Consider the following 288,358-nt stretch of genomic DNA (forward strand, 5'->3'; position numbering starts at 1 on the left):
AGGCGTAAGGTACGATATCACTGATTGCACCCTGGCTGCGACTGACCAGTTTGGTGATCTCATCAAATGGCCGCAGAAGTCTGCATGCGTCGCGCATGAGCAGCCACTGGCGCGGTGGAAAGAAAGCAAGCAGCTCCCCAGAACATGTCCTGCCGCAGAGTTCGTACAGGTAGTCGTTAACAGCACGTTTCTGCTGGAGCAGCCTATCAAGCATATACAAGGTGGAGTTCCAGTGTGTCGGGCAGTCACAAATCAGACGTCTGACGGGCAAGTGGTGTCGCCACTGAGTGTCTGCAAGGCGAGCCATGTCCGTGTACGATCTTCTAAAATGGCCAGAGATTTTCCTGGCCTGCCGCAAGATGTCCTGGACCCCGGGATATTTGGCAACGAATCGCTGCATGACTAAGTTCAGGACATGTGCTATGCATGGCACGTGTCATTTTGCCCTGTTTCAGCACGCTCAGCAGATTGGCACAGTTGTCGCACACCACTTTACCAACTGTCAAATTGAGCGGGATTAGCCACTGATCGGCCTGTGACCGCAGAGCTGAAAGCAGTGCAGGACCGATGTAGCTCTTGTCTTCTCAGGCACAATAGCCGCAGCACAGCATGGAAACATCTCACCTGGCATGTCGAATAGGTTCTGGGGAGCTTGGGGGGTGCAGCGGAAGAGGCGGTAGCAGTGGAAAAGGAGTAGTCAGCCGAGGAGGAAACGGAGGATGCAGGAGGAGGAGAAGAGACTGGCCTGCATGCAATAGGTGGCGGTAACACCAAATCCACAAGGGTTACATGCTTGATCGCCGTCGGAAGGTTCACCCAGTGAGCAGTAAAAGTTATGTACCTTCCCTGCCCGTGTTTGCTAGACCATGTGTCTGTGGTCAGATGTATCTTGGCACAGACACTGTGTGCCAGAGATATATTAACTTGCGGCTGAACATGGCAATGTAGTTCAGGGATGCCCTTCTGGGAGAAATATTTCCTTCCAGGGACCTTCCATTGCGGTGTGCCAATGGTCACAAATTTTCTAAAGGCCTCCGAGTCCACCAATTTATATGGCAATAGTTGGCGGGCTAGCAGTTCAGACAAGCCAGCGGTCAGCCGTTGGTTCTGACGGCACTGCTCCCACTGGGCTCGGTGAGTTGACAGCACAGGCTGCAGATGGCAACACTATTGTCAGCAGCTGACACATTAAAAAAAGCGGAGGAGCCATGTACCGGCGTCCTGGGAGCGCAAGATGTGACCGTGCATGGTGGATGGCTTGCTCCAGATACATTTGCAGTCTTTTTGCCTTCTGTGCACTGCGCGTTCTGCCTACTTCTTCTACCAATCTGCTGCTCTATCTCTCCCTCTGAACTCCCCTCCTCTTCCTCTCTTGTGGGCAGCCATGTGACGTCCATCAAAACGTCATCATCGTCACCTTCACCACCACTGACATTAGAGATCTCGGAGTAGGCAGCAACAGCGGGGACCACCCTCTTTGGGCTGATCTGGGTACTGTCATCAGACCGCGGGTGGTGGCCATTGCTACCTCCTCTTCCTCATCCAATGCCAAGAATGGCTGCGCATCGGTAAGGTCTGGGTATGGATGGGAAAATAATTCCTCTGACTCGAGTGGAGGGGCTATGGTGGTGGTGGTGTCTTTGGGGGTGCACACAGCAGAGAGTGAGGAGGATGCAGATACAGAGGATGAGGAGGGTGCAGAAGCGGAAGGCTGAGTGAGCCACTCAACCAACTCTGGTGCGTCCCTTGACATAATCGCACGCACCTTCTCCAACTTCCCACTTAGGCTCCGGCCTGGTGCACCTGCCCGACACCTACCACCTCTGCATCTGCCTGTCATTTTCAAAATGACCTTGTGCCAAAGTCCCTAGAGAAGAGCAGTATTTGTGGAAGCTGATATATGGCAGGCCTCAATCAATTGTTAGTTGAAGCTGGTATATCACCCTCAAGCAGTAATTTTGTGGACGCAGGTATATGGAAAACCTCTATCACTATTTTCTGGAAGCTGATATATGGCAGGCCTCAATCAGTTGTTAGTTGAAGCTGGTATATCACCCTCAAGCAGTAATTTTGTGGACGCAGGTATATGGAAAACCTCTATCACTATTTTCTGGAAGCTGATATATGGCAGGCCTCAAACAGTTGTTAGTTGAAGCTGGTATATCACCCTCAAGCAGTAATTTTGTGGACGCAGGTATATGGAAAACCTCTATCACTATTTTGTGGAAGCTGATATATGGCAGGCCTCAATCAGTTTTTAGTTGAAGCTGGTATATCACCCTCAAGCAGTAATTTTGTGGACGCAGCCTCATTCAACTTTTGTTCTTTGGTCAGTGTTTTCCATCAGTGATTGTGAGACAAAACCAGGATTGGAGCCTCCACAGACATAAGGTATAAGGGAAAGATCTGCACCTGTCCTGTGCTTAGAGCCGCACCTGGTTTTGGCTCAAAATCACTGACCGAACACTGATATTTGAATGAGGCTTAACGGAATCATACTGGTGAGGAGTACAAAGACAAGTGTGTCTTGCCTACAGTCAAGCATGGTGGTGGGAGTGTCACGGTTTGGGGCTGCATGAGAGCTGCCATCTTTGGGGAGCTACTGTACAGTTCATTGAGGGAACCATGAATGCCATGTACTATGACTTACTGAAGCAGAGCATGATCCCCTCCCCTTCGGAAACTGGGCCACAGGGCAGTATTGCAACATGATAACGACCCCAAACAGATCTCCAAGACGACCACTGCCTTGCTAAAGAAACTGAGGGTAAAGGTGCTGGACTGGCCAAGCATGTCTCCAGATCTAAACCCTATTGAGCATCTGTGGGGCTTCCTCAAACAGAAAGTGGAGGAGTGCAAGGTCTCTAACATCCACCAGCTCCGTGAGGTCTTTATGGAGAAGTGGAAGAGGATTCCAGTGGCAAACTGAAGCGCTAGTGAACTCCATGCCCAAGAGAGTTAAGGCAGTACTGGAAAAGAACGGTGGCCACACAGAATATTGACAATTTGGGCCCGATTTGGCCATATTCACATAGGGGTGTACTCACTTCTGTAGCCAGTGGTTCAGACATTAAAGGGATTCTGTCAGCTAGTTTTAGCATATAGAGCTGTGTACATGTGCTGCTAAATCGCCACTAGCACCTCCGCAATATACGTTTTCCATAGCCGAGTGCTTTAATTTTGTCAGAAAATGAGGCTAGTAAGGAGCCCAAGGGGCTGTTACCAACGTTTCAGGAGCCCAGCACTGGCCCGCATCCTCCAAATCCCTATCTCCCCCGATGCCACACAGCTGAAGCGCCGTAATCCCGCGCTGTCTATACACTGTGGCCAGACTCGCCTCTGTTCACACTGGTGTCATAGCGCCCATTAGTACATGGGCAATAACAGATACTGAATGACCTCACTGCACACCACCGTTTGCATTTTTGCGGTCCACAAATTGCAGATCCGCAAAGCACGGATACCGGCCGTGTGCGTTCCGCATTTTGCAGAATGGAGTGTCCTGGTCTTTATAGAACAGTCCTACCCCCGTCCATAATGCAGACAAGAAGAGGAAATGTTAAAAAAAAAATAGTGGAACGGCCATGCTAACATACGGAAACGGAAAGCACGTGGAGTAAATAGCGTTTTTTTTTATGCAGACCCATTGAAGCACTTGTTAGGCCTCTTTCACACTTGCGTTGTCCGGATCCGTCGTGTACTCCATTTGCCGGAGGTGCCCGCCGGATCTGTAACAACGCAAGTGAACTGAAAGCATTTGAAGACGGATCCGTCTTCAAAATGCGTTCAGTGTTACTATGGCACCCAGGACGCTATTGGAAAGTCCTGGTTGCCATAGTAGTAGTGGGGAGCGGTATACTTACCGTCCGTGCGGCTCCTGGGGCGCTCCAGAATGACGTCAGAGCGCCCCATGCGCATGGATGACGTGATCCATGCGCTTGGGGCGCCCTGACACCTGACGGTAAGTACACTGCTCCCCGCTACACTTTACCATGGCTGCCAGGACTTTAGCGTCCTGGAAGCCATGGTAACCATTCAGAAAAAGCTAAACGTCGGATCCGGTAATGCGCCGAAACGACGTTTAGCTTAAGGCCGGATCCGGATCAATGCTTTTCAATGGGCATTAATTCCGGATCCGGCCTTGCGGCAAGTGTTCAGGATTTTTGGCCGGAGCAAAAAGCGCAGCATGCTGCGGTATTTTCTCCGGCCAAAAAACGTTCCGTTCCGTAACTGAAGGCATCCTTAACGGATTTCTCTCCATTCAGAATGCATTGGAATAATCCTGATCAGGATTCTTCCGGCATAGAGCCCCGACGACGGAACTCTATGCCGGAAAAGAACAACCAAGTGTGAAAGAGCCCTTACGGGAGCAGAACAAGGAAAATAACGGATGCGCCGGCTTCGGCACATAACTGAACGGAGCCGAAATGACCCTATTGATTATAATGGACAATGCTTTATTACCAGACAAAAAAAAAAAAGGTCCTACAACTGGGACAGAGACGTGAACACAGACTTCTTTCCAGTTCGGGGCAGTGTGAACAGAGGCCGACACAGCAGCGAGCACAGGTCACGTCGCACACTGCATCCTCTCTCCCCCCCTCCGCCGGCATCCATGGAGTGCTCCCAGCGGTGACAGGGCGCTGAGTGATTGCCGCTCCGGCCTGTACTGCGCATGCCGCAGGTGCTCACCGCTCCTCCATCTTCTGCTCCGCACACAGGCGGCCAGCACTGCTACCTACAGAGCGCACAGCATCAGCCAGTCGTCACCGGCGAGCCCGCCTCCATCATGCACGTCTGAGGGGACCTTGACGTTCTGCACCGTAGAAAATGGATGTTGACTCGGCTGCTGCTCGCATCTGAAGAGATCCAGCGTGTGAGCCTCAGGGTGAGTGCATTTCTCGGCACTGTCGCTGCGGTGACGCCTCTGATTTGGAGTGCGGTATCTGGTCCTGGCTAATTAGTCTGGCCAGGCAAATAGCTGCAAGACGCAGCGGAGAGGGAGGTAGCCCGGAGGCTGTTGTCATGGGCAGAGGACGCCATAAAGTTTTTCGGATTTGAAAATGTGCCGCAAGGAGTGCTGGGAATTGTAGTCCGTTTTTTATATTGCTTGTCTTGTAGGCTGAGGTTATTATTATGTATGCTCAGGGTCAAACACTCTCGGCCAAAAGCCTGGATATGAAATGTGTGCAGTGTATGAGCTGCAGATATCAGCCTTACCAGTGAGGATGTGTACAGCCATTACAGCATGCCATCATGTCTGCATAAGGACTGTGTACTGTACCATTATGTGGGCATAAGGACTGTGTACTGTACCATTATGTGGGCATAAGGACTCTGTACTGTACCATTATGTGGGCATAAGGACTGTGTACTGTACCATTATGTGGGCATAAGGACTCTGTACTGTACCATTATGTGGGCATAAGGACTCTGTACTGTACCATTATGTGGGCATAAGGACTGTGTACTGTACCATTATGTGGGCATAAGGACTGTGTACTGTACCATTATGTGGGCATAAGGACTCTGTACTGTACCATTATGTGGGCATAAGGACTCTGTACTGTACCATTATGTGGGCATAAGGACTCTGTACTGTACCATTATGTGGGCATAAGGACTGTGTACTGTACCATTATGTGGGCATAAGGACTCTGTACTGTACCATTATGTGGGCATAAGGACTCTGTACTGTACCATTATGTGGGCATAAGGACTGTGTACTGTACCATTATGTGGGCATAAGGACTCTGTACTGTACCATTATGTGGGCATAAGGACTCTACTGTACCATTATGTGGGCATATGGACTCTACTGTACCATTATGTGGGCATAAGGACTCTGTACTGTACCATTATGTGGGCATAAGGACTCTGTACTGTACCATTATGTGGGCATAAGGACTGTGTACTGTACCATTATGTGGGCATAAGGACTCTGTACTGTACCATTATGTGGGCATAAGGACTGTGTACTGTACCATTATGTGGGCATAAGGACTGTGTACTGTACCATTATGTGGGCATAAGGACTGTGTACTGTACCATTATGTGGGCATAAGGACTGTGTACTGTACCATTATGTGGGCATAAGGACTCTGTACTGTACCATTATGTGGGCATAAGGACTCTGTACTGTACCATTATGTGGGCATAAGGACTCTGTACTGTACCATTATGTGGGCATAAGGACTGTGTACTGTACCATTATGTGGGCATAAGGACTCTGTACTGTACCATTATGTGGGCATAAGGACTCTGTACTGTACCATTATGTGGGCATAAGGACTGTGTACTGTACCATTATGTGGGCATAAGGACTGTGTACTGTACCATTATGTGGGCATAAGGACTCTACTGTACCATTATGTGGGCATATGGACTCTACTGTACCATTATGTGGGCATAAGGACTCTGTACTGTACCATTATGTGGGCATAAGGACTCTGTACTGTACCATTATGTGGGCATAAGGACTGTGTACTGTACCATTATGTGGGCATAAGGACTGTGTACTGTACCATCATGTCTGTGGATGGGCCCAATGTTGTATTATCATGTCCACACAGGGCCCTGTGATTGTACTGTATTTTCAAGTCCAGAGATGGGCTCTATATACTGTACCATTATGTCTCCAGATGGGCCCTATACCTCAGCACCATGTCTGCGGGTGGGCCCTATACCTCAGCACCATGTCTCCAGATTGGACCTATACCTCAGCACCATGTCTGCCGGTGGGCCCTATACCTCAGCACCATGTCTGCCGGTGGGCCCTATACCTCAGCACCATGTCTGCCTGTGGGCCCTATACCTCAGCACCATGTCTGCGGATGGGCCCTATATACTGTACCACCATGCTTGCCGATGGGCCCAATGTTGTATTATCATGTCCACACAGGGCCCTGTGATTGTACTGTATTTTCAAGTCCAGAGATGGGCTCTATATACTGTACCATTATGTCTCCAGATGGGCCCTATACCTCAGCACCATGTCTGCCGGTGGGCCCTATACCTCAGCACCATGTCTGCCGGTGGGCCCTATACCTCAGCACCATGTCTGCGGGTGGGCCCTATACCTCAGCACCATGTCTCCAGATTGGACCTATACCTCAGCACCATGTCTGCCGGTGGGCCCTATACCTCAGCACCATGTCTGCCGGTGGGCCCTATACCTCAGCACCATGTCTGCCGGTGGGCCCTATACCTCAGCACCATGTCTGCCGGTGGGCCCTATACCTCAGCACCATGTCTGCGGGTGGGCCCTATACCTCAGCACCATGTCTGCGAGTGGGCCCTATACCTCAGCACCATGTCTGCGAGTGGGCCCTATACCTCAGCACCATGTCTGCGGATGGGCCCTATATACTGTACCACCATGCTTGCCGATGGGCCCAATGTTGTATTATCATGTCCACACAGGGCCCTGTGATTGTACTGTATTTTCAAGTCCAGAGATGGGCCCTATACCTTACCATTATGTTTCCAGATGGGCCCTATAACTCAGCACCATGTCTGCGGATGGGACCTATACCTCAGCACCATGTCTGCGGATGGGCCCTATACCTCAGCACCATGTCTGCGGATGGGACCTATACCTCAGCACCATGTCTGCGGATGGGCCCTATACCTCAGCACCATGTCTGCGGATGGGCCCTATATACTGTACCACCATGCTTGCTGATGGGCCCAATGTTGTATTATCATGTCCACACAGGGCCCTGTGATTGTACTGTATTTTCAAGTCCAGAGATGGGCTCTATATACTGTACCATTATGTCTCCAGATGGGCCCTATACCTCAGCACCATGTCTGCGGGTGGGCCCTATACCTCAGCACCATGTCTCCAGATTGGACCTATACCTCAGCACCATGTCTGCCGGTGGGCCCTATACCTCAGCACCATGTCTGCTGGTGGGCCCTATACCTCAGCACCATGTCTGCCGGTGGGCCCTATACCTCAGCACCATGTCTGCCGGTGGGCCCTATACCTCAGCACCATGTCTGCCGGTGGGCCCTATACCTCAGCACCATGTCTGCCGGTGGGCCCTATACCTCAGCACCATGTCTGCCGGTGGGCCCTATACCTCAGCACCATGTCTGCCTGTGGGCCCTATACCTCAGCACCATGTCTGCGGATGGGCCCTATATACTGTACCACCATGCTTGCCGATGGGCCCAATGTTGTATTATCATGTCCACACAGGGCCCTGTGATTGTACTGTATTTTCAAGTCCAGAGATGGGCTCTATATACTGTACCATTATGTCTCCAGATGGGCCCTATACCTCAGCACCATGTCTGCGGGTGGGCCCTATACCTCAGCACCATGTCTCCAGATTGGACCTATACCTCAGCACCATGTCTGCCGGTGGGCCCTATACCTCAGCACCATGTCTGCCGGTGGGCCCTATACCTCAGCACCATGTCTGCCGGTGGGCCCTATACCTCAGCACCATGTCTGCCGGTGGGCCCTATACCTCAGCACCATGTCTGCCGGTGGGCCCTATACCTCAGCACCATGTCTGCCGGTGGGCCCTATACCTCAGCACCATGTCTGCCGGTGGGCCCTATACCTCAGCACCATGTCTGCCGGTGGGCCCTATACCTCAGCACCATGTCTGCCGGTGGGCCCTATACCTCAGCACCATGTCTGCCGGTGGGCCCTATACCTCAGCACCATGTCTGCCGGTGGGCCCTATACCTCAGCACCATGTCTGCCGGTGGGCCCTATACCTCAGCACCATGTCTGCCGGTGGGCCCTATACCTCAGCACCATGTCTGCCGGTGGGCCCTATACCTCAGCACCATGTCTGCCGGTGGGCCCTATACCTCAGCACCATGTCTGCCGGTGGGCCCTATACCTCAGCACCATGTCTGCCGGTGGGCCCTATACCTCAGCACCATGTCTGCCGGTGGGCCCTATACCTCAGCACCATGTCTGCCGGTGGGCCCTATACCTCAGCACCATGTCTGCCGGTGGGCCCTATACCTCAGCACCATGTCTGCCGGTGGGCCCTATACCTCAGCACCATGTCTGCCGGTGGGCCCTATACCTCAGCACCATGTCTGCCGGTGGGCCCTATACCTCAGCACCATGTCTGCCGGTGGGCCCTATACCTCAGCACCATGTCTGCCGGTGGGCCCTATACCTCAGCACCATGTCTGCCGGTGGGCCCTATACCTCAGCACCATGTCTGCCGGTGGGCCCTATACCTCAGCACCATGTCTGCCGGTGGGCCCTATACCTCAGCACCATGTCTGCCGGTGGGCCCTATACCTCAGCACCATGTCTGCCGGTGGGCCCTATACCTCAGCACCATGTCTGCCGGTGGGCCCTATACCTCAGCACCATGTCTGCCGGTGGGCCCTATACCTCAGCACCATGTCTGCCGGTGGGCCCTATACCTCAGCACCATGTCTGCGAGTGGGCCCTATACCTCAGCACCATGTCTGCGGATGGGCCCTATATACTGTACCACCATGCTTGCCGATGGGCCCAATGTTGTATTATCATGTCCACACAGGGCCCTGTGATTGTACTGTATTTTCAAGTCCAGAGATGGGCCCTATACCTTACCATTATGTTTCCAGATGGGCCCTATAACTCAGCACCATGTCTGCGGATGGGACCTATACCTCAGCACCATGTCTGCGGATGGGACCTATACCTCAGCACCATGTCTGCGGATGGGCCCTATATACTTTACCATCATGTCTGCGGATGGGCCCTATATACTGTACCACCATGTCTGCCGATGGGCCCTATATACTGTACCACCATGTCTGCCGATGGGCCCTATAAACTGTACCACCATGTCTGCCGATGGGCCCTATATACTGTACCACCATGTCTGCGGATGGGCCCGATATACTGTACCATCATGTCTGCGGATGGGCCCTATATACTGTACCATCATGTCTGCGGATGGGCCCTATATACTGTACCACCATGTCTGCCGATGGGCCCTATATACTGTACCACCATGTCTGCCGATGGGCCCTATATACTGTACCACCATGTCTGCCGATGGGCCCTATAAACTGTACCATCATGTCTGCCGATGGGCCCTATATACTGTACCACCATGTCTGCCGATGGGCCCTATATAATTTACCATCATGTCTGCGGATGGGCCCTATATACTTTACCATCATGTCTGCGGATGGGCCCTATATACTGTACCATCATGTCTGCGGATGGGCCCTATATACTGTACCATCATGTCTGCGGATGGGCCCTATATACTGTATCACCATGTCTGCGGATGGGCCCTATATACTGTACCACCATGTCTGCCGATGGGCCCTATATACTGTACCATCATGTCTGCCGATGGGCCCTATATACTGTACCATCATGTCTGCCGATGGGCCCTATATACTTTACCATAATGTCTGCGGATGGGCCCTATATACTGTATCATCATGTCTGCGGATGGGCCCTATATACTTTACCATCATGTCTGCGGATGGGCCCTATATACTTTACCATCATGTCTGCGGATGGGCCCTATATACTGTATCACCAGGTCTGCGGATGGGCCCTATATACTGTATCACCATGTCTGCCGATGGACTGTATATTAAGAGCGCTGTTTTTTTATTACACGTGACCTTAAGTGAGGTTTCTCTAGAATTTATTGCTGCAGAAATACTGTAAATAATTCAGAATGACTGGAAATCAATGCGATTTACGGACATTTCCGTGGAGAATGAAAGAGCCATTTTAATGGCTGGGATAAACCCACGTAGATTTTCCGGAGCCTATATATTAGGGAATTGCTTAAGCAGCAATTCCTAGATTTACCTCTGTCGCTGGAATTGTAGTGATTTAAAAAATAAAGCAGTTTTACCGCAGTCTGTATCTGCTGTGATATAGGGCTCATGCACACGAACGTTGGATGTTTTGCGGTCCGCAAATTGCGGATCCACAGGACATGGATACTGGCTGCGTGCATTCTGTATTGCAGAACGGAACAGCTGGCCCCTAATAGAACCGTCCTATCTTTGTCCGTAATGCGGACAAGAATAGGACATGTTGTGTTTTTTTGCGGACACGAAATGCACATGGAGTCAATTCGCAAAAAAAAAAAAAAGGAACGGACACAGAAAAAAATAAGCTTGTGTGCATGAGCCTATAGGCGGAATGCAGGCTGCATTAGACAGGGGCCTGTATTCTGCACAGCCTTTGTATCACTGAATCACTATTGATTGGGAATGGAGCAATCCCATAATAATAGTAATAATAGATATACAGGGAAATATGGACAAAATATTTGTCTTGTGTGTATACAGTAGTCAGCTGGATGTGTCTTAGGGAATTGCCATATATGCAGCTCCCTCCAGACATCCTGTCAAAGCGATTGTCCGATATGTCACAGACACGTGTGGTAAAGTCTGATGAAATGAGCGGTCCATAGAGCGCAGACCCATTGGCACTGCCCAGAGATTCATCTTGTGTGTCCATGTGTGGTACTCGCTCGTTTTTAGGCCTCGTTCACAGAAGTGGATTTTGTGTCTATGTTTGGAAGGTCCTAAATACTCAGCTATTGGTCAACATAGCTAAGTTCTTATACCATCATATTTCCAATATACAGCATGAAATGTCACTTTTTATAATGTTTTTTTTTTTACTCAGAAGTCATTGGGACCTGAAGAAGTGCAATGTGTATTTACTGTACCTCTCCATCTTCACGTCTGTACAGGTGACGCAATAGAAAACACAACAGTGTATAATATGGATAGAGTAACCCTAACGCCTCTTTCACACGGGCGTTGCGGGAAAATGTGCGGGTGCGTTGCGGGAACACCCGCAATTTTTCCGCGCGAGTGCAAAACATTGTAATGCGTTTTGCACTCGCGTGAGAAGAATCACGCATGTTTGGTACCCAAACCCGAACTTCTTCACAGAAGTTCGGGCTTGGGATCGGTGTTCTGTAGATTTGTATTATTTTCCCTTATAACATGGTTATAAGGGAAAATAATAGCATTCTGAATACAGAATGCTTAGTAAAATAGCGCTGGAGGGGTTAAAAAAAATAATATAATAATTTAACTCACCATAATCCACTTGATCGCATCTCCTTCTGTCTTCATCTTAGCTGTGTGGAGGAACAGGACCTGTGGTGACGTCACTCCGGTCATCACATGTTCCGTCACATGATCTTTTACCATGGTGATGGATCATGTGATGGACCATGTGATGACCGGAGTGACGTCACCACAGGTACTGTTGCTCCACACAGCTAAGATGAAGACAGAAGAGAAGCCGGCTCTGCGATCAAGTGGATTAAGGTGAGTTAAATTATATATATTTTTTTTAACCCCTCCAGCACTATTTTACTACGCATTCTGTATTCAGAATGCTATTATTTTCCCTTATAACCATGTTATAAGGGAAAATAATAATGATCGGGTCTCCATCCCGATCGTCTCCTAGCAACCGTTCGTGAAAATCGCAACGCATTCACACCACACATGCTTGCGATTTTCACGCAACCCCAATCACTTCTATGGGGCCTGCGTTGCGTGAAGAATATAGAGCATGCTGCGATTTTCACGCAACGCACAAGTGATGTGTGAAAATCACCGCTCATGTGAACAGCCCCATAGAAATGAATGGGTCGGTATTCAGTGCGGGTGCAATGCATTCAACTCGCGCATCGCATCCGCGCAGAATACTCGCCCGTGTGAAAGGGGCCTAAGGGTACTTTCACACTTGCGGCAGAGGATTCCGCCAGGCAGTTCCGGCTATCCGGATGCAAACTGATGCATTTGTCAACCAGATCCGGATGCGGATCCGTCTGATAAATGCATTGCACTACCGGATCCGTCTTTCCAGTTGTCATCCGGAAAAACTGATCCGGTATTTATCTTTTTCACATTTTTAAAGGTCTGCGTTCCAGAACACTTGGGGCTGGGTTCGGCATTAATGCATTTCAATGGAAAATAATGCCGGGTCCAGTATTCCGACAAGTGTTCAGGATTTTTGGTCGGAAAGAAAACTGCAGCATGCTGTGGTTTTTTTCTCCGGCCAAAAAACGTAAGAGGGTCTGAACTGATGCATCCTGAACGGAATGCTCTCCATTCAGAATGCATTAGGATAAAACTGATCAGTTTTTTTCCGGTATTGAGCTCCTGTGACGGGACTCAATACCGGGAAACAATAACACTACTGTAAAAGTACCCTTAGGCCTCTTTCAAACGAACAATACGGATTCTCTCAGAGTCTGTTCAGGGAAAAACCTGGTGGTTTTTCATGCAATTTCAGTCAGTTTTGTCTGCGATTGCTTTCAGTGTTGTTTTTTCCACGCGGGGGCAGCTTTTGATGCATTTTTCACGCGCGTGAAAAAAAAATCTGAAGAATTACGACCTACACCTCCTAGCAACCATCAGTGAATAAGGCATTGCATCCGGATGCCTTCCGTTTTTCACACAGGCCCCATTGACTTCTATGGAGTCAGAGCTGAGTGAAAAATGCAGAATATAAAACATGCTGAACGTTTTCCTGAACGCAGCGATGGTGCGTGAAAAGTGTGTGTGTTTGCTTCACACATCACGTCCGGATGACAAACTCGCTTGTGTGAAAGAGGCCATGTTCTCAGGGCAGGTTTACAGGTGTCTGCATTGCTGTAAGTTGCGACAAAATGTTGCATGGCGTTTCAGAAATTTGGTGCATCTTTGAGCCTCAGGGTACTTTCACACTAGCATTTTTCTTTTCCGGCACTGAGTTCCGTCACAGGGGCTCAATACCGGAAAAGAACTGATCAGTTTCATCCCCATGCATTCTGAATGGAGAGTAATCCGTTCAGGATGCATCAGGATGTCTTCAGTTCAGTCATTTTGACTGATCAGGCAAAAGAGAAAACCGTAGCATGCTACGGTTTTATCTCTGGCGAAAAAAACTGAAGACTTGCCTGTAAGCCGGATCCGTCCTTCCGGTCTGCGCATGCGCAGACCTTTAAAAATGAGAAAAAATCAAATACCGGATTCGTTTTGCCTGATGACACCGGAAAAACGGATCCGGTATTTGAATGCATTTTTGTGACTGATCAGGCATTTTTCAGACTGATCAGGATCCTGATCAGTCTGAAAAATGCCTTATCAGTCAGAAAAAATGACATGCGTTTGCATACAGTTTGCCTGATCAGGCAACGGAACTGCCTGCCAGGAAATCAAACAACGCAAGTGTGAAAGTATCCTTAGGGCCCCTTCGCACCTAGTCTTTTGATGCAGAAATTTTGGTGAAGAATCAGCGCCAAAACCCTAGCGGTGGCCGTGCAGATTCCACTTATTACTGTTTTTAATGAAAGGCTGCACTCGTCCCCTCAGCACTGAATCGACCCCTGTCCTCCCTCTGGTCCTGGCACGACTTGAATTCCTCTGCCGACGCATAGCGCAGGTCAGCTCGCTTCACTTCAGGGTTGAAAGTTGGAGATTCAAGAGGTTGTCTGGCCTTGGAGCCGACAAACCCTACGGTCTTAACGTTGGTCCACTCGTCAGTCCGTGGTCCTGCCAGTGGAGGAAATCTGGCACATGCAGCTCCGTCAGCTGCACAGCACTTTTGGCCCCAACAAGCTGCAGTGTTCAGTATTTTTGGATTCTGGAGATGTGACAACTTGCGAGTTGCGTTGCGACCTCATTCACTTCCATTATGCTGTTCGGTTGCACTGCTACACATTGATCTTTGGTCGCGTGACATTTGTTGTGGCCAAACTTGCTGTGTAGCCCCAGCCTAAATCAGCCGGACAGGCTTTCCAGGCCCACTGCTTCCCACCCACTTTTCAAAACTGTGCTGAGTGGTGTAAAAATGTAAAATGTATGTGCAAGTTAAGCCCAAAAAGTCACGCAGTCCAATTTTGCAACTTTTTCCAGCCAGAATTCTGAAGTGTAGTGCTTGACATATTCTCCCCATGTGCATATGCGATTGGGGGCTGTATAGGGTTGCCACCAAAATACTGACCAAATTTACATGGGTACAGACGGGTGTGCGTTTGGGGATGTGGTTTAAAGGGGTTTTCAAAGTGTTTTATACGGATGATGAGATCTATATATCATACTTACCTCAGTATAGGTCATCGACATCTGATTGGTGGAGGTCCAAAATCTGCGGCACAGAGATCTGGCCACCTGATCTGGCATAAATGGCAAGAATCAACTGGACACAAACAGCAGCATGCAGCTGTTTGTGTCCTGCCGCTTCTTGGTATTTTTGCCGGAATGCAGCCGGATCTCCGCCAGACCTCATTATACTTAATGGGGCTGGTGGACTTTCTGTTTGCACCCGGCAGTGCCGGATACTGAGCATTCCGGCAGAATCGCTGCAGATGTGTTTAGCTTTCCTTTCTTCTGATCCATCAGAAGAACAGGAAGAGAAAAAGAAACGCATCTGTTATTTTGAGCATCAGGTCTGATCAGTTTGTGTCAGTTCTGTCAGAGATCCGTAAATAACTGACGGGACAGACACAAACTGATTAGAACTCATGCACAAAAAAAGACGGATCAGTTATTTTAGGTGTAAACTAACTGATGCTAGCTTATCATAACTGATGCTCAAAATAAGGCTACTTTCACACTAGCGTTAATATTTTCCGGTATTGAGACCCGTCATAGGGTCTCAATACCGGAAAAAAAATGCTTCCATTTTGTCCCCATTCATTGTCAATGGGGGCAAAACGTAACTGAACAGAACGAAATGCTCCAAAATACATTCCGTTACGTTCTCATACCGGAGAGCAAACCGCAGCATGTTGTAGTTTGCTTTCTGTCCTGGGATGCGAAGCAAAATGGGGACGGATCCATTTTCTCTGACAAAATCTGACACAATAGAAAACGGATCCGTCCACCTTTGACTTTCAATGGAGTTCATGATGGATCCGTCTTGGCAATGTTAAAGATAATACAACAGGATCCGTTCATAACGGATGCAGATGGTTGTATTATCAGTAACAGAAGCGTTTTTGCTGATCCCTGCCTAAGGCTACTTTCACACTAGAGTTTTTTGCGTATCCGTCATAGATCTGCAAAAACGCTTTTGTTACAATAATACAACCGCATGCATCCGTCATGAATGGATCCGGTTGTATTATGTCTTGTATAACCAAGACAGATGCGTCATGAACAGACATTGAAAGTCAATGGGGGACAGATCCATTTCTATTGTGTCAGAGAAAACTGATCTGTACCCATTGACTTACATTGTGTGTCAGGACGGATCCGTCTTTCTCCGCACCACATTGCGGACAGAAAAACACTGCTTGCAGCGTTATTCTGTCCGCGATGGGGACCTAACCAAACGGAACGGAATGCATTTTGGTGCACTCCGTTTTGTTCAGTTCAGTTTGGTCTCCATTGACCATGAATGGGGACAAAACTGAAGCGTTTTCATGCGCTATTGAGATCCTATGACAGGAAAAAACTTATATGGCGCCCATTGGCTTACAATGGTTTTAGTGCCAGATCCGGCATGTTCATTTTCGATATAATTCAGCCGATTTGTATTCTTTAAACGGATGCGTTTTGCTGTGCATTTAGGATCCCCTGCCGGATCTCAAAATCGGACAGCAAAAACGCATACTGTATGTGAAAATAGCCTAATTCTGACGCTTTCTCTAAGCACTGAATCGACCCCTGCTTCTCCCTTTGGTTCTGACACTACTTAAATTCCTCTGCCGACGCACAGCGCAGATCAGCTCGCTTCACTGCAGGGTTGAAAGTTGGACATTCAAGAGGTTGTCTGGCCTTGGAGCCGACAAACCCTATGGTCTTAACGTTGGTCCACTCGTCAGTCCGTGGTCCTGCCAGTGGATGAAATCTGGCACATGCAGCTCCGTCAGCTGCACAGCACTTTTGGCCCCAACAAGCTGCAGTGTGAAGATGTGACAACTTGTGAGTTGCGTTGCGACTTTATTCACTTCCATTATGTGCAAATAAGAGTCACACGTTCCAATTTTGCAACTTTTTCCAGCCAGAACTCTGAAGTGCAGGTCTTCATACAGTCCTGATCAAAAGTTTAAGATCACTTGAAAAATGGCAAAAAATCATATTTAGCATGGCTGGATCTTAACAAGGTTCCAAGTAGAGCTTCAACATGCAACAAGAAGAAATGGGAGTGAGACAAAACATTTTTTGAGCATTCAATTTAATGAAAACAACGAATAAACTGAAACAGGCTGTTTTTCAGCTGATCAAAAGTTTAGGACCACACCTCCAAAAAAATACTACCCCCCCCCCCCAAACTGGAACTGTTGTCCATTTTTGTAAACTTCCCTTGCCATCCATCCCCAAAGGTTCTCAGTTGGATTTAGATCAGGGAACACGCAGGATGGGCCAAAAGAGTGATGTTATTCTCCTGGAAGAAGTCCCTTGTCCTGCGGTCATTGTGTACTGTAGCGTTGTCCTGTTGAAAAACCCAGTAGTTACCACACAGACGAGGGCCCTCAGTCATCTGGACATAGCCAGCGGCCGTTTGACGCCCCTGCACTTCCTGAAGCTCCATTGTTCCACTGAAGGAAAAAGCACCCCAGACCATTATGGCGCGCCCTCCACTGTGGGATCTGCTTGTCATGCCAGTAACGTTGGAAACCATCAGGACCATCAAGGTTCAATTTTTTCACATCAGAGAATAAAACTTTCCTCCACCTTTGAATGTTCCATGTTTGGTGCGCTCTTGCAAAGTCCAAACGAGCAGTTCTGTGGCGTTCAAGGAGACGAGGTCTTTGAAGACATTTTTGTTTTTGAAGCCCTTCAGTCTCAGATGCCGTCTGATGGTTATGGGGCTGCAGTCAGCACCAGTAAGGGCCTTAATTTGGGTCAAGGATCGTCCAGTGTCTTGACAGACAGCCAATTGGATCCTCCGGCTCAGTGCTGATGACATTTTTTTGGGTCTTCCACTTTTTTGTTCCATAACCCTCAGGATCATTTAAGAAATTCCAAATGACTGTCTTACTGCGTCCCACCTCAGCAGCGATGGCGCGCTGTGAGAGACTCTGCTTATGCAAGCAGGGTTGGGCGTCACTCAATATCGGGCATCAAATAGACGAGGACAAAATTAATGTCTGAAAGTTATCTTATATTTGCAACAAATTGTATAAAATTGCACATAAAATACATAAAATACTCTAAAACACACATATAGCCTCCTGGGAATCACTCATATAACCTCCTGGCGATCGCTATGCTGAACCACTATATAAGTTGCCAGAGTCCATAATGTATCAATGTCCTTGAAAGTTCATGTAGCGATCAGCAAAAATGGAGATAAAAGGAAATTATATAATTCACAAGAGGTACTTTACCGCTCCTTCAGGCCGCTTGTTATCAGAAGTACGTCTGCTCTACTTTGAGCTGTGAGGACCTGTAAGTTCAGTCTTTTGCATAGGAAGTTCCCCGTTCACTGGGTAATGCTTTAGAATGTAGTCCGTAACTTTGACCTTCCAGGACCTTCCTGTGGCGTCCCACGTGGTTTCACTGAATAGGTCAGGTGACTTACAATTTCCAGGCGGGGTTTTTGAACTTGTACAGCGTCCGACCGTGATTCTGAAGATCTTCCTTATATTGTCCCACACTGTCTCTTAGCCATACGCGTTTCGAGGTCAGTCGCCTCTTCCTCAGTTCAACAACCCGACCACGTTCCAAAAGGGAGAGTTTTTTTTTGCCTTTGCCATCACAACGTGTGACTACCTGACAGAAAATGACAATGAATCCACATCTTTGCACAGATTTGGCCTTTTAAAGGCATGTGGTCCTAAAATTTTGATCAGCTGAAAAACAGCCTGTTTCAGTTTAATTTTTATTTTCAATTAATTGAATGCTTAAAAAATGTTTTGTCTCATTCTCATTTCTTCTTGTTGCATGTTGAAGCTCTACTTGGAACCTTGTCAAGGCCTCTTTCACACTTGCGTTGTTGGGATCCGGCATGCACTTCCGTTGCCGGAGGTGCCCGCCGGATCCGGAAAAACGCAAGTGTACTGAAAGCATTTGAAGACGGAACCGTCTTCCAAATGCTTTCAGTGTTACTATGGCACCCAGGACGCTATTAAAGTCCTGGTTGCCATAGTAGGAGCGGGGGAGCGGTATACTTACAGTCCGTGCGGCTCCCCGGGCGCTCCAGAATGACGTCAGAGCGCCCCATGCGCATGGATGACGTGATCATGCGATCACATGATCCATGCGCTTGGGGCGCCCTGACGTCACTCTGGAGCGCCCGGGGAGCCGCACGGACTGTAAGTATACTGCTCTCCCACTCCCCACTACACTTTACCATGGCTGTCAGGACTTTAGCGTCCCGGCAGCCATGGTAACCACTCTGAAAAAGCTAAATGTCGGCTCCGGCAATGCGCCGAAACGACGTTTAGCTTAAGGCCGGATCCTGATCAATGCCTTCCAATGGGCATTAATTCCGGATCCGGCCTTGCGGCAAGTGTTCAGGATTTTTGGCCGGAGCAAAAAGCGCAGCATGCTGCGGTATTTTCTCCGGCCAACAAACGTTCCGTTCCGGAACTGAAGACATCCTGATGCATCCTGAACGGATTTCTCTCCATTCAGAATGCATTAGGATAATCCTGATCAGGATTCTTCCGGCATAGAGCCCCGACGACGGAACTCTATGCCGGAAGACAATAACGCAAGTGTGAAAGAGCCCTAAGATCCAACAATGTAAAATATGATTTTTTGCCATTTTTCAAGTGGTCTTAAACTTTTGATCAGGACTGTATATTCTCCCCACGTGCATATCCGTTCTGGTTTGTTGCTTCCTATGCCAGACACAAAACAGAAAAAAGTGTTTTTGTGTGCGGCGTGGGAAACTGAACATGCTGGGTCTGGCACCAAAAAACATGTAAGTCAATGTTGCCAGGTCTGTTTTTTCCGTGTCTGAAAAAAACTGATCCGGCGCCCATTGACTTACAATGGTTTTAGTTGTATTATTCAAACAGATTCGTTTTGCTGTGGTTTTAAGAGCCCCTGCCGGATCTCAAAATCGGACAGCAAAAACGCATATGTGAAAATAGCCTAAATCGTTTAATTTTTCTGTTGTTCTGATGGGTCAGAAGAACGGAAAGCTAAATGGTGATGTGAACCCAGCCTAAGATGTGTCTTGCTACCATCTGGGCATTTTCCAGGTTCCATGTCAGGCACTGGTCGATGGGGAGCTTGCTCATTTGTTCACGGCTTCGTTGACTGTTACCAACTTTAGCCCTCACCCAAACTTCCATTTTTCCCGAACACATGCTGTCTGCTTTCTTTTACGGACCGCATACTGATCCATTTATTTTTAATGTTTGTCCACATTTTTGTGATTTTCTGTGGTCCGTGTGTCTGCAAAAAAATCCACCGATGCATGCATTACTTTCATCCATGCCCCGGACTGCACACGTCCATTGAAGTCTATGGGTTCGTTAAAATCACGGAGACAATACGGAAAGCATCCATGGTGCGTCTGTTTTTCACGGAAGCCAGATAGAAAATGCTCATGAAATTAATTTTTATCTGTGCAATGTCCGTGGTTTATGAATGACACACGGAGAGTAAAAGCTGACAGATGGACTGACCACGGATCCTTCACGGACATCTTCACGGATTATGTAAGGATGTTTTAATTCACGTATGTCATACTGACACGGAAGTGTGGACGAGGCCTTACTCTATACGTTATCTTTTGTGTGTGTATGTGTGTGTGTGTGTGTGTATATATATATATATATATATATATATATATATAATTATTATTATTATTATTTATTTTTTTCCCAGTCGTCTTCATGACAGCACATCCTGACTGAGACTGACTTGAGTCTATAATAGCATCTGAGAATATAGCTTTAGTGGCTGTTACTGAGACATGGTTCAATGAGAGTAATGGATATGTGGAGAGAATCTCTAAATCGCACATCCTCATACCTATGCTTCTGATATACAACTGTTTTCAATTATCAGCATTTCTTATGATAAAACATGGCTATACAGCGATGCTATCAATCATTTGCTGTGCACTATAAAGAGGCAATTAGTATACAGTTTGATCAAAGCGCATAGGCCCACTAACCGCGACAAGGATGCCTCTTGTTTAAGTGGGAACCTACTCTAACCATGGCGCAGAGCCGTGCGGCGACCGACACGCCTCCACACCGCTCCAGCAGGCAATGGGATCCAGCAGCCGCACAGCGGCCCCACTGTACAGTGAGGCCACATGGGCCCCGGGTCCCATCACTCCACCAGCACGGCACAGAAGCAGAGACGGCCGCCGTCCAGCGCCGCATATAGTGCACAGCAAATGATTGATAGCATCGCTGTATAGCCATGTTTTATCATAAGAAATGCTGATAATTGAAAACAGTTGTATATCAGAAGCATAGGTATGAGGATGTGCGATTTAGAGATTCTCTCTACATATCCATTCAATGAGAGTAATGACTGGGATATAACAATACCAGGATTCTCTCTATATAGGAAAGACAGAGAAGGCAAGAAAGGGGGAGGGGTGGCCCTGTATGTGAAAGATAGCATAAAATCTAATTTAATTCAAGTTAGCGAGACCCATTTAGAGTCAGTTTGGGTTACGTTGCAGCTTGATAATCATAAGGTAACTCATGTAGGTGTGATATATAGACCACCTGGCCAAGTCAAAGAATTAGATGATCTACTAGTTGAGGAAATAGCTAAAATGACATTGAAAGGGGAAGATGTCATTATGGGAGACTTTAATCTTCCTGATGTAAACTGGAAAGCCAAAATAGCTAGTTCTGCCAGGAGTACAGATATTTTAAATTCCCTACTGGGATTATCTCTACAGCAAGTAGTTGAGGAGCCAACCCGGAAGGAGGCCATTTTAGATTTAGTATTCACAAATGGGAATTTGGTATCTGATATTACTGTAGGGGAAAGCTTGGGATCTAGTGATCACCAGTCAGTGTGGTTTACTATAAGTACAGTGACTGAGTCACACCACACAAAAAAAAAAGTTTTAGATTTTAGAAAAACTGACTTTTCGAAAATTAGATTAGTGGTATACGAGTCCCTATCAGATTGGAACAATTTCAATGGAGTCCAGGAGAAATGGGACTACTTAAAAGTGGCACTATTGAAGGTAACAGATAATTGCATTAGGCTTGTCAGTAAAAGCAAAAAAGGAAGAGACCACTGTGGCAGAAGTGGCCAAAATCATTAAAAACAAAAAAATAGCATTTAGTAATTATAAAAAAACAAAAAGAAAAAACGAGGATGACAGGGAAATTTATAAGATTAGGCAGAGAGAGGCCAAGCAAGTTATAAGAGCTTCTAAAGCACAGGCAGAAGAGAAATTAATAAGTTTGTGGTGGAACAGGCACTCTATCACCCGGAACTGTTAGTAGAAAGTTATTGTTTATTAATTGTCAATTGATAAACAATAACTTTCTACTAACAGTTCCGGGTTATAGAGTGCCTGTTCCACCACAAACTTATTCATTTCCATACTCCTGTAAGGACTGTGGGGTAGTCCTGGTACATGAGCACCTAGATCCATAAGGCACTGCGCCACCAATGTTTTTACTATTAGCCGGGATTGGGGTGGGGGCGCACTGCGCCACCAATGATTAATACTGGGGGGCTTGGGGGGGGGGGGGGCGCACTGCGCCACCAATGAAGATAAGTCTCTCATTTATATACAGGAGGCGGGAGCTGGCTGCAGAATCCCATAGCCGGCTCCCGACCTCTATGAGCGGTAGCTGCGATCCGCGGCACCTGAGGAGTTAACTACCGCGGATCGCAGCTATCGCTTATAGAGGCCGGGAGCCGGCTATGTGATTCTGCAGCCAACTCCCGCCTCCTGTATATGAATGAATGAAAGGCTTATCTTCATTGGTGGCGCAGCGGCCACAGCCCCTCCCCTCCTCTTGTCTTCTCTTCTGTCATTGGCGGCAGCGGCAGCAGCAGCACAGGGGGAGGAGACACTGCTTCCTTCTCCCCTGTGCTGCGGAGGGAACACAGAACTCGCTGAGAGCAGCGCGTTCTGTGTTCCCCATACGTTATCGGTATATCGGCAAAATAGATGCCGATACCGATAACGTTCAAAATCCTCAATATCGGCCGATAATATCGGCCAAACCGATAATCGGTCGATCCCTAGGATATACCCAAAGCTATTAAAAGAGCTTAGCGGTGTACTAGCAAAACTATTAACAGATTTATTTAACCAATCACTGGTAGCAGGAGTCGTCCCAAAAGATTGGAAATTAGCAAATGTTGTGCCCATTCACATTAAAGGTAGTAGGGAGGAATCGGGCAACTATAGGCCAGTAAGCCTGACATCAATAGTGGGGAAATTTATGGAAACCATACTAAAGGAGAGGATTGTGGAACATCTAAAATCCCATGGATTGAAAGATGAAAAACAGCATGGGTTTACTTCAGGGAGATCATGTCAAACTAATCTTATAGATTTTTTTGATTGGGTGACTAAAATAATAGATGGCGGAGGTGCAGTAGACATCGCTTATCTAGACTTTAGTAAGGCTTTTGATACTGTCCCACATAGAAGGCTTATCAAGGACATAGTTTTAAATTAGAGGGGCAAAGGTTTAAAAGTAATATCAGGAAGTATTACTTTACTGAGAGAGTAGTGGATGCATGGAATAGCCTTCCTGCAGAAGTGGTAGCTGCAAATACAGTGAAGGAGTTTAAGCATGCATGGGATAGGCATAAGGCCATCCTTCATATAAGATAGGGCCAGGGGCTATTCATAGTAATGGTTCTTATCTGCCAAACACAGAGAGGTTTAAATTGCCCCCCCCCCCCCCCATTCCCTCCACCACCAGTATTTTTCCTGTCCTGCCAGAGAAGAAGAGTTTCAAGTTCCTGAGAGGTACTGGGAGACTCGCTGGGTTTTCTGGCAGAACATATTTTACTTTTATTTATTTTACATGGAGTCGCTTACTTCTATCAGGCCGAGGCTCGAATCCAGTGTCTGGCCCTCCCTCCCTCCATCAAGGCCTGTGCCCGGGATCGAACTGTGGGGTCCCCGGTAAAATTCCTGATTGCGGCGGCCCAGGTGGCTTATATGCACAGAGGCATGGGCGGCCGGAGCGACGCTATGACGCAATTCCCTCTGGCCACTGGGTGGTGACGTCTGACGCGGGGGTGTGGCCGAGCGTACTGTCGTCACATCCAGCGTCCCGCGCCCTGGCACAGGGCCTGGGGAAACATGGCGTCCGGCACCATACAGCCTCTACTGAGAGTGAAACAGCGGCAGCAGCTAAGGCAGCAGAAACAGCGTGGACGGGACTACCGCAATGAGCACCCCTACCACTCCGGGCTCAGGACAGTGAGTAGCCTGACTTCAGGCCCCCTCTTGTGCTGGATACCCTGCTGTGGCTGACCCTTCTTTCCCTTGCATTGTTCAGGGAGAAAAGGAGTCATCCTCCTCTGCTAAATTAAAATCCAGGAAATTTGAGTTATGCTCCAAACGTTTACCTTCACCTGGGTTTAAGCCCCTTTGTAAAGAATGTACATCTAAAGTAATTAAAGGGAAATCTTCTAGTTTCTTGGAGGAAATTAGAGCAGACTGCACGCCTTCTTTTACCAGAAGTCTATCTTCAGCCTCCCACAGGCCCCCTCCCCCGCCAGTTTACAGGGAAACTCTTAACGTGGATAGTGACTCTGATTCTGTGTACCTGGATCTGTCCGATCCTGAGATTAGTTCAAAACTGTTTGATTCGGATGAAGATAATGAGTATAAAAGGTTCTTATTTAATCCGGATGATATTGAGGAATGTATTAAAGCAATCAGAGCAACTAGCCAAATGGAAATTCCTAGGAAACCTAAATCCGTACAGGAAGACATTTTTGGGGGGCTGGGGGAGAGACCCAGATCAGTATTTCCAGTGCCTGATAATGTGCAAAAATTAATAAAAGCAGAATGGCAGAAACCAGAAAAGGGTTCCTTTATCCCCCAGGGCATTAAAAGACGCTACCCATTTGAGGAGGAGGATTGCACTGATTGGGAAACTATCCCCAGGGTGGACTCACCTGTGGCGAAAGTTGCTAAGTGCACAGTGCTTCCCTTTGAAGATGCGGCCCAGCTAAAAGACTCCATGGATAGAAAAGTGGAGAGTCTTCTAAAAAGAACCTGGGAGGCCACAGCAGCTTTACTGAAACTGGGGGTAGCTGCGACTTCTGTAGCCCGCACTCTAAATGACTGGCTAGAACAGTTGGAGATTGATTTAGTGAATAAGACCCCGAGGGACCAAATATTAGGTAGCCTGCCACTACTAAAGATGGCGACCAGTTTTTTTAGCAGATGCCTCAGCTGAGTCTGTTCGCCTTTCTGCCCGAACTGCAACACAATACGCAGAGTACTTTGGTTAAAAGCCTGGTTAGGGGACATGGCGGCTAAAAATAAGCTAATTTTCCTACCCTTCCACGGTCAATATGTGTTCGGTCCGGACCTTGACAAGATCTTGCAGAATGCCACTGATAGAAAAAAAGGGTTTCCGGAGGACCTGTCGCGGTTCAAGACCCAATTTTTTTCGTGGCAGACAATACCATTGTGATGAAAGGCAGGGAGGTGGAGCTATGCAAAGGGGGGGAGGCGAAGTTTCCTCTTTAATCCCAATAAGGGGGAAACCTCCTCTGCCCCAAAACAATGATGCTATCCAGGTTGGGGGGGGGGGGGGAGACTCAGCTCCTTGGTAGACATGGAGCAGACCATATCAAACCTTGGATAATCGACATAATAAAAGAAGGGTACCAAATAGAACTTCAGTCTCCTCCCCCTCAAAAGTTTGTGGAAACTCTTCTCCCTCCTGGTCAACAATCCTGCCTAACCTCAAGCATAGCAGAGCTTGTGCAGTTAGGAGCGATAGAACCTGTCCCGTAGGTAGAACAGGGCAGTGGTCACTATTCCAGGCCAAACGGAAAATTCAGGACTATAATAAATCTAAAACCTCTAAACAAATTTCTGGTCTACCAAAAGTTCAAAATGGAGACAGTAAAGTCACAGCGATAAAGTGAAAGGGGCAGTAATGGCCACGCTAGACCTAAAGGATGCCTATTACCACATTCCAATCCATCCCAGGTCCAGGTAGGTACCTCCTTTGGTTTGCAGTCCCACTAAAAAGTCACACTTGTCATTTCCAGTTTACCTGTCTTCCTTTCGGAATCTCGTCAGTTACCAGGATATTCACCAAGGTCATAGCGGAAGTGGTGATAAGACTAAGACAGCAGGGTATTCTAATAATACCATACTTAGACGACCTGTTGCTAGTGGCAAACAACAAAGAACTTCTCCAGTTTCATCTACAGACCGTCATATCACATTTTCAGACCCTAATATGGATGATAAATTGGGAGAAGTCCAGTCTGGTACCAGAAAGTCGCTAAATATTTCTGGGGATTTTGCTAGATGCCCCTCTTTAGAGATCTTTTCTCCCTGCTCAAAAGATTCAGGTTTTAAGAGACAAAATACACCAGTTCCAGAAAAGGCCAGTATGCAAAATCGGGGAAGGCATGAAGATTTTAGGAACCCTGTCCTCATGTATACCCGCAGTAGCTTGGGCCCAGTTCCATATAAGACCCCTTCAGCAACTTGTCTTCAAAAGTTGGAACAGGTCTCAGATGACCCTGGAACAAAAGATTATCCTGACCAAGGAAGTCAGAAACTCTCTGAATTGGTGGCAGCAGAACAAGAACCTGGAAAACTGAGTATTCTGGGAACAGAAGTCTGACGTTTCCCTAACAAAAGATGCAAGCTCTTGGAGCTGGGGAGCTCACACAGACCGAGAAGTATTCCAGGGAACCTGGACCAATACCATAAGACCTCTTTCATCCAATTACAAAAAACTGAGAGCAATGTGGGAATGGCATAAAGTCAATAAAAATACCGACATGTCCTAATCCATTCGGACAATTCGACAGCAGTGGCTTTCATTCAGAATCAGGAAGAACAAGACACAGCCATCTGCAAAACCTGCCACACCAAATCTTCAATTGGGCAGAAAAGAATGTAACATCCCTTTCAGCAGTACACCTGAAGGGAGCACTAAATATAAATGCAGATTTTCTCAGCAGACGGAGTCTCGATCCGGGCGAGTGGTCCCTCTCTCAGGAAGCCTTCCAATTGATCACGGATCAGTGCAGAATCCAGACTCTGGACTTGTTTGCCTGAAAAGAGAATCACAAAGTGCCGTTATTGCTTCCCTCAATCCCAGGGACTGTCCCACTGGTGTGGATGCCTTCAGTCACAATTAGTCTACAAACCTGGTGTACCATGCCCTCCATTTCTGTTAATTCCCAGGGTCCTGCAGAAATTTCAAACAGAAAGCTCTCTAATCCTAGTGGTGCCTTATTAGCATAGGAGAGGTTAGTTTGTGGTGCTGAGATCCCTAAGACAGGAGGATCCTTTCTTTCTGCCCCAGAGCCAGAACCTGCTGACTCGGGGTCTAATTTGCCATCCACATCTCATTGTTTATATATTTTATATGTAAAATTGGGAAAAGGGGTGATTTATACTTAATTTTTTTTTTTTTTTTTACTTTTTATTCAATAACTATTTCCCCCCTTAGGGGCTAGAACCTGGGATCTTTTAAAGGGAGTTTTTCACATAAAATCACCATTATAGAACACTAACATCAGGATCTCCATTACATTCCCCATATTAGAATGCTACCTTCCATATTGCTGTCCATCGCCGATTTTCTTAGAAAAACACTTTTATTCAATATGTTAATTAGCTTCTAAAGGTGCCCAGGGGCGCGTTCATGTGGCCGTTGCCCAGGCCCCTCATCGCTTTTCATACGAAACCCCTCCCTTTTCACCCCTCTGGCCAGCGCCAGCACCGTTCAACAGATTTGCTGCGCCTGCGCACTTCATTCCCTATTATGGGCAGAGGCACAAGGCCGGCCAGATCGGGTTGTACGGGCTGGCACATGCGCATTAAACGCTCTTGTGCCTCTGCCCATAATGGAGAATGAAGTGCACAGGCGCAGCGAATCTGTTGAACGGCGCTGGCGCTAGGCACCTTCAGAACCTACCTGGCTGCCATGGTAACCGATCGGAGCCCCAGGATTGCACTGCTGGGGCTCAGATCACAACTACCACTGCACCACCAATGAGGAGGAGGGGAGGGGACCCTGTGGCCACTACCACCAATGATTTTAATACTGGGGGAGGGCGCACTGCGCCACCAATTACTCTAATACTGGTGGGGGGGGGGGGGTAAGGGTGCAGTGCACCACCAATGTTTTTAATTCTGGGGAGGGGGTGGCACACTGCGCCACCAATGATAATTAACGTCTAATACAGATACAGGAGGCGGGTGCGGCAGCAGAATCGCATAGCTGGCACCCGACCTCTACGACAGGGCGCTGCGATCCGCGGCAGTTAACCCCTCAGGTGCGGCAGCCAGCGCCCTGTCATAGAGGTCGGGTGCAGGCTATGTGATTCTGCCGCTGCACCCGCCTCCTGTATCTGTATTAGACGTTAATTTTCATTGGTGGTGCAGTGCGCCCTTCCCTCCTCTGCCATATCCTCATCGGCAGTGACGACACAGGGGGAGGGAGAGAGTGACTCCTTCTCCCCTGTGCTGCTGAAGGAACATGTTGCTCGCTGACAGCAGTGCACTCCATGTTCTCTGATACTGGGCTGCGCAGTAGCACAGCCTAGTATCGATAAAGGGCAAATACCGATACCGGGGCGGCGTTCATGCGGCCTTTGCCCAGGGCCCTCATCGCTTTTCATATGAAACCCCTCCCCTTTCACCCTTCTGGTCCACCCTAGGTTCTGAAGAATCCATCCTACTCAGATTAGGCTTATCTGAGAAGGTAGTAAAGACCCTACTACTTAGCAGGAAAACTAATACATCAAAGGCCTACTTGAAAGTAGGGTTGTTGCGGGTATCAAAATATTGATACCCAATCAATACTTTTGTCCCGGTATCGGTTCGGTACCGGGATTTGCCTTTTCATCGATACTAGGCTGCGCTACTGCGCAGCCCAGTATCAGAGAACATGGAGTGCGCTGCTGTCAGCGAGTGCCATGTTCCCTCAGCACCACAGGGGAGAAGTAGTCACTCTCTCCCTCCTCCTGTGCCGCCGCTGCCGATGAGGAGAGAGGGGCGGAGGAGGGGAGGGCGCACTGCGCCACCAATGAAAATGAACGTCTAATACAGATACAGGAGGCAGGTGCGGCAGCAGAATCACATAGCCTGCACCCGACCTCTATGACAGGGCACTGGCTGCCGCACCTGAGGGGTTAACTGCCGAGAATCACAGCACCCTGTCGTAGAGGTCGAGTGCCGGCTATGCGATTCTGCCGCTGCACCCGCCTCCTGCATCTGTATTAAACGTTAATTATCATTGGTGGCACAGTGCGCCCTCCCCGGTATTAAAAACATTGGTGGCGCAGTGCGCCCTCAAACCCCCCCCCCCCCCAGTATTAGAGTAATTGGTGGCGCAGTGCGCCCTCAAACCCCCCCCCCCCCCCCCCCCCCCAGTATTAGAGTAATTGGTGGCGCAGTGCGCCCTCAAACCCCCCCCCCCCCAGTATTAGAGTAATTGGTGGCGCAGTGCACCCTCAAACCCCCCCCCCAGTATTAGAGTAATTGGTGCGCCCTCCCTCAGTATTAAAATCATTAGTGTTGCAGTGCGCCCCCACCCCCTCAACCCCCCCAGTATTAAAATCATTGGTGGCAGTGGCCACAGGGTCCCCTCCCCTCCTCCTCATTGGTGGTGCAGTGGAAGTTGTGATCTGAGCCCCAGCAGTGTAATCCTGGGGCTCCGATCGTTTACCATGGCAGCCAGGTAGGTTCTGAAGGTGCCCAGCGCCAGCGCCGTTCAACAGATTTGCCGCGCCTGCGCACTTCATTCCCCATTTTGGGCAGAGGCACAAGCGCGTTTAATGCGCATGTGCCAGCCCGTACAACCCGATCTAGCCGGCCTTGTGCCTCTGCCTATAATAGGGAATGAAGTGCACAGGCGCGGCAAATCTGTTGAACGGTGCTGGCGCTGGGCAGAGGGGTGAAAAGGGAGGGGTTTCGTATAAAAAGCGATGAGGGGCCTGGGCAACGGCCGCATGAACGCCGCCCCTGGGCACCTTCAGAAGCTAATTAACATATTGAATAAAAGTGTTTTTTTGGAGAATCGGCGATGGACAGCAATATGGAAGGTAGCATTCTAATATGGGGAATGTAATGGAGATCCTGGTGCTAGTGTTCTATAATGGTGATTTTAGGTGAAAGACTCCCTTTGAAAGATTCCAGGTTCTAGCCCCTAAGGGGGGGAAATGGTTATTAAATAAAAAGTAAAAATACAACAAAATATTAAGTATAAATCACACCTTTTTCCAATTTTACATATAAAATATATAAACAATAAATAAATAAACATATCACATATTGCCACGTCCAAAAAGTCCAAACTATTAAAATATAAAAAAAATCTCCTATGCGGTGAACGCCGTAACGGAATTTTTTTTATAAAAACTGAGCGATTCGCCATTTTTTTTATTCACCTTGTCCCACCAAAAAATAGGATAGGACTGTTCGATTATGGGCCGGACGTTCCAATAAAATGCGGAATGCATGCTGCCTTTTTTATTTTATTTTTTATTTTTTTCGCGTGGTATTGAATGGTATTACGTATCGCAATACTTTTTTATGGTATTGAAACCGAATCAAAATTTTGGTTTCGCAACAACCCTACTTTAAAGTATGGAAAAAGTTCGCCTCTTGGAGCGGAGAGAGATTCTGTCAGTCATCGCCTAATATCCCTCTCATCTTGGAATTCGTGCAGGAGGGTCTAGATATTTGTCTAGCACCAAATACCCTTAAAGTTCAGGTCTCAGCTGTAGGCGCCCTGTACAACACCTGTCTCACTGACGTGCCTTGGATAGCCAGGTTTCTAAAGGCAGCTGATAGGAATAGGCCTGTAGCTCCTTGGAATCTAAACACCGTTTTATTAGCTATTTCATCTTCCCCTTTCGAGCCTTTAGAATCTCTATCCATCAGATGGCTCACACTTAAAACTATTTTCCTAGTAGCCATATCTTCAGCTAGACTGGTCTGTGAGCTCCAAGACCTTTCCATTAAACAACATTTTCTACGAGTTTTTGAAGATAAGTTAATCTTCAAACTAGATCCCAGTTTTTTCCCGAAAGTAGCTACCTCCTTTCATAGGTCCCAAGACATTTGTAATACCGTCATTTTGCGCCAATCCTACAAATGACCAGGAAGCGGCCTATCATAATTTAGATGTCAGACGCTCAGTCTTACGTTATCTTGAGGTCACAAAAAATTGGAGAATAGATAAAAATCGTTTTGTTCAGTTTTGCGGGCCAAATAAGGGAAGATAAGCAGCAAAAAGTTCCATTTCCCGCTGGATAAGAACAGCTATTACTGAAGCATACAAGGTCTCATGCACATGAACGTATTTTCTTTCCGTGTCCGTTCCGTTTTTTTTTTTTTGCGGACCGTATACGGAACCATTCATTTCAATGGGTCCACAAAAAAAATGAAGTTGCGCTCCGTGTGCACTCCGTTTCCCTATTTCTGTATTCTTGTTCTGCAAAAAAATAGAACATGTCCTCATTACGGACAAAGATAGTACTGTTCTATGAAGGGCCAGCTGTTACGTTCCGCAAGAATACGTAATGCACACGGATGTCATCCGTATTTTTTCGGATCCGTTTTTTGCGGACCGCAAAATACATACGGTCTTGTGCATGAGCCCTTAGGTAGTAGGAAAAGAGGCCCCTACTTTTCTTATAGCTCATTCTACCAGGGCTGTGGAAAGCTCCTGGGTGCAAAGATCTTCGGCATCCTTGGAACAAATTTGTAGGGCCGCTACCTGGAAGAGAGCCCATACTTACATCTCACTTGTAGTGCTTTGTGAATTTGCAAATGAGCATATGGCCTTTGGACGAAAAGTCCTATGTGCTGTAGTCCCTCCCTAAAAAATCTGTTTTTCATTGTTAATTCTCAGGATGTGCTATCATGGAGACGACTGGGGAAATGAGTATTAGGGTCCATTCACACGTCCGTTTTTTCTTTCCTGATCTGTTCCGTTTTTTCAGGAACAGATCTGGACCAGATCTGGACCCATTCATTTTCAATGGGTCCTGGAAAAAAACGGACAGCTCAATGTCAGATTTTTTTCAGGACCCATTGAAAATGAATGGGTCCAGATCTGGTCCAGATCTGTTCCTGAAAAAACGGAACAGATCAGGAAAGAAAAAACGGACGTGTGAATGGACCCTTAGGCCTCGTTCACACTTCAGTGTTTGGTCAGTGATTTCCATCAGTGATTTGTGAGCCAAAACCAGAAGTGGAGCCTCCACAGACATGAGGTAGAAGGGAAAGATCTGCCCCTGTTCTGTGTTTAAAGTTGCACCTGGTTTTGGCTCACAAATCACTGATGGAAATCACTGACCAAACACTGAAGTGTGAACGAGGCCTTACACTCCATGTCTCCAAGTCTCCATGATAGCACATATATCCCACCCTTTTTCCTGTCCTATCAGAGGAAAGTCAGTCTCAGACAGGATGTGCTGTCATGGAGACTTCCAGGAAACCGGATTACCGGTGAGTGTAATACTCATAGATATCTTTTTATCATAGTTTAGTAAACTCTTATGCACCTAAGTCGTGTTAAGTCTATTTTTTCCCTAATCTCAGAATTCACGATAATACAAATGGTTTGGTCAAACTTTCAGTTTTGTGGTATATTTTTTAAAAACGTTTCAAAATAAAATGCTCCCAAAAATGCAGGTTACCATTCCCAAAACAGCGTATGTCTTTCAATCACCAATTAAGGAGAATCTGTCGCCACAAAATGCAGTGAAATCTGCAGGCGGCATATTATAGAGCAAGAGTTACTGAGCAGCTTTATCTAGAGTTTTATGCATTATCACTCAGTGTAAATTCCTTAGGATACCATTGAGCAGGATGTCCAGTTATTGACTTAAAGGGGTTGGCTGGCATTGGAACCGACAACCTGTACGGTCCAAAGTTGGGCCCCTATAAAAATAAATACTACTCACTTGCCCGTAGTCCCATCATTGCAGCGCACCAGTAAGCGTCCAGGAATAGAACAGGGGCTGTATCGTTCAAGCCGATGTAAACTCTGAGACCTGTGATTGGGCACAGCATTCACAAGACCAAGCCGCTTCCTGTTCTGCAGTGGCAGGACTACAGACAAGTGACTTACTGCATACTCTTTCCACTAAGCCTGTCCTGCGGAGGCTGGGTGACTCCATGCTAGTGTCCAGCAGCTCCAGCTGTACAATCTCACCAGCACCCTGTGTCTCCAACATTAAATTAAGAAATTTACACACAACATCTCGGCCCTGCCGCTGCTGAAACCCACCACAAAGGAGAGAAGGAATTTAGGGTTAAGGCCCCTTTCACACGGGAGAGTATTCCGCGCGGATGCGATGCGTGAGTTGAACGCATTGCACCCGCACTGAATACCGACCCATTCATTTCTATGGGGCTGTTCACATGAGCGGTGATTTTCACGCATCACTTGTGCGTTGCGTGAAAATCGCAGCATGCTGTATATTCAGCGTTTTTCACGCAACGCAGGCCCCATAGAAGTGAATGGGGTTGCGTGAAAATCGCAAGCATCCGCAAGCAAGTGCGGATGCGGTGCGATTTTCGCGCACGGTTGCTAGGAGACTATAGGGATGGAGACCCGATCATTATTATTTTCCCTTATAACATGGTTATAAGGAAAAATAATAGCATTCTGAATACAGAATGCATAGTACAATAGCGCTGGAGGGGTAAAAAAAATTAAAAATAAGTTAACTCACCTTAATCCAGTTGATCGCGGAGCCCGGCATATCCTTCTGTCTTCATCTTAGCTGTGTGGAGCAACAGGACCTGTGGTGACGTCACTCCGGTAATCACATGATCTTTTACCATGGTGATGGATCATGTGATGACCGGAGTGACGTCACCACAGGTCCTGTTCCTGCAATGAATGCTCACCACAGGTCCTGTTCAGCAAAGGAGACAGACGAGAAGCCGGGCTGCGCGATCAACTGGACTAAGGTGAGTTAAATTATTATTATTATTATTTTTTTAACCCCTACAGCGCTATTGTACTATGCATTCTGTATTCAGAATGCTATTATTTTCCCTTATAACCATGTTATAAGGGAAAATAATACAATCTACAGAACACCGATCCCAAGCCCGAACTTCTGTGAAGAAGTTCGGGTTTGAGTACCAAACACGTGCGTTTTTTTCTTACGCGAGTGCAAAACGCATTACAATGGTGCGTGTTCCCGCAACGCACCCGCACATTTCCCGCAACGCCTGTGTGAAAGAGGCCATAGACTTCTGAGCTCCTACCATCCTGCTTTCTGGTAGCGCCGCCAAACCAAGGAAGAGGAGGTAATTTTGAATGCGCATGCGCAAAGTGATTTCAAGCAGATTACATCAGGACTTAATGCAGTGCTTCAGAAGTAGATAGAAATTAAGAGCTGTGAGGATTATGATGTTAGCTGCTGAATTTTATCTGCTGATAGATTACGGTCGATAGATTTAAAATGATCTGAAAATATTTTTCTGAATCTGGGTGAATATGGATCTTTCAGAACCCCCCCCCCCCTCTCCCCCATCATGTGTGTGCGCGCCATTGTCTGTAAAGGGATGGAAGCAAAGGGGCTTCCAAGGGGGATGGGGAGCAGTTAGCACACAGTAGGTGGTAGGAAAAAAGCTTTTATAGAAAGACAAGTTACTCAAGTACCCGGTGTCCAAAGATTTTTAACGTGCTGTACAGTTACTTGTCCTTCAAAAAAACACTAAAATAATGACAAGTGGTGCATATGAATCCTGTATAATACCTTCAAAAATACCAGGCCGTAAAGTGTACTGTATTTAGACCGAACCCCCAGAATACAGACCCCATTCTACAGATCCAATTCTAGACCCCAAGATAAGTACAGTCACCACAATTAATACAGCTCAAAACCCAAATAAAAACAGACCTCTGATCAAAGCCAGACAGTAACCTGGAATACAGACTGTCGAAATCAAATCAGACCCCATACTAAACTTCACATGAAGCCCCAGAATAAGTGCAGTCCCCAGACTCCCAAAATAAGTACAGACCCCCTGACAAGACTTCAAAAAAAAAAAATGCAGGCCCTAGTATATAGATCCCAGACCAGACCACATCATAACTTTAGCGCAGAGTCAATAAAGACCTAGACCCCCAAATACAGACTAGAACCCAAAATACATTCAGTATACAGGGCAAGAGAAGTGGTACTGTGCAGTGTCCATGTATACAGAATAAGAGCAGATACTGAGAATTACACCCAATATCCAGGACAGGAGAAGTGGTACTGGGCAGTGTCCATATATACAGAATAAGAGCAGATACTGAGAATTACACCCAGTATACAGGACAGGAGAAGTGGTACTGTGCAGTGTCCATGTATACAGAATAAGAGCAGATACTGAGAATTACACCCAATATCCAGGACAGGAGAAGTGGTACTGTGCAGTGTCCATGTATACAGAATAAGAGCAGATACTGAGAATTACACCCAGTATACAGGACAGGAGAAGTGGTACTGTGCAGTGTCCATGTATACAGAATAAGAGCAGATACTGAGAATTACACCCAGTATACAGGACAGGAGAAGTGGTACTGTGCAGTGTCCATATATACAGAATAAGAGCAGATACTGAGAATTACACCCAATATACAGGACAGGAGAAGTGGTACTGTGCAGTGTCCATGTATACAGAATAAGAGCAGATACTGAGAATTACACCCAGTATACAGGGCAAGAGAAGTGGTACTGTGCAGTGTCCATGTATACAGAATAAGAGCAGATACTGAGAATTACACCCAATATACAGGACAGGAGAAGTGGTACTGTGCAGTGTCCATGTATACAGAATAAGAGCAGATACTGAGAATTACATCCAGTATACAGGGCAGGAGAAGTGGTACTGTGCAGTGTCTATGTATACAGAATACGAGCAGATACTGAGAATTACATCCAGTATACAGGACAGGAGAAGTGGTACTGTGCAGTGTCCATACATACAGAATAAGAGCAGATACTGAGAATTACACCCAGTATACAGGGCAGGAGAAGTGGTACTGTGCATTGTCCATATATACAGAATAAGAGCAGATACTGAGAATTACACCCAGTATACAGGACAGGAGAAGTGGTACTGTGCATTGTCCATATATACAGAATAAGAGCAGATACTGAGAATTACACCCAATATCCAGGACAGGAGAAGTGGTACTGTGCAGTGTCCATATATACAGAATAAGAGCAGATACTGAGAATTACACCCAGTATACAGGGCAGGAGAAGTGGTACTGTGCAGTGTCCATACATACAGAATAAGAGCAGATACTGAGAATTACATCCAGTATACAGGGCAGGAGAAGTGGTACTGTGCAGTGTCCATATATACAGAATTAGAGCAGATACTGTGATTTACAACCAGTATACAATTGGTACTGTGCAGTGTCATACAGGAGAAGAGAAGTAGTGCTGTGCAGTGCAGATAATGGACATGAGAAGAGGTACTGTGCAGTACTTACATATACAGAACAACATCCAGTAGCCAGCATACATCACAGACACACACAACAATTACACAAATCTTTCACATTGGTAATGGCTACATCACACACACCATGAGGACCTTCTGGCGTCACTGGAAGCTCAATCTCAAACTGACCATGCACCTAACTGAAGACATAATCATTAAGGTTATTATTATTATTATATTATATTACTACCACGTCGTGTTGTACCTAGCCATTTCCTTGATTCTATCTCTCACGACTAGTTCAGAGTTATGTGACTTAGAATATCATGTCACCCTCTGATGTTAGAAGGTCCTTATGGTGTCTGGAATTTAGCCACAACCCTTATTCTCATCCCATGTGGAGTCTTGAAGTCTTGATGTTCCTGTGACTTGAAGACCTGAAGATCATATGATCTGGCCATGTGACTTTTTTTTCCATGGGGATCATTGATCTGTGGGGATCTTTCTACATGAGGGTTTGTCATAATTTGTTTGAAAACCAAAATGTACAGTATTAACCACAGACACAGATGTATGCAGGGTTGTGCTGGATAACAGGGCTGGTGGATTTATTTTGGCCCTCTGCAGTCCTGTTAGAGCACTGTCTGAGGCAGGCCTCACTGGAATTTCTCCCAGTATAGTGCATGACCAATTTTCCCCATTTACCGGAAATAAGTATCTAGTACGCAAGCCGTCTCCCTTTTCTACTCCTGTTCACCACTGCAAAGACCATAGACCTCAGCAGTGGACATGAAGAGAGAAGGAAAATGGCACGTGCACACTGCGCGCTTACTCATTCAGCTGATCGGCGGCGGTGCCAGGTGTCGGACCCCTGACGATCTGATATCTATGACCTATCCTGAGGATAGTTCATCAATAGTAAAAGTCCGGACAACCCAGTTAAAGGGGTTGTCCAGGAATTAAGAAAATGAAAATACTTAAATATTACTTTATTATAAATATGTTCCCAAATACCTTCCATTACTTATAATGGCTCATTTTGTCTAGGGAGCAATCATTAGAAGAAATAAAAGGGCCGCCGTCCTATTAGTACACACAAAACCTGTCCTTATCACACAGCAGGGCAAGTTACTTCACAACACTGAGGTAAAGAGCTGCCTCATCCTCCTCTCTACTTGTCATGGATTATGATCCTGAATACAGATGATAAGAACTTTAGCTGAATCTCTGGGGAATTTAGTTCATGAGGAGATGTGAAGTACAGAGAGGACGGACAGGACAGGCTATGGTAATGGAGACTGCATACAAGTGCTGCAGCTCATCAGCCACATCCCCACCCTCCTCTCTGTACTTCATGTCTCCTCATGAACTCCATTCCTACAGAGATTCAGCTTAAGGTCTCATCATCTGTATTCAGGTTCATAATCCCTGATAAGTAGAGCAGAGAGGAGGATGAGGCAGTTCTTTACCTCAGTGTTGTGAAGTAACTTGTCCTCCTGTGTGATTAGGACAGGTTTTGTATGCACTAATAGGATGGCAATCAATACTTTTAGCCCGGTATCGATTTGTCTTTTATCGATACTAGGCTGTGCGCCATGTTCCCTCAGCAGCACAGAGAAGAAGGAAGCAGTCTCTCTCTCCCCCCTGTGCTGCTGCTGCCACCAATGAGAGGAGAGAGGGGAGGAGGAGGGGAGGGGCTGTGGCCACTGCGCCACCAATGATAACTGACGTTTAATAGGGATCGACCGATTATCGTAAGTACCAATATTATCGGCCGATATTCAGGATTTTATACATTATCGGCATCTAATCTTGCCGATTATACCGATAATGCGTATAAAGCGAATACTAGTGAGCGCTTCCAGCGTGCACTAGTATGCATCGGGTGCCGGGAGCGAGGAAGAAGCGCAGCAAGCGCTTCCGATACTCGCCCTCCCTGGTATTCTTTGATGGGGCCCGCGCTGCACTGTCCTGACCCCGTACAGCGCCAGGAAGTAGTGCGCGCACTATGACCTGACGCTGCACACTGTCAGGTGACAGTGCAGCGCGGGCCGGAGAACACAGGGGAGCGAGACGCAGGGACTCGGAGATCAAGAGGAGCCGCGGCGCAGGAGAGGTGAGGAGTTTTTTTATTTATTCATCTGAGGTCTGATAGGGGTTAATAAAGGTCTGATCTGAGGTCTGATAGGGGTTAATAAAGGTCTGATAGGGGTTAATAAAGGTCTGATAGGGGTTAATAAAGGTCTGATCTGAGGTCTGATAGGGGTTAATAAAGGGCTGATAGGGGTTAATAAAGTCAGTGAGGAGGGGTGGATAGTGTGGAAATTGGAATTTGGCACTAGTATATTATAAATTGACTACCAACTAAGGGCTTTATTCATTTATAATTTACATTTATAATATACTAGTGCCAAATGCAAATTTCCACCACCTCAGTGACTACCAACTAATATAATATGAGATATAAAATATCTGTATTAATTATCGGCTATCGGCCTGAAAGTTCACAGATTATTGGTATCGGCTCTAAAAAAATCTATATCGGTCGATCCCTAACGTTTAATACATTACAAATGCAGGCGGCGGCAGAAACACATTGCCGGCACCCTGCCTCTGACAGAGCACTGCGATCCATGGCAATTAACCCCTCAGGTGCGGCACACCTTAGGGGTTAACTGCCGCGGATCGCAGTGCCCTGTCAGAGGCAGGGTGCCGGTAATGTGTTTTAGCTGCCTGCTGTATTTGTAGTTTAAACGTTAATTATTATTGGTGGCGCAGTGCGCCCTGCCCTCCCCAGTATTAAAAATATTGGTGGCCACAGAGTCCCCTCACCTCTTCTCATTGGTGGTACAGTGGCAGCTTCTGATCGGAGACCCAGCAGTGTAATCCTGGGGCTCCGATCGGTTACCATGGGAGCCAGGATGCTACTGAAGCCCTGGCTGCCATGGTAATCTCCCTGCTGCTGTGAGCACAAGGCACAGGGCAGCAGGGAGAGTGTGAGATCCTATTCACCCTAATAGAGCTCTTTTAGGGTGAATAGACAAGGGATTAAAATATCCCAGGTTCTAGCCCCTAAGGGTCCCCCCCTTAATAGTTATTAAATAAACTGTAAAAAAAAAAAAAAAAAAAGTAAAAAACCCACCAAAATATCAAGTATAAATCACCCCCTTTCCCAATTTTACATATAAAATATGTAAACAAGAAATAAATAAAATATTACATATAGCCACGTCCAAAAAGTCCAAACTATTAAAATATAAAAAAATATCTCCTCCTATGCGGTGAACTCCGTAAAAGAAAAAAAAAATATAAAAACTGCGCAATTCGCCATTTTTTTTTTTTTGTCGCCCCCCCAAAAATAGGATAGGACTGTTTGATTATGGGCCGGATGTTCCATAAAACGCGGAATGCACGCGGCTATTTTTGGCGTTTTTTATTTTTTTCGCGTGGTATCGAGTATCGCAATACTTTTTTTATGGTATCGAAACCGAATCAAAATTTTGTTATCGAAACAACCCTATTTTGGAATAGATTTATAATAAAGTAATATTTAAGTATTTTCATTTTCTTAATTCCCGGAGAACCCCTTTAATTATTGACACTGACCTCCCGTTAATATCAGCTAGACCAGTTGTTCATCAGCCAAGTAGCAATCCAAGGCCTATATGACCATGTCAGCCTGTTGTCTTCTCTCTTATTTAAATGGAAGTGTACTCCTTTTATTATGAACGGTTGACATAGGTACAGAGGTCGCAATAACGCCTGTACAAGTGTCATAGACGCTTATTCAGGCCATTTTATTCCCTTGAAAAAGTCTAAAGGCGTACCAATACGCCTTAGACTATTACCCCACATTCATCAGCGCAGTGAGCGCTGTGAACGGCACAGGCAGCGCAGCGATGCTGCCTGTGCCTGAAATAACCAATGGCAAAGCTCCTTACAGCAAAGAGCTTTGTTACTGGTTGGTTTGGGCACGCGCTGGAGCGATACGGGTCCTGCAGCAGGGGAAGCCGGTAGGAGCTGGAAGGAAGAGGGGCCAGCTCCTGGGGTGGCTGTAGTAAGGTGAGCAGGGCGCACTACCCAAGGACCGCGGGAAACACTAAGAAGCCGCAGACTTGTGTGACTGGTCCCCGGCCTGAGAGAAGAGCTGCCCCCAGGGATGTTTCCCCCCGGCCCCCGGGTGCGGGCTGGGTGGCGGGAGAGTTGTGGTATTGAAAAGCTCGGCCTGTCAGTCTTTAAGTGAGTGATTTTCCCCCCTCCCCCAATCATGGTTCCATCCAGTCTCCCAGTTTTCTGCACCCCCCTCTGCTTCCTCCTTGTTCTTCTAGCACCCCCCTCCAGTTGCAAGATAATGAGGAGCGTAGTCTCTAAGTGTGTGCAGAATAGTTATCATGAGGACACGACCTACAGAAATACAAGGAGATACACAAAATCTTATAGGATCCCCCCCCCCCCCCACTAGTGACCCTGCTCCCTCCTCCTCCTGTCACCCGACTAGTGACCCTGCTCCTCCCTCCTCCTCCTATCACCCCACTAGTGACCCTGCTCCCTTTCCTCCTGTCACCCCACTAGTGACCCTGCTCCCTCCTCCTCCTCCTGTCACCTCACTAGTGACCCTGCTCCTCCTGTCACCCCACTACTGACTCTGCTCCTCCTGTCACCCCACTACTGACTCTGCTCCTCCTGTCACCCCACTACTGACTCTGCTCCTCCTGTCACCCCACTACTGACTCTGCTCCTCCTGTCACCCCACTAGTGACCCTGCTCCCTCCTCCTCCTCCTGTCACCTCACTAGTGACCCTGCTCCTCCTGTCACCCCACTACTGACTCTGCTCCTCCTGTCACCCCACTACTGACTCTGCTCCTCCTGTCACCCCACTACTGACTCTGCTCCTCCTGTCACCCCACTAGTGACCCTGCTCCCCGCTCTTCCTGTTACCCCACTAGTGACCCTGCTCCTCCTGTCACCCCACTACTGACCCTGCTCCCTCCTCCTCCTCCTGTCACCCCACTACTGACTCTGCTCCTCCTGTCACCCCACTACTGACTCTGCTCCTCCTGTCACCCCACTAGTGACCCTGCTCCCCGCTCTTCCTGTTACCCCACTAGTGACCCTGCTCCCTCCTCCTCCTGTCACCCCACTAGTGACCCTGCTCCCCTTCCTCCCGTCACCCCACTAGTGACCCTGCTCTCCCTTCCTTCTTTCACCCCACAAGTAACCCTGCTCCTCCTGTCACTCCACTAGTGACCCTGCTCCCCCCTCCTCCTTTCACCCCACTAGTGACCCTGCTTCCCCTCCTCCTGTCACCCCACTAGTGACCCTGCTCCCCCCTCCTCCTTTCACCCCACTAGTGACCCTGCTTCCCCCTCCTCCTGTCACCCCACTAGTGACCCTGCTCCCCCCTCCTCCTTTCACCCCACTAGTGACCCTGCTTCCCCCTCCTCCTGTCACTCCACTAGTGACCCTGCTCCTCCCTCCTCCTGTCACCCCACTAGTGACCCTGCTCCCCCCTCCTCCTTTCACCCCACTAGTGACCCTGCTCCTCCTGTCACCCCACTACTGACCCTGCTCCTCCTGTCTCCCCACTAGTGACCCTGCTCCCCTCCTCCTACGGTTACCCCTACTGTCACTCCGTCGACTATGATGGGATCCGTTCAGTTTCGGTTCGGGATCCTGTCTTTTTACTGGACACAAGTGCTGCATAAAAGGCTTTTTTGTCTGGTCTTTCGACAGAATCTGCAACAGAGGCTCCAAACGCAGCCTCCAATGTAGATGTGGGCAAATGTAGGCCTTTGTATTATGTATTTGGATTACTGCAACTTTCGTATTCCTCCTCGGGTAAAGATACTCCTCAAAAATGGTCAGAGGAGTATTTTTACTCTTCTGGAAAAAACGTAGTGCGACCTCTGCATATTGCGGCATTTGTAGCAACATTATAGAACATTTAAAATCTACAGCTGAATTATACATACAGTAGCTGCCTACATCTATCAGTGTGTTTGCTTTTTAGTGCATTTTATGCAAAATGGTGTACTATTTATTATGTGACATATTAAGAATATAGGGCCATTTGCACCTTGCACATTAGTATCTAAAGGTGAAGTGAAAATTCGTTGTGGCTTTCTGTTTGCCCAGGATTTAGAAATGTTTTCGAAATATTTTTTTTTTTAGAAGTCACAAAAAATGTTGCAAAAAACTGTGTTGAAAAACAACTGCATCTCTGGTCCACAAAGACCCTGATTTAGAAAATACGACTTAGGGTCCATTCACACGTCCATATGTGTTTTGCGGATCCGCAAAACACGGACACCGGCAATCTGTGTTTTTGCTGGATCCGTCATGATCAGCAAAAACGCTTCTGTCACGATAATACAACCGTCTGCATCAGTTATGAACGGATCCGTTTGTATTATCTCTAAAATAGCCATGACGCATCCGTCTCTAAAACCACTGTAAGTGAATGGGGGACGGATCAGTTTTCTTTTGTGTCAGAGAAAACGGATCCGTCACCATGGCTCCATCTTGCTCCGCATCCCAGGACGCACTAGCAGCGCTTTTGTTCATGGGAACGCAATCAAACAGAACGGAATGCATTCTGGTGCACTCCATTCCCTTCAGTTCAGTTTTGTCCCCATTGACAATGAATGGGGACAAAACTGAAGCGTTTCCCCCGCTATTGAGAACCTATGATGGATCTCAATAGCGGAAAGGGAAAGCGCAGATGTGAAAGTAGCCTTAAATGAAAGTTAAAGGGAGTCTATTCGTGTGCTAAACTGCTGACAGTACTAGACAGGTGTCCCGAACAGCAGCGCAAACATACCTTTTGTGGAGCTTTTATTATCAGGTGTAGTGTGAACATAAACTTTTATCCTGCCAGAAACTGCTTTTACAAGTGCCCAGGGCGGAGCTTCAGTGTAAAGTGCTTGCTGCACAAGCTGCTTTACAGCCCCTCCCCTCTGCTCTGATTGACAGCTGTAGTGGACTTTTGGTTGGGTGCAATAGCTGTCACACAGAGCAGAGGGGAGGGGCTGTAAAGCAGCTCAGTGCAGACTTCACAGTGAAACTCCGCCTCCGGAGCAGTTCTTGGCAGAATAAAAGTTCTTGTTCACACTACTCCTGACAATAAAATCTCAGCAAAAGATATGTTTGAGTGGCTTGCCCCCGCTAGTGCTATGAGAAGTTTAGCGTGGTCAAAACGGCTGACAAATGTTTGTGGTGACCGATTTACCAAATAGCCACAGCATATGTTAATAAATTAATTGCGTTTGAACTTACACATTATGCATTTTTTTAATGACTGTGTGCCATTGTGTATGAATGCATATTCAATTATGTACACAGACCAGAAGTCCATAGAAGTGGTGGTCATCCTGGCATATTGTGAGAGCCTGTAGTGTGGCTCTTCACACGGTTATTGCTTTTACCCAGGGCTGAGTCAAAAGACACACAGACACTCGCTCATATGACTTTTTTTTTACACAGTTTTATTTTTGGCCTTTTTCCCCCATATATTTTATATATTTAAAAACCAGTAGAATAAGGGGAAATAAACATCCCAACACAGATCTTTTGAGATCTGAACTTGTTTTCAGCATATTTACAGGTATGTAAGTATATGCATGAACACATATGAGAAATTTTGAAACTTGGAAAGGTACTGCAGTGCCCCTCTTCTCCTCTTTATCATTGGGCTAAGTTGTCACACCTGATCATTATCCTGAGGATGAATTTGCCTTCAACTGGGGCCCCAAGAGCTACACATCAGGGGCAGAATGCATAGCGGTTAGGCATCATTGCTGTTCTAATTGGCCTATGTTAAAGGCCGTGGCCAATCACTGGCCTTAATGGTATACAGCATGAGAGCTTTGAGGTCAGTGGTTGGCTGCAGCAGTCACGTTTATATGAGCACATCATCACTATAGGCAAGTAAATAAAGATTGGAGTGAGGCATAGAACAGTGGCATGGATTGGGGAGGGGGTAGTTCAAACGGGTGAGTGTTTTTCTTTTTATGTTATAGTCCCTGCCTTTGACAACATGTTTTCAACTTGGGCAATACCTTTTTATAGAGGTGCTCCAGCAATAATTACATTTTATCTAATGCCCGCAGCCTACCTCTGTTAATAGAAAATCCATACCTGCTTCCTGCCGATCAGGTCATCTACCCTGGATCCTTCATGTCCATGTTATAGTGCTGCATGAGCATAGTAGCATGCCCCTCTGCAGCCAATAACTGGCTTCAGTGGTGATGTGTTGCTTGTGGCCACGAACCAATAGATTTGACGTTAGACTTCTCCTGTGGGCTTTATCCTGGTTGTCCCCTCGTATTCACCCTTTAACCCTTGTACAGGGATCTGAACTTCACTGCAGGGAACCACCAGGTCTCTACCTTCTGGTGCAGTTTCTGTATGATTGAGAGAAGACCCACAGGGACAACCAGAGGTCATAGTAGGCAGAGTGTGCTCTATATGGTAAAAGGTAGGGATGTCCCGATACCATTTTTTTAAGACTGAGTACGAGTACCGATACTTTTATTTAAGTACTCACCGATACCAATTACCGATACTAATTTTAACAATAAAATACACACACATGTATTTTCTGACCACTGACCAACCAAAAGGCCCAAAAACAGAACTATAGCATTCCAAGGAGACGTTATACTGTATGGGGGCAGCCACAAGGAGACGTTATACTGTATGGGGGCAGCCACAAGGAGACGTTATACTGTATGGGGGCAGCCACAAGGAGACGCTACTGTAAGGAGTCAGGACAACAATTTTTGAAGCCCCCCTCCTCAGTATAATAGTCTTGTGGCCATCATACAGTAATGTATATTTCTTCTTGCCCTAATGCCTGCTTTTAGAGATCAATGTGCAGCTTGCAGGCAGGAAGGGAAGGACCAGGGCCATAGAAGACAGACACTATCACCAGGGACTCGCTCCTGGCAAACACAGCTCTGCTGCAGTGAATGCAGTGGAGCAGACTGTGATGTAATTATAGTTATTGCAGGGACTCAGAGAATCGTCTGAGAGTTTATTAGTTAAAACGAATCGAATGAGTCAGAGACTGTGTCACCCCAGACTTCCTGCTCTGCTACATGCACCCTGTACACACCCAGCTCCACTACATGCTATGCTAATAATGCGCCCCCCTCCCCCGGACGGACTTACAGGGAGCCGCAGAGCAGGAAGTCTGGCAGGGACTCGGTGACTCGGTCTGTGACTCATTGGATTCTTTTAACTAATAAACTGTCAGACGATTCTCTGAGTCCCTGCACTGTGAGTCAGTGCTGGTTGCCTCTGATTGGTTGGAGGACGGGGAGGGGCGGGGCTAGCTTCCACTCTAGGCTCCAATTACACTGCCTGCTGCTGCCTGTGAAGCTGTTAGGGTACTTTCACACTAGCGTTTTTCTTTTCCGGCGCTGAGTTCCGTCCTAGGGGCTCAAATCCGGAAAAGAACTGATCAGTTTTATCCCCATGCATTCTGAATGGAGAGTCAGTCCTTCAGGATGCATCAGGATGTCTCCAGACTCCAGTTCAGTCTTTTTGACTGATCAGGCTTTTCAGAAAAACGTAGCATGCAGTATTTTTACCTCCGGCCAAAAAGCCTGAACACTTTGACTGAACGCTGGATCAGGCCTTTTTCCCATTGACTTGCATTAACGCCGGATCTGGCACTGTGTGTTCAGTCAAAACGGATCCGGCTTTTGCATGTTAAACCCGAAAAATTTGAAAAAAAAGTTAAAGTCCATAAATGGCGGATCCGTTTTTTCCAATGCATTTTTTCATTGTGATCAAAATCCCGATCAGGATTCAAATGTAATCCGTTTTCACACGTTTTTACGGATCCGGCGGGCAATTCCGGTGTCGGAATTGAACGCCGGATTAAAACAACGCTAGTGTGAAAGTAGCCTTAGCTGTGGGAGATGCAGGGGCCGTGGACGGACACATAGAAGCGGTGCACAGGTATCGGCAGTGGTATCGGGGACATTAGCACGAGTACATGTACTCGTGCTAATGCCCGGTATCGGTCCCGATACCGATACTGGTATCGGTATCGGGACATCCCTAGTAAAAGGTCCAAGGCCAGGGGAGGCAGTAGAGGGTTGATACAGAGTTCAGGCACAGGTCAGGCAGTGGAGGGTCATGATCCAGGAAAATGGCAGAGAGTCGGTACAAAGGCAGACAAGAGAACAACACTCCTTTGCAGGATACTAGCAAGCTATAGAACCTGTTGCTCAGGTACCCTGCTACAGGAGAAGGTGCCTTAAGTACCCTGAGTTAGCCAGCCATAGTCTGCAGCCCGTTATTAGATGGAGTGAGAGGCCTTGCTGGAAAGGGACAGAGCAACCCCAGCAGCTGGGCCAATTGGGACAGGGAGAGCAGGTGGCAGGTCCTTGCCACCAGGACACAAACCTGAGACCAGTGAGTCGAGGCAGCTGCTCTAATAATGTACACTGCATCATGTTTTTAAGGAATCGGTCACTTTATGTAATTCACTGTTTAATTACTAATCAGCTTAAGTGCAGGGTCCCCCCACCCCCTGCTCTGTGAGCCATCTTCATTAACCAGCATGCTTCAAGATGGTCAAGGGCAGGGGATGTGTAATAAGAATGGAGTTTCCTAGCACAAGTGACAGTCCTATCTCTGTAATGTGTCCGTGCCCTCAGACAATTATAGAAGAGTAGAGCTGTCACTCTCTGCGTTCCTCCTATTGACTCTCTGGTGATCTATATTGGCTAGCTGACATCTCCGGGGAATGATCTGCTGAGAGCACAGTACTTCTAACAGGGGTTCTTTTAACACGAAGCCCTCGTACAGGACAGTTTACATATTAAATGTCATTCTGCCTGCTGTATTTGCTATACAGCTCAATTATGCCGTGATCATGTCCACTGCTCGTACCAGTTTAGAACATGTGGCGCCTTATGTCCACTTGCCCAGCAGCATAATATTCTTGGAAACTGCCTTTACATTTGGCAAAATAATATTAACTTTACAAGCGCTGATGCCTGCGGAATTGTATATTTCTGTGTATAATAGTCGGAAAGGACCGACTAAGGCTCTGTGGACACTGCGGCACAGCCCTACAGTTACCGTGTATGCCAGGAAAAACTCCCCATTCTCACCAGAGGCCAAAAGACTGTCCTTGGCTCCTGTTACAAGAAGTGGATCAGTACTCGCCCTTAGATGCTAATAAACCTTCACTTTATTGCCATAAACATTTGTCTGTATTCTGTTTATGGCAATAAAGTGAAGATTTATTAGCATTGAAGGGCGAGTGCTGCTCCACCTTTTCTACTTGGATGTATGTGCCTGCAACCCAGGGTACGAGCACCACCACCTTCTTCCAGAGTGCCGACTGATGATTTCTACAAATTCTTTGCTCCTTGGCTACTTTTTCCCCCCAACTCTATAGGAAAGCACAGCAGAACTTTTTTTAATTTATTTTTTTAAAAATGGGACTAGGGCTGAAACGATTACTCAATTGAATGTGTAAGGATCCAGTGCAGCGTGGTGCGGGCCGGCGGGGGACCACAGATAGTCAGTAATAGCAAGCGCTTCACTCACGCTCCGTGGTCACATGACACAAACACATTTTTTTGTGTCGAGTTACGTGATTGAATTGAGTTAACGTTGCATCCTTAGTCTAGTGGATTTACCCATTATTTAGTGGCATGAAACAATAAAGCCATTTAGTGATTTACTAACATGATGTGATACATTTGGCGTCCTTTGACATAAAGAGGACCTTTCACCACTCCTGACAGGCCTGTTTTAATAGCTTCATGCATTCCCCATGTAATAACAATTCTGGAGCCTCTATTCTTATGGCTTTATGTTGTGCCATTCCTTTATTATTACTGCTTGAAGTTATGAATGAATTGCTAGCAGTCTGCAGTAAGGGTACAGAGGGGTGGTAACCAGTTGGGGGCGTGTACCTGCACAGTCTGAAAATTGCAGCACTGATTGGATAGAGTGAGTCTGTGCAGGACACGCCCCTAACTGGTTACCACCCCTTCTAGTAGAAATAATGAAGGAATGGCACAACATAGAACCATAAGTAACTGGTATTACATGGGGAATGCAAGTAACTATTAAAACAAGTATGTCAGCAGAGGTGACAGCTCCTCTATAAGTATGGCTGCAGAACGGCTAGTCACGCACATTGTAGTCGATGAGTTACAGAAATGGCCATTAGTGCTGGCTGAACAATTGTGAGCTGGGGCAAGTGCCACATATTATTGCTCTTCTGCTGCCAGAAGTTACAGGGGTGCGTGGATATTGGGGTCAGCTGTGCACTGGACTGGAGCTTACAAATGTGCGGCTTCACAGCGTTAACTTAGGCCACATTCACAGGAGTGTTAATGCAAGGGCTATTCAAGAGGGTGTATAATTTGTGTCACTATCTGAAACCCGCAGCATATGCTAGTTTTTACTTTGGAAGCGAATACGCACATTATAGTCTATGGGAGAGCATAAAAAATGTAGAAGGGGAGGAATACGCATGTAAATCCAGATGAATTACTGATTCAATATTGATGGCAGTCTGGATTGTATTTCATCCGGAATCCGTGCATATTCCGGAGGCAGAGTATGCATGGATTTACATATGCTCGTGTGAGAGCGGCCTTTGGCCTAGTTTTTGGTCCATGACTTCCACCAGTACTTGTGGACCAAAACCAGGTTCGGGTCTGTGTAGCCTTCACTCCTGGGTTTGGCTGACAGTCACTGATGGGAATTAGGCCTTACAGAATTTTTCCAAGCGTTGTCAAAATGTGACCATAGCACTCATAGAAACATAGAACATTTTTTGTTTCTGGCCATCCTTTCAGTGATCCCATAAAATCTGAATAATGATAGCTACACAAGTAGCCCAACAGTTGGAAAAACATTCACTTTGGTATGTGGACATTTTAATATATTCCTGGAATAAGCACCATTCTGAAGGTTTCAGAGACATTTTGACTCTCATGATTACCTCTGTCTTCTTTGCCTGAAGGATCAGAGTAACCGCTGTGCAGTGTGCCCTCGTTGCTGTGGATATGGTTAAAAGAATAAGAATTTCAATCCCAAACTTTATGGTTCTTTAATTTCTACTCAATACAACCACAATAAAAATGTTACCCAGCATTACATTGGTTTAAAACGACAGTTAAGGCCTCTTTCACGCGTTGTCCGGATCCGTCGTGTACTCCATTTGCCGGAAGTGCCCGCCGGATCCGTAACACCGCAAGTGAACTGAAAGCATTTGAAGACGGATCCGTCTTCAAAATGCGTTCAGTGTTACTATGGCAGCCAGGACGCTATTAAAGTCCTGGCTGCCATAGTAGTAGTGGGGAGCGGAGAAGCAGTATACTTACCGTCCGTGGTGCTCCTGGGGCGCTCCAGAATGACGTCAGGGCACCCCATGCGCATGGATGACGTGATCCATGCGATCACGTCATCCATGCGCGTGGGGCGCCCTGACGTCACTCTGAAGCGCCCCGGGAGCCGCACGGATGGTAAGTATACTGCTCCCCCGCTCCCCACTACACTTTACCATGGCAAACAGGACTTTGGTTACCATGTCTGCCAGGACACTATTCAGAAAAAGCTAAACGTCGGATCCGGTAATGCGCCGAAACGACGTTTAGCTTAAATCCGGATTAATGCCTTTCAATGGGCATTAATTCCGGATCCGGCCTTGCGGCAAGTGTTCAGGATTATTGACCGGAGCAAAAAGCGCAGCATGCTGCAGTATTTTCTCCGGCCAAAAAACGTTCCGTTCCGGAACTTAAGACATCCTGATGCATCCTGAACGGATTTCTCTCCATTAAGAATGCATGGGGATAATCCTGATCAGGATTCTTCCGGCATAGAGCCCCGATGACGGAACTCTATGCCGGAACAGAACAACGCAAGTGTGAAAGAGCCCTAACTTAGTTAACCAGTTAAAGGGGTTATCCCATGACTAATGTAAAAAATAAAAATCAGACATCATACAGTACATGACAATCTCTTTCTAACAAAGCTAGAACCAGCCTTGTACCTCACATGGATCCAGAGATCTCCAGATCTTGCCATTCATTGCTCTGCTAAATTTATATCAAGCTGACATCTGAAGGGGAGTGTCTTTCTGCTGCAGCTCCGGGGGCTTGTTCATGCTCTTCCTATCAGAGCTCAGGAGGCAGTTGAAGGATGAAACTGAGCATGTGCGGCCATCTTAGTGAGCAGGTCAAAGAAATAAGAAAAAGAGAAAACAGCAGGTGGCGCTATACAGATACATTTTATTGAATAACTCGGTGGCTATACTAAATTTTTAATGACATGCAATTACAAAAGTATTCAGATCCAGGTGCTGGTTTGAAAATTGTAGAATAATTTTTGTGGGACAACCCCTATAAACATCCCCTCGCCACTGCTTACTGAAAATCTGTGTTAGGGTGCTTTTACATGACTCTATGTATTTTGCGGTCTGCTAAACATGAATCCACAAAAAATACAGATGACATCTGTGTTTCATGTGTTTTTTTTTATTTATTTTTTGCTCGCCCATTGTAACAATGCCTATTCTTGTCCAAAACACGGATGTGGACAGTACATGGTGTGCTGTCCTTTTTCTTTTGTGGACCCATAGAAATGATTGGTCCGTGTGCGATTCACAGAAAATGAAAAATAAAATAAATTCCCGAGAGCCAGGTAATCAAAGCATCTACACATCTACCTTTTTCATCTGTTTTATTATCTTTGGGAATTTGTTTGATCCTACAACTAGATAATTCAGGCAGGTTCCTGGAATGGTCTAACTGGCTCCTTAAAGGGTCAGGGTATGTTCACACGACCACATCCACCATGTACTTACCACGGCAGAAATTTGTCTGCCACATATAATACTGTATAATATATGCAGTGTATATACCCAGCAGTGTACTGATATGAGCGGTACAAGGTATATAAGCTGCAGTGTGTACAGATATATGTGATATATAAATTATGGTCACTGTGTGAAGTACATGAGGTACTGCAGTACTATAAATGAGATAAGAGGTACTTCTCAGTTATAATGTGGCACTTCTGAGGTATGACGATCAATGAGGCATGAGGTATTACCGTACTTCTGAGTAAAAAAACAAAGGAATGGAGAGGAACAGGGAGGACCTCCTTTTACACGCTCCATTCAAGACTTAATAGGGAGCTGCTTTTGCAGTTCTCCATGTAGTCAAGGGTTGAAGGACCTGTGAGGTCCTGGCAGCTGCACCTTCCTAACCTGGCAACTACACCGTTCTTTGTGCAGGAGGAGTGTCTTTGCCATCCAAGCTCAGGTCGCCTTTAAACAGCTGATCAGCAGGGTGCCAGGAGTCGGACACCCACCATCAGATATTGCTGACCTATCCTGAGGATGGTAAACAAAAAAAGGTAACGGCAGCATCTCCAGTGAATTCTTTATTGGACGGACTTCACAGAAAGTGTACCATAAAAACAGACAGCAACGTTTCGGCTACATCATAGCCAGGCTTGACAAAGGCTATGATGTAGCCGAAACCTCGCTGTCTGTTTTTATGGTACACTTTCTGTGAAGTCCATCTAATAAAGAATTCAGTGGAGATGCTGCCGTTACCTTTTTTCGTTTACTGTTCGGTGGACTGCTGAGGATCTGCGGTCGCGGTTCGGCTGTTTCATTCCGATGTGGTCATCTGTGTCCGTGGGTGCTGCTCTACAACTGCTATTTCTACTATCCTGAGGACGGGTCATCCGTATGTACTGGCTGCACAACCCCTTTAATGGGCTGATCTGCAAAACCCGACACAACTTGTGGACAGGTGTGGTACTGTTTTAGAAGAAAGCAGTCATGGTTTTTCTAATGCTGCTCTGGGTCATGTCTGCACCAAGTTGTCCACCTTGGGCTAAATGAAGCCATACATGGGAATGTGGCTCCATAAGTGTACAGCTCCTTAACATGTCATATTAGTCTATGAGCCAATGAGTCTCTGTATTCTCATAGAGGTTTCTCCTATAGATTAATCTGGAATCCATGAGAAAATATATGGCGTGCCATATTATTGTGTCTTATGGAGGTACCATACATAGAGTGCCGCTGGATTTTTTGACTCTTCAGTCTCTTATTGCTCTCACATACAGGCCACAATCCACAATTTATTTTAAATATGCTTAAAATCTTAATTTATTTTTAAACTTTTAGGATCTCAGTTTCTAACAAAACTGTCTCCTTCCTGTCTCTCTCAAACATATAATATTTCATATATATATTTAGTAAATTGTTTGTTTTATTATTTCGAAACATTCTCAAGATCTCTTGCACGCGTTCCGTTGTGAGGGCAGGAATAGCGTAGTTTGCAGCACTATTCCTACGTAAAAAGATTTGACCTGACAGACTCATTATTAGTCAGTAGAGGCCTTCAGGACTTGTTTGGATCCATATGGAAAGCCGTTAAATTGATGCCAGTGTGAACAGAGCTTAGATGCTGCTGCTATGGTGGTTTGGGCTTTTAGATAATATTAGTGGAAGTATTTTTTCCAGGGCTTTGATACTAATGGCCTAGTCTTAGGATAGACCATTAGGGCCCATTCACACGACCATATTTTTTTTGTCCGCATTTTTGCGGATTGTATGCAGACCCGTTCTTTTCAATGGGGCCGCAAAAGATGCAGACAGCAATCCGTGTGCTCTCCGCATCCGTATGTTTGTTCCGTGGCCCCGCAAACAACATAGAACATGTCTATTCTTGTCTGTTTTTGCAGACAAGTATAGGCATTTCTATCATGGAGAAGGACGCTCCAATCCACAAAATGCAGAAGGCACACGGCCGGTATCTATAAATTGAGGTCCGCAAAAAACGTATACGGTTGTGTGAATGAGCCCTTAATCTCAGATCGGTTGAGGTCCAATTCCTCAATCAGCTGACTGAAGGGGCCAAAGTGTTCTGACGATCCCCGTGCCCCCTTTCGTTGTTTACTAGGCACTGTTCCAAACATTTGGTATTTGCGGTGCCTGCTACTGCAGCTCAGTTCCATTCACATGAATGCTCATCAGAAACAGCAGCTGTGATGAAGCCAGTCAGCTCATGATACCATTGACACCCATTATCCATGTTTGACTTGTCAAAGAGGACAGATTATCAAATGAGTTATTGAGACGTTATTGGACACATGTTCACATTCAACGTGTATATGATCTTTGATTTTAACAATTTGTATACAGTCTGTGATTTCATTATTCCCAATAAAGGTTCTTTTTTAAGAATACACTTTCTTGATCGTCCAGTCAAAGTTTAGTAAGGCTACTTTCACACTTGCGGCAGAGAGATCCGGCAAGCAGTTCCGTCGCCGGAACTGCCTGCCGGATCAGGCAAAACATATGCCAACTGATGGCATTAGTAAGACTGATCGGGATCCTGATCAGTCAGAAAAATGCATTGAAATGCCGGATCCGTCTTTCCGGTGTCATCCGACAAAACGGATCCGGCATTTAGGCAAGTCTTCAGTTTTTTTTCGCCGGAGATAAAACCGTAGCATGCTACGGTTTTTTCAATTGCCTGATCAGTGAAAATGACTGAACTGAAGACATCCTGAACGGATTGCTCTCCATTCAGAATGCATGGGGATATGCCTGATCAGTTCTTTTCCGGTATAGGGCCCCTGTGACGGAACTCTATGCCGGAAAAGAACAACGCAAGTGTAAAAGTAGCCTAACACAAAAGTCTTCAAAGAATCCAATCTTATCTTGTTCTCTATGTTTCTTTCTTGCAAGCAGTGATGTATTCACTTTTTATGGGCTGAAAAAAGGGTTTTATTTTACAGGTCTGTTGCTGTGAAGTTAATGTATCGAGATGAAGTTCATACTGGGGATTTTGGCTTTTCTCATATTTTCCTTATGGTTGGATGGAGTGCATTCTAAAGAGAAGTCCTCAAAGAAAGGAAAGGGAAAAAAGAAGCAGCATCTCTGCCCATCGTATGTCACTTTTCATATTGTATTATTAATTGTCATGTATTATTAAGTACTATAGCTAAATCTTTAATATATTAATAGTAAAAGTAATGCTACATTATTCAGTTTTTTTTTAATCCTATGTTATTTTACCGTGAATTAATTTTACTAACTAAGGCTACTTTCACACTCGCGTTTGGTGCAGATCCGTCATGGATCTGCATAGATGGATCCGCACCGATAATACAACCGTTCAGAACGGATCCGTTTGTATTATCTTTAACATAGCCAAGACGGAGCCGTCTTAAACACCATTGAAAGTCAATGGAGGACGGATCCGTTTTCTATTGTGCCAGATTGTGTCATAGAAAACGGATCCGTCCCCATTGACTTACATTCTGTGTCAGAAGGATCCATTTGCAAGCAGCGTTTTGGTATCCGCCTTCAAAGCGGAACGGAGGCAAACTGATGCATTCTGAGCGGATCCTTTTCCATTCAGAATGCATTAGGGCAAAACTGATCCGTTTTGGACCGCTTGTAAGAGCCCTGAAAGGATCTCACAAACAGAAAGCCAAAACGCCAGTGTGAAAGTAGCCTAAATTTTTATCTGCTCAGAGTACCCCAGATACTGCATATTTTTGCCCCATATACGTGTTTTTCATGTCCGAACTTTCCTTCCGCCTTTCCCAGTTTTACTGTATTCTGGCAGGATGTTGACATGCAGAATGTCCTGTTTTCACCACATTCCTTCTGGACTTAGTTAGAGAACCCATCAGGAAGCTGAAAAAAAAAAAAAAAAACAGGAAGTTCTGCTTGTAAACATCTTGCCTGTCACAAACCAGCAGGTGTGAACCCACTGTGCCACATGACCAACCTCCTCTAAGGGCTTTTTCTAAGTGAACGCCTAGTTCTTTCCAGTACCCCTAATGGTGGGGATAGGCTTTCCTGAGGGGAACACCAGGTCCACTACCTCTTGAGGTGGGTTGGCACACAAAGCAGATGGTCCAGGGGGGACCAGAGCAAGGTATCAGAGGTACTGTCGTAGCCAACAGGCCGAGTCATAACCAGGAGCAACAGTGCAGGACCGAAAGATGAGGCAGAGACGAAGTCAAACAAGCAATGGGTTAGGGCAGGCGGCTGAGGTACAGGATAAGCAATCCAGGTCAGCAACAGGAGAGACGAGACAGTGCAGATAAGGATCAAACAGGAAGCAAAGTCCAGAATCCAAGCACAGGTCAGGAATGCAAAAACACACGCACAAACAACAGCAACCTTTGCAAAACACAAGGAGCTTTGATGCTCAGGCACCTGGGAAGAGGGCTGGACGGCTGGGATTGGTCACACAGGTCACATGTGCAAAATGTTCACAGGAAGTGACATGCGCCTGCTCTTAACAAGGTGCTAGAGGGAACAGGCTGGAAGGAGTGGATTCCAGAAAGGACAACACCTGCAAGGACCGCGGTGGTGAGTAGGGGGACATCGGCGGTCAGCCACTGCCAGCATGCAGTAAAGCTGAGAAAAGGTGAAGGAAAGTGCTGATATGAAAAACGGATATCTGGGGCAAACATAAGCAGTGTTTAGGGTTCTCTGGGCAGATTAAAAAATCTTTATGAAACCTGAGGATGCCTTTAACTGAAAGAATAATCAAATGAATGATGAACACCTTTGACGCTTTGACATAAGATTTTTACATGTTTTAGTGGTTATCTTAAAGAGGACCTTTCACCACTCCTGACATGCCTGTTTTAAAAAAAAATTAACAAAATAAAAATACACATCATTGGTATCGACATGCGAAAAAACGCCTGTACTATTAAAATATAAAAATATTTATCGCATAAGGAAAACTGCAAAACGAAAGAAAAAAGTCTAAATGGCTGACTCAACGTTTTTTGGGCGCTTTTCCTCCTACGAAAAATTTGATTAAAAATGGTATCACTGAAAAGTACAGATTGGACCGCAAAAAATTAGCCCTCTCACAGCTCCGTATACATAACTACAAAAAAGTTATATGGTGAGTAAAAGAAAAAAAAAATTCAATATTTTTTTCAATATAAGGCCTCATGCACACGGCTGTGGCATCGGCCACGTGCTCCCCGCATCATGGATGCGGACCCTATCAATTGAATGGGTACAAAATCCGGAGCTGCGGTGCGGAGTGTTTCCGTGGTGTTTCTGTCCGTCCCTCCGCACCCAATGCACGGAACGGCCGCACAACAGCCGTGTGCATAAGGCCTAAAAACGCAAAAAAAAATATACATATGTGGTATTGCTGGATTCGTACTGACCTGACCTGGTCAGTTTTACCGTTTAGGGACAACCGTCAAAACAAAACCCAAAAAACTGTTGCTGGATTGTATTTTCTTTTCCAATTTCATCCCATTTGTAATTTTTTCCCACTACACCACCCCATTGTATGCAACCGCAAATAGTGCCATTAGAAAATGCATCTTGTCCCACAAAAAACAAGCCCTCATATGGCTATGTAAATGAAAAAATAAAAAGTTATGGCTTTGGGAGGGCTGGGAGAAATTTCTAGGTATGGCCCCAGCCTTACAGTTATTACCAAGTTGCTCTGCTTTAATTTTACATCTAAAAGTAAAAATGGGCTAACTCTTCCCTGCCGCAAGCAACACTTGGTGCTGTCACTGTGCCAAGCGCAGAATGGGCAAGCATGAAAGGTGTGTAATTAAAATGTTTTTTTAATGCGTTTTGCAGCGCAGCACTATTTTTCCTGCTGTTCTGCTGAACAAAGCCTCCGAGCGCGTATTGATTCCTAAGGAATGGCCCTTTCTCGCTGCACAGTTCAGGCTTGTCCGGCAACAATGCAGCTCTGTGGTTTTCCTGTGTTCGAGCCAAGTCTATAGAACCAGTCATGTTTGCTTTATACAAGAAACCTGCTGTGCATGAAGAAATTACCTGCAGGTGACTATCCCTCCATGGATCAGCGGTTTGGCAATGTTTCTGAAGCATGCAAATCTAATTAGAGCTTAGAGAACTAATTGGCTAGGAACTCTGTCTCCTTAAATATGACAATTGTACTTGAATGTATTTCCAGCTCATGGTTACTCACATTAAGATGAAGAAGAAAACCTATTCTATGAGACACAACAGGCATTGCAAGCTTTCTTTTTCTTATTGACATATCATTTTTGGGCAAAATATACATATTTAAGTGAGCTTGTCAGCACTTTTGACCAGGCTAAGCTGTTCGCAGCACTAGGCAGGCTCTGACAGGGGAGAGCAGTGCAAACATACTTTGTGTTTGTGAAGTCTTCATTTCTAGGAGCAGTGTGTATATGAAGTTTATTCTCCAAGATTCAGCTCCTGCAAGTGCCCAGGAGGCAGTGCTTCACTGGGAAGAGCAGCTGCATGACCCCTCCCCTCTGCTGTAGCATCCAAACAGGAGACCACTAAAGCTGTCACTCGGACAAGATGGGAGGGGCTGTGAAGCAGCTGAGTGCAAAGAGCACTTTACAGTGAAGCCCCGCCTCCAATGCGCTTGCAAATGCATATGCACACAAGTCCTGATGCTAAAAGCTCCATGAAAAGGTATGTGCAGCGAGCCCCCGTGGGAGCCAATGTAGAGGATGGGAGTGGTAGTGGCCCTGATGTAGTGTAGTTGTCCTACCTCAGGCCGTCACTCCCTGGGGTTCGATGCAGTGAAAGAGATGATAACGAAAGGAACCAGGCAGAGATGATTGAACAAATAAAGTTTTGTTTTGCTGAGTACAAAAACTGATAGCAGCACATTTAGGCTCCTATCAGACGTCCGTGTGTGTTTTGCGGATCCGCAAAACACAGACACCAGCAGTGTGCATTCCGCATTTTGCAGACCGCACATCGCCGGCACTTAATAGAAAATGCCTATTGCGGACAAGAATAGGACATGTTCTATTTTTTTGGGATCGGAATTGCGGACCCACGAAGTGCGTGTCCGCATTTCCAGATCCGGGCCGCACATCATGCGGCCCCATAGAAATGAATGGGTCCGCAAACGAAATTGCGAACGTGTGAATGGAGTCTTATCATCAGCTAGTGCAGAGTTCTCTCCTCCCATATGAGGGGGTATGGTGGCTGGCAATGCTGCATGGATGACACTCAGAAACTTCCTAGATGACACTGTCTCTCTCTGGATTCCCTCCCGATGGCTTTACTCTGGCACCTGTGACTGCAGGTGTCCTCTGTATGATGCAAGCCTCTAGCTAGGCCTGTCCTGACTCTCATGATGGTGTCTTAACGTGTTTCCCACCACTTTTGCAGCTGAGTCTTGATGGCTCGGATGCCTGATAACTCTGCTGACGAATACGCCGTAGCTTCCTAGGACCCTATAGGCTCTCTGGAGTAGTAGTCCTCACAGATGAGCTGCCTCTGGGGGCCTCCTAGCTCAGAGGAGCGGAAGATGGATCACATTTTCCCCCTCACTCTACATCTTTAGACTGACTCTCTCTAGCTCAGGCTCACCCTTGGCAGGAAATCGAACCTGCCCACTCCTACCAAGAGGGGAGGAACGGAATGGTAAGTTCCATTCTTATTACCAAACATTGCCAACCATACCCCATCTGCTGGTGGACCAAGTGCATAACATATTATTACATTCACATTGCATAAGAAATATGTAAAATATAGTAAACAAGTACAAAATAGTAATACCCCCAACTCTGGGGTATTATATAGGTTTGTACTGTTCTCCCTAGCCATTAGCTAGCACTGTCGGCATCTTTGCATGGTCAGAACTGCTGACAGACTCCCTTTAAATTCATTTTTTGAGAGCTCATACTCGCATCAGAGCCCTGTGCCTAGAGACTGTTACACCAGTATATAGAGCCTACAGAAAAATGCCTTCAATATAGGGGCAGATATATTATAGTGTTTGCACCTTTATTTGGTCCCCAAAAAATGTATGTTTTAGGGTACTTTCACACTAGTGTTAGTTTTCCGGTATTGAGTTCCGCCCTAGGGGCTCAATACCGGAAAAAAACGCTTTAGTTTTATCCTCCTAATGCATTCCGTTCAGCATGCATCAGGATGTCTTCAGTTCAGTCACTTTTACGGTATTTGGCCTGAGAATATACCGCAGCATGCTGCGGTATTTTCTCCGGCCAAAATTCCGGAACACTTGCCGCATCCAGCATTAATTTCCATTGAAATGTATTAATGCCGGATCCGGTACCAACTGTTCCAGAAATACGGACCCGGTTTCCCTGTCTGCGCATGCGCAGACCTTTAAAAATGCAAAAAAAAAAAAAAAAGGATCAGTTTTTCCCGATGACACCGGAGAGATAGATCCGGTATTTCAATGCATTTGTCAGACGGATCCGGAAACAAATGCTATCTGTTTGCACACAGATTTCCGGATCCGGCAGGCAGTTCGGGCAACGAAACTGCCTGCCGGAATCCTCTAACACTAGTGTGGAAGTACCCTTAGACAGTCTATTTTTTTAGGTGCATTTCCTACTGAAATTGCACCTGTTTCAGGCTACTTTCACACTTGCGTTGTTTTCCGGTATTGAGATCCGGTAGAAGATCTCAATACTGGAAGAAAACTATTCCATTTGGTCCTCATGCATTCTGAATGGAAAGAGATCCGTTGAGGCTGCATCAGGATGTCTTCTGTTCCGGCAGCATTGCGTTTTGTGACCGGACACAAAACCGCTGCAAGCTACAGTTTTGTGTTTGATCATAAAAACGGGAAAAAATTGATCCGGCACTGAAAACATTTGTAAGTCAATGGCTCCTAAAAAACTGGATCCATCACCCACTGACTTTCAATGTATTTAGTGACTGATCCGTTTTTTCCGTTTTGATTTCACACAACCGCATCCTAACGGAACGGATGCATCCTAATGTGCAAAATCAAAAAGGATCCGCTTAATTAAGTTATTGAGATTCTCAATACCGGAATTAAAAACGCAAGTGTAAAAGTAGCCTTAGAGGCATTTGAACCTTGTTGGACAATTTTAAAGTTTTAAGCCTCATGCACACGTCCGTGGAAAACGGACCGTGTGATATCGGCCTGGATTTCTTCTGAGTGCAGGAGCGCACGGCATCATTGGTTGCTATGACGCAGTACAGTAATACACTGGTATGATCTATACCAGTGTACCACTGTACTGCGGCGGCAGCAGGAAGCGCACAGCGTCATAGCAACCAATGACGCTGTGCGCTCCTGCACTCAGAAGAAATCCAGGCCGGTATCACACGGTCCGTTTTCCACGGACGTGTGCATGAGGCTTTAGACTAATTGTTCTAATCGATCGATTTATGATGCACCTGTTTTATGACTAAAATGTGCTCCAAAAACAGTCTAACACTCCACTCCAGGGTTCGTTTATTTTTATTTATCAGTTTTAAAGTGCAACTATTTTTGCATTAAAAGTTGCACTTTCAGGAAGAAATGCGACTTTTCACAGCACATTTGCAGCTTTTTTCAGGCGCATACTAATTAGAGCAGTCTAATTGAAATTGAACCACCAGAGACCAAACCAATACAAAGACACCTCACCTCATTCATCAACTGCTCTGTGACTTTAAATAAATAGCCTGCAAAATATTGACAGGCGAATCCACTTCTCCAGGGTACTTTTTCAGGGCATATCTTGGGCTGTTGCAAAGATGAAAAGCCTCTTTCAGACGGGCTTTGCGGGAAAAGGTGCGGGTACGTTGCGGGAACATGCGCGATTTTTCTGTGCGAGTGCAAAACATTGTAATGCGTTTTGCACTCGCGTGAGAAAAATCGCGCATGTTTGGTACCCAAACACGAACTTCTTCACAGAAGTTCGGGCTTTTGATCGGTGTTCTGTAGATTGTATTATTTTCCCTTATAACATGGATATAAGGAAAAATAATAGCATTCTGAATACAGAATGCATAGTAAAATAGCGCTGGAGGGGTTAAAAAAAATAAAAAATGATTTAACTCGCCTTAATCCACTTGCCGGGCTGCGCGATCAAGTGGATTAAGGTGAGTCAAATAATGTTTTATTTTTTTTAACCCCTCCAGCGCTATTTTACTATGCATTCTGTATTCAGAATGCTATTATTTTCCCTTATAACCATGTTATAAGGGAAAATAATAATGATCAGGTCTCCATCCCGATCGTCTCCTAGCAACCGTGCGTGAAAATCGCACCGCATCTGCACTTGCTTGCGGATGCTTGCGATTTTCACGCAACCCCATTCACTTCAATGCGGCCAGCGTTGCGTGAAAAACGCAGAATATAGAGCATGCTGCAATTTTCCCGCAACGCACAAGTGATGCGTGAAAATCACCGCTCATGTGAACAGCCCCATAGAAATGAATGGGTCGGGATTCAGTGCGGGTGCAATGCGTTCAACTCACGCATAGCAAACACCAGCCTCAACATGATGAAGGGTAAAACGGGAACTCTTTATTGAACACACAAGCATTGACTTATACACATTTTCCAACAAGGTTACCACCCACAGGGTTTTGTAAAAACAACCAATAAACACGTACAATACATTCAGACACTCCCACACAAAATCCTCCCCTCTGCCTGTGATACGATTACCTTACACAATGGGTTGATGTAATTGTATCACAGGCAGGAGAGTACACAATGTCTTCTGTCCTGGAGACAACCGAGGAGTAAGTCAATATCTCTCAGGACAAAGGGAAACCGCCAATACACACGTGGAGACAATAGGACAGATATCACTACTCAAATATACAATGTCCCACCCTTTACAGTACACATAGACATTTAACATATCCCAAAATGGCACGAATTAGACCAGGGGTTCAAAAGTTAGTAAAAGTCCTTTGTGAACAAAGGAAGCCTGGCTGATGAGAGGGCCCATAATCCTGGGGCAAGAGGCTGGTAGCCAGGCTTCTCCACCACCCAGTGGCGAGGTTCGTTTTGTCACATTTCTCCCCTTTTCCAAACAGACTAACAGGGTATCTGACCTTCTGCCGGTCAGTGCCCTTGTTAGTCCAGCAGCCCACCCACAAAACAGAAACAGCAGTACAGCACACCCACAATAAATGGTTAATACACCTGAGCAAGGGATAAACCTGTCCATGTGCCTCACCACGGCTGTGTGGGGGACTGGTAGACTGCCTTGGTGGGTTGCTGAGTGGGCAGAGACCAGCGGTACTTTGCCCTGGTGCCAGCGCTACTATGGAAGAAGCCTGGTTGTAACCTGGTTGTTGGAGGGGGAGATCGACTGTCTCCCCTTTAGATACACCGCTCTGCTGTTGTAGGGAGAGACCGACTGTCTCCCCTTTAGATAGACCACTATGCTGCTGTGGGGGGAGACCAACTGTCTCCCCTTTGGCTAAACCGCCCTGTTGCTGGGGGACAGGACCAACTGTCCCTACCCCCTGTGCTGTGAGTGCAGAGACCATGGTCCCATCTGCACTGTTGTGGGGCTTATTGTCTCCCCCTGGTGCGTTAAACTGCCGCTGGGGGATGGAGACTGTGCGCCCAATTCCTTGTAGATCACACTGCCGCTGGGGAATGGATACTGGGCCCCCAATTCCCTGCATATCACACGGCCGCTGGGGAATGGAGACTGGGCTCCCAATTCCCAATAACTCCCATTGCCGCTGGGGGACAGGACCGACTGTCTCTGCCCCCTGTAACTCAGCCTGCCGCTGGGGAATGGAGACTGGGCTCCCAATTCCCTGCAGGAGCAGTGGAGAGACCTTAGTTCCATCTCCACTGGCCACCTGGGGTTCTTCTCAGTAAACCACAATATCCTCCCAGCTGAAGGGCTCTGGACCTGGGTCTGACTTCTTGCTGTCCTGCTGAGCCTTCCCAATGGAGTGGAAGAGATCTCGGTAGTCCTGCTCCAGTTCCCACTCCAGGGTTGCTAGGTGAGCCAGGTCTTTCTCTACCTCGTGGGGGTCATCCCAATCCTGTCTAGCCTCCCTCTCGTAGAAAATGTTCTGAAGTCTGGACTGTGCAGGGCTCCCGAAGTCAGGCTCTGCAAAGGACTCCCATAACAAGCCAGGACCATCAGACTCCTCTCCCTCTGGCTTGTCATGCTCAGCTGTCCAGGGTATATACTGTGCCATATACCACCAGAGCGCCTGGTAGGCCTCCTCCAAACATAGCTCCTGCCATACCCGGTGCTCTAGTTCCTTCACCCATTCCTCCAGGGGCTGCTCTCCCAGGAAGGGCATCCGCAGGGCCACTTGCTTCTGCAATCGCTGCTCTCCACTGGGGAGACTCTCACCTCGCTGGTATTGTACATTACCCAGGGCCTGGTACCGGATGCCTTTCCTTAATGCATCCCGGCCATCCAGGTCTTCCTCATCGTATGCCACTGCTGGTTCCATCCTGCTGCTATAGCCAGGGGAGCTGTACGGATACTAGCGTTGCCCTCAATTTTGTCAATCCACGAACAGTGTCTCCGAGCTGCTTCTCCTCTCGCTAGGACGCCATCCCACTGCTTGCCACCAATGTAACAGATCTCCTGGCACCCCGACCGGGTACCTCCGTCGATGGATGCTCCTAGTGCTTCCCGAGTACTCCAAGCACTCCACTTGACACCGTAAGCACTGCAGACCCCACAAACTGCCGAAGCTTGGTTGAGGTCTCACCGTCTCCTACCCACCCTGGGCCTACGACAAGGCTCCAGGCTCCAGTGGGTGAACCTCTCCTAAATCCAGAGAGCAGGAACAGCTCTCACAAGAGCTAATAGTATAGCCAGGGGAGTATAGAAAATCTTCAGCGTATAGCAATCCCCAGTGTTGATCAGTTACCCAAACACCAGCCTCAACATGATGAAGGGTAAAACAGGAACTCTTTATTGAACACACAAGCATTGACTTATACACATATTCCAACAAGGTTACCACCCACAGGGTTTTGTAAAAGCAACCAATAAACACGAACAATACACTCAGACACTCCCACACAAAATCCTCCCCTCTGCCTGTGATACAATTACCCTACACAATGGGTTAATGTACAGTTGCAAGAAAAAGTTTGTGAACCCTTTGATGATATGGATTTCTGCACAAATTGGTCATAAAATGTGATCTGATCTTCATCTAAGTCACAACAATAGACAATCACAGTCTGCTTAAACTAATAACACACAAATAATTCAATGTTACCATGTTTTATTGAACACATTCATGTAAACATTCTTAGTGCAGGTGGAAAAAGTATGTGAACCCTTGGATTTAATAACTGGTTGAACCTCCTTTGGCAGCAATAACTTCAACCAAACGTTTCCTGTATTTGCAGATCAGACGTGCACAACGGTCGGGAGTAATTCTTGACCATTCCTCTTTACAGAACTGTTTCAGTTCAGCATTATTCTTGGGATGTCTGGTGTGAATCACTTTCTTGAGGTCATGACACAGCATCTCAATCGGGTTGAGGTCAGGACTCTGACTGGGCCACTCCAGAAGGCGTATTTTCTTCTGTTTTAGGCCTCTTTCACACTTGCGTTGTCCGGATCCGGCGTGTACTCCACTTGCCGGAATTACACGCCGGATCCGGAAAAACGCAAGTGTACTGAAAGCATTTGAAGACGGAACCGTCTTCCAAATGCGTTCAGTGTTACTATGGCACCCAGGACGCTATTAAAGTCTTGGTTGCCATAGTAGGAGCGGGGAGCGGGGGAGCAGTATACTTACAGTCCGTGCGGCTCCCGGGGCGCTCCAGAGTGACGTCAGAGCGCCCCATGCGCATGGATGACGTGATCCATGTGATCACATGATCCATGCGCTTGGGGCGCCCTGAAGTCACTCTGGAGCGCCCGGGGAGCCGCACGGACGGTAAGTATGCTGCTCCCCCGCTCCCCGCTACACTTTACCATGGCTGCCAGGACTTTAGCGTCCCGGCAGCCATGGTAACCACTCTGAAAAAGCTAAATGTCGGCTCCGGCAATGCGCCGAAACAACGTTTAGCTTAAGGCCGGATCCGGATCAATGCCTTTCAATGGGCATTAATTCCGGATCCGGCCTTGCGGCAAGTGTTCCGGATTTTTGGCCGGAGCAAAAAGCGCAGCATGCTGCGGTATTTTCTCCGGCCAAAAAACGTTCCGTTCCGGAACTGAAGACATCCTGATGCATCCTGAACGGATTTCTCTCCATTCAGAATGCATTAGGATAATCCTGATCAGGATTCTTCCGGCATAGAGCCCCGACGACGGAACTCTATGCCGGAAGACAAGAACGCAAGTGTGAAAGAGCCCTAAGCCATTCTGTTGTTGATTTACTTCTATGCTTTGGGTCATTGTCCTGTTGCAACACCCATCTTCTGTTGAGCTTCAGCTGGTGGACAGATGGCCTTAAGTTCTCCTGTAAAATGTCTTGATAAACTTGGGAATTCATTTTTCCTTTGATGATAGCAATCCGTCCAGGCGCTGACATAGCAAAGCAGCCCCAAACCATGATGCCCCCACCACCATACTTCACAGTTGGGATGAGGTTTTCATGTTGGTGTGCTGTGCCTCTTTTTCTCCACACATAGTGTTGTGTGTTTCTTCCAAACAACTCAACTTTGGTTTCATCTGTCCACAGAATATTTTGCCAATATATTACTGCTGTGGAACATCCAGGTGTTCTTGTGCCAACTGTAAACGTGCAGCAATCTTTTTTTTGGACAGCAGTGGCTTCCTCTGTGGTATCCTCCCATGAAATCCATTCTTGTTTAGTGTTTTACGTATCGTAGATTCGCTAACAGGGATGTTAGCATATGCCAGAGACTTTTGTAAGTCTTTAGCTGACACTCTAGGATTCTTCTTCACCTCATTGAGCAGTCTGCGCTGTGCTCTTGCAGTCATCTTTACAGGACGGCCACTCCTAGGGAGAGTAGCAGCAGTGCTGAACTTTCTCCATTTATAGACCATTTGTCTTACCGTGGACTGATGAACAGCAAGGCTTTTGGAGATACTTTTATAACCCTTTCCAGCTTTATGCAAGTCAGCAATTCTTAATCGTAGGTCTTCTGAGAGCTCTTTTGTGCGAGGCATCATTTACATCAGGCAATGCTTCTTGTGAAAAGCAAACCCAGAACTGGTGTGTGTTTTTTATAGGGCAGGGTAGCTGTAACCAACACCTCCAATCTCATCTCATTAATTGGACTCCAGTTGGCTGACACCTCACTCCAATTAGCTCTTGGAGATGTCATTAGTCTAGGGGTTCACATACTTTTTCCACCTGCATTGTGAATGTTTACATGGTGTGTTCAATAAAAACATGGTAACATTTAATTATTTGTGTGTTATTAGTTTAAGCAGACTGTGATTGTCTATTGTTGTGACTTAGATGAAGATCAGATCACATTTTATGACCAATTTGTGCAGAAATCCATATCATTCCAAAGGGTTCACATACTTTTTCTTGCAACTGTAATTGTATCACAGGCAGGAGAATACACAGTGTCTTCTGTCCTGGAGACAACCGAGGAGTAAGTCAATTATCTCTTAGGACAAAGGGAAATCGCCAATACACACGTGGAGACAATAGGACAGACATCACTACTCAAATATACAATGTCCCACCCTTTACAGTACACATAGACATTTAACATATCCCAAAATGGCACGAATTAGACCAGGGGTTCAAAAGTTTGTAAAAGTCCTTTGTGAACAAAGGAAGCCTGGCTGATGAGAGGGCCCATAATCCTGGGGCAAGAGGCTGGTAGCCCGGCTTCCCCACCACCCAGTGGCGAGGTCGGTTTCGTCACACATATTTTTTTCCATTTTGTTATAGTGGATTTAATGGATGTTCAAAGTTTGGGATATTTTTAATAACCTAACGGTTCAGTACTCCCCCACAATGCTGTCTCTGACCTCTCTAGAAAGCTGATTGGTATTCTTATTGCTTGCTTAGTGGTGTTGCAGACTTGCGAGTATGAATACACCTCGTCATGTGATAGATCATGTGACATTGTGATTGAACACAGGGAAAACCTATTCAACCAATGATGTTACTTCTGAAGTTAGTTGGATAGACCAGGCCTTATTAAGGAGGTTCGTAGCAAAGGGGGTGAATACATATGCACTTCACTTTTTAAACATTCCGCTGTAACAATTTGGACTGTTATGTCAGGTCCATTATATATAATCTAAATGAAATCCTATTCCTTGATTCCAGGTTATAATGTAACAAAACACGAAAACATCAAGGGGGTGAATACATTTGCAAGGCACTGTGCAGAAGTATATAAACTGCACTTTTTTTTTTAAACATTTTTTTTTTTTCTTTTTTACAGTCAGCTATCTGCAGAAGATCTTGCAAGGGTTCCAGCAAACTCCACAAGCAACATATTAAACAGACTGTTGGTCAGCTATGACCCAAGAATAAGACCAAACTTCAAAGGTTTGTTACATATTTTAGTATAATATTGTATGTATGTGTTTGAGATAGGAAATTTGGCATATCTTACTCAAATGCCCTTCTGATTACCACTGGTGTATGAAATGCCTTACTAAATATGTAATGGTTTTAAGGGAACCTGTCAGTTTGGGGCCATTAAATCACCAGCATGCCTATAGTTGGGGTGTGTTTAGGGTCCCAAACCTGTCCCTATCAAACTCATCCGCCTCTGCAAAGTACAATTAATGAAGATGTTACTCACTGGAAGAGGAGTCTGGGACTCCAGTAGCATCATGCCATCACTTCGCCGCACTTTATGCGTCCAGTGAGCAGGGCCTGCACAGTGAAGTGCGGTGTACCGTCCTCGGCTTCATCGGCACACCTGCTCAAGACGGCTGATTATGAGTCCCGGAACCATCTCTCAGTTAGGCCTCATGCACACAGCCGTTGTGCGGGTGTTCCATTCATCTGGGACCGCAATTTGTGGTCCCCAATGCACGGGCAGCATCCGTGCGGCGGCCGGGACGGATCGAGACCCATTCAACTTGAATGGGTCCGTGATCCGCCCGCACCGTAAAAAAATAGAACATAGGACAGAAACACCACGGAAGCACTCTGTAGTGAATGGGTCCGCATCCGTGATGCAGGGAGCACACAGCCGGTGCCTGCATATAAAATAATTTATTCATTAAAACTTCAGATTTTTCTATGCTTAGGAGCGTTTAAGTGATCGCCGATCACGATCATTCAGGATTTTTCTCCTGCCACATTTCTTCCTCGAATACGATGGGTCCCCACTATCCTTCCAGTTTTTAATAATGCGTTGGACAGTTCTTAACCCAAGTTTTGTAGTTTCTGCAATCTCCTTAGATGTTTTCTCTGCTTGATGCATGCCACTGATTTGACCCTTCTCAAACAGACTAACTTCTTTTCCACGACCACGAGATGTGTCTTTCGACATGGTCGTTTGAGAAATGAGAAGCAACTCATTGCACCAGTTGGGGTTAAATAACTTGTTGCCAGCTGGAAGATAATCGCCCAGTAGGAGGCTCATAACTATTTGCTTAGTTAAATCCAGGTGGCGACTCTTTTTTTGGACAGGCTAACAATGTGAACACCCCAAAAGCAGCAGTATCGGACTGCTATTTCACCCCAATTACAGAATCAAGGGCTAATGAAATTCCTTATCTATAACACAAGGTGTAAAACCTTGTGAAAAAATATTTAGAATGCTATTTCACCCTAATTAGAGAATCGAAGAGTTTTATAAAATTACGTATGTATAAAACAATGTGGACACCACAATAGCAGTAGCATTAGACAGCTTTTTCACCCTAATTAGTGCAGCAAGGTGTAACAGAATTGCTCATCTATTAACCAGGGAGGACATTGTTCTATTGTCCCCCGCACTCTCCCTATAGAGTGGATAAAGTCTCCCTATGATCTTCCATATCTCTCTCTGTCTGTCTCCATCCATCTTTCCATCCAAATGTCATGTTTAGCTTGCACAAAAATATAACGTAGAAAAAAGTGACCAAAAGATTGTGTTGATATTTACTGCAGCATCTTCATACCCTGTATGTGGGATGTAGGTGGCAGATGCTCTGTGGTGAATGGTTACTGACCCAATAAATACAATCTGTGATGCCTGTACGTTCCAGTGTAGCATTCCAAGTATGAGAAATATTGCTGCAGGTGGCCGGTTGTACTGTAATTGTGCATGTGTGCCCTTGTGTCCAGTTAATGATGTGCAGGTGAAAACCTTATTGCTGCGTTTCAATACCAAAGCTTGTGATTTAGCTTCGTATTTATTCACTCTGTTAATATCAAAAATTATTTTGAAGGCACCTGGCAATGGTAGAAGATGATTAAATGCCAACTAAGCCATTTGCCAGATAGCACCAAACAAAGTCTGTGGGCTCATACCGTACTTCTGTACACCTCTAATTTTTTACAGATACATAACAGAGCTTATTTTTTTTATGATAGAGCAGTCTTGGGAAAATCTCCTAGCATTCCCTCTATGGAAAAGCCCACTCTGGTACTTCATGTTAAAAACATTTTTTTGGGATCTTTATCTTCGAAACCAGTGGTAAAAAAAAAAAAAAAAAAAACTTGAACACAAATTAAATGTAGCCATGTATCGGTGTGTCAGTCTTCCAGTCCCAGTTCTGGAGACCATAAGGAGTGATGCACAAAGTTACATAGAAAATGAATCTGCTTTAGTTTCCTAAAATGCAGAAAAATAAAAAAAATTAAAGCAACTGGTAATTTTTGCTTATTATATGTTATGTAAATTTACAATTTTATAAAAAAAAATATTGTCAATTTATTACGGCATATGGACTATGTAGAGAAAGTCCCTCAGTTGGGACGCCACTGCAAAGAGCAGTATTTGCTTCGAAGGGCTTAAAGAGTCACTGAACTTTCACAGAATTTCATTTAATAGAGAATGGTGTAACTAGCAAATTTCTAAATCACTTCATTTAAAAAATATGCCTGCATCCACCTGAAAAAAAGCTGTAAAGTCGTGGCCAGTAGGGGTCTCACTCCCACTCAATTTGCAGTCCACTGCCTGTTTTTAAGCAAGATCCATCCCTAGTAACAGAGACTCAGAAGACGGTTCACAAGAAATGGGTACGTGTCAGAGCTAACTGAACTCCTGATAAAAATAACTTCTTCTACGGAGCCTTTAAGTCTGTCTTTAGGTGCGATTTCCCTCTCCTTATCTGTTCTGTGAGCTCCAGAGCTCAAAACCAACATAGTGGGAATTAAGAGAGAGGACGGCACAGCAGTACAGTGTCGGCAGAATTCACAGAAGGTATACGCCCCCTGCTTCTGAGTGAAATGAATCTAGCTGTGCAGCTGAAACAGGAAATAATATGGCTGGAAAATAAATTAAGGAAGCTCAAAAAACACCAGTCCCTTTATAGTTAGGATTGTACAAAGAAGCACAGTCATTATGCAAACTTTTTTTTTTTTTTTTTTAAACTCTGGTACGCATTAATTTTATAATGCTTTTGCCAATTATTTGATGTGGGTTCCCTGTAATACTACATATCAATAAATATTATAAAAGTGCAAGCTCTGTCAGCCTTCCTTAGCAGTGACTGTTTACCAGGGGTTCCAACAGCTTGACTTCATCCCTGTTGAGCTTCTTTGGTAAAGGGGGAAGGGGGGGGGGGGATGTTATCTCATAGGGCAACCCTCCTAAATTCCTTCCAGTAATCTCATAGAAATGTAATGTTGGGAAAGGATCCTGTCTATTGTTAATTGCTTGAGAATTACGGCAGATGTTTCACTTCAGTTTTGCCACCATGTTTAAGCCTTCTCAGCAATCCTATCATGTGAATACACCTATGAGAGCAATGAAGGGGCCAGGTATGAGGTAAATTATACAGTACAGCAATATTTGCTCTGCAAGTGTACTTGATGTTACTGCGTGGGCTGAAATCCACTGATGGCAATGTTCTAGCACAGATCTGGGTTGCTGTGGCAACCAGTTCTTGCACTACAGTTAAAGGTACACTTTCTCGAATCATACTATTTTCCGCCTTGTCTTATTCATCTCCATATACATTAACTAGAAAGCCTCTTGTTTTTTTGCCCGAGTAAAAGTGCTTTTTAGCTGGCAAGGTGGTGGCATCCCTCTAAATGATCTTGTAGAACATCTTCAGAAAAATCCAGCTCCTGTAGCTGAATTTAAAACTCTTAAACACTTTGTTTAGACGCATGTAAACACATGAAAAACATTACAGTAAAATAGCTCACGCGTTTCGACCGGGTATGGTCTTAATCATAGCATATTTAAATGTCACTGCGAATGAAACAAGGTAGGGAGCGGCACCACTGTACCGGCTGGGCGCATACAAAGCACAACGCTGGCGTGACTCAAAGAGGACACACACATGTGGGGGTGCTCAGCTGGACGAAACGGATGTAATACAAGGAGTAATCAATGTAGAAATGAAGGTAAATAGCGGCACTCACCCGTGTGTATAGAACAGCTTTTATTCTTCAAAATTCACATGAGGCAGGGGGCGGACAGATCCAGAGCAAGCATTGAACAGCGGCGGCCGTTTCGCGCTACATGCGCTTCTTCTGGCTGTTTGTCAATGCGTGCTCACGCATCGTTCCTTTTAAATGCTGGCGCAATCTGTTGCCGTAGAAACCGGCAAACCAGGCTGCGTCCGCACAAAGATTATACTGGAAATAGTATAGATACAAATATAAAAACAATGGCATGTATAACGTCAAGGATTATGAACAATGCAAATGATATGGCAAAAGATTCATACACAGGGTATTACAAAAAGGGGCTAAGATCATTCCTATCATTCATGCCCAGATCCCCTAAGGCATGCGTACGTAGTACCCATCTAGCCTCTCTCTGTAGGAGTAGACGATGTCTGTCTCCTCCTTGCGGGGGCGTGGGTACTATTTCTAAACCTGAAAAGGAGATACAGCTGACATCACCGTCATGAGCTCTTCTGATATGCTCTATAAGTCTCGGACATCCTTTACCTGTCCTAATGGAATTAAAATGTTCCCTGACTCGTTCGTACAGGCATCTTATAGTCTTTCCGATGTAGAAGCGGCCACACGTGCACAATAGCAAGTATACTACATAGGTACTACGGCAATTAATAAAGCTGTTGACTCTATATGAAATGCCGGCAAACTCTACACATTTTTTCTGAGAATTGCTAGTGCACAGTGAGCAGCTTCCACATCTGAAGTTGCCCTTAGGAAGATTACTATTGAGCCAGCTCTTGCTCCTGTCTGGTTGAAACCTGCTCCTCACCAGCTTATCTTTCACGGTGTGGCTCCTTCTAAAGGAAATCAGGGGTTTCTGTTGGGTTAATTCATTTAAAGTTACGTCCCTTCTCAGTATGTCCCAGTTTTTGAAAATGACTGAGCGTATGCGTTCAGCCATAGGGCTATACTTAAATGAAAATGCGAACCTGTCACTATTATTCCCCCTTTTCACCCTTTCCTTTTTCTCACGACCACTTTTCAAAAGACTTTCTTGTGTGAAGTTTTGTGCTACTTGTTCCATCTCCCTCTCTAATGACTCTTCAGGATAACCCCTCCTAACCAATCGCTTCTTCAGATCCTGAGCCTGTTTATGGTAACCACTGTCAGTGCTATTGATCCGTCTCAATCTAATGAATTGACCGTAAGGTACGGATTTCTTGACACTCTGTGGATGGAAGCTGTCATGGTGGAGCAAGGAGTTGGTCGCCGTGGGTTTGCGGAAACCCTCCGTGACCAACCCGTCGCCTTCCACCAGGACAGCCACATCCAAGAATTCTAACCTACTTCCTCCAAAATTGAGGGTAAAGGTCATGCCCATATCATTCTTATTGAGATAACTCACAAATTCACCGCACTCCTGTTCTGTACCTTGCCAGACGAGGAACACATCATCTACAAAGCGTGAATACGCCTTAAGTTTTGAGAGAAAAGGATTGTTGGTAGAATAGACATACCTGTCCTCTAGTCTGGCAAGGTACATATTAGCAAATGTACAGGAGACCGGGGTACCCATAGCCGTGCCCACTTTCTGTCTGAACCACTCGCTCCCAAACTGAAAAGTATTGTTAGTTAAAATAAACCTCAGTGCTTCGCCAACAAATTCACGGTACAAATCACTCTTGCCCAGGTTCGCCACGATGTCGAGGACCGCCTCTACACCCGCATCATGTGGGATGCGGGTGTAGAGGCTTTCCACATCGAGGGACACCAATTGGTAATCTTGTTGCCAGCATATCTCCCTCAGGGCCAATAAAAAATCATTGGTATCCCTGAGGTACGCAGGAGCGCTAACGAGTGCTGGTCTTAAGAGCCAGTCCAAGTACTTGGACAACGGCTCAGTCGCTGAGCCAATCCCCGCCACAATGGGGCGTCCCGGGGGATGGCTCAGCGACTTGTGAACTTTGGGCAAAAAGTACCAGGATGGCTTGACTGGATACAATGGGGCAAGCTTATCCGACATGCTTTTAGGAAGAAAGCCAACCTCCACATATCTGTTGACAAGGGTTTTTAACAACCGTAGGGTATTGGGTAAGGGATCCCCTCGTATCTTTTCGTAGACATGAGTATCGCCCAATTGTCTAAGGGCCTCACTAAGATAATAATTTTTGGACATAAGAACCACATTACCCCCCTTGTCCGCCGGTTTCACGATGACATCTTTCTGGGAGCGAAGCCACTGTAATGCTTTGTGTTCATCAGGACTAATATTAGATTGGGCAGTAGAGTAAATGACTGCTCTAATGTCCCTCATAACCTGATGCTGAAAGATGTCAATGCTGCTGCCGGCGGGCATAGGGGGGCAAAAGGTGGATCGGACTCCCCCTGTGAAGGGATCCACAGGAGTGTCAAGTGAGGACTCATCAGCAGTTTCAATTCCTGCGAGGAACTCAAGGCAAGCTTGCTCTTCCTCGCTGAATTTAGTGGACACCTGGAAGGCTCTAAGATCAGGGTGGAGTGGTGACTCCCCCTGAGTGGTGGGTAGCTTATGCGGGGTGTCTCTAAAGAGCTTATGCAGATGTAGTTTGCGAGTGGATTTGAATAGATCGACCTCAAAGGTGACGGGATCAAATTTTTCAGTAAGGCTGTAGCCAAGTCCTTTATTGAGAACCTTCATGCAGCCAGGTGGTAATAGACGATCTGTCAAATTAATCACTAGGTTTTCATCAGGGAGTGGAGTGGGATCTATTTCCTCCACGAAACTTGTTTCTTTTCCCTCCCTGACTTCCTGATCCCTCTTCCTCTTGTTGGTCTTTCTCCCTCCTCTTCTGGTCTTTTTCCTAAAGGGTCAGAAGATTCGCTCGCGGGGTCAGGTACTGCTTGGCTGGGATCATCAGACACACTGGAATCGGAGTCGGTCGTCCAATAGTCGTTATTTGGACGACGATATGTTTTTCTCTTTTGTTGCCTTTTGTTAAACCTCCTGCCAGTGTTCCAGTTGAAAACAGCGCCAGATTCATAATCATGCTTGTCTCTGACAAACTTATCCCTTTTTCTTTCTTTGACTTCCGCCTGTGTAATAGTCAGCTTTTTATTCAACTTTTTGTCAAACAATTCCAGGAGATTCTCAGATAGTCTAGATTCCAATTCTGCCCGTGCTTTATCAAGCTCATTTTTGGTTATATCATACTCCTTAATGTCTCTGTTTAGGACCATCTCCAATATTTGTAAGGAAAAGCCCATATGGAGTGCTTGCCATTCTTTTAGAAAAACATCGTCCTGTTCATATTGTGCAGGGAGTTTGTAAATCCTCAAACCCCTGGGCACCCTTCCACTCTCCTTGTACGTACGCATGCCTTAGGGGATCTGGGCATGAATGATAGGAATGATCTTAGCCCCTTTTTGTAATACCCTGTGTATGAATCTTTTGCCATATCATTTGCATTGTTCATAATCCTTGACGTTATACATGCCATTGTTTTTATATTTGTATCTATACTATTTCCAGTATAATCTTTGTGCGGACGCAGCCTGGTTTGCCGGTTTCTACGGCAACAGATTGCGCCAGCATTTAAAAGGAACGATGCGTGAGCACGCATTGACAAACAGCCAGAAGAAGCGCATGTAGCGCGAAACGGCCGCCGCTGTTCAATGCTTGCTCTGGATCTGTCCGCCCCCTGCCTCATGTGAATTTTGAAGAATAAAAGCTGTTCTATACACACGGGTGAGTGCCGCTATTTACCTTCATTTCTACATTGATTACTCCTTATATTTAAATGTCAATTTGCTTTGATTAGGACGTTACCTGGTTGAAACGCGTGAGCTATTTTACTGGAGTGTTTTTCATGTGTGTACATGCATCAATAAAATAATGAAGAGTTTTAATTTCATCCATCAGAGCCTGTTTTTTCTCTGTTCATGTTTCCTCGCTGCTCTGGCATTCTCCTGGGATCGGCGTGAGAGGGACTCACCTACAGTAGGTGAGCTCTGCACACATGTATGTTTGTTTGGATTCATATGGAGTAGGTATATCACCCGTAGGGGATATAAGACATAAGCGCTGGTGCACAATCAAATTCAGCTAGTCCTATGGAATTGGCACTATGCTTGGTGCCAATCTGAGTGATTCGGTGATTTTGCTGCACAATTAGGTGATATTATGGTGTTAATAACTGTCGTGGTGGATCAGAATGTGTAGTCAACGGCTGAGAGTGGGCGGACAGTATGTAATATAAAGGTGTTAGCACTAGAAAAAAACGGCAAGTGGAAGGTGAATACTGGTATAAATACTATCCTGGGTACCTTGTTTGTTCTTTCTCCAAGGAGTTCGTGATGTGGGTGTTCGTTCTGTATTCTTCTTGTTGTTTCCGTGGGGATGTTGGTATCCTTTCAAGTCCCGGCGTTCTTCTTGCTCTCCTGTCAGCAGCAGCGCGGCCCCGGCCGGAAGCACGCGCGTCGCGAGGGAGCTTGGTTCGTTACCCGGGAAACCGCTGGCGGTGACGTCACCTGGTACGAGTATGGTGGCCTCCGTGGGGCAAAAGGTTACAGTCTTTTGCCCCACGGAGGCCACCATACTCGTACCAGGTGACGTCACCGCCAGCGGTTTCCCGGGTAACGAACCAAGCTCCCTCGCGACGCGCGTGCTTCCGGCCGGGGCCGCGCTGCTGCTGACAGGAGAGCAAGAAGAACGCCGGGACTTGAAAGGATACCAACATCCCCACGGAAACAACAAGAAGAATACAGAACGAACACCCACATCACGAACTCCTTGGAGAAAGAACAAACAAGGTACCCAGGATAGTATTTATACCAGTATTCACCTTCCACTTGCCGTTTTTTTCTAGTGCTAACACCTTTATATTACATACTGTCCGCCCACTCTCAGCCGTTGACTACACATTCTGATCCACCACGACAGTTATTAACACCATAATATCACCTAATTGTGCAGCAAAATCACCGAATCACTCAGATTGGCACCAAGCATAGTGCCAATTCCATAGGACTAGCTGAATTTGATTGTGCACCAGCGCTTATGTCTTATATCCCCTACGGGTGATATACCTACTCCATATACAGTTTTACTAGGGAGAACAATAGCTCCCCAAAGACATTAAGCAGCAGGATCTCCCCACCCAGGCAGATTGACACATATCTATTCAATAGGAGCGCAGGGGGGTCTCTATTTTCCCCTTGTTTGGATTCATATTCACGTGTTGTCCAGTTTTGACTTACTTCCATTGCTGACTACAAATGACACTAAAGAGAATAGCTTGAAATCGGTTGTAGAAAGGCTGGCTTTGGGTTATGTATGCTACTTTTATATCATGTGTCCCCATTGTCTTTATTGTGTGATTCAATCAGAGCTTTCTTTACTTGTAGGTATTCCAGTGGATGTGGTAGTCAACATATTTATTAACAGCTTTGGATCTATCCAAGAAACTACTATGGTAAGTGTAAATCGTATTGCACATATTTACATGAAGAGCATAAACTTTAATAGTAAAAACACAGACACAAGTTTCGACGCACATTGGCTTTGCTCCTATTATTCATGTGCTCTAGGCACTTGACTATCATTGGGAGGCTACATTTAAAGGGAGTCTGTCAGCAGTTTTGACCATGCTAAACTGCTGATGGCACTAAGTAGGGCTGGGGAGAGCAGTACAAACTTAACCTTTTGTGGAGCTTTTTTATTAGGCTAAATGAGAATATGACCCTTAATTCTGCCATATTCTGCATTGAGCTGCTTTACAGCCCCTCCCCTCTGCTCTGATGGACAGCTGAAGTGGTTTCCTGGTTGGATGCTACAGCTATCAGTCAGAGCAGAGGAGGGGTAAAGCTCTGCCTTTAGTGGGCTTGCAAGAGCAGAACCTGACAGAATAAAAGTTAATATTTATACTACTCCTGCTAATCAAAGCTCCACAAAAGGTATGTTTTCCCTGCTCTTCAAGCCCTTACCTAGTGCTGTCAGCAGTTTAGCAACTAGCTCCTGAATGGAACAGAAGGCACTTCTTCATTCAAAGTGTAGTGGCCGTATTGGATTACTGCAGCTCAGCTTCCATTCACTTTATTATGTCGGCACTTTTGTTTACGTACATGATTATTATATAATGTAAATGGTAATATATGCTTTCCAATTGATTAATAAGGTCATATATGCAAAAGATAGACCGTTTTTGTTATGATATATTTGGTATAGATTAACCCCTTCAGGACACATTTTTTCCCTTTAAGGACCAGGCCAAATTTTGGAAATCTGACGTGTCACTTTATGTGGTAATAACTTTGGAACGCTTATACTTATGCAAGCCATTCTGAGATTTTCTCGTAACACATTGTACTTCATAACAGTGGTAATTTGATTTGAGATATTTTAACATTTTATTTTAAAAAATTTACAAATCCCAAATTTACCAAAAATTGGGAAATATTTAAAAAATTCTACATTTCAGTTTCTCTGCTTTTAAGACAGATAATGATATTTCATAAAATAGTTATTACTTTACATTTCCCATATGTCTGTTATGTTGGCGTAATTTTGTAAATGTTTTTTTTTTTTTTTTTGGATGTTAGACAGAGTACAACTCAGGGCTCCAGATGGAGACCAAAACGGTCACCAATGCGCCTTAAAATTTGCAGATGGCGACAAGACTTTTTAGTCTTGTCGCCATTTGCGACTGTACCGCCGCGATCCTGCGCAGCCTAAGTTCTCTTCAGTAGTACAGTGGAGAAGGAAGGAGTCCCTCCCTCTCCACTGTGACGTGGCCGCCACTACCACCAATGGGGAGATAGCAGGGAGGAGGAGGGGAGGAGCTGTCGCCACTGCGCCACCAATGAATGTAAAACACAAGTATAGGCAGCGGTATCACAGACCCGGCACCCGGCCTCAATAACAGGGCATGCGATAGGCGGCAATTAACCCCTCAGGTGCCACAGATCGCATGCCCTGTTATTGAGGCCGGGTGCCGGGTCTGTGATACCGCTGCAGACAATTGTATAAAGGAGTTAAAGAGGACCTTTCATGGGTCCAAAGAATATGAACTTAGTAGAAGGCTGCACAGAGCGGTGCCCAGGGATCTAAGCGCACTTACTATTATTCCTGGGCGCTGCTCCGTTCGTCCGCAGTGGCCCCCGGTATTTTCAACATTCAGAGCAAGGAGGAGGAGACGCCAGTGTCTCCCATTCTCCCTGACAGCAGCGCTGTCCAATCACAGCGCAGAGCTCAGAGCCAGGGATGTTTTTTTTTCTCCCTGGCTCTGAGCTCTGATTGGACAGCGCTGCTGTCAGGGAGAAGGAGAGACACTGGCGTCTCCTCCTCCTTGCTCTGAATTTTGAAAATACCGGGGGCCACAGCGGGCGAACGGAGCGGCGCCCAGGAATAATAGTAAGTAAGTGCACTTAGATCCCTGGGCGCCGCTCTATGCAGCCTGCTACTAAGTTCATATTCTTTGGACCCACAAAAGGTCCTCTTTTAATTACATTCATTGGTGGGGCAGTGTGCTCTCCCAAAGCCCCCCCCCCCCCCTTATTATCACTGGCCACAAGTCGTCGCCCCCCCCCCCCCCCCCCCATGGTTATATGGTGGCCACAGGGTCCCATCCCCTTCATTGGTGGCAGTGGCAAATTACACTGCTGGGGCTCAGATCGTTACCATGGCAGCCAGGACGCTACTGAAGTCCTGGCTGCCATGTTCAGCTCCCTGCTGCTGTGTGCAGGGAAGCAGGGAGATGTGTGAGATCCTATTCACCCTGATAAATCTCTATCAGGGTGAATAGCACAAGGTATGAAAAGATCCAGGTTCTAGTCCCTAAGGGAAGAAATGGTTATTAAATAAAAAGTAAAAAAAATAAAAAAAACACCAAAATACTAAAAGTTTAAATGGCCCCCTTCCCAGTTTTACATATAAAATTTACAAACAATAAAGAATAAACATATTACATATCGCCACGTCCCAAAAAGTGTGAGCTATTAAAATATTTATTTCGGTGAAGGCCGTAACAGAAAAAAAACTCTAAACCACGCAATTCGCCATTTTTAGTCACTTTGTCCCCCAGAAGATGTCCCTGGATGTGAGAGGTATGTGGTGCTGTTTTCTCCTATATGTAGTTCATTACTGTGACCTGCGTCTCATCTTCTCAAAGTGCTTTTTAAAAAAAAATTATATGCTCCTGGTCATTTTTTTTTGTCTGGAGCACTGCAACTTTAGATGCAATTTTTTTTATTTTTAAGAAAATTTCCAAAACCCACTTTTTAACCTCTTAAGGACATAGGGCGTACAGGTACGCCCTTGTGCCCTGGTACTTAAGGACACAGGGCGTACATGTACGCCCTGTGTATTTTCGATCACCGCCGGGCGGCGGGCGGTGATCGGAACCCCGTGCCTGCTCAAATCATTGAGCAGGCACTTGGGGCAAATGCGCCGGGGGGTCCGGTGACCCCCCCATGTATGCGATCGCAGAAAACCGCAGGTCAATTCAGACCTGCGGTTTTCTGCGTTTCCGGGTTGTTCGGGTCTCTGAAGACCCGATAACCCGGAACAGGATGGTGATGGTGGTGTGATTTCACCCCACCAATCACCATCCAGCGATCCTGAGTGGTGATGGTGACATCACCACTTAGGATCGCTTTCCGATTGGTCTGTGGGCGGTCCGGCGCCAAATTCAAAAGAGGCAGGCGCTCCTCTCCTCCTCCTTTTGTGTTCCGGAGCCGGAGGAGAGAGGAGCTGCCTGCACGTGTGCCCACCATCGTTGCCAGCACCCCCAGGACCCGATCTGTGCCCCCAGGACCCGATCTGTGCCCCAGCACCCCCCATCAGGTACATAGGGACAGCATAGGGAAAGTTTGTTTTAGGCAGGGAAAAAAAAGGGAAAGTTAGTTTCTGAACTTTTCTTACTTTGATTGCATCACCCTAAGTTAGGGTGTCTGGGGTCCACAGCACAGCTGTGTGACCCTAGACCCCCCCAGGGGTGCTGCCACTTGTCCCCCCCCCCCCCCCCCCCCCCCCCCCACCTTTTTTGGGGTGCATTTTTTTTTTTTTTTTTTTGTACGCTGATTGTGGCCGGCACTTAGTGTCCGGCCACTGTTAGCGCATCGCACACCCCACCGCTGATCAACTTCGGACAGTTGATCAGCGGTTTTGATTTTTTTCCCCCACATTTTTTGCCCTTTTTTTAGTTAGTTTATTTTATTTTTTTTCTGTTAGTTTTAGGGTGAGTTCGTGAACACCCGTGCCCCCACACACACGCACACAAAATAAAGAGTTACACACACGCACATATACACGCAGACACACACTCCCCGATGGCCCGCCGGACGTTCTCGGCCGAGGAGGCATACGCCCAGCTTGCCTCCGACTCCGAGAGTCCCAGTGAGGATGAGGATGACCCCACATTCCTGTTGTCATCCGCATCCTCCTCATCATCTAGCGATGATGATGAGCCCCCAAGGCGGCGGAGACGCCGCCAGGCGGAGCAAGGGGACCGCCATGTTAGGGACCCTGTGGCCCACACTAGTACGAGCAGCTCTGGGGCTCGTACTGGTTTCCCGGCCCACCAGTTAAATCCACCGGAGCCCCCTTCCGGTGAACTTGTCTGGTGTAGCCCAGAGCGATACGAGCCCGTGATTCCTGATTTTGTAGGCCAATCAGGAATCCAGATTTCCACAGTGGGCTACACTGAATATGACTTTTTTTGTCATTTTTTCAGTGACCCACTGGTAAATCTGATGGTGGAGCAGACGAATCTGTACGCCCAACAGTTCGTCGCTCAACACCCGGGCTCCTTTTTGGCCAGGCCCGGTGGCTGGACGCCGGTCAGTGCAGCCGAAATGAGGATATTTTGGGGCCTCGTGCTGCATATGGGCCTGGTCAAAAAACCCAGTGTCAGGCTGTACTGGAGTGGGGACGTCCTATACCAGGCCCCACTTTACAGTACAGCCATGACACGCTCCCGGTTTGAGGCCATCCGGAAATGTCTGCATTATTCCGATAATGCAGCATGTCCCCCCCGAGGTGATCCTGCCCATGACCGTCTGTATAAGATACGGCCGGTCATCGATCACTTTGGGGCCAAATTCATGGAGGCCTATGTACCTGGAAGGGAGGTCGCGGTTGATGAGTCTCTCATTGCGTTCAAGGGGAGACTCATTTTCCGCCAGTATGTGCCCTCCAAGCGGGCGAGGTATGGCGTGAAGCTATACAAAATTTGTGAGAGTACCTCAGGGTACACTTACAAATTTCGTGTGTACGAGGGGCGAGATTCCCGGATTCAACCCCCAGAATGTCCCCCCACTCTGGGTGTTACCGGGAAACTTGTGTGGGACCTTATGTACCCACTGCTGGATAAGGGTTACCACCTTTACGTGGATAACTTTTATACCAGTATCCCCTTGTTCCAGTCCCTTGCCGCCAGATCCACGTCCGCTTGTGGGACCGTGCGGAAAAATCAACGCGGCCTCCCTGCCCACCCCCTCCAGGTACCTATCCCCAGGGGTGAGACCCGTGCCCTTACCACTGGAAACCTGTTGCTGGTCAGGTATAAGGACAAGAGGGATGTCCTTATGCTGTCCACAATTCATGGTAACGGCATCACCCCTGTCCCTGTGCGAGGTACCGCGGCAACGGTCCTCAAGCCCGATTGTATCGTCGCCTACAATCGGTATATGGGAGGAGTTGATCTCTCGGATCAAGTCCTCAAGCCATATAATGCCATGCGCAAAACCCGGGCATGGTACAAAAAAGTTGCGGTCTACTTGGTGCAGGTTGCCATGTACAACTCTTTTGTACTATCCCGAAGCGCTGGCAGCACAGGGACTTTCCTCCAGTTCTATGAGGCAGTCCTCAAGGCCCTGATCTTTTCGGACCGGGAAAGAGCAGGCCGGAGTACCTCGGGAACTGTAGGTGCCCGGATCGTCCCTGGCCAACACTTTCCAGGTGTGGTCCCCCATACTGGAAAGAAGGGACGAACCCAAAAAAAGTGCAGAGTGTGTCGCAGGAGGGGGATACGGAAGGACACGACTACTCAGTGCGACACGTGCCCCGATCATCCGGGCCTCTGCATTGACGGTTGCTTCAGGGAGTATCACACTTCCATGGAGTACTAAATTTATATCCCAATTTAGCACTGACATCGGATAAAAAAAAATGGTTCTCAGACCTGAGACACCCAAAAAAACTAAAATAATTTATTAAAAGTAGACATATTAGGTATCGCCGCGTCGGTAATAATCTCCTCTATAAAACTACCCCATGACCAACCCCCCCAGATTAACACGGTCAAGAAAAAAAAAAAAAAAAAGGTGCAAAAAAAGTTTTTTTTTGTCACCTTACATAATAAAAAGTTTAATAGCAAGCGATCAAAAAGTCATATAGCCCCCAAAATAGTGCCAATAAAACCGTCCGCTCCTCCCGCAAAAAATGAGCCCCCACATGAGATAATTGGATAAAAAAAATAAAAATAAAATGACCCTTAGACTTTAGAGATACCCAAAAAAAAGATTTGTATCAAAAAAGATAATATAGTCAAAAACCTAAATAATTGTAAAAAAAGTAGACTTATTAGGTATTGCCGCGTCCGTAAGAATCTCCTCTATAAAAATATCCCATGACCTAACCCCCCAGATTAACACGGTTAAAAAAAAAAAAAAAAACGGTGCCAAAACCGCTATTTTTGGCACTTTTCCATTTCAATCCGTTTTTTCCGGTAACAAAACAAGGGTTAACAACCAAACAAAACTTAATATTTATTACCCTGATACTGCAGTTTACAGAAACACCACATTTGTGGTCGTAAACTGCTGTATCAGTAAAAGGGAGGCCGCAAAAGGAAAGGACCGACATGGTTTCTGGAAGGCCGATTTTGATGGCCTTTTTTATTGACACCATGTCCCTTTTGAAGCCCCCCTGATGCACTCTAGAGTAAAAACTCCCCAAAACTGACCCCATCTAAGAAACTACACCCCTCAAGGTATTCAAAACTGATTATACAAACTTTATTAACCCTTTAGGTGTTCCTCAACAGTTAATGGCAAATGGAGATGAAATTTCAGAATTAAAATTTTTGGTAACCTTGCCTCACAAAAATGTAATATAGAGCAACCAAAAATCATATTTACCCTAAAAATAGTCCCCAAAAAAATGCCACCTTATCCCGTAGTTTCCAAAATGGGGTCACTTTTAGGGAGTTTCTACTCCAGGGGTGCATCAGAGGGGTTGAAACAGGACACAGTGTAAATAAACCGGTCCATAAAAATCAGCCCTCCAAAAACCAAACGGCGCACCTTTCACTCTACGCCCCGCTGTGTGGCCGTACATTAGTTTACGGCCACATATTGGGTGTTTCTGTAAACGGCAGAGTCAGGGCAATAAAGATACAGTCTTGTTTGGCTGTTAACCCTTGCTTTGTTAGTGGAAAAAATGGGTTAAAATGGAAAATAAGGCAAAAAAATGAAATTTTCAAATTTCATCCCCATTTGCCAATAACTCTTGTGCAACACCTAAAGGGTTAACGACGTATGTAAAATCAGTTTTGAATACCTTGAGGGGTGTAGTTTCTTAGATGGGGTCACTTTTAGGGAGTTTCTACTCTAGGGGTGCATCAGGGGGGCTTCAAATGGGACATGGTGTAAATAAACCAGTCCATAAAAATCAGCCCTCCAAAAACCAAACGGCGCACCTTTCACTCTACGCCCCGCTGTGTGGCCGTACAGTAGTTTACGGCCACATATTTGGTGTTTCTGTAAACGGCAGAGTCAGGGCAATAAACATACAGTCTTGTTTGGCTGTTAACCCTTGCTTTGTTAGTGGAAAAAATGGGTTAAAATGGAAAATAAGGCAAAAAAATGAAATTTTCAAATTTCATCCCCATTTGCCAATAACTCTTGTGCAACACCTAAAGGGTTAACGACGTATGTAAAATCAGTTTTGAATACCTTGAGGGGTGTAGTTTCTTAGATGGGGTCACTTTTAGGGAGTTTCTACTATAGGGGTGCATCAGGGGGGCTTCAAATGGGACATGGTGTAAATAAACCAGTCCATAAAAATCAGCCCTCCAAAAACCAAACGGCGCACCTTTCACTCTACGCCCCGCTGTGTGGCCGTACAGTAGTTTACGGCCACATATTTGGTGTTTCTGTAAACGGCAGAGTCAGGGCAATAAAGATACAGTCTTGTTTGGCTGTTAACCCTTGCTTTGTTAGTGGAAAAAATGGGTTAAAATGGAAAATTAGACAAAAAAATGAAATTCTCAAATTTCATCCCCATTTGCCAATAACTCTTGTGCAACACCTAAAGGGTTAACGACGTATGTAAAATCAGTTTTGAATACCTTAAGGGGTGTAGTTTCTTAGATGGGGTCACTTTTAGGGAGTTTCTACTCTAGGGGTGCATCAGGGGGCTTCAAATGGGACATGGTGTAAATAAACCAGTCCATAAAAATCAGCCCTCCAAAAACCAAACGGCGCACCTTTCCCTCTACGCCCCGCTGTGTGGCCGTACAGTAGTTTACGGCCACATATTGGGTGTTTCTGTAAACGGCAGAGTCAGGGCAATAAAGATACAGTCTTGTTTGGCTGTTAACCCTTGCTTTGTTAGTGGAAAAAATGGGTTAAAATGGAAAATTAGACAAAAAAATGAAATTCTCAAATTTCATCCCCATTTGCCAATAACTCTTGTGCAACACCTAAAGGGTTAACGACGTATGTAAAATCAGTTTTGAATACCTTGAGGGGTGTAGTTTCTTAGATGGGGTCACTTTTAGGGAGTTTCTACTCTAGGGGTGCATCAGGGGGCTTCAAATGGGACATGGTGTAAATAAACCAGTCCATAAAAATCAGCCCTCCAAAAACCAAACGGCGCACCTTTCCCTCTACGCCCCGCTGTGTGGCCGTACAGTAGTTTACGGCCACATATTGGGTGTTTCTGTAAACGGCAGAGTCAGGGCAATAAAGATACAGTCTTGTTTGGCTGTTAACCCTTGCTTTGTTAGTGGAAAAAATGGGTTAAAATGGAAAATTAGACAAAAAAATGAAATTCTCAAATTTCATCCCCATTTGCCAATAACTCTTGTGCAACACCTAAAGGGTTAACGACGTATGTAAAATCAGTTTTGAATACCTTGAGGGGTGTAGTTTCTTAGATGGGGTGATTTTTGGGTGGTTTCTATTATGTAAGCCTCGCAAAGTGACTTCAGACCTGAACTGGTCCCTAAAAATTTAGTTTTTGTAAATTTCTGAAAAATTTCAAGATTTGCTTCTAAACTTCTAAGCCTTATAACATCCCCAAAAAATAAAATATCATTCCCAAAACAATTCTAACATGAAGTAGACATATGGGGAATGTAAAGTCATCAGAATTTTTGGGGGTATTACTATGTATTACAGAAGTAGAGAAACTGAAACTTTGAAATTTGCTAAATTTTTCCAAATTTTTGTTAAATTAGGTATTTTTTGGTGCAAAAAAAAATAATTTTTTGACTTCATTTTACCACTGTCATGAAGTACAATATGTGACGAAAAAACAATCTCAGAACGGCCTGGATAAGTCAAAGTGTTTTAAAGTTATCAGCACTTAAAGGGACTCTGGTCAGATTTGCAAAAAATGGCCTGGTCCTAAGGTGTAAAAAGGCTGTGTCCTTAAGGGGTTAAAGGACCAATTCAGTTAATGAGTCACTTTGTGGGGCTTACCTAATAGAAACAACCCATAAATGACCCTGTTTTAAAAACTACACCCCTTAAGTTATTCAAATAGGATTTTACAAACTTAGTTAACCCTTTAGGTGTTCCACAAGAATTAAAGGGGAAAAAAATTTCTAAATTTCACTTCTTTTTGCAGATTTTCCATTTTAATAAATTTTTTTCCTGTAAGGCAGTAAGGGTTAACCTCAAAACAAACTCAATATTTATTACCCTGATTCTGCAGTTTACAGAAACTCTGCATATTAGGTCTTAAACTGCTGTACAGGCACACGGCAGGGTGCAGAAGGGAAGGAGCAACATATGGTTTTTGGAGTGCAGATTTCGCTGGGATAATTTTAAGTTGCCATGTTGCGTTTGAAGACCCCCTGATGCACCCCTACAGTAGAAACTGATTTTTGATTGCTCAATACTACACTTTTTGTAAGGCAAGGTAACAAAAAATGGCTGTTCTGGCACTAATGTTTTTTTATAACATTCAACTGACAGGACATATCATGTGTTATTTTTAAAGAGCAGGTTGTTATGGACACGCTGATACCAAATATGTCTTTTTATTTTTTTTGTTTCAGTTTTACATAATAAAGCATTTTATTTTTTTAAATCATGTTTTTGGGTCTCCATTTTCTCAAAGCCATATTTTTTTTATTTATCTGTCAATCATCTTATGTAGAGGCTCATTTGTTATGGGAAGAGTTGACATTTTTATTGGTACCATTTTTGGGTATATAAGATTTTTCGATTATTCAATATTAGACTTTTTTTTTTCTCCTTTTTATGGTGTTCACCTGAAGCAAAAGATCTTGTGATATTTTTAGAGAACTGGTCATTATGGATGCACCGATACCGAATATGTCTTTTTTATTTTATTTATTTCAGTTTTACACAACAAAAAGCATTTTTGAAAAAAATCATGTTTTTATGTCTCCTTTTTCTGAAAGCCGTATCTTTTTTTTTTTTTTGGTGCCAATCCGTCTTGTGTAGGGGCTTGTTTTTCTTGCTCGAAGAGTTGATGTTTTTATTGTTACCATTTTTTGTTACATAAGATTTTTTTGATCATTAAATATTAAACTTTTTGGAGGCAAGGTGACCAAAAATGGCTGTTTTGGCACAGTTTTTTATTAAATTTTTGTATGGAGTTCACCTGAGGGGGTGGGTAATTTTATGTTTTTATAGAGCCGCTCATTACGGATGCGGCAATATCTAATGTCTATTTTTATATTTTTTTAGTTTAAATCACTGAAACGAAAGGGACACTTTTTGACTGTAATTTAATTTATTTTTTATTTTTTATAAAACTTTTATTTTAACTTTTTTCCAGTACAGGGTCTTTGACATTTCAGGTTCTGATCCCTGTTTCAATGTAGTACAATACTACACTAACAGCCTGTGTCTCACAGGCGTCTGTATATGGCAGATCCCAAGGCCTTTGTGAGGCCTGAAGGTTTCCATGGCAGCGCAGGTGGCCGATGGAGAGGCAGAGGAAGCCCCCCTCCCTCTGCGATCCTCGTAAATAACGCAGTCAGTGTTGGTGGGGACATATAAGGGTTTAATCCGCCGGCATTGGCATTTACAGCGATGCTGGCAGATACGGCAGGGGCCCCGCTGTCAGTCACAGCCAGGCCGCTGCATTGATCAGGCACACACAGGTCCTGTGCCCGCTCGATAATCATGTACGTCAAAGGTCGGCAAGTCGCTTGCCACCATGACGTACTAGTACGTCAAGGGTCCTTAAGGGGTTAATGGATGCAGGTTGGTGTGGAAATTAAAAAAATGGTTCTTGGAAGACATAACTTATTATTTGTTATTTTTTAGGTCATAGCCTTTAAGATCACTTTACATGTTTGCTGTAGCTTATGCTTTTTAAGGCCTCATTACCACACAATTCCACAACATAACAAAATGTGAAAGAAGGGAAAGGCCCTTTTTCCAAATGCACTGTATATTGGTCCTCACAGTGCCCAATTTTATTATACTATATATAGTAAAACCCACCTTGCCATACCTAATATAAAGCTTCAAATAAATGGGAAAAAAAGGAAGAAAAATTAATCACCTGCCACACACCCCTGCTTGTTCATTGTGTAAATGGCAAACAATTTAACCCTTTTACTGTAGAGCATGTACAGCATATAACCTTAGTGTCCTATTAAGGTGGGGGGCAGGATGAAAAGTTTTGCTTCCTGAAGATATCTACTCTAAAAAAATATGAGTGAGTATGGGGGTAAAATCTTTTTTTTTGGTTCTTTTTTTATTCATATATGTCAATTGGGGACGCTTACGGAGACTGGCGTATAACATGCCGATTGTAACCTGTCTCTGCTGGTGTACATCTGCCACAATTATTAAAAGGAGCATGCCTCTCAATAATTGTGGTGCCTCTGTGCAGGTCCTTGCTCCAAAATGGAAATCCACACCAGCATGGGAGCTGTAAATTTTCCGCTACAATCTATCCTGGTGTAGACTGTAAAAAACGCTATGAGCTGTGCCAGCCCTGCACTGCCCGCCCCTCTCTGCCCACTATTTGGAAAAGGGCCCAAAAGGTGTGTGCCAAATTTTGCAACTTTTTGACACCAGTTTTGTGAAGTACAGGCGATGATAAATGTCCCCCAAAGTGCCTTGTGCATAGAAATTGTTCTAACTAAGGCTGGGTTTACACTCTGTGGCTGGCCGCATAATTTTGTTGTTAAAACTGAGGCATTACCTTCAAATCGTGCGGCCATTGGCTGTCTCAGCTAGTTTTTCACATTCGTTAAAGCGGTCTGCCTGTCGGACATTGCCTTTCATTGCCGGAGCCCCTTGACTATAACGGGACCCGGCAGGGATCTCTCCTGTTTACGGCATGAGCGTCAGGATTCGGCCAGACAAAACTATTGCAAGCAGTGTTTTTTGTCCAGCTGAATCCCCGGCACTAATGTCGGAAACAGGTCGGATTCCACCCAGTTCCCATTTCAGTCAGTGGGGTCTGGCCGTGCTCTGGCCCTATCCGGCTTTACAGGTTACAAGGAACTCCAGCAGGCTTTACCAGTGCTGGATCAGCCCATATGTGAAAGTAGCCTTACAGTACTTTAAAGAGCGCCTGTCACCCCTCCTGACATATCTGTTTAACTGTTTGCTGTCCCCAGGTGCTAAGAATTCTGGAGCCTCTACTGTTAGGACTCTCTGTTATTCTTGGTAGAAGTTTATGAATGAATTGCCAGTTTGCAGGGACACTCCCCAACTGGTAATCCTAAACTTCGAGAATGAATGATTGAGGGATAGCACTGCGATTCTCCAGAATTGGCATTACATGGGAAATGCAAGCAGTTACTAAAACACACATGTCAGGGAGGTGACAGGTGAAATATAAAGCTGGCTACATATATATTGTTTTGGTTGTGGCATTTTTGTTGCATTTGTGGTGTTTTATATATTTTTTTTCCCAGAAGTCAGCATGCTCTAACTATGGTGAGTTTTTTCTGATTTTTACCCCATAGGCTACTCTATAGGGTGTGAAATATTGCAGAACAAAATGCATGTTTTACATTTTAAAAAAGCTACAAAAACCCTTCAAAAAGTTATGAAAGACACTTGAAACCCAAGGAAGTGTGTAAGAGGCCTTATGATTTTCAGTAAATTAGAAATGCAAATGGAAGCGTTACGAAAGCGGATGATTATTCGGGTCATTTTTAGGATTTAAAGGCGGTAGCTTCAGATGAGAAGTAACCATGGAGCAAGAGGCCAGGTTTTTCTAAATGAAGAGATGAAATATGAAGGCAGAGGAATGTAGGTGGTAATACGTGTTTTATTCTAGTTGCTTCATGGCTAATCTCCCTGTATGAAGTAACTAGAACAATATGTGATTGATTTTAATTTACCTTCAAGCGACTATAAGAAAAAACTGTGCTTGATTGATGTCAGAAATGTGAGGGCCTCTAATAGAGTATCTGGAACACGATATTAATTCAGTGCACAAGTTCATGTTTTTGGCCAATCAAAACAGTGGCGATGGCATAAAGCAAGTACTCAGAGAGAGACCTTTTGATCTTGACTCCCCTCGTCTCCGATTGGGTTGTGCTCTCAGCCGCACATTCTTTATACTTAAGATTTCCTTTTCCTTGGCTGCGAATCCTACTTTAAGCATCAATCAGCCACTAACTGGAGCCATCCACGTGTTCTTGAATACGAAGTTCAGCATTCAACTAAACCTACAAGCTTGCCATTTGCTGTCAGCTATTTGGCCCTCTGACGGATTTATTTTTAATATTTCTGCTTCTTTTCTATATTTAACACGCGGCTGCTGATTTTTGTAGCCGGTGTTTGCCAGCTGCAGATTAGCATGATAAATACCATTCACATAAAATGTAGATATCATGTGGTGCCATATTCTGCCTCCTGTGTACTGGCTAATAAAAGACTGGACGTTTGTGGTTCTGTCAATGTGCAGTTAAAGTAAATTATCACCTTGTTACAAGCTCTGAAATGGGGCAGACTGGTCGTAGACCCCCGATGGCCAGGGGCCCCCCTTGAATCCTCCTCACCCCTGCTGGCTGGGTACATAACAATCAGATGCTCTCGGCATTAATTCATGCTAGGAGCATCAGATATTTTATATACCTGGCTGGCAGCCTCAGGTGGCCTCTGGAATTTCACTATATCACTGTCCTCGGTATTTTGTGTGCTGCACTGTGGCAGTATTTTATGCTGCACTATGGTATTGCTGTCCCTGACTTATACTGTCCTGCCTACTTGTGTTGGCCCGTGTTCTATCAGTTTGGTCCCACCTACAAGGTGGGGGACACTTTTTTTTGTTTTTCGAGGGACACATTAAGTTGCCAGTCCATCCCTGGCTCTGAGTCACGGAAAAGATATTACCAACATTACCCCTGCAGCTGGGAAATCTAATTTAAATAGTAAACTGTACGATAATCTCTAACATCGGTTGATCAAGTGGATAGAACATTGTCTGTGTCTGATAAAGAGATGGATCTCAAGTAGCTTTCAAAAATATGTACATAGTATTGTGAAGGGAAAAACAATACATGAAGCTCATCCGGTTTTCCGCTTTGCAGCGTGCAGCTCTACTATGGCAAACATTTTTGCTAAATCCATCTGACAGCCGGCTCCTTCAGGCACATCGTCAGGAGATATTTTGAGACGATATCAGAGAAAAGGGTTAGAAGTGGCCCCTGGCAATTGTTAGTAAGGCATCATTTAATGTATGTAGAGCAGAATTCTGTGATGCTTCAATAGGCTTAACAAGATCCTACTATCTTTCATGGATGTTTCCAGTCATCTTCTGCTAGAATATTTGAAGGAACATGATGAGTCTAAATTGTAGTTCAGCACACTGGATCCCTTAATAGAGAGAATCTTTGGGGTACACATTAACAGTAATCCTGTTGAAAGATCTTTATTACTTCATATAAAATAGTGAGAACAGTCTTGGCTATAATGGCCTAACAGCACTTTTTGTACATTAGGTTTTCCCAATAACAACTAATTAACCAAAAAGTATTATTCTAAAACCTTATGTCACCCATCTAATAGAATTTTATAATCAGATGTGTTTTATGTTGTAGTTTACCATGAATTTACTTGGGACTATCAAAAAGAGGTATGTACAATGGGGTACACTCACCAAAGCTAGGATATGCCCAAATTGTCTGATAGGTGTGGGTCCCACCTCTGGGACCTGCACCTATTGCTAGAACTGAGCCCACAAAGTGAAAAAGAGCAGACCAAGCTGGCGCAGCCACCCTCAAGCACACTGCTTTTTTTGTAAGTCCCACAGCAATGAATGGCAAGTGCTGCTACATATCCATTTACTTCTATGGGGCTGACACAATAATATTACCTACTGGACTGTGTCAAAGAGGCTGATTAAAGGGGTTCTCCAGGAATTGAAAAAATGAAAATGCTTAAGTATTTTTTTTTTTTATAAATATATTCACAAATACCTTTCATTACTTAGAATGGCTTGTTTTGTCTAGGGAGCAATCATTAGGAGAAATAAAATGGCCGCCGTCCTATCAGTACACGCAAAACCTGTCCTAATCACACAGGAGGACAAGTTACTTCACCACAATGAGCCATAGTGCTGCCTCATCCTCCTCTCTGCTCTGCTTGTCAGGAATCATGATCTTGAATACAGGCGAATCTCTGTGGGAATGGAGATGATGAGGAGACATGAGAGGAGGGTGAAGTATGGCTAATGAGCAGCAGCACTTGTATGCAGTCTTCATTACGACAGCAACACATTACCACAGCCTGTCCTGTCCGTCCTTTCTGTACTTAATGTCTGCTCATGAACTAAATTCCCCAGAGATTCAGCTAAAGTTCTTATCATCTGTATTCAGGATCATAATCCCTGACAAGTAGAGAGGAGGAGGAGGATGAGACAGCCCTTTACCTCAGTGTTGTAAAGTAACTTGTCCTCATGTGTGATCAGGACAGGTTTTCTGTGAACTAATGGGACAGCGGCCATTTTGTTTCCCCTGATGATTGCTCCCCAGACAAAACGAGCCATTATAAATAATGAAAGGTATTTGAGAATATATTTATCATAAAGTAATAGTTAAGTATTTTAATTTTCTTAATTCCCGAAGAACCCTTTTAAAGACTGGAAGAAAAATCCATTGAGGAGCGGTAGTAAGGAGAAGAGGAATGAAAAATATGGGGAGGAGGTATAGAGTGCACAGTTGAGTATGTAGGCTCACCGAAATTGTCATAGATAGGAAGCAGAATCATTAGACCCACTTACATTTTGGTGGATTTCTGAAAAATAAGCCAAACCCACGAGTAAAACTGTTCTACACAGCGACCTCTTCACTTGTAGATGCTGAATGAATTGTCCTCATCATCTGGTTGACTAAAGGTAAGCCTACATAGCTGTATCTAGTTGTTAACGGTCTGGTGGCCCGCCGTCTGGCAAAGCTTTGTGCGTTTCTAACAAGGAAAATATAATTGAACAAGGAAACAAGACAAATGTAACTGGTCTGGCATAGTACTGGATTTGAGAAGGAATTGCAGTACGTTGGAGAATACTAATCTTGGCATTACATTTACCATTTGTTAAAATATGGATGCTGATAACACAAATTATACTTGTAATTATCTTTCTTGAGGTGGCGAGTCTTAAAGTGAATTTTAGCAAAGCTAATGAGGTAATTCATGGCTGGCTATGAACATGACTTGAAAATTGGTTTGTGGATAGAAGACCTAGTAATTACTAATTGAACTCCTAATGCAACTAAGGTCTGAGACCACATCATTCGGAGGCTGATTCTGTCTCTTTTCTTATTTAAATAATTGAAGTTGTATACCCAGAAGTTTTACTCTATGCGACCTCGCAATGATCCATCCTGCTGCTAATCCAGATCATTAACCACTCACACGGCCAAATTGTGGGATTTTCTCTGCTCACAACACTTTGTACATTACTTTTTAATAGTGCGAGTCCCTGCAGGTTCATGACATTGATGTCTTCCATTCTCTTTCTCTCTTCTTTCCTGCACGAGTGAATATTGTTTATTGCCTCGTGTATCAGAGAAGAAAGGTTGGCGTTGAGGATAAACATTATAGAAACAAAATGCTGGGCATAGAGTTTCAACCAAAGTGTTTCAAGGGAACATAGAAAACAATATTATGTGGTAGTGACAAAAGCCGCTTTCCTGGACCTTCCTTTGTATATTACGGAATTAGTTATCTGTCCCCTTGTATGTTATAACAAAAAACATTCTCCTTATGAGCTCCTCCCAAAGAAGCTTTACCACGAAAAGCCTACTAACGTTTCCGGGGCCCAGCCATGCCCATTGTGAAGGAGCCCAACACCGCCCCGCATACTCCGAATCTCCTTCTTGCTCCCCGACATCGCAAAGCTAGAGCACCGTAATCTCGGATTACGGCGCTCTAGTTTTGTGACGTCGGGGAGCAAGGAGGAGATTCCGAGGATGCGGGGAGGTGCTGGGCTCCTTCACAATGGGCTTGGCTGGGCTCAGAGTCAGAGAACCCTGGACTCATCTCTGAAGCATGGAGGAGGAGACAGGACTCGTGTAAGGTTCATTTTAAATATCTATAAAAATTGTTTTTTGACCCAATAAAAGCACAGAGAGCTATGGGGACTGGATATTGCGGATGTCCTAGCGGCGATCTAGCTGCTCATGTCCTCAGCTTTAAACCCAAAATCCAGGTGACAGCTTCCCTTTAAATTAGGCCCCACAGACATTTAACTTTCTTATGTATTGTGACACAGTGAGAGGTTTTGTCTGGGAAAACAGGTATTTTCCTCCCAGCCTGTGCTGCTGGGCTGATTTACAGCCAGGTGAGGTCAAATACCGGACCGGATTTTAAGTGCCGTTCCGGGTTTTGGCAGCACCTGGCTGTCCTTAAATAGGCAGCTGGACTCTGTGTTGGGATCTGGGAGCCTTGTGTCTGGATGAAGGCTTGCTTACCTGTTTGGCGTGAAAACAGGTTGGTGCTGCTATGGTCAAGGACTCTGAGGCACAATTGCCGCATTGGTGTGAATTACCACCAACGCCGCAAGGTGACTTTTTGTTTGATTATGACTGCTTGTTTTGTCACTTGCCTAAAGTGTGAATAGAAAATTGAACTGTTTGATCCAAAGAACTTGTTGTTGCCTCTATACTGCGTCCGCCAATCCTGTCTACCAGAGCGAAACCCCACAGTATATATTATTCTGCTGCCCACATTTTTATCATGGTTATTGCCAAGTACACTGACATTCTTTAATATTAAAACTGTTATTGAAGGTGATTGTACAGTATATGACGTGACTCAGTAGTCTTCCTATAGTGATTTTTCAATTTGTGTTTTTTAGAATACTTAATAAAGACTGTAATATTTCTAAGGACCTGAGTAGTACTTTGTTTTTTTGTGGTGTATTGAAGTCAAATAGAGTAGTCCAGTTACTAATAGATGTGACTAATTGTGGATCGATTGTGGTATTAACAAGTTAGGTTAGTTTTACACTAGGGTTAAAATCTTTTGGCAGGCTGTTCTGGCAGAGGAACAGCCTGACAGAGTTCATCATATCTGGCATAGCCAGTGTAAGGGATCGCCTCTTATTTGGGGGTCTTTCTCACAGATACGACTTTAGGACACCAGGTTTCAGGTCCAAACCGTGCATTTATTGTGCACACTCCAACCAATACAGGTTATCATGAAGTCGCAGCTTCACCTAACACATGTGACATCCACATAAAATAATAAACACTTGCCCGGCTAGGCTCTAACTAACAGAGTTTCCTGACTCACCTAAGTCCTTGTTCACACCCTGTGAACACAAGCGGCTTTCTCAGCCAATGTCCCACAGCCTCCTGGCTGTACAGAGCACAGTACGCCCACTGCCTCCAGTCCAGTGTCTCAGCACACATGGGGGAATAGTGGTCTCTCAGCCCTCCTGGCTTGGACCACACAGAGCCTCCAGGCCTCTGTCCACAGGCAACACACTCCCCCCTTGCTGACACTCTGGGAGGTGCTTTGTGCCAACCTGATCACTTCCAACTGGTCTCGCCTGTGGTGGAATAGGGGTGTGGACCGAACTATCCACCCCTTCCTTGCCTCTAACCTGCGTGAGACCTGTCACTGTCTCACACCAGATACTGCCTTTCCCTGCCAGAGCCCATTGACTGCAGTGGGACCTGGTGGGGATCCTGCCTGCTTCCGTTATTAGTGCAAGCACCGGTTTTTGTCCGGGCGAATCCCAGCTCCAATGCCGTATACAGACCGGGTTCCATTATAGTCAATGGGGCCTGGTGGTGCTCCGCCTCCTTCCAGCTATGCCGGATTTAAGGAACTCCTTCAGGCTGGTCCTCAGCTGGAACAGCCTCCCAGAAGAATTTAACGCTAGATCGCTACTAGCCTTACAGTATTTCGGACAACCTCGGTTGCCAAATAGCTTGGTTCCCTGCATTGTCAATAGTATAAAGGTACGTATTAATGCACATGTATTTTAACTTGCCATTTTGATGGCTGTCAGCACATTGCAAGAGCATTCTGCTTACTTTTGTGCACTGGGAAACCACAGGGAATTTAACCTCTGTTCAATCCTTTCCTCTGATGCCCACTTTTCTGCTGGATAAGTGTAGATAAGGGGGTTGTCTGGTTTAGAAAACCCTTTTTAAAATACACTACTAGATACAAAGTGGCTCCATCAGTGGGACACCCTGTAAACAGCCTACAATATTATTTTATTTATATTATGGTTTTTTTTTGTTTGTTTTTTTGAGTATTTACGGTAGTTCTTTTGATTTTGCACTAGCAGTGGATATAATATGGGTGAAAACAGTAGATGCTGTGTTTGAACACCACGTTCGTGCCTACCTCCTACCATTTCCCTCAGGTAGCACTTGTTAAATGTCATCTGCTAGCAGGATTAGTCTAGATATTCTACATGTAAATGGAAAAGACAAGTCTACTTCAATAGAAACACTAGATGGAAAAGCTACTTCCCACATGTAATAAATTCTCATTTCATTTAGCAGGTGTGGTTAGGTGACATTAATAAATCTAGGATACTTCATGATGAAGAGATGATGTGACCTGTCCATTAAAGACTGTTTTGAGCCACACATACTGTTACTACAAAATCTGTTTGTTTTTTTCGCAGGACTACAGGGTCAATATCTTTCTAAGGCAGAGATGGAATGATCCCCGACTAAAGCTTCCCAGTGATTTCAGAGGCTCAGATGCTCTCACAGTAGACCCAACAATGTTTAAGTGTCTGTGGAAGCCAGATTTATTTTTTGCAAATGAAAAGAACGCCAATTTTCATGATGTCACCCAAGAAAACATCCTCTTGTTTATTTTTCGTGATGGAGATGTCCTTCTTAGCATGAGGTAAATTTCCTTCAAGTTTTAATCGTCTTTTTTTATATAGTAGATATATTTATATGTGGAAAGTTTTCGGCGCTTAGTGAGTGCTACACTGTGAAGGTAATGAAAGATTGCGCAGTAAAATATTAGCTACAACATAACTCTTGCACTAATTTTGGTCTGTCAGATTTGCGGTCTAGATTTATGGTAGACCAATTAAGGAGTATGGGCGTTTTATGTGAATACACGCTAAAAGTGCAATAAATGACAGGTAAACAACGTAATCCCTGTCCATATGATGTCATATGGCAGTGGTCATGTTATATACACTGCTTTGGCTGCTGTCACTTGACTGCGCCTGTCTCCATTTAGGCAGTGAACCATAGTTCACCACGTGTGGTCCATCATCTGATCTTGCTGCTTAGCTATCCAAGCTATCTAGACTTGTTCAAGCCACATGACTCTTATACGTGAGCTATATCTGGTATTGCAGCTCATCATCACTTCAACTATACAGAGCTTCAGCACTAGACTCAGCCCATGGATACAGGCCAATATATACATTAGTGCAGAGATGCCCAACCTGCGGCTCACCAGCTGTTGTAAAACTACAACTCCCACCATGCCCTGCTGTAGTCTGACAGCAGTAGGCTCTCTGGGCATGCTGGGAGTTGTATTTTTGCAACAGCTGGAGTGCCGTAGGTCGAGCAGCCCTGCATCAGTGTATTGTCGGCCTAGCCTGCTAAGGACAGTGGGTTGGATGAAAATCTAATGTATATGGAGAGAACCCGAGTCTCCCCCAAAAGATGATGACGGATTAGGAGAACTGAATTTTTTTACCCCATCCCTTTGTTCTCAGGAGATAAGCTACCGCCAGAAGTGTCTGGCAGAAGCTCTGTTCCCATTGTCAGCACATACATGTTTGGCCAAACCAAATATATATGTGTACAGGGGAGTTGGTAGGAAATCTGGAAAGATAGCCGACATCTGAACGATCCGTTGGGCAATAGCTATTGAATGCGCATAGCTGAGTGGTGCAGTTTCTGGAAGGAAAAAATAAAGTAGACCATTTTTATTATCTCCAATCCTGGGCAAGCATGATAAAACAGTTGAGAGTTTTGCAGTTGTAATATGGATGCTAAAAGGCACCCATATTATGGGCATCTAAATGAGGCTTAATGGACTATTTCAAATAAAATGTGCCGTATTTTTCACCCTATAATAAGCATCTAGGTTTTAGAGGAGGACAATAAGAAAAAAATATTTTTCATTAGACCTCAGGTCAGACCCCCAATGTTAATCAGACCTCAGCTAACAACCCCAATCAGACCCCGAATGTTAATAAGGCCCAAATAAGACCTCATATCAGACCCCCAATCGGACCTCAGCTCAGACCCCAATGTGAATGACCTCAGTAAGAGCGCCATGCCTCTCATCAGCCCCCATCCCTCTCATCAGCCTCCCTGCTCCAGGACCCGCCGCTCATCACTGCCCGCGATCTTCTGTCTGCTGTGCTGTGAACCAGCGCACACAGTGTGAGGTTACAGAGCGCCCTCACGCTGTGCGCAGCAACAGCACAGCTGACAGCCGAGGACCAGGAAGCGGTGAGTACAGAGCCTTCACTGCTTCGCAGTCCTCCGGTTCTAATGAAGCACTCATTAGTAGTCGCCCCAAAGACTCTGTGGTATTTTCCCCCCACTTTTGGTGGGGGGAAAAATGCGTCTTATGGGGCGAAAAATACGGTACACTCTATTTACCATACTGTGTATACAATATACTTAGTGCCATGTATAGATCCATGGTCAGAAATCATTTTACCACAATATTCAGTTCTAGTTAAAGGGGCTGTCCAGGTTTTTAAGAAAATTGCCAACGAGCAGGAAATAGTTCAAATAAAACAACCATCACGTAAGGTGGATTTTGACTGCCCGATAATCTAGTAGATTATTGGGAACAAATATTCCTGCGAATGCTCGTTCCCGACAGTCTGCTGTCTAAATGCTGCTGTCTAAACGCGCTGCCGATGAACGAGCAAAAAACTCGTTCCCTCATCCTCATACTATGAAGGAGATCCCATGCAACGGTTTTCTTCACTAAACGAGCATCCGACTTTCCTGAAGGAACAATCGGCTGTACATCAAAGCGTCTAAACCCACCTTTACTTGTTAAATCCCCCGCTGCTCCAGTGGACCCCGCCAGTCCAGAGTTGTTTACTTGTACCTCTGTCAGCAGCACATGACCAGGCCAGCCTTCAAACCCTTGGATGTAAGCAGAGTTGCCTGAATATGATGACTGCAAGCGGGGATCTTGAAAATTTTTAGAAATGTACACAAGGGGAAGTGTAAACTGGATCACCTTTTATTATAATGTTTTACAAAACCAGAAACCCCCTCTAAGGACTAAAAATCATTGTCTATTATTCATACTTTATATTTTTCTTCAGGTTGTCCATTACTTTATCCTGTCCCCTGGACTTAACATTATTTCCAATGGATACTCAGCGATGCAAGATGCAGCTGGAAAGTTGTATGTATCCAGAAAATGTATTTCCTCTGTTTAATTCACAGAACCATATACATTATAGAGAAGAATCTCATATAATATGCCAGTAAGGGGTCCATGACTCCACCCAACAGCTTGAAAGATCTTGAGCCATAATAATAGGACACATTGTGTGTCAGTGTTCTTCTTTTTCCTTAATGCATACTGTATGTTATGTTTCAGAATATTAATTTTGCTTAATAATAATCCAAATCGTGACACAGTTGATTGTCATATCTAGACATCTTATCTTTGCATGCAATATGTAGGCTCTCCCTATTTTTGAGTAGGTTTCTCATGGTTCTCAGGGATCTGCTATCTTTCAGAAACATACACCTGTGAATCCTTACTTTTGCTTTTGGCTCAACGTGTCCGGAGATGTGTGTTGTGTCCTGAGAAGTGATTTTTCAATACTGTACCATGTCTGTCTGTCTATGTGCTGGTGTATTCCTTAACTAAATCCTAGAAAACTTAAAGGTGGACTCCACTCTATATTAGTTGATATTGTCACTATTGTGTGTGAGAGGTAAGGGTATCAAGCTGCTCATATACCTTTTGTTTGTTTGTCATCTCTCCTCGGTTCAGCTGAGCATGCATGTATATTCAGTGGAGATAGAGGAGAAAGCCACCTGGATTGTGAGAGAACAAAAGGATTGGGCCTTAAGATTCAATGCGCCTCTGTCTCCACAGGAGAGTTAGGAGCTGCCCATACACATTAGATTGGCTGGCTCGGCCAAAAAACTGCGGGTTCAGCCGAAAATATGCCAATGTGTATTGAGGCCTTAAAACAGTGACGTCCAATGGAGCCAGGGACAGATGTGACTGAAATATGTTTGTACTCTATAAGCAATGGTACATAAAAATGTAATATTTGCCTTGGTTATAAGTACGCATTCAGGACAGATAATTTTTGCTTTCGGAAAGCTAAATGTGTTTATTTCTCTGAAATAATATTTTCTATTGACCAATAGTTGGATATACGACGGATGATTTGCGGTTTGTTTGGCAGTCAGGAGACCCTGTACAAATGGAAAAGATTGCTTTGCCTCAGTTCGATATTAAAACAGAAGATATTGAATATGGTAATTGTACAAAGTTCTACAAAGGAACTGGTGAGTAATATTCAGGCTATTCCTTCTGTCCTCTCGACTGAGTCGTGCTTCTCATTACTTTCCATGATTTATCCTGTTTATTCTATGTTTCTTAACGTCCACTAATGTTGGTTTAATGGCTGCAGACATCTGGCTCAAACACGAGGAAAGGGATTTTGCAGTTTCTGCCAGTGGTCAAGCCATTTTATTCTAGAGGACCTTATCTGTTATGTTACAAGTACAATAAATACATACTATGGATGTCCTAACTGAAGGTGGCCAGTAGTTGAACAAACAAAAATATCTGGTGAACGATAGTGTCACAGACAGGGTGACCACACACACTTTTGTCCAGGTTGGCTGTTACAGTTGATCAAACTGGCCATACATGTTCAATAAAGCAGGGCGATGGAAAAACAATCTTTCTTTGAACAACTGTCGGATGAAAATACTAAACTTCTTTTCTGATGATATTGGTCTGTCCTCGGTCGGCTGAAACGATCGTACGTAGTTAAAGGGGTTCTCGGTGAATTAAGAAAATTAAAATACGTCAATATTATTATATTATAAATATATTCCCAAATACCTTTCATTAGTTATATGGCTCGTTTTGCTCTAGGGAGCAATGATTAGGAGAAACAAAATGGCCGCTGTCCTATTAGTGCACACAGAACCTGTCCTAATCACACAACAGGACAAGTTAATTCACAACACTAAGATAAAGAGCTGCCTCATCCTCCTCTCTGCTTGTCAGGGATTATGATCCTGAATACAGATGAGAAGATATTCAGCTGAATCTTTGTGGGAATGGAGTTCATGAGGAGACATGAAGTACAGAGAAGATGGACAGGACAGACTGTGGTAATGTGAGACTGTGGTAATGGAGACTGCATACAAGTGCTGCTGCTCATTAGCCACGTCATGAACTCCATTCCTACAGATATTCAGCTAAAGATCTTATCTGTATTAAGGATAATAATCCCTGACAAGTAGAGCAGAGAGGAGGATGAGGCAGCTCTTTACCTCAGTGTTGTGAAGTAACTTGTCCTGCTGTGTGATTAGGACAGGTTTTGTGTTTCTCCTAATGATTGCTCCTCAGACAAAATGAGCCATTATAACTAATGTAAGGTATTTGGGAATATAGTTATAATGAAGTAATATTTAAGTATTTTCATTTTCTTAATTGCTAGTTTATTAGAGCTAGGTATGTATACTTAAATTATTCTGTCAATGATTGTCAAAAGATCTGTAATTACCTTATAAAAAACTGCTTTCATTAATGTCCCCTATCCCTTTCCACTGGTCCCTTTAAAAGACTGTTGCTAGGGCTTTTCTGTCTCCATCTCAGTGTAAACAGATGACAGAGGGGCGGTCCTCCACACTCAACACTGCATTAGGCTTCAGAGTGAGTAGGCGTGTCTCTTAGTAATCCAATCTGATTAGCTGGCAGGAAGTTGCTTGGTATGGGAAGTGAGGGAAGACAGTTTTGGTCTCAGAGAACTGGCAGAGGAGCCATCTTGAGAAGATCCTCATATTGTAGGGTCCAAAACAGTCGTAACTAAGGTAAAAGCTCATGGAAAACAGTGGTATGTGAAGAAACTAAAGATTGCTTTATGCATAATGCTACAGCAGCAGTAACATACAGTATGTTCAAATGGATTCTTTGATGAAAACATGAGTTACACTTTAAATTTCACCCAGTAAACGATCATTTTGGTTGAAATCATCCATTTTATTCAACTTTAGACTGATGTATATGGGTACCTTTAGACTGTATACACTATACAAAACTGACAATGGTTCTAACCTGTGTCCCAAACAAAAAAACCTGCTCACCTGTCTGTCTTGCCTGTGCCTCTGCCCCGTTCCCGGATGTTTCCTGGGAGCATCAGGTGGCTAGGTCCTGTGGCCAATCAGGCCTCCGCAGTCACATCTGCTTGAATGGCATGTCACAGCAATATATAACCGCTAAGGCTTGTGATTAGCCACAGCAGTCATCCGACCAAACCACTTTCTGCAGCCGGAAATGGGGCAGCGTCGTGGGCAAGACAGACAGATGAGTGCTTTTTATTTTATTTATTTTTTCCTTTTTTAATGCGCACAGGTTAGGGCCAATGTGATTGTCAGATCCTAGACCAGAAATAAATTTTGTCACAAAAGTAATGAAACGTAACTTTTTTTTCATTGTGTAAAACACTATTTCCCACAGCCACAGACATGCCATCACTATTGGCTACAGGCTGTGTTACCCAGTCATGCTTTTACTTATCCAAGCCATTCAGTGATTTTCTCGTGACACATTGTACATCAAACCGGGAGCGTGTCATGGCCATACTGTAAAGTGGGATCTGGTAGAGGATGTCCCCACTCTAGTAATGCCTGACACTAGGTTTCTTGACTAGGCCCATGTGCAGCACGAGGCCCCAAAATGTCCTCATCTCGACTGCACTGACCGGGGTCCAGCCACCGGGCTTAGCCAAAAAGGAGCCCGGGGGTTGAGCAACAAACTGTTGGGCGTACAGGTTTGTTTGCTCCACCATTAGATTTACAAAGTGGTCACTGAAAAAAAGACTAAAATAGTCATATTCAGTGAAGCCCACTGTGGAAATCTGGATTCCTGGTTGGCCTACAAAATCAGAAATCACGGACTCAAAACGCTCTGAGGTATACCAGACAAGTTCACCGGCAGGGGGCTCCGGTGGACTTAACTGGAGGGCCGGAAAACTGGTACGAGCCCCAGAGCTGCTCATACTAGGGTGGGCCACAAGGTCCCTAGCATGGTGGTCCCCTTGCTCTGCCTGGCCACAGTCAGTGTACGCACAAAAAAATAAAAAATAAACTGCTTGCGCCCCAAAAAAGTTGGGGGGGGCAAGCTGCAGCACCCCTGGGGGGTCTAGGGTCACACAGCTGTGCTGTGGACCCCAGACACCCAATTTAGGGTGATGCAATCAGTACATTTTTATTTTCTTCTACTAACTTTCTCTAAATCTCCCTGCCTAACCTAACCTTTCCCTAAATACCTGGGGGTGCTGGGGCACAGATGGGGTGCTGGCTGACAATCCTAAACTTTTTACAGATGGGGGTGCTGGCTGGTGATCCGACAAAGCGCTCCTCTCTCCTCGGCTCCCAGACTGAAAAAGAGTAGGAGATGAGCGCCGATGCAATTTGAAATGCCCGTCCGCCCAGCCGACCAATGAAAGGCGATCCTGAGAGTAGGGGTGGGCGATATGGCCTAAAATTTATATTGCGATATAATTTTAAGCATGTGCGATATGCGATATATATTGCGATATATATTGTTTTCTATATTGGGGGGGGGGGGGGGTGTTTAAACTTTTTTTTTTTATTTAATAACTATTAGCCTCCTTAAGGGCTAGAACCCTTGTCATATTCACCCTAATAGAGCTCTATTAGGGTGAATAGGACTTTACACTTTCCCTGCTGCCCTGTGCTTTGTGCACACAACAGCAGGGAGCTGACCATGGCAGCCAGCCTCTCATGTGCCCCCCAGCCTCTCATGTGCCCCCCCCAGCCTCTGATCTGCCCCCCCAGCCTCTGATCCGCCCCCTATGGTAACTCAAACCCACCCCCCCCCTCCCCAGTATTAATCATTGGTGGCAGTGGCCACAGGGTCCCCCTCCTCCCCCCCCCCATCATTGGTGGAAGTGGGCAGTTCCGATCGGAGTCCTAGCAGTGTAATGCTGGGGCTCCGATCGGTTACCATGGCAGCCAGGACGCTACTTAAGTCCTGGCTGCGATGGTATGTTAGTGAGCAGCATTATACTCACGTGCGCCGTGGCCGCCGGGCGCTCCTTCTTCTGTCTGTGCGGCGCATTGCTAATGCTTATAGCATTAGCAATGCGCCGTACAGACCTATGAGAAGAAGGAGCGACCGGCGGCCACGGCGCACACAAGTATAATGCTGCTCACTAACATACTGGGAGAGGAAGGTAGCCGGGGTCCAGGACAGGGACCATTTACAAATTTGAAACCAATAAGCAGGAAGATGCCTCCACCCATGAATTATGAGTGTGTGGACATCTTCATGCAGATGGTGACGAGTGAGCTGGAGAGTTTAGAGGGAATGTCTCCCCGCCACTTCAATCTGTCTCGAAGGGAGATGTCGGCACTTACTGCCCTGGAGAAAGATAAATCCATCATCATTAAATCATCAGATAAGGGTGGTAATGTGGTCATCCTTGACCATGTAGCTTACCAGACTATGTGTCTGGACCTCCTAAAGGACAGGGAGGGGTATAGGGTGTTAGATACGAACCCCCTGGTCCCTTTTTATGAGGATCTTAAGATCATTTTGACTGATGCCCTAACAGACAGATTGATTTCGGCGGCTGAGTACGACTTTCTTCTCCCGGCTCACTCCACCATCGCTACCTTCTATGGATTACCCAAAATCCATAAGGGTGTGACACCCCTTAAGGGACGCCCCATCGTCTCTGGGGTTAACTCCCTAACCCAGAACTGTGGCATCTACATTGATCGCGTGCTGAGGGAGTTCGTCGTGTCCTTACCCTCCTATACGAGGGACACGATGGACTTCCTCAGCAAGATTGACGCGATCGATGTGGACAAGGACTGCATACTGGCCAGTATAGATGTCGAATCCTTGTATAGCTCAATCCCACACACCAAAGGGATATTTGCCACAGAGTATTACCTGAGGACGAGGGATATCCACTGCAGAGCACATAACAGCTTTGTTCTCAGACTCCTGGAGTTCTCTCTGACCCACAATTTTTTCCTTTTCAATTCACGGTTCTACCACCAGCTCAGGGGGACGGCAATGGGGAGCCCTTGTGCCCCCACATATGCCAACCTCTTCCTGGGCTGGTGGGAGGACACCTGCGTGTTTCCAGATGCAGTGACCTGGTGGTCTGACAAGATCACCTTCTGGACACGTTATATAGATGACATTTTCGTGATTTGGAAGGGTGGGTCAGAGGAACTCCGGGAGTTTGTGGGGTCCCTTAACTGCAACGACGTTGGACTGCGGTTCACCTTTGAGTTCGATTATCATTCTATTTCTTTCCTCGATGTACGTATAACCAGGGAGGGAGAAAAACTCACTGCTAACATGTTCAGGAAGGATACCGCGACCAACTCGTTGCTGCATTGGGAGAGCCATCACCCGCCACCGCTCAAACGCGGTATACCAAGGGGCCAGTATCTGCGGACCCGCAGAAACTGCTCTGAGGGTGAGGCCTTCCATACTGAGGCTAAGAAGCTACAAATGAGATTCAGGGAGAGGGGTTATCCTCAAACGGTCCTTGGGGGGGCGTTTCAGTACGCCGCGAGCAAGGAACGTATTGAACTCCTTGTTCCCAAACCAAAGGTACAGAGTGGACAACAACCAATACGCCTGATATCTGTATTTGACTGCGCAAACGTGGAAGTAATGTCGGTCCTAAAAAGGTACTGGCCAATTCTTCACATGGACCCTGACCTGAAGGATGTGCTGACGAAGCAACCGAGTGTCACCTACAGGCGGGGGAGGAGTATAAGAGACCGTCTAGTCCATAGCCATTACACCACACCAATTGGAGTGGGGACTTGGCTGGACCGGAAACCTTGCGGGATGTTTAAATGTGGCTCCTGTAAAGCATGTGCCTTTATTTCCACTGAAAAGTCTATTGTTTGCTCGGTCACTGGTCATGCCTATGTAATCAGGGATTTCTATAACTGTAGGAGCAAGGGTGCGGTATATATATGCCAGTGCCCTTGCCCCATGGATTACATAGGCAAGACCATTCGAGAGGTCAGGCGTCGTATCTGTGAGCATGTGAACGACGTGGTGAAGAAAAAGATCACACCCGTCGCGTCGCATGTGTTTGATGTTCATGGCGGTGATCCCAGATGTCTGCGATTTTCGGTCCTGGAAACCATCCCATTGTCACCAAGGGGTGGAGACTGGGACCGTAAAATCCTCCAGAAAGAGTGCGTCTGGATCCACCGTTTTAGATCCCAGGCACCACTAGGGATCAATGAGAGACTCACATTTTCTTGCTACCTGTGATCTTTTCGGGGGGGGTGGGTTTCTATATATATATATGTACGTCTCTCCTCTCTCTCTGTCTAACAAATTACGCCACGTCGGTAATCGTACTGATGGCCAAGATGAAAGAACTTGGATACATTTTGTATCCAGACTGCACATTAGCCATCTAATGTGCCATAGGTGTCACCTTTATCATAGGGTATACACCATAGTGAAAAGTATGATAGTGAACTACTAGTACCCCTCAAACTCCATTTTTCGTCCCCCACTACTGATATGCCATAACATACACTATCATGCCAGATGAAGCTGGTCGGATCTATGTATAGTTTTTTAGCGTCGCCTTGCCTACCGTGCTGCCTCCTTTGACATTTGATTTCTATGTATGGCTAAAACGATGCGGCCCATAGACCGGATGTGACGCTACCTTGCGTTTCACAGAACAGGATGTGGCCGCTTTGTGCGTTCCACCTGGGATAGGTATTGCACAGACCGGAAGTGACGCGACTGTGCGTTCCACGCGACCGGATGTTGTCGCAGAGTGCGTTCCACCTGGTCCGGCCGGCTCTTGATGATGGGAGGTATGCACCTGGCCTTGGGAGGGATGAATTACTACACACACATGCGGCTCTCAGGCTGGAAGCGAGGCCGGCTGTGGTGCCTCACTGTTTGGCATAAGCTGACTTTGCATGCCAATTAGCGCTAATGCTCTACAGCGGGTAAGTGGGTATTTAGGGGAATGAGAAAGAGTGAGTGTGATTGAGAGGAGGAACAGGACGCCACCAGGACGCAGCTTAATATGTAAGTAAGGACCATCTACAGGGAGTTGATACTATCTTAGTATGTAGTGGGTTTCACATTATATATGGTTTTCTGCTCACAGCTTCCTGGGTGAAGTACTGGCCCTTATCTTGTGGGCACTTTAGCCTCCTGACTGCACAGGATATTAAGTAAGTGCCGATTGAGAAAGAGATATAGGGGATATGTATACTATATCCAATATCTGAACTTAGAATATGTTTATCTCTTACAGGTGGGACATATCAAACGGGTCCCTTGGTCCTATGCTTGTTATCATCTGCGTCTCTGGTCCTGTTCCCTCAACTATATTTTAAGTATCTTTGATTTATCATTTGATTGATGGTTGTATCTTTGATCATGCATGCCCCCTGATGAACCTAGTAATAGGGGAAACGCGTAGGGGCTTCTGTGGAACCAACCTGGGAACGCACCCTTCTGATGCCCCTGTGTTTGGTTCCTTTTGTCTAGAGGTGATATCTATCTAATTCACCTATACATTGAACTGGTCTTTATCTATGAACATCCCTGTTAGTATCCATCTACCAGGGACGCATTATTACACCCGTCAGCTTCCTGGGGAGCACATTTTTGTTATTTTTGGAGAGGAGGGTAAACGCAGGGCAGTCAGCCCAGGAACGAGGACAGGGAGTCTCCACCACTAGGGGACGTCCCTGGGCTGAGGTTTTAGCCAGGGAGAACATAGGGAGAGTATAGATTTGCCAACTGCTCCCCTCAGCTGCCTTGTGTTCACTCACCCCTTTATAGGTATATCCACGACCAGCTCCCAGGAACATTGTCTATCTTTGATTATTGTTGTTTGTTCTATCACTATTCACTGGTGAACCACTACGGTGGTATTATTTTATAAATTGCATAGTAAAAGTTATGTTTTAAAGGGATCAATACTGCTGGACATTATAGTTTGACTTTATGACCCTTCTTTATTGATTTATATTGATTAAGCTGGACAACTATAATGCTGCTCACTAACATACCATCGCAGCCAGGATTTCAGTAGCGTGACTCCTGGCTGCCATGGTAACCGATCGGAGCCCCAGCATTACACTGCTGGGACTCCGATCGGAACTGCCCACTGCCAGCAATGATGGGGGGGAGGAGGGGGACCCTGTAGGATATGGCCGGCACATTCATTGGTGGCGCAGTGGCCACAGTCCCTCCCCTCCTCCTCCTACTCTGTCCTCATTGGTGTTCAGCGGCAGCCGCGCACAGTGGGGAGGGACGGACTCCCTCCTTCTCCCTCCACTGTGCCGGCCGGCTCAGGAGAAAATGCTGCGCGCAGAGAGCGCAATCATATCGCGGTCCGGCGATATAGGCGATATGGCGAAAATCCATATCGTGGCCCAAATTTATATCGCATATCGCCTATACCGCCCACCCCTACCTGAGAGGTGATGTCACATCACCTCTCAGGATCGCAGGATGGTGATTGGTGGTGTATTATCACACCACCGATCACCATCCTGTTCCGTGTTATCGGGTCCCCAGAGACCCGAATAACCTGGAAACGCAGCAAACCGCAGGTCTGAATTGACCTGCGGTTTCCTGCGATCTCCTACATAGGGGGGGCCACAGGACCCCCCGGCGCATTGTCCCAAGGTGCCTGCTCAATGATTTGAGCAGGCACCGGGTTCCAATACATAGGCCGTACCGGTACTTCCTGTGTCCTTAATTACCGGGACATCAGGGCGCCCTATGTCCGGAACACGTTAACTTCCTTTTTGTTTTTTTGCTATTGATTTCTCCTGTAACTGGGGCTGACATAGTAGCCCCAGTTACAGGGGAAATACACCCCCCAGAAAGGCTGTACAGCATAATACTGCGCTGTACAGCCTCAGTGCAGGGCTGATCGTGGTCTATGGAAGACCCGACAGCTCCTGCACTCCCCCGGCCCCGGCAGTCACATGACCGCCGGGACAGGAAGTGGCACATCACTAATTCAGCGCTGTGTATACAGCGATCTAGAAGGCAGGGACACCCAGGCACGATTAGCGTACAGCTGCCATCTCTGAAAGAACGTTCTAAAACGTCCGATCATAGATAAACTCGACCGCCCAGGACGTTTATAATCAATGGGCGGTCGGGAAGTGGGTAAAGGGGTATTCAATTAACCAAAAGTTAGCCAAGTACAGCACTTTGCGGTTTCCTGGAGTCCCATAGAGAAGTAATGGAGCAGCAGGGCATGCATCAGGTTGGCAATACGGGGCTCCTGTTCTTAGGATCGTGGGGGTTCCACGGTCACTTTGCTATCCCCTATTTAGTGCATAGGGGATAACCTTTAATTACCAGAGTACTCCTTTAACCCATTTCCATCCTGGTGATGGGAAAGTAGTTAATGCTTACCAAGGTACTATTACAGCAGTTATAGTACAGGCTCAGGGCCGTCCTCGCCATCACATGCTTTTTGACTTGCACCTTTGGCTCCACACTCTGATAGCTGGGAATGGAGATAACGCTGTTCCCAGATGTTTAACCCCTTTGATGCTATAGTCAGTGCTGACCACAGATCTAAGTGTTTGGAGAGAGAGAAAGGTCTTCCTCTCTCTTATCCCATTAGCCCTTGTGACACAATGGCAGGGTGCTGAGGGATTGCTGTGGCCGAAGAATGGCCTCCAAACCTGCCATATACAGATGGCTATTAGGCCATGTCTAATTTAATGTAATTAACATAATACACTGCAATGAAGCTCATACATCTGCTGTGGTTGGGAGGTACCTTCTATGGTATAATGCTAACCCTAACAATTTATTAAAGGGGAGGTCCAGGATTTAAAAAAAAAAAAAAAACATTGCTGTTTTCTTCCAAAAACTGCTCAGCTCCAATACAGTAAATGGGACTGAGCTACAGACGGCACACAGCCTGTAGACAGGTTGGCACTGTTTTTGAATGAAAGCAGCCATGTTTTTCTAACCCTGGAACCCCTTTAAAAATATAGGAAGTGACTGTTTTCAGACCAAAGTCAAACAGTATGAATCCAGTAAGCACTTCGGCTCTCACTTCTCCTAGAGACATGATGTTGCTTACAGTGATAAATTAGTAAAATATTCCGGGTACTGTCTTTCAACAGCAGCTGCATTGCTAAAGGTTGTCAATCCCTGGTGTAAACTCACATTCCCATCCTATATTAAAAAAGATTAACAAATTGCCAAAACTCTCTAATTGATGTACAGGATATCAAGGCCACCTTCTGTTCATATCCTCCTAAATCGCACTTATTAAATATTCTCTTCATGAAATATTCACAGTAATGATTTCCCCCAGCTACAACCAGATTTATTGGTATCCAGATATCATTAGCGGGACCTTAATCACACACATTTTCATGAATACTCGCTATTGCGACCACTTATTGCAGTTAAATATGTCTATATGCAGACATTAAGATGCCGGCATACCTAGAGTCACCTCCTTATGAATATTTCCACTCAAAGCCGAGTAATTATTGAGACTTGATGAAAACCTTTACGTAGTCAGTGCAGAGAATGATGTGGGTCATACCTCCCTGTAGGATGATCTCTAGAAACTTGAGCATTGATCTCACCCAGCGTGTGCTGGGCTCTACTGCCTTGTCCAAAGGTCAGATGAAGTTGTCCAGTTGCCTGACACAGAAATCAATGTTTGTTGAGTGTAGTTCTCTTTGTACAGTAAAGAAAGAAAAAGTTCAATGACTATATGGAAGCCAGTGTTAACGTTTTAAAAGGTTTTTTTTTTCTCTTGATATATATCGGTGGTACTGTATATGGCTTGTGTCTACCACCAGCATTTGATCTATAGAATTCCTACTGTTTTATCGCCTAGCTCTTACTAGGATGAGGCGGCAGTGCCTTATTGGAAGCATTTTGACGCTTTTTCAGCTCTAGTTAGCTCATTTTTATGGGTAGCTGCACAGAAAGCTATTATAATCAATGACTGTCCAATGTAGTAGACTTTAGCTCAGATTTTCAATTTTATTATTGCTGTGGCAAAAGTCCACAACACATACTGTATTTTAGGACTATAAGACGCACCTAGAATATAGAGGAGGATAATAAGAAAAAATACTTTTCATCAGACCCCATTCAGACCTCTGTATCAGACTCCCTTACTCCTCAGACCTAGGATCACACCCCAAGCTCCATCAGACCTCATATTAGACCTCCAAGCTCCATCAGACCCCCAAGCTCCATCAGACCCCCATCAGATAAGACCTCAGATCAGACCCCCAAGTTCCTTTAGATAAAAATAATACATTAATTTGAATCTCCTGCTCCGGACCGCGTGCTCTTCCTGCACTCACTGCTCCCTGGTCTTCTTCCGGGCCTAGTGCTGCACTGTGATGTGACATCAGCCAGCGTCCGGTCATAGTGCGCGCCTACGTGCACTACTTCCTGATGCTGTGCACATAAACGACACAGTGCAGAGCAGGGCCCAGGAGAAGACAAGGGAGCAGCAAGTACGGTTAGCGGAACACTTCACTCGCCACTATTATTAGCATTTGACGATAAGACGCATTGCCACCCCCCCCCCCCCCCCCCCATTATTGCAGATCTGTAGCACGTCCTAAAGCCCCAAGGATTTTTGGGATGCGTGTCAATGGTGTTTTGTAGAAGCCTATATTATTGCTTTGGAATGCAATCTGTTTATTTTCAGTGCAATTTCTGCACCAAAAACTTCAAGGCCTAAGATTGGCCCAACATTTTTTTTATTGTGCACCAGTGAAGCATATGAGAGGTATTTTGCTCTCAGGAGTAAGTTGAAGAGCAAAACAAGGTAAGATACTGTGGGGAGGATTTATCAAACTAGTGTAAAGTAGAACTGGCTTAGTTGCCAATGGCAACCAATCAGATTCCACTATTCATTTTTCACAGCTCCTTTGGAAAATGAAACCAACTAAGCCAGTTCTATTTTACACCAGTTTGATAAATCTCCCTCTGTATGTTTAATGTCTCTTTTTTTATTCTAGATTTAAAGGGCTTCTGTCACCCCCCAAAAGTCATTTTTCATTTTTGGGCTAATTAAAATCCTTATAGTGCGATTATTCAATATATAGTGCTCTTACCTTTTTCCGTGGCTTCGTTTCTTTAAAAACCGCACTTTTATAATATGTAAATTACCTCACTACCAGCAAGTAGGGCGGTTACTTGCTGGTAGCCGCCGCATCCTCCTTTCAAAAAAACGCCCCTCCTCCTGTTGATTGACAGGGCCTGTCGCCTCAAGGTAAACATGAAAGAGAAGACGTCATCGCGCAGGCGCACTGAGGAAGTGCTGAGGAAGCGAGCGTCCTTCTCTCAGAGCGCCTGCGCCGACTGAAGACCGGTACGGTGCAGGCGCGGGATTTGAATTGCAGACAGGGCCAGCCGGAGGAGGAGAGCGCTCGCTGGCCCTGTCAATCAACAGGAGGAGGGGGCGTTTTTTTTAAAGGAGGATGTGGCGGCTACCAGCAAGTAACCGCCCTACTTGCTGGTAGCCAGGTAATTTACATATTATAAAAGTGCGGTTTTTAAAGAAACTAAGCCACAGAAAAAGAGTAAGAGCTCTATATATTGAATAATCGCACTATAAGGATTTTAATTAGCCTAAAAATGAAAAATGACTTTTGGGGGGTGACAGAAGCCCTTTAATGAAGTAATAAAAACATAGGTAAAGTCTTTATGATGGAGATAACAACATTTTATCTTTTTTTATTTTTTTTATTCAAGGCTACTACACCTGTGTAGAGGTCATCTTCACCTTGAGGCGACAGGTTGGATTCTATATGATGGGTGTTTATGCACCCACCCTGCTTATAGTTGTCCTTTCGTGGCTTTCTTTCTGGATCAACCCTGATGCTAGTGCTGCCCGAGTTCCATTAGGTAATCTACATTAAAATGTATTAATATCTGACACATTTTCAATTATGCATTCATTCATACAAGAGAACACATATACATATTTAAAGCGGACCTTTCACCACTCCTGAAATGCCTGTTTTAATAACTTCATGCATTCCCCATTTAATAACAATTCTGGAACATCTATTCTTATGTCTGTATGTTGTGCCATTCCTTTATTATTTCTACTAGGAGTTATGAATGAATTGCTAGCAGTCTGTAGTAAGGGTACAGAGGGGTGGTAACCAGTTGGAGGTGTGTACCTGCACAGTCTGAAAATGGCAGCACTGATTGGATAGAGTGAGTCTGTGCAGGTACACGCCCCCAACTGGTCACCACCCCTCTGTACCCTTACTGCAGACTGCTAGCAATTCATTCATAACTTCTAGTAGAAATGATAAGGGAATGGCACAACATAGAGTCATAGGAATAGATGCTCCAGAACTGTTATTATATGGGGAATGCATAAAGCTATTAAAACAGGCATGTCAGGGGTGGTGAAAGGTCCTATTTAATAAAAAGAAAAAAGTGCAAGCTTATTTATGAAGACATTGGGGGTTGTTTCACACACCTGTCTTAGGCCCCTTTCACACGGGTGAGCTTTCCGCGAGGGTGCAATGCGTGATGTGAATGCATTGCACCCGCACTGAATCCTGACCCATTCATTTCAATGGGGCTGTGTACATGAGCAATGTTTTTCACTTATCAATTGTGCATTGCGTGAAAATCGCAGCATGTCCTATATTCTGCGTTTTTCACGCAACGGACGCTATGCGATTTTCACTTATGGTTGCTAAGGAGATGATGTTAAATAGGGATGAGGTCCCTTCACTTTATTCACTGAATACAGAATGCTAAGTAAAATGTCCCTTAAACGGATTCTGTCACCAGGTTTTGGCCTATAGAGATACGGACATGCACGGCTAGATCGCCGCTAGCATGTCCGCAATATACCTGTCCCATAAAGCTGTGTAATAATTTCTTTAAAAAAGGATTTTATAGATATGTAAATGAGTCTTTAATGTGTCCAAGGGGCTGCACTAACCTTACTTGTGCCCAGCCACGCCCGCCTGTGAAGGAGCCCAGCACCGCCTATGTCCTCCGAATCTCCTCCTTTCGACAACGATAGCCGTTATCTCGCGATGCGTGTGATCGCGCATGCGCAGTGCCGGTATAGTGTTCCTTCCCTTTGCTGGCATCAGCCTCAGGGAAAGAACTGCGCATGCGCGATCTCGCGCATCGCGAGATTACAGCTATCTATCGTTGATGAAAGGAGGAGATTCGGAGGACATAGGCGGTGCTGGGCTCCTTCACAGGCGGGCATGGCTGGGCACAAGTAAGGTTAGTGAAGCCCCTTGGACACATTCAAGACTCATTTACATATCTATAAAATCCTTTTTTAAAGAAATTAAAACCACACAGCTTTATGGGACAGGTATATTGCGGACATGCTAGCGGCGATCTAGCCGTGCATGTCCGTATCTCTATAGGCAAAACCTGGTGATAGAATCCCTTTAAAGTTAAAAAAATAATTTAAAAAAATTACCTCATGCACTAAATCGCGCAGCCGTTATCGTCTTCTTTCTTCTTCTTGTAGGACCTGCAAAAGGACCTGTGCTGACGTGAGCGCGGTGACGTCAGCGGAGGTCCTTCTGAATGAAGATAGAAGGTTCTTCTATCTTCATTCAGCAGGTCCTGCGAGAAGAAGAAAGAAGACGATAACGGCTGCGCGATCAAGTGGATGAAGTGAGTAATTTTTTTATAATTTTTTTACTTCAAGGGACATTTTAATTTGCATTCTGTATTAAAGTATGCTATTATTTTTCATTATAACCATGTTATAATGGAAAATAATAAAATCTACAGAACACCAAACCCGAACTTCAGTGAAGAAGTCCGGGTTCCGGTGTGAGTACCACATTCAGTTTTTTTTATCACGCGCGTGCAAATCGTATTAAAACGCTTTGCACTCGCGCGGAAAAAACTGAACAACGCAATCACAGACAAAATTGACTGAAAATTGCGTGCGCACTCACGCGGGTTTTCCGCAATGCACCCGCAACGCATCCGGACCTCTTCTGCGACGCCCGTGTGGAAGGGGCCTTAGTAAAAGCCCAGCTGGTTGAAGATCTGACCAATTGATTGAGAGGTGCACTGCTCTTAATCAGTTTGTCACAACTTCTGCTGTACATGCGGCAGAATAGAAATCTAGAAGGAGCCGGAGTAGATTTTTGGAGTAATGTGCACACATGTTGGTAAATGATCTTGGCTGCGGATCTCCTGCTTCCTCCCACCCACTTTTTGGAAAAGTGGCAAGAGTGTCAAAAATAGCTAAACAGCCCCAAATATTGTTGCAGAACTGCATTTGGTTGCATCAATTTCTCTTACTGTTTAACCTTCTGTGTCTGCTACCGTTAGCAGTTAGTATAAATACAATTTCCTATATATCTACTCAATTGCGACAACTGCTATCTGTGCAGCATTTAAAGGGAGTCTCGCAGCAGGTGTTTGCAAAGTACCTGTTAGGGCTTGCAAAGACTATTAAAACAGTGATTTTATAATGGTAATGCATTGCTGCGTTCAACAGAAAAAAGCAATTTGCTCCAATATCCTTTTGAACAGTTTTATGCTGTTTTTATCTGGTTTCATAATCTCATGCCTGTGCTAAGTGCCACAATTTCAGTGCATATGCAGCATGGTACTTTTCTGTGGAGCAGAAACCAGATGCTGTACTGTGAATAAGCCAAAATTGTGGTCCTTGGCACAGGTGTGAGATGACAGGTCCAGGAGAGGGCAGGATTCAGATGCTTCGCCCTGTCAATCACCAAAGAAAGGAGGAGCTTCCTGTCTTTGGGGCAGAACAAAAGTCAGGCACTCTCCCCTTTGATGTACCAAACAGCTCATTAGCATATTGTAACAAAGTGATTTTTCTGCAAAACGCAGCAATTACCATAAAGAAGGTACTTTTTCAGTAGTCTCTGCAGTCCCTGCCTGCCACTATGCTTGGTTTATTATGCATTATTATGCAACTTCCTAGACTGTGACTATAGACACATTTGGAATCTTTTTATTATTAATTGTAGTTTGGGCTAAGAGAACTTTTTTTTTTGTTGTTGTTTTTATTACAAATTCCGTCCAGCCTGATGATTTTATCACAGAAAAGCATTCTGCAGCTTGTATATAGTGTGTAATGTGGATGCTGCAGAAGCGAATAAAGGACCATTTGTAATAAAGCTCATTATAAAATAGTTTTTTTATACCAAAATACAAAAAATTTGAAAGGAGCAAATCACTCTGGTGGGTACTCTCTTTCATTATGGAGAGTGCCTGGTGTGCATGAGGAGTATTGTAGGGCAGACCGCTTTCTGGGAAAAAATCTATTCTAATTAGCATATCTTACTTCCACCCACTCAGAAGCCCCCTAAGGCCTCTCAGGTTAAAAAAGGGCAACTCTGGTCTGCTTTGCTTTGGTAAAGAACATTTGCCTAGGAAGAGGTATTTGTAGATGGCTTAGCTGTTATCTTTGGAAGCCTGTTTAAAGAGTCAGGCATGAATTTTGGAGGGCCATACTATATTGGCTGATGATACACTCAGCATTCTTTACTTTTTGAAAGGAAAGCTGAACTGCGTTTTTCACAGGTTTGCTTTCTCTCTGTTCCTTTTCTGACATGTGTAACTGCTCCTGCCTGTGTTGGCCTATGTCTGCCTGAAAGAAATGAATAGTAAATCATTTAGATTCTACATGCATGCTACTGTATCCATTTTGTGCTCGGGAAACTGCAGACCTGCAAAATACAGATAGCTTCCATGTTCAATCTGCAGTACCATTATAGAAATATTGCTATTTTCCCTATTCTTGTTTGTTTTGCGGACACAAATAGCAATTTCTGTAATGAGACTGTAGATTGCACACAGAAGGTATTTTGCGAATCTGCGGTTTCCTGAAAGCAAAACAGATATAGTTGAGTGCTTGTAGCCTAGAAACAAGTGATTTGCTTACAACTTTTCAGACAGACACCAACTCATGAGGGTCCACTTTTATATGGCAGGAAAATTGGGGGAAAAAACATGAGTGTCTCACACCAGCTGATGTACTCTAGCCATACCAAATCAATAAATAACCTTTTAAACAGACCTTCAAGCATAACTAGAATAACGTCTAAGGCTACTTTCCCACTGTTGTTTCTGGGTCCGCTTGTGAGATCCGTTTCAGGGCTCTCGTAAGCAGCCCGAAACGGATCAGTTCAGCCCCAATGCATTCTGAATGGATAAGGATCCGTTCAGAATGCATCAATTTGGCTGCATTTGGTCTCCGCTGCGTTTTTTAGACGGTCACTAAAGCGCAGCTTGCAGCGTTTTGGTGTCCGCCTGACTAAGCGGAGCCAAACGGATCCGTCCTGACTTACAATGTAAGTCAATGGGGACGGATCCGTTTTTCACTGACACAATATGGTGCAATTGAAAACAGATACGTCCCCCATTGACTTTCAATGTAAGTCAAGACGGATCCGTTTTGACTTGGACTTTTTTTTATGGAATAATGCAAACGGATCCGTTATGAAGGGATACAAGCGTTTGCATTATCGGTGCGGATCCGTCTGTGCAGATACAGGACGGATCCGCACCAAACGCCAGTGTGAAAGTAGCCTTAGCCATCTGCAAATAACTCCTTCTAAGGGTACTTTTACACTTGCGGCAGAGGATTCCGGCAGGCAGTTCCGTCAATCCGGACGCAAACTGATGGCGTCTGTCAGACGGATCCGGATGCGGTTCTGTCTGAAAAATGCATTGAAATACCGGATCCGTCTCTCCGGTGTCATCCGGAAAAACGGATCCGCTATTAATATTTTTTGCATTTTTAAAGGTCTGCGCATGCGCAGACCGGAAAGCCGGATCCGTTTGGCCGGAACACTTAATGCCAGATCCGGCACTAATACACTTCAATATAAATTAATGCCGGATCCGGCATTCCGGCAAGTGATCAGTATTTTTGGTCGGAGAAAAAACTGCAGCATGCTGTGGTATTTTCTCCGTCCAAAAAAACATAAGAGGGACTAAACTGATGCATCCTGAACGGATTGCTCTCTATTCAGAATGCATTAGGATAAAACTGATCAGTTTTTTTCCGGTATTGAGCTCCTGTGACGGAACTCAATACCGGAAAACAAAAACGTTTGTGTGAAAGTACCCTAAGCAACTGCCCTTCATCAAAGCAGAACTACAGAGTTGCCTTTTTCCAATCTGAGAAGCCTTGGGGGGCCTCTGGTCTAGTATTATATTTATTATGGAGACCGCCTAGTATACATGAGTACTGTAGGCTAGGCAACTGTTCTTTTAATTTCTGGGGAAAATATGTGCAAAGTAGCCTGTCTAACATCTGGTTGCATGAGAGAGGTTTAGCTTTCCTTTCTTTTTTGTCAGGAAATGTAATTTGCATGTCTTTCCCAGAAACCCATAGATATGTAAATTACCTTTCTAGCAGAATTAAGGTTTGCTCATTTGCATATATTTTTCACAGAAACCAAGAGCAGTTTTGCCTGCTCTACAATAATCATATATATATTCTTTTTTTATTTTATTTTTTCTCTTCCATGAAACCCAGAAAGGCATAGAAGGTTCTCTCAGATTCTCTTTCTATCTCCTATTCTCTCTCATTCTTTGTGTCTTTTTTTTTTTTTTTCATAAAAATCTTGCTTTCTGCCTTTATGGCAACATATAGTAGAATTCCAAGGTTCAGTTTTCCAGGTGTTGTACATACGAGTGGCAACAAAAAAGAATATGAAACAAACTATTGTTCTGTGTTCTACAAGATCCAATTAATATTGATAAATTCACAATATTTTAACGATGATCTGTATATTTTTGTAGAACATCTGATTTGACTGTTATTATTCCTCTTAACAGTGGTGCATTTTGTAAATAAATGGATGGCTATACTGTAACATGTTGACAATTTTTTTCATTCTCAGACCATTCCATACGTAAAACATTCCCATCTGTGTGTCTTACATACGTTTTTTGCATGTGGGACATCAGTGTGCCATGGACATCTATCACTTGATCATCACTCATCATTAAGGAGTGGCAGCTAAGTGTACGATTTGTATATTCACTTACCTCTTCTATGGATGGACTGTGTATCTGTGGAATGTCGTTGTTTTTTTTTCTAGCCTTCTCATCATTTGACAATAAATATGTAAAACTGTAACCATTGTTTAATAAGTAGTGTTGAGCAAACGTGTGTTTTAAGTTCGGCATCTAAAGTTCGGGTTCGGGTTATCGAAGAATCCCGTTATGGATTACGCTACCACGGACCATAATGGAATTTAGAATCCATAACTGGATTGTTCGATAACCCGAAGCCGAACTTTAGACGCCGAACTTAAAAAAACAAGTTCGCTCAACACTATTAATTAGTTTGAGCGTTCAGCCACAGTGAACAGGGGAGTAAAATTTGTGACATGGGCTATTAGGGTTCAATAGCATCTCCAGCCATATCATTTGTATATATTATGTTATAATGCAATCATGATTTTCCTATAGATACAAAATTTTGGCTAGTATTTTACTTAAATAAGTTGTATCATCTCAAGCAGTGGTGGCATATCGCTAGGATATGCGACCAATGTTAGGCCCACCTCTGGGACCCATAGCTATCTTTAAATCAGAGCCTACAAAGTGAGGGAAAGTGGACGGACTGCCGCTCTCCATTCATTTCTGTGCGAGTGTCGAAAATGGCTAAAAGAGCAATCAGCTATTTTCAGAAGTCCCATAGAATACCGCCCAAGAGCGGCCACTGCTCCATTCACTTCTATTGGGCTGATGTAAATAGCCGAGTCGGCGCTTATCTATTTTCGTCAGTCCCATAGAAATGAATAGAGGGCGGCCACACATGCGGGCTCCATTCTAAAGAGAGTTGCTGGTCCTAGCAATATGACACAACCTCTTTTAATAAAATGTATTTATATGCCTTTTTTACAGTCCCAAATTACAAGTCTATGACGGTCTGTATCGTGCACTGTGTCCAATCTTCGTATGGTAGCTTAAACGGTCTTTCATCAGGCGCTGTCCTTCACACTGATTATCTTAGGTTCCAAGTGTCATTGAATCTGTACGACATGTATCCACCTAGTTGTATGAAAATAACCTTTGAAATGAACATTTAATTTTTTAAAGAAATATTCTTTCTCAGGCTTAACCTTTATATTTGTGGAGCCGTACCGTCTTGTTCATGTTTTGTATCATGATCTATAGGGCTGCTATGACTATATAAATGCTGTACATTTTTTTGTGAGCCCCCCCCCCCCCCCCTGTCGTATGCAATGGCTCCCCATATCATCTTATCTGCAGTTGGGGCAGTGTGTCGCTCCACCGCAAAGGCAGGATTGAAGCGCTCACCACGAAGCCTCCATACTTAAACCTGGCCATAGCTGGATTCCAAAGAGAACCTGGATTTATCACCAAAGACAATACAGTTCCAGTCTGTAGCAGTCCAGGTTTCTCGTTCACAACATCACTACAAACAAAGGCGATGATGGCTAGCTGTCAATGGTGGGACACATAATGGGTACTATGACACCAAATTTTGTTCTGCTAAGCTCCTGGCAATGGTCCGGGCAGAGACAGGGGTTTGTAATAAAGGTGCCACCTGTGTCTGGATGGTGGACAACAAAACCGTGGGAGCTGCTCATGCTTGTTGGCAGATCAAACAATCATCTTTACTGTTGGACTGTCTGGGCCATCCAGAGACAGTTTGCAATGTTTGTGTCCTCGCATAAAGACTGCTTCCGACACATCCTAACAGCTACAGTAGTTCAGAACAGCCTACATGGCAAGAACTTAATCAAAACCACCATCCTTCTTCTCTTAGTGCAATGGTGGTCTGTCAGTCTTGGCAAAATGTCTTTGAGTGCGTGATAGAGGCCTGTCTAGCAGTAAATAATCTCTCACTAAGAGGTACACTACCCAAAAGTTACCTCTTAGAGCCTTTTTATAGGGCAGCGGTGGAAGCAGTTTTACACTTTCTTGTGGCAAGACCCAGTGTGTAATCAGACCATAACTGGGTATGACTGCTGGGATCCCTACCTGTCACAAGAATGGGGTCTGTGCAAGTACAAGCTCTTTGGTGTCTCTGGCAGCCCAATAGAACTGAATGGAGCAGCAGCGTGCATGTCTGTTTTCCTCTCCATTCAAACAGCAGTTGAACCTCCAATGATCAGACACTTAGCCCTATCCTGAGGATAGGGGATACATTCTTGCAATGAGACCACCCCTTTTATGACCTCTTGAGAGATATATTAAAGACATTTACAAATGAATAGTGCTAGTAGAATTGATTAGTGCAGGCTGCTGCTTGCAGCAGTGGGATCTAGAGTTGTTGCGATACCAAATTTTTGATTCGATTTCAATACCATAAAGGGAGGTGAACGCATTGCACCCGCACTGAATACCGACCCATTCATTTCTATGGGGCTGTGCACACGAGCGGTGATTTTCACGCATCAATTTTGCGTTGCGTGAAAATCGCAGCATGCTCCTCTTTGTGCGTTTTTCACGTAACGCAGGCCCCATAGAAATGAATGGGGTTGCGTGAAAATCGCAAGCATCCGCAAGCAAGTGCGGATGCGGTGCGATTTTCACGCACGGTTGCTAGGAGACGATCGGGATGGAGACCCGATAATTATTATTTTCCCTTATAACATGGTTATAAGGGAAAATAATAGCATTCTGAATACAGAATGCATAGTAAAACAGCGCTGGAGGGGTTAAAAAAAAATAAAAAATCATTTAACTCACCTTAATCCACTTGCTCGCGTAGCCCGGCATCTCCTTGTGTCTCCTTTGTTGAAGGACCTATGGTGAGCGTTAAATACAGTTACAGGACCTGTAATGACGTCACTCCGGTCATCACATGGTACGTCACATGATCTTTTACCATGGTGATTCACCATGGTAAAAGATCATGTGACGTACCATGTGATGACCGGAGTGACGTCATCAAAGGTCCTTTACCCAGGTCCTAAAGAAAGGAGACAGACGAGATGCCGGCTGCGCTATCAAGTGGACTAAGGTGAGTTAAACATTTTATTTATTTTTTTTAACCCCTCCAGCGCTATTTTAGTTTGCATTCTGTATTCAGAATGCTATTATTTTCCCTTATAACCATGTTATAAGGGAAAATAATACTATTTACAGAACACCGATCCCAAGCCCGAACTTCTGTGAAGAAGTTCGGGTTTGGGTACCAAACATGCGCGATTTTTCTCACGCGCGTGCAAAACGCATTACAATGTTTTGCACTCGCGCGGAAAAATCGCGGGTGTTCCCGCAACGCACCCGCACATTTTCCCCACAACGCCCGTGTGAAAGAGGCCTAATAGTTTGGACTTTCCTGACATGCGATATGTGATATGTTTTTTTATTGTTTATATATTTTATGTGTGAAATTGGGAAAGGGGGTGATTCATACTTAATATTTTGGTGTTTTTTTTTGTTTTTTTTTAATTACACTTTTTATTTAATAACAATTTCCCCCCTTAGGGGCCAGAACCTGGGGTCTTCTAATCCCTTGTCCTATTCACCCTAATAGATCTTCATCAGGGTGAATAGGACCTCACACTCTCCCTGCTGCTCTGTGCTTTGTGCACACAGCAGCAGGGAGCTGACTATGGCAGCCAGGGCTTCAGTAGCGTCCTGGCTGCCATGGTAACTGATCGGAGCCCCAGGATTACACTGCTGGGGCTCTGATCAGAAGCTGCCACTGCCACCAATGAGGGGGAGGGTAGAGGACCCTGTGGCCACTGCCACCAATGATTTTAATACTGGGGGGTTGAGAGGGGCGGGCGCACTGTGCCACCAATGATTTTAATGGGGTGGGGGGTTGAGGGCGCATTGCGCCACCAATGATAATTACCCCTTAATACAGGAGGCGGGTACTGGCAGCAAATAAGCGTCAGTTAACCCCTCAGGTGCCGCACCGTTCTGTGTATCCTAATACTTAAAGTCTGGACCCAGGAAAAGTCCTATCATTGGTGGTGCAGTGCGCCCTCCCCTCCTCCGCCCCTCTCTCCGTTCATTGGTGGCAGGAGCAGCACAGGGGGAGGGAGACACTGCCTTCTTCTCCCCTGTGCTGCTGAGGGAACATGAGCGCGCTGACAGCAGCGCGCTCATGTTCAGAGATACTAGACAGCGCAGCCCAGTATCGAAAAAATGGAAATCCCAGTATCGTATCGATACCGGGACGAAAGTATCGAAATTTCTATACCCGCAACAACCCTAGTGGGATCCCAATTTCAGATTCAAGCAGTGTAACATCTACAAGAAGTATATCTGTTATCTGTGTTCCTGTGTCCATTTCAGCTGGTTATCTGGTTTCCTCTGATGCTTCAAAAAATATACTGTATGCCTATAGGATACAGGGACCTGCAGTAAGAGTTCATTGGTTTTACATACCGTGATACAGAAAATGCCATCACCATAGAAATAACTGGAACTGTGCTCCAACTTTTTTTTTTTGTGTTCACTTTCCAGGTATATTTTCAGTTCTGAGCTTGGCATCCGAGTGTACCACCCTGGCACAAGAACTGCCGAAGGTGTCCTATGTGAAAGCCATTGATGTGTGGCTTATTACTTGTCTTCTTTTTGGCTTTGCCTCCCTTGTTGAGTATGCTGTAGTCCAGGTCCTCCTGAACAGCCCCAAGAGGATTGAAGCTGAGAAAGCCAAAATTGCAAAGGCTGAGCAAGCAGAAGGAAAGGGACCCAATGCTGCGAAAAAGAATACAGTGAATGGGACCGGGACACCAGTTCATATCAGCACATTGCAAGTATGTATCTTCTTAAAATAAAGCATGAAATGACCTTTCAGATAGATGTAAATATTTCTTCCAGATTATACGGTATATTTTACAGTGTCCTGTTACCTCTTCTGACATATCTGGTTTAGTAAATGCTTGTATTCACCATAATGTAACAAATGTGGAACATGTTTTCTCATAACCTCACATTGTACCATTCCCTAGTTATTCCTATTAGTAGTTTGTCAATGAATTGGCAACTGGGTATTGCCAGTTAGAGGCGTGTCTGCTACTGCTAGTCAGTGCCACCATTGGCGGATTGCAGATTCACACCCCTTTGACAGAAAGGAAACACCCACTTGTCAATTTATTCATACTTTTAATGGGAAGATGCTTCAGAAATGTTACTTCATGGTATGTGTATGTGTGTGTGTGTGTGTGTGTGTGTGTGTTTAATACAAGGATTAAAAGCTTAAAAAGCATACCTGAGTTTAAAAAAAAAAGTTTGCATAATAGCTTTGCTTCACTGTAGAATCATAACTGTGAAGGAACAGTTTTTTTTTTTTTTTGTCTTCCTCAGCAATATTATTGCCTCTTTCACCTGCACAGCTGGATGCATTTCTCTCGCAAGCAAGGGGCATCTCCCTTCTGCAGAATCTGCCAGTACTGTACTGCAGTGATCTTACTTCCCAATATATTTGTGTTCTTCTAGAGAGCTCAGAAAGCTGCTAAGGAGGGCAAAATCTGACTTATCGACACAGAGAGGCTTATCTGCTCTTCAAAAGCTGTGTACAGGCAGTGCTGCTATCTGGCTCAGCTAGCTCTGACACGTCCCTATTTCCTGTGAGCTGTCTCTGTTACTAGAAATGGCAGTGGACTGCAAACCAGGTGGCAGTGAGACTCTAGTGGCCATCACTTTACAGCTTTTTTTCAGGTGGATAGAGACATATTTTTTTACAATGAAGTGATTTAGAAATGTGCTAATTACACCATTCTCTATTAAATTAAATTGTGTGAAAGTACAGTGACTCTTTAATGCATGGAAAAGGAATTTATATTTTTTACAGATATTCACTACTTTTTATTGCTCACACATAAGAAATGTAAGAAATATACCCCTACAGTATATTTAGTAGCCTACCCTTGGAGACTCCTCGGAAATGGTGTTTACCCGTATATGATTGATCATTTATTACCGTAGATATTTTTTTTATATATTGTATATTCCATAGAGCTTTATGAGGAAGGTTTCTTTTACTGTTGATCCCATCTGCTACAGTCTAGATGTCAGTCAGTGTGCAAAGGCATCAAATTCTTCTCCCCCCCCCCCCCCCAGTATACGCACGCCTGTATTTGATGTTTATTTCAGAGCTTCTTAGATCAATAATTTAGCTTACTGTTTATTATTCCCAGGTTGGAGAAAATAGATGCAAAAAAGTATGCACGTCTAAATCCGATCTGAGGTCCAATGACTTCAGCATCGTTGGAAGCTTGCCCAGAGATTTTGAATTGTCCAATTATGATTGTTATGGAAAACCAATTGAAGTCAACAACGGTCTGGGAAAATCTCAAGCGAAGAATATCAAAAAGCCTCCTCCTTCCAAGCCGGTCATTCCCTCTGAGGCCAAACGGATTGACCTTTACTCAAGGGCGCTGTTTCCTTTCACCTTTTTGTTCTTTAATGTCATATACTGGCTGGTATATTTATGATGACTCTAATTCTCACTTTGAGTTCACAAAACAAGTCGCCATTACTCTCACACTCTTTAAAGCCAACCCGTGATCTTGTCTACATTTGCAAAGCAATATCTTACATTGTAGATGCCATGCTCTTGTAATGAAAATTGGCTTTTTTTAAATGGAAGCATGACACTGCAATGTCTGTGCTTAAACTAATGTATATAAGTGTAAGGTTTCTGCTATAAACACAGTTCTGAGTAATGCATACATAAGCCCCCCTCCCCCCCCCAACCTCTACCGTTTTAATATGAAAAGTTATGAGATGCTTTTAAGGGAGCTTGGTGCACGTTAAGCCTCATCCAAACCATAGATCAATATATGTAGTATTGAAGGATCAATCCTTATTCTTTTCAAAGAAAAATATATGCGTTTGGATTGCACTGTGTCCAGACAAAATGTACAGTTCTTCATATCATATATATATAAATATACTGACTTAATAATTAAATAGATTATAAGGCTCCTGTCAAGGTGTAAGATAAATGATCAAAGACTATTTTTTTTGTAGAATAATCGATTTAAGAAACTACGCTGTATTCTTTGCGTGAACTGAAAGTTAATGTGTAAAAAAAAATCTATTAAAAACTGTAAATGGAGTGTGTCTCAGCTGATATGTGTTGTAAGCTAATGGGATATATAAAATCTGTAAGTATAACCACAAAACGAGTATAGGGTTTGTACACTTCAAATACATACCTTAAACGGCATCTGTCAGCAAGTGGCTGACCTGTTCCATGTGCGCCTGGCAGCTGAAGACATCTGTGTTGGTCCCATGTTCATATGTGTCCGCATTGCTGAGAAAAGTGATGTTTTCATATATACAAATGAACCTCTAAGAGCAACGGGGGCGTTGCTGTTACACCTGGAGGCTCTTCTCTCTGCAACTGCCGCACCGTCTCCACTTTATTTGACAGGGCCAGGCATGATTATGTTTTCACTGCCTGGTCCCATCAATCAAAGTGGAGACGGTGCGGCAGCTGCAGAGAGAGATGAGCCTCTAGGTGTAACGGCAACGCCCCCGTTGCTCCTAGAGTCTCATTTGCATGTATTAAAACATAATTTTTCTTAGCAGTGCGGACACATTTGAACATGGGACCAACGCAGATGTCTTCAGCTGCCAAGTACACATGTAACAGGTCAGACAGTTTCATAGGTACAAACTGATGAAACTGGCCCCAAAACAAATTTTAATAAGAGCCAGGAAAGTGTTAAACGGCAAAAAATAAAAATAAATGAACTCCTCTATTCAACACTGCTCCGTTCTATTGCTGATGCTCCCATCTCTGCACCTTCCAGTCCCCAGCAGACTGGAAGGGGTAACATATGTGTTCATTTACAGCACTGAAGCTTCACTGCTGAAGCCAGTGAATGGCTGCAGAAGTTCACATCACCACAGATAAGTCACTTTTTTGGTCTGCTAAGCACCAGAAAGAGCAGGGATGAAAACCTCAGCACTAGAAGAGAGGCATTGTACAGGTAAGTGCATTTTCTTTCTTTCTGTTAAATAATTTCCCAGCCCTTGACTAAAATTTACTTTAGGTTTGGACAACCTCTTTTAGCATGGCACATTTTATTTTATATGGAATCCATGTGAAAAATAAAATACTCTGTATACTGCCATATATAAAATGTAACAGGTACAGTATGGGCACATCTCAGTCTGAGTGTGGAATTACAGACTAATATGTCCTTGAGCCCTAACAGATAAAGAGCTTTTGGGCTACATTGTGAAGAGAAGGAAAAGTCATCTGATGTCTGATAATAAAAAAAAAATTAGTTTTTGAAATTTGTGAAGAATAGGACATATTGGCCCAGATTTACTAATCCTAAAGATGGCACAAGCTTAGACAGGCTGCCTAGACCTGCACCGAATACATCACAGGGGCTCAGGCTGGATGATATGTCAATTATGGCTCATCTTAGACCATGCCCTTTTCCACTAAGCCCCACAACACTGTCAAGCATGTTGTTAAAAGTGTAGAAACCCTAGATGCGCCAAATTGCTCGACTTTTTAGACAGGTCTTTGGCGCAGACACATTAATAAATCTAAGCCCCATTGAAATGTTGATCTAAAAATATGCAATTTTGCAAAAATTTGATTTTTTACAATTTACTTTATTACAACGTTATTTCTACCCACAGAGAAAAATAATACAAAGGCCTCATAGAAATGAATGGGGCTTGTGTGAAAACCTGAAGGCATCTGGATTCAATGCCTTTTTCACTGAAGGTTGCTAGGAGATGATGAGTGTTATTCTTCAGTTTTTCATAACACACATGAAAAACCTTTAAAAACTGATTGCACCTATGTGGGAAAAACTGAAACACTGAACGCAACCACCGATAAAACTGAAACATCAGTTTTTTTTCCTGAAGAGACCCTGCCTCATTCTATATCACTCGTGTAAAATAAGTCAAATTTTTTTCTTGTCATTGGCTTATTCTCCCTATGACCAGGGGCAGACTGGGAACTTAGTGACCATGGAAAAAAACTAAAAGTAGCCCCAAGTTGTAGGTGAGTCCAAATGGACAGTAGGAGAGCCAACACAAGCCTCAAGTAGGCAGAAACAGGAGTAGGCGGGGCCAGAAATGCCATAGTGCAGTACAAAATACCGCCCCTGCAGAACCAAATATCACAGTGCAGCACAAAATACTGCCCTATGACCATACGGAGGATGGTGATACAGTTGAATTCAGGAGGGCACTAGTGGCCACTGGCCAGGTGCATAAGTACCTGATGCTCCTAGCATTAGTTAATGCTGAGGGCATGAGATCATTATGTACCTGTCCGGCGGCCTCTAGGGTATATGGTCAGTCCACCCCTGCCTATTACTATGCGATGCCCCACTGTAAAGAAGTAACATTTTACAAGATATCAGAAACCTAAGCACAGACATTCTACTTGCTACTCACAGTGGAAACAGATCACTTTAGCAAGTAGGCTATAAAATGTAAGATCGCTACATAGTTGTGCAGCCTCACAAGTAAATGGGGTTAAAGAGTAACTAACGACCACGTCCCCAGATTCGCCGAAAAAAATAAACAGCAGTGTTGGATTTTTTGAAATTCTGAGATTGCAGCCTCAGCAATCTGCGAGTCGTGCTGCGACCCCATTCACTTGTGAGGCTGTACTGCTACACAGCGATCTTTGGTGCCACGATGGGTGTCTCAGCCTTACAGCTGACAGGTGGGCGCAAAACGATTATCCATTTTACACTTGCAAAATGTCAAAGTTTTAGGCCATGTGCGCTCCGTGGCCGTATTGCGGACTGCATTTGCGGATCCGCAGAATACGGGCGCCGTTCCATGGTCATTCTGCATTACAGATGCGGGCCCATTCACTTGAATAGGTCCGCAAATCCAGAGATGTGGAACAGAACTCTACGGAAGCACTACCGAGTGCTTCCGTGGGGTTTCGTCCCGTACTTCCGTTCCGCAAAAAGATAGAACATGTCCTATCTATTTGCGGAACGGGCGGATTGCGGACCCATTAAAGTGAATGGGTTCGCGATCCGCTGCAGCTGCCCCACGGTTGGTGCTCATGCATTGTGGCCCGCAATTTGCGGGCTGCAGCTCAGCCCCGGGGCGCACACTTTCGTGTGCAGGAGGACTTAAGTAGTGAAATAAAAATATCCATATAGTGCAGGATGTGCTGCCTACAGAGTCCAGTGTAGAAATGCAGTTATGTGCAAGGCACACCTAAGGGCATATTGACTTCTGGTGGGCCGGTTGCAGAAATTTCATACATCTGAATGGGGTTGTTTTGGCATCAAGCACATTTTCTGTAAGACCATTCAAATGAGTAGAACAGTTGCAGAAATGTAACATTCAGCGCTCTTTTTACAGCATAAACCCACAGGTTCCCATTACAGTGGCTACCTTAAGGGCTCATTCAGACGGTCATATCAGTTTTTTTTGCGGATTAGATGCTGACCCATTTACTTCTATGGGGCCCTTTCCTTCCATTCCAAGGCTCCGCAAAACAAATGGAACATGTCCTATACTTGTCAGTGAAAATCAGGATGTGGTCCCATTGAAGTCTATGGGTCCGCAAAAATGTGAAATACAATCAGTTTTTTTTTTGTGGATGTGCCGAACTGTCCGCAAAAAACATCCGCATTTTTGCAGACAGCATATGGCCATCTGAATGAGCCCTAATGGAGATGTGAATGAAGCCTGACAAACCTGCTGTCTATGGCCTTAGGCTACTCACAATGTCTTCAGTATAACCTACCGTTCATACTGTATATCAAAGTCCTTGCAAGTAATACCCTTTTAAAACGGGATGAGAACCAAACATGGCTTGGGTCAGACTGGCCTACCAGAGGATCCTCTGGTGGGCCCAAGCTCTGACAATAATGGACCCATAGTAAAACCGCGCCCTTATAGTCCTATACACAGAGGGTGGGTCATTTCTTCTGGTGGACCCTGAACACGGCTGCTTCTTTTCTGAAACAGTGCCACTCTTGCACATGAGCTGCACTTGGTATTGCCCTATTCAAGTGAATGCATCTGAGCTGCAATACCAAACAGTACGTGGACAAAAGTGGCTCGCTTTCTCAAAACCACTATATTTTCTCTATTCTCATACAACCACTTAAAAAAAATATTTTAGGAGTTTCTAAGAATCCTTTGTACCATGGTTAGAAATGTTTCTAAAGAGCATTGCATATTCACTGCATGCTTTCTAAGTGGTCATGATAGCTCTGGCTGGATCCTCCACCTTCCAAATTATGTGAGAATTTCTCTTTTATTTATAGCTTAGTCAACTAGTGTAATTTTATCATGCCTTCCCGTACCTTGCACAGAAATGAACCTTCTAAAATTGTGCAGGATTTACTTCATGTAGTTCCCATAACAGGGGGTACTTTTCACCCAGAAATACATTCTAAATATAAAGTTCTCCTCCGTAGCCTACAATCCTTCAGATGTCTTCAGGTTTCTGGTTTTGCAGTTCACATGGCTTTTCCACGTGGTACATGAGCGCCCTCTAGTTGTCAATGTGTAAGACAGGTCACAGCTGTAGATTTCAGAGTAGAAATGAACCCTTAATTCCAGTTTTGGTTGGATAGAAAACTATTTTTGATCTGGGTTAATCAATTTGGGATTTAATGCACCGTTATGATGAATTTATTGCCGTTTTCATTTCTCTAATATCCTGTAAGGTAACAGCAGGATTCAATTTTTTCACACATTAGTGGATATTATGTGTGCATTTTATTCTATGTTTTTTATTTTATCTACAAATGTGTCTGCGGTCAGTGCACACTATGCGGCATGTCATGCGGGTGATGTTACTGGCTTAAAAGTACAAGCAGTGGAGAGAGTCAATTGTCCTAAGAGAGGTGACGACCACAGGCGTGCTCTCCTAAATAGAGAATCCTACTGGATTTTCTCTATGGATACCCGCACACCAAAGGGACTCAATCACAGACAGGATTTGATATTGCACTACTGATCCTAGCACATGTTGTCTTTTTTGTCTTTTACTGGTTTTCCAGGAATTTTTATTTGCATGTAAGAAGGAGTGGTTATTGCTAATTATCTCCACCTGAGATGTCCGGCCTCTCTTTTTATTTAAGACCGGCACTCAGCATATACTATTGTCATGAGTAAGGATCAGAACCTGACGATCCGAAACGCATAGATGTACATGTTGGATTTTATTCTGCACCCATGAAATAAAGATTAGCACGCTTACTACTGCCATCCTGGAAGCTGGATTACTATCTTCTGTTGCTTTCGTCCACACCTGGTTCCTGGCGTTTTTTCCGGGCTTCCACTGGTGGTGATTCAGGTGAGCTCCGCCACACTCCATTGCATCATTTTATTATATGGGTATGTGTTACATTCATCTCTCGTTCAGCCACATTATTTTGCCTTAGTAGGGTTGTGATGCCTTTTACTGGGCAGGTTCCGTAATGTCATCGAGGCTTGCTGCTTGGGATATCCCATGATTGATGTAAAAAAAAAGAAAATCAGACAAACAGTACATGACAAAGTTAGGATCATCCCTGTACCTCGGCTGGATCCTGAAATCTTCACATTCATTTCTCCAAATACTCTGCTAGATTCTCTTCAGGGTGGCAGCTCATGGGATGTGTCCTTTTTTAGGGGGCATTTCTTCTGCAGCTCTCTCCTTGTAATGTTCACATGTTCTAACGGTAGATACTGTATGGCTGGTGGCAGTTGTAGACTGGAACTGAGCATGTGTGACCACCTCAGTGATGTTACAGAGGTTGACTGAGGAATAAGGAAAAGTACAAACAGCAGGTAGTACTAGACATATATGTTTTATTGAATAACAATGTCTCACTACATTTTTAAGTACATGGGAAAGTATTCAGATTCAGGTGCTAGTTTGAAAAATGTAGAAGTTTCTTTGTGCGACAACCCCTTTAAATCCAACTCGGATTCACACCCTAGAGATCAGGGTACAAACCTGTCCTGGCTCCTGACAGTTTGGCATTGTGTAATATATATTTTTTACGGATATTGTCTCTTGACTCTGGTCCTTTACTGGACCTCATCTTTACCTAGCCTTCCTAATCTGCAAGGTACTTGTGTTTCCTAGATTCTGACCTTAGTACTAATACCTAGTACTCGGAACCTGGTACCTCAGTCCTGACCTCTGACTTATCCATAACCATGCTCCTGCTTGCCTTCCTGTTTACAAACCCCAGCTTGGTTCCTGACCTTGCTACTGTCTGAAAGCTACAGTTGCCTGTACAAAAAAGTGATAGTGACCTACATTCCTATTCTCTGATATGTCTTCAAAAATTGGTGATAAACAACACCAAATGTATCCCTTACCCTCAGGCCATGCTCATACATGGCAAACTAACATGTTAAGATTGCAATTAATTAGAAAAATTTATTGCAAAACACGTAATATAGGCTGTGGATTGGTGCTCACATTGTAAACTCTAAGTACTACACAGATATAGGTTCATTTAAGTTAGTAAAACTGTTTTATACATGTTATACCCTTGGGCAAACCTGTTCAAGACTGTCTTTCCTTTGGCTATGATATTTTAATTTGTTAATTATATATAGAAAAGCTATGCAGAGTATTTACACATTGAAGTTAACGGGGTATTCTAGGTATATATAGTTATCTGCTGAGACCCCCACCAATCACGACAACAGGGGCCATCGAGCCCCCCAAAATAAACGGAGCAGCTGTATGCAACCCCGTCCAGCTGGGCCGGCATGCGGCTGCTCCATTCATGTCTTTTAGAGTTCCGGAGACTGCAGAGCATTGTACTCCCCTATATCCGGAACTCCAATAGAAATGAATGGAGTGGCCACTCCATTCAATTTGTGGGGCTCCACAGGGTACGGACCCCCTTTCTAATGATCGGTGGGGCTTCCAGTATTTGGACTCCTACCAATCTAATAATTATCCCCTATCCTGTGGATATGGAATAATTTAATATAACTGAAATACCTCTTTAAGATGGAACATTAATGTGGATGGTGATTGGGAGCCAGAACATGTCTTGTAAGGAAGCAGAATAAGGCCAAAGCGCAGACAACAAATGTCATCATAAGGGCAGGATTGCATACTCTGGCTTTCATTCTGTAAACTAACTGGGTGATCAGATGTTCAGTCCATCTACTATACGAAGTCGCTCCTTTGCATTGCTGAAAAGGGCCATAGAACTCCAATTCTCCTGATACATGGAAGTCATAGAGATAAGAACTCCACCCATCAGAGATTTCTGCATATCATGCCATAAAGTGCAGCATTGTGGTGGTGACTTTGTGTAGATCATCATCTTCATCAATATCTACATCCCAACTGGCTTGAATGTCAAATAAATGTGATTGATTTAAACCCACACAAAGTATCTAGTTGTCAGAAATCAGAATAATGGAATCATCCCCATGGTCTAGCCCTGTAAGCTGAAACAATCATAAGTCAGTAGTATAGAAGGAAGAAACTGTTTTCACATTTTTTTTTCTTACTCCTAGAATACTTCCTGACCCCCATCCTGTTTCACTGGTCATCACATCCAGGTAGAGAACAAATAAGAGACGTGGCTGTTCATGTGGGCAGCTCTCTTTGTTCACCTTGACCTCTACAGCCACCCCTCTGCTTATTCTCCACCTGTATTCCTTACCTGATGAGATAAGCATCAGGGGATCCTGTTGTGAAAATAGCTGCAAGTCCCAGATGTAGGACCAGCATCTATCAGACATTGATATGCCATAAAGATGGGAATTTATTTCTTCTGCTAGATCCTTTAGGTTAAGCTGAGCAGCCCAGGAGGAGGAACTTGGTTGGTATAAAGTATGTATATACATATTGTGGGGGGTTAGCTCTTCTCCGGGGGTCATTCACACAAGTATCTTCGCCAGACACCAAGTTTAAGGTCCAAACGTCGCTTTTATTTGGCACCTTAGCAAAACAAACATAAATCATACAAAATAAACACCTGCCCGGCTGAGCTCTAACTAAACAAGGTATCTTACTACCTTCCTTAAAACACCGTTCGCACACGGTAATTACAAGCGGCTTTCCCAGCCCAGTGTTCCACAGCCGCCTGGCTGTACAGAACCCTGTTCACACACGGTCTCACATCCAGTACCTAGACTGGGAGCCACACCCAAGTCCAGCAACAGGATTAAATAGCATCCCTGGACATGGGCATATTCCAAAATCCCGGACTGGAGCATGGGGAACAGGCACCCACCCAACACATTGCCTGTTCCCAGTAAAAGCCCGCCCTGGACTAGTTGGAGCCAGCTAAGCTAACTATCTTGGAGTCCACCAACTAACTTGGTGGCCACCTATATCTAGGGCCTTTACTCCACCAAGGCCGGGCCCCTTGGTGACACGCTCCTGGTACAAACAACACCCCTTTTTTATGCTTCCCCGGGACTTTACTGCACCCATCACTATTCACATTGCCACAATATATATAATCATTTGGACCTCTTGGTTGTACGGAATGCATTCAGAAGATCCATCTGGATTCCTTTTGTAAGGAAGTAGGGAGGGAGGTCGAATCATCTCAAGGCATTCAAACCAGAGGACCTACCAATGGCCAATAGGAGCATCTCGCATATGTCTCAAGAAGGAAGTATGTCTCTTGTTCAGAATGTCATTCACCTAGTCAAGTACCCAGCATCAAAATGCTGTCTGTGTTTTAGAGGGCATGGGCAGATTGCCACGACACCCATTATTTTACAGTTTTGAAATCACATATATTGAAAATAATCACTGTAGGAGCTCTAGCGAAGGATTTACGGATAACAGTAGCCTTACAAGCTCTATCACCACCAGAGAAACACCCCGAGGGTTGTCTGTTTAGCCTTATACCAGTAGGTTTAGATGGTGAGAAGTTGCTTTTAATGAGAGGATCCCTCAGGCTTCTACCGTTCCTGTAGATGATGGAAGTTCAGGGTGGTAGTAGATTCATAGCATCTGAGTTTGTCAACAGTAGGTTCCAATATTTTCTCAAAATTTCCCATAGTACCCTTGTGGATGAGAACATTCAAAAAAATGTAAGCAGTCCTTTCTTTGAAAGGTGCTATAAACCTCAGCTCAATACAGTTGACATTAAATTCCTTAACAAACTGGCAAAACAACAGTTTATCACCTTGTCACAGGATGAACATGTCTTCAGCTCATCAACGGATGCCAGGGTACCGTGCCAAGAGGCAAAAGATTTTGCTGTGGAATAGGAAGTAGTTCATATGTAAGATAATAGAATAAATTGGTTATGGGCATCAAACTGTAAACCCTTGGGGTCATTTATCAAACTGATGTAAAGTAGAACTGGCTTAGTTGCCCATAGCAACAAATCAGATTCCACCTTTCAATTTCAAAGTTTGCAAGGTTGGCAGATGAGGGGGATGACAGTTCAGAGAGAGCACTGCTGCAGCAGGACTCTTTCTCTGCCAGTCAGGGGAATGTCGGCTCCAGTAAGCAGGAGAGCAGGGCAGGCCAGATAGGTGCTGGTAGTGGGAGACTCAATTATTAGGAGTACAGATAGGGCGATCTGTCACAAAAACCGTGATTGACGAACGGTGTGTTGTCTTCCTGGCGCTCGAGTTTCCACACATCGCGGATCGGGTTGACAGATTACTAGGAGGGGCTGGAGAAGATCCAGCGGTCATGGTCCATATCAGAACCAATGACAAAGTTAGAGATAGGTGGAGCGTCCTTTAAAATGATTTTAGAGATTTAGGTCAAGGACCTCAAAAGGGAGTATTTTCCGAAATACTGCCTGTACCACGAGCCACACAAGAAAGGCAGCAGGAGATTAGGGAGGTTAACAAGTGGCTCAAGAACTGGTGTAGGAAGGAGGGGTTTGGGTTCCTGGAGAAATGGGCTGACTTCTCTGTCGGCTACAGGCTCTATCGCAGGGGTCAGCAACCCCCGGCACTCCAGCTGTTGTGAAACTACAACTCCCAGCATGCTCCATTCACTTCTATGGGAGTTCTGAGAACAGCCAAGCAAGTGTGCATGCTGGGAGTCGTAGTTTCACCACAGCTGGGGTGCCGAAGGTTGCTGATCCCTGCTCTATCGTATGGATGGGCTGCACCTCAATGGGGATGGGGCAGCTGTGTTGGGGGAGAAGATGGCTAGAAGATTGGAGGAGTGTTTAAACTAGGGACTGGGGGGGGGAGGGTAATTATATTATGGGAAGATAGAGACCAGGGGCAAGGTAGTGGGACTGGGGGAGGAATGGAAGGAGAGACTAGAACAGTTCAGAAGGAAAGGTGTGGGGTAAAACATATACATAAACCTCTTAAATGTATGTATACTAATGCCAGAAGCCTAACTAATAAAATTGGGGAACTGAAATTAGTGATGTGTGAGGAGGACTATGACATAGTGGGAATAACTGAGACATGGCTGGATGATAGCTTTGACTGGGTAGTTAATGTACAGGGTTACAGTCTGTTTAAAAAAGGATCGCCAAAACTGGAGGGGGGGGGGGGGTCTGCATTTATGTAAAGTCCAGTCTAAAGCCCACAGTCCGGTAAGATATAAGTGGGGGACATGAACATGTGGAGTCACTGTGGGTAAGAATACATGAAAGCCAAAACAATAATAATTTTCTAATAGGAGTTTATTATAAACCACCTAATATACCAGAGTCCACAGATAATGTACTACTAAACGCGATAGACAAGGCGGCAAATCATAATGAGGTCGTTATTATGGGGGACTTTAACTACCCAGTGTGACACAGTTAAGAGGTTGTGTCTGGCAAGGCAGGTATTTTCCTCCCAGCATGTGCGGATGGGCTGGTTTCCAGCCAGGTGAGGTCAAATACCAGACCAGAGTTTAAGTGCCGGTCCGGGTTTTGGCAGCACCTGGCTGTCCTTAAAAAGGCAGCTGGGCTCAGCAGAGAGGTCTCTGTTTTTTGGGATCTGAGGCTTTGTGCCGTGCTGGAGGGCTGATTGCCGCATGCTGGGGAAACAGGCACCCTAAAGCCTGCTGTGGACTACTGCAGGTAGAACTGCCAGCAAGGTGATTTGTGTTATATGAACTTTCCATTGTATGTGAATTAACACCAAGACTGCAAAGTTATGTGCTGTTTTGTGCAATTGCCTCAAGTGTGAATAAACACTGACGTTTTGAGTTAAGAACTTGTATTTTGCCTCTGTACTGCGCCCGCGTAACCTATCTACCAGAGCGAAACCACACACCAGATATTGACTGGGAAATTGAAACCTGTACATCTCATCAAAAAAACAGGTTCTTGGCAATAACCAAAGACATTACCTTTCCCAACTGGTTCAGGACCCGACTAGAGGGTCGGCCATACTGGACTTCGTATTAACCAATAGACCTGACAGAACAACAGATGTGCAGGTTGGGGGACACCTGGGAAATGGTGACCATAAAGTAATAACCTTCCGATTATCATTCAAAAGAGTGTTTTTTCAGAAAGGAACAAAAATACCAATCTTCACAAAAGCTAAATTTAGCCAACTAAGAGAGGCCATAGGCCTAACTAACTGGGACAAAAGTCCTCAAGAATAAAAATACAGCCACAAAATGGGATATTTTTAAAAGCATCCTAAAATCTAATTGTGAGAGGTACATACCTTATGGGAATAAAAGGTAAAGGAACAAGAAGAAACCAATATGGATAAATAGAACTGTAAAGAAAGCAATAAATGACAAACAGAAAGCATGTAAATCACTAAAACAGGAGGGTAGTGAGGAAGCACTGAAAAACTATAAAGAAAAAAATAGAATATGTGAAAAACAAAGAGACCGAGAGATTAATTGCCAAAGAGAGCAAAACTAACCCTAAAATGTTCTTCAGTTGTATAAATGGTGAAAAGTATAAATCTGAAGGTGTCGGCCCTTTCAGAGTGATGAGGGGGGAGTTGCAGAGAGCGATGAGAAAATAAACTGTCAGATGAAATGCAGAATGTAAAAGTAAATTCCCCATTAAAAGTGCCCTGTCTGACCCAGGAAGAAGTACAGCAGCGTCTTAAAAAGATTAAAATAGACAAATCACCAGGACCAGATGGCATACACCTCCGTCTCCTAAGAGAATTAAAGGGGTTCTGCAGTTTGTTTAAACTGATGATCTATCTTCTGGATAGATCATCAGCATCTGATCCGCGGGGGTCCGACACCCGGGACCCCCGCCGATCAGCTGTTTGAGAAGGCAGCGGTTCTCACTGTTTACCGGCAGGCCCAGTGATGTCACGACTAGTATTAACTGGCCTGGGCGCAGCTAAGCTCCATTCAAGTGAACAGAGCTTAGCCCCGCTCAGGCCAGTTGATACTAGTCGCGACGTCACTGGGCCTGCACTGATTCCTCTGGATCAACTAGTCGCGACGTCACTGATTCCTCTGGATCAACTTGCAGGATAACAGGCCGAACTGGATGGAGAAATGTCTTTTTTCGGCCTTATATACTATGTAACTGAGGGTGGCTTTTTACTTCTGTGGCCATGGTCAGTAAATGATCCTTATCCAATGACAGATCCTCTTGTGCCAAGAGTGTCATAGTTTTACCCCCTGTAAATCATACATATCAGTAATTTCATCCACTCTTTCCTCTTTTTTATGAAGTGATTTGGCCATTTGAATTTGCTTATAAATAGATTTAATTATTTTGTCCATTTAAATGGCTCTAATGGTACAGTGGGAACACAGGAAAAACCCCATCTAAGTGAGAGGTCATGATCTGAAAGAATATAGTTAAATAGCAGTCTGCATTTAATCATCATACTCAATATTGTAACTGAAGTATAGTGTTGTTGCACAGTTGATATTGCAGTTGTTGTTTTTGATGCCTAAAAAAGTGGAAGGGGCTGACCCTGGGTAGACAAGGAGGCACTCACTGTCCCAGAGGGAAAGGAATTGATACACGTTGGCATAAGTTTCTCCTTATTGCTCACTCCCCACCCCCTTTATTACTACCACGGGGTGATCTTTGTGGGAGTGGATTCTCCTGCCATCCAACATTTGTATTGGTTTTGACTGGACATACTGATTAGTGTGGTGCTTCTTGATGTGCATTACACATGGTGGTTGGCTAAACCTGATATGGCCTGTGTATCCCAGCACACCATTGGATACCTTCTTGGGACATCTGGAGAAGTCTACAGAAGGTAATAACCATGGGTAGTGAGTTGTGTCACTTAGCCCTTGTATACAAAACATTATGAGAGCTGATCAGAATGTTATAACGCATTAAGGCTACTTTCACACTAGCATTTTAGTTTTCCGGTATTGAGATCCGTCATAGGGTCTCAATACCGGAAAAAAAACGCTTCAGTTTTGTCCCCATTCATTGTCAAAGGGGACAAAACATAACTAAAGAGAACGGAATGCTTCAAAATGCATTCCATTCCGTTTGGTTGTGTTCCCATACCGGAGAGCAAACCGCAACATGTTGTAGTTTACTTTCAGTCCTGGGATGTGGAGCAAGAAGGAACCGGCGGGACCCCCAATGCAAGTCAATGGGGATGGATCCGTTTTCTCTGCCACAATAGAAAACGGATAGGTCCACCTTTGACTTTCAATGGAGTTCATGATGGATCCGTCTTGGCAATGTTAAAGATAATACAACTGGATCCATTCATAACGGATGCAGATGGTTGTATTATCAGTAATGAAGCGTTTTTTCTGAACCCTGCCGGATCCAGCAAAAACGCTAGTGTGAAAGTAGCCTTATAAACTGATGGATTATTGTTATTAGTGCTAGTAGTGATACACTAAGGTGTTTGGTTATCATTGTTTGACTCTTGAGCCGGACATTTTTATAGCCTATACATGTGGCAATGTCTGAATGTTCTATAATTATGCCCGGTTTTATGTTTATTAAAATTTTATGTAATGTAGCTCCTTTTCAGGTTTGTCCTGCTTAATAGGAGGCTATTTAGCACTGTCCATGGGAGTTATTCTCTTTAAAATTAAAATGGTAGTCTGTACTTAGAAAAGTTGGCAAGAACATCAAGTGTTAGAAGAATCAGTAACCACCATCACTTCTAATATCCATTCAACAGCAAATCACAAGTCTTGATGACTATACATCTAGTCTAGGTCTAGTGGCAGAGGAATGCTATTTTAATGTCATTTTATGTTTAATAGTTTTATTAGAATTGTCATTTGCCAAACGTTTAGTTTGCATCTTTAAAACACATGCTTAAAAATAACCTCGCCTTTCATTGCCTGGGGGTTAGAAGTAGTTCACAAATTGGCCACAATGACATTTTCTGCACTAGATGTTGTTAGGAACACATTTAATTAAACATTTTCATGTACTGACATTTTGGTCTAACAAAATTATTTATCAGAGTTCATTAAGAAGAAATTAAAGATGCAATATTGGAAACGTTCAGCTGTTACTTAACTAGATTAAAAAGTTGGCAAATTGCAGAAACAGTAACATCTTATCTGATGGTACAAGAAATGTTGGGGAAGCTTATGAGCAAAAATGAGGTCTTTCTTTTTAGCTCTTTTACACTAAACCCCTAAGAAAGAGGCATTGCCTGTCATATATAAATGGAGCACTGACAAGACCTCGAACACTGAGATTATTACTTTCACACCCATGATAAAACACAACCAGTCGATGAACACAGAAGGAATGGTTGACATCTGAGGAGCCTCCCTCATTTACAGGTATATTAGCAATCCACTTGTTTGTCCATCTTGTCATACTATCGCTGGAGGCGAGCTACTTTTTCGTGGATCACCCTGTACTATTTTTGGGATCTGGTCATTACAAAAAGTTATTTTGAGGACTTACTAAAGGAAATGTGTCACATATAATTCTGCTGACAAGTAAAAAACCAGATAGTGACATACTCCAGTCTTGATCCCCTGTGCGCTGGAGGCAAAAGCCTCTTAATAAATTAGTCGCATCTTTGGCACTCCATGCTCCAGAAATCCAAGTCTACGCCAGCCATAGACTGGCATAGATTGCCAGTTTCTGGCCAAGTTATAGGAAATCCAGAAGGCCCGTCCCCTTCTTGACCACTTCAGAAAAGTGGTGAGAAGTTAAGAAGTCACAAATTATGGTGAAAATATGAAATGCTCCACAATTTGTGACTTTTTTTCACACCACAACAGTGCCATAAAAGCCTTAATGAAAGTTCCCCTAATCTGTCTTGATTTTTTTTTTTAGCTTTTGTATTTAGAAATATGCTTTACAGCAGTCAAATGGTTCAAAAGACTGGAGACCTCATTGACTTCTACGGGAGAGTTTTTGAGATGTGCTCTTTGACCTTTGAAGAAGTCATTGCACATTGAGGGGAAGTAGATACGCTGTGATTTAACGTATCACCAATGCCTGATCCTGTGTTTTGTCTACAGTGGTGTTATCTTTTATTGTTATCCTGCCTGTGATAAGAATACTCGAATCCTGTTCTACAAAGCTTATATAGCAAATAAAAGGGACTTTGTAGATAAGCTTCTGGTGTCAATTTTCCCTGCTACTTCTTCCACAGGTATCAGAAGTATCACTGTATGGGTACAAATTTAGCAGCCAATACCTGGGACTAGGTGTCTCCCCTCTGAAGTAAATTCAAATGGATAGAGCTGGAAAATTGGCAATGCCAAAAAAGTCAGAGACAGTATTTTGACAGACAGCCCAAGGTGACCTCTAGGTGATTGTGCCGAGCACGCAAATCTATAATAGTTTAGGAGATATTTGGTAAAGTTGATGTATGATTCCTCCTATGAATTGTATGAAGCTTTTCCACATTGTATACTGTACAAAATACACAACTAAAATGTTGAAGGTCTATTTACTGGTCTCTGTGTTACATTTTATGCCTTAGATATTAATGGAGGCAGCACATTTGATATGACTGGACTTATTCGGAATCTGGTCAAATAGCTTGTGTTTCTCTTTTGCAGGCACATTGTGTCACCTGCAGTGAAAAAAACATGTTTTTGGAGATTATATTGCCAGTCTGCAGGTTTACAATGTTCATTTTAGGACACTGAGATGTCAGTGACAAATATCAACCATATATGGTTTAAGAGTAATGATCCAGACTCAGTAGATCAGTTGAAATTAACTTTGACACTCTCAGTCATCATTGTCAGCATCACCACATTTTCTGCTTCTGATTATTTGAACCATCGGTACCATCATCTGTCAGCATCTTCCAAGTTTACTGCTGAATAAGACTTGACACTGTCTTTAAAAGTACATTTAAATAAAAACTGGATTAAGCTGCCATGTTATTCCCCTGATGTAATTTACATGATTGCTTTTGATCAGGTTATATTTTTTGTTTAGCCTCTCCATGTAAGTGCACCATGAATAGTTTGATATAGTGATATCAGAACAAGTGAAAAGTGACAACTGTGCAATGTGTGTTTCAAATCATTGGGAAAATGTTGGTGGCTGAGGGCTGTATGACAGCAACTAGAGATGAGCGAATCGAAGCTGCCGAAGTGGAATTCGATCCGAATTTCAGGAAAAATTTGTTTCGCACCGAAGCCGAATTTCCTAGCGCTTCGTGGTAACGAATCGCATTTTTTCCTAATATGGCTGCTGCACATGTGAGGACATGAAGAAAGGAACTCTGGGAAGGCGGGATCACCAATAATGCCATGCATGCAGCCAATAGGCAGCCAGCCCTGTGATGTAACAGCCCTATAAATAGCGTCAGCCATTTTAGATTCTGCCATTTTCCAGTGTACTTAGTGCAGGGAGAGAAGTCAGCAGGCGCTAGGGACAGTGTTAGAAAAAACTTAATTGTGCTAAAAAAGCGATTTACAAGTGCAGGGAAAGATTATTCAAGGTGTAGGGAAAGGATAGGGAGGAATTATTCCACAGCATTTATGTTGAACAGGGTTCAGTAGGGGAGGTTACAGCCTGGGTAACCGGAACAATCCTATTACACCTTGCTGCACTGACTGGGGACCCAAATTGCCATTATACAGCTCTGTAATTCCAGCAAACCGTTCTTATTAGGGTAAAAGTGCTGTTTGAAACAGGCATTAACAGGGTTTATTACAAGGAAATATGTACAGTCCTGATCAAAAGTTTAAGACCACTTGAAAAATGGCAAAAAATCATATTTAGCATGGCTGGATCTTAACAAGGTTCCAAGTAGAGCTTCAACATGTAACAAGAAGAAATGGGAGTGAGACAAAACATTTTTTGAGCATTCAATTTAATGAAAACAATGAATAAACTGAAACAGGCTGTTTTTCAGCTGATCAAAAGTTTAGGACCACACCTCCAAAAAAAAAATCCAACTTCTAAACATGAACTCAGTAATGAGTAGCTCCGCTGTTATTGTTTATCACTTCAAAAATTCGTTTTGGCATGCTTGATGCAAGCATTTCCATGTGGTGAAGACGGCCGCACGAAGGCCAACTACTCTCTGGAACTGTTGTCCATTTTTGTAAACTTCCCTTGCCATCCATCCCCAGAGGTTCTCAATTGCATTTAGATCAGGGGAACATGCAGGATGGGCCAAAAGAGTGATGTTATTCTCCTGGAAGAAGTCCCTTGTCCTGCAGGCATTGTGTACTGTAGCGTTGTCCTGTTGAAAAACCCAGTCGTTACCACACAAACGAGGGCCCTCAGTCATGAGGAATGCTCTCTGCAACATCTGGACATAGCCAGCAGCCGTTTGACGCCGCTGCACTTCCTGAAGCTCCATTGTTCCACTGAAGGAAAGAGCACCCCAGACCATTATGGTGCCCACTCCACTGTGGCGCGTAGAAAACATCTCAGGTGGGATCTGCTTTTCATGCTAGTAACGTTGGAAACCATCAGGACCATCAAGGTAAAAAAAAAATTCAGCGGAGAATAAAACTTTCTTCCACCTTTGAATGTCCGATGTTTGGTGCTCTCTTGCAAAGTCCAAATGAGAAGTTCTGTGGCATTCAAGGAGACGAGGTCTTTGAAGAAGTTTTTTGTTTTTGAAGCCCTTCAGTCTCAGATGCCGTCTGATGGTTATGGGGCTGCAGTCAGCACCAGTAAGGGCCTTAATTTGGGTCGAGGATCTTCCAGTGTCTTGACGGACAGCCAATTGGCCTCTGGCTCAGTGCTGATGAAATTTTTTGGGGTCTTCCACTTGACTTTTTTGTTCCATAACCCTCAGGATCATTTAAGAAATTCCAAATGACTGTCTTACTGCGTCCCACCTCAGCAGCGATGGTGCGCTGTGGGAGACCCTGCTCATGCAGTTCAACAACCCGACCACATTCAAAAAGGGAGAGTTTTTTTGCCTTTGCCATCACAACGTGTGACTACCTGACAGAAAATGACAATGAATCTGCATCTTTGCACAGATTTGGCCTTTTAAAAGGCATGTGGTCCTAAACTTTTGATCAGCTGAAAAACAGGCTGTTTCAGTTTATTCGTTGTTTTCATTAAATTAAATGCTCAAAAATTTTTTGGGCTCACTCCCATTTCTTCTTGTTGCATGTTGAAGCTCTACTTGGAATCTTGTTAAGATCCAGCCATGCTAAATATGATTTTTTGCCATTTTTCAAGTGGTCTTAAACTTTTGATCAGGACTGTATATATCTTATTTGCCCTTGTGCGGTGCAGTTATATGTTCTAAAGCATTTTTTGGCTTGTATTAGTGGGGAAAAAATGGCCGTTGTATGGTGAAGTGCTAAAATTACAGCCCTTTTTGTCGTGTATTAGTGGCAAAAGTAAAATATATTTGCCATTCAGCGGTGCAGTCATATGTTCTAAAGCCTTTTTTTGTCGTGTATTAATTGAATAAGAAAAAATATATTTGCCGTTCAGCGGTGCAGTTACATGTTCTAAAGCCTTTTGTGGCGTGTATTAATGGAAAAAGAAAAAATATATTTGCCGGTCAGCGGTGCAGTTATCTGTTTTAAAGCCTTTTGTGCATGTATTAGTGGAAAAAAATAAGGGCCTATTTGCCGTTCAGCTGTGCAGTTATATGTTCTGAAGCCCTTTTTGGTGTGTATTAGTGGCACAAAAAAGTATTAGCCATTTTGTGCTGAAGTGAGAAAATTACAGAGTTTTTTGGGGTGTTTTAATTAACTTTTAATTTATTAATTTATTTGATCTAACAGTATGTCAGACAGAGAAGTGCCAGGCCCTGCACAGGGGAGTGGAAAAGACCTAAATGTTTCTGGCTCAGGCAGAGGTCGCAGCAGAGTAATGGGGCGTGGCAACAGGGATCGCAGTGAGAGGCCTGAGCTCCCAGGCCTCTCACTGATGAGGAGAGTGGCATGGGAGCTGGTGTTGCGAGTGGTCAGGCTCCTGACCCAGAGATGGTTGAGGAGGACATCAGTGACATGCAGACAGTACTTGATGATGATGTAGCTGATCGCACTTGGGAACCGGGTGACGAAGGGGCTTCATCATCATCGGGAGAAGAGGGTGGCAGCAGGAGCCTACCTGTCCGGGAAGTAGCGGTGCATGGGTTTACGGAGGCAGCAGCAGCATAGTGTTGGGGGTAACATCACCTAATCGAAGGTGTGGCAGTTTTTTGTTATGCCGCCGGAGGAGGTGAACATAGCCATATGTAGAATCTGTGGGCAAAAGGTGAAGCGTGGCCAGGGTGCCAATGTTGGCACCACGGCCCTGCATCAACATCTGGAGCATCATCATAAAGTGTCACGGCCACGGTTTTGGCCGTGACTGCTTGGGAGCCGCATACAGTTGCCCGCGGTTTGGGTTGTTGTTTCAACCGCAGCTTGAGGCTTGATGTTGTTTTCCTCAAGTGCGGTTGGCGCGGACAACAGGTATGTGTGCGGTCCCTTTGGAGTTTGTGTGTGTGTATGTATGCACTGTCGTTTGTGTGCACTCTGTGTAGTGTGTGGTGTGCACGGACACCTTTCCTGCACTGTGGTTGCCCGTGGCAACGTTTGTCGTTGTGTACATGTGGTGGCAGTGTCCCGGCCTTTGGGCTGACTCCCAGGACACGGTTGCCACCCATGTCGTTGCCTGCGGCAACAACCACAGTGTGTTTGTTGTGTTGGACACTGTTCCTTTTAGTTGGTGTTTTCCCTTTCCTGTGGTGCTGGAAGGGTTAACTCTCTTCCCAGTGTGTGTGATGTCACTGGGTGTGTCTGACCGTTGGGTGTGGCCTCTTAGGCCTATAAAGCCTCTCACTTTGGCATGGCTCAGTAGGTTGCTTCAGTCATGCTTTGCTGTAGCAGCCTCCTGTGATTTACCATCTTCTTGTAAGGGCCACCCTTCCTGTGATAAGTTCTAATACCGTGATGTGTTGTTGAGGTCTTGTGTCTTTGGTTTTTGTGCAGCTATGGATGTCCTGGTCCCTGTGTTTCTTCATATGTGTGCTGTTTACCTTTGTCTGTGTGGACAGCCTTTCCTTAGCACGGGTTCCAGTCAGCAAGGCTGAGACAGGTTTGTGTGGAACTGTTTGGTTCACCTGTCTTATCCATAGTCCTGTTTATGTACCCCCTTCTTCATGCTGCTTGGCCAGTGAGACTCCTGCTCCTCCGTGTCTAGGAGGAGTGGGTTGTCTTACCCTGCTCCTTAGCCCAGGGACCGGTCGGAGGGTAAGTCAGGGATCCGAGGTTCCTGCGCATGGGTCCTCCTACCATCAAGGTCGGCCCATGCAGGTAGGAGACAGGGTCAGCATTAGGGATGCAACAGGAGGTGACCTGCACCCTGATTCTGTGTTCCTGGCGAGTAGCGACTGGACATCTTCCGCCACCGCACGGCTGAGGATTTCCCCCATCCTCAGCCGTGACATAAAGTGGCCTGGGAGAACTGTGACTCCGATGTGGTGGTCCAGCCTGCCGCAGCAACCGTTGCATCACCCAGTGGCACGCAGCCGATTTCAGGCAGTCTTCACCACCTCAGCTGAAGGGAGCGCTCTGTCCTTCCCATCATCTGTTGGTCCTGATGTTCATGCACCTTGCCCTCCTACTCCTCGTCAATTATTCGGTCAGCAATCGATCACCGAAGCGATTGCCAAGAGACAACAGTATGCGTGCACTCATCCAACAGCATAGAAGCTGAATGTGCTCCTGTCCAAGTTGCTGGTGCTGCAGTCCCTCCATTTCCAAGTGGTGGACTCTGCACCTTTCAGAGAACTAATGGCTTGTCCCATGCCCTAATTTCTTTGCCAAAAAGGGAGTACCAGCCCTGTACACACATGTAGACCAGAAGGTGGGCCAGTCCTTGACCCTGTCGGTGTCTGCCAAAGTGCACGGCAGTGCCGACATGTGATGCTGTAACTACGGTCAGGGACAATACATGTCCTTTATGGCCCACTGGGTAAATGTGGTTCCTGCACAGCCACACCAGCAACTTGGCCAAATGCGGCGCTTCCGCCTCCACGTTGTCACGCCGTTGGTCCTGCGACAATGTCCGCCTCTGCCTCCTCATCCTCCACCATGTTCTCAGCCTCCACTGCAGGGACAATTCACAGTGGCCCTCCAGCATACCACATAGAGTCACACAGGGGAGGAACTGCTACATGTCTTTCATCAAGAAATCTAATCCTGGCTTTCTCCGCGACAACTCAAAATAGGAACCATGGTGACTAACAACGGGAAGAACATGGTGTCGGCGCTGCGTCAAGGAGGGCTGAGCCATGTGCCCTGCATGGCACATGTGTTCAATCTGGTTGTCAAGCGGTTAATGAAGTCTTCCACCCATCTGCAAGACATCCTAAAAATGGGCAGAAAACTTTGCATGCACTTCAGCCACTCGTACACCGCAAAGCACACCCTCCTTGAGCTGCTGCGTCAGAACGGCATCCCCCAACATAGGCTGATATGCAGCGTTTCCACCGGTTGGAATTCCACCCTCCATATGTTGGACCGATTATACAAACAGAGAAAGGCCATTAACTATTTCTTGATGATCCAAGCAGACAGGAGTACTCCCCTGTGTAACTTCGATGTCAGCCAGTGGCAGCTCATGCGTGACACCTGCCATTTGCCCAGGCCCTTTGAGGAGGCCATGTTTTTTGTCAGTCGCCAGGACTACGGGATGAACAACGTTATTCCACTGCTTTATGTTCTAGAACAGATTATGGTAAATCTGGCTGGTCAGGGGACTGGAGACGTGGCGCCTACATCTCACGGCCACATGAGCCCTGTGGGCGCTGAACTAGAGAAGGATGAGGAGGAGGACATTGGAGAACAAGCAATGTGTAGTGAAATGGGTCGTTTTTCTACACAGGTGACAGGAGAGGAGGTGCAGGAGCAGCCGGAGGAGCTACATGGCGATGAGGAAGACGAGGCAGAGGACCCAGACACACCGTGGCAGTATGCAGTGGAGATGGAAGCATCTCCGAGTGACCCTCCGAGTCACTTGCGCAAATGGCTCGCTGAATGCTCACTTGCTTGCGTAGTGACAGCCAAATTGTCACCATTCGGCAGAGGGATGATTTCTGGCTTTCCACCTTGTTGGACCCTCGCTACTGGTCCAAAATGAGGGACTTTTTTGTACACCCGCTGAGAGGGAGGACAAACTAAACTAATATAGAGACATCCTATGTAGTCAGTTGGCCGCTGCCTATCTGCGCCATCTTCCATCCTCTCGCAGGTCTGACCGGGGGGCCCTCTGCCCTCACTTTCCACTGCCATGGCTGCTGTGAAGGGGTGGGGTGGCAGGAGCAGTACCAGTTCCATAAGCAGCAGCCTGAGTCTAGAGTTGCTGATAAGCAGCTTTCTTCACCCACCTAGTGAAGAAACTACTCACCAGCAGCTAGAAATACAGCAGAACCTGAACCAGCAGGTGGTGGCATATTTGGTGTGCACCCTGCCAGCCGTCATTGAAGATCCGCTGGACTACTAGACCGCCAAACTGGATTTGTGGCCGCAAGTGGCCGAGTTTGCCCTGGAAAAGCTGTCCTGCCCAGCCAGTAGTGTGGCATCAGAGCGGGTGTTTAGTGCGGTGGGGGCCATAGTTACCCCAAGGAGAACGCGCCTGTCCACTCTAAATGTGGAGAGAATGACCTTTGCCAAGATGAATTAGGTGTGGATCAGCCAGGATTTCCACCCACCAATGCCTGATGCATCAGACTAGATCATCCATGGTGGCACACCAACCCTTTGACAAAAGAGACCGGTTTCTTCTGGCTACCTACCTCAGCTACTATTCTGATGCTGCCACACATCTGATGCCAAGTGCTCTTTCTTACACCCACCATTGTCAGCGGGTACTGTTGTTGACACCCACCTCCACACTCTGTCACTGGGTTACTCTGTGGTCTCCTGATGCTGCTGTTACCTCCACAATATGTCACCTTGCCACTCTTTGGTCTCCTATTGCTGCTGTTACCTCCACAATATGTCACCTTGCCACTCTGTGGTGTCCTGATGCTGCTGCTACCTCAACACTGTCACCTTCCCACTCTGTGGCCTCGTCATGCTGATGCTGCCACCTCCACACTGTCACCTTGCCACTCTGTGGCCTCCTGATGCTGCCGCCACCCCCACACTATGTCACCTTGCCACTCTGTGGCCTCCTGATGCTGCTGCCACCTCACCACTATGTCATAGGGCCACTCTGTGGACTTCTCATGCTGTTCTCACCCTCCCACACATGACTGGGCCACTATTTAGCCTTTTTGGCTTGGCTGACACCATCATTTATTTGACCCTTCTTCTGATCTGTCAGAAGGAAGGAAAAATGAGACACACAGCAGATCCTCTCTTTGTAGCAGCTGTAAGGCCTGTATGGTCCTATCAGAATTGGCTTATGATTTGGTAGCCAAAAGCAGGAGTGGGTACAAAACACAGAAGACATGCAAATATTCAGTTCATAGTATAAGAATGAGGCGGCTCTCTATGGCTCAAAAAGATGGAATAAGGTGCTCAATCCAGACAAAGCGTACCCAACGCTTGTGGTGGGGATAAAGTAAGTAAAAATAGAGGGATGGCACTCAGATCATTTGTGTTGTACAGATAGATCTATTTATTAAGGGGTGGCTAGATATGCCTGATGAAGTAAAAACTAAGTAAAAACTGGTATAATAATCAGAAAAGTATATCATAAATGTAAATAATAAATATATATAAATATCAATGTAAAAGAAGAAATAATAATATCAGCATATCAATTGCATAAAATCCTGTTGGAAAAAAAGGGGAATGTAAGTCTTAAAAATCTGTAAAAAAGCCTGTTTAAAAAAGGATCTGTTGGAGAAAATTCAGTCTCATATTGCAATGTCCGGTGAAAAAAGTTGATACAGTATCCTAGTATACAATATCCTGATAAACCATAAAATAAATGTCAATTATCCTGATGTACCATAAAATGTCAATTGTGAAAAATCCTGCTGAAGGAAAGAAGGGAAAGAAGGTCTTGTATACCTGTTGGGAGAAAATCCAGTCTCATACCATGGTATCCGGAAATATATTAAAGTAAAATATCCTGATATGGGCTGAAATTAACTTTCTTTAAGGAGTAATATGTGAGGTAGGTATCTCCTTGTTAATAGGACTAATCGCATCCGATTAAGTATATGGAGTTCTTCACAGGTCCAACAATAATGGGCTGTGGAATAATCGACTACTGCTAGGTAAGCAGGTACATTACCCTCCTGGTGGCCGTCAGTGAGTCTGTGAGCAGCTCCTGCCTGCAGGTCGGCGTCCACGTGTGATGATCGCGCCCGCTGTATGCTCCGGCCGTTGGTTGCTCCTGTTGTCCGGAGCTATTTTCTTCCCTCCTGTGAAGCTGCAGCGTCTCTTCCCGCCACTAGCCTCCACGTGGCAAGCCGACACTGAATCGAGCGGGAAATTTTACAAACGAATGTGACGTCACCGGAAGTGACGACAACAGCAGCAACCAACAGCCGGAGCATACAGCGGGCGCGATCATCACACGTGGACGCCGACCTGCAGGCAGGAGCTGCTCACAGACTCACTGACGGCCACCAGGAGGGTAATGTACCTGCTTACATAGCAGTAGTCGATTATTCCACAGCCCAGTATTGTTGGACCTGTGAAGAACTCCATATACTTAATCGGATGCGATTAGTCCTATTAACAAGGAGATACCTACCTCACATATTACTCCTTAAAGAAAGTTAATTTTAGCCCATATCAGGATATTTTACTTTCATATATTTCCGGATACCATGGTATGAGACTGGATTTTCTCCCTACAGGTATACAAGACCTTCTTTCCTTTCTTTCCTTCAGCAGGATTTTTCACAATTGACATTTTATGGTACATCAGGATATTGTATACTAGGATACTGTATCAACTTTTTTCACCGGACATTGCAATATGAGACTGAATTTTCTCCAACAGATCCTTTTTTAAACAGGCTTTTTTACAGATTTTTAAGACTTACATTCCCCTTTTTCTCCAACAGGATTTTATGCAATTGATATGCTGATATTATTATTTCTTCTTTTACATTGATATTTATATATATTTATTATTTACATTTATGATATACTTTTCTGATTATTATACCAGTTTTTACTTAGTTTTTACTTCATCAGGCATATCTAGCCACCCCTTAATAAATATATCTATCCGTACAACACAAATGATCTGAGTGCCATCCCAATATTCAGTTCACTTGTCATTTGGGGAGTTTCTTGTATAGTAAGGGATTGGCAACTTTCCTATTGGTTGCTAGGGATGTTGCTAAGCTCAATCAAAGATATTGCAGCCTTCTCATTGGCCCACAAGCAAGAAGCAGTAAGGCTACTGATTAAAAAAAATCTGGAATATTCACTACTGTATATTCTACATCTTCGTGAATTCTCGAAGTGTCGATATTCGCAATAAAAATTTGCGATCAACACTATAATGGAATAGGTTCTGTAGACTTTGTGGGGGGGTTAGCTCTTCTCCGGGGGTCATTCACACAAGTATCTTCGCCAGATACCAAGTTTAAGGACAAAACATCGCTTTATTTGGCACCTCAGCAAAACAAAAATAAATCATACAAAATAAACACCTGCCCGGCTGGTAAACATAACATACACTGACTCACCTAAAGCACCGTTCACACACGGTCATAACATGTGGCTTTCCCAGCCCAATGTCCATCAGCCTCCTGGCTGTACAGAGCACCGTTCACACACGGTCTCAAGTCCAGTACCTTTATGGGGGAGTGTGGCCCAGTAGTCCTCCTGACTCCAGCTTTGTGACCCTTGCGCCCAGGCGTCCCCCAACGTTCCGGCTAGCACCTAGCCCCGTGGTCCCTGAGCCAGCCCGGCTGAGACCACTCTTCCAGAGCTTCCAGCAGGACTCTGTTGCACAAACAATCTCCTTCCCCTAGACCAGTGATGGCTAACCTTGGCACTCCAGCTGTGGTGAAACTACGACTCCCAGCATGCTCCATTTATTTCTATAGAGTTCTGAGAGCAACCAAGCAAGGGGGGCATCTTGGGAGTTGTAGTTTTACCACAGCTGGGGTGCCAAGGTTAGCCATCACTGCCCGAGACTGACACATTTTCTTGCCCATCTCATGAGCAGGTACTCTCTTTTTATATTTCCTGGCTTCTGCACAGGCCCCTCACATCCTTTCTTGGACTGCGGCAACTCTTGACTGAACTGGTCCCAGTCATGGTAGTGTCCCGACCCTTTCTCTTTTGCCTTGCGGGGCTCCTTTAGCAGAGCAGGTTTCTTACAACTCGCTCCTTTTCCACCCATCTGGACCACTTTCCCATTATTCTTAGCAGGTGTTTCTTCAGGTTTGGGGCCAGATTCAGAGTCTTCTGCATTTTCAGTGGCTTTTCCCACTTCGGCAGTCGCTCCTTCCGCCCTAACCTTGGTCTCTGGAACATCCAAGGATTTCTCCCATTTCAAGACCTCGGCCTTAGCTTCTTCGGCCTCTATTTCTTTAGAGTCTCCATTTACTTTATTAACCCTTTTTATCCTTCACGGACATGGCATTATATCCTTGCTTTCTTAACTCCTCCTTCTCATCGAGGTTGGAGGCACTGGGGACATCTGGATCTTCATCAGACTCGTTGCCTTCTGGCAGACCCTCCAGAGGTTCACTCAGGATATTGTTCCCCAATCGTTTAGGCTTTAGGAGAGCCATCTCACAGTAGTAGACACCATCTGCATGCTGGTCGTCTGTCTTCTGGTATTTCTTCTCCAGCAGACCGCTGGCTTTCTGTAAGGCACTGACGGCAGAGGGAACATCTTTCATGACCAGGTCCTGGCTACTCATTGCCACGAGTCCCTTGGACTCTGCACTCACATCAGCCCCATCAGTGGGCTCAGCAGAAACATCTTCCGTCTTCTACGCCTCGGTCAGCACCACGGCTCCACCATCTCCAGATCCCTTCTGAACAGGCTCTGGCCTAGGCTTCTCCAACTCAGACGTTCTTCCCGACGTTATCCTTTGAGCTCATAAGATCCTCCATCTCTGCTCTGAGTCGCCTGTTCAGCCCCTCAAACTCATCTTGCTCCTCTTGCGCTTCTTCAAGGGCTCTAGCCAAGGAGAGGGCCTTGGTCTCGCTTTCCCGAGCATCCACCTTCGTTTGGTCATGTTCTTCGGCATATCGGGCCAAGATGTATTTCTCTTCAGCCCGAGGACGGTCAAACTTTTTCTGTTTTTTCTTAATTTTTAGCACCAGTTTGTTGGAAGCCCCCCGCTCTTGGGCCTCCTGGTCCACCTCCTCCTTGCTGGGTTCTGCAGCAGCAGATATAGGAGTATGACGATTATTTTCCAGAGACCCTGTGGGGGTTCCACCCAGAGTCCCTTCAAGCCCTTTATCGGTGTCTACCGCAGTTTTCTGTATTTCTTTCTGGGTCTCCTCCCTTGACCCCTCTGCAGCCTTCTTCGATGACTCTGTGAAGACAGCTAGTCTCTTCTTTATCAGATCTAGGGACCGTATAGGGAGGGGGGAATCGTCTTCTTGCTTGCGGCTGTGCCGACAAGTTAGGTAATTTACCATGGCCTGGGTATGGGTCTCAGACACTAGGCTGAAGTCTCCCCACTTAACTTTGTTCATGTCAGATACAACTGTCAACTCGTCGCTACTAGTACTAGTAACCACCTCAACTTCGCAAGACTTCAACCTGGTAGCTTCCCTCTCGGGATTGCTAATGGTCACAGCACATACATCACCTATGTCACTTGTGTCATTATTATTGCTGACCTCTAGGGGCACTGCCGAGTTAATTCCTACCTGGGACATTACTTTATTGACCATAAAACACTGTGGAGACTGCATGTCCACCTCTGGTACGTGTGATACACCCTCTAGGACTGCTATATTCAAAGCCAAGAAAAATCCAGCTTCCAAGATGCAAAAGGTGGAATCTTTATTGTGCGTTTAAAATCCAATACAAGACATCACAGGTTACAGTAACGCGTTTCAGACCACAAGTAAATCAGGGTCCTTCATCATGACAAAAACCTTGTGTACAAAACTCAGCTAAAAAAGCTAGTCTACACCTGACACCCCAATCATTGACCTGATTAGTCTAGTCTGACTCAGAACATGTGTCAACCATATGAAAAGAGGAGGGAGCTAAATACACATGAAATATATAGAAGACACAATAACAATGCATAAAATGACAATGCATAAAATAAATTAATGGCAGGCAAATGTGAGATTAATATTGTAATATGAGATCATGTCTCTTGTTCAGACCTTCAGGATAGCGCGTGGCAAGTAAAAACATCCAATATGCTTCTCTATTAAGCAGCTTTCTCCTCAGGTCCCCACCTCTAGCTGGAATATAGACCCTTTCTATACCTTGAGCTCTCAAATAGGTCACTCCACCACCATGTACAACTCCGAAATGTTCACTAACTGCGGATACGTTGCGATTTCTGTAATGGGGAATGTCTGATATATGCTTGCGGATTCGCGATTTTATTTGATTAGAAGTACAACCTACATATTGCAACTTGCACACTTGGCAGGTCACTAAGTAGATTGCATTTTTTGTGTTGCAATTCAAGTAACTATTGATACAAATTTTTTTGCCATTAGCCGTAGAATGAAAAAACTGGCTCACTTGAAAATGATCGCAACAAATGCACCTACCGTGCCCGCACTTATAGATCCCCTTCGTTGAAAGCCAGGTCGGTATTACATTGGTTTTCTCTTTATATAAACTGGGACTGATGAGACTGCCTAATGTGGGAGCTTTTTTTGCAGCACATCTAATGCCTCCCGCTATTATTTCTGACCACTTCTCATCAAAATTGAGGACTGGTAGATGTTTTTTAATAATTTTGCATATTTCCCGATATTCGCCACTGTACTGGGTAACAAAAGTGATGGGAATGTGACTATCCACTCTACTGCGACCCACTGTAGCTGTGGAATTCATATCAGGAAAGATCAAAAATTTGCGGTCCAAACTCTGAACTGTTTTTTTGCTGTTTAGCATATGATTCCGTGAATAGGCTCTAAAAGCCAAATCTATTAACAATCTTATTACTTTCCTGTTCAAAAGACGAAATATCCGAACAGTTACGCCTGGTACGGATCAACTCGCCTTTTGGAATATTGAATATCACATGCGGCGGATGGCATGATGATGATGCATGCAAAATAGTGTTACCCGCTAGCTCTTTCCTAAAAGTGGAGGCGTTCACACTGGAACTAGCAGAGTCACCACTCAATTTTAAATCCAAAAAGGAAACCGACCTGGTATCAAAGTGCAATGGAAAAGAAATGGAGGGTACACATGAAACCAAGTATTCGCCAAACAGTGGTCTGGACGCCACATCACCAGACCATACGAACAGCAGGTCATCGATGTAGCGCCCATACCACTGCAGGCGATCACAGAAAGAGTGGGTGTCGAGGAGGAGGAAGCTCCTCTCCCACCATGCCATAAATATAATAGCAATGGAGGGAGAGAACTTAGCCCCCATCGAAACCCCAGACACCTGCAAATAATAACATCCATTGAACATAAAAAAATTGTTTCAAGAGAAAGCTGACCGACATCTCCAAAAATTCTTGCAATTCACAGGTGTAATTGCTGTAAGTATTGAGGAACCAAGACAGAGATCGCAGTGCCAATTCATGTGATATGTTCGTATAAAGTGACACCACGTCTGCAGCAATCCAAACATACAAACATGGCCTGCAACACAGATCCAGTGTCTTTTATGAAACCAGGGATGAGAGGAATGAGAGGTTGCAATATCGAATCTACCCACTCAGATAAACGTTCTGAAAAATTGCCTATACCCGCCACAATGGGCCGCATTGGTGGAGGAAACACATCTTTGTGGATTTTCGGCAGGGCATGAAAAATAGGGATGACCGGGCAGGTAACATATATATATATATATATATATATAATCCTTTTCTTTTTGCAATAAACAGACAGAAATAAGGCCAATGGATAATAAATCAGCTAGTTTCTTCTGAAAAGAGGGGAGCGGGTTGTCCTGGAGTGCCATGTATACATCCGAATCACTCGGCATTTGCAAAATTTGAGACTTATAAATGCCACTGTCCAAAATGACAACCGCTCCCCCCTTATCAGGCTGCTTTATTACCAGGTCATCCCTATCTCGCAAAGCCCGTAAAGCTGCCGTCTCACTTTTCTGAAGATTAGAAAAAGACCTTGGGCCAGATTTATCATTCCTCTGACAGCTCACTCCACTTTAACATATGGCTAAAGTCAGTTTTAGCCAAGTCAGATTTATGATCGGCCCTTTAAGACTGTAATAAATGTGGTTTGACGGTAGCAGTTTATCCGTCAGTAAGCAGCTTTACAAAAGTCGCACATCTTTACGAAAAAGTCGCATGTTCTATTAAAAAGTCTCATAAGATAAGCATGGTCCTCACTGGAGTGAAATTGGGACTTTTTTGCGACTTTTTTGCAACTTTTTTAAATAGTCCCAATAGTAAATCTGTCTAGAGAGGATCATTTACATAAGAAAACACGCCCACTTTCAGAAAACTGGCGAGCATAGTGCAGAGCAGAAAAAAGTCGCAAATTTGTGCGCAGTTTTAGCGTTTGGGACTTTTTTACTCCATTATTCTGACTTGAGCTAATGATAAATCTGGCCCCTAGTATGCAAACCATCATATGTTGCATTCCCACTGCGATGCAGTTTAATATCATTATGCAATGCACATAGGTCCTTTTCAACCAATTCTTGGTACCTATCCAAAGCAGATGAACGAGACTGCAATGGATAGAAATCTCTATTGTTAACCTTAAATGTAGCAGAATTATTCACCAAACGGAGATCATCGTGTCTGGCGTGCATCTCCTGCAATGACACTGAATGGGTTAATTCCCCAAAGGAAACAGCAGGTGAACCACGCAGGACAGAACAATCATTGAGTGAGACAGCAGTATCAACCCTATTAGAATTTACTTCTTGTTCTGAAGCACTTGAATGGAAGTGATTTCTTAGAGTAAGAGTACGAGCCAATCTATTCACATCTAATATGGTTTTATATAAATCAAAATGATAAGAGGAGGAAAAAGATAAACTTTTCTTCAGAACATTGATTTGGTTCTCTGAAAGAATAGTAGCAGATAGATTCACCACTTGTAAGTCCTCTACTTTCTCCTGTGCCGTGATGGATATCGGTGCGTTTTTTCTCTTATGTTTTCTTCCGGCGCGTCGTTTTTTGCGTTCCTATTATGCTTGGGAGTATTCTTTGCAGACACCTCTAATTTCAGTGCATGTGTATCATTGTCCCCGGATGATGAGTCCAGTGAATCCAGATCAGCAGAACTAAAAGACACTCTCTGGGAGGATTTTCTCCTAGAGCGGGATCTCCTCAGGATTGATCGCGGAGTGGTTGCTCTATTATCTGCCCAAGTGTAAACTGCATCATTTTTATGGTCCAGTAAGTCCCGATTATATTTATTCTCCTTAAATTGCATTAGATCATCCTCAAGGACTGCTACCCTTTGTTGCACATTCACCAGAGTAGGATTGCTCCACTCAGTGCTCACAACATTTATCTGCACTTCTGCATCCTTCACATGTTTTCCACCCGGGGGCGCTATTCCCCTGACCACATCCTGCAATGGAAAATGCATGTCATCATCACATATTTCACCTGTCATCACCTTTTCATTATGCCTTTCCGCAAACTTGGCACAATCGCTTTGCACCTTATCAGCACCATTGTTGTCAATAGGCAATATTCTTTCCCCATGGCGGTCAATGTGCAGCTCCCTTAGACCTTCATTTAAACGGGCAAGTACAGGTTCTGCAGGAGTTTCGTCACTATCTAGTGTCTACCTTACCCCACAACAACGAAAAAATATCACAGCCTAACATCACATCATATATGAACATATTTGTAACATTAGGTCTACAAGACCCAGTTTTCACTGGAGACTCCCCCTCAGTGAGAACCACCTGCACTTGCTCATGCTCTCTTTCAGGTGCCTGGTTCACATTATAGGTCACACCACTTTCATCTATCTTGCACCCGAGCTCACTAACCATAGAACCCTGTGGAGACTGCTTATCTGTACCTAGTATATGTGGTACCCCTTCTAGCATTGCCTCATTTTCCTGTACGTTTATCACAGGGGGTTCCTTCCGCTGTGTGCCTTCACCATCAATCAACATCCCTACTACATATACAATTAAGCCCACAGGGGTAGCTTTTTTTCCTGATCACAGCATGCAAAGGAAAAGGGGTGTCATCCTTATCACCTAGGTTACATAACTTCACATTTTCATTAGGCAATGCAGATAACTTGGCACCATTGGTTCTAGTTGTCACCATAGTCTCCCGTCCGGTGGGAACTATCTGACAGTCCTTTTTAATCACATGTCTGTCCAGCATATTTACCGGTATACCAGTCTTAGTATTCAGCATCGTGCTACCCCTTACCTGGACTAGCATCGGGTCTCTAACTTTCACAACCCCAAGCCTAGCCTTGGTCACGGGCATTTTTGGCAACACAATACCCTTCTCCCCTGCAGATTCCCGCGAGGGAGCAACCGCAACATGCTTACCCACCTGTTCCGACACCGTGGTTTCCACATAGACACATCCCCTTGCGACAGTTCCTTGCCTCTGAGACTTACCACCTGCCGGCCCAGCAGGTAGCAACTGTCGTCGGCGTACTGTCCCGGGGTCTGCCAGCCCAATAAATACAGGAACGTTCTACTGCATGAAGTCGCGGATTCTGCAGTCTCTGGAGATGAAGATATTCCAAGATCACCTCTACCGAGATTTCCAGCCTTCTCTGGGTTCCTGGTACCACGACCACCGGCAGACTCCTCACTGCAACCGTTGCTACCGGAAACCACATGGCTTGGAGTCCGGACCTCTCCTGGACGGTCACTCCAGACGCACCCTTTAGGACCTTGTACACCATCACAGGAAACACAGACACTCCTGAGAGCCGCACCACTCTCCACCTCTTTATCTTCCCGACGGTTGCTCTTGGCAATGGCATATAGTTACTTTTCCTCCGGCACTCCACTCTCAGCCCAGTTCAGAGCAGCCTCTCAAAGTACCGCACTCGGCTTCCTCAACATGGAATTAGTCTCCCGCACCAGCTGCGCTATTACTTCCTTTGTGGCCTTGGTTGTCCACCAAACCGGGCCACCTTTCACCCCGGTCACCATTTTGACCAAAAAAAATTCCACAGGTCAGTCTCTTTTACTCGGCTACTGGCCCTTTAAATCCTGCATCGTTTGCACCACAAGAAAAAAAATGTCAAGATTATCACTAGCAGGCTCTTGTGTGCAGTCGTTGCTCTCAGCAACCACTTTGCCTCTTTTCAGCCGGGACTCTTGCCCGCATCCGACACCAATTGTGGGGGGTTAGCTCTTCTCTGGGGGTCATTCACACAAGTATCGTCGCCAGACACCAAGTTTAAGGTCCAAACATCGCTTTTATTTGGCACCTCAGCAAAACAAACATAAATCATACAAAATAAACACCTGCGCGGCTGGGCTCTAACTAAACATAACATTCCCTGACTCACCTAAAGCACCGTTCACACATGGTCATAACATGCGGATTTCCCAGCCCAATGTCCATCAGCCTCCTGGGTGTACAGAGCACCGTTCACACATGGTCTCAAGTCCAGTACCTTTATGGGGGAGTGTGGCCTAGTAGTCCTCCCGACTCCGGCCTTGTGACCCTTGCTCCCAGGCGTCACGGCGTCCCCCAACGTTCCGGCTAGCACCTAGCCCCATGGTCCCTCAGCCAGCCCGGCTGAGACCACTCTTCCAGAGCCTCCAGCAGGACTCTGTTACACAAACAATCTCCTTCCCCTAGACTGACACCCTGGGAGGTGCTTTATGCCATCCCCAGCACCTCCAGCTGGTCTTACCTGTGGTGGAATAGGGGTGTGGACCGCACTATCCACCCCTTCCTTACCTCTCACCTCTGTGAGATCTGTCACTATCTCACAACATCTATGTGGAATCAGCTGACGATGGTGTAAAACATCGACCCGTAAAGCTGAGTTCATACTTGAGTTATTTGGTCAGTTTTGGCCCCATGACTGCCCTGATAAGTGAAGTGATTCTAAGAGCGACGCCTATTATCTGCATGTCATACGGACTCACAGTATTATTTCACTACCAAAGCAGACTCCCTATGCGTGTTACTGCAAGGCACAGTGTTCTACACCACTAGAAAGGCTCTCTGCAGCCAGGAAATAGCAATTATTTTTTTACAAAATTCATCGCAAATATATCCGTATCGAACCAAATTTTTTTATTTTTTATTTGGTGAACCGGCGAATCGAATTTTTGAAAAATTTGCTCATCTCTAACAGCAACCACGCTAAGGTACCCAGTGGGACCACTTGAAGAGGACCTGTCACCACTCCTGACCTGTTTGTTTAAGGCTAAATGCACACGATCATGATTGCCTGCGGATTTTCCACACGGAATTGCATGTAGAAGATCCGCATCGTAGATCATGAACATTGTATTCTATGAGAATTTGAAATCCTCATGTGCAGATTTTTTATGTGCGGATTTTAACCTGCGGTGCAGATATTATAATACGCAGCATGTCAATTTATTTAATTTTTCTTGACTGGATTTCTTCCATTCACTCCAATGGGGAGAGAAAAATCCGCATGAGGAAAATCCACACCAAATCTGCACCAAATCCGCATGTAAATCTGCCCCAGTTGATGCGGATTCCCTGCACGAATTGCCATGCGAACAACTGCAGATTTTAGTGCAGATTCTCCGCACATAAATCCTGATTGTGTGCATTTACCCTTAGTGTTAATTCAGACGAGCGTGTCCAGTGTGGAAAACATGCTCCCCGTGTAAGCGTAATTTTCCTTTATGGACACTGCTCCTTTCACCTGATGGCATGGCATTACAATGATTTATAATGCTGTGTGTCTCTGCTTGACCTTGCATCCACTAATTTATAGTGACATAATGCTGTCAGTATATTTCAGTAGAGCAAGACCAGACAGAGACACACAGCATTATAAATCATTGTAATGCCATGTCATCAGGTGAAAGGAGCAATGTCCATAACAGTAAATCATGCTCCCACATAGAGCATGTTTTCCACACTGGACACGCTTGTCCATAATTACCCTTAGTTAAAACTTGTATTCTTTGTGAAAAAGCAATACTTAAGCACTCTCCATTGTGTCTTTCCTCTGTTATTCCTCTTAGACAGTTATGAATGAATTGGCAGCTTGGTGCCACCAATTGAGATTGTACCCTACACCCTCTAACACTGCCCAATCAGTGCTGAAAGTATCACACTGTGTAGGGAATAATCACACCCAGTTTTCAATTTATTCAAAAGCTTTCAGTAGGAATAACAAAGGAACAGCACAACTGTCATGGTCTTACCTTCTTGCTGTTCTCCTTCGTTTGACATGTGCTGGCGGCCATCTTGGTTTCTGGGTTTCTTGTAGCCTCCCACCCTGCGGCTCCTCCTTCCCACTGGGAGGAGCTGGATGCCTAGCTCATATATATAGGAGGTCTGTGGCTTCAGTTCCTCGCTTGGTCCTCCTGTGTTCACATGCTTCTAGACTGCTGCTGCTTCTGGTTCCTGATCCTGGTTTCGTCCGACTACCCTGCTGGTTCCTGATCCTGGTTTCGTCCGACTACCCTGCTGGTTCCTGATCCTGGCTTCGTCTGACTACCCTGCTGGTTCCTGATCCTGGCTTCGTCTGACTACCCTTCTGGTTCCTGACCTCTGGCTTCGCAAAGACTCTGCTTCGGTTTCGCCATCCGTTTGGACTTTTGCTTTACAGCTTTATTTTCAATAAAGCCTTCTTATTTTCACTTATCCCTTGTTGTACGTCTGGTTCATGGTTCCGTGACATTAGGACCAAGCCATGAATTCTGACGGTACAGGGCCATCCTCGCTACCCACGCTGGTTGCCAGACTTGATCAGCAGGATCACCTGTTGGGTCGGTTCGCTGTGGCGTTGCAAACCCTGCTTGAACGCACGGCTCATTTCGCTCCCGTTGCCGATGGGTCGGTTGTCGCTCCTGGGCCCGCTCCTACTGCCGCTCCGGTTGTTGCGCCAGAGTCTACCCCGACACCTGTTGTTGCACCTGCGGTGTTTCGGGGTATGACCGGTTCTGCCCCTCTTCCACAGCGCTTTGGGGGAGAGCCAACTCAGTGCCGAGGTTTCCTTAACCAGGTGGGCATTTATTTCGAGTTGCTGCCACATGCCTTTCCTACTGAGAGATCAAAGGTGGGCTTCTTGATCTCGCTGCTCTCGGACAAGGCCTTGGCCTGGGCCAGCCCTTTATGGGAGAACAACAATCCGGTGGTTGCCGAGTTTTCCGGTTTTGTTGCTTCTCTTCGGAAGGTATTCGATGTGCCGGCTCGTGCTGCCTCTGCTGCGAAGCTCCTTATGTCCATCAGACAGGGTTCACGATCCGTAGCTGAATACGCCATTGAGTTTTGTACCCTGGCAGCAGAGGTGGGCTGGAATAATGAGGCTCTGGTCGCTGCTTTCTCTCATGGTCTCTCGGATGCCTTGAAGGATGAGGTTGCAGCTAAGGACCTACCAGTGGAGCTCGAGTCTCTTATTTCTTTCCTGATTTTGATTGACACCAGACTCAGGGAGAGACCTTCCTTTAAGGAGAGCCTGCGGAGGTTTTCTAACAGATTGGCGCCTACGTTTGCTGTCCCACCCGTGCCTCCCTCTCCTCCCACGCCTCCTGGGGATGACTTGTCTGGGGGTGAACCCATGCAGCTGGGGTTTGCTCGCCTGTCCGAGGGGGAGAGGGTACTCCGGAGACGCGAGGGCCGATGCATGTACTGTGGTCTCGGTGGGCATTTTCGGTTGGCATGTCCGAACCGTCCGGGAAACGCTCGCACCTGAGATCCTGTCGGGGGCAGATCTTGGGTGGAGTCTCCTCGTCCCCGGTTTCCCGTGTTGACAAACCACTGATCACTGTTGTCCTCTCCTGGGTCGGGGGCTCGGTGACGACCCAGGCGTTGGTGGACTCTGGTGCTGGTGGTTTGTTCATTGATAATGTGTTCGCTGCCGCCAATTCCATTCCTCTGCAGGCTCGAGGTTCCCCACTGGCTCTTGAGGCGATAGACGGCAGACCCCTTCTGCCGCCACACGTGACTCATGAGACCCTTCCAGTGGGGATAGCCATTGGTGCCGTTCACAGAGAGTCGGTCTGCCTCCAGGTTATTTCGTCTCCACACTACTCGGTGGTCTTGGGGTACCCCTGGCTCCGGAAGCATAATCCGACTTTCGATTGGAGATCGGCCGAGATCCTCTCGTGGTCACATCAGTGTGGGGCTAGTTGCATCCATGGGTCTGTCAAGTTGCTGTGTACTTCCTCGGACTCTCTGTTGCCTCCTGAATACGAGGAGTACCGGGATGTATTCGATAAGGTGCGCGCGGTTGCCCTACCTCCGCACCGCCCATACGATTGTGCCATAGAGTTACAATCTGGTGCCGTTCCTCCTCGTGGCAAAGTCTATCCACTGTCGGTAGCGGAGAATGAGGCCATGGAGGAGTACGTGAGGGAGGCGCTTTCACGCGGACACATTCGCAAATCCTCGTCCCCGGCAGGGGCTGGATTTTTCTTTGTGAAAAAGAAGGGCGGTGAGTTGAGGCCTTGCATCGATTACAGGGGTCTCAATCGCATCACGATCAAGAACGCTTACCCGATACCCTTGATTTCCGAGCTGTTCGATTGCCTTAAAGGGGCCACGGTCTTTACCAAACTCGACCTGAGGGCGGCATATAACCTGGTAAGGATCAAGGCGGGCGATGAGTGGAAGACCGCGTTTAACACCAGGACCGGTCATTATGAATCCTTGGTTATGCCCTTTGGGTTGTGCAATGCGCCCGCAGTCTTTCAGGAATTCATCAACGATGTTTTCCGTGACCTGTTGCAGCAGTGTGTGGTGGTCTATTTGGATGACATCTTGGTATATTCTGAATCCATGGAGGCCCACATTCTGGATGTCAGACGAGTGTTGCAACGGTTACGAGAGAACAAGCTGTTCGGTAAGCTTGAGAAATGCGAATTTCACCGATCCCAGGTAACCTTCTTAGGTTACATCATTTCCGCTGAGGGGTTCTCCATGGATCCTGAGAAGGTTTCGGCTGTCTTACAGTGGCCCCAGCCCAGTGGTCTTCGTTCCCTGCAGCGCTTTTTGGGCTTCGCCAATTATTATCGGAAGTTCATCAGGGACTTTTCCATGCTAGCCAAGCCTCTCACGGATCTGACCAGGAAGGGCAGTAATTCCCAGGTCTGGCCGCTCGAGGCCATCCGAGCTTTTGAGGCTCTAAAGTCCGCCTTTGTGTCGGCTCCGATTCTGTCGCATCCCAACCCTGGGTTGCCCTTTGTCCTCGAGGTTGACGCGTCTGAGACGGGAGTAGGCGCCCTTCTGTCTCAGCGTAGAACACCAGAGGGTCCTCTGCTTCCTTGTGGGTTTTACTCCCGGAAACTGTCTTCCGCGGAGTGCAACTATCAGATTGGTGACAGGGAGTTATTGGCCATCGTGCAGGCCCTTAAAGAATGGAGGCACTTGCTCGAGGGTTCGGTGGTTCCGGTCCTCATCCTGACGGACCACAAGAATCTGACCTACCTTTCTGAGGCCAAGAGATTGACACCACGTCAGGCCAGATGGGCTCTGTTCTTGTCACGTTTTAATTACGTGGTCTCCTACCTACCCGGTTCCAAGAACATCAGGGCGGATGCCTTATCACGGCAGTACTCCGAGCTGTCCAGGGAGGAGTCGATTCCGACTTCGGTCATACCTCCGAATCAGATCTTGGCCGCCATTCGCACCAGCCTGACCTCTCCCCTGGGTGAGCAGATTTTGGCGGCTCAATCTGGTGCTCCCTCTGGGAGACCTAACGGCAGATGTTTTGTGCCTGAGGAGTTGCGCACTCGGTTGTTGCGAACCTACCATAACTCCAAGACCGCGGGGCATCCTGGAAAGAATCAGCTGTCCTGGGCTGTTTCACGTCTGTTCTGGTGGCCTTCCCTACGTTCCGACATCGCCGCATATGTAGCGGCATGCTCCGTTTGTGCCCAGAGTAAGTCCCCTCGGCACCTTCCGTTGGGCCTTCTGCAACCCATAGCCACCGGGGAGCGCCCATGGTCACACCTGGGGATGGATTTCATTGTGGACCTCCCTGCATCCCGAGGCCATACGGTCATTCTCATGATTGTGGATCGGTTTTCCAAAATGTGCCACTGTGTTCCTCTCAAGAAGTTACCCTCTGCACAAGAGTTGGCCACGATTTTTGCCAGGGAGGTCTTCCGGTTGCACGGTTTGCCCAAGGAGATTGTGTCGGATCGGGGGAGTCAGTTTGTGTCCAGGTTCTGGCGCGCCTTTTGCTCCCAGTTGGGGATTCATCTCTCCTTCTCCTCGGCCTACCACCCTCAGTCCAATGGGGCCGCAGAACGATCCAATCAGGCCTTGGAGCAATTCCTTCGTTGCTATGTCTCCGATCACCAAGACAATTGGGTTGACCTCCTGCCTTGGGCTGAGTTTGCCAGGAACACGGCGGTGAACTCTTCCTCTGGGACGTCTCCCTTCATGGCCAATTATGGGTTCCAACCTGCCGTGTTACCGGAGGTATTCTCTCCCCAGGATATTCCGGCTGTGGAGGATCACCTTTTCGTCCTACGTGCTTCTTGGGTACTGATCCAGAAGTCCCTTGAGGTCTCTGCGCAGCGCCAGAGACTCCAGGCTGATCGCAGACGAGCGCCTGCTCCTTCCTACCAGGTCGGAGACCGTGTATGGTTGTCCACCCACAACCTCAACCTTCGAGTGCCCACTCCCAAGCTGGCGCCTCGCTTTGTTGGTCCCTTCCGAGTGCTTCGCAGGGTAAACCCGGTAGCCTATGCCCTTGCGCTTCCTCCTGGCATGCGGATCTCCAACGTGTTTCATGTCTCCCTGTTGAAGCCACTGGTGTGTAATCGTTTCGGTTCCTCGGCCTCGTCCGGTCCAAGTGGGTAATCGTGAGGAGTATGAGGTGAGCAATATCCTGGACTCACGCCTGGTCCGCGGTCGGGTGCAGTTTTTGGTCCATTGGCGTGGTTATGGTCCAGAGGAGCGTTCCTGGGTTCCCTCCGCAGATGTCCATGCTCCTGCCTTGCTCCGAGCCTTCCACGCACGCTTCCCTCAGAAACCGTTCTTTACTCCGCGGAGGAGGGGCCCTTGAGGGGGAGGTACTGTCATGGTCTTACCTTCTTGCTGTTCTCCTTCGTTTGACATGTGCTGGCGGCCATCTTGGTTTCTGGGTTTCTTGTAGCCTCCCACCCTGCGGCTCCTCCTTCCCACTGGGAGGAGCTGGATGCCTAGCTCATATATATAGGAGGTCTGTGGCTTCAGTTCCTCGCTTGGTCCTCCTGTGTTCACATGCTTCTAGACTGCTGCTGCTTCTGGTTCCTGATCCTGGTTTCGTCCGACTACCCTGCGGGTTCCTGATCCTGGTTTCGTCCGACTACCCTGCTGGTTCCTGATCCTGGCTTCGTCTGACTACCCTGCTGGTTCCTGATCCTGGCTTCGTCTGACTACCCTTCTGGTTCCTGACCTCTGGCTTCGCAAAGACTCTGCTTCGGTTTCGCCATCCGTTTGGACTTTTGCTTTACAGCTTTATTTTCAATAAAGCCTTCTTATTTTCACTTATCCCTTGTTGTACGTCTGGTTCATGGTTCCGTGACAACAACATAGAGTCATGATAACTGATGTTCCAGAATTGTTATTTTTATAGAGTGTGCACGAGAGGTGACAGGTCTTTAACACAATGGTGGTTTTTGCAAACGACGTGCATTGCACATCCTTAGTGTGGTGACACTTAGAATCAGACTTTTCTATATCCATGAATGGGAAACAGAGTTCACAGTGCAAAAAGCTTAGATAATAATAAGGCATGGCTAAAAAAACATTTAGGACACTTCTCTAACTGAAGATTTTGATGAAGTGTTACCTGACTGTTAAAGGGTGATCCACTGAGTTACATACTGTAACTTGATAATCTCAGAAAGGACACTTTTAAATAGGATGTTTGATATGTCCTAATACTGTCTGTCCCATATGGATGTCATAGAGGGGTCCCCTGCTCTGTCAGATTTGAGCCACTGCAGGGGAAATGCCTGGCTGGCCAATGCTTTCATTGGCAAAATCATCTTTTCTCTGTGAGATATCCTCTAAATATCCCAGGGTTCACCCAGAACTAAAAACAAATCATTTTTGGCCATGCCAATGTCCTGAAAGTCTCTTTCCAAACCCTGCACCTTATTTGAGATAAACAAATTGACGGGTCATGTCTTACAAAAGCTTTCAAGTATCTGTAGCAATACTTTGGCTAAATCTGACCAGGCTTGGTCTGCCTGGGACACACGTTCAGACTATGGGACTGGACTTTGAAGCAAGGAGCTTCCTACGAGCAATCCTCCTCTTTCTTTTTGGTCCCTTTCCCTTTAATGTTGCCGTCCTCAAAGGCCTCACATCTTCTGTCCTTCATGTTCTATATTATTTCGTAGACTATCTGTTCATTTTTCATTGCAAATCTCTTTTTCATTCTTCTGTTTCCTTTCTAGTATTTAGATGGTGTGCATAACCATCCTAATAACAGAGCCAAAAGCTATGACCCAGTCACTACCTGCAATTTTCTCTTTTTCAGAATCTTAATTTTGCTGGATGCAATTCAGCAAAGCAGCATCTGTCTCCTGCCTTCTGGGGGAAGAAAATGACAACCCCTTTCAGGATCATAAAAATAGAGTTCAGAGAGTCTATCATTCCTTTGTAGCCACCCCCGCCGCTGGTACGGGGAGGGGGGAAGGTTGAGAGTGCTTCTATGATTATGGTGGAGCACGCTGGATTATGTGCACCAGCTTAAAGGGAAAATTGCGCAGGCTGAGTTTAACCAGAGCGGGTCCAATTTCTATTTAAGGGTTACTTGTTTCATTCTACCCGATAATGTATCAAAGAATTATATGAATGGAGAATTCTAACAGATACGTGAAAGCTGAGGGACAGAAGGAATATTGTGCAGATAAAAATGTCCGAATGGCTGATATGGTTAACAATGTGAAAAGATTTGGAACTCACCGTTTTAAACATAGTTAAAGGAAAGACAAGGTTATTTATTTGCTGTCAACTTTTGTGTTTCCATGGTAACAGGGGGAGAAGAATCCATTCTGGTTGCTCTTTTCTCTTGTATTACTTTGCTCTGACAGCTCTGGGAACGGGCAGGTGAAGCAGACAGATTTGTATATTATAAGGTCAGAAATTGTACCTGTTTACATTTTCGAGACTACAACTAAAAGAAAGTGACAGAAACAAAGTTACTAACTAGTCCTAATATCTTCTGATCCGCAGCCACTGATAGGTTGCTCGTTTCAATAGCTGTGTTGCCATGGAAACTATGCCTGACAACTTTTGCCTCTTAAATATAGTTGCCTGTTCCTAAAAAACAGTCAAGATCTGTCAAGTGGATGTGTACAAAAAAAAAGTTTAGAGCGGATGGTTTTCCAGTTCTTTAAAATTGATGGTCTATTCTTTGGATAGGCCGTCGACATTAGACAGGTTTGGGTCCGACACTCGGAAGTCCCGCTAAACAGCTGCATAAAGGGGCCGTGGTTCTCATCTACCTATTTACAGGCTCGGACTGACCCAAAGGGGAACAAGTGAATCCCCCAGTGGGACCCTAGTGCCCCTGCACAAATGGCACATGGCAGAGTACGACGGCACTATATACAAATATTCATTGTACAGCATCTCATTCTCTCCTATGTGATAATATAGAAACTGGGTAGATAATTTAACAAATTATCTACCCAGTTTATTATTATAGATGCATTAGGTGGCTGAGATGACTTTAACCCTTTCATGACCAAGGGTCATTGATGCCCCAGTGTCCAGGTCAAAATTTACAAATCTGACATGTGTCACTTTATGTGGTAATTGCTTTGGAACACTTTTATTTATCCAAGCCATTCTGAGATTGTTTTCTCGTGACATATTGTACTTCATGATAGTCATAAATTTGAGTCAATATATTTCACCTTTATTTATGAAAAAGTACCAAATTTATAAAAAAAATTGAAAAATTCACAATTTTCAAAATTTCAATTTCTCTGCTTCTAAAACAGAAAGTCATACCTAATAAAATATTTACTACTTAACATTTCCCATATGTCTACTTTATGTTGGCATAGTTTTGGAAATGTCATTTTATTTTTTTAGGACGTTAGAAGGCTTAGAAGTTTAGAAGCAATTCTTCAAATTTCTAAGAAAATTTCCAAAACCCACTTTTTAAGGACCAGGTTCAGGTTTGAAGTCACTTTGTGGGGCTTACATAGTGGAAACCCCCCATAAATGACCCCATTGTAGAAACTACACCCCTCAAGTTACTCAAAACTGATTTTACAAACTTTGTTAACCCTTTAGGTGTTCCACAAGAATTCAAGGAAAATGGAGATTAAATTTCTAAATTTCACTTTTTTGGCAGATTTTCAATTTTATTACATTCTTTTCTTTAACACATTGAGGGTTAACAGCCAAACAAAACTCAACATTTATTACCCTGATTCTGCGGTTTACAGAAACACCCCACATGTGGTCGTAAACTGATGTAAGGGCGCACAGCAGGGCGCAGAAGGAAAGGAACGCCATACGGTTTTTGGAAGGCAGATTTTGCTAAACTGGTTTTAGATGCCATGTCCCATTTAAAGCCCCCTGATGCACCCATACAGTAGAAACTCCCAAAAAGTGACCCTATTTTGGAAACTAGGGGATAAGGTGCCAGTTTTATTGGTACTATTTTGGGGTACATATGATTTTTAATTGCTCTATATTAAGTTTTTTGTGAGGCAAGGTAACTGAAGAATGGCTGTTTTGGCACAGTTTTTTTATTTTTTTATTACAAGATTCATCTGACAGGGTAGATCATGTGCTATTTTTATAGAGCAGGTTGTTACGGATGCAATGATATCAAATATGTCTACTTTCTTTGTTTGTTTGTTTGTTTCAGTTTTACATAATAAAGCAATTTTGAAAAAGAAATTATGTTTTTGTGTCTCCATTTTCTGAACGCCATATGTTTTTTATTTTTCTGCCGATCGTCTTGAGCAGGGGCTCGTTTTTTGCAGAAAGAGTTGAGGTTTTTATTGGTACCATTTTTGGGTACATAGAATTTTTTGATCATTCATTATTACACTTTATGCGGCAAGGTGACCAAAAAATTGGCTGTTTTGGAACAGTTTTTATTTATTTATTTTTACAGCGTTTATCTGAGGGGTTAGGTCATGTGACAGTTTTATAGAGTAGATCGTTACGGACGTGGAAATACCTAATATGTATACTTTTTCTTATTTATTTAAGCTTTGCACAATAATAGCATTTCTGAAACCAAAAAAATGATGTTTTAGTGTCTCCATAGTCTGAGAGCCATCGATTTTTTATTTTTTGGGCGATTGTCTTAAATAGGGTATCATTTTTTGCAGGATGGGGTAACGGTTTAATTGGTACTATTTTGGGGGTCATAAGCCTTTTTGATCGCTTGCAGTTTCACTTTTTGTGATGTAAGGTGACAAAAATGGCTTTTTTTACTTTTTTTTTATGGTGTTTATTTTACGGGGTCTATCATGTGATATATTTATAGAGACGTCGTTATGGACGCGGTAATACCTAATATGTGTATTTATTTAATTTTTCTCATTTTTTATAGGAAAAAGCAATTTCTTTTTTTAATTTTACATTTTTATTTATTTATTTATTTTTACTTTTATTATTTTCACTTTTTTTTTTTTATCAAGTCCCTCTTGGATCTTGAAGATCCAGTGGGGCTGATGGCTGTACTATACATTGCAATGCTCTTGCATTGCAAAGTATAATACAATCAGATGCCCTGTAGGTGGCAACAGCGGACGCTTTTGCAAAGCGTCCGATTGCCATGGCAACCATCGAGCGCTGCAATCGCAGTGCAGCAGCCCCGATGGTGGAGAGAGGGAGCCCCCTCCCTCTATTAACCCCATGGATGCAGCTGCCGCGGCATCTATGGGGTTACAGCAGAGTGTCAGCATAGAGCTGACACTCTCTGCTTATGGCAGCGGCTCAGAAATGGAGCCGCCGCCATCACACACAGCAGGGGGACCGCACGGCATGGGGGCATGGGGGCAGCGCTGGAAAGGGGGGGGGTGTCACGGCCAGCAGGAGGAATGTATGGGGCGGGGAGGGGGCGGACCGCAGGAGGTAGGAGATAAGCAGCGGATAGATTCAGCGGCAGGCGGACACAAGGGGGGGCTTGAAGGGGCACAGATGGGGGGCACAGATCGGGGAGGGGGGGGGGGCACCAGGACACATTACCTGATTTCAGGCTCTGATCTGCAGAGCCCAGATCAGAGCCTGAAACCGGCAATTTTTCACTGCCGCGATCCAATTGGTTAGTCTGCATAGACTAACCAATCGGATCGATTGTCGGCAAGGGGCCACTCTGATTGGTCCCTTGCCGGCATTACTGAACTGTATGCTGTCCGTGACAGCAGCAGGACAGGGGCAGAAGCTTTAATCCAAGCGCTTTGCAGCGCTTGGATTAAAGAGCTGCCATGACGTCTATATACATGATAGCTGCACGGGGTATGTGCAGCTATCACGTATATATACAGATTGCGGTCGGGAAGGGGTTAAAGCACAGTTGGGGTCATTTATCAAACTGGTGTAAAGTAGAACTGGCTTATTTTCCCATAGCAACCAATCAGATTCCACCTTTCATTTTTCACAGCTCATTTGGAAAATGATAGGTGGAATCTGATTGGTTGCTATGGGCAAGTAAGCCGGTTCTGCTTTACACCAGTTTGATAAATGACGCCAAATGTCTACAGGACAGAACGGTCTGAGGTACAATCTAGGCAAGGGGCTACTACTGAAAAAAATGTGTTTGTCACAGTTTTAGGGATCTGCAAACAGGGCCAGGTAATATTTGCATGTAGCTGTACAGTGGGCCCCAAGAATTAATTTTCCTGGTGGGCCCTAGGCATCCCAGTCCGTCACAGCCTATTTAGGGATTTATATACTCTGTACAGTATACTGCAGTTCCGTACCTTTTTCTGTGCGTAACTCATTAATAAAATGCATTATTACCCTTTTAATTTTAATTCAAATTTAATAGGGCAACAAAGTAGTCTGGCAAGACCTCAAGCAAAACTCCAGATCCCTCCTGTAAATACCGTGTAATGTTTGTTTTATCACTAGTGGTCTAGCTACTTGTAGGTTAAAATCATTCTATTCTGGTACTGGAAAAATCCCCCCATGTTTTGACTTCCTGGTAATATTGTACTGATGTTATGCAGATAGACAATAGCCATAAAGCTGCAGTATAACATACCGCCCAACTTTTGAAAAGCCCAATGAGGGCTATGGCAAGTTTTTTGTACACTAAGCCAGGCCTGATGCCTATCTATATATCCCCAATCCTGCCCAGTGGCCTTTTTGCCCTCACACTGTACTTATGCCCCTTTGGTGCCCGCTCACAGTAGTTATTCCCCCTTACTGCTTCCTTTACAATAGAATGCTCTTTTAGTGCCCTCTTAAATTACTTATGCCTTTTATGTGCCCCTTCACAGTAAGAATAACCTCTTAGTGCTCCCTTTACAATAATACTGCCTTCTTAGTGCCCCCTCAGTCCAAAGTCACTCAGTGAAGGAGCTGTTGTGCAGGTTGTAGGGATCTGCTCTGGTAGGCAGGGTAAGCGGACGCAATACAGAGGCAAGACCACGGTTGAAAAACAAAAGTCCAGTGTTTATTCACACAGAAAAGGCAGAAAAGAAAAAACAATGCTTTACAGGGTCCTGGTGTTAGTTCACACAGCAAGAGTTCCCAAAATAACATAAATCACCTGGCAGACCACAGGCGGCTTTAGGGCGCCTGACTCCCAGCAGGCGGCTCTTATGCGTCTCTCAGCCTTGCAGTATGGCGGATCTCCTCAGCTCCCAAAAACACAGAGTTTCCACATCTCCACTATCATTTGGAGGATCATACCACACCCAGCTGAGCTGCTGGCTGGGTTTTTAAACCCAGCCCAAAACCTGGCCTGGACGTGGGGAACAGCCACCCACCCTGCTCTTTGGCTGCTCCCAATAAGAACCGACCCGGATTGGATTTACAGCCAAACTAAGTAAAACAGTATCAGCGAGCACTAGCTGCCGCTGACACACAAAATTACCGGTTCCTATCTCACCGAGGCCAGGAACCTCGGTGACACGTACCTTCCGTCAATGATGGACCCTTGCGCCTTCCTACAAGGTGTACAGAACTATGAGTACTTAGGGTAAGTGGGCATTCTCCAAGCCTTAGTGACTGAATATGGTCATGCTTCCCTCTGACAATGTACATAACTAGACAGGTGACACACCCCAGCCATGCCTCAATAGGAAGAGTGCAGATAAACTTGATGGATATGTAAGTTGTGAATCTGACAATGGATGTGGACCCACTATGCCAACTAAGCGGTTTGACTTTCGGCTAGACCTAAGGGCATTGTCCTGATGGTCCCATAGTTTTCACCCCCGTTAGCTCATGGAATGGACCCGGTGTAGTTGGTGGCTGACCCATGGAAGTGGGTCAGTGTAGCAATGAGCGAACAGGCCATATTTGCAGTCAGGAAAAAGGCTGAGGTCAGTGCAAAGTTTGTGGGTATCAGTGAAACAAAAAAAATCACAGAAAAAACTAAGATAAAAACATCCTGCACGGTATGATATACAAATGTGCGGATGTCCCTGGCCATATTATTGAAGAAAACCACAGAAATAAGATAATAATGCACTTAGTAAAGTAGATGCAAGCATTATATATGGACAAAGTCCTCACTCTGATATGATAATATCTGAGACACTTAGTCAATATATTTTGATCAAAACACATCTAAGCCCGCCTACCAAGCGCCAAGGAGGTCTCAGGTCAGGCGGGTCCGACTCTAAACCTACCTAAGCCATTGGGCTACTATGTTCAGGAGCGCAGACCTCGCACATATGGTGTGCTGCTTCTAGTCACCTCCATGTGCATCAAGCAACCAATGGAAGGAGGAGCAAGCACACCTATATGTACCACCTAATCAAGGCGCTCTATTGGATAGGAAGGGCAAAAGTGCAGAGGAATGCTACTCCCAAGATAAAATAGGTGCGCATTCACACTTGAAGGTGCCACTCCCTCAAGCAAATACTACATAGACAAAAAAAATCACATGTAGGTAACTTGGAGCAGCACACCATATGTGCGGCGTCTGCGCTCCTGAACATAGAAGCCCAATGGCTTAGGTAGGTTTAGCGTAGGACCCGCCTGACCTGAGACCACCTTGGCGCTTGGTAGGCGGGCTTAGATGTGTTTTGATCAAAATATATTGACTAAGTGTCTCAGATATTATCATATCTGAGTGAGGACTTTGTCCATATATAATGCTTGCATCTACTTTACTAAGTGCATTATTATCTTATTTCAGTGGTTTTCTTCTATCAGTGAAACAAGTCTGAGGCCAGGGCAGACAGCTGAGGCTCAATATGGAAAACAGGCAAAAGTCAGAACAGGCAGGCAGCACAAAGTCAGAGTCAGTAACAGGCAGAGTTCGGTGCAGAGGAAGACAGACAGAAAAAGCATACCTTCACCAGAACTAGCAAGCTAGAATATGTAAAGCTCAGGCACCTTCCTCCATGGGAAGGTACCTTAAATATACACACAGATAGCCTGCTGGGACCAGAACCCAGAGACCCCAGCAGGAAAAGGGTAAGAGATGTGGCACTGTGGTATGATGTGACTGGCATGCATAGAGGGCAATATGGGCAAAATTTTAAAATCAAGTATATTACAAAGTTGGCATGTATTTACCAAAAAGGATATATGAAGCAGAGTTTTTAAATCCAGGAAAGCACCTTTAATGGAGCAAAACTAAAAATCAACTCATGCTCAAGAAAATAAACAGCATGCAAGTATTACCAATGGAATATTGGCTTCAATAGGATGTGGTTGGCCTCACCTGGAATTTCACTTGAATGCTTGCTTATATAGCTTGATGTGACACAATGCAATGGTGATCAGAAAGAGGCAATTAAATATGCTTCCTACTAATCCCCTGCCCCCTTTCAGTGGCAAGTATGCCTAGTACCGAAGCCCTGAATAATATGACACAGACTGGTTTCTAGGAACAGGCAAGTCCATTTAAGAGATTATCAGGCATAGTTTCCATGGCACTGACTTATATTCCTTAGCTGTTCAGCTCAGAACTAGATTGGCACAAGCTGACAGTAAAGAACAGCCCTGCAACTTTGCTTTAATCAGACCATGCATTTCCCCATATACTGTGGAAGAAGCTAGATCTTTTCTAGGCCGTCTCCCCACAATGCTTTCTGTTTTTTTGCTGGATCACTAAAGTAGGTAATTTAAATGTTTTGTTGAGTTTTCTCACATGGATCTGAGATCTAAAAATGTCCTTATGTTTGGAATATGGGGAATATTTAGAAAACTTATTCCCCCTTTACATGCAATATGCTACTTAGACATGTAAGCTTGTAAAGTAATGTAGAGGATTGTCCTGACAAGGAACTTTTTTTTAAAACAGGCTCAAATTAGTGTAAAATAATAAGACACATGAAAATCACCATACTGTAGAGATGAGTGAATCGATTCTAAACAGATGGGATTCATTACAAATTTCTGATAAATTCATCTGCCTGATGAATCCGAAGTTTTTGCCATTAGGTTTAGACAAGTTGCGCAAAATAACTGCACCCAGAACCATTTTACTGTGTAAATTGGTGGGGACAATTACAGGAAGGAAGAAGATGGAGTATCAATTTACCATTTGTAATTGGTCATTTTCAGCACACTGAAGTGCATCAATATACTTGTGTTAGTGAGTGCATTGTTAATGCAAGATAGACTTCAGTTACACAAAGTTGAAAAGGCATTTTACTGCAATAACACAATTAGTATACTTATGTTATTGAACACATTGTATTACTGCAAAAACTGCATTATATATATCAGGGGTCAGCAACTTCCGACACTCCAGCTGTTGTGAAACTACAACTCCCAGCATGCTCCATTTACTTCGATGGGAATTCTGAGAACAGCCAAGCAAGTGTGAATGCTGGGAGTCATAGTTTCACCACACCTGGAGTGCCGAAAGTTGCTGATCCCTGATATATATGAATACCCATTTTAGTAAACGGATTGTATTTATTCAATGTACCATGTAGGTAACAGCAAAAGCATTTTAATGCAAAAACTGCATTATTTCTATTGTAAATTGATAATATTTGTGTGTAGTGTGTTTTTAGAAGGGGAGGAACTGTTAATTGGGCCTCTGTCTTTAAATTACAGAAAAAAACCTTTTCTAGTAGCATTTGATAATCTGTGTACCAAACCTGTGACTTTTCATTTATAGGCCTCATAATAAAATATCTGGTAAATTGAAGAGGGTAAAACGAAACACCCATGCCTTGTCACCCGAGAGTCAGAATGTGGGTAGTTGTTTTATAACGTGAATTCAATGATTTGAGATTAAATAGGCTTATCAGGCTAAGTGATATAAAAAGTGACGAAGCGTGATTAAATATTAAGGTAAAACAGACAGATCACATACAGAATAAATAATAATCACATGGCCTGCAGAATACAATATGGGGGAACTCCGTTCACCATGTGGTAGCACATGGCCGATACCCCCATGGCATTATTATTCAGGACAAAGAAGATGAGATTGCGTACTGGATGGTTCACTACTCCTCTCAGTCACAGCAGGATGATCTGCAGGTCACCTCTAAGTCTGACTCCATGCCTTGGAGACAGGGGTCACAGGATTCCTCCTGCTCCTCCTCCTTGTGACCCAAGAAAAAACTTTCACTTGCATCATCTCTGTCTTTACTACCCTCTCCTAGTGGCAATAAAACTACATGCAATATGGAAGATTTTCAAGAGAGCCCCTCTGTTGATGAGGGGGCCAAGGAGCTCACAATGTCATATCACAGTCTGATAAAAGTGCTGCTATTATGGTCAGCTTGGGAACTACTGATGCCGCTGATACTGTGCATGCAGGTTCAAAACATGCCATAATTAAGCCAAGCTAGGCTGGCAATAGCTGTGTGTGAGTTAGTGTTGAGCGCGAATATTCGAATCGCGAATTTTAATTGTAAATATCGCCACTTTGAGAATTTGCGAATATTTGGAATATAGTGCTATATATTCGTATTCGCGAATAGTGTTGATCGCGAATATTCTAATCGCAAATTTTTATCGCGAATATATTACATTGCCGATTTTCGCAATGAAGTAAATAATGCCTGGAGATCACGAATTCTCGAATTTGCAAATTTATTATGAATATTCGGCCAAAAATATTGCAAATTCGAATATTGCCTATGCTGCTCATCACTAGTGTGAATATCTTTTGTCTAGAAGTTTTTCTCCACTGTGCTGGAAAACAAATGTGTTGCCATGTGCAAGATCTGCAGGATTAATATAAACTATGTGTGTTCAAACACAAATATAGGTACCATGGCTCTATTGCAGCGTGAAGCAGCATCACCAGATACTGTGGGAAAATAGAGGTGACCACGAGCTAGCGCAACAAAAGTGACCTCCTTCTCCTGGTCTCCTTTGTGGCATCCAGACCAAATCCACATGCAGTACAGTGTCTTTCTCATGCAAGATGCACACCACCATGGACAACTGGAGCAGCTGCTCCGGGCAGGGACAGTACATGTCTTTCACTGCCCACTGGGTCAATGTTATTGACGGCAGCTGTGAGGCAGCACCATTGCAATGAGGCCAGGTCATCGTTCCCACACCAGCGTCTTATCCGCCTTCACCATGTCCTCATCCATGGACATCCTCCCATCCCTAACAGAAGAAGTGCAGAGCATCACTCCCACTCCCCTTTCCTCCTGTCATATGGGTAAAGTAACGTGTTGCCATGCGGTGTTAGAGCTGATCAGCCTTAAAGAAAATAGCCTCACAACCTAGTGCCTACTGAACATGATTTGTAGTGCCCTGGAGCAAGGGTACTTTGGAGTCTGGACATTTTTGGACATTTGCCCCTAATGCTGCTATTCAAGGCCTTCAATTACCTACTATTGCACTTTGAAGGGTTAGTTTGCACTATGATTTACAGTGGGAAAAATAAGTATTTGATACACGGGCGATTTTACAAGTTTTCCCACCTGTAAAGAATGTAGAGATCTGCAATTTTCATTGTGGTTAAACTTCAACTGTGAGAGACAGAATTTTAAAGAAATTCAGAAAATCGCATTGTATGATTTTGTAAATAATTTATAAGCATTTTATTGCATGAAATAAGTATTTGACACAATAAAAAATCAGAACTTAATATTTGATACAGAAACTTTTGCTTGCAATTACAGAGGTCAGATGTTTCCTGTAGTTCTTAACCAAGTTTGCACACACTGCAGCAGGGATTTTGGCCCACTCCTCCATTCAGATCTTCTCCAGATCTTTCAGGTTTCAAGGCTTTCGCTGGGCTACATTGAGTTTCAGCTCCCCCCAAAGATTTTCGATTGGGTTCAATCCCGGAGACTGGCTAGGCCACTCCAGGACCTTGAAAAGTTTCTTACGGAGCCACTACTTAGTTGCCCTGGCTGTGTGTTTCGGGTCATTGTCATGCTGGAAGACCCAGTCACGACCCCTCTTCAATGCTCTTACCGAGGGAACGAGGAAGTTGGCCAAAATCTTGCGATACATGCCCCCATCCATCCTCCCTTCAATACGGTGCAGTCGTCCTGTCCCCTTTGCAGAAAAGCACCCCCAAAGTATGATGTTTCCACTGCCATACTTCATGGTTGGGATGGTTTTCTTGGGGTTGTACTCATCCTTCTTCCTCCAAACATGGCGAGTGGAGTTTATACAAAAAAGTAATATTTTGGTCTCATCTGATCACATGACTTTCTCCCATGTCTCCTTTGGATCATCCAGAGGGTCATTGGCGAACTTCAAACGGGCCTGGACGTGTGCTGGCGTGAGAAGGCGGACCTTGCATGCCCTGCAGGTTTTTAATCCATGATGGCATAGTGTGTTACTAACGGTAATCTTTAAGGCTGTGGTCCCAGCTCTCTTCAGATCATTGACTAGGTCCTCCCGTGTAGTTCTTGGCTGATTCCTGACCTTTCTCAGAATCATCCTTACCCCACGAGGCGAGATCTTGCATGGAGTCTCAGACCAAGGAAGATTGACAGTCATCTTGTGTTTCTTCCATTTTATAATAATTGCGCCAACAGTTGTTGCCTTCTCACCAAGCTGCTTGCCTATTGTCCTGTAGCCCATCCCAGCCTTGTGCAGGTCTATAGTTTTGTCCCTAGTGTCCTTAGACAGCTCTTTGGTCTTGGCCATGGTGGAAAGGTTGGAGTGTGATTTATTGAGTTTGTGGACAGGTGTCTTTTATACAGTTAACGATTTCAAACAGGTACCGTTAATACAGGTAATGTGTGCAGAGCAGGAGGGCTTCTTAAAGAAAAACTAACATGTCTGTGAGAGCCAGAAGTCTTGCTGGTTGGTAGTTGATCAAATACTTATTTCATGCAATAAAATGCAGATTAATTATTTAAAAATCATACAATTCGATTTTCTTTTTTTTTTCACAGTTGAAGTGTACCTACGATAAAAATGTAGGTACTTTGTAGGTGGGAAAACTTTCAAAATCGCCAGTGTATCAAATACTTATTTTCCCCACTGTATGCTGTGGTTTATACTTATTACATAGTTAATACAGTTGAAAAAAGACATAAGTCCATCAAGTTCAACCAAGGGATAGGTGGGGACGCGAATTCCAGAAGGAAGTGAGACTCAGATTTCTACACGTTTTCATTAGCATTAATGTCATTTACTTTCAAGAATTCATCTAAACCCTTTTTGAAACTGTCCACTGTTCCTGCTGTGACCACATCCTGAGGAAGTCTATTCCACAGATTCACAGTTCTTACAGTAAATAAGTTTTCACACTTCTGGAGACTGAACTTTTTCTTCTTCAGTCGGAGGCAGTGCCCCCTTGTCTTTTGAGGGCATTTGACATGGACCAGTTTTTCACCTTATTTTTTGTATGGCCCATTTATATATTTGTATAGGTCAATCATGTCCCCCCTTAGACGTCTCTAAAGACTAAATAAATTTAATTCTTTTAATCTTTCTTCATAACTAAGACCCTCCATGTCCCTTATCATTTTAGTCGCTCTCCTCTGTACTTTTTCCTTTCTATGGACTGGTGACCAGAACTGAACTGCATATTCCAGATGAGGCCGCACCAACGCTTTGTAAAGTGGTAATATTACATCCCTGCCCCACGAGTACATGCCTCGTTTAATGCATGACAATATCCTGGTGGCCTTAGAAGCAGCTGATTGACATTGTATGCTGTTATATATTGTTGAACTGCATTTTATATGCTTATTTTAATATATCCTGTTCATTTGCACTGTTATAGCACTGTATTTTCACTGCACTGTGTTAATGGTTAATGCACAGCCAGCTAATACTGAGAGACTTTGGCTTCTCTGCCAGATTGATTACCAAATATCTCCCCGATCGAGAATGTCTGGGACTGGATGGGGTAAAGGATTTCCTATGCACAAAAGCCAATGACCACCTTGGCTGAACTAAATTGAAATTGCTTGGAATGACATACCACAGAGGAATATCCAGCATCTGTATGACCATTTCCATGCCAGAGTGGCAGCCTGTATCATAGAAAGTGGAGATGCCATCCAGCATTAATGTGACCCTGCCTCAACATATACCTTGCTGCAAAAACCAAGATAAGGGGTGCACCACCTTGGTTATGTGATCACTGACCAAGAATAACTAGCAGTTTATACTTTGTCAATCTCACCTCAATCACATAAATTTTTTGCTGGTATTCATTTTTCATTTTGCACTAGATTATTATATAATCTAACTTGCCTTTTGTCTATTAGTACTTGCAACTCCCGCTTCTATTGCTCAGGGGTTTGTAGGCAATTTCCACTTGGCTTGTTACTACACAACTACATACTGTACATCTTAAACAATGTAACTCCATATCAACAAACAAACAGTAAACCAAAATGCTTCTACCTGGGAAATTGGCTTATATGGATTTGTCTGTCATTTAAAGAAAACTGCCGACATAATGCGGAACATATGCTCTACATACTGTACACATAATGGTTGGGAATCCTTAGGGTAAGTCCACATGGGACTGCAATGCTGCAGATTTGCCATTAAGGATTTTTTTGCAGCAGATCTGCAGTGTTGTACAGTACCAGGGTTTTAAATGGGTTATTCACCCCATGGGACCTTTTTCTGCAGACCCCATAGCATGACCAGACATGCAGTAGAAATCATACTTCCTGATCCCTGCTGCTGGGTTCTGTCTCCTTTGCTCCCCTGGCTTTGCTACTACAGCTCTTGGGTCTCCCCGTGTCTAAGTCCGGTTTGCATGTGGCCACTGCATTCAATGACTGGCTGACTGGCCACACCTGCGACATGTCGCTCATGTATCACATAACCCAGTGACATGAAGCATGGGTGAAACATCAGCACTGCAGCCAGTAATTGGCTGCAGTGGCCAAGTGACCCTCATCAAACAGGATGTTGACATGAGAAGAACTAGGAGCTCCAGGGGAGCAAGGGAGCTGGAACCCAGCTGTGAGGATCAGGTAAGTAGGATCACCACCGCAGGTCCAGCCACACTGGAAGGTGTGCAGAAAAGGTTCTCAGGGGTGAACAACACAGCAATTCTCCTCCACACACTGCAGCAGAAATGACCTGTGGTTCAGATTTTGAATCTACAGCATGTCAATTTATGCTGTGGAATTTCATTGCGGATTTCATCCTTTGCAATGCAAACAGTGACATCTGCATCTGATCTGCAACAAACTGTGAAACTGAAATGCACCATTTGGTACTTTTTCTGCTGTGTATTTCCAGCAGAAAATCTGGAGCATTTCAGTCATGCATCGACATACCTTAAGGGCTGTTTCACACAAGCGTGTGCAGTCCGGAAATCATGCTCTCTGTGTGAGTGTGATCCTCCGTTCTGGACACTGCCCATCTTGCAGGAGCGCATGGCATTATAATGATTTATAATGCTGTGTGCCCTTGCATGACCTTATTGCTACAGGATACTGACATAAAGCTGTCACATTGATTCTGTAGCAAAAAAGTCATGCAGAGGAACATGGCATTATAAATCAGTATAATGCCGTGGGCTTCTGCAAGATGGGCCGTGTCCAGAACAGAGGATCACGCTCACACAGGGAGCATGATTTCTGGACTGCACACTGATGCAGTGTTATGCAAGCGGGTGTGGACCCACTGTGACACTGACCGGCTATACCCTGTTGGGGCATGGCTAAGTAACTACCTGGTCTTCACTATAGCCTCTCATGGTGAGTATAGGCTTGGGCCGTTAGGGTAGTTACTAGGTGCCACTCCAGAGCAGACCCCGAGCCAGTGGCGCACGTCAGCAGGTTGGAATGAGGGAGTCCGTGTCCGTGTGTAGGGCCAGAAAGGTTCAATCTGTTGTTTCTGAGATTGCGTTCAGTGTATGCATTTTTTCCACGTGGATTGCATCCAGATTGCATGCGTTTTTACTTGTGTAAAGAAAAACTGAAAAATAACAATCTACATCTTCTAGCAATCATCAGTAAAAATGCATTGCATCCGTATTATATGCGGATCCCACCTGTTTTTCATGCAAACCCCATTTACTCTATGGAGCGAAGACTAGGTGAAAAACGCACCATATAGAAGATGCTGAGATTTTTCCGGAACTCAGTGATAATGGGTGATAAACAACGCTCATGTACACAGACACACTGAAATGAATGGGTCAACCAAAAAAAAACAAAAAAAAAACAATCATAAACACTACTGCTCAATTGCAAGAAATAACTATATATTTATTGAATAGAAAAATATATTAAAAGCACTGGCTGTAACATCCTAACAAATACAAATAGCTCAAAGGATATTTAAAAACATAACACCAATAATAAGAGGTGGGAGAGGGGGGGGGGCGCCGCAAGAAAAACAAGTGTTTCATATTCAGGCCAAAGTGGATAAAGAAATTATAAGCACCACATTAAAGCTAAAACATGTACTGAATCTCACAAAAACAGTCTTGTGCTTAAAAGATGAATATATACATTTTATATACCGATCTGAATTCCTGCCGCGGCCTCACACCGCACACCTCGTAGCTGGATTCTACATTTATCAGAAATTTGTAAGCCAAAAGCCCAAGAGAGGAAAGACTGTTAGTGTAGGTCCTGTCTTATAGAAGCCACCTATTCTTGATCAAAAATATGCGCAAAGAGCTTCAAATTTTCATATAGTAAGTTTAACAGTAATGAAGTTTACATTTATCCATGTTTTTAATGTTTGCATTTAGTCCTTGTTTGTTTTAGCACATTGAGTTCCTTGAGCTCCATAACACCCCCCCATATGCCTTTAGGTTCAAATCATATTCCTCAACCTATTCCAATCTTTCAGTAAGGGTTTCCTGATCCTAAAAAATTTGGATTTTATTTTTTCCATGTATTATGTCAATGCGACCCTACTATGCTTATAAGCAATGGTTGTTTTCTGCTTCCTGAATTCATCTAAACCCTTTTTGAAACTGTCCACTGTTCCTGCTGTGACCACATCCTGAGGAAGTCTATTCCACAGATTCACAGTTCTTACAGTAAATAAGTTTTCACACTTCTGGAGACTGAACTTTTTCTTCTTCAGTCGGAGGCAGTGCCCCCTTGTCTTTTGAGGGCATTTGACATGGACCAGTTTTTCACCTTATTTTTTGTATGGCCCATTTATATATTTGTATAGGTCAATCATGTCCCCCCTTAGACGTCTCTAAAGACTAAATAAATTTAATTATTTTAATCTTTCTTCATAACTAAGACCCTCCATGTCCCTTATCATTTTAGTCGCTCTCCTCTGTACTTTTTCCTTTCTATGGACTGGTGACCAGAACTGAACTGCATATTCCAGATGAGGCCGCACCAACGCTTTGTAAAGTGGTAATATTACATCCCTGCCCCACGAGTACATGCCTCGTTTAATGCATGACAATATCCTGGTGGCCTTAGAAGCAGCTGATTGACATTGTATGCTGTTATATATTGTTGAACTGCATTTTATATGCTTATTTTAATATATCCTGTTCATTTGCACTGTTATAGCACTGTATTTTCACTGCACTGTGTTAATGGTTAATGCACAGCCAGCTAATACTGAGAGACTTTGGCTTCTCTGCCAGATTGATTACCAAATATCTCCCCGATCGAGAATGTCTGGGACTGGATGGGGTAAAGGATTTCCTATGCACAAAAGCCAATGACCACCTTGGCTGAACTAAATTGAAATTGCTTGGAATGACATACCACAGAGGAATATCCAGCATCTGTATGACCATTTCCATGCCAGAGTGGCAGCCTGTATCATAGAAAGTGGAGATGCCATCCAGCATTAATGTGACCCTGCCTCAACATATACCTTGCTGCAAAAACCAAGATAAGGGGTGCACCACCTTGGTTATGTGATCACTGACCAAGAATAACTAGCAGTTTATACTTTGTCAATCTCACCTCAATCACATAAATTTTTTGCTGGTATTCATTTTTCATTTTGCACTAGATTATTATATAATCTAACTTGCCTTTTGTCTATTAGTACTTGCAACTCCCGCTTCTATTGCTCAGGGGTTTGTAGGCAATTTCCACTTGGCTTGTTACTACACAACTACATACTGTACATCTTAAACAATGTAACTCCATATCAACAAACAAACAGTAAACCAAAATGCTTCTACCTGGGAAATTGGCTTATATGGATTTGTCTGTCATTTAAAGAAAACTGCCGACATAATGCGGAACATATGCTCTACATACTGTACACATAATGGTTGGGAATCCTTAGGGTAAGTCCACATGGGACTGCAATGCTGCAGATTTGCCATTAAGGATTTTTTTGCAGCAGATCTGCAGTGTTGTACAGTACCAGGGTTTTAAATGGGTTATTCACCCCATGGGACCTTTTTCTGCAGACCCCATAGCATGACCAGACATGCAGTAGAAATCATACTTCCTGATCCCTGCTGCTGGGTTCTGTCTCCTTTGCTCCCCTGGCTTTGCTACTACAGCTCTTGGGTCTCCCCGTGTCTAAGTCCGGTTTGCATGTGGCCACTGCATTCAATGACTGGCTGACTGGCCACACCTGCGACATGTCGCTCATGTATCACATAACCCAGTGACATGAAGCATGGGTGAAACATCAGCACTGCAGCCAGTAATTGGCTGCAGTGGCCAAGTGACCCTCATCAAACAGGATGTTGACATGAGAAGAACTAGGAGCTCCAGGGGAGCAAGGGAGCTGGAACCCAGCTGTGAGGATCAGGTAAGTAGGATCACCACCGCAGGTCCAGCCACACTGGAAGGTGTGCAGAAAAGGTTCTCAGGGGTGAACAACACAGCAATTCTCCTCCACACACTGCAGCAGAAATGACCTGTGGTTCAGATTTTGAATCTACAGCATGTCAATTTATGCTGTGGAATTTCATTGCGGATTTCATCCTTTGCAATGCAAACAGTGACATCTGCATCTGATCTGCAACAAACTGTGAAACTGAAATGCACCATTTGGTACTTTTTCTGCTGTGTATTTCCAGCAGAAAATCTGGAGCATTTCAGTCATGCATCGACATACCTTAAGGGCTGTTTCACACAAGCGTGTGCAGTCCGGAAATCATGCTCTCTGTGTGAGTGTGATCCTCCGTTCTGGACACTGCCCATCTTGCAGGAGCGCATGGCATTATAATGATTTATAATGCTGTGTGCCCTTGCATGACCTTATTGCTACAGGATACTGACATAAAGCTGTCACATTGATTCTGTAGCAAAAAAGTCATGCAGAGGAACATGGCATTATAAATCAGTATAATGCCGTGGGCTTCTGCAAGATGGGCCGTGTCCAGAACAGAGGATCACGCTCACACAGGGAGCATGATTTCTGGACTGCACACTGATGCAGTGTTATGCAAGCGGGTGTGGACCCACTGTGACACTGACCGGCTATACCCTGTTGGGGCATGGCTAAGTAACTACCTGGTCTTCACTATAGCCTCTCATGGTGAGTATAGGCTTGGGCCGTTAGGGTAGTTACTAGGTGCCACTCCAGAGCAGACCCCGAGCCAGTGGCGCACGTCAGCAGGTTGGAATGAGGGAGTCCGTGTCCGTGTGTAGGGCCAGAAAGGTTCAATCTGTTGTTTCTGAGATTGCGTTCAGTGTATGCATTTTTTCCACGTGGATTGCATCCAGATTGCATGCGTTTTTACTTGTGTAAAGAAAAACTGAAAAATAACAATCTACATCTTCTAGCAATCATCAGTAAAAATGCATTGCATCCGTATTATATGCGGATCCCACCTGTTTTTCATGCAAACCCCATTTACTCTATGGAGCGAAGACTAGGTGAAAAACGCACCATATAGAAGATGCTGAGATTTTTCCGGAACTCAGTGATAATGGGTGATAAACAACGCTCATGTACACAGACACACTGAAATGAATGGGTCAACCAAAAAAAAACAAAAAAAAAACAATCATAAACACTACTGCTCAATTGCAAGAAATAACTATATATTTATTGAATAGAAAAATATATTAAAAGCACTGGCTGTAACATCCTAACAAATACAAATAGCTCAAAGGATATTTAAAAACATAACACCAATAATAAGAGGTGGGAGAGGGGGGGGGGCGCCGCAAGAAAAACAAGTGTTTCATATTCAGGCCAAAGTGGATAAAGAAATTATAAGCACCACATTAAAGCTAAAACATGTACTGAATCTCACAAAAACAGTCTTGTGCTTAAAAGATGAATATATACATTTTATATACCGATCTGAATTCCTGCCGCGGCCTCACACCGCACACCTCGTAGCTGGATTCTACATTTATCAGAAATTTGTAAGCCAAAAGCCCAAGAGAGGAAAGACTGTTAGTGTAGGTCCTGTCTTATAGAAGCCACCTATTCTTGATCAAAAATATGCGCAAAGAGCTTCAAATTTTCATATAGTAAGTTTAACAGTAATGAAGTTTACATTTATCCATGTTTTTAATGTTTGCATTTAGTCCTTGTTTGTTTTAGCACATTGAGTTCCTTGAGCTCCATAACACCCCCCCATATGCCTTTAGGTTCAAATCATATTCCTCAACCTATTCCAATCTTTCAGTAAGGGTTTCCTGATCCTAAAAAATTTGGATTTTATTTTTTCCATGTATTATGTCAATGCGACCCTACTATGCTTATAAGCAATGGTTGTTTTCTGCTTCCTGTGATTTGCTTTGTAATTTTAATGATCTATGTGGCATCTAGAAGTTGCCTTGGTAACCTGACATTGCAGAGGGCTCTTGGGGAACATCACTTATCTGGCTGGGCATTAAGTATTCCACTTGTTTATATCTCTGTAAATACAATGTGCATTTCATTCAGGAAGCAGCCATGGAAAGAATATCCCATTGATAAGCGAAACACATAAACAATTAATAATCATCACAGCTCAATTTAACTAGATCCGGGCTTACAGCTAATAGTCAGAGCCGCACTCCTGTTCCCAGCACTTCATTTCATCTCCTGTGTGTCTCTTGATATTCTCTATTACCAGCTTATATCATTAACACTTTACTCAACTGTCAATAGCTGTTTGTAGTCCCAAAGTCACAGACATGTAAACTTGAGGACAAGCAGATTTATTGGGACTCTTTCTACTTGAAGTGGTCAATTGGGTTCTCATGTTATTTAAATTCAGTTTACCTGACAGGTTTATTGACTGTAAATACAACAAATTAAAGGTCATACTGTAGATGCTTTAAAGGCTATGGACATGAATATATTTATTTAAATATATTTTTTTATTATTCAATTGTAGTTATTTTGGGTAAAAACATTTTTCCAACTGGTCTTTCTTAAAAATTGTTGTCTTCTGCAGTCTGCATCTTTTCACATACGTATGTTGCATGCCTCTGTGTCTTCTTCAAAGTGAAATCCATCTGACAGCTCGGTCTGTAGCCCTTAATCTTTGAACTCCTGAGAGCTCATAAACATCTAACAAATCGAAGAAGAAAGAGCAGCCAGCATTCTCTGTGAAAAGATGGAAGCTTCTCTTTTATAAGAGTTTTATTTTCTGTAGTCATTGTGCATCATTAATGAGATTGTCCCATGAAGACAATCCTTGATCATATGGCTTTTGTGAAGTGTATATGGATCCGCTGTGCCCTTGAACAGACTTGGCTTGGGGCTACTCCTAAGGGTGTTATCTAAGTCCCCCCCCCCTCGTTTTCACCCTTTAACCCCTGTAAAAGTATATGGACTTTGCTGCAGGGAAAGCACCAGGCCCCTACCATTTTGAGTAGTCTATGTTCTACTAAGTGACTACTGAACCACGAGGGTCAAGAGAGACTGGTGTGGAGTACCAAAGAATCAGGCAAAACTGTAGTCAGAGACAGGCCGAGGTCAAGGTAGGCAGAGTTTGTGTGATCCAATAAACAATCCAAGGTCAGGATGGGCAGCTCAGGGTCAGAACGGAGATGAGGCAGAGGTCAGGTCAGGCAGCGAAGGGTCATCCATAAAACAGGCAGAAGTCAGTACAAGGGCAAATGAAAGTAGAACAGCACACCTTTGTAAGACACTAGCAGACTAGAACCTATTGCACAGGCACCTTCCCACAGAGGATTGTGCTTTAAGTAACCCAAGGTGGCCAGACATTGGGTGGTGAAGACTAATCTAGCCTATTTGGGCATAATAAATGCAATTTAGCAGAATATCTTGGTTGAAAGCTGAATGGACCTCTCCGTAAAAGCAACTCCAGTTCTGGCAGATGCAGCTCATACATGTATTACATGTTTGGTCATGAATTTGAATGGGCACAATGTAGGCATGAAACTTTTAACAAACTAATCTGCTTTATTGTATACCCTGGGGCACATGCCCTCTTTTTGGTCAAAGAGTTGAAATAATACTTAAAAAGAAACTTAATGGTTTTACTTGGTTGGGTATTTTATATTTTTATATATACATTTTATACAATTTGTACTATTTTTTACATAGTCTGTCAGTTTCTTTATTACTTTTGCACACACTCTCTTTTATTTCTTCTTGCATTGAATTAGTATTCAAGAATGATTTTAAATGTCATTTGAAGTATTGGTCTACTTACTTCTCCAGAGATATGTAGAACATTGGCTTTTTCAATAACCTACTGGCAAAGGCTTATTAATAAGAAATACATGTTATTCATGAGCAGAGAAGCAGAGTTTATTTTTATTTTATATTTCTGTAAATGTAAAAAAGTCACTTTGAATCCAGAGGAAAAAAAGCAGGCTGGTTTGAGAGCTGCATTTATACAAGCAGCCAAATAACGTGAATTTGTGAGTGTCCGCGTGTTTGAGTTCAAGTGTGTGTTTTGTATTAAGTGTGTGACTTTTGATTACGTTACTTGAGATTCATGGACTTTAGGAGGGGACTACAGTAAGTTAGATTCTTATCACTGCACTATATTGTAATTAAAAATTTTCTTGCGTAATCCCCATTTAGTATGTGTTCCATTATTGACAGCGCAGTCCAGTGCACATCTTGTCTAATGTATGCAGTCCTGGAACAGCCACTTGAGGGTGCATATATTTGTTAAAAATTTCAGCAAATTGCCTGTTTGGAATCGCACATCGAGTATCTAAACAGGTGATTTTCAACACTGAGAAGCGTTGACAATTTAAAAAAGATTTTGCTGCTCCCTGAGCAAGCACTCTATGGGGTAGATGTGGGGGAGGGTGGTAGCGAGGAGGCTGAGGAAAGTGAGGTAGCTAGCTGAATAACAGTTAGAAAGAGAAGAGTAGAGGGAAGAGTGCCATGGAGGTAAGCCCTGATCTGACACACCCCAACAAGTTTGCATGGTTGGCAGATGAGGGGGATGTCGGTTCAGGGAGAGCACAGCTGCAGTCAGACACTTCCTCTGCCAGTCAGGAAAATGTCAGCTCCAGTAAGCAGGGGACCAGGAGAGAAGGACAGGCCAGACAGGTGTCTGTAGTGGGAGTTATTAGGGGTATAGAAAGGGCTATCTGTCACAAAGACAGGGATCGTCAAACGGTGTGTTGTCTTCCTGACACTCGAGTTCGACACATCGCGGATCGGAACCAATGACACAGTTAGAGGTAGGTGGAGCGTCCTTAAAAATTATTTTATGGATTTAGGTCAAAAGCTTAGAACAAGGCCCTCAAAGGTAAGTTAGAGGTAGGTGGAGCGTCCTTAAAAATGATTTTAGGGATTTAGGTCAAAAGCTTAGAACAAGGACCTTAAAGGTAGTATTTTCCGAAATACTACCTGTACCACGAGCCACACAAGAAAGGCAGAGGGAGATTAGGGAGGCTAACAAGTGGCTCAACAACTGGTGTAGGAAGGAGGGGTTTGGGTTCCTGGAGAACTGGGCCGACTTCTCTGTTGGCTACAGGTTCTATCGTAGGGATGGGCTGCACCTCAATGGGTAAGGGACAGCTGTGTTGGGGGAGAAGATGGCTAGAAGGTTGGAGGAGTGTTTAAACTAGGGACTGGGGGGAGGGTAATTACGTTATAGGATGGGAAGATAGTGCAGATAGAGACCGGGGGCAAGGTAGTGGGACTGGGAGAGGAATGTAAGGAAGGAAAAGTGTAGGGTAAAAAATATACATAAACCTCTTAAATGTATGTATACTAATGCCATAAGCCTGACTAATAAAACTGGTGAACTGGAATTAGTGATGTGTGAGGAGGACTATGACATAGTGGGAATAACTGGCTGGATGATAGCTATTAAGAAAAAGATATAGAGTAGTACTGTAGGGCACACCACCACTTGGTTCCACAAGGAGAATTGGTATAACAATATATTTATAAGGCTACTTTCACACTTGCGTTCGGGGTTCCGCTTGTGAGCTCCGTTTGAAGGCTCTCACAAGCGACCCCAAACGGATCCGTACAGCCCCAATGCATTCTGAGTGGATGCAGATCCGCTCAGAATGCATCAGTTTGGCACCGTTTGGCCTCCGTTCCGCTCAGCAGGCGGACAGCCGAACGCAGCTTGCAGCGTTTTTGTGTCCGCCTGGCCATGCGGAGCCAAACGGATCCGTCCTGACTTACAATGCAAGTCAATGGGGACGGATCCGTTTGACGTTGACACAATATGGTGCAATTTCAAACGGATCCGTCCCCCATTGACTTTCAATGTAAAGTCAGGAGTCCCCTATTAATATACCATCAGATCGGAGTTTTCTCCAATCCGATGGTATATTTTAACTTGAAGCGTCCCCATCACCATGGGAACGCCTCTATGTTAGAATATACCATCGGATTTGAGTTTGATCGTGAAACTCAAAAATGACAGTATATTCTAGCACAGAGGCTTTCCCATGGTGATGGGGACGCTTCAAGTTAGAATATACTGAGAACTGTGTACATGACTGCCCCCTGCTGCCTGGCAGGTGCTGCCAGGCAGCAGGGGGCAGACCCCCCCTTCCCCCCCCTGTATTTAACTCATTGGTGGCCAGTGCGGCCCCCCTCCCTCCCTCCCCAGTATTAAATGTGACCAGTGCGGCCCCCCTCCCTCTATATTTATTGGTGGCCAGTGCGGATTCCCAGTATTAAATATGACCAGTGCGGCCCCCCTCCCTCTATATTCATTGGTGGCCAGTGCGGATTCCCAGTATTAAATATGACCAGTGCGGCCTCCCCTCTTAGCCCCCCCCCCTAATTAAAATCACCCTCCCCCATCATTGGTGGCAGCGGAGAGTTCCGATCGGAGTCCCAGTTTAATCGCTGGGGCTCCGATCAGTTACCATGGCAGCCAAGACGCTATTGCAGTCTTGGCTGCCATGGTTACTTAGCAATAAATAGAAGCATTATACTTACCTGCGAGCTGCGATGTCTGTGACCGGCCGGGAGCTCCTCCTACTGGTAAGTGAAAGGTCTGTGCGGCGCATTGCCTATAGCACAGACCTTTCACTTACCAGTAGGAGGAGCTCCCGGCCGGTCACAGACATCGCAGCTCGCAGGTAAGTATAATGCTTCTACTGCAATAGCGTCTTGGCTGCCATGGTAACCGATCGGAGCCCCAGCGATTAAACTGGGACTCCGATCGGAACTCTCCGCTGCCACCAATGATGGGGGGGTGATTTTAATTAGGGGGGGCGAAGAGGGGAGGCCGCACTGGTCATATTTAATACTGGGAATCCGCACTGGCCACCAATGAATATAGAGGGAGGGGGGCCGCACTGGTCATATTTAATACTGGGAATCCGCACTGGCCACCAATAAATATAGAGGGAGGGGGGCCGCACTGGTCACATTTAATACTGGGGAGGGAGGGGGGCCTCACTGGCCACCAATGAGTTAAAAACATAGTGAGGGAAATCACAGGGAATAGGCCCCATTTAGGGACAGGTTCCGTATGGGGTCGCCCCTGTCGGGGCGGGTGCTCCGTGTCGTTGAGGCAGGTCTATGAGAATAGCCCCTAACCATCCATATAGGGAGGGCTCTAGACCAGGGCATTATAGGAGAACATAGATTGCCATATTATCTGAAGCAATTCGGCCAGACTGCTATATCATCTGAAGCACCTTGGCCATTAATGCCTATACCACACAGGAGTACTACGCCACCCACCATCGAGTGAATCGTATGTCTACAAGAAGGGGTAAGATCCACCCATTATTTTATTCTGGATGGTGGTAATATATGTGTATATATGTGTGTATGTTATATGTCTATGTCCCACTACAACCACCAATGCTTTTAGTGATATTAGAGTAAAAGTTACATTTTAAATATACTCAGTCCACATGTGGTAAATACAATTATTGGAGGTGTGACCTATCTCTGCATATATACACCTGGTGCATAGAGATATATTACCATACATAAGTACAATGGTATAATTTAGTATAGGTTAGTATAATTTAGTACTTTTCTGTATTTAAACAGAATTTTTATATGGAAAACATACAGTCTCTCCAAAGGGTTAAATAACCCAATTGATATCCCGATTGATGGTGTTTAAGTGCTGGAGATCGATCTAGTAGTCAGATACAGTTTTTTAAGGGGTCACTTGTATCCTTTATGACTTAGTCTCCACTCTACATAATCAATATAATACCGCTATAATGTCACTGCCTGTTTATGGAAATAGACCGGAATGGTTTTACTCACTGTTTAAGATTGAGTAGTGCCGGTTTTGTTACATCACTCGTGGCGTCCCACGTGTAATGGAGTTCTTCATAGGCTGCGGTATAGTGCGGTTTTAATTTCCGAAAGACTTGTGAAGATCTTTTCGCAGGATTCGGGATCCTCGGTGATCGTGTATAGCTGTGCTGTCCTGGAGATCACCTGGTAGCAAATTCCTTCTGCTCTGTTTGTTTGTATCGCGCAGGGTTGATTCTCACCAGGGAAAAAAATCTCAGCAAAGGAAGACAGATATCCAGCTTTTCTTTGGAAACAAATATTCACCGGTCCCTTTCTTTTAGCGCTTTTGGTCCTCCGGTTCTGTACTTTATCTCATGGGATTAATTACCATACGCGTTTCGGAGTGAACTACGACTCCTTCTTCACTCGGCTCCTGCTTTGTTGCTCCTGACAACGACCCTGCCTGCCTACCACGCTTGTACTGTTAGTACCTTCGCAGGTACCTCCTGGTCTGCCTGGACCAGGTGTCACTGACTGGTTTACGCTCCAGAGAAGCCCCTGGCAACTACTAACGGTCAAGCCTGTCCTCACCATCAGATGCTCTAGTGAAATCCGGGTAGTTGCTTAGTCACGCCCCTCTGGAGTATTGCTAGTCAGTGGCACAGAGGGTTCACATCCTCTGCTCCGTGACAAGGTGTCGGCCCTATACAGAGTAATGAGGGGGCAGTTGCAGAGAGCGATGAGGAGAAAGCAAACCAATAAATATTTTTTTCTCAACTGTATTCACTGAAGAAAATAAACTGTCAGATGAAATGCAGAATTTAAAAGTGCCCTGTCTGACCCACTTTTTTCTAGTTTCTACTCTACGGGTGCATCAGGGGGGCTTCAAATGGCATTCCTTTCCTTCTGCGCCCTGCCATGTGCCCATACAGCAGTTTACGACAACATATGGGGTGTTTCTGTAAACTACAGAATCAGGGCAATAAATATAGAGTTTTGTTTTGCTGTTCCCTCTTGCTTTGTTAGCGGAATAAAATGGATTAAAATTGAAAATCTGCCAAAAAAGTGAAATTCTGAAATTTCATCTCCATTTTCTATTAATTCTTGTGCAACACCTAAAGGGTTAACAAAGTTTGTAAAATCAGTTTTGAATACCTTTAGGGGTGTAGTTTCTAAAATGAGGTCACTTTTTGGGAGTTTCTACTCTAGGGGTGCATCAGGGGGTTTTCAAATGTGACATGGCAGCTTAAAATTATCCCAGTGAAATCTGCCTTCCAAAAACCATATGGCGTTCCTTTCCTTCTGCGCCCTGCCGTGTGCCCATACAGCAGTTTACGACCACATATGGGGTGTTTCTGTAAACTACAGAATAAGGGCAATAAATATAGAGTTTTAGGAATGCGGTGTTAGGGTGGCTCACCCCCTATGACTCTGGATAGGTACTTAAACCTTAAGATTGAATCACCCTATTCAATACATACACAATGGATACAATGGACTAGATAGGCAAGCACTCAGAACATAATGGGACAGGTACAATATTTAATATTAATAACATAAAATAGACATAAAAAAAATAACATTAAAATATGCAGTGATAAAACAGTTGATCAACAGTAAAATGAAGTATAAAATCGCTAAGGAATAGGTGCAAGGCAAGTTCCAGTCGGAATGGATATACCAATAAATGTCCTTATTAATGCATCTGATGTTACCACTGAATTGGTGGCAGCCTATTACTTGTACACGTTAAAAGTGGAAATGTAATTGGGTGGCTCCACAAGATAGGTGAGATGGATGGGTGCTACTATCAAATGATCCCTCCTGTCAGTAATGGTATTGAATGTTCAAATTTGAGATAGGCACAACCAGAAATTTGGGTCACTTGGAAAATACAATAATTTTATTAAACATCCGATAACATAAGAATATAAAAGAAATATACTAAAAAACATACATGTAAAAACCTATTGGCTTTTGGCCAGGACAGTAAAACAAGGAGATAAGTATTATAAAATCACCAAGCAAATAATGTGCAATGACAAAACAGTGGTCACATATAAATATATGGAAAACTGTGGACTCCAATCTATAAATGACGAATCAAGATTGGATCTGATACAATTGTCTCTCCAGGAATAATACAACGAGTTGGTTGTGTGCTGTGCGTCCTAACACTGACGTCACTCAGTGTTTTCCCCAAGATTTCATAAAGTAGGGATATTAGATATATTATTGCTCGTCCACTTTAAATTAACCCCCGATCTCTACAGATTATTCTTTCGGAGTATCGGCATAACAGGGTACTCACGGTTGATGTAACCAAACTGCGGATAGAGATGCACGCTGTGTGGCATCCCACCTGTATTTAGCGTGACTGTGGTTCTTTGTGCAGTAAGTCTCGTGAGTTATCACGGGATTTTAGAGTGTTCACCCTGTTGAACTTGCCGGCTTTCAATCCTGGGGTCTGTGAATCGGTGGACAGCTGTTCCTTGTACCTAATCAAGTTTGTAAGCACGATTTTGTGGGTAAAGTTCTGTGTATTGTTTCAGTTGCGCAAATCTGTAGTCGTTTCTTCGGAAAATACTTGGGCACTTCATAGATACTTCTATAAACCAAACGCGTTTCGGAGTGTATATAATTTCTCACTCCTTCTTCAGTGGTAGCTCTACAGCTAGCTCGATGTGCTCCCCAATACCCCCAAATACTATGCTGAAGAAAAATGAGTGCCCCCCATAGTAATAGTGCTCCTCATAGTCCCACCAATAGTAATCCCCTTCTATAATTCCCTCATTAGTAATACTGCCCCCTACAGTGCCCCCAACCGTAGTAACGCTCCCCAAGAGTGCCTCCATTAGTTTATATTACCCCTACATTCCCTCCAGTAATTATACTGCCCCTACTGTTATAATGCTCACCCTGAAGTGCCCCCAGTATTTATAATGCCCCCTGCAGTGCCCTAAATAGTTATATTCCTCACTCCACCATACAGTCCCATGTAAATAACATCACTCTCTCCCACAGCCGCCTCAAACATACAGTCCCATATAAATAACATCATCCCCTCCCACAGCTGCCTTCAACTTACAGTCCCATGTAAATTATACAGTCCTGATCAAAAGTTTAAGACCACTTGAAAAATGGCAAAAAATCATATTTAGCATGGCTGGATCTTAACAAGGTTCCAAGTAGAGCTTCAACATGCAACAAGAAGAAATGGGAGTGAGACAAAACATTTTTTGAGCATTCAATTTAATGAAAACAACGAATAAACTGAAACAGGCTGTTTTTCAGCTGATCAAAAGTTTAGGACCACACCTCCAAAAAAAAACTAAACCCCCCAAAACAGAAATCCAACTTCCAAACATGAACTCAGTAATGAGTAGCTCCGCCGTTATTGTTTATCACTTCCAAAATTCGTTTCGGCATGCTTGATGCAAGCGTTTTCATGAGGTGAGTGGGAACATTTCTCCAAGTGGTGAAGACGGCCGCACAAAGGCCATCTACTGTCTGGAACTGTTGTCCATTTTTGTAAACTTCCCTTGCCATCCATCCCCAAAGGTTCTCAGTTGGATTTAGATCAGGGGGAAAACGCAGGATGGGCGAAAAGAGTGATGTTATTCTCCTTGAAGAAGTCCCTTGTCCTGCGGGCATTGTGTACTGTAGCGTTGTCCTGTTGAAAAACCCAGTCGTTACCACACAGACGAGGGCCCTCAGTCATGAGGAATGCTCTCTGCAACATCTGGACATAGCCAGCAGCTGTTTGACGCCCCTGCACTTCCTGAAGCTCCATTGTTCCACTGAAGGAAAAAGCACCCCAGACCATTATGGCGCCCCCTCCACTGTGGCGCGTAGAAAACATCTCAGGTGGGATCTGCTTATCATGCCAGTAACGTTGGAAACCATCAGGACCATCAAGGTTAAATTTTTTCTCATCAGAGAATAAAATTTTCTTCCACCTTTGAATGTCCCATGTTTGGTGCTCTCTTGCAAAGTCCAAACGAGCAGTTCTGTGGCGTTCAAGGAGACGAGGTATTTGAAGACTTTTTTTGTTTTTGAAGCCCTTCAGTCTCAGATGCCGTCTGATGGTTATGGGGCGGCAGTCAGCACCAGTAAGGGCCTTAATTTGGGTCGAGGATCGTCCAGTGTCTTGACGGGCAGCCAATTGGATCCTCCGGCTCAGTGCTGATGACATTTTTTTGGGTCTTCCACTCGACTTTTTTGTTCCATAACCCTCAGGATCATTTAAGAAATTCCAAATGACTGTCTTACTGCGTCCCACCTCAGCAGCGATGGCGCGCTGTGAGAGACCCTGCTTATGCAGTTCAACAACTCGACCACGTTCAAAAAGGGAGAGTTTTTTTGCCTTTGCCATCACAACGTGTGACTACCTGACAGAAAATGACAATGAATCCACATCTTAGCACAGATTTGGCATTTTAAAGGCATGTGGTCCTAAACTTTTGATCAGCTGAAAAACAGTGTGTTTCAGTTTATTTGTTGTTTTCATTAAATTGAAAGCTCAAAAAATGTTTTGTCTCATTCTCATTTCTTCTTGTTGCATGTTGAAGCTCTACTTGGAACCTTGTTAACCACTTAAGGACCACAGGTTTATACCCCCCTAGTGACCAGGCCCTTTTTTACAAATCAGCACTTCACAACTTTAACGGTTTATTGCTCGGTCATGCAACTTGGCACCCAAATGAATTTTACCTCCTATTCTTCTCACAAATACAGCTTTCTTTTGGTAGTATTTGATTGCTGCTGAGATTTTTCCTTTTTCTGATATTAATCAAAATAGTCCGCAATTTTCTCAAAAAAAGTGTATTTTTAACTTTTTCTGGTAAAATTGTTCAAATATAATTACATTTCTATACAAGTTTGTGTCAGAATTTATTGTGCTACATGTCTTTGATAAAAAAAAAAAAATCCAATAAGTGTATATTGGTTTGCGCAAAAGTTATAGCGTTTACAAACTATGGTACAAAAATGTGAATTTCCGCATTTTGAAGCAGCTCTGACTTTCTGAGCACCTTTCATGTTTCTTGAGGTGCTAGAATGCCAGGATAGTATAAATACCCCCCAAATGACCCCATTTTAGAAAGAAGACACCCCAAAGTATTCGCGGAGGGGCATGGTGAGTTCATGTATGATTAAAAAAAAATTCACAAATTAGCGGAAAATGACACTTTCTGAGGAAAAAAAATAATAATAAAGTTTCCATTTCTGCCAACTTCTGGCAAAAAAAATAAAAATCTCCCACGGACTCAGTATGCCCCTCAGTGAATACCTTGGGGTGTCTACTTTCCGAAATGGGGTCATTTGTGGGGTGTGTTTACTGTTCTGGCCTTTTTGGGCGGGGCTAAATTGTGAGCAACCCTGTAAAGCCTAAAGGTACTCGTTGGACTTTCGGCCCCTTTACACACCTGGGCTGCAAAAAAGTGTCACACATGTGGTATCGCAGTACTCAGAAGAAGTAGGGAAATGTGTTTTGGGGGTGTCTTTTTACATATACCCATGCTGGGTGAGAGAAATATCTCTGTAAATTGACAACTTTGTATAAAAAAAATTAAAAAGTCATTTACAGAGATATTTCTCACACACAGTATGGGTATATGTAAAAATACACCCCAAAACACATTGCCCTACTTCTTCTGAGTACGGTGATACCACATGTGTGACACTTTTTTGCAGCCTAGATGCGCAAAGGGGCCCAAATTCCAATGAGTAGCTTTAGGATTTCACAGGGCATTTTTACGCATTTGGATTCTGTGAGGGGTATGGTGAGTTCATGTAAGATTTTATTTTTTGTCACAAGTTAGTGGAATATGAGACTTTGTAAGAAAAAAAAAATAAAAAAAAAATCAATTTCCGCTAACTTGTGGCAAAAAATTTTTTTTTTATGAACTCGCCATGCCCCTCAAAAGTGATCTTTATAGCGCCGCAGCGATTTTACAGTGTTTTTGCAGTGATCAGAAAAAAAAATATTTCTGTCACTGCGGTGGGGCGGACTCAACGCAAGTGTGCGCACAAGATCAGGCCTGATCGGGCGAACACTGCGTTTTTTGGAGAGCCTAAGGTGACCCTAATGTACTGATATAGATCTGATTGCGATCAATCTTGATCACTTACAGATACTATATAGTACTAGTGCTGATTAGCGACAGCGATGACGCCAATCAGCGACTAATCAGTGACTGCGTTGCGGACGTCTGAATGGAGCCTTACAGGGTGGTGATCAATGACAGGGGGGTGATCAAGGAGTCTATATGGGGTGATCAGGGGTTTATAAGGGGTTATTAAGTGACAGGGGTGTGTGTGTGTAGTGTAGTGTGGTGCTTGGTGCTACTTACAGAGCTGCCTGTGTCCTCTGGTGGTCGATCCAAGCCAAAGGGACCACCAGAGGACCAGGTAGCAGGTATATTAGACGCTGTTAACAAAACAGCATCTAATATACCTTTCTGATGCAATTTTTTTTAACATCTACAGCCTGCCAGCGAATGATCAGCGCTGGCAGGCTGTAGTATAACTTCCGAGTAGCGCGCCGCTGTGAATGCGCGCGCACGTTCACGCGAGATCTCGGGTCTCACGAGATGACGCCAATAGGCGTCATTGAGACCTGAGAGTGCCGCCGCACTGACGCCTATCGGCGTTAGTGTGACGGCAGGAGGTTAAGATCCATTTTTTTTTTTTTGGCCATTTTTCAAGTGGTCTTAAACTTTTGATCAGGACTGTATCACCCTGCCCCAGCCCCCTCTAACATTCAGTCCAATGTGAATAACATCACTCCCTCCTACAGCCACCATCAACATACAGTCCCATGTAAATAACACATAACCCCCTCCCCAGCCACTTCCAACATACAATTCCATGTAAATAACATCCCTCCCTTCAGCCCTAACATACAGCCCCAGTTAAATAATCACAACTCCGAGCATTGCTCTGACATCACCACATCAGCACAGCTTCTTCCCCAGGACTTCTCCTCTTCACTGCCGTCCTCTCCTGCACTGATGACATGATGGTGACATCATCGCAGATCCTTTTCAACTACTGCCTGTTTTACTGGTCACATGACCTGTGATGTCACCACAGGTCCTTCAACTCTTCCTGGGAATTAGATTCAATTATATTACCATCCTGAGGACGGCAATACAGTTGTATCTAGCTGACAGGCAGTACATTCGGTGCCTGGCACAAAACATCAGGGGCCCAGGCCCTGAATGTTTTAACCTAGTAACGCCCCTGGCATGATCCTTTGATTTTCCAGGAAGTCTGCAGAAAAACACAGACGTCTGAATACACATAGACAAATTAATGGATCCATAAGCTGTCTGTGGAGAACATGGACATATGTGGATGTGTATCACTGATGTGTAACTAAGCCTTAACGTACAGTATGTCAGGACACAGGACCACATCAGAAACCCAGTATTATACTATAGATCCTATTAGAGAAACCTGTAAGCCTATAATACCTGAAATGTTACATATATATCAGTTAGAAAACACACAGTGTGGTTCAAAATACAAAAACAGCATTATCTTTATTTCATATACACAGCTGTTTGTGGACAGTGCAGAATACAGAACATGGTGTGGTCCTCAAAATATCATCATTAACTTACACTGAGTATGGGAAAGTCCAACAAAGGCATAGACACCAGATCCCATACCAAATCCTTGGTCAATAACAAGTAGACTGTCATTCACATGTCATTGTAATGCCCTACACATCATTTTCCAGTACTCTCTACACACATTTCACACAAGTTTTGTCAGGCTGATGAAGCCTATAAGAAACCTGTGTTAGGGTGCTGGACAAGCCCTTTTTTTAAATTACCTCAGAATGCAGGAAATCGGTAGGAAAGAACCGTATAATGTCTTATTTTCACCACAGGGAGCAGGCTACCCTGTGAAATGAGTTGATATCAAAATCATGGGCTTAACTACCAGTATAGAAGTCATGGTGCTCACATTTATGGGGCTTAGCAACCATGTGATCAGTCCAGGGCCGTTTCTTGGACCGGGTGGGCCGGGTGGCCGCCGGGGGCGCTGTCAGAAGGGGGGCGCCGGCAGGGCACAGCAGGAGATGAGCGCTGCGCTTCCATTAATGAAGCGCTCACTCATCTCTATAGTCCTCTGTATCGCTGTCCTCAGGACGGCGATACAAATGTCTGTGCTGCGGCAGGGGAGGGAGAGTTGTGTCCCCTCCCTATTCCTCTGATAGGCTGCCAGCACTAGGCCGGCAGCCTATCAGAGGCCGTTGCTGGCGGCGCGGGACACAGGCCGGAAGAGGCCTGCATAGCATCCTAGAGGAGGTAAGTATAAGTTTTATTTTTTTTATATATATATATGTACAAATTACAATACTGGCACATAAGGGGGGTTGCTGGCACATAAGGGGGGCTGCTGGCACATAAGGGGGGCTGCTGGCACAGACATAAGGGGGACTACTGGCACATAAGGGGGGCTACTGGCACATAAGGGGGCTACTGGCACATGATAGGGGACTACTGGTACATAAGGGGGGCTACTGGCACATAAGGGGGACTACTGGCACATGATAGGGGACTACTGGCACATGATAGGGGACTACTGGCACATGATAGGGGGGCTACTGGCACATAAGGGGGACTACTGGCACATAAGGGGGGCTGCTGGCACATAAGTGGGGCTGCTGTCACATAAGGGGGGCTACTGGCACATGATAGGGGGGACTACTGGCACATAAGGGGGCTACTGGCACATAAGGGGGGCTACTGGCACATAAGGGGAGCTACTGGCACATAAGGGGGGCTACTGGCACATAAGGGGGATACTGGAACATAGGGGGGCTGCTGGCACATAAGGGGGGCTTCTGGCACGTAAGGGGGGCTACCGGCACATAGGGGGGACTGCTGGCACATAAGGGGGACTACTGGCACATAAGGGGGGCTACTGGCACATAAGGGGAGCTACTGGCACATAAGGGGGGCTACTGGCACATAAGGGGGGCTACTGGCACATAAGGGGGGCTACTGGCACATGATAGGGGGGCTACTGGCACATAAGGGGGACTACTGGCACATAAGGGTGGCTGCTGGCACATAAGGGGGGCTACTGGCACATAAGGGGGGCTCCTGGCACATGATAGGAGGCTACTGGCACATAAGGGGGGCTACTGGCACTTGATAGGGGGGCTGCTGGCACATGATGGGGGGGCGACTGGCACATAAGGGGGCTACTGTCACATGATAGGGGGTCACTCTGGCTACTGGCACAGGATTGTGGGGGGGCTCTTATTACTGGCACATGATTGGGGGGCATCTATGGGGGCTCTTATTACTGGCACATGATTGGGGGCATCTATGGGGACACATCTTACTGGCACATGATTGGGGGCATCTATGGGGGCACATCTTACTGGCACATTATTGGGTGGCACTATAGGGGCATCTACTGAGGCTAAAAAGAAGAGATATTTTATATGGGGGGCTCTGTATAGGGGCATTTTATACTGGGACACATTATGGTGGGTACTATGGGGAAGGGGGGAGAGGAGCACTATGGGGTCATCTACGGGGGCACTAAGAAGGGGTATTTTATATTGGCACATTATGGGAACATTAGCTCAACTGGGGGCATTACAAGGGTGTATGTTTTGCACATTAAAAGGAGAGTTATTTCTACTGGTGTGGGGGGGGGCATTATGGTGGGCTTTATTACTCCCCCATGGTATGACCCCCTAGTAGCAGCACCAGCCTCTCCCTGCTCTGCTATCCCTCTGCCCTTTCTCCAAATCCTTATTATGAAATCTTTCTTATTAGGATAAAACACAACATCAGCTCCACCGAGCCCCCCAGCCAAAGTGTTGAAGTGGTCTCCGAGATCCCCAAGGGCCAAGCCAAGTAACAGTAAGTTTTCATGTGGAGTATGTTTATGTAATACACATATAGCCTACACTGTGCCACACAATATACAGTATACCTCTACACTGTGTAGGGGTTATACTGTTTATTGTACAGCATGGCACAGAGGTTATATTGTCCGGCATGGTGTAACCTCCATACATTTTATGTACAGTATACAGTAATCCGCCTTGCCATCTATGCTTTGAATCTGGTTTTATATGTTACTTGGTTTTTGTACATTTACTTGCGTGTGCTAGTTGAGACCTGCTGTGATTGGGTTTTAGTTATTAAATGCTAACATGACAGTTTTTTGGTTTTGCACATTATTGATAATTGTATTTCATGACTACTCTTCTAAGGGTATTGCTTTCCTTTATACTGCAGTTCTCCTGTACCACTCTGCTTGCGACTTTTAGCAGTTTAAGCAGTAATTTATGATTTTCTTTTGCTCTCAATAAATCTTGTGTTAAGCATAAAAAATAAAATAAAAAAAATATATGGTGAGACGGTTGCAAGTACTCTTCTGATATGATTTTATCGAGCAGTTTTGATGGGGGCGGGGGGGGAGTTTTTTTTGACACTCGCCCTGAGAGAAATTTTACCTAGAAACTGCACTGGATCAGTCCCCAAACAAAAGCAGTTAATGACCATTAATGGTGAAAGTGGAGCATGGAAAATTCATTAGGACTTCATTCCACGTGTTCTGATGGGGTTCCATAGTTACTTGCTGCATCCTGCTGTGTGCATTATCTTTCTTCGCATGACATCACATTATTCCTGTACATTATTGCATTATTCTGTACTATGACATCATTATGTGATTTAATGTACTGTCATTTCACCTTATGTATGGTAACTTTATTATGGGTGCTTTATCATGCCTCCCAAGTGTCCCTCTTTTTGACCCAAGTCCCTCTGTCCCTCTTTGATCCTTAAATGTCCCTCTTTTTAACCTGGGGAATTAAAGCACAAATGTGCATTAATAAATTTACTAAATTGTTCCTTGCTAAACTATCTGTATGGTTTCTACCTGTATATTAGACCATAACTTCATTATTTGAGCTAATATTTAAATGGATATTGAATTGCAAGAAAAAAAAATTGTCCCAGAGGCTCCAGATTCTGTAAAAAAATAAAGGGACTTACACCCTTCTAAGCGGTCCCCAGCTGCTGCAGTTGAGTCAGTAATTATTTCATACTAGAAGCATGGCCTAGTATGAAAAAAATTGCCGCGATGCATGCCAGCATATTTTGTCCCTCTTTAGGCCTCTTTCACACGGGCGTTGCGGGAAAAGGTGCGGGTGCGTTGCGGGAACATGCACGATTTTTCCACGCGCATGTTTGGTACCCAAACCCGGTGTTCTGTAGATTGTATTATTTTCCCTTATAACATGGTTATAAGGGAAAATAATAGCATTCTGAATACAGAAGGGGGGGTTAAAAAATAAAAATTAAAAATTAAACTCACCTTAGTCCACTTGATCGTGCAGCCCGGCATCTCTTCTGTCTCCTTCTTTGCTGATTGCAGGAACAGGACCTGTGGTGACGTCACTCCGGTCACATGGTCCATCACATGATCCATCACCATGGTAAAAGATCATGTGATGGATCATGTGATGACCGGAGTGACGTCACCACAGGTCCTGTTCCTGCAATGAATGCTCACCACAGGTCCTGTTCAGCAAAGGAGACAGAAGGAGATGCCGGGCTGCGCGATCAAGTGGACTAAGGTGAGTTAAATTTTTATTGTTTTAACCCCTCCAGCGCTATTTTACTATGCATTCTGTATTCAGAATGCTATTATTTTCCCTTATAACCATGTTATAAGGGAAAATAATAATGATCGGGTCTCCATCCCGATCGTCTCCTAGCAACCGTGCGTGAAAATCACACCGCATCCGCACTTGCTTGCGGATGCTTGCGATTTTCAAGCAACCCCATTCATTTCTATGGGGCCTGCGTTACGTGAAAAACGCACAAAATAGAGCATGCTGCGATTTTCACGCAACGCACAAGTGATGCGTGAAAATCACCGCTCATGTGAACAGCCCCATAGAAATGAATGGGTCAGGATTCAGTGCGGGTGCAATGCGTTCAACTCACGCATCGCATCCGTGCGGAATACTCGCCCGTGTGAAAGGGGCCTTACGATTTTCAAAAGTTGGGAAGTATGCTTTATTCATGTTCTACGATATCATTGTATACCTAATACTGTACATGTTCTGTGACATCACTGTGTGCATTATAATTGTACACTGACATCACTTTGTGACATTATACTTTAATTCCTGTCCCGTAACGTTGCTGAATAGATATCCTGATGCTGTGGCATCTTTATGTGAATTATCTCCATGCTGTATATCACTGTGCACATTTGCCCAAAACTTAGGGATATGCACCACTGCATTTTCCCTGTACTTTACATTGCTGCAGGTATTATTCTGCATTAGAGATGAGCGAACCTTTCGATTCATTTTGGGCCTGCTTCGCCAATTTTTTTTTAAAAGTTTGGTTCGGACTCAAATCAATTTAGGCCGGACCAAAGTTGCTCCAATTGCCCTGAAAGTTGGTATATAACCCGCTCTAGTCTCCAAGGAATTTTTAAGACAACTTGTTATCTCTTTTCATTTATTTTTTATAATTTGTTTTTACCTCCCCATGTTCTGTCACCCAATGACACTAATAGTAAATGACATCTAAGTGACACTGACATACATAGCTATAAGTAAACGCACAGTTGACAGCGTTAACATACAGCGTGTTTAATAACTCACCTCGCTGGCACATGTCTCATGCTTTTTTATATTCCAAAGCTTCCAAAAATTCTCCCTTATCAGGAGCAGATGTTTAAACACACGGTGTTATGGTTTAAAAGCCTAAAATGATGCCTTGACGGGGTCGGAATGCCTGCCCGAACGACAAGCAGGCAGCCGAAAAAAACTCTTCCTTTCAATTGGGAGCAGCAGCAGTGTATGTGGATGAAGAAAGGGTACAGAACGGATATAGTGGCATGCGGCCACAATAGTGCAGCAGCAGGAGCAATATAGCATTGAACATACAAGGCTGTCTATGGGTAGTAGGAGCAATAGTAGTAGTGATAATGGTGGTGTCAGTAGGGGATTAACAGCGAGGAGCAGCAGCTGCAGCAACAGCTATATGCTACATGTTGGCAGGCAGCAGCATGATGGTGACAGAAGCAGCTTTACGGAAGATGATGGTTGGCAGGTTGCAGCAGTGGCATGATGGCGGCGGTGCCATGATGGAGGCGGTGGCAGTAGACATACAGAACATACAGAACGTGATAGTTGTCAAATGGCATTATGGCATTATGGCGGTGGCATGATGGAGAAGTCAGCAGCAGCTATACAGAACGTGCAGGTAAACAAACAGACAGCAGTGGCATGATGTCGGGGGCAGCTGCAGCTGTGCAGAACGTGATGGTTGGAAAGTGGCATAAGCAGTATGATGCAGACCGCAGCAGCCGTGCAGAACGTGCAGGTAAACAGTCAGACAACAGTGGCATTATTTCGGTGGCAGCAACAGCCCTACGTACAGAATGTGATGGTTGGAAAGTGGCATAAGTGGCATGATACAAGCTGCCACAGCAGCAGTTGTACGGTACGTAATAGTGGGCAAGTAGCATAAGGGACATGATGCAGGCTGCACAGAACTTGCAGGTAAACAGAGAGACAGACAGCGTCAGTGGCAAGATGGGGCACTGCCTGCGGTGTTCCCTTTAAGCTGTGATGGCGCGCCGTGATTATGGTGTACCCGCTCAGTAGTTTTTCTACTCCGCTCACTGCTGCAGGTCTTCAGTTCTTGTTGCCCATACTCCTACAGTGCTCCTATGCTACAGAATGTCCTGATACTTGCATCAGGATGTTCTGTGCGGGGTTCAAAGTGGGTGCCACCTACTCCATATAAATATTGTCATGCTGCTGCATCCCTCTCCTTTTTCTGCAACAAGGAGGCGGGGGTGCAGTCATCTTAGAGCATGAGCTCCACAGAGAACATCCATGCATGCTCCATATAACTATATGCAAGAAGTTTTATAACTTATACCAGCTGTACATATTGTAAGGTGGCAGCAGATAAAGTGTTAAATGGCATATACACTCACCTAAAGAATTATTAGGAACACCTGTTCTATTTCTCATTAATGAAATTATCTAGTCAACCAATCAATCACATGGCAGTTGCTTCAATGCATTTAGGGGTGTGGTCCTGGTCAAGACAATCTCCTGAACTCCAAACTGAATGTCAGAATGGGAAAGAAAGGTGATTTAAGCAATTTTGAGCGTGGCATGGTTGTTGGTGCCAGACGGGCCGGTCTGAGTATTTCACAATCTGCTCAGTTACTGGGATTTTCACGCACAACCATTTCTAGGGTTTACAAAGAATGGTGTGAAAAGGGAAAAACATCCAGTATGCGGCAGTCCTGTGGGCAAAAATGCCTTGTGAATGCTAGAGGTCAGAGAGGAATGGGCTGACTGATTCAAGCTGATAGAAGAGCAACGTTGACTGAAATAACCACTCGTTACAACCGAGGTATGCAGCAAAGCATTTGTGAAGCCACAACACGCACAAACTTGAGGCGGATGGGCTACAACAGCAGAAGACCCTACCGGGTACCACTCATCTCCACTACAAATAGGAAAAAGAGGCTACAATTTGCACGAGCTCACCAAAATTGGACTGTTGAAGACTGGAAAAATGTTGCCTGGTCTGATGAGTCTCGATTTCTGTTGACACATTCAAATGGTAGAGTCCGAATTTGGCGTAAACAGAATGAGAACATGTATCCATCATGCCTTGTTACCACTGTGCAGGCTGGTGGTGGTGGTGTAATGGTGTGGGGGATGTTTTCTGGCACACTTTAGACCCCTTAGTGCCAATTGGGCATCGTTTTAACGCCACGGGCTACCTGAGCATTGTTTCTGACCATGTCCATCCCTTCATGACCACCATGTACCCATCCTCTGATGGCTACTTCCAGCAGGATAATGCACCATGTCACAAAGCTCGAATCATTTCAAATTGGTTTCTTGAACATGACAATGAGTTCATTGTACTAAAATGGCCCCCACAGTCACCAGATCTCAACCCAATAGAGCATCTTTGGGATGTGGTGGAACGGGAGCTTCGTGCCCTGGATGTGCATCCCTCAAATCTCCATCAACTGCAAGATGCTATCCTATCAATATGGGCCAACATTTCTAAAGAATGCTATCAGCACCTTGTTGAATCAATGCCACGTAGAATTAAGGCAGTTCTGAAGGCAAAAGGGGGTCCAACACCGTATTAGTATGGTGTTCCTAATAATTCTTTAGGTGAGTGTATAGTCCCCCTAGGTTTCTCACCTATACATGGTGAGGGGCTCCGTTCCTAGCCCTAGAACAATTTACTCTGCAGCTACTGGATTAAAATAAGGGGTTGGGTCAGCACAACCTGCCTGTAGGTGCACATCACTATGGCGAAATACATATACAAACGGAAAATGCAAATGTGATCGCACACTACATCCAGCACTCTGCCCTCCATGCTGGACGAGACATTGGTTTATATTTTGGCCAAAGCATAGTAAGCCACTCACCGCGTCAAGGTTGTCTCATGAGTGGTCCCTAACTCTTGTTCCTAATAATTCTTTAGGTGAGTGTATAGTCCCCCTAGGTTTCTCACCTATACATGGTGAGGGGCTCCGTTCCTAGCCCTAGAACAATTTACTCTGCAGCTACTGGATTAATGCAGCAGGGCTGAGGACTACTTAAACACCCAGGCTGCATTCTGTGGGAGAGAGCCAAACAGAGTAGTTGCTTTGTGTGAGCAGAAGGTACAGGTTGCTGTTACTCTGTTTTATTTGGGACAGTCAGGTATATTACCGTCTAGTTAGTGCTCGGACGAGCAGGAGTTTCTTTATGTTATGTTTTCTTTTTGAACCGTGCATCCTGTACATGTGCTGCCTGTTTACGCTGACAATAAATGCCGGAAAGGACCGCGCTTTGAAACCTTAAAGTCTGTCTGGGTCTCTATAGCATTGGACTTGCTCGGACCAGTGAGCTAAATAGAAAAGTCCACAATATATTATTATATACAGGAGATGCCCAGGTTATACCAGCATGCTCCATATCACTATATACATACAAAAAGGTGTATAACTTATACATGCTGTACATATATGATTATATACAGGAGATACCCAGGTTATACCAGCATGGTCCACATCACTATATACAAGAAGATATATAAGTTTTGTACATATAATTATATATGTACAGCTGGTATGTTCTACATCTTCTTATATATAGTGATATGGAGCCTTCTGGTATAACCTGGGTATCTCCAGTATATAATTAAATATGTACTGCTAGGATAAGTTATACATCTTTATGTGTATGGTAATATAGAGCATGCTGGTATAACCTGGGTATCTCCTGTATATAATTATATATGGACACCTGTTATAAGTTATACATCTTCTTGTATATAGTGATAGGGACCATGTTGGTATAACCTGGGTATCTCCTGTATATAATTTTTAGTGTTGAGTGAATCAAAGTTAACAAAGTGGAAATGGATCCAAATTTCAGGAAAAATTGAATTCACCACGAATCCAAATTTCTTGGTGCTTTGTGGTAATTAATCAACTTTTCCTGAAATGGCATCAGTTATGACGTCAACATGCCTGCCCAGTGTGATGACGTCATCACGTGCGAGAATTTGCACATTTTCTTCAATCAAATGAATGAGGTGAGTATGTATTTTTTTGTTTTAATCCCTGATAAACCCCCTGATAGGCTGAATGTGACTCTCGGATACCACGATCAGCATTGAACACAGCATCTGAGGGTTAGATATAGGGGGTGGGTCGATTGCTGTTCCCCGTTTCTGCGCCCGCTCCATTCAATTAAATGTGATTCGCTATGAAGTGATTCGTAACAAATCACATTTCTTGTTGAAGTTCAGCGAAGCATCTGACTTGAATTTTTGAAAACTTCACTTTTCATTCATTATTATATATGTACAGTTGGTATAAGTTACACATCTTTCTTGTATATACTGATAAGGACCATGCTGGTATAACCCGGTTATCATCTGCATATAATTCTATACATACAGATGGTATAAGTTATACATCTTCTAATATATAGTGATATGGACCATGCTGGCATAAACTGGGCATCTCTTGTATATAATTATGTATATGGGCCCCCAGAAATGCCATGCTTAACCCTGTCCAATGTCTTATTTTTGTACGCTAGATTCTATGTTTGACCGATGTGACAATTATCTCATGTTTGCTTTTCATATTGCCCGCCTTTGACTAAGCATTGCCCAGCTCTAACCTGATCCCGCTCAGCAGCTGCCAAGTCTTAGAGGGAACAGTAACCGCCAGCAATGCGAGGTTTATTTATTGAAATCAGCTGGAGGAGTGTAAAAAAGCGGGCTATTGATGCAGTAGTCACATATTTATGTTGCTTAATTAAATTGAACCCCACAAAAGAAATTTACTTTGCAACCATGTGGAAACGGAATATACATTAAGGTTTATGCTCAATTTCACGTTAATACACACAGGTAGATTGGTGCTACACCTTGGGTATTGATGCAGTAATCCGGTATTTATGCTGCTTAATTAAATTGACCTCCCCTAAACAAAATTTACAATGCAAACGTGTGGACACTGAATAAATGTAAACAGACAATTGAGGCTTGATGCTCAATTTCACGTTAATATGCACAGGACGATTGCTACTACACCTTGGGTATTGATGCATTAATCAGGTATTTATGCTGCTTAAATAAATTGACCTCCCCAGAAAAAAAAATTACAATGCAACGGTGTGGACACTTAATAAACGTAAACAGACAATTGAGGCTTGATGCTCAAATTTATGTTAATATGCACAGGTAGATTGCTGCTACACCTTCGGTATTGATACAGTAATCAGGTATATATTCAACTTAAATAAACTGACCCCCCCCCCCAAAAAAAAAGTTAAATAAAAAATTATACTGCGTGGAAACTAAATAAACATAAATAGACAATTGAGGCCTGATGCTCAATTTCCCGTTAACACACACAGGTAGATTGCTGCTACACCTTGGGTATTGATGCAGTAATCACGTATACATGCTGCTTAACTAAATTGAACCTCACAAAAAAAGGATTTCTGTGAAAATTGGGGAAAAAATAAAAGTATTTGCTTTCGTATAGCTGCTTTTGAGGTCTACACTGTAGCACCTGCACTTCTGATAACAGGTACAACCAGCCACAGCTCTGGTCTTCTCTTTCCCTGTCTATCAGCTGCCCTGTTCATCTGCCCTGCTTGTCCCTATTCTATACAACACATACAATTATTCTTTGGAATTTTAGCCTTTCCCTTCACTCTCCCTGGCAATAAGCTTGATTGATTTCTGACAGTTTCTGATTGATTTCTGACTCCCTAAAATCATTTTCCTGGCAGACACTGTCACACACATCCACCCTCATTCACAGCCCAGCAGAGAATGGCATTCTGTTCATTCTGCTACAGCATCTCCTTGCCTGCTGTAGCATTGTTTGGCTCATCCAGGCTGTCTGTCAGCCTGGTTGCCAATCAGGGCAAACACCCCCTACCCCCTTATTTCCTCAGGGTCATGTGAGACCCCTTCCTCTTCCTCTGTAGAGCTTTTTTCCTGCCAATTTGTGCACTAAAATACTACAGGCCATTTTAGTGGATTCGTCCGAAACGAACCCAGGAAAGATTTGAGTTCGTCTGCCATTAGAAAAATAACAAAGTTGGTTCCGAACTGGTTCTCTCATCCTTATTCTGCATCATTCCCGATCTCTGACATTCAGTTTTCCTTTTACTGTGATATTACCATATGTATTACATCTATGCTGACATAACAGTGTGGCTTATTTGTATACTATGACATTACCTTGTGCATTAGTTAGTGAAGACAAGCTTCTTATGTTATGAACATGCTGCTGAATGTGGTCATGGAGAAAGTGAGCCCTTTTCTACATTTGGGTAAAGTGTCCCATAGTTATGTACCTGGTCTGAACAGAAAACCACACTTCATGATGTTTTTAGATATAGCTAATAGAGAAGGTTGTGACTGCCCATTTGTTACCTGGAGCGTCTGTTCAAAGTGCTTGGAGCATTGCAAAAATTATGTTTTCTGTCTATAGGCAATAAACACAGATACAATTGGAAATAAAACCTACCTGTGCACTCTCCATTAAGAGCAGAATAGCCCCGTATATTTGTATAGAGGTAAAGTACAGTGGAGGTTAGAGGGATTAGCTATATTTACTGAACCAAACATCATTTAGACAATATGTATTAATCAATAGCAGCTTAGTTTGGAAAATGTCTACATAGGAAACAATGGCACTTTATGTAAGTGCCCAATGAATGCTTCTTTAGAAAACATCACAGCTACACCTTAATCTTTTAGACAAATGCAATTTGAATGGAATCATATTCAGGAGAGGCTTTTTTTTTCCTGTAGGGAAGTGCCTCTCACTGAGTACAAAGTGGAACAGTGCATGAAAGCAATACGACAGCACTTTCAATGTGCGCTCAAAATAGTTTTCACTTTCCTCATAATTTTTTAAATTGAGATAAATAAAACGAGGCTATGCACACACAAAATTTAGGAATAAGCAAATAAGTAACAAAAAAGAACAATGCATGATGGAACATTTGTCATAAACACCCTATTTAAAGTGTGCGCATCTCTAAAATATCAGTGACATCCAGTGCACTTTTTCCGTAGACGGTGTCCGCTGCGGACAGTTAAATTATCTGCGCCACATCTGGTAACGTGTTTAAGTTTTCAATATACTGTGTCCTCTTCTAACAGTGACCTGACCAGGCCCACATCTGCTGTGTAACGTATGCGCTTCTAAAAATTTTCTGTGACATAAAATAAAAATTTTCAATAGACGGTGTCCTCTTGTGATGGGAGTGGGTAATTTGAAATTTAAATGGATAACTAAGTGCTGTCAGGATGTTCTAACTTTGTCTATTGTTTTTGCAGTATGCATTTGGAAGTGTGGATGTCTTCATTTTGGTCATGCACTCCTAACAAACCTTTCTCACAAGCTATTTTTATTTAGTGAAATATGTAGTTTGAGCCAGCTCTCCTGAATTAATTTGAGGCCTGTTGGGACCTAGAGAGGTATCATATAGAGTAGGTTCTCATCCAAAGGAGGTCACCTTGGCGTGGTGGATGAACACAAATGATTTTGATAAAAAATATGTTTGCTAAATACCTCATATTTTATATATACATTTAATATAGTGAATACAGCATTAGCTCATATATTCTATGTTTGCAGAGTGCTGTTGCATTGTGTTTGCTTTTACTTTTAGATCACTAGTGAAAGGTATCCTAATCAGCTGAACTAGCCCTACAAGGATTTGTGCCTGGTTTACCAGTGAATTTTCTGATGACAGATTCTCATTAAATGTAGTGGCTATTCCAACAATCCAACATTGGCCGGATCACAAAAAATTGCTACGTGTAAATCCCCACTAAGGCATCATCACTTTTCTAAAGCACTAAATGAGGGAATATATTTGAACCAAAATGAGTTAAAGGTGCTAGACAGAGATGTTTCAAACATAAGAGGAAGCTACAAGCAGAATGATTGCTGTCTTCAGTCTGCAACCACTGTCATTTGTACTGAGATTGTGAGGGGACTGCAAATCATAAATATGATTGAAAAGATGATTTAGAGGAGAAATGAGAAGATGAGATGGAAATAGAGAAACAGTGAGAGAAAAAGTAAAAAAACAGACCAAACATGTCAGTGATTTGCCACTTGGCGCTGCTTAACTGGCCATGAAGATTCCCAGATGAAGAACAGTTACATATATGTTCATGGTGTGGTATTGCTTTCCTAATCAGTATATGGTATTAAAGGGGTTGTCTTACTTCAGCAAATGCCATTTATCAAGCAGTGATAATAATCCCTCGATTAAATAGGACCTTTCACCACCCCTGACATTCCTGTTTTGATAGCTTCATGCATTCCCCATGTAATAACAATTCTGGAGCATCTATTCTTATGACTCTATGTTGTGCCATTTCTTTATTAATACTACTAGAAGTTATGAATGAATTGCTAGCAGTCTGCTGTAAGGGTACAGAGGGGTGGTAACTAGTTGGGGTGTGCATGTAGCTTAGGTTTCCTGTTAAGCTACATGTCCACCTTTGGTGTTGGGTTGAAGTGGCATTGGCACAAATAGTCTCTGAGATTTCTCCCTTGCCTACATGTGGTTTGGGGTTCGCTGCTTAGCATGTACCTCACACAGGTGTGGATCTGTCCACAAGATCCCTTAATTTCTTTTGAGGTTTTCACGGACCTCACGGTGTGCTTAATCATAGGTACCTATAACACGCACCACCTTCTCCATCTCTGGTTTTGTTTTCTGTTGTAATAAGTCAGCACGTTTACAGTGTAGTCCACCCTTAAAGGCTTCCTTTAAAATATGGTCAGCCTAGCTACTGGTCCTAAAGCAAAACCTCATGTCGTTTGCATGTTTTGTTTTGTTTTTAAATACCCAACTTAGAGCAATTACTTCTCAATCTGACATGTTAGACTGGTCTGACTTCATATTTTTGTCTTACATTTCACTTATACAAAAAATATTTACGTTAATAGATGCCTCTGAAGGATGTCATCATAGGGTTTCATTGTAAAAAAAAAAAACATATACTTTAACTCTTTTACATTTTTTTTTCAACATATATGTTAAACATAGAGCAAAGATGTGATGTGAACCCAGCCTTATAGTGTTAAAAATACAATAATGGCATGCTTCATTGCATGCTGTAATACAGAATGTGCCTCTGAGTAACCAAGATGACAATTAAATAGGTTTTCAAGGATTTTAACCTCCCTCCCCAGTGGTACCTGTGATGAGATCTATACTTATCTTACCTGCCTCTCCATTACAGCTCCATGGTCCATCTTCATTGGACCTTCAAACCCCACCTGTCAATTTCTACATGTACAGGGTCATGTTCGCGACTGCAACTAATGACTTTCCTCAGCATTTACATGTCCCCAAGCTGCACGTCACCTAACAGTGATGTGCTGCTTTGGAACACTTCACCACTGAAGCCTGTCATTGACTACACAGGCAAAGGTCACCCTGTTCGTGCAGAAGTGGAAAGACGGGGACCAGAAGTCCAGTGAAGACAGCCTGGGAGTCACAGGACAGGTAAGCGGGAAGCAGGAAAGTATAGATCATTTCACAGACACTGGGTGTGAAAAAAAATCCTGGACAATCCATCTAGGGCTTGAACTGGGTCAGGTGCATAACACATTGGACACCTATGCCCACCTATGCTTCACATCTTATAGTGAAGTACAAATTTTCAGATATTTTTGGCAATAAATATACCTTTCAAGACATTCATGTTTGTAGGCAATATTAAATTGTTTTGTAAAAATCACAATCAGATACTTCACATGAAATGTGCATACAGCTTAATAATATGTATATATGCAATTCCCAAAAAAAAATCATACTGTAGTTTGGATGCTGTCTGGTCCATTTTCATATCATCTTTAGATTATGTAGTCATTTAAAGATATTTTGGATATTAAATTTTGAATCCTTATTTTCAATTAATATTTTTCATTATTAATTAAATCCCGAAATGCAAGGTGCATGCATGAACCAGATAATTTATATTTCTTTATTACCGCGCTGAGAAAGAAGATAGGAAAATAATGCATTACAGTGAAGTGAATCATCAGAGAATCCAGAAACATACTTTAGAAATATGACTGCAGTGTGTAGATAGCAATTGGAAAATGTCATTACTAAGTGCTGCCAGATGCAGAATCTTATTTAATGTGAGCTGGGCACTGATAACTAATATATCTTTTGTTGGCTGACAAAAATGAACCAAGTGTATGTGAGGAATTTGAGTATTTCCAGCTATTTAACTCCAGTTTAATCATCCCTTATGGGTAGCATGTCTCCTACAACAAGATTCAATATCATACCAGCCAAACCAAAGACAGCCAATACCCACCCAACAGGATGTATCTGGTTTGCTTGGTAAAAGTTATTTTACATTTTTTCCCCGTAGAGCATTGCCTGAAAAAAGCATCTCCATACACCCTTGTCATGGCACACTACACCAGACATCACCCTTCACTCACTCCTTCTTGGCTAGGCCTATGCTCACTTTCCCATGGGTCAATACAGAGGGCTATCCCCAGACTACCCGAAGCTATACAAAGCCGGATACAGGACTTTTCAATGGGACTGCACCATTACTTCCTGGGACTCCAATCTATGCTAGGATATTTCCATCCACTGTGCAGCAATTGCAGTCAGTCCAATACAGTGCTGTATACACAGTAGATTGCGCTACTAAATATAACCGCTTAACAGTTTAATATGATTTAACAGTGAATACAAGTTACAGTTACAGAAGGACCATGCAAAGGAAGACAAAACAATGAGGATTACATACAAACTAAACTTACATCCCAAAAACATATGGCTCAGGCATTCCTGCCTGAGGAGCTTGGCATTCAGTTCTTGTAGTAATTAACGTTACTTTCACACCTCATGTGTGAATTCCAGCAGTAAACAGCCTGCCAAAGTTAACTGGATCCAGCTCTGCCGGATGTGGACGGAAGATCTGTACACATTCTGGCAGACAAGCAGAGAACTGGCAGGACACAAACCTCTGCATGCTGTGATTTGTATCCAGTCGTTTCTTCACTTGTCTTCCGGAAAAGCCATGCTAGAAGTGTGACACTAGCCTAAATGTTATAGCATAGCATGTTATAGCATAGCAAAAGTTGCACATACTTACACAAAAATGGTGTGTGCAAAAATGTATGACTTTTTCATAATACACTGCTCAAAAAAATAAAGGGAACACAAAAATAACACATCCTAGATCTGAATTAATTAAATATTTTTTCTGAAATACTTTGTTCTTTACATAGTTGAATGTGCTGACAACAAAATCACACAAAAATAAAAAAATGGAAATCAAATTTTTTAACCCATGGAGGTCTGGATTTGGAGTCACACTCAAAATTAAAGTGGAAAAACACACTACAGGCTGATCCAACTTTGATGTAATGTCCTTAAAACAAGTCAAAATGAGGCTCAGTAGTGTGTGTGGCCTCCACGTGCCTGTATGACCTCCCTACAACGCCTGTGCATACTCCTGATGAGGTGGCGGACGGTCTCCTGAGGGATCTCCTCCCAGACCTGGACTAAAGCATCTGCCAACTCCTGCACAGTCTGTGGTGCAACGTGACGTTGGTGGATAGAGCGAGACATGATGTCCCAGATGTGCTCAATTGGATTCAGGTCTGGGGAACGGGCGGGCCAGTCCATAGCATCAATGCCTTCGTCTTGCAGGAACTGCTGACACACTCCAGCCACATGAGGTCTAGCATTGTCTTGCATTAGGAGGAACCCAGGGCCAACCGCACCAGCATATGGTCTCACAAGGGGTCTGAGGATCTACCTAATGGCAGTCAGGCTACCTCTGGCGAGCACATGGAGGGCTGTGCGGCCCTCCAAAGAAATGCCACCCCACACCATTACTGACCCAATGCCAAACCGGTCATGCTGGAGGATGTTGCAGGCAGCAGAACGTTCTCCACTGTGTCTCCAGACTCTGTCACATCTGTCATATGTGCTCAGTGTGAACCTGCTTTCATCTGTGAAGAGCACAGGGCGCCAGTGGCGAATTTGCCAATCTTGGTGTTCTCTGGCAAATGCCAAACGTCCTGCACGGTGTTGGGCTGTAAGCAAAACCCCCACCTGTGGACGTCGGGCCCTCATATCACCCTCATGGAGTCTGTTTCTGACCGTTTGAGCAGACACATGCACATTTGTGGCCTGCTGGAGGTCATTTTGCAGGGCTCTGGCAGTGCTCCTCCTGTTCCTCCTTGCACAAAGGCGGAGGTAGCGGTCCTTCTGCTGGGTTGTTGCCCTCCTACGGCATCCTCCACGACTCCTGATGTACTGGCCTGTCTCCTGGTAGCGCCTCCATGCTCTGGACACTACGCTGACAGACACAGCAAACCTTCTTGCCACAGCTCGCATTGATGTGCCATCCTGGATAAGCTGCACTACCTGAGCCACTTGTGTGGGTTGTAGACTCCGTCTCATGCTACCACTAGAGTGAAAGCACCGCCAGCATTCAAAAGTGACCAAAACATCAGCCAGGAAGCATAGGAACTAAGAAGTGGTCTGTGGTTACCACCTGCAGAACCACTCCTTTATTGGGGGTGTCTTGCTAATTGCCTATAATTTCCACCTGTTGTCTATCCCATTTGCACAACAGCATGTGAAATTGATTGTCACTCAGTGTTGCTTCCTAAGTGGACAGTTTGATTTCACAGAAGTGTGATTGACTTGGAGTTACATTGTGTTGTTTAAATGTTCCCTTTATTTTTTTGAGCAGTGTATAAATGCTGGAAAACCAATTCAGCTCACCACTTTCATGTTTGCTGCCCCCATCCAGGACGGTGCACGAACTTGGCTGCTTGAGCTACAGTAATCCATCCAAAGAAAGGGTTCCAAAACCGGCACTTCAACTTTAAAACTTCAATCTTTATTTATTACATTAAAAGGCGTAACAAGGTAGATACAGTCTACATGAGTCAGACAGCTACAATCCGTCCTTACTCATGACATACTAAAAACTTAATTTTAAAAGAGGACACACTTCAAAAATCCCACCCTCTACCTTAATTACTACCTGCACCTAATCATTAACCCATCATTATCTTGAGTTTCTTTCGTTGAACTAATTATATAAAGTTCCTTAATAGAAGTACTTAATGTCTGAACGTAGGTAAAAACCTTTTGGAGAACGAGTGTCCAATTTAAAGATCCAGTGAAATTCTCGCATATGGACTTTGTATGTCCAATCACCCCCTCTCCTCGGTTTGGTCACTCGTTCACATGCACATACTCGCAAAGAGGATAAATTGCCATTGTGTTGATTTCTAAAGTGTTGTAAAATAGCTGACATATTGCTATTGCTAATACCTGTACCTTGTGCATCATTGATATGCTCTTAAATTATTTTAAGAGAGAGCGTATAGTGGAGCCCACATATTGTTTGTTGCCTATTTCACATTTTATAGTAAAAACCACATGGTCCGAACTACAGCTAACCACTGTACAGCTAAACAGAGACAGACAAGAAAAATCAGAATGCAGATAACTCCCCCCCACTACCCCAGAGCAATGTGTATCCTCTCACATACAGCTAACCAGAGACAGACAAGCTCTGCATCACATGAAATGAGTCAGCATATTTCTATATAGTTTTCCTATGTTTTTCTCTTCTCCTGTAGCCTGTCAGCTCTGCAGCTGCTCCCTCATTCTCCTCCACACTGATGGTGGTGGGGGCGGGGTGGGGGTGCTGCTTTAGCTGCTCATATCTTTGGTTTGGTACCAGCTAGAGATATGACAGCAATCTGTTCAGTACAGGGGAAGATATCACTGATAGAAATCTGGATGCATTGAATGCAGCTTAAAGTGAAAGTAAAAGCAGTTTTTTATATGCTTGATCAATAAGTGTTTTAGTGTCAACTCTTTTTGATAATCTATTGCTAATATGTACTTACTCCTGTTGAAAACGTTGTGTACTACTGCAACATCGTCTTACCCGTACTAATTCACCCACCGGCAAGTTTCTTGCTACATGTCCAGAGTGACAGCTGGAAGCATGCAGCAAGGAATTTCCTGTGATTTCCTTTCTATACAATCGAGTAGCTATACATTCTGTCGTCTCTTAAGGCTGAAACATGATGTCCAAAAATGCAATGGTATAATTTTCCAATTGGTATTAAAACTTAAATTGAATTGATTGTCATTCATATAATCATATAAGGAGAAGATCATCGATGTATCTCCCAAACCACATGATATTATTAAAAGAAAGGTTTTTTCGTGTCAGGGCACATGAACATACCGAAGAGATTAAACTGGGTGGCTGAAATATTCTCCAGTACACATAAGAGTAGCTTGGATGATGATATTAATATACAGGGTGGGCCATTTATATGGATACACCTTAATAAAATGGGAATGGTTGGTGATATTAACTTCCTGTTTGTTGCACATTAGTATATATGAGGGGGGAAACTTTTCAAGATGGGTGGTGACCATGGCGGCCATTTTGAAGTCGGCCATTTTGAATCCAACTTTTGTTTTTTCAATAGGAAGAGGGTCATGTGACACATCAAACTTATTGGGGATTTCAAGGAATTGAATTATTGACACAGAGAGTAACTATGTGGTGGGACTGTACGACCCTAAAGTCTTATAAAGACAAACAAAGGATACCAAGGGGTTTTACGAATCCGCAAATTTACATCCAATGCTTTTGATGACAATTTAGTTTCAAGATGGAATGAGATATCGGAATTCTCATTAAAATTAATGGGTTTGATTTTTGCACAAGAGGAGTTAACATCCAACAAACACTCAGCCGCTATGCAGATTATGTGCCACTTCAGGATTTGGAAAATAAAATGAAAGTAAATCAGAAAAAATTGAAAAATACCATAAAACAAACAAAAAGATCTAAGTTTTACGAGACTCTCGGGATTACTCCACAGGATATGTCTATAAGTGGCCATCAAACACATCAGCCCTGAGACTGATATTGAGGAGATCAAGGAATAAAATAAATAAACAAAAAAGATATAATAAATCGAAACAGCACATATTTTTCTCATCTACTGAGGCTGAATCCACTGATCCCATTACAGATGCTTCAGATTCAGATAGTTATGCTGAAAATAGAAAGCAGGATGGTCAAGAAATACAATAAATGTGAACTTAACCAACAAAATCATCAAGAAAAACATACGGGCAGTGGGTCCGGAGAGATGGGAGAAATCACAATCAGCTCACAAACCAAATACAACACCAGAGGCCGAACCCTGAAATATTAAACACTGTAGACAATGAGGATATTACGATTATAGATATTAGAGATGAGCGAATTGAAGTTGACGAAGTGGAATTCGTTCCAAATTTCAGGAAAATTTTGATTCGTCCCGAAGTCGAATTTCCTCATGATTTGTGGTAAGGAATCATATTTTTTCTAAAATGGCTGCTGCACGTGTTAGAAAGAGGAAGTAAGAAGCCCAGGAACAAGGGATCACCCATAATGTCATGATGATGTCAGAGCCCTATAAAAAGTCTCCTCCTGCCCGGTCTCCACCATTTTCCAGTGAACTTAGGAAAGACTTCAGTCACCAAAAATTACTATTGAGCAGTTCAAGGACAGCTTAGTGATAGTGTAGGGATATAATAGGATGGCATTATCCACACTATATAGCAGGGACAAAATGAACAGTGTAAAGCCTGGCTAATAGGGGCTATTCTATTACACCTTGCTGCACTAATTGGGGTCAAAAGTGTTCTAATACTACAGAAATACTACAGAATACTACAGAACAGGTTCTGTAGAAATCCAAGTGGAATCAGCTGACGACGGTGTAAAAGGAGTGCGCTCATTCACTCTATAATATCGATATAAGACCAACGTTGATGCCCATACCAAAACTACAATGAGTCAATACAACACATGTTGAGTCAATATAAAGGGGATCAACTATTATAGAGTACAAAAAGGTAACAGCTCCTTTAACAAAACAACGACCTACAAGAATCGAAGCCAAAGGTACAGATGCAAAAAAGCGTATAAGCTTTATTGAATAACATGATTACATACATATAAGACGTTGCGTTAAAAAGAAGTAGCAGCAGGAAAAAAACACCATCCTGGTGGTACACTACATGAAAAATAGTGATATTGTATACACTCACCTAAAGAATTATTAGGAACACCTGTTCTATTTCTCATTAATGCAATTATCTAGTCAACCAATCACATAGCAGTTGCTTCAATGCATTTAGGGGTGTGGTCCTGGTCAAGACAATCTCCTGAACTCCAAACTGAATGTCAGAATGGGAAAGAAAGGTGATTTAAGCAATTTTGAGCATGGCATGGTTGTTGGTGCCAGATGGGCCGGTCTGAGTATTTCACAATCTGCTCAGTTACTGGGATTTTCACGCACAACCATTTCTATGGTTTACAAAGAATGGTGTGAAAAGGGAAAAACATCCAGTATGCGGCAGTCCTGGGGGCGAAAATGCCTTGTGGATGCTAGAGATCAGAGGAGAATGGGCCGACTGATTCAAGCTGATAGAAGAGCAACGTTGGCTGAAATAACCACTCGTTACAACCAAGGTATGCAGCATAGCATTTGTGAAGCCACAACACGCACAACCTTGAGGCGGATGGGCTACAACAGCAGAAGACCCCACCGGGTACCACTTATCTCCACTACAAATAGGAAAAAGAGGCTACAATTTGCACGAGCTCACCAAAATTGGACTATTGAAGACTGGAAAAATGTTGCCTGGTCTGATGAGTCTCGATTTCTGTTGAGACATTCAAATGGTAGAGTCCGAATTTGGCATAAACAGAATGAGAACATGTATCCATCCTCTGATGGCTACTTCCAGCAGGATAATGCACCATGTCACAAAGCTCGAATCATTTCAAATTGGTTTCTTGAACATGACAATGAGTTCACTGTACTAAAATGGCCCCCACAGTCACCAGATCTCACCCCAATAGAGCATCTTTGGGATGTGGTGGAACGGGAGCTTCGTGCCCTGGATGTGCATCCCTCAAATCTCCATCAACTGCAAGATGCTATCCTATCAATATGGGCCAACATTTCTAAAGAATGCTATCAGCACCTTGTTGAAGCAATGCCACGTAGAATTAAGGCAGTTTTGAAGGCAAAAGGGGGTCTAACACCGTATTAGTATGGTGTTCCTAATAATTCTTTAGGTGAGTATATATGCCAATCGCAAATCTCTGTATCATATGGCAGAGTCTCCTGTATGAATATGTTCAATATCTCAGAATAAGACAAGAAAGTCACTACCAGGGAAGTGACCACAGTCAGAACTGCAAAAGGTAGCTGGACCATATGGAAACTAGTGTAATCATGACACCTAGCAGAGCGCTGACCAAAAAACTATAATGAACATATATCAGAGAGACTTACCAAACAAGTAGTGTATACGACCCGGGATGGCGTTACCCCAACGCGCGTTTTCGGCGTGCCTTCGTCAGGGGGTAGCGCCATCACCGTGGATCAAAGATTATAAAGGCCTCTCCTCCAATCAAATTGTATTAAATCACAGATTATTTTATTCACCTGGGTGTTCGGCGGCAAGGACCTGATGAACGTAGTCCGGCGTGCAATCCTCCCCCCAGCCGGCGTCACCTCGTACCGCCAATGACACATGACGTCTCACGTCATGCGGCCAGCCAACGTCAAGACGGGTGGGAGGTGTCACATGCCGTCTTGTGCATCATCCACAAATATGTTTTTTTAACCCTTTATGTATATTCACTAAGCACTTTTGTAGCACCTAATTGTATAGACTCTTGGATCCGCCGCAGTGGACAAGAGAGGATATATGTATACTTATGATGCACCTTATTTGTATTGGATGTAAGGATTTTACACAAATATTGAATTGTACACAGATATGGAATCTTTTGTATGTTCTATTGATCTATTGTAAAGATTGTCATGTGATTGAGCACCATTTTGACAGCATGTGTTTTCACTAATTATATCATGTGATCTGATTGCACTGATTTGTGGGTATAAATACCCTGCTATTGCACTGTTGTATAGCTTGACAAAGGCCTCATTGAGAAGGCCGAAACGTTGCTGGGGAATTAAAGTTTCACCCTTTCACGTCAATCTGGAAGTGCTGCCTCGTTCTTTGGAAAAAAAATATATAATTATATATATATATATATATATATATATAAAATAATAGTGACGGAATAAATGAATAAATATGAAAACTAAATATTTTTTTTTTCCCTGCAACGCAACGTCTTATATGTATGTAATCATGTTATTCAATAAAGCTTATACACTTTTTTGCATCTGTACCTTTGGCTTCGATTCTTGTAGGTCGTTCTTTCACTCTATAGTAGAATCGTAGGCCACTGCACAGTTCTTTATACCTGATGCTAACATTGACCTGTAAGGCTGATTTTAACCCGTAACTGACTAAATAAGTGAAGTGTGAAGTGATTCTAAGAGGGACACCAGTCAACTGTATGTCATACAGACGCAAAGTAACTGTTTCACTACAACAGCGGTCTACTTATGCATGTTTCTGCAATGCACAGTGTTGTTCACCAATACACAGGCTCTCTGCAGCCAGGAAATAGCAGATTTTTACTGCGCCTCGTCACAAATAAATTCGGATTTAATCAAATTTTTGGGGAAAAGTCGGTGAACCGTCCGAATCAAATGTTTGAAAAATTTGCTCATCTCTAGTAAAAATATCTACATGTGTTATCACATCTGCACAGTTTGGAGATCTGACAAAGGGATTGAATTTTGTTCCATCTACCGATTTAGATTTTTACAGCACATTACGGGATTTCAATAAATTGGTCAAGCTTCTAACAGTAGAAAAGCATCTTGACATGATAAATAGAATAGAGACACATGAGACAACTATAAATGATGATATAGGGGGAAATCAAGAAAGAGACATATTGAATGATATTGTAGTGCTGAATCTAACATTCTCAGAACAAATGATGTTATTAGACATGCGAGCTCTTCAAAAAGAGACACTTCTCAGCCCAATAGCAGTACTGGATGTTCAACTTTGGATTTTTATCTGATGCAAAGTCGCGTCCTCGTTATGGATGACTTTCAACATTTGATAGAACCTGATCTTAGGAAATTAATTGGCAAAAATAGATATGCCCAAAACAATATTAATAGGGAAGTGAGAAAGTCACTTAGGGAAATAAAGGAAAATACACATATCATGGTAAAAAATTCTGATAAAGGGGGATCCATAGTTATTTTAGATTGAACCCTATATGAAAGAGAAATAATTAAAATGCTAAGTGATGTAAAGATCTATTGCACACTGCATATGGACCCCATGGATACCATACAAAAGAAATACGGATGTATCTTGAAAGAGGGCGTGAGCCTGGGCATCCTTTCACAGGGTCAAGCTGAAGCTATGAATCCTGTCCAACAGGTGATGCCCATATTTCACATCCTCCCCGAGTTTTCCCCCACCATTTCAACCAATTATAGCTAGTATAGGTTCTCTTACTGAGAAATTATGTATTTGGCTAGATAGTAGTTATATACAACCTATAGTGAAACAATTACCAGGGTATATCAAAGTTACTACTGACTAGAGATGGCCTTGCAGTTCGCCCGGCGGTAGTTTTGCTTTGCTCGTTAGCGGTTCACCGATCGGGCGAATATATGGAGATGTCCACCTGCGCCATATTCTTTTTTTTTTTAAATTCGCTTTATTGAACACACAAAGCCAAAAATAATGACAACATATTTTACTTCATGATGTACAACATTATAGTCCATTATTTAAATAAAGATTACATGACTTTGCATAACAAACAATACAATAAACCATGTGCTGTGTTCTTCCACTTGCCTTTTTCCTGCCCAGAAATGAGGTAGTTGTCTAGTTTGTGCAAAACAATCCAGATATGGCTTCGTCTACTTTATCTATTTCTTTCACCTATTTTCCCTATTACACATTGTAAAAATGGATATCTATTCAATTTATTCTGCATTCAAAGCTCCTGTCAACCCTCGAACAGAATACGCTGTCCTAGGAGACGCGCACCATGTCCCCCACACTTTCTGAAATTTGGAGGAGCAACCTCTATTTTTGTATACTATGTTTTCGTATGGTATAATAGTGTTAACCAGTTGTTTCCATTGCGTCAAGGTAGGTGCTCTATCCCCCTTCCATCTCAAGGCTATTGCCTTCCTCGCCATGAACAAAGTCTCCCTCAAAAATATCCTAGTATGATGCGGATATGTAGTTTCATCTAATATTCCGAAAAGACAAATTTTCGGGTGTAGTGATATTGTGCTGTCTAGTAGATCGGAAAGCAATTTCGTTACTTCCTCCCAGAATGACTTTATAACTGGACATGCCCATATGAGATGCCAGAAATCAGCACCATCTGATGTGCATCTGTGGCACTCGGAATGATTACGTCTACCCATCTTAAATAGCCTAGATGGAGTTAGGTAACTCTGATGTAACATACATACTTGTATAAATTTGTTATTTATGGCTGGAGACACAAGTGTAGGGGATTCCAACACGTCCTCCAAATCTTCATTGGACAAATCAGGAATCAGAATTTTCCATTTATCTAATACTAGCATCGGGGAGCTTTTCAACTTGGCATCTAATAGGTGAGTATATAGTGCTGATATGAAACCACGAGGTCCCTGGGAACGTATTACACCAATCATTGGAAATGAGGACAAGAGAATCGGGGTGTCTCTATAGTGCGCCTGCATAACGTGTCTCAATTGTAGGTATCTATAAAATGCTTGTCTCGGAAGTGCATATTTACGACACATGGATTCGAAATCACCGAAAACATTATTATCATAGATATTTCCCATTGTGACAACCCCATGTTCCTTCCAAAATGTCCCGCCTTGCAATGTCATCAGATCTGGGAACATGGGGTTATCCCAAATCGGGGTTTCCAGCAGTTCCGCCTCCACGCCATGCAACCGTTTACATGCTGTCCATACCTGAACTGCCACTCTGTGGATTGGCAAAAGTCTACGTGGAAATAACTTTGGTCTTTCCAGAACCGGCCATAGGTTAACGAGTCCCAGATAGTCAGCAAGTTGTTTTTCCTGTCTATAAAGAGAACCTATCGGATTCAACCATGACTTGATATTCCTTAATTGCCCTGCAAGGTAATACATGTGAATGTCTGGCAGAGACATTCCCCCTTCTTTTTTAAAGCGAGTCAAGTTTAACATTGACAACTTGGGTCTATTTGCACCCCAGATGAAAGGTGATATCAGAGAGGTAAGCCTCTGAAAAACTACTTTTGGAATTAAGTAGGGAGCGTGCTGTAGGATATACAAACACTTCGGTAATATAATTAGTTTAATCAAGTTTATTCTCCCTGACACTGACAAAGGCAATCTCTGCCACACCCTGCATTTATCTTTACAATATGTTATAAGTGGTTGTATATTTAAGGTATGATAGGATGTGACATCCTTTGTTATGTATATCCCTAGGTATTTATAACTTTCTACAATAGGTAGATCCTGTCGGCCTACAGCCTCCCCCATCTGATATATTGGGCACAAAGTAGATTTGGACCAGTTTATCCGTCTGTGACATGAATAGTACCATGTCGTCGGCGTACAAACCCACTCTATCTTCCTGCTCCCCTATTCTGGTGCCATGGAACTGCGAGTCTGCCCTAATCCGTATGGCCAACGGCTCTATAGCTAAGGCGAACAACAATGGCGAAAGGGGACAACCTTGCCTGGTGCCTCGTCCTAACCTAAAACTTTCAGACAGCATTCCATTTACCAGTATGTCCGCTCTAGGGTGTTTGTACAGCATTTCCACCCATTGTATAAATTTCGGGCCAAAACCAAATTTCTTGAGAACCAGAAATAAATAAGGCCATTCGACAGAATCGAACGCCTTTGCTGTATCCAAAGACGCTAAGGCCCATTTTTCTTGCCTTTGGATCCCAATCTGCGTCACTACTTGTACTCTCCTGATGTTATCAGTGGTGGATCTCCCTGGTAAAAACCCGGACTGATCAGGATGGACTAAGGTACAGGCTACCCTGCCGAGTCGCATAGCTAAAATCTTTGCAATGATCTTATAATCAATATTTAATAAAGATATCGGACGATAAGATCCGCATTCATCCGCATCCTTTCCCGGTTTTAACAATACAACTATAGTTGCGTCATATAGTGACGGTGGGAAACATCTGTTATTAAATGCGTCTGTATACATTCTTAACAATAACGGATTGATATGGGAGGCATATTTAATATATACTTCCAGTGGAAGTCCATCAGGGCCAGAAGCTTTCCCCCTTGCTAACTGTTTTATGGATTCTTGTATCTCTAGGGCAGTTATCGGTGCTTCCAAGATCTCCACTGCCTCTTGTGTCAGAGCAGGGAATTCCAGGTCCTCAAGATATTGTGTGACATCTTCTATCTCATATTGTACTTTAGATTCGTATAAATCCCTGTAATATTCCTGAAATCTACTCAATATAGTTTCCGGTTCAGACAGTATCTGTCCATCTTGTGCCTTGATTCGTAATACCGCAGGGGAGTTCTGATTTTGTTTAACAATGTGTGCCAAAAATGTACTTGATTGGTTACCCAATTCAAAGTATGTTTGTTTTGTAAAAAACATTTTCCTTTGAGCTTTTTCTTTGATTAGGGCTAAGTATTGTCTCCCCATTGCCAGCCAGGCTTCCCTATTCACATCGCTTGGATCTGCTATGTATGCTGTTTCTAATCTTGTGCAATCTTTTGCTAAACCTTCCTCCTGCCTAGCCGTCGACTTTTTAATATATGATATAGTGGACCGCAGGCATCCTCTGAGGTATGCCTTCATGGTTTCCCATAGTAACATATTATCTGTTTCTTCTCCATGCCCTTCCAAAAACACCGCCAATTGATCGGGAATGCGATCAGACGGTCCAAACAAGGTCAGCCAAAAAGGATTGATCCGTGTTGAGCGTCTGACCGCACCCCCACCCAGCATAAATTTCAGCTGCACTGGTGCGTGGTCGGATATACCCCTTGATCCATATTCAATGTTATATGTTAGGGCACACATATATGAGTTACATATCCAACCATCCCACTTCCTCCAATAGTGCAGCAAGGGATGTCTTATTATGGTGTCGAATATCTACAGTCCCTGCCTGATGGTATCTATCAAGCTCCCTATCCAGAGTCATATTGAAGTCTCCTAGGCCTACTATGCGTGCTGATGGGTAAGAGGCTGCAAAACTTACAGCTTGCTGTATCACTTGCAAGGAGAAACATAGAAACATAGAATGTGTCGGCAGATAAGAACCATTTGGCCCATCTAGTCTGCCCAATATATCTGAATCCTATGAATAGTCCCTGGCCCTATCTTATATGAAGGATAGCCTTATGCCTATCCCATGCATGCTTAAACCCCTTCACTGTATTTGCAGCTACCACTTCTGCAGGAAGGCTATTCCATGCATCCACTACTCTCTCAGTAAAGTAATACTTCCTTATATTACTTTTAAACCTTTGCCCCTCTAATTTAAAACTGTGTCCTTTTGTGGTAGTTTTTCTTCTTTTAAATATGATCTCCTCCTTTACCGAGTTGATTCCCTTTATGTATTTAAAAGTTTCTATCATATCCCCTATGTCTCTTCTTTCTTCCAAGCTATACATATTAAGGTCCTTTAACCTTTCCTGGTAAGTTTTATCCTGCAATCCATGTACTAGTTTAGTAGCTCTTCTCTGAACTCTCTCTAGAGTATCTATATCCTTCTGGAGATATGGCCTCCAGTACTGCGCACAATACTCCAAGTGAGGTCTCACCAGTGTTCTGTACAGCGGCATAAGCACTTCACTATTTCTACTGCTTATACCTCTCCCTATACATCCAAGCATTCTGCTGGCATTTCGTGCTGCTCTATTACATTGTCTTCCCACTTTTAAGTCTTCTGAAATAATTACTCCTAAATCCCTTTCCTCAGATACTGAGGTCAGGACTGTGTCAAACATTCTATATTCTGCACTTGGTTTTTTACGCCCCAGGTGCATTATCTTGCACTTATCCACATTAAATTTCAGTTGCCAGAGTTCTGACCATTCTTCTAGTTTTCCTAAATCCTTACCATCGAGGCCTTTTGCAATATCACTTATGAAGATATTAAACAAAATTGGTCCCAGTACAGATCCCTGTGGAAGCCCACTGGTAACATGACCTTGTTTTGAATGTTCTCCATTGACTACAACCCTCTGTTGTCTGTCACTCAGCCACTGCCTAATCCACTCAACAATATGGGAGTCCATGCTCAATGACTGCAGTTTATTGATAAGTCTTCTATGTGGGACAGTGTCAAAAGCCTTACTAAAATCTAGATATGCGATGTCTACTGCACCTCCACCGTCTATTATTTTAGTCACCCAGTCAAAAAAATCTATAAGATTTGTTTGACATGATCTCCCTGAAGTAAACCCATGTTGTTTTTCATCTTGCAATCCATGGGATTTTAGATGTTCCACAATCCTATCCTTTAATAGGGTTTCCATTAATTTGCCTACTATTGATGTCAGACTCACTGGTCTATAGTTGCTCGATTCCTCCCTACTACCTTTCTTGTGAATGGGCACGACATTTGCCAATTTCCAATCTTCCGGGACGACTCCTGCTACTAATGATTGGTTAAATAAATCTGTTAACGGTTTTGCCAGCTCACCACTAAGCTCTTTTAATAATTGTGGGTGTATCTCATCAGGCCCCTGTGACTTATTTGTCTTCACCTTAGACAGCAAACTTAGAACATCTTCCTCTGTAAAGATACATGCATCAAACGATTTATTAGTCATCCTTTCTAGTGGAGGTCCTTCTCCTTTTTCTTTTGTAAAAACTGAACAGAAGTATTCATTAAGGCAGTCGGCTAGCATATAGCGTACAATTAATATATGCAGCTGCAAACACATATCTCCCGGCTGGGTCAATCTGACACTGTTCCAGTTCCCATCTAAGGGATTTATGCACCATCAATGACACTCCCCTGGACAAGGTCGTATGGCACGAGTGTTTTGCCCATTGAATCCAAGGTTTCTGCATTCGCCCTATATTCTCGGCTGTCAGGTGAATCTCCTGTAGACATAGGATGTGAGGATTAAATTTCCTGACAGCAGAGAATACCATAGTGCGTTTTTTCGTCGTCCCCAATCCTCTTACGTTCCAGGACATTACCCGCAATTCTGACATGCTGAATTGGTTCTAAGGACCTCATTTACCTCACGCTCCTTTTCCTTCACAGCATCATGACTAACACAGCACATAACAAATAACAAGTAAACTGTCAGTCTTCTCCTGACATGAACTATGAGTGCCCACATGATATATCCTCGATGCATACACTGCACTCCAGGTATATAGCAAGCAGGTCTTTACCACGCTTATTAAGTGGCTCTATAAGTGAACGGGGTGTGCATTTGGTAATTTCCCAGTAGCACTATAGATCTAACAACTGATATGAGTGTGATCCGTATCTAAATCCGGAGCCCGTTCCCCAACTTCTAACGGGAGCCGGTACATGCAAGAATATCTTATTCAACGAGGAATTATATTCCTGTCAGGGTCTCTCAACTCGTATAATCACTTTCCTATATATGGGAGATAATAGACCTGTTCTTTGCACATTTCCTTTCTCCCTTTCTGACCCTAACTGGGTATGAACATATATATGAGAGAAAAAGGAAGTAAAAACCCAGAAAATTATAACATCAAATAAAAGTACCCTATCTTTCCCTGAGCTGAGATCATACATGAGCTTATAACTTTACCGCTGACAGTATGTTTAAGTCCCCGGCTCTCCTTGCCATGCCGACAACATATCTTCAGTGTCCATAGCTTCATCTGGGATCTCTTGCATTTCTCCCCCTTCCATCCAGCCAGTCAGTGGCCTCTTCAGGGTTGTTGAAAAACCGGCTCACCTCCCCATCCACCACTCTTAGCCGAGCACGGGTATACCATAGAATAAGGCAGGTTTTTCTCTCTTAGCCTCCTCTTCACTGAACTAAACGTTGCCCTTCTTTTCTGCAGTTCGGATGAAAAGTCCGGGAAGACCATGATACTGCTGTTTTCGTACTTGAGTTCCCGCTTGGTACGTGCCATCTGCAACACATGGTCTCTGTCCATTGAGTTTAGAAGCCTTGCAAGCAGGGGTCTCGGTGGGGCTCCCGGTGGAAGAGGTTTAGCAGGTACGCGGTGTGCCCGTTCTATAATGAACGCTGCCGAGAAGGTCGCCTCTGGGAATGAGCTGCGTAGCCAGGTAGTGACGAACTCACAAGGATTGTTGCCCTCCGCTTTTTCGGGCATTCCAATGATCCGTAAGTTATTACGGCGTGTATGATTCTCATAGTCGTCACACTTTTGTTGCCAGAAGCTGACCTTCTGCTCCAGCTCTTGCATTTTTGTGGGTATCGGTTGTAGGCGATCCTCTACATCAGATATTCTGGTCTCAGCCTCTTTTACCCGATCCCGGATAGCTTGCATGTCATGGCGGAGTAGCCCTATGTCCACCTTCACCTCCTCTAGTTTCCCCACCATCGATGTGCGGCAGGTAGCTATTGCGCTCAATAGTTGTTCCGTAAGTTGCTTTAGGGATGGTTCGGTGGTCACTTGCTCCATTCCAGCTGGCGCAGGATCTTCCGACACTACCTCTGCTGATGGGGTACGTGCGCCCGCGCCATCTTGGTAATTTTCGCGGGCAAACTCTCGGAGACAATCCACAGCGGATTGCGCTTTGTTTCTGGACATATTTATGTTGCGGGTCTTCCCCGACCTCCTGTTGGTTTTGGAGGTAATTTTTGCGGCAGGTATGTGTCAGGATAAGGTAGAAGTTAGGGATTTGGGCCCGGAGCTCTTCTACATGCGTCCGCTCATATCAGCTTCCGGCCACGCCCCCCCCCCCCCCGCGCCATATTCTTTTACATTGTGAAAAACTTTGACCCATGACACATCCATCAGGTGGTACAGGACAGCCAATTGAGACGTTTCAGCACATGGACATACCCCCTACCTTATAAATAAACCTGATCTGGCCGCCATTTTACATTCATTCTTTTGCCAGTGTAGGGAGAGGTTGCTGTGTGGAGCAGGGACAGGTTGTTAAACACCAAACGCTAGCTAATAGGGCCACAAAAGTCCTTTTAAGGACTGGTATAGGTGTGCTATCGATAGGTGTGACATACTGAGGTGTGTAATATACTTATAATATACTTTCTAACATAGAAAGTATATTATACTGCATTTGTATTGTGCAGCAGTTGTGTGCGGTTCTGCTGCAATACTGCAGCTACACAGAGTGTCAAACGCTCATACGGTGTGATATACCAGTTGCCCCCCAAAAAACTGATTGAAGCAGGGGTGTTATATACCAATAATATACTTTCTATATAGTGCATTTAGGTAGTGCAGCATTTGTTTGCGGTTTTGCTGCGTTACCTCAGCTACACAGAGTGACAAACGCTATTGGAACAAATAATTTTTACTGGTGTGATATACCAGTTGCCCCCCAAAAAAGTGAAAAAAAAAGTGTGCCACAGTAAAATTGTTATTCAGTGACCGCATAATGTACCTCGAGCCACATAATCACAATTTCTTTTATGTCAGGTGAATGCCTAATTTTTATGGCCTGTACTCTCGTGGCCTAAAATGAAAAATTTCTAGGCTCCAACAGGACACATTTCTGAGAATTTGCCTTTAAGACGCATACAAATGTCCCCTGATTAAGATACATATTTTTTGTTGGAATTTTTGTCATTGATCCCCCTCTAGTATGTCACTGTCCATGTTGTGGGACTATTTGTGCACTTCTACTAAGTATTTGGTGGCTGCAAATATGAGGTGAAGGTTTTTCAGGTTCGCCTGCTATTAAAGTGAATGGGGCCCGCCGCTAACTCACGGTTTGCGAACATTTGATCGCGTTTGCGTGATTGCGTTCGCGAACCGCTCCTGCCAATGTTCGTCTATCACTACTACTGACATACTAAAATCAATGGAGAATTTCAAGTGGTCGGTAGATTATAAGTGGTTATCTAATCTTGTGATTTTACTGCTTTATATACCAATATGAAGCATGACAGACCAGTACACTCACTTGGAGATGCACTTTGTGAATTGACTAATTACACCAAGGAATTGCAAAAACACATCCTCTCAGTCACACAGTTTCTATTACACCATCGTTTTTTCATGTTTAATGGTGGATTTTATTTACCTTTGATGGGGTGCCCAACGGGGGCTTCCTTTTTCCCTGACCCTAACCAACATTTATATGTGGGCATGGGAAAAGCTATTTATTTTAATTAGGACAAACCCTTTCATATCATGTGGTTTGGGAGATACATCGATGACCTCCTCTCTATATGGAGGAGTCGTCAATGTTGATCCTAAGCTTCATTTATTATATGAATGACAATCAATTCAATTTGAGTTTTACATACCAATTGGAAAATTATACCATTCCATTTTTGGATATCATGTTGCAGGCTGAAGAGACGACAGGATGTGTAGCTACACGATTGTATAGAAAGGAAATCACGGGAAATTCCTTGCTGCATCCTTAAAGCTGTCACCCTGAACATGTAGCAAAAAAACTTGCCGGTAGGTGAATTAGTACGGTTGAGACGATGTTGCAGTAGTACGGAAAGCTTCCAACAGGAGGAAGTACATATTAGCAATAGATAGGTTACACTGAAACACTTATTGATCGAGAATATAATATTGCTATACAGAGAACTTGTAAAGATTGTTTAAATAATATATATCATAAAAACAAAAATAAACCTTTTCCCACAGTAACTTTCAGTACTACATACAGTGAACAATATAAAGAAGTGATATAATAAAACGATATCTCCCCATCTTATATGTTGACTATCAATTACAAAAAACTCACTGAAAAAAGTGGCCTAAACGGGTGAACATGCTCCAAACCCAGACACTGTAGCGTGTCTATAACTGGGGGAGCAATTCCTCCGCATGCGGTCCTCAGATAACGGCAATCCCCAGCAAAAAATGCTTACAATGGAGGATGCCTGGGCGGACCGCATGCACCACAAGAACATCTTACACAAAATGATACATTGTGCAGATGAAAAAATATACATATAAAAATCACTGCAAAAAATGCACCAAAATGAACACTAACACCATGAGGGAGCAGTGCTTCAAATTGGTTGAGCACGACAGGCTTCCACAAATGTGGAAATTCTAGATGTTATACCTATAAATATGTCTCAACAACTAAGGAGGTGTGCACTTGTACCACAGGTGAGAAGTTTCTCATTAATGTTTTTTTGAATTGTAGTTCGGACCACATGGTTTTTACTATGAAATGTGAAATATGCCACAAACAATATGTGGGCTCCACTATACACTCTCTCATTAAAAACAATTCTGGGCATATCAACGATGCACAAGGTACAGGTATAAGAAATATGTCAGCTATTTCATGACACTTTGGAGATCAACACAATGGCGATTTGTGAGTATGTGCATGTGAATGAATGACCAAACCGAGGAGAGGAGGTGATTGGACATACAAAGTCCATATGCAAGAATTTCACAGGATCCTCACATCGGACACTCGTTCTCCAAAAGATTTAACCTACATTCAGACATTATGTTCTTTTGTTAAGGATAAGGAACTTTATATAATTAATTCAATGTAAGAGACTGAAGATAATGATGGGTTAATGATTAGGTGCAGGTAGAAATTAAGTTAGAGGGTGGGATTTGTTCCACTTTTTAGTATGTCATCAGTAAGGATGGATTGTGGCTGTCTGAAATGCGTAGACTGCATCTACCTTTAATGGAATGCTAAATTTTTTAAGTATTCAGATCCAGGTGCTGGTTTGAAAACTGTAGAATATTTTTCGTGGGACAACCCCCTTTAAGGATGAAGTTTTGGAACCTTTTCTTTGGATGACTTTTTCATGTCAGAATTCAGTAGCAATTACTTTGTGCCATGTTGAGACAGGAATAGGAAATGGAGTGCAGTGGAATCACCGTAACCATAACAAGGGCAGCATCGAGAAATCGAAGAGGTGACTTTTAGGGCCGAGCACCTGAGTATAATGGAAGTCAATGGGAGAACCCGAGCATTAAACCAGGTACCCCCTGCTCTGAAGAGGGGAGGGTGCCTGGTTCATAGGAAAATGTCAGAAATTGATGGAAACACCACTGAAATGGTTCGGGAACTTGTATATAAAGTGCAAGTTCAGCTCAAAATGTTGTTGATTTTCGAAACTGGGGCCATGATTAAGAGGGCCGGCCGGTGGCATCCGTATTGCGCCGCTAGAGGTGAAATTCATGGACCGGCACAAGACGAACCACAGTGAAAGCATTTGCCAAGAATGTTTTCATTAATCAACAACGAAAGTCGGAGGTTCAAAGACGATCCGACAGGCGATCCGGTGGTGTTATTCCCATGACACGCAGAGCAGCTTCCGGGAAACCAAAGTCTTTGGATTTCGGGGAGAGTATGGTTGCAAAGCTGAAACTTAAACTAATTGACAGAAGGGCACCACCAGGAGTGGAGCCTGCGGCCTAATTTGACTCAACACGGCAAAACTCACCCGGCCCGGACACGGAAAGGATTGACAGATTGATAGCTCTTTCTCGATTGTGTGGGTGGTGTTGCATGACCGTTCTGAGTTAGTGGAGCAATTTGTCTGGTTAATTCCGATAACCAACGAGACTCCTCCGTGCTAATTAGTTACATGACCCCCGGCGGTGAGGATTGTGTTGACCAGACTCTTATGGGTGAGTGCCTGCTTCTTAGCTGACCATCGAAAAAATTATGGGAGAGGGTGGGCTGCCGCTTTATGGCTTTATTGACTCTAGATAACTTCTGCCTGATCGCCCCCAGATGAAGGTGTTCCACCGAAACGCGCGTCGGGGTGTGCAGTCCTTCTGAGGAGATACCATTTGTATAAAAGGGTATGTAACTACTTGGATATACTGTGTGTCAATCTGTATTTATTGGCAGAGTAGGGATACTGCCTCTGACTTGTAAGTAGGGCTTTCTTTGCACATTTTTAGTACAGCACTTTGCACTTTGCATGTATGGATGCCCGTTCAGTAGGTTATCTGTAGTGTCCCCTCCTCTTACTCCTCTTTCGGTTGTACCCATGATATACAGTACATCTCCCAGTGATGTACCGCACTTGATAGTTTTAAGTTTGTTATCTCTTTTTGTATGTTTTTTAACGTATTCTAATAAAAATTGTATCTTAATCATAGCTATCAAGCCTCAGTGTTGTGTTGTAGGTTTCTTTATGTTGCTGAGCTAGCCCTTTTGAGGGGTTTGATTAATTTTGGTGTTACCGATTTGTTGATTTAATCTTATGGGAGCGTGCCTGCTGCTTAGCTGACCATCGAAAAAAATAATGAATGAGGGCCTGCAGGTGAGCTGACCATCGCAAACATTATAGGCGAGGGCCTGCTGCCGCTTTGTTGACTCTAGATAACTTTTGCCTGATCGCATGTCCCAGTGACGTCGATGATCGATTTGGATGTATGCCCTATCAACTTTCTATGTTCTTTTATGCGCCTTACATGGTGACCATGGGTAATGGGGAATCGGTGTTCGATTCCAGAGAGGGAGCCTGAGAAACGGCTACCACATCCGAGGTATTCAAGCGGGGGCACGCAAATTACCCTCTCCCGACTGTCAGAAGAGGACACCATCTATTAAAAAATTACATTTTATGTCACAGAAATGTTTTTGAGGCGCACACGTTACACAGCAGATGTGGGCTTGGTAAGGTTACTGTCAGAAGAGGACACTGTCTATTGAAAAATAAAATTTTATGTCACAGAAAATTTTTAGAAGCTCACACGTTACACAGCAGATGTGGCCCTGGTAAGATCACTGTTAGAAGCGGACACCGTCTACAGAAAAAGTGCACTGGATGTCATAGATATTTTAGGGATGCGCACACTTTAAACAGGAGATGTGGCGCGGATAATTTTACTGTCCACAGGGGACACTGTCTACAGAAAAAGTGCACTGGATGTCACTGATATTTTAGGGATGCGCACACTTTAAACAGGAGATGTGGCGCGGATAATTTAACAGTCTGCAGCGGACACCATCTACGGAAAAAGTGCACTGGATGTCACTGATATTTTAGGGCCAAACACACAAAGTGAAACAGCCAACACTCCACTATTCATGTGCTGTGCACGTAAAAGTGTCAAAGACATGATTACAGAGTCGAAACGTGTCACTTACTTGGTTCCTCCATGTGGCAATAAAAAGAAGCATTGCATCTATTTTGGCGAGTGCCGATCTTCTCCTTTGTGTGATATTTTAAGGCTGCGCACACTTTAAACAGGAGATGTGGTGCAGATAATTTAACAGTCCGCAGCGGACACCATCTACGGAAAAAGTGCACTGGATGTCACTCATATTTTAGGGATGTAATGTATTAAGATACTGCGCTGAAGGACATTTTATGGTAATAGATATTACTGTACAGGTGTTGCAACTAAATAATGACTGGCACGCGAAGATATATCACTATGCAGGTGTTGAGCTGGTTTAAAACCGTTTACCTGTAGTGAAGGCTTCAGTTTGCGTGCTTCTGTCTGCGTCCCTGTAGTTTGGTAAGGCGATTTTTTCTTCTTTTTTCTTCTTTTTTACTTTGGTTGTCAATTCGCTTTTTCTTGATGCTCTAAGTCAGATAGGGTAATCCAGCTGCACCCTATCTGACTTAGAGCATCAAGAAAAAGCGAATTGACAACCAAAGTAAAAAATAAGAAAAAAGAAGAAAAAATCGCCTTACCAAACTACAGGGACGCAGACAGAAGCACGCAAACTGAAGCCTTCACTACAGGTAAACGGTTTTAAACCAGCTCAACACCTGCATAGTGATATATCTTCGCGTGCCAGTCATTATTTAGTTGCAACACCTGTACAGTAATATCTATTACCATAAAATGTCCTTCAGCGCAGTATCTTAATACATTACATTGTCTTCCCTGTGCGGCAGATTTGTGTGGTTCTGCCGCGATACCGCTGCTCCTTACATATAGCACCCACTGAGCGCCACCTCTGCAACTCCTTATCCCATATTTTAGGGATGCTCACAATTTACACAGGAGATGTGGCACGAATAATTTGACTGTCCGCAGCGGCCTATGACACAGTATTTTGCGTTGGATGTGTTAAAGATATATATTGCTGCTGTCACACACAATAGCCTTTAAAAGGACTTTTGGGTCTCTGAAAAGGTTTTTGTATAAAAATCTTCCCATTACACTCTTTACACTGTCTGTCCCTTCCTATGCACAGCTCTCCCTAACACTGAGCAATTTAGCGCAGGTTGCGCTACAAACCTATATTGCTGCTGTCACACACAATAGTCCTTACAAGGACTTTTGGGTCTCTGAAACATTTTTGTACAGAAAAAATATTCAATAGCACTCCCTACACTGTCTGTCACTTCCTATGCTCAGCTCTCCCTGACTTCAAATGAGCCAAACACGCTTCATCGGGTTCTATATAGCACCCGATGATGCATTCCGGTCAGTCAATCACTGTAATGCTAGTACCCAACATGGCTACTGGCATTACACTGAGGGCAGTACTTACCTGCATGTTTATTGGCTGCCGCAAAATGTGCGGGGAGGAGACTCGAGCATTGCTCTCGAGCACATGCGGTACTCGGCTGAGTACCACCACTTGCCAAGCATGCTCGCTCAGCGCTAGTGACTTTAAGCTCCCCAACTTTAGTTTATTATTTTAACCATTTGCTGGGCATGTAAGAGCTTTAGAATTGTAAGAGGATGCTCCTTTTAAGACTTCCATATTTCTTTATTATTTTGCAGTATTTCTTTAAGTCTTTTATATCTCCAGAGCATCATTTTTATAAACTAATACCCAGAACCAAATTGAATATTCTAGATGAGACTGCACTAATGCTTTATAAAGCAGGAAAATTATCCTGCTGGCCTCAGAAGCAGCTGACTGGCATTTCATGCTGTTATTTAGTTTATGACATACACTTGCACCCGTTGGATGCTGTCTGAGTTTAGAACGAACAACACCCGGACTGAACAGTGACCCATTGAACACTGTCAGATCTCTTATAAATGTAAACAGATGACAATAATCATTAGTATGAAAATTGTCATAAAAGTACTAACATATGGATACATATATAAAACAAAGTGCATGAACAGTTAAGCCTCATGCACACGACCGTATGTATTTTGCGTTTTTTTCAAAAAACGGATCCGCAAAAAATACGGATGATGTCCGTGTGCATTCCGTATTTTGCGGAACTGAAGAGCTGGCCCCTAATAGAACAGTACTATCCTTGTCCGTAATGCGGACAATAATAGGACATGTTCAATTTTTTTGCGGAACGAAAATACGGAAACGGAATGCACATGTTTTTCTTGCTGACCAATTAAAATGAATAGTTCCGTATACGGTCCGCAAAAAAAACGGAACGGACACAGAAATAAAATATGTTCGTGTGCATGAGGCCTTATGTGAGTAAAAAATTAATAAATACAAACTCACTCACCTGCCACAGTCATCCCTTTGGTACATCTCAGTTCCTGCCAATTCTGGTGCCCAACTGGCTGGAAGTGTGACCTGCCAACTCCCAGCGTGTCAACGCTGCCACTGGCCTCAGTGGTCATGTGCTGTGTCTGCACATATCCAATCTCACGCCACTGATTGGCCTGCAGTAGTGATGTGCAGGATGTTGGCATGTCACACTTCTGGCCAGGCAGGGACCAGAAGTGGCACGCTGCAGGGCCGGGATGACCAGAGCAGGTAAGTGGGTTTTTTGAGACATGTTACAAGAACCACAATGACTAGGGCAGCTGAGTGTTTTTTTTTACTCACACACCATGCCCAACTCCCTTCAATTTTTATCCAGTGCCCGGACAACCACTTTAACCCTGCTGTACATGTACTACAGATGTTGGGTCTTTAAAGGGAACCTGTCACCAAAAAATGGAAAGTAATCCGCAAGCTGCATGTTATAGAGCAGGAGGAGCTGAACAGATTGATATGTAATTTGTGGGAAAAGTTCAGCATAAGTTTATTTCATTCACTTAAATTCCTGTTCATTTTAGGCATCGAAGTCAAGGAGATGGTCCTATCAGTGATTGACAGCTATCTCTGTATGCAACAGGGTAACACAGAAAGCTATGTTGTTTCTGGGTTAGGGAAACAGCATAGCTTGCTGTACTACACTGTTTCTATAGCGGTCATACACAGCAAAGGGAACTACTGAAAGAGCGAGCGCCAGTCCCAACCACCGGCAGGCTGGTGGTTGGGACTGTCTCATCTCGCCTTAGTAAATGGGATGCATATTTGGCTAAGTTTGACAGTTTTGTCACATATTGGTAGGCTTACTTGCACCAAAATTTTCTTGCTATGCCAGTCCCCTTGCTAAGGGAGATGCAAAAATGTCTAAAATACATAATATCTGTGATGCCCTATAAGATGCACTTCCCCCCCGAATACTGGGAAAAAAATAAATGGCCGCCACATTGCATGTGCCCAGTACATCGCAGGCTGTTCTGCATAAGGATAGCAGCTTGCGATGTACTGGGCATCGATCCCTGGGAAGAGCTGGGCACTTCTGTGTGTAGGGGAGAGTCGGGCGCTTCTGTGTGCAGGGGAGAGCCCGGCCAGCAGCGCTCCTGCCCATGTGCTTAAAATATGGGCAGTGCACTGAAGCAGGGAGACAATGGATGGGAGCAGGCTTTTCTTTCATACTTGTCTGCTCCGTCCCATGTGACTGGTCCATTGTACGTGCGGCCCTGTACAGTTGAAGGCCAGTCCACAGTTTGTCAGTGTTGTAGTCTGCAGTATCTACAGTGCTGCCTGTTTGCACTGTACAGTCACAAGAGGCTTTCCTGTGAAAAAGGTACCATTAGTGTTATTAAGTGTGTCACAGCAGATCCCCCATAACATTGTCAGCAGCGGATCCCCCCATAATATTATCTCAGCAGCAGATCCCCCCCTCCATAACATTGTGTCAGCAGCAGATCCCACCCATACATTTTAACACACCTTTTAGTTAAAAAAATTATATTTTTTCTTATTTTCCTCCTCTAAAACCTGGGTGCGTCTTATGGGCAGGTGCGTCTTATAGGGCGAAAAATGCGTTATGTACAATATGCTATTTTTTTTTTGTGCAGATGAAGCCAGAATAATGGCACTTTTACTTTAGTAAATCTCCTCCATCATGTTTGTCATACTCAACAATCCTGCCTTTTAGGAGCTGAACTGCCACATAGGTAGGTAAGTATATAACATGATGCTCCCCAGGCAACAAACTAGGCCACAAAATGACTTTCCAGCTCAAATAACTAGTTAACTTTCTGAAATCGTCATACTGTCTTACTACTTTTCTGTTTGTGTTACTCATAAGTTCATCATTTAGGTGGACAATACCTTTTAGTAGGGCTCTAGAAAGAAATTTTGAGGAGGCCTAGGTAATAGGATCCCCAAATAGTGTGAAGTTCTACATACATAGGATGAAAAAAGACAGGTAAGGGAAATAAGAAAAATTATGGTGGCTGTTTATTCTATATGCATTTTAAGAAACTATTTTGCCACCACATTCATCATTCTCACAGCTTCATTCTATGGACTTACTGGCCCACATTTACTAGGATTGGAGGTTTTTACACCAATCTAAGTAAAGGAGGGGATTAGAATTATTTCTGACAATTTATTTACAAGCACAAACATCTAAATTTGGTGCAATTTATATTGCCTGAGGAAATGATTTCTAGAGCTAATTAGGGGAGTATTGTATCACTGTACCTGATAGACCTGGGAGTAGGAAAGTTTATTGTAATATCTCAGTAGTGCAGGCTTTGGGCCCACAACAGGTAATCATTCCATAGAAGATATCACAAATGGTTTGTCATAAAGTACAGAACAAACTGTCTCCAAACCGTTTAGGGAAAAATACATTTAATATACGTATATATATTTTCTATTTTATACAATGTAATGTTGTACAAGATGACTAGATTCACAAAAAAACTGCGTATGCAAATTAACTGCCTCAAATTGCTAAGGAACCATAATATGGCACCTATAGAGACGTACATATGGGGCCTTTACTACACTTTTGTATACACCCGATTTAAAGAGATTTTCCAGCATTAAGATATTGATGTGCTATCCTCAGGTTACTCCCACCCCTCCCCTCTCTCCCACTGATCAGTTGTTTCGGGCAGCCAATGGCACTGTAAACTATTAAATAGATAGAAGGCTTTGTCCAATGTGTTTTCCCATGCTGGCATACTACCACTCAGTTTCCATTCAGGAAGGTTATCTGCAATAGCCTGGCACATTCAGTATACAGTGAAATCGTGTGCTTCTGGTTTTATCCACTATTTAGTTTCTAGTGCTGGCTACTGCCAAAGACAGCTGATCAGAGGTGTCACATACACAACACCCTGGCACATGACGTGGATGTGACTGCAAGGGGTTAATTTACTCCACTCAATCAATCTTGCACTCCCCTTCACTCAGGCTGCAAATTGAGCTGTCATGAAAGGGTAGGGAACAGGGCAGCCTTGTGCTCCACAGTCATCACTGCCCCTACCTACTTGTTTGATCTGTCCTAAGTGATGGTCCACAACTGGACGTCCCTTCTTAAATAGATCCTGTCACCTCGTTTTAGCTTATAGAGATGCGGACATGCACGGCTAGATCGCCGCTAGCATGTCTGCAATATACCTGTCCCATAGGGCTGTGTGCTTTTATTGTGTTTAAAAAATGATTTTATATATATGTAAATTACCCTGGTAAGGAGCCCAAGGGGCTGTACGAACCTTCTTGGAGCCCAGCCACGCCCCCCTGTGAAGGAGCCCAGCACTGCCTGCGTCCTCCGAATCTCCTCCTAGCTAACAGTTAGATCGCAGTAATCTCGCGATGCGCGAGCTCGCGCATGCGCAGTGCCGATATAGTGTTTCTTCCCTATGCTGGCATCGGCCTTAGGGAAGGAACTGCGCATGCGCGAGCCCCCTCCATTCTGACTCAGCTCTCGGGTGACACTTTATTATTCATGCTCATTTCATTGCCCATCCAATTGAAATATAAACAAAACAGGATTTCAAGCCTGTACTGCAGGGGTTGCAGGCACAAGCATATTTCCATAATTCATGTTTCATCATACAGATCTTATAGACACTGTATGCTTTACAGAAGGTTAGATCCTTATCAGGTGGGAGCTCATGCAATAAGGTATGGGGTGTTTAGGCTTCATGCAAAGTCCATAATTTACCAAATGCAAATATGAAAACTTTTAACTGGAATGATTTATAGCCCATTATACAGTCCTGATCAAAAGTTTAAGACCACTTCAAAAATGGCCAAAAATCATATTTAGCATGGCTGGATCTTAACAAGGTTCCAAGTAGAGCTTCAACATGCAACAAGAAGAAATGGGAGTGAGACAAAAAAAAATTTGAGCATTCAATTTAATGAAAACAACGATTAAACTGAAACAGGCTGTTTTTCAGCTGATCAAAAGTTTAGGACCACACCTCCATAAAAAAACTAAACCCCCCCCAAAACAGAAATCCAACTTCCAAACATGAACTCAGTAATGAGTAGCTCCGCCGTTATTGTTTATCACTTCCAAAATTCATTTCGGCATGCTTGATGCAAGCGTTTCCATGAGGTGAGTGGGAACATTTCTCCAAGTGGTGAAGACGGCCGCACGAAGGCCATCTACTGTCTGGAACTGTTGTCCATTTTTGTAAACTTCCCTTGCCATCCATCACCAAAGGTTCTTAATTGGATTTAGATCAGGGGAACACGCAGGATGGGCCAAAAGAGTGATGTTATTCTCCTGGAAAAAGTCCCTTGTCCTGCGGGCATTGTGTACTGTATGTAGCGTTGTCCTGTTGAAAAACCCAGTCGTTACCACACAGACGAGAGCCCTCAGTCATGAGGAATGCTCTCTGCAACATCTGGACATAGCCAGCGGCCGTTTGACGCCCCTGCACTTCCTGAAGCTCCATTGTTCCACTGAAGGAAAAAGCACCCCAGACCATTATGGTGCCCCCTCCACTGTGGCGCGTAGAAAACATCTCAGGTGGGATCTGCTTGTCATGCCAGTAACGTTGGAAACCATCAGGACCATCAAGGTAAAAAAAATTCTCATCAGAGAATGTCCCATGTTTGGTGCTCTCTTGCAAAGTCCAAACGAGCAGTTCTGTGGCGTTCAAGGAGACAAGGTCTTTGAAGATGTTTTTTGTTTTTGAAGCCCTTTAGTCTCAGATTCCGTCTGATGGTTATGGGGCTGCAGTCAGCACCAGTAAGGGCCTTAATTTGGGTCAAGGATCGTCCAGTGTCTTGACAGACAGACAATTGGATCCTCCGGCTCAGTGCTGATGACATTTTTTTGGGTCTTCCACTTGACTTTTTTGTTCCATAACCCTCAGGATCATTTAAGAAATTCCAAATGACTGTCTTACTGCGTCCCACCTCAGCAGCGATGGTGCGCTGTGAGAGACCCTGCTTATGCAGTTCAACAACGTTCAAAAAGGGAGAGTTTTTTTGCCTTTGCCATCACAATGTGTGACAACCTGACAGTAAATGACAATGAATCCACATCTTTGCACAGATTTGACCTTTTAAAGGCATGTGGTCCTAAATTTTGGATCAGCTGAAAAACAGCCTGTTTCAGTTTAATTGTTATTTTCAATTAATTGAATGCTCAAAAAATGTTTTGTCTCACTCTCATTTCTTCTTGTTGCATGTTGAAGCTCTACTTGGAACCTTGTTAAGATCCAACAATGTAAAATATGATTTTTTACCATTTTTAAAGTGGTCTTAAACTTTTGATCAGGACTGTATATTCACTCATATTCCGATGTAAATGCCTCTAGGCCTCCTGCTGTGGAGTTGAGCCTCCATGCATGGGCGGATTGGCCTTAGACCTTACAGGGAAATTTCCCAGGGGGCTACCTGGACCATGCTCACGGCTTGCCAGTGAAAGTTTTTGGGAATGTATTTTGTGCTGCTGGCGGCAGTATTTTGTGATGGACTGTGGTATTTGGCTCTGTTGGGGTGATATAATGTGCCACAATATGATATTGCAGGCCCTGACTTCCATCAACTTGGACCAAACTACAAAACGGGGCTACTTTTAGTATTTTTTCCAGGGCCACTTAAAGTTCCCAGTCCGCCCCTGCCTCCATGTATGGACCCTTTATGAATCTCTATGGGACTGATTGTTTTGGGTAATTAAGGACCTGTGCATACCCAATTAAACAGTTCAAACAGTGTTGACATCTGATGGGCAGGTACTAATTGGTTGGAAAAGAGAATATTTACCCAACTACTAGGCAACGCAGAATTCATGGGCCCAAAGGGCCTACATTACCATATACAAAAGGCCAGCTTAGTAGGAAATCCCTCCCTTGTTAGAAATAGTATTACCATACACACAATGGAACCTATGACATAACTCATAAATCACATAACAGATGATGTATGATCAGTGGCGTCGCCAGGGGGGGCCAGAGGGGGCCACGGCCCCCCTACATGTCGCTGTGCCCCCCCAACTAAAATGCCCCCCAAGTGAGCCGCCGCAGTCGGGCACAGGGAGATGAGCGCTTCCATTGCGCTCATCTCCATAGTCATCTGCCTGTGCTGCGGCGGGGCAGGGGAGGGAGAGGCGTGTCCCTTCCCCTTCCTGTGATAGGCTGCAGGCACTAGGCCGGCAGCCTATCAGAGGCCGGCGCAGGTGGAGTGATGGCGTCATCGCGCCGCCTGAGCCATACAGCGCAGGACACAGGCCGGAAGAGGCCTGCATCGCTGACATGGTCAGTATATGTGTTTGTTTTTTTTTTACAATAGTTTTACAGGCACATTAGGGGGGCTCTTGTTACTGGCACATTGGGGGGCTCTTATTACTGGAACATGATTAGGGGGCTCTTATTACTGGAACATGATGGGGGGGCTCTTGTTACTGGCACATGATGGGGGGCTTATTACTGGCACATTGGGGGGGCCTATTACTGGCACATGATGGGGGGCTTATTACTGGCACATGATGGGGGGCTTATTACTGGCACATGATGGGGGGCTTATTACTGGCACATGATGGGGGGCTTATTACTGGCACGTGATGGGGGGCTTATTACTGGCACGTGATGGGAGGCTTATTACTGGCACATGATGGGGGCTTATTACTGGCACATGATGGGGGGCTTATTACTGGCACATGATGGGGGGCTTTTTACTGGCACATGATGGGGGGGCTTATTACTGGCACATGATGGGGGGCTTATTACTGGCGCATGATGGGGGGCTTATTACTGGCACATGATGGGGGGGTCTTATTACTGGCACATGATGGGGGGCTTATTACTGGCACATGATGGGGGGGGCTTATTAATGGCACATGATGGGGTCTTATTACTGGCACATGATGGGGGGCTTATTACTGGCACATGATGGGGGGCATATTACTGGCACATGATGGGGGACATATTACTGGCACATGATGGGGGCTTATTACTCGCACATGATGGGGGCTTATTACTGGCACATTATGGGGGACATTAGCTCAACTGGGGGCATTACAAGGGGGTATTTTTTGCATTGTCACATTATAAGGAGAATTATTTCTACTGGGGGGGCATTATGATGGGCTTTATTACTCCCCCATGGTATGACCCCCTATTAGCAGCACCAGCCTCTCCCTGCTCTGCTATCCCTCTGCCCATTCTCCAAATCCTTATTATGAAATCTTTCTCATTAGGATAAAACACAACATCAGCTCCTCCAAGCCCCCGGCCAAAGTGTTGAAGTGGTGTCTGAGATCTCCAAGGGCCAAGCCAAGTAATTGTAAGTTTTCATGTGAAATATGTTTGTTATACACATATAGCATACAGTGTGCCACACAATATACAGTATACCTCTACACTGTGCCACACAATGTACAGTATACCTCTACACTCTGCCACACAATGTACAGTATACCTCTACACTGTGCCACACAATGTACAGTATACCTCTACACTGTGCCACACAATGTACAGTATACCTCTACACTGTGCCACACAATGTACAGTATACCTCTACACTGTGCCACACAATGTACAGTATACCTCTACACTGTGCCACACAATGTACAGTATACCGCTACACTGTGCCCCACAATGTACAGTATACTTCTACACTGTGCCCCACAATATACAGTATACCTCTACACTGTGCCACACAATATACAGTATACCTCTACACTGTGTAGTCTGTTCTATAAGCACCCTTGTTCTGTGGCGGCGGACAGAAAATAATCTGGAAGTGCCCCTCCCGAGAGCAGGCACTGGATCCGCCACTGGTCTGGACCGCTACATTTCTTCTAAACTGTAATCCGTATGCTCTGACCTGCAGAAATCAGGACTCGCTCGGTAACAACTAACAGGCAGTGCCTGTAGGCTGTAGCCTGGCCCTGTTACCGAAGCTAGCCGAGTGGTGTAAGGTTAAGGTACTAGTAGAGATGAGTGGCCGCTTAATCCTGATTTAAAGTTAAAGTTACTGCAAGATATGGATTACAGTTTAGAAATGTCAAATGTACACTCCTGTGAGTGGCAGGGAGGGGGATCTGTGGATGACACTGTTATAGGGAGGGGGATCTGTGGATGACACTGTTATAGGGAGGGGGATCTGTGGATGACACTGTTATAGAGAGGGGGATCTGTGGATGACACTGTTATCGGGAGGAGGATCTGTGGATGACACTGTTATAGGGAGGGGGATATGTGGATGACACATATAGCATAAGATGTTATATACGGTATGTGTCATCCACAGATCCCCCCCATAGCAGTGTCATCCACAGATCCCCCTCCCTATAAAAGTGCCATCCACAGGCAACTAGGACATGTTGAAATCTGAGTGATTTTTATTTTTTTTTAAAACCACAGACAGCAGGACTTTTCTTCCCTGTTGCGGTTTTAGGTATTGGGTAAAGTATCGCAGCATTTCTAAGCGTACTTGTGTAAATGTATCGTTGTTATAGCTGCCCCCCCTACTTTTGTCCTGGCCCCCAGTGTGCCCCCCCAAAATTTGAAAGCTAGAGATGCCACTGCATATGTTACAAGATGACCATACGTTTATCACAGTGGGCATGCGGTGTGTCAAAGGCATAGGCCTGAGGATAGGCCATCAATATCTAAGTCCTGGAAAACCCTTTTAACCGCCTCACGTCCGCCCATAGGATATAAACGTCCTATGGGTGGACGTCTATTTCTGACAGCACGTTTTAAAACGTCCTGTCAGAAATAGCAGCTGCACGCTAATCGTGCAGCTGCTGATCGGGTTGCCCGCTGTCAGTGACAGCAGGGCAACCCTAAGACAAGGCAGGGACAGTGCCCAGGTGTCCCTGCCTTCACGATCGCTGCAGACACAGCGCTCACCGAGCGCTGTGTCTGCAGAGCAGGAAGCGCTGTGCGCTTCCTGTTCCGGCCCGGCGGTCATGTGACCGCCGTGACCGGAGAGTGCAGGGGCTGTGTGAGGTCTCTCAGAGACCTCGATCAGCCCTGCTGTGAGGCTGTACAGCGCAGGATTGCTGCTGTACAGCCTCTCTAGGGGTGCATTTGTCCTGTAACTGGGGCTACTATCTCAGCCCCAGTTACAGGAGAAATCAACTGTGAAAAAAAAAAGAAAAAGTGAAGCAAATGTCCCCCAGAGGTCTTGTATGACCTTATGGGGGACGAAAAGTGTAAAAAAAAATAAAAAAAATAAAGGGTTGAAAAAATAAAATAAAATAAAGTTTCACATGTAAAAAAAAAAAAAGTTCCCAAGTTAGGAATAAAAAAAAAAAAATTAAAATAGAAAAAATAAAGTAAAATAGACATATTTAGTATTGCCGCGTCCGTAAAAACCAGCTCTATAAAAGTATCACATGACCTAACCCCTCAGATGAACACCGTAAAAAATAAATAAAAAAAACTGTGTCAAAACAAGCAATTTTTGTCACCTTGCATCACAAAAGGTGCAACACCAAGTGATCAAAAACGCGTATGTCCCACAAAATGGTACCAATAAAACCGTCACCTCATCCCGCAAAAAATGAGCCCCTACATAAGAAAATCTCTCAAAAAATAAAAAAACTATAGCTCTTAGAACATGGAGACACTAAAACATAATTTTTTTGGTTTCAAAAATGCTATTATTGTGTTAAAGTGAAACAAATAAAAAAAAGTATACATATTAGGTATTGCCGCGTCCGTAAAAACCAGCTCTATAAAAATATCACATGACCTAACCCCTCGGGTGAACACCGTAAAAAAAAAAAAAAAAAACTGTGTCAAAACAAGCAATTTTTGTCACCTTGCATCACAAAAGGTGCAACACCAAGTGATCAAAAACGCGTATGTCCCACAAAATGGTACCAATAAAACCGTCACCTCATCCCGCAAAAAATGAGCCCCTACATAAGAAAATCTCTCAAAAAATAAAAAAACTATAGCTCTCAGAACATGGACACATTAAAACATAATTTTTTGGTTTCAAAAATGCTATTATTGTGTAAAACTTTAATAAATGAGAAAAAGTATACATATTAGGTATCGCCACGTCCGTAACAATCTGCTCTATAAAAATGTCACTTGACTGAACCCCTAAGGTGAACGCTGTAAAAATAAATAAATAGAAACTGTGCTAAAACAACCAATTTTTTGGTCACCTTGCCCCATAAAGTGTTATATTGAATGATCAAAAAATCATATGTACCCAAAAATAGTACTAATAAAACTGGCACCTTATCCCCTAGTTTCCAAAATGGGGTCACTTCTTGGGAGTTTCTACTGTAAGGGTGCATCAGGGGGCTTCAAATGGGACATGGCATCTAAAAACCATGTGGAGTTCCTTTTCTTCTGCGCCCTGCCGTGTGCCCATACAGCAGTTTACGACCACATGTGGGGTGTTTCTGTAAACCGCAGAATCTGGGTAATAAATATTGAGTTTTGTTTGGCTGTTAACCATCGATGTGTTAGAGAAAAAAATTGATTAAAATGGAAAATCTGCCAAAAAAGTGAAATTTAAAAATTTGATCTCCATTTTCCTTTAATTCTTGTGGAACGCCTAAAGGGTTAACAAAGTTTGTAAAATCGGTTTTGAATACCTTGAGGGGTGTAGTTTCTACAATGGGGTCATTTATGGGGGTATCCACTATGTAGGCCCCACAAAGTGACTTCAGACCTGAACTGGTCCTTATAAAGTGGGTTTTGGCAATTTTCTTAAAAATTTGAAGAATTGCTTCTAAACTTCTAAGCCTTCTAACGTCCTAAAAAAATAAAATGACATTTCCAAAATGATGCCAACATAAAGTAGACATATGGGGAATGTTAAATAATAAATATTTTATGAGGTATCACTTTCTGTTTTAAAAGCAGAGAAATTGAAATTTAGAAAATTGCGATTTTTTTTTAAATTTTTGGGTAAATTTGGGATTTTTTCATAAATAAAGGTGAAATATTTTGACTCAAATTTATGACTATCATGAAGTACAATGTGTCACGAGAAAACAATCTCTGAATGACTTGGATAAATAAAGGCGTTCCAAAGTTATTACCACATAAAGTGAGATATGTCCGTTTTGCAAAATTTGGCCTGGTCAGGAAGGGGGCAAAGGGCCCAGATGGGAAGTGGTTAATCCAAGGCATTCAGGGTTTTTTCCTTTCTGTTGTACAAAGCTAACAGAAAAATAGAATGGCATGCTCCACAGAATGGAGTCAGTTGCATGGGAATCTGTGTGTGGTGGTACAGCCTCTGAGCCTTGGTGCATGAGGTCTTAATAGTATTAGGTAGGCTTGCATGAGGTTCTGTAGGAAACACAGAAAACACTGATGAGTACAAAAAAGATATGCAGCTAAAACTCAGCTCTGCTACATCTAGATTCATTCAGCTCATTATGTAATTATATTCTCCTTTTATAGTTATTTTTATGTAACTCAATACAGTAGCAACAATCATAAATGCTATAGAACAGTTGAATTCTACCATGACCTGCTATTACATGATATCAATTTGCATTTACATAAATGGGAATTCAAGTACAAGGATTAGATGTTCCCACAGTTTACACAGGAGAATATGTGATGTTAGTGCCTTGTATAAAATTTGCCATCTTTTCTGTCTAGAGAGACAAAAGTATATCTCACAACCAAATGCAAACCAGTAAATAATAAATCTTTTTAGAGAAACATAATGGGTGTAATTTTATTCCTGTCCTGAGGTTGCTGGCAGAGTAATATCAAATAGCAAAGGAATAACTGTCACAGGTTAAGGGCTCATGCACATGACCGTATGTATTTTGCAGTCCACAAAAACGGATCCGCAGAAAATACGGAACAGACATGGAAAGAAAATACGTTTTTGTGCATGAGCCCTAAAGAGAGGGATTTAAGGTCATATGTGGCAATCAATATATGAGCGGATTATAGAAGTATGGGGATGAATTAATATTGTGCAGTCAGAATAAGTATTCTGCTTTCAGTATTTTGTCATAATCATCTATTAGAGATTAAAGGGGTTTTCCAGGATTTTAATATTGATGACCTATCCTCGGGATAGGTCATCAATATCAGATTGAGGGGGTCCGACACCCGGCAATTACACCTGCTCTCCGCTGCGATTTAGACGGCAAGCAGGTAAACAATGAAGGGAAGGCTGAACTCGCACAGAGCACAGCCTTCTCTTCACCCAGCTGATCGGCGGGACCCCCACCGATATGATATACTGAGGATAGGTCAGCAATTTTAAAATCCCAGAAAACCTCTTTAAGATAAAGTAGAATTGCCTTTGAGGTACAAAAATACATACAGTATTTTAAGATCCAACATGTGTGATGCTTACAGGCAAGAAAAAGTAAGTGAACCCTTTGGAATTAACTGGATTTCTGCATTGATTATTCATAAAATATTAAAGGGGTTGTCTCATGACAGACAATGGGGGCATATCGCTAGGATGTGCCCCCATTGTCTCATAGGTGCGGGTCCCACATAAAGTAAAGGAGGGCGCACTGTGAATGCGCTGCTGCCCTCCATTCATTTTCTATGGGGCCGGCGAAAATAGCCGAGCGCTGGCTCGGCTATTTCCGTCGAGCCCATAGAAGTGAATGGGAGTGGTGGCCGGTCATGCCCGGTGCGCTTCCATTCACTTCTATAGGGAGCTGGCTTTGTGGTGGCCGGACTGGAGTCCTCCAGCCACCACTATGCTCCCTATAAGACAATGGGAGCATATCCTAGCGGTATGCCCCCATTGTCTATGATGAGACAACCCCTTTAAGTTACAATTATAGACCAACACAATCTAACTAAACTAATAGCACACAGTTGAGCCATTTATGTATTTTACTATGCACATTAAAGGGTTTGTCTCGGTTCAGTAAGATGCATTTATCATGTAGAGAAAGTTAATATAAGCCACTTACTAATGTATTGTGATTATACATATTGCTTCCTTTGCTGGCTGGATTAATTTTTCCGTCACATTATACACTGCTCGTTTCCATGATAACAGACCACCCTGCAATATCCATCAGTGGTGGTCGTGCATGCACAATATAGGAATAAGCACTAGCCTATGTGAGCTCCCATGTTCCTGGCCACCAGAGAGGCTGACACTTTTTCCTATAGTGTGCAAGCGTGGCCACCACTTATAGATTGCAGGGTGGTCTGTAACCATAGAAACGAGCAGTGTATAATGTGATAGAAAAATGAATAAAGCCAGCAGAGGAGGCAATTTGGACAATGACAATCACAATACATTAGTAAGAGCCTTGTATTAACTTTCTCTACATGATTAAATACCACTTACTAAAGTGAGACAATCCCTTTAAGTAAACATCTGAGGTAGCTAGCTGGGTAACATTTAGAAAGCGGGGTAGAGGGAAGAGTGCCAGGGAGGCTAGCCCTGATCTGACACACCCAACAAGTTTGCACGGTTGGAAGATGAGGGGGATGTCAGTTCAGGGAGAGCACTGCTGCAGCCTGACACTTCCTCTGCCAGTCAGGGTAATGTCAGATCCAGTAAGCAGGGGACCAGGAGAGCAGGGCAGGCCAGACAGGTGCTGGTAGTGGGAGACTCAATTATTAGGGGTACAGATAGGGCAATCTGTCACAAAGACCGAGATTGTGGAATGGTGTGTTGTCTTTCTGGTGCTCGAGTTCGACACATCGGGGATCGGGTTGACAGATTACTGGGAGGGGCTGGAGAAGATCCAGTGGTCATGGTTCATATCGGAACCAATGTCAAAGTTAGAGGTAGGTGGAGCTTAAAAATGATTTTAGAGATTTAGGTCAAAAGCTTAGGGCAAGGACTTTTAAGGTAGTATTTTCCGAAATACTATTGGTACCACGAGCCACACAAGAAAGGCATCAGGAGATTAGGGAGGTTAACAAGTGGCTCAAGAACTGATGTAGGAAGGAGGGGTTTGGGTTCTTGGAGAACTGGTCCGACTTCTATGTTGGCTACAGGCTCTATCATAGGGATGGGCTGCACCTCAATGAGGAAGAGGCAGCTGTGTTGGGGGAGAAGATGGCTAGAAGGTTAGAGGAGTGTTTAAACTAGGGACTAGGGGGAGGGTAATTACGTTATAGGATGGGAAGATAGTAGAGATAGAGACCGGAGGAGAGGTAATGGGACTGGGGGAGGTATGGAAGGAGGGACTAGAACAGTTCAAAAGGAAAAGTGTAGGGTACAAAATATACATAAACCTCTTAAATGTATGTATACTAATGTCAGAAGCCTGACTAATAAAACTGGGGAACTGGAATAAGTGATGTGTGAGGAGGATTATGACATAGTGGGAATAACTGAAACATGGCTGGATGATGGCTATGACTGGGCGGTTAATGTACAGGGCTACAGTCTGTTTAGAAAGGATCGCCAAAACCGGAGAGAAGGAGGGGTCTGCCTTTATGTAAAGTCCTGTCTAAAGCCCACACTTCGGGAAGATATAAGTGAGAGATATGAACATGTGGAGTCACTGTGGGTAGAAATACATGGAGGCAAAAACAATAATAAATTACTAATAGGAGTATATTATAAACCACCTAATATACCAGAGTCCATAGAAAATCTTCTACTAAATGAGATAGAAGAGGCGGCAAATCATAATGAGGTGGTTATTATGGGGGACTTCAACTACCCAGATATAGACTGTGAAACTGAAACTTGTATATCTCATAAAGGAAACAGGTTCTTGCCAATAACCAAAGACAATTACCTTTCCCAACTGGTTCAGGACCTGACAAGAGGGACGGCCATACTGGACTTAGTATTTACCAATAGACCTGACAGAACAACAGATGTGCAGGTCGGGGGACACCTTGGAAATAGTGACCATAAAATAATAACCTTCCAATTATCATTCAAAAAAGTTTTTCTTCAGGGAGGAACAAAAATACCAAACTTCCAAAAAGCTAAATTTAGCCAACTAAGAGAGGCCATAAGCCTAACTACAGTAACTGGGACAAAGTCCTCAAAAATAAAAATACAGCCACAAAATGGGATATTTTTAAAAACATCCTAAAATCTAATTGTGAGAGCTAAATACCTTATGGGAATAAAAGGTTACAACTGTAAAGAAAGCAATAAATGACAAAAAGAAAGCATTTAAATCACTAAAATAGGAGGGTTGTGAGGAAGCACTGAAAAACTATAAAGAAAAAAATAGAATATGTGAAAAACAAATAAAAGCAGCCAAACTAGAGACCGAGAGATTAATTGCCAAAGAAAGCAAAACTAAACCTAAAATGTTTTTCAATTATATAAATGGTAAAAAGTATAAATCTGAAGGTGTCAGCCCTCTACAGAGCAATGAGGGGGGAGTTGCAGAGAGCGATGAGGAGAAAGCAAAGCTATTAATTACTTTTTTCTCCACTGTATTCACTGAAAAAAATAAACAGACGATGAAATGCAGAATGTAAAAGTAAACTCCCTATTAAAAGTGCCCTGTCTGACCCAGGAAGAAGTACAGCGGCTTCTTAAAAAGATTAAAATAGACAAATCGCCAGGACCAGATGGCATACACCCATGTATCCTAAGAGAATTAAGTAATGTCATAGCCAGACCCTTATTTCTGATATTTAAGGACTCTATACTGACAGGGAGTGTTCCATAGGATTGGTGCATAGAAAATGTAGTGCCAATATTTAAAAAGGGTCCAAAAACAGAGCCCGGAAACTGTAGGCCGGTAAGTTTAACATCTGTCAAGGGTTAACAGTTTGAAGGTTTTCTAAGAGATGCTATCTTGGAGTACCTCAAAGAAAATAAGCAAATAACGCCATATCAGCATGGCTCTATGAGGGATCGGTCATGTCAAACTAATTTAATCAGTTTCTATGAGGAGGTAAGTTCTAGACTTGACAGCAGCGAATCAATGGATGTCGTATATCTGGACTTCTCCAAAGCATTTTACACTGTACCACATAAAAGGTTAGTATATAAAATGAGAATGCTTGGACTGGGAGAAAATGTCTGTATGTGGGTAAGTAACTGGCTCAGTGATAGAAAACAGAGGGTGGTTATTAATGGTACACACTCAGATTGGGTCACTGTCACTAGTGGTGTACCTCAGGGGTCAGTATTGGGCCCTATTCTCTTCAATATATTTATTAATAATCTTGTAGAAGGCTTGCACAGTAAAATATCATTTTTTGCAGATGACACTAAACTGTGTAAAGTATTTGACACGGAAGAGGACAGTATACTGCTACAGATGGATCTGGATAGATTGGAGGCTTGGTCTGATAAGTGGCAGATGAGGTTTAACACTGACAAATGTAAGGTTATGCACATGGGAAGGAATAATGCAAGTCACCCGTACATACTAAATGGTAAAACACTGGGTAACACTGACATGGAAAAGGACCTAGGAATTTTAGTTAACAGCAAACTAATCTGTAAAAACCAGAGTGAGGCAGCTGCTGCCAAGGCAAATAAGATAATGGGTTGCATCAAAAGGGGCATAGATGTCCGTGATGAGAACATAGTCCTACCACTTTACAAATCACTAGTCAGACCACACATGGAGTACTGTGTACAGTTCTGGGCTCCTGTAAACAAGGCAGACATAGCAGAGCTGGAGAGGGTACAGAAGAGGGCAACTAAAGTAATAACTGGAATGAGGGTACTACAGTACCCTGAAAGATTATCAACATTAGGGTTATTCACTTTAGAAAAAAGACGACTGAGGGGAGATATAATTACTATGTATAAATATATCAGGTGTCAGTACAGAGATCTCTCCCATCATCTATTTTTCCCAAGGACTGTGACTGTGACGAGGGGACATCCTATGCGTCTGGAGGAAAAAAGGTTTGGACACAAACATAGAAGTGGATTCTTTATGGTAAAAGCAGTGAGACTATGGAACTCTCTGTCTGAAGAGGTGGTGATGGTGAGTTCACTAAAAGATTTCAAGAAGGGGTTGGATGTATTTCTGGAGTGTACTAGTATTACAAGCTATAGCTACTAGAGATGGGTCTTCGATCCAGGGAGTTATTCTTATTGCCTGATTGGAGTCGGGAAGGAATTTTTTTCCCCTTAAGTGGAGAAAATCGTCTTCTACCTCACAGTTTTTTTTTTCCTTCCTCTGGATCAAATTGCAGGATAACAGGCCGAACTGGATGGACAAATGTCTTTTTTTTCTGCCTTATATACAGTACTATGTTACTATGTATGTTACTATCTTCAGTACAGAAATAAAAAGTAGATGAACACTGGCAGATTAGGGAGTGTGTCTTTTCTCTGGGATGCGGGGTGTCCTTTCTGATACAGCTGGTGGCAGTTGAAAGATGCAACTAAGCATGTGCGTCCACCTCAGAAGTTAAAAATAAATGAGAAAAACAACAGTTGGAGCAATACGGATACATGTTATTGAATAGCTCAGTGGCTATACTAAATATTTAATTACATGCAATTACAAAAATATTCATATCCCAGGTGCTGGTTTGAAAACTGTAGAATCTTTTTCATGGGACAACCCCTTTAATAATCTGTAGGTTTATGGACTGCTGCCTTTACATTCTTCTGTAAATATGTTAATACACCTTAATATTCATTCTTCCCTTAATGATAGCACCATGCCTAGGCTTTGAGGCAGCAACTCATGATGTTCCCTTTACCATGAGTGCGATAAGGCAAGAAAAAGTAAGGTTTAAATTATGTATAAGTGCACTACATTACATTGTCATTTATTACATACCGTATGTAAAATCAAGGTAATTCCAAAGGGTTTACTTATTTTTTTCTTGCAATTGTAGCCACTGTGTATTATTGTCAAGGTTAGTCACTTCTTTACCGATTCTCCATTTGGGCACAGCCATGATCAGAGATTGTAGCTTGGATATGTGGAAATCAAACCAAACTTTTCTTGTACAGATTTGTTTAACCTATCCCAGATAACTCAAGTAAAGCCAAATGATCTATCCTTGAAATCAAAGTAAGAAGAGGCAGGAACAGGGCATTTTTCTAGCAGCCATTAAAAATAAAAAATAAAAATCTGTTCTCAAACAAACTGGCCATAAGATATGTTGGATTCCCTCAATACTATCTCTTCCTGTGAAACGTTTTTCCTACAATGTTATTTCTTCTCAAAAATCCTTGCTCATTTGGGGGATGCTGCTGATGATGATGGTGAAATTCTGTCACAGTCAAGCTCCAAAACTGTCACCAGAATGGATGATAAGTAACAAATGTTTATAAAGAAATTACAACTTGCTTGACATAGATTGCATATTCCATCAGAACCATTAATCATAAAACTGCCCAGTTTTTTTTTTAAAGCAGAACTTGAGGAATGTCAGAATGTCCCCAAACCTCCACCTCTCTTGTCCTCTAGATCTTTATATTGTGTGTTTTAAAACAGGAGCTTAAACTGGAGAAGCTATAAACTAGTAATAAAATGTAAGAAATTTGTCAGGACTTCTTGAAATGTAATGAATACTTAAAAACAACCATATTTAAACAGTTCACTCAGTTGATATTGAGGAAAACTTATTGAACAACCAGAATAGGTGTTTATTGCCCAGAAATAAGGTTTTAATTTAAAAAAAGGGCATTTTCTAACTATAAAATAAACCTGACTGTTAAACACATTTAGATATATTTGTTACAAACAGCAGTCAGCTATGAAGTCAGTTGGCACAGAATGCACCAAATTTATTCAGGGGCACAGTGTGGCAGGCGCATCACTATGAAGTGCCTTTTGCGCTGTGGCATTAGAAGTATTTTGATATCTCTGACTTTTAGTCTAACAAGACTGTCTATTACTCTGTAATTCCTCTCGTTCTATGGAAACAGAAGGTTTAAAGAGCACACCAAATGCTTCAAATAACATGTTTATTAACTTCAACTTTTCTTCATATAACACTGCCGCCTCCGCAGTAGATAGTCCATGGACAAAACACGTGTTGAAAAACGATCACAAAATGGCGGTATGCATAAGATGGTGGTTCAACTGTTCCATCTTGTCATTCAACATAAAATGGTGGATATATTTCTCTCTTGAGTATCTGTACTGTCACTTTAAGTTATTTAAGCACTTTATGATCTCTCTGAGAGGTATATCTGAGGTCTAACTAATAGTTCTACTTGCAGTATGCAGTTAGCACTGACTATTTGCATATTGGTTGAGTATGATCTGGTATGGTTGTATGCAATTTGGATTGCAATATGGAATCTGAATTCTTGCAATTGTATGCTTGCAATTTGTAGCTTGCAATTTGTATTCGCAATTGTATGGTTGCAATTGGTTGAACTATTTTGGCCTCTTTGCTTCTATAAAACTGAACTCTGGCTGGATCTGTGTGTGTTCAGCTCCTGTCTCTGGTGAATAATGATTCTAGCATCAGGAGCTGGGGGAATTCCCAGACAGGCTGTATGTGAGGCTGGCTGTGATTGGTGAAAACTCTTGGTGTGTGAGAAGCTGGCTGTGATTAGTCTAGACTTCTGCCCAGTAACAACAGATAAACACTATGCTTTCTGTTGTTTCTGCTGTGTCACTGAGCTTACCTTACATTACAAAATGAATCTTAAAAGGCATATTATCTTTTCCTCCTTCTGTGAACACAAACAGTTATATGACATCCAAAACATGAAGTCCCAGTAAATAACTCTGCTTTTGTCTTTAACACATAAACATAGGAACTGTATTTAGGTTATTGGCAGATCTGGCTATATACACATATAAGCTATATTAGCAACCTAAGACAGGTCTTAGCTGGCCAGCTACACACAGTCCTATTAATAAAGTTGGAGCATATCCAGGCAGGTCATGTGCCAAAAATTCAAATCTACGGCAGGTATAAGCTGGAGTAGATTTGAACTATCATTTACACCATTTTCTTGTATAAATGATAGTAAATCTGTTGAGCCGTGGGAAGCCACTTACTCTCCAACTAAGATCCACCCACTTTTTGTCATGTTTTAAAAACTGGTGAGATAAATTAAAATTTCCAAATTATGATGCAAATATAGCGTGTGCTATAATTTGTGACTTTTTTTTTACACCACAGTACTTGCATTAAATGTGATTGATAAACGTCCCTAGCTGGAATAAATAAGGGTCCAATCAGCTATTCATACATTAACAATAGATGTTAATTAAAGTCTAAATGTTTCCAGCATTATCAATAACCATAATTAGTAAAACTGAAAGACAATAGCACTCATGCAATTATGATGAATAGAGATGAGCGAATTTTTCTAAAATTTGATTCGGACGGTTCGCCAAATTTCCCAAAAAGATTTGATCCGAATTTATTAGTGACAAATCACATTAACAGGCATAGGGAGTCTGCTTTGGTAGTGAAATAATACTGTGAGTCCGTATAACACGCAGGTGACAGGCGTCGCTCTTAGAATCACTGCACATTTCACTTATTTGGTCAGTTACGGGGCCAAAATTGACCAAATAATTCAAGAGTGAACTTATCCTTGTTAACGTCAGGTATAAAGAACCGTGCAGTGGCCCAAGATTGTACTATAGAGACTATAATAGAACTTGAGCACCCTAAAATCTGTAGTATCAAGTTGCAATTTCAGCCCAGAATCAAGAATGAATGCATATACGTTACTTATATTTTATATATCAACTAAATAGACCCCAAAACTCAGAGTATCAGACTGCAATTTGACCCCAGAATCAAGGATGAATGGATGTACTTATATATATATATAACAAAAATAAACACCCCAAAACTTGTAGTATCAGGACACATTTTTACACCAATTCCACAATTAAGGGGGTTGTCTCATCATGGACAATGGGGGCATATCGTTAGAATATGCCCCCATTGTCTTATATCGAGATCGGAGACCCGCAAGTAAAGGAGGGTGCACTGCGCATGGCAGCCGCCCTCCATTCATTTTCTATGGGACCGGCGAAAATAGCCTGGCTCGGCTATTTCCATCGGCCCCATAGAAATGAATGGGAGCAGGGGCCGCACATGCGTGCTACGCTCCCATTCACTTCTATGGGGAGCCGGCTTGGTGGTGGCCGGACCGGAGTCCTCCAGCCACCACCTTGTCGGGCTCCGTTCTCGATATAGGCATTACTGATGTGTCAAAGAATGCAAACAACCTAAAATCTGTAGTATTAAAGCACATTGCATCCTCAATTAGTGCAGCAAGGTGTAAAAGAATAGCTCCTATTAGCCAAGCGTTACACTCTCCTATTGGTGTCTCATTCCTATAGTGTGAACAATGCCACCCTGTTATATCCCTACACTATGAATAATCTTTACCTGAACTGCTCAATAGTGATTTTTGGTCAATAAAGTCTTTCCTAAACACTGTCCCTGGTGCAGGGATGGCCAACCTGAGGCTCTCCAGATGTTGCAAAACTACAACTCCCAGCATGCCCAGACTACCAACAGCTATCAGCCTGCAGCAGGGCATGGTGGGAATTGTAGTTTTACAACAGCTGGAGAGCCACAGGTTGGCCATGCCTGCCCTAGTGCCTGTCACGTCTCTCCCTGTACTAAGTTTACTGGAAAATGGTGGAGACTGGGCAGGAGGAGACTTTTTATAGGGCTGTGACATCACAGGGGCTGGCTGACCAGTAGTGTAAGAAAAGTTTAGCAATTGTTAAATCCAATTGTTTATGTGACTAAGGCCTCATGCACACGGCCGTTGTGTGGCCGTTCCGTGCATTGGGGACCGCAATTGCGGTCCCCAATGCACGGGCAACATCCGTGAAGCTGGCCGGACCCATTCAACTTGAATGGGTCCGTGGTATGTCCGCACTGCAAAAAATATATATGTCTTATTTTTTTGCAGTGCGGAACCACGGAAAGAAACACAACGGAAGCACTCCGTAGTGCTTCCGGTGTTCCGTTCTGTGACTCCGTTCCGCATCTCCAAAATTGCTGAATGGGTCCGCATCCGTGATGCGGGGGAACGCGGCCGGCGGCCATGGATTGCCGACCTGACGTTTGTGGCCCGCAAAACGGCCACGGCCGCCCAATGGCCAAAAAGCTGTATTTCTGTCCTAAATGTGACAGTGACTTATGCATGTGTAATCTCAGATGTGCAGTATATTAGAGTTTTTTTTTCACCCTAACCAAAAAGCTGTATTTCTGTCCTAAATGTGACAGTCACTTATGCTTGTCTAATCCCAGATGTGCAGTATATTAGAGGGTTTTTTCACCCCAGTATGCCAAAGCTGTATTTCTGGACTTGCAGATAGCATATGCTGGTGCACTATCGTTGCATAAAATGGCTGATGATTATGTATTGATATTGACTAACTGAAGAAGAAAAAAGTTCGTTTTCAGCAGTAGTTGGCTTAGGGCAGGCTTAAAAAAATTGTGCACTGCACCCACAAAACCTTTTTTCTATAGATCGCTGAGTACATAAACCAATTCTTGATAAGATTTCTCCCTGATCTCTCCCTCACAGCAGCTGCAGCCTCTCCCTACACTAATCTGAGCAGAGTGATGGGCGGCGCTACGTGGCTCCAGCTTAAATAGAGGCTGGGTCACATGCTGCAGTTGGCCAATCACAGCCATGCCAATAGTAGGCATGGCTGTGATGGCCTTTTGGGGCAAGTAGTATGACGCTTGTTGATTGGCTGCTTTGCAGCCTTTCAAAAAGCGCCATAAAAATCGCCGAACACCGAACCCGAACTTTTACGTAAATGTTTGGGTTCGGGTCCGGGTGCCGAAAACCCTAAAGTTCGGTACGAACCCGAACTTTACAGTTCGGGTTCGCTCAACTCTAGTTGCAACTGATAATGGTGGAGAATATAAAATCTATTTGAAATTTGAAATGTAGCTGTAAACAGATCGAGGAGCACTCTTTAGTCAGTCTGCATTAATGGATGCTCACACCTTTAATACCACACAGCCATTAACAATGCAGACTGACTAAAGAGTGCTCCCCTATCTGTTTACAGCTACATTTCAAATCGATTTTATATTCTCCCCCATTATCAGCTGCAACAAAGTTATTGGTTTTATTTCGGATGCTCAACACCTTCAATACCACACAGCCATTAACAATGCAGACTGATTAAACAGTGCAGTCTTCATTAGTTTAACCACTTCCAGACCGGGCCATTTAACCACTTCCTGACCAGGCCTAATTTTGCAAATCTGACATGTGTCACTTTATGTGGTAATAACTTTGGAGCACTTTTACTTATCCAAGTCATTTAGAGATTGTTTTCTCATGACACATTGTTCTTCATTAGTGTTGATCGAGCACCAAAGTGGTCGTGCCGAACACATCAGTATGCTCGTGTGCTCTACCAAGCACCCAAGCACAATGGAAGTCAATGGGAGAACCCTAGGCACCCTCTGCTCGGAATATGCAAGCCATTAATCTATCCATGAGACAGATGGCAGCCTTGTGCACTATGAGACATTCCAAACCAGTTCTCATCTGACTGAGAGCCAGTAAGCCTCAAAGTTACTTCAGATGCTTGGGTGGACCTGCGCACCTAGATCAATATCATTAAGGAGACAAAATGTTTTCTGATTGTCCTAACATAATATTCAATAACCTTTCTATACAGTTTTGTCATGTAAAAACGAATTTGCATAAACATGGGCATATGGGAAAGACATTCGCGATCTACACTACTCATGAACAGCGCCATCTATTGGTTTCATAGTCTTATGACAAGATTATTAGTGTAGGCTTTTGCATGGAAAATTTGCAATAAAAATTAGCAATTAGAATATTTGCGATCTGCACTACTCATGAACAGCGCCATCTATTGGATTCATAGTCTTGTCATAAGACTATGAAACCAATAGATGGCGCTGCTCATGAGTCATTACAAGCAGGGCAATAGTCCTCAGATACACCCTAGCAAGCATACATTACCACAGTTAAAGTGCTAGAAGATGTGTGCTAATGATAGCAGCAATCCGATATACACCTCAGTGTTAGCGCAGGCTATTATAGGCTGAGTGCTACACGGTGTGTGGACTCTGTTGAGCAGTGTGCCCCATTTACTAGCGCCCCAACAAGATAAACAGCGCCATCTATTGGTTTCATAGTTTTATGACAAGAGTAATCGTCTTGTCATAAGACTGTGAAACCAATAGATGGTGCTGTTCATGAGTAGTGTAGATTGTGAATATTCTAATCGCGAATTTTTATCGCTAATTTTCCATGCAAAAGTCTACACTAATAATCTTGTCATAAGACTATGAAACCAATAGATGGAGCTGTTCATGACTCATGAACAGCACCATCTATTGGTTTCATAATCTTATGACAAGACTATTACTCTTGTCATAAGACTATAAAACCAATATATGCTGTTCATGAGTAGTGTAGATCGCGTATTTTCCATGCAAATGGTTTTTCAGCTGAAAAACAAGGCAGATTCTGCTGATTCCCATGTTTATGCAAATGAGTTTTTACATGACAAAACTGTATAGAAAGGTTATTAAATATTATGTTAGGCGATCAGAAAACTTTTTGTCTCCCTAATGATATTGATCTAGGTGCACAGGTCCACCCAAGCCATCCAACAGAACTGAAGTAACTTTGAGGCTTACTGGCTCTCAGTCAGATGAGAGCTGGTTTGGAATGTCTTATAGTACACAAGGCTGCTATTGTAAGGTATGCTGACTAAGCCTGTCATCTGTCTCATGGATAGATTGATGGCTTGCATATACCTGGCTTTTGGCATATAGCCTTTGTGTGGTTGTCTATTGTATGTCGTAGATAATCGGATTCCAAGACGCATCCAGCCATCCTCTTAATGCTGTTTCCTAACCATTTTGATGGGGTTTCCATCAATTTCTAACCTTTTTTTGTGAACCAGACACCCTCTCTTCTTCAGAGCTTGGGGTGCCTGGTTTGATGCTCGGGTCTCCCATTGACTTTCATTGTATTAAATTGTACTCGAGCACTCGCAGTATTCGGCCCAGCACTCGGATGTGCTGAGCATAGTGATGCTCGAGCCGAACAGCAGTTCGGCTGAGCATGCTCGCTTAACACTATTCTTCATGTTAATGGTAAATTTGAGTCATCTTGTTTTACCATAATTTATAAAAAAAAAAATAATGAAAATTTGTTAATGAAAATTTGAATAAAAATAACTGTTCTCTAAATTTGAATCTCTCTGCTTTTAAGACAGATAGTGATGCCTCATAAAATATTCATTAATTAACATTCCCCATATGTCTATTTTATGTTGGCATTATTTTAGTAATGTAATTTTATTTTTTTAGGACATTAGAAAGTTTAGAATTTTAGAACCAATTTTTTACATTTTTAAGAAAATTTCTAAAGTTTACTTTTTTAAGGACCAGTTCAGTTCTGAAGTCACTTTGTGGGGCTTACATAATAGAACCAACCCATAAATGACTCCATTTTAGAAACGACACTTCTCAAGCTATTCAAAAATGGTTTTAGAAATGCTGTTAACCCTTTAGGTATTCCAAAGGAATTAAACAAAAATAGAGGTGAAATTTCAAAATGTCACTTTTTTGCAGATTTTCCATTTTAATCAATTTTTCCCTGGAACATATCAAGGGTTAACAACAAAAGAAACCTCAATATTTATTACCTTTTATTCTGCAGTTTGCAGAAATACCCCATATGTGGTCGTATAACGCTGTTTGGGCACACGACAGGGCACAGAAGGCAAGGAGCGCCATATGGTTTTTGGAGGACAGATTTTGCTGGAATGGTCTTTGGGCACCATCTTGCATTTGAAGAGGCCCTGAGGTATCCCCACAGTGAAAACCCCCAAAAAGTTACCACATTTTGTAAACTACACCACCCAAGGAACTTTAAGGCAAGTAGCGAGCACTTCACTCAACAGGTGTTTCATAGAATTTTTAATACTTAGGTGTGAAAATGAAATTACATTTTTTGTTATTTGGGGATACGCCAGGGCTCAGAAGGGAAGAAGTGGCATCTGGATTTTCTAACATGGAATTTTCTGTCATGGATTTAAGAGAGATACATTTTTTTATTTTTTGTTGAATGAGCTGCGTGAGGGCTTATTTTGTGTGAGACAAGCTGTAGTTTTTATTGGCACCATTTTGGGGTACATTTGGCTTTCTGGTTGTCTTTTATCAAATTTTTTGGGAGGTGAAAATTTTTTTATATAGGGGTCATCAACATTCGGCAATACAACTGTTGTGAAACTACAACTCCCAGCTTGCACGCTGTTGTTGGAACTCTCATTGTGAATGGAGCATGCTAGGGAGTTTAAGTTTCACAACAGTTGCAGTGTTGGATGTTGCTAATACAAAATCTAAGCATGGAAATCAGAGCCGTGACACAAAAAAACCTCTCTGGCTTTGTTGTGCTTCTCTGATAACCTATTGGTGTATTGTATATTAATCATCATTCTTTACCTTTCATATGTTTCACACTAACCATAATAAGCAATAGATATCCCCCATAATAGCTTTTGTAAAGCAACCTGTTATATGATAAAACATGAACATAAAGAGACATACCTACGTATGACCTATAAGGCAGTTTTTCTGTATGAGCAACTCTGACACCAGTAGGCTTCACATTACAATTAATGGTCTAATATATCAAAAACCTATGGGCTGTAAGAGGTTGTGCCTCTGATATAGTAATCTAGGAAAACAGGTCAGTTCTTGTAAACCTTCTTATTTTTCAACAGCAGCATTAAGCCCAGAGCTAAAAAAAAAACAGATTCAACATCTAATCAAACATGCTGTATAGATCTGACAAAAAAAAAAAATGCAATCAACCCTTGATGGCTTTACAATGTTCCAACTAGCCAAGAATGGCATACTGCAAGTAGAGAAAAAAATCTTCTTTAAAACCAAGCATATTGACTTTTAAATATGCAGCATGCTCATTTCATTATCTTGCGGAAAAGCTACACATTTTCAGAATGGATTTCACCCTTTCGATGTGTAGGGCGAAATCTGAGGTGAATCTGCACAATCCACAGCTAAATCCATACATAACACCCAGTGTAGAAAAACACACCAAAAATGAAACACACTTTTACAAGCATATTTTCAAGAGGAGCACTGAGGCCACAAGCACATGGTGGATATTACAAGGAGGATTTTCCGCACAGGTTTTCATGTGGAAAATCAAATCTGCAGTGTAATATAGTAAAAGCTAAGGCTAATTTCACACTGCTGGCATACTGTAGTTTTTGCCGAGAACAGCCTGCCGGAGCTCTCTGGATCTGGCATTGCCGGACATTACCAGAATGCCCGCCGGTCCCATTGACTATAATGTGGTCCGACGGGGATCTGGTTGCTACCCAACAAATATGCCAAGATTTTGCCTGACAAATACCATTTTATGCCTAACACGTTTCCACGGGCCCCTTTCATCATTCATCTGTTTGGTGAGCATCAGCATACAGCTTTTTCAGCTGTATAGAAAAGTGCAGTCTGTGAGTGGCTCAGTGAAGGCAGCATAAAGTTTATGACAGGCTCTTTAGTATTTTTAAGTATGGAGGCTAATTACAGACTATGGAGTGAGACTACCCCTTTAATGGCACCACTGCTAATAATCCCTTCAGTTGTGATGTATCTTATTAATACAATTTTCGCAGCAGAAACAAATTCTCATTAAATCTGCTGAGCAGAAATGCTTTTTCAACACATTCTTAATAACCTGAAATGGTGAGCTGCACAAAGTAATTTTTTCTCATATTAAAGAATAGTAGATCAATGATTACTCTGATCTACATGACTGTAATACATGATGACCTTGGGTCTTCTACTGCTTGCCTTCTCATACAATTAAACTCATTGCTGCTTTGATAGATCTAGTTACAGCCTTGAATTCAATCCAACTGTAATATGGAAGTATGATTGGCATACACTTAGAATGTCTTACTTAAATCAGGTTAGTCAATTGACTGGCATATAAATACCAGCAAAACTGGTATTGATGCAGCTAAAACCTTATTACATTACTGTACATTACTGCATATTGCATTCAAGCAAGCTGATCATTTTTGGGGACAAGAATAATATGCATCTGCTGTTCCTACAGTTAACATTCTGTTTTCTGGTAATTGTGTTATCGACTTTATTATTCTGTTGCACTAAAATTTCCTTTTTTCATACTTATTAAAACTAGATATAATTGTCTCAATAACTAAGTTACAGTAGAAAATATTTTAATATAATAATAATCTTTATTTATATAGTGCCAACATATTCAACAGAGCTTTACAGTTCAGGGGTTCATGTACAAACGATCATAAATAACATAGCAACAGACAAGTCAATAATTAGAACAAGAGAAATGGGGGCCCTGCTCGCAAGAGCTTTCAATCTATGAGGAGGTAGGGATAACACAAAAGGTAAAAGTGGTTGTTTTGTATATTGGTCCAGCCATCTTAGTAACATAGGTGTAGATATAACGCTGCATTAGCCAGTCACCAGCCGATATCTGTAGCGCTGCAGGGTGAATGGGTGCGGTGGAACGTTTGGTGGAGGATCATGTTCAGGAAATGATGATAAATGGTCTATATATGGAGAAGGGTTACATCAGGAGATGTGATAGGCCACCCTAACAAGATGTGTTTTTAGGGAGCTCCTAAAACAGTGTATATTGTGATTTAACCTAATTTCTTGGGGTAGGGCATTCCAGAGAATTGGTGCAGCTCAAGAAAAGTCTTGAAGGCGGGAAAGAGAGATTCGGATTATAGTGGATGTCAGTCGTTAATCCTTTACAGAGCGAAGATCACGGGAACGGTGGTAAATAGAGATGAGCGAATCGAAGTTGATGAAGTGGAATTCGATCCAAATTTCAGGAAATCCGAATTTCCTCACGCTTCGTAGTAACGAATCGCATTTTTTCCTAAAATGGCTGCTGCACGTGTTAGGACATGGAGCAAAGAACTCTGGGAACGAGGGATCGCCTACAATGCGATGCATGCAGTAAATCAGCAGCCAGCCATCCCCTGTGATGTCACAGCCCTATAAATAGCCTCAGCCATCTTGGATTCCGCCATTTTCCAGTATGCTTAGTGCAGGGAGAGACGTCAGCAGGTGCTAGGGACAGTGCTAGAAAAAACTTAATTGTGCTAAAAAACCGATATACAAGTGCAGGGGAAAATTATTCAAGGTGTAGAGAAAGGATAGGGAGGCATTATCTGTGCTATAAAAGGAGAACAGGGTGCAATAGGAGAGTGTACACCCTGGGTAATAGGAGCAATACCTTGCTGCACTAATTGGGGATACAAGTTGGTGTTATACTGCTGTTTTAGGTGCTTTGATCAAAATGTAGAGACCAAGTGTCTCAGATTTTATCACTAGAGGGAGGGCTTAGTCCATATGTTATGCTTGCATCTATTATTATAGTGCATTATTTTCTGTGACTGTATAAATGTAGCCATGTACACCCACAACATTCATTATCATATCGTGCAGGATGTTTTATTTTATTTTTTTCCGTGATTTGTTTTAGGTTGTTTGCACTATATGATACATCACTAATTCCAGCAAACCTTGCTTGTGATTTGGGGTGCGAGTTCTGCGTGATACAGTCATTTACGGGGTGGATTAAAAGTAAAGATTCGTACGTCCTATTAGGCTACTTTCACACTCGAGTTTGGTGCGGATCCGTCAGGGATCTGTTCAGTTTCGTCAGACGTACACCAAAACGTTGCAAGCAGCGTTTTGGTGTCCGCCTCCAAAGCGGAATGGAGACGGAACGGAGGCAAACTGATGCATTCTGAGCGGATCCTTTTCCATTCAGAATGCATTAGGGCCAAACTGATCTGTTTTGGACCGCTTCTGAGAGCCCTGAACGGATCTCACAAACGGAAAGCCAAGACGCCAATGTGAAAGTAGCCTTAGCCGTTCTGCGTTGATTTTACATTGTTTTACCTTTTTTGGGGGGGGTGTATTAATAGGAAAAATATATATATATGTCATAATTGCTGTTCAGTGGTGCAGTTACATTGTACTACAGCCATTTACGGGGTGTATTAATAGGAAAGATACGTACGTCCCATTAGTCATTCTGCGTTGATTTTACATTGCTTTATTTATTTATTTTTTGAGTGTATTAATAGGAAAAAAAAGGAAAAATATATGTTATAATTGCCATTTAGCGGTGAAGTTACATTGTACTACAACCATTTACGGGGTTTATAATAGGAAAGATACATACGTACCATTAGCCGTTCTGCATTGATTTTACATTGCTTTATTTTTTTGGGGTGTATTAATAGGAAAAAAAAAAGAAAAAAAATATGTCATAAGTGCCGTTTGGCGGTGAAGTTACATTGTACTACAGCCATTTATGTGGTGTATTAAAAGGAAATATATACAGTCAGGTCCATAAATATTGGGACATCGACACAATTCTAACATTTTTGGCACTATACACCACCACAATGGACGTGAAATGAAACTAACAAGATGTGCTTTAACTGCAGACTGTCAGCTTTAATTTGAGGGTATTTACATCCAAATTAGGTGAACGGTGTAGGAATTACAACAGTTTGCATATGTGCCTCCCACTTGTTAAGGCACCAAAAGTAATGGGACAATTGGCTTCTCAGCTGTTCCATGGCCAGGTGCGTGTTATTCCCTCATTATCCCAATTACAATGAGCAGATAAAAGGACCAGAGTTCATTTCAAGTGTGCTATTTGCATTTGGAATCTGTTGCTGTCAACTCTCAAGATGAGATCTGAAGAGCTGTCACTATCAGTGAAGCAAGCCATCATTAGGCTGAAAAAACAAAACAAACCCATCAGAGAGATAGCAAAAACATTAGGCGTGGCCAAAACAACTGTTTGGAACATTCTTATAAGAAGGAACGCACCGGTGAGCTCAGCAACACCAAAAGACCCGGAAGACCGCGGAAAACAACTGTGGTGGATGACCGAATAATTATTTCCCTGGTGAAGAAAACACCCTTCACAAAAGTTGGCCAGATCAAGAACACTCTCCAGAAGGTAGGTGTATGTGTGTCAAAGTAAACAATCAAGAGAAGACTTCACCAAAGTGAATACAGAGGGTTCACCACAATATGTAAACCATTGGTGAGCCTCAATAACAGGAAGGCCAGATTTGAGTTTGCCAAACGACATCTAAAAAAGCCTTCACAGTTCTGGAACAACATCCAATGGACAGATGAGACCAAGATCAACTTGTACCAGAGTGATGGGAAGAGAAGAGTATGAAGAAGGGAAGGAACTGCTCATGATCCTTAAAAAGAAGGAACGCATCGGTGAGCTCAGCATAACCAAAAGACACGGAAGACCACGGAAAACAACTGTGGTGGATGACCGAAGAATTAAACCTGTGGTGGATGACCGAAGAATTAAACCTGATTTGGATGTAAATACCCTCAAATTAAAGCTGATAGTCTGCAGTTAAAGCACATCTTGTTCGTTTCATTTCAAATCCATTGTGGTGGTGTATAGAGCCCAAAATTTTAGAATTGTGTCGATGTCCCAATATTTATGGACCTGACTGTACGTATGTCCCATTAGCCGTTCTGTGGTGAACTGTGATTGTTATATTTCTTTTTTTGGGGTGTATAAATAGGAAAAAGAATATGTCTTAATTGCCGTTCTGCAGTGAATTGTGCTTATTTTTTTTGGGGGGGGGGGGAGTTAATTAATCAGAAAAAAATATATATGTCTTAATTGTCGTTCAGCCTTGAAGTTACATTGTAACATTTCCGTGGTGTAAAGGAAATATATGTAAATCCTATTAGCCGTTCTGCGGTGAATTGTGATTGTTATATTTCTTTTCAAAACACAGAAGACATGCAAAGATTCCATTCACGTGTAATCTCTGTTTTGGATCCACTCCTTTTTTTCTTTCTGGTTTTAGCAATACTGATGAATTACTGACCAAATGCCGACCGAGTGAAGACGGATGCTCAACAGACAGGATGCGTTTTTTGGAGCTTATTGTTCTGACGGATCAGAGGAAGGGCAAAATAATCAGTGACGTCAACACAAACTTACTGCTGACACCCTCTCCACTCTGTCGGGGGGCTCTACTTGTATAAGCGTTTAATAGAACAGGTTCTGTAGACATCAATGTGGAATCAGCTTAAAAAGGTGTAAAAGGAGTGCACTCTTTCACACTATGGTAGGATCTTGAGTTCATACTTGAGTTATTTGGTCAGTTTTGGCCCCATAATTGACCAAATGAATGAAGTGTGAAGTGATTCTAAGAGCGACGCCTGTCATCTGCATGTCATACTGACTCACAGTATTTTTTAACTACCACAGCAGACTCCCTATGCGTGTTAGAGCAAGACACAGTGTTCTACATCACTTTACAGGCTCTCGGCAGCCAGGAAATAGCTGTTTTTTAACACGATTCGCCACAAATAAATTTGGATCGAATCAAATCTTTTCTGAAAATTTGGCAGACCGACCAAATCAAATTTTTTTTAAATTCGCTCCTCTCTAGTGGTAGTCAGAGATGAGGGAGGAGATATAGAATGATGCAGCACCATGGAGAGCTTTGTGGGTGAGAACGAGCAGTTTAAATTGAATTCTGTACTGTATGGGCAAACAAGTGCAATGACTAGCACAGAGTGGAGGCATCGGAGTAGCAGTTGGACAGATAGGTGACCCTGGCTGCTGCATTAAGGATAGATTGAAGAGGGGGGAGTCTGGTGAGGGGAGGCCCTGCACTCACTGGAAGCCTTTTGGCACCAGGAGAGGTATAGAGTGGACTGTTCCCTGAATTAAATGGAGGCCAGCATGCATGTGGAAACTGCATTCCCTGAATTTTATGATAGCCGTCATGGCACATAACAGGTAGAATTTAGTGTTAGGTTTCCGTCTTACAGAGATCGCCTTGACGTGTGGCAGATGGGACCAAATAATTTTGTACAAAATGTATTTGCCAAGAATCTAAAATTTACTTAATAAAAATAACATTATCATAACAATACGTTTTTTTACTTTATTTGGTTTGCAGAGTGCTGTTGCATTGTATATATTTTTTTCTTTGCCAATTAATAGTGAATTACAGTAATCGAGGAATGGATTAGGGGAACAATGAGTTTTTGTTTTTTATTCTAGAGGTGTTTTTGAGGTACAAGCGACATAACCGGGCGAGAGATTGAATATAGGGGGTGAAGGAAAGATCAGTGTCAAACATAACATCGAGACAGTGGACGTGCTGCCTAGGACTGATGATGGTGATACACACTAAGAGGGAGGTATCAGGTTTGGGTAGGTTAGTACATGAAAACAACACAAGAAGTTCAGTTTTTAAAAGATTCAGTTTCAGAGAGAAGACATGATGTTAGAGATGGTGGAGAGACAGTCACTGGTGTTCTGTAATACAGCAGGGGTGATGTCGGGGATGACGTGTATAGTTGTGTGTCATTAGTATATACTCTTATACACTTAGTGGCTGGGAGTTGATTTCATGGCAGATGTTTTCTATTTTCTCTGTGAAGTAGGCAGCCAGATCATCAGCACAGAGGTCGGTGATAGGTGCCTGCACTTTAGGACTGAGGAAAGAATGAAAAGTGTCAAAGAGTTTTTTTGGGTTGTTGGACAGTGAGGAGAGCAGGGTGGTGAAGTAGGACTATTTGGCGAGGTAGAGGGCAGAGTTATAGGTTCTTAGCATGAATTTGTAATGGAGGAAATTCTCTGCTGTGTGAGTTTTTCTCCATAGGTGCTCAGTACTCCTAGAGCTAAGTTTCAGAAAGCGAGTTTTTGGTGTAAGCCAGGGCTGCTTTGGTCTGTGTTTGTAGGCTCTGAAGATAAGTGGCACTACTTTGTCCAGGGTACTTCTGAGGGTGTCATTATAGTGATTTACAGCCAGATCAGGACAGGAGAGGAAAAGATTGGGGACAATGATTCATGTAGAGTGTCTGTAAGTGTATAAGGATCAAGGTTTTCTTTTTTTGTGTATTGATTCTTTGCTTTCTACCCTGACATCAAATTACTTTCTCAGGTACAAACACCCCCTGACCTCTCATTGCTTTCCCATATAGAATTTCAGATCCCTGTATAGGGGTTAAAGGGTGAATCGCAGATGACCACCAGGAGAACACCCTTAGGTTTGACCCAAAGCCAAACTGGTTAGTTGGCACAGCGGGTCCACACTCACTCTCTCTTACAATACAAGACATGAGTGTTTGTATGTACAGCATTGTTGTTTATCTGCTCCTGAGGAAGGGGTTATCTTTACTAGAACCCTGAAACGCATTGAGCCTGTATCACCAATAAAGGGATTGAATCGAAGCCTCAAGTTATCTGCTGACTTCAATCTCCTACATCTATTAAGCGATCCTGGCCGGAGGGGTACTGTCACAGGCGTCTTGAGCTTAACCTGTGGACAGCCCCCCAGTGAAGTGAGTGGAATGCTATTTACCAGTAAATAATATATACGACTTGTCTTATAGAGCTGATCTGATAAACTTTTACTCTATACCCCTTTACTCTTATTTTAACAAAAAAGTCACGCAATAGACAACTAAGCATTCACATATCTATGCACTTATTATTCAGTTTGGGAGTGGCGCTGGGTATCGATAGAGGCATTTTGGAATCCAGCAGCGATATTAGTTCCAATTGAGACCCCTGCTGGATCACAGATATATGTATTTATACATATCATCCCTCCCCTTTTTTTGTCAGAACCCTGATTATCCAAGCGTATAGTATCGACTAACGCTATTTTCCAGCTGCCTTCCCCCCCATAAAAAGAAAACGCACCTTATAAAATCATTAGTCTCCATACCACTGTTTCTAGTTCCATCACTGGTGGCGCCCTTGGGGTTTTACATCTTCAAACTAGAAGATTTTGTTTGAGCCCCTCTTCCTCCTTTTTTTCTTTGTGTTTTCTTACAATATGTATCACTGTTATAATAATCATATTGCTTCATAACATTAAATGTATCATATACACTGTACATACATATACACACTGTACTGCTGCTGCTCCCAATTAAAAGGGAGACATTTTTCAGGCTTGTTATGAACAAGCCACTGTTTCTTCTGATAATTAACATTTGTGCATGTATAAATATGGGCAGGCATTCGGCCCCTGTTAAGGTATCATTTTTGGATGCTTTTGCAGAACAAACCACTCTTTCTTCTGACATTAACAAGCGTGTGTGTGTGTATGCGTTTATATAAATAGGGACGGGTACTACCCTCATTGAAGCATAATAATTTTTGGATGTTTGGTCAAAAGAAGCCACTGTTTTTTCCCATGACACCATGTGTGTTTAAACACCATCTGCACCAATATGGAACAATTTTTGAAAGTTTTCTAATATGAAAAAGCATAACAAATGCGATGCAAAGCTACAAATCCACGAATTGTAAAGAAAGAAATATATTTGGTCTTGAGAAGAGGAGGCTAAGGTAGGAATGATTAACCTACTCTATGTGAACAGCTCTTTTAATAATGCCAGTAACATACAGTACAGTACCTTGAGTCTTGTTAGTTTCAGTCATATGCGCTACTGCTGTTCAGGTTTTCTGCCCGTATGCATGAATCCAAATATATTTAAGAGCGGAACATTTCTCATTTTAGTATTTTTTATATACCCAGAAAATGTTTAAAAAAAATAGGATTTTTTTTTGCCATGCAGCTTTAGTCTCAGCAAGACGTTAAAGGGTTTGTACAGTGCAAAGATATTGATGACCTATTCTCGGGAAAGATTATCAATATCACATCGGTGGAGGTCCGACTCTCAGCTGTTTGAAGGGTTAGTGGCGTTTGGGCAATTGCTGCTTCCGCTTCAAAATGACATGCTCATCGTCTTGCTTGTAGAGGTAGTGCAGTGAAATTCCAACTGTTTGCCCCATTTAAGTGAATGAGATATGCAGTTGTAATTACAGTACATGGCCGCTGCAAATAAGATGGCGCACAGGTAATTTGGAAGTGGAAGCAGTACCACTACCCCTTCAAACAGCTGATGGGCAGGGGTGTTACGAGTCAGTCCCTTGCCAATCTGATATTGGTGACCTAGGTCATCAATATCTTTGCACTGCACTATCCCTTTAAGAAACGCCTTTGCAGATTAGTGTGTGTGTAACGGACCGTTTCAGCAGACAAGGGGTTAAAATCCGTTTAGGCGATAAGCCCCTTTCTGAGAGACAGGCACAGCTACTGCAGAACACCAACCTCCCGAACTGGATACAAAATAGCACTCCAAACTGGAACCTCACAAATAGCTGCTAGCAGACGAACAGGGATCAGCTTACACTTCTGGCAATCGGTCCTCTAACAGCATACAGCGAATCCCCCCAATAACGAGACAAGGCTCCGTGTTGAGGGTCAAGCAGTGGTTTGAGGTGCTGGCACACCCAGCCTGGTTTTTATTACAGTTGTTTCAAATACAGGACCGCTCACAGGGTTTTGAAATGCAACCAATCAGTAATTAACAACACATACAATGTAACTACAGCAACCAATCGTTCACACCCCCAGAATGAAGACTGGGACATAGGACAAATATACAGCACTGTAGGATACACAGAGACAATACATCCCCACAATGCATCATGGTCTCCTCCTCTCCGTCCCGGAGACAACCGAGGCGTAATCCAATTATCTCTCAAGACAAAGAGAAGTCACCAATACACATGCGCAGACAACAGGACAGACATCACCCTTTAAACACACAATGGGACAATGGCACAATAGAAACACACCCAGCATTTTCCTCCCAAGCTGACAAGTTACACTTATTATAAATTGTTACAACTTTGTGAGTTTACATTGGCCATACATATAACTTACATCAATTTAAACAGTATAACTTGGGGACAAACCTATCCAAAATTCACTTAAATAGGTTCAGGGGTTTAAAAGTTAGTATATGGCCCATAATCCAGGGGCAAGCGGCCAGCAGCCAGTCCTCTCCAAAACCCAGTGGCGAGGTTGGTTTCGCCACAGTGTGTACTCACCGGACCTTTTAAGTATTCTGGTGGTTCACAAGTAGTTAAGAGAATGCTCCTGACAAAAGCGATACACTGTGTGATGACGAGTGTAGCACCTCATAAGGGGGCATTACATGACACATAGACTTGTTGTTCTTTGTGTCCTTGTGTCATGCACCACCCTCGAAGCCCTTGCACTAAACATAACATAGTGCATCAGATTTGACAAGACGGAAACATCATTTTATACATCTGCAGAAAAATTGAATCCTAGGGATAAGATGAAACTAAATGTAAGAAATATCTAAATATGATATAACATGTCTTATCGAAGAAGAATGCATGTTTATCATTGTTACCTCTGAGAATTAATCTTTCTACATCTATTTGAAAGGAGAATACTAATGTGAATCTCTACAGCAGTGTATTTACGCCTACGCCTCCAATCTAAGAAAATGCTGTTTCCTTTCCTTACAAGTGTATTGTTCATAGAACAACAGGGAAGCTTTTTAAACAAATCATAGAATTTCATAAAAATGTTGCCATACCAACATTGCGTGGATAAGTTCACATTGATAAGTATATGAGAGGTTCTTTACCATTCCATTCCATTGTAGTGCTTTCAGAGACAGAAAAGTCAAGGAAACTGAATTCTACTGCCTTATCGTTTTATAGGCTTTAAATAATGGAACAGATCAGTACCAGTTTCTGTATATTACTGAAAAAAAAACATGATTAATGTTGGTGCAGAAATTCTGCTAAAGAAAAAACAAAAAACAGTACAATGTTTGTGCAGTGAGTCCCAGAGGAGCCAGTGCAGAGAATGGGAGTGGTAGTGGCCCTGATGAGGTGTTGTGTCACAGTATACTCCCTCAGGCTGTTGCTCCCTGGGAATCGGTGCAGTGGAAAAGTAGTTTGAACAATCAGGCAAGAAGTAATTTTATAAAAGTTTCTCTTTACTTCTACATCCAGCAGTATTAAGTACTAAATGCAGTTTTTGGCACCAGATGAGGAGGTATGGTGGCTGGTTGTGTGGCAATTATATGGCCCTTGCAGGCACTTGTGGATATATGTGTTCACTGTGTGATACAGGCTTTTAGTTAGAATGGCCTGGTGGTTATTCTTGGGGATGGGTTGTATGACATGTTCTCCCTCACTGGCAGCAGGGTCTGTAAAGCTGAATCTTGCTAGTCACTCTGTGGACTTTATTTGCTGTAGATTTTAGGAAAGCTGTATCTTGACGCTGGCAATCTTCCTGGAGTAAGGGTCTCACATGAGAATAGAATCAGGCTCAAGGAGTAGGAGCTCAAGCATATGCTTACTTTCTCCATACTCTCTACTCTGGAACTCCCCTCCTGGCAGGAAGTAGGACCAGACCACTCCTATCAAAAGGGGAGGAACAGGGTGGTTAGCCCTGTTCCTGACAACCATACCTCCTCTCGCTGGAATGCTGAGCATAACATACCATTACAATACATATAAAACATTTGTAGATACCCCCAGGTCTGGGTTACTGCATTTAAGTGAACAGAAGCACCTTTCCTAATATAGACCTTAGACACCTTTTGGTGGTCGCAAGTGTATAGTTTTGATACATGAAGACCACACTCTAAATAATATTTTAAGTGCTGTGGGGATTCGCTCTGGTAGGCAGATTAGCGGATGCAGTACAGAGGCAAAAACAAAGTCTTTTGGTGGTCGCAAGTGTATAGTTTTGATACATGAAGACCACAATTTAAATAATATTTTAAGTGCTGTGGGGACTCGTTCTGGTAGGCAGATTAGCGGATGCAGTACAGAGGCAAAACAAAGTCTTTGACTTAAACAGTGCAGTGTTTATTCACACAAACAAAAATTACAGTACGTCGTCTTGGTGTTCATTCACACCAAGGCAAGTCCACAGAACAAAAAACATTCACCTTGTCAGGAGTTTTGGCAGTAGCAGTCCCCAACAGGCTTGTCAGATGGAGGATAATCCACACCCAGACGAGACTGCTGGCTGGGTTTTATATCCCTTACCAAAACCTGGCCTGGAACGTGGGGAACAGCCACCCACCCTGCACTTTTGCTGCTCCCAGTAAGAGCCGGCCCGGATCAGCTTTACAGCCACACTAAATAACCAATAGTGTCAGTCAGCACTAGCTGCCGCTGACACTTAAAATTACCATCTCTTACCTCACCAAGGCCAGGAATCTCGGTGACACGTATCTTCCATCAATGATGGACCCTTGAGCTTTCCTACAGTGCTCATAGTTTTTTTTTTTGTAAAACAGCTCAATGTGCCAATTTTTTGCATCATTTCAGGCTAGTATGTGCTATTCATCAGGCTTTACTCCCTATGTGGCTCTGTAATGACTACAAGGTTTCTAGTAATAGAGAGGTAAATATTTAGTGGACTAATGATGTTAAAAGGACACGTTTTGACATTATGTTGAAAAATGGTCATGAATTTGACATATTTACTATGTTGCTATTTTAATATTTCATATCATAAAGCAGGCACAAGTTCTATGGTAAATCATGCTCCACTTCTTGGTAAAATACACTGATACACTCATATTCAAAATACAGCACTCACTAACTCCACAATAAAAGAGGAAGATGCCAGGCATAGAACACTGCGGGCCAGGACAAGTGCAACAGGAAATGGACTGGCCATTTTGCCTGATTCTTCTTGTGAAGCGACTGTGGCGCTTGTCCTGTTTTTATGCCTGTCACCTTGGAATAAAGCACTTAGATTATGGAGTCACAGGGCACCGCATTTTCACTCTACACTTTGGTTACCTTTATGTGCTGAGCACCAGGAATCACTAGAGCAGTGTCAATGATTTCCTTCTCTGAAAGGACATTGGAAAATATTTCTACAATAGTTGTACTTTTTCACTTTTCACTGATGTGATTATTTTTTTACAGTAATGTGCAGAATTTATATTCCTATATGATATCAATACTTAACGAAATACAGTATCCAAGTATTCCAAAGCACCAATAAATTCAGTAAAAAATTAGCTAGACATTTGGGACCTCCAGAGGCCTCCTGGCACCACAGCCCCTCAGCTGGATGAGCACCCATTACAATAAAAAAATGCAGACTAGAGAATAATTATAGAGGACCTGCCACCTCTCCTGACCTGCAAGTAACTATTCCCCATGCAATTACAATACTGGCGCATCTACTCTTCTGACCCCATGTTGTTCCATTCCTCTGTATTGCTACTAGAAGTTGTACGTTGTAGAGTGCAGGAGATGCAGGGGAAGCAGCCTGTGCCATTCAACCTCATTCTTCATTGGTCGTGGCACATCAAACAACAGGGAAACTATCCACAGTGTGCATATTCACTACACTTGACAGTAGCGCACATCGGGAGGCGCACTGGAGGAAAAGGATTGCTTTTACTGCGCAGACGCAATAAGTCTGAATAATTTAAGGCTAATTTTACACCTGCAGTGTGAATTCACGGGATCCGGCACTGCCAGATGTCGATGGAATGCCCACTGGCCCCATTAAGTATAATGGGATCGGGCCGAGATCCGGCCGCATTTAGGCAAATAATGTCGGGAATCGTTCGGACACAAACCGCAGCATGCAGCGGCATGTGTGTCGCCGATCCTATGCCCGACGGAATTCACACCGGAGGTGTGAAACTAGTCTAAGACAGGATGGAAGCAATGAATGCCAACTGGACAGGGAAGGCACAGCAGCCATTATAAGCGATGTCATAGATAGGGGTCACAGGAGATAAAACAATGCACTGCCATTATTTACAGGAGGAGCAGCAAACACCAGAACAAACAAATTATGTTAAAGATTTGATTATATAGGTATAGATGGATTGGCTCACCCTCCAAATAATACGGATAGGGTGCTCCCCCTAAAAGAAAGATATCCCCAATCTTCTAAGGTGTGTGAATTAACTAAGCAAAATAAGAGGGGCACACCTGCATATGGAAATCAGATGGAGCTACAGCCAATGCGTTTAGAACTATTTATTAGTGTTCACAGTAAAATAAAATAAAATAAATATAAGGTACCTCAATAATACATTCATAAAATACAGTTAAGACATAAATAACCACATGTATGGATTCAGGTATTAGCTGATAATGCGTCACTAACAGCCAGTAGGGAATCGTGGGTTGGATAGTATAGTCTTTGATATAAATTCGAGTGCGCAAGGTTTGATGCGCTATGTCTCAGTTGGTGTTAGGTATAACTAGCAATTGTAGCTAGTATGTTGCAATTTGTATACAAAGTCTCATGATATTATTTGCTGGTTGTTACGGTATATCTGTTACACTATCTGCGCAACCTTGGAGTTATTTGAAGCGCTTTTTCTATAACGGACAGGAAGAAATTCAAGTCCCTCTGTGTCTACACTAACAGACACCAAATCAACGCCGACGATTCTAGTGGGTCAGAGCAATTAGACCCCGGAGTCTAAACGGACAGTTTCTTTCCTGGTCACGGTACCCTGCTGATATATCGAGAGCGGACCGGAACTGAGACCTCTTGTGCTGCAACACGTGGGACGCCACGTTAAGCACGAGTGATCGGTCACTCCACCGCTTCCAACAGTAAGTAGTGTGGCCACACACGGCAAGCTAATATTGCACATTATTAGATATACCGTAACAACCAGCAAGTAATATCATGAGACTTTGTATACAAATTGCAACATACTAGCTACAATTGCTAGTTATACCTAACACCAACTGAGACATAGCGCATCAAACCTTGCGCACTCGAATTTATATCAAAGACTATACTATCCAACCCACGATTCCCTACTGGCTGTTAGTGACGCATTATCAGCTAATACCTGAATCCATACATGTGGTTATTTATGTCTTAACTGTATTTTATGAATGTATTATTGAGGTACCTTATATTTATTTTATTTTATTTTACTGTGAACACTAATAAATAGTTCTAAACGCATTGGCTGTAGCTCCATCTGATTTCCATATGCAGGTGTGCCCCTCTTATTTTGCTTAGTTAAAGATTTGATTATACTAACTGTACTTTTTTGGCAGCTAGGCCCCTTTCACACGAGCGAGTTTTCCACGCGGGTGCAATGCATGACGTGAAAGCATAGCACCCGCACTGAATCCTGACCCATTCATTTCAATGGGTCTGTGTACATGAGCGTGGTTTTTCACGCATCAGTTCTGCGTTGTGCGAAAATCGCAGCATGTTCTATATTCTGCGTTTTTCACGCAGCCCTGGCCCCATAGAAGTGAATAGGGCTGCTTGAATAACGCATTGCATTCGCAAGCAAGTGTGGATGCAGTGCGTTTTTCATTGATGGTTGCTAGATGTTGTTTGTAAACCTTATTTTTTTATCACGCTTGTGAAAAACGCATCAAATTGCATTGCACTCGCGCGGAAAAAACTGAACAACTGAACTCAATCGCAGACAAAACTGCCTGAACTTGCTTTCAAAATAGTGCGAGTTTCACTGAACGCACCCTGAACGCATCTGGAACCAATCCGTCACGCTCGTGTGAAAGAGGCCTTAGTATTTTATGGCAATTTACACCTACAGTATATACATAGTAACATAGTTTATAAGGCTGAAAGAAGACATCTGTCCATCCAGTTCGGCCTGTTATCCTGCAAGTTGATCCAGAGGAAGGCAAAAAACTCCTGTGAGGTAGAAGCCAATTTTCCAATCAGAATAACTCCCTGGATCAATGACCCCTCTCCAGTAGCTATAGCTTGTAATATTATAACACTCCAGATATACATCCAGGCCCCTCTTGAACTTTTTTTGCGAATTCACCATCACCACCTGCTCAGGCAGAGAGTTCCATAGTCTCACTGCTCTTACCATAAAGAATCCATTTCTATGTTTGTGTACAAACCTTCTTTCCTCCAGACGCAGAGGATGTCCCCTCGTCACAGTCCTGGGGATGAATAGATCTCTGTACTGACCCCTAATATATTTATACATAATTATTCGATCTCCCCTCAGTCTACTTTTTTCTAAAGTGAATAACCCTAATTTTGATCATCTTTAAGGGTACTGTAGTCCACCCATTTCAGTTATTACTTTAGTTGCCCTCCTCTGAACCCTCTCTAGCTCTGCTATGTCTGCCTTGTTCACAGGAGCCCAGAACTGTACACAGTACTCCATGTGTGGTTTGACTAGTGATTTCACACCCTAGGAATCTGATCAACAGTATACCTGTTGGCCAGTTTCTGCGGGCTAGGAGGTTTCGTTCTACTGACCATCTTTTTGAATTACAGGCCGATGACCTGCGGAGGAGGTTCCAACAGAGGGACTATACAAGACGTTCCATTGAGACGGCATATCGTCGAGCACGCCTGGAGAGACGCTCTGAGCTCCTACAAAAGAGAACATATAAGAACACATCTGATGGGATCCGGTTTATTACAACATACAACAACAATTGCACTGAAATAGGTGAAGTACTATCTAGGCATTGGGAGATTCTCAGAGTGGACTCGCAATTAGGTTTGGCAATTACTGATCGCCCACCGATGACATTCAGACGCTCTAAAAATCTAAGGGATCATTTGGTACGGAGTCATTATATTGTTAAACAACCTGGACTCTTTGGTTCAAAGGGTCCCAAGTGGAGTAATAAAGAATGTGGCAAATGTGTGGCATGTTGCAACATGGACAGGACTGACATATTTTGGGATACGGCACATAGGAAGGAATATCGTATTACCTATCCTATTGACTGTATCACCATTGGGGTGGTATACTGGGCTTTATGTCAATGTGCCAAGATTTATGTAGGGCTGACTACTTGCCAATTCAAGAAACGCATTCGGGAACATGTTTTGGCAATTGAAGCAGCGAAGGATGCCATAGATGATGATCATACCCAGACATTTCAAGGAGGTACACGGATGTGATAGCTCTTTGTTACAGTGATCATGTCAGAGTATCCCCAAGGAAGGAAAACTGGAAAATAATTCTTACTCAGCGTGAATCCTGTTGGATTTATACCTTAAATTCCGTTACACCATATGGGTTGAATGATAATAATAGTTTTGCGCCCTTCTTGTAGGTTCCCCTCTGCTCTGCTGACCCATATTCGGATACTCAATAGGTAAGTTCCTGGTTTTTAGCAGTATGTTTTTACTGGTTTACTCAGTTTTTAACAGTTCTAGTGATTATCTGGTCATCTGCTATTGACAACCCTTTCTTTCCTTCCCTCTTTCCTTATAGACTCCCTGATGACTAGGTCTTTTCGATAAGTACCACATACGGCTGCGGTCCTCCAATGTGCTTTCTGCCACACCCTGGGACACATTGATGCATACATATCTTTGACATATTTTACTGGGACTAAAAGGCGCATGAATTATAGTGTCATATTTATATTATATTTATTCTCTGTATTTATCGTATTTATTTATTTATGAGATACACTTTTTGTATATATTTTATAATAATAATGTATTATGAACATATTTTACATTGTGTGTGTGTTTATAGTATTTATTCACTCACGCGCACTCCTTCCTGCATCGGTGCACTATGAGCACTTGCACTCCTTATTCACTTCATGTTTTCAGTCACTGGCATAAAATATATTAATTCTCTTGTTGCCTTTACACTGTTTTTCACTTTTATTTTCCACAGTTTTTTCTTATTTTCACCTTTATACAGTCAGGTCCATAAATATTGGGACATCGGCACAATTCTAACATTTTGGGCTCTATATACCCCCACAATGGATTTGAAGTGAAACTAACAAGATGTGCTTTAACTGCAGACTGTCAGCTTTAATTTGAGGGTATTTACATCCAAATCAGGTGAACGGTGTAGGAATTACAACAGTTTCCATATGTGCCTTCCACTTGTTAAGGGACCAAAAGTAATGGGACAGAATAATAATCATACATCAAACTTTTACTTTTTAATATTTGGTTGCAAATCCTTTGCAGACAATTACAGCCTAATGTCTGGAACGCATAGACATCACCAGACGCTGGGTTTCATCCCTGGTGATGCTCTGCCAGGCCTCTACTGCAACTGTCTTCAGTTCCTGCTTGTTCTTGGGGCATTTTCCCTTCAGTTTTGTCTTCAGCAAGTGAAATGCATGCTCAATCGGATTCAGGTCAGGTGATTGACTTGGCCATTGCATAACATTCCATTTCTTTCCATTAAAAAACTCTTTGGTTGCTTTTGCAGTATGCTTTGGGTCATTGTCCATCTGCACTGTGAAGCGCTGTCCAATGAGTTCTGAAGCATTTGGCTGAATATGAGCAGATAATATTGCCCGAAACACTTCAGAATTCATCCTGCAGCTTTTGTCAGCAGTCACATCATCAATAAATACAAGAGAACCAGTTCCATTGGCAGCCATGCATATGCCCACGCCATGACACTATCACCACCATGCTTCACTGATGAGGTGGTATGCTTAGGATCATGAGCAGTTCCTTCCCTTCTTCATACTCTTCTCTTCCCATCACTCTGGTACAAGTTGATCTTGGTCTCATCTGTCCATAGGATGTTGTTCCAGAACTGTGAAGGCTTTTTTAGATGTCGTTTGGCAAACTCTAATCTGGCCTTCCTGTTTTTGAGGCTCACCAATGGTTTACATATTGTGGTGAACCCTCTGTATTCACTTTGGTGAAGTCTTCTCTTGATTGTTGACTTTGACACACATACACCTACCTTCTGGAGAGTGTTCTTGATCTCGCCAACTGTTGTGAAAGGTGTTTTCTTCACCAGGGAAATAATTATTCGGTCATCCACCACAGTTGTTTTCCCTGGTCTTCCGGGTCTTTTGGTGTTGCTGAGCTCACCGGTGCGTTCCTTCTTTTTAAGAATGTTCCAAACACTTGTTTTGGTCACGCCTAATGTTTTTGCTATCTCTCTGATGGGTTTGTTTAGTTTTTTTAGCCTAATGATGGCTTGCTTCACTGATAGTGACAGCTCTTTGGATCTCATCTTATAAGTTGACAGCAACAGATTCCAAATGCAAATAGCACACTTGAAATGAACTCTGGACCTTTTATCTGCTCATTGTAATTGGGATAATGAGGGAATACCACATACCTGGCCATGGAACAGCTGAGAAGCCAACTGTCCCATTACTTTTGGTCCCTTTACAAGTGTGAAGCACATATGCAAACTGTTGTAATTCCTACACCGTTCACCTGATTTGGATGTAAATACCCTCAAATTAAAGCTGACAGTCTGCAGTTAAAGCACATCTTGTCCGTTTCATTTCAAATCCATTGTGGTGTGCGTCGATGTCCCAATATTTATGGATCTGACTGTATATGTAATTTGTATTATTGCTCATTAATTTGTGATATTACGTATAGTTATATAATGTATTGCATGGCATATATCAAAATATTTTTTCATCATATTTTATTCACTTATCATGTCCCTTTTTAGTTGGTTATATTGTCCCTTCATTATAAGATTTTGGATCGCTCTCCGATCATGTAATTGATGTTTGAAGGCGGCCTGATTGCAGAGGTTTTTCTCTGCTTGATCATGTGAGTATTCTACTTATGCGTACTTCCTTGTACGCTATTCAAATGTTATGCCCGCTTTGAGCCTGTACAGCCTACCCGGCCTGGTGTTGCATCACGTGTTCTATCATGTGCCCATCTCATGGTGGGCGTGTCTTACAGACGCTCTATGATGACGGTATATTTTGCACTATGTGATGCGCTGTCATGTGAGGGTGTGCGCATTCCGGATTACGTCATTACTTATTACGTACGCCAGCTGTTCCCTTATGAATGAGGTGGGAGGGTCCTACAGGTGTAATGCAGCACAATCAATCCGGCACCGGCCTTGGGATAGGCTGTTGTATGGTGGGTTGGGAGTATATAGGGCTGGTTTAATGGCAGATGTATTCTGCCGTTCCTTCAGCCAGGTCTGTTATTATATATGGTTATGCTGCCCACTGTTGTCTATGCTTTTGCCAGTATTATATTTGACATTTACACTTATGGTTAGGTGGCCCTCAACCTTTTAGATGATTGATTTTCCTTTATATGGCACTTTTGTGGTGAATTGATATACATGTATGTAGGGCCATACTTGGTATATCTTTTTCTGGTGTATTACATACACAACAGTGTTCTTTGCAATTATACTGATAGCTGTAATATCCCTGGGTCTGGATATCTTATCCTCACTTCTCTGCATTCCTCGATTTTTTATCATGTATGTCATTTTATCTTTTATAATAAAGATGGATTGATTTGTTATTTGCATGTTGGTTTAACTTTATATAGGATTTGATGGTTGTATACGACGCGTTGTATTCTGCGGTTGGTATTATTGACTAGCAGTGATGGCCAGTTCGCAGTGTTCGCCAA

General features: G+C 43.8%; 1 protein-coding gene across 2 annotated transcripts; it reads left to right on the plus strand.

Moving 5' to 3' along the window:
• The first annotated feature begins 4,577 nt into the window (after window positions 1-4,577).
• On the plus strand, window positions 4,578-126,335 carry GLRB (glycine receptor beta). Of its 2 annotated transcripts, none has more exons than XM_040418584.1 (10): window positions 4,578-4,888; window positions 54,309-54,459; window positions 67,637-67,743; window positions 77,098-77,165; window positions 97,016-97,245; window positions 99,665-99,747; window positions 100,734-100,874; window positions 113,365-113,517; window positions 124,066-124,358; window positions 125,742-126,335. In XM_040418584.1, the coding sequence occupies exons 2-10, from the start codon at window positions 54,338-54,340 to the stop codon at window positions 126,036-126,038; spliced, it is 1,494 nt and encodes a 497-aa protein (XP_040274518.1). In that variant the 5' UTR covers window positions 4,578-4,888; window positions 54,309-54,337; the 3' UTR covers window positions 126,039-126,335. The 2 variants fall into 2 exon arrangements, with proteins under 2 accessions (XP_040274518.1, XP_040274517.1); XM_040418583.1 differs by lacking the exon at window positions 125,742-126,335 and adding an exon at window positions 119,505-119,629 and having other exon boundaries at window positions 124,066-124,204.
• The last annotated feature ends 162,023 nt before the right edge of the window (window positions 126,336-288,358 follow it).

Source organism: Bufo bufo, chromosome 2 (genome assembly GCF_905171765.1).
Source record: "Bufo bufo chromosome 2, aBufBuf1.1, whole genome shotgun sequence".
Classification (NCBI taxonomy): domain Eukaryota; kingdom Metazoa; phylum Chordata; class Amphibia; order Anura; family Bufonidae; genus Bufo; species Bufo bufo.

Excerpts from the sequence above, each read along its gene's own strand:
- GLRB (XM_040418584.1), top strand. The coding sequence starts at position 54,338 with ATGAAGTTCATACTGGGGATTTTGGCTTTTCTCATATTTTCCTTATGG. Across the intron at positions 67,744-77,097 it reads AATAAGACCAAACTTCAAAG|GTATTCCAGTGGATGTGGTA; the intron begins GTTTGTTACATA and ends CTTTACTTGTAG. Across the intron at positions 97,246-99,664 it reads GATGTCCTTCTTAGCATGAG|GTTGTCCATTACTTTATCCT; the intron begins GTAAATTTCCTT and ends ATTTTTCTTCAG.